This window comes from Homo sapiens, chromosome 11 (assembly GCF_000001405.40).
Source record: "Homo sapiens chromosome 11, GRCh38.p14 Primary Assembly".
Classification (NCBI taxonomy): Eukaryota; Metazoa; Chordata; class Mammalia; order Primates; family Hominidae; genus Homo; species Homo sapiens.
In genome coordinates, this window is record NC_000011.10 from 11,806,860 (window position 1) to 12,086,045 (window position 279,186).

Consider the following 279,186-nt stretch of genomic DNA (forward strand, 5'->3'; position numbering starts at 1 on the left):
ACTCCTAATACAAGGCCTACAATGATTTCCTTGTGTGCCTTTTTTTGCTTTTGGAATTTGCTAGGATCCCATCATCAAAACAGTATGAAGCAGTTTTAAGATCTTCATTGCAATTATCTCTGGAAATACTGGTTACCTGGTGTTCGCTGTCTTTACTGCAGCAGACAAGCATATATAAATACATACACAGCTCCTTTGGCCTCATCTTGATCTTACTTTTCTTGAGAGAAATGGGATTTCTGCAAAATCTTTTATAAGTTAAGTCTGACAATGAGTCTTAACTTTTTAAATGTGCTTTTCTCTTCTTCTTTCCTTTCTTGTCAATAATGGACAAGAATGAACATGAAAGAGAAAAAGCTTGATCCCGATGAATGTCTTTTTTGGTAGCTTTGATTTTGCCTAGATCCTTTTTGTCATGTTTAGGATGTTTTTAGAAGTTTTATTATTTTTATAAAACGAGGCATTGGGATGTTTGAGATTTTTTAAAAACATTCATGTTTTCTGAATATAGTGTCATGTCTTAATTTTTCTTATACAGCTGAAGCATATTTTGATGATCCATGTGATTTTCTAGCTTTATCTTTTATGTGATGGTAACTTGTTCTTAATTTTTCTTTACAGACATCAGAGTTCTCAAACTGGTGCTTACCTGCTTGCAACTGATGATACTTAAAATAAGACAGACTACAGCAAGCTCAATTCTTCCATATAATAAACATTTAAGTGGTCACTATATGCACACAGTCCTACACTAGATGCCATCTATTGTAATATCTTAAGGAATTTAGTTGGGGAAGGAAAGATATAGGTCCTTGGAAGAAAAAATCAAGGCACTATATCAGCAATTACATAACAGGTGGTCAGATCAAAGATGGCCATAACTAAAAGTAAATCTATATTATTTTAGTAACATTACACATAGTGCAACAATTTGACTATAATACAAGTAGTATTGGATATGTCTAGTGAAACCGTAAGATGATTCAGCTGTAGCTAGGAGTGACAAGATGTACTTTAGTTAGAAATGGTAACTTTCTTAAGCATATGCTTCCCAAACAAAGTACAGAATGTGATTTGATTTTTTTTTCTTTTACAGAGGGTGTCTCACTATATTGCTGGCTGGGCTCAAGCAATCCACCCACCTCAGCTTCCCAAGGAGCGGGGAAGTACAGGCGTGTACCACGGTCAAATCATAAACAGCTTACGATTTGACTTTTAAGCAGAATTTTTTTTTAAGTTTCTACTGCCAAGTTGCCAACTTAGTGAATTTTAAAGAAGAGAATGCTTGTTTGATGAGAATATCATCTCATCAAAAAGGTATATAATGTTTTGAGTAGGAAAGCAGAGAATCAATTATGAAACGTCATCTAGGGACCATGTGTCAGGAGAAAAACCATTTTAAAACTACAGACACAAGTCACGAAAAATTAAAGAAGCCAATTTACAATAACAGCTGTATCTATCTAATAACACATCATAAAACCAACAAAGCCATGTTCTGCTGATAAGGTACAAGTAAATATCTACATAAACTTTTCCCTAGAACTGCATATTATCCATAATAGCAATTTACATTTGTATAGTGTGTTTCTGCTTTCAAAATGTTTTCACATTCCATACCAATAAATGAAAAAGAATGTTGTGCAGTGTGCCAGATGCAGCTGTAGTGCAAATTGAGGGGGAAAATGTCTGGACCATTAGGCAGTGGTTGCAGTTCAGGATAGCTCTGTCTTTGGCACGTTGTGCTTTATGAAGATAAACCCCAGATTATGAAGCTGGGTTCCAATCAAAACAAAAATCAAACAAGGCTGAGAGGACCAATTAAAAGACAAGGCAAGAGAAGCATATCCTGCTATGATTTGAATCACACTTCTAACCACTGACCTACACAGTACCAGGGAAGGAATAAAAATAGAACATAAGTCTGGTTCCACCAGTTAATTTAAATTGCTTATAATTTCACCTTTAAATCGGCCACTCCAACTCATCAGGGTTGGCAACAAATAAAGTGTGATTTACAAAAAGAACCTAGTAGGAAGGAGAGAGAGAAAAGCTATGCACCAACATACTAAGCCAGGTGGAATCACTCTATACAAAGGTAAACAGAACTGATCCCGGAAAACAACAACAACAAAAACCTGTTAAGTGAAGTGGGCTAAGGCGACCTTCCTTTAGGAGTCACTCCTTTCTTAGACTCTTTCTCACTGCCTTTCCTCCTATTTTCTCTGGTCTTCCCCACCCCAACCATTCACACTCCCCACTTCCAGGCCTTAGAAACAGGAAAAGATCTTCAGTGTGAATCAGTTGAGGTCAGATACTCCTAACCAGAACTTAACACATTGAATCAGGTGTCCGGAAATGAACTTAGAAGTCTTTTCCCCCCTAATGTTTCGCCCTCTGCATCAATTGTCTTATAATAATTCCTACACATGGAGCCCAGACTCTGAGTAAACACGTTCCCTGACTGTAAATCAAGGCCTCCTGGGGCAGCTCATTCCATTTCTGGATTGTTCTAATCATTAAAATCTTCTCAGTTGTGCTAGCCAAAATTAGCCCCCTACAGTTTCTCCTCACTTGAGAAACATAAAACAAGTCCTTCTCCTCCTGGCAGCCTTTCACTTTGTTTGAAGGCAGCTGTCCTCCCCACCAAGTGCTATGTCCCTGCAGTTTAACTATGCCTAAATGCCCCTCATAGGACAGGATTTATAGGCTCCTAACCATATTGGTTATCCTCTCTTGAACATGTTGCAGTTCAACAAAGTCCCTGTTCAAAAATGTCACCCAGAATAGAACACAATATTGCAAGAATGGCCTATATATGGAATGAAAGCCTTTATCCACTGTTGAAAAAACTGAGCCTTCAAGAACCAAGGATCACAAAAACAAGAGAAGGGTTTGTGTTGTTGTTGTTGTTGTTGTTGTGTTATCAGAGGGTTTTTTCATATGGGAGTAGGAAGGAGGGCTTCACCATGCTTTTCATTCTGTGATTCTGGAATTAAATTTTTAAAAAATAAAAATGAGAGTTGGCTTTCAAGATTCTCTGCTGGGGATTTTTGAAGAAACAAATGAATAAGATACAGCCTTGAAAGAGTCCACATACCTGGCACATATACACCATGGAATATTATGCAGCCATAAAAAATGATGAGTTCATGTCCTTTGTAGGGACATGGATGAAATTGGAAATCATCATTCTCAGTAAACTATCGCAAGAACAAAAAACCAAACACCGCATATGCTCACTCATAGGTGGGAATTGAACAATGAGATCACATAGACACAGGAAGGGGAACATCACACTCTGGGGACTGTTGTGGGGTGGGGGGAGGGGGGAGGGATAGCATTGGGAGATATACCTAATGCTAGATGACGAGTTAGTGGGTGCAGCGCACCAGCGTGGCACATGTATACATATGTAACTAACCTGCACAATGTGCACATGTACCCTAAAACTTAAAGTATAATAATAAAAGAAAAACAAAAACAAAAAAAGAGTCCACATACCATTGCCCGCCCATTGTCCTCACCCCGTGTGCATTACAATCACATTGGGCTTTTGGATGAGGCAAGTCTTATGTGAGTCTTCTTTTAGAGTAACTTGTCGGGCATAAAGTACCCACAGATGAGCTTGACCTGGCGCCAGAATAGTTGTTTATTCCCCGGAAATGTAAAAGTGTTTCCTACCCTGACATTGCCCCCCATCCTCCAACCACATCAGTCTGGCTCTTGTACACTGGGTACCCTCTTCCCAGTCCTTCCTGCTCCTCAGAACGATAGACTTCTCTCTCTGCCCAGATACCCAGCCACTACACATCTAGTATCCAGTCTCTTGGACCCTGAGGGCTTGGAAAGAAAATGTGGGCTTCACCAGTCTCCCTGCGGACTGCGAGCGCCAGAACACAGAGCAGCTTGCCTCCTTTCCCAGAGAATCCCGAGGATCTTGCCTTCATTCTCTTTGCTTTAACACCTGTTTGGTGCTGAAGGGCTGGGAGGTTTGCAGCCACGATCCTGTGATTAACGATACCGGAGCTGAAGCTGTGAAACTTCACCAGACTGCCCTTTATAGACTTGCAGGACGGAAGTCTTGGGGAGCATTCCTTTTATGGGTGACAGAATGAAGGAAGCCCAGAAAGTTAACTGACTCATTCGAGATGACAGAGGACCGCAGTGATAGAGGAAGGACTATCTCAGTTCCCAGCTCAGCACCCCTTTCGCTGGAGGGCCTTATTAATTAACATCATCTAAATACTTTCTGTGTATTTTTAAGAAGTGGCTTTGGCTCTATCTATTCCACTTACTATTTTAACAAAGACGGTCCCTAAAAATGAAATGCCCACCCCACTTAGGTACAGCAGATCTTCCCTTCGATGCCTAACTGCATATGGAAAAGCTGGCCTCACCACATCCTCTTCCTGCAGAGGGCGAGGACTCGCAGGACAAAACTTGGTTTCCTTCCATTCTCTGCTCCTCGGGAGGGCCTGGGCTCGCTAGGTGTAGAACAAGGAGAAAGGGGTAGAGGGGAAGAGTCGGGTCGAACCCCAGCGAGGGACCCGGCCTTCCCTGGAGGAGAGGATCGTACTCGCGCCAGGAGTATGGACTCACCCAGGGAGTGCTTGGGCGGAGAAGCAGCCTCTGCTCCAGGCCTTCCGCTGCGGCACCTAAAGAGGCCGGGCGGCCCAGAGGCCCGCAAGCCACGCCCCCTTCCAGGCCCCGCCTCCGTTTGGCCACTCCCCTTGCTGTCAGCTCTTCCACCAGTTCCTGCCCCTGCCCCTTTCCTCCCACGCATCCGCACCCGAGCAGCCCCACCTGCTAAGCCACGCCCCCTGTCCTGTGCTGTCCTGCACTCCCAGGTGCCCCACGCTTTCCCACCCTCCCAGTCAACCGGCGCAGGGAGCCTCATCATTATTAGTGCGTGGACAATCACATGTAACAAAATGAGCTAACGTGCAGTTATCTACCAGGTGCCAGGCTCTGTCCTAAGTGTTCTACACATAAACGTTAAGTTACCAGTATTGTGCTTATTTTATAATTGGGAGACTGAGACATAGGTTGGTTAAAAAGTTTAAGACTTTTGGCTGGGCGCGGTGGCGCAAGCCTGTAATCCTAGCACTTTGGGAGGCCGAGGCGGGTGGATCACGAGGTCAGAAAATCGAGACCATCCTGCCTAACACGGTGAAACCCTGTCTCTAGTAAAAATACAAAAAATTAGCTGGGCGTGGTGGCGGGCGCCTGTAGTCCCAGCTACTCGGGAGGCTGAGGCAGGAGAATGGCGTGAACCCGGGAGGCAGAGCTTGCAGTGAGCAGAGATCGCGCCACTGCACTCCAGCCTGGGAGACAGAGTGAGACTCAAAAAAAAAAAAAAGTTCAAGACTTTTTAAAAATAAAATGTGGTGTATCCATACAGTGGAATACTATTCAACAATAAAAAGAAATAAACTACTGATGCACTCAGTAACATGGCTCAATCTCAAAAACACCATGCTATGTGAAAGAAGCCAGACACAAAAGAGAACACACTAATTCCATTTATATGAAAATCTAGGAAAGGCAAAACTCTAGTGACAGAAAACAGAGTAGAAGTTGCCTAGGACCAGAGATGGGACAGAAAGGAACTTTTTGGAGCAAAGAAACTATTCCAAAACTTGATTGTGATGGAGGTTGTACACATCCCCACTGCACATTTACCCAAACTAATTAAAGTGTACACTTAAAAATGGGTGATTTATGTGGTAGGCTGAGTATACCTCAATGCACTGCAAACAATAATTATTATAAAAGGGAAGAGGAACAAAAGGGAATCCTGGGAACACCAAGGATAAGTAGACAATGAGACAACAGGAAAGGAGGAGAGGAGAAGTCGGAGAGATGGAAGAAGGAAGACAGCAAAGACGCCAAGTGAGACGCCCGCACCTGGTGCATCGTAGTTGCAGGATAACGACTTGCTGAATGCAAGGTGGAGCCGTGTCCCTAGGAGGGAAGTGCTCAACAGGTCACAGAGAAGTTGTGGAGGATGAGAACTCTAAAGAGGCCACTGGAGGCTGGGCGTGCTGGCTCACACCTATAATCCCAGCACTTTGGGAGGCTGAGGCAGGCAGATCACCTGAGGTCAGGAGTTCAAGACCAGCCTAGCCAACATGGTGAAACCCAATCTCTAACAATAATACAAAAAAATTAGCCGGGCATGGTGGTGCACACCTGTAATCCCAGCTACTCGGGAGGCTGAGGCAGGAGAATTGCTTGAACCCGGGAGGCAGAGGTAGCAGGGAGCCGAGATCGTGCCACTGCCCTCCAGCCTGGCCAGGCGACAGTGAGACTCTGTCTCAAATAAATAAATAAATAAATAAATAAAGTTAATTTAATAAAGTTCATTTGTATGAAAATATTTTGAAATATTTTTAATAGTACTTGACCAATGGCTTCCAAAAGGGAGTTAATAATGATCTGTCCAGTGTTCTCATCTTTTGAGATACAGGCTCATGACCTTGGAAGGGTGGCAATCATAGAAGATATGTCCTCTGCAGTGTGAAGTTTCTGACACTGGTTTACATGAGTATGATTAGCAGTGTACTGTGGTATTCAGTGAAGCTGGCCAACAGTGTAAGCATTCCAAAGTTCATGCTTTGGCCTGGAGGACCTGAGTCACAATGACTGACGCAAGACAGTATTGCCCAGAAGTTATGGGCTGGTGGGCTGATTAATGGTCTCAGCATGAAGCTTTGGGTCTCTAACCCTGACAGATCATTAGCTCCCAGCAAATGTCCAGCCTCTGAAGGTCGTGGTTATTATTACAAACCAATAGATACATGAATTACATAAAACAAAGCAAATGACCTTTTTATGTGCTAGGGATATTTAAAAACTAAGCTGTATATTTCCGTGAATACAGAGTCTGTTTGGAGCATAAATCTTTGCTGAACTTTCACAAAGCAAAAGCAGAGACTGAAGAACCATACTTCACTGTTAATGTCTCATTAAATTTTAACCACTGCAGTCATGGTTAAGGAGATATTTTTATTATAATCCAGCATTTTCAGGACCTTACAATTTAACTTAGTTCCACATTCTCTTTTGGTGAATTAATTATTTTTATATTGGTCTCTCACTCAAGAAATATGAATGTTTGAAGTTTGATAAAACTTAATCAGTACTTAAGGTAATTTAAATGTTAGAAAAGAGAAAATCCTCACATACAGAGTAATATATTATTATATGGGGAAACTATTAAGCCCCTATTGGGAACAAACATTGTTCAGCCTCTGTTTCTCTGTTGAGTACAGTATGTTTCAGTGAAAAATACATACGGTACCACCATAAACTGGTGGTATGTAAGGCCAGGCACTGTGGCTCACACCTGTAATCCCAGCATCTTGGGAGACCGAGGCAGGCAGATTGCTTGAGCTCAGGAGTTCAAAACCAGCCTGGGTAACATGGTGAGACCCTGTCTCTACCACAAGTACAAAAATTATCCAGGTGTGGTAGCACATGCCTGTGATCCCAGCTACTCAGGAGGCTGAGGCGGGAGGCAGGAGGATCGCTTGAGCCCGGGAGGCAGAGGTTGCAGTGAGCCAAGATCACGCCACTGCACTCCAGCCGGGGTGACAGAGGGAGACCCCATCTCAAAAATAAAACAAAACAAACAAACAATCAGAAACTCTATAGTATGTGAAAAGGAAACCAAAAGCACTACTGGAATCATTGTCTACTTGTTTAGTTCTACTTTACCTGGGGGTCGGGGGGTTGGGCTAACAAAAAGGGACAAATGAAAACAGGGTAGACGGCAACAATTCCACTAATAAGGACCACGTTAGTTACTGGGATGGGGCTGGGGATCAGAGCTCCTTGGTACTAAGGCCCAGAGGGAAACTTCATAACCAGATGTAACTGTCATCAGAAAGGGGAAAATGTGGGAGGTCCTTCAGGAAAACAAACTATTGAAGTTTAGAAGCCTGTTAAAGTTTAATCATGTCCCATTCTCTTTGGCCATTAGACTGTGGTACCTTAGTGACACTTTGTTATAGACTGAATTGTAGCCCATCAAAATGAGTATGTAAAAGCCCTAACTCACGATGTGACTGTTTCTGGGATAAGGCCTTTAGGAGGGAAATAAAGTTAAATGAGGTCACAAGCATGGGGCCCTAAGTTGAAAGGACGATGGCCTTATAAGATAAGGAAGAGAGAACTGTCTCTCTTCCTCTTGTATCCCGCCCCAGAAATGGCCCCCTCTTGTGAACACACAGCCAGAAGGCAGCCATCGGCAAGCCAGGAAGACAGCCCTCACTAGAACTTGACCATGCTGGCACCTTGAGCCTATACTTCTAGCCTCCAGAACTGTGAGAAAATAAATTTCTGTTGTTTAAGCCACCCAGTATGTGGTATTTTGTTATGGCAGCTGAGCAAACTAATGCACGCTTAGACATAATCCATGCAGTCACCCTTAAGACATGAGTACACTGTACAGTCAGATGTCAGGCAAACTGGGTCTGCTGCTGGCACTCTATTTCCTTCCATGGCTTGTCAATGTAGATGACAGCAGGATCTGGTTAGGTGTCTTTACCTGTCCTATAAACTGCAAGATAATAATAAACACATAAATAAACAAGACTCTTCCTTTATGTCACACAGTAAAGTCACAAGTTCTCTTTAACAAGCTATACGGTGAGCCTATTAAATCAGTTTGTTTTTAACAAATAAAAAAGATGGGGTGTCTTACACAGATGCACAATAATAGGAGGCTGATAAATTATGATGCTTTGACTACATCACTATAAACTTTGCTTTAGGAAATTTTGAAAAATATATGCGATATAATATTAAGTAAAAAGTTAAAGAAGACATTCTGTGATTACCATGACTTAAAAACTATAAAGATAATGTAAAAATGAAAATAATTCTAATACATGGTTGAAATGCAAATCAATTTTTCCCTACATTTTGATTTTGTGCATGTTGCAAAATGTTCTTTTTTATTATTTACAATTTAAAAAAATAAATTCAAAAGCACCTGTGGGTATCTTCTGTGGAGAACTGTCTTTTACTGTCAAATTGACGGTGCCTTTTATTAGTTATTGAAAATTCCAATTGTAATTAAAGTTTCATTTGATTGCTAGTACTGTCATCTTAAATACACAGAGTCAAAATTGACTAAATCAAGCCGACCAAATGTTTCAATTTTAATGAGATCTGAAAGTTCTAATTTAGCAAAATACCTTCAAAAGACTTGCTCAAGTTGAATATTGTGGTAATTAGATATATTCATCTCACTATAAACATCAAGATTGTCCAATGCAAGATAAAAAGGAGATGGTATTCTTTTAAAAAAAAAATAAAATAAAAAGGAAAGTATTCAACCCTCACGAAAACTGGATCTTGATTGCTAGGTATGAGTGGATAACAAAGGCCTCAACATTGATTCATTCATTTATTCAATTCACATTCACTAATCACTTAAAGGACAGTGATTTAAGGCACAGGCTGGAGAGCCGGATTGTCTGGGTTTAAATATCTACTGCATCACTTACTAGAGTTCTGATCCTGTGTATTAGTCAGGATGAGTTAGGTTTGCTATGATAACATATCAAAACCCAAATCTCAGTGGCTTAAAACATCAAGGTTTATTTCCTACTCGTGCTACATGTTCATGTGGAGGAGAGGGAGCTCTGCTCCACAGAATCACTCAGGAATCCAGGATTATGGAGACTCTAATGTCTTGCAACTACATATGTACTTCAACTCTTTTGAGCACTGGAGGGTCTCATATCAGCAGTTAAATGCTAAGGCAGAAAAGTGGCCCATAGCACAGAAGTGACACATATCAATTCTACTCATAGCTTATTGACCATTACTAGTCACAAGGCCACCTAACTGCAAGAGGGTAGGAAAGTGATCCTCCCACATGCCTGGAAATAGAGGAGACCCAGGGGAGGGTGAGCACTAAAAGCCTCTATGGCATCTCAAGCAAATTACTTAATCTCTTTGTGGCTCTATTTCTTCATCTGTAGAGTGAAGATAACAATAGTGTCTATCTGATAGTGTTATTGTAAGGATTAAGTTATTATGCATAGAGCACTCTGAACTAAGGGCTAAGCAGTTGGGACAAAAAGAGGAATTAGATAGGTCTGTCCTCCTTGGAAGTTTACATATTAGTGGAGAACATAAACATACATCATAATTCAACAGGAAATCTGATTATTATCACTTGGGAAACTGCCTTAGTTCTGATTCTCCAGTAACACAGAAAGGCAGAGCAGCATGGGAAAGTGGAACACATTAATTTGCAAACAATGGAGTTGGGCAAATGTTGATTTGACTCTTGGCTCTGCCGCTTACTGGCTATGACTTAGACAAGTAACTTAATCTTTCTAAGCCTCAGTATCATTCTCTGTAAAAAAGTGAACTTAAAAACATTCACCTGTGGTTAATTACGAGGATTAAATGTGAATCAGGTACAATATGAAACATGTAGTTCAATCAACAGGGCTACTGTTTTGAATATACTATTAAGCACTCTAGACAGAAACCATTTCTGCTGTTTTATTTATTTCAAGTCAATAAACATGCATAGAGCCCCTCTGTGTCTACCCAGACTTACTGGGGAATATGAATTTAGCTAGTTTTTCTTATTGAGGTCACATCAGTTTAAAACAAGAAAAATAAAAAGAAAACCAAACACAACACACAAAAACCTACATGATCCAGAACAATGCAGTTTTTAATCTAACCCTCCCCATCTTCCTGCTTCTCTTCTCTCCAAAATCCAGCCCTACCAAGACTCTTCACAATTATTTTGCAAGTCCCCAAAGAGCACCTCATGATTTCCTCAAAAACTAGTTCTCTTTGCTTCTGCCTTCAGCTTCCTGCACTGAGCCACGCCAGAGGGCTCTTCAGCTCCCAGTAGCTCCACAGCCCCAGAAGGTATTGCAGTTGCCGCTCACAGAAATGTGTGAGATGGGCTGGGTGTGGTGGCTCACACCTGTAATCCCAGCACTTCAGGAGGCTGAGGCGGGTGGATCACTTGAGGTCAGGAGTTCGAGACCAGCCTGGCCAATATGGTGAAACCCCGTCTCTACTAAAAAATACAAAAATTAGCCGGGCATGGTGGGGGTGCGCCTGTAGACCCAGCTACGTGGGAGGCTGAGACAGGAGAATTGCTTGAACCCGGGAGGCGGAGATTGCAGATTGCGCCACTGCACTCCAGCCTGGGTGACAGAGAGAGACTCTGTTTCAAAAAAAAAAAAAAGAAAGAAATGTGTGATGTGGTCCTGATGGGAAGATGGGATGCTCTGTTATAAATGTGCTGACATGGACATCTTTTAATTAACTTTTAATTTATCAATCTTTTATTTTGCATAATTGTGCAGATGTTAGCACAGTCAGAATGAGTATTCACTTTAGCCAAAAGCTAACTTGCAAATACCCAACCAGATGACCCCACTTGTATTACAGGTTTGAAAAAAAAAAAAAAACAAACTTCTAACACCAAAAAAAGATAAACAGCTGGTATTTTCCTTTAATGTGAATTTCTAATAAATAGTTACCCATGTGCTGATGCGTGATGTAATCCCAAATATCCTATGGCCAATCAGTAAACATACAGCAATCATTTTCAACATAGCTATAAATTAACAATAATTAACTTTATTGAAATATTTTCAAGAGAAATAGAATAAAGCTTCATAAGCCACTATCCTGGGTATGACACTTAAGAAGCCAAGAACACAAGAGGAGCTTGAGCCAAAACGTTCTCCCTCTCTAGTCCATTTAACTTCTCATAACTAGTAGGAGCTCAGGGAGGGGTATTTATGCCCTCCCCTTGCTCTATCTCTGGGCACTGTGACTACCAGAAACCCATATGTGGCTTTGTTCTGAAACCCAGAGACACCTCTTCCACAGTACAATGCTGCTAGAGGGAAGAGTCGTCAGCCTTTGGTTGAAGCTCAGCTGCTTAAGGCACCCCTTCCCTACCCATGTACCTTGCCTCAGGCTTTCTCCCTGCTCCTGCCCCTAGAAGCCTGGAGTGTCTGCTTCTCTGCCTCTCTTGTCTCAGTCAAGTCCACAGTCTTTCTCCTTCCTCTCTCCCTGACAGGCAGCATGGAGGACTCCCCAGAGGAGGTGAGCCTCAGTGGACCCTGCTAGGGTGAGGCTGTGTCTTCTTCAGCTGGGGACCAGGTCCTTCAACCAACCAAGTTACCTGATCTAGGGCATTCTCTGCTTCCTTTCTGTTCTAGCAAGACATGTCTAGTTAGAGCTGCATATTTTTTCCCTTGACCTCTTTTCTGAGAAGTACGAAGTGTGTGTGTGTGTGTGTGTGTGTGTGTGTGTGTATGTGTGTGTGTGTGTGTATTTTAGAGCAATGTCTAGTCCTGTTTCTCAATATGTATTTATACTATGTTCAACTATATGTTCAATTATTCATTTTATAATTAAATTTTCCTCATTGTGAGACACAATCTTTCATTTACAAAATTATTCTTGTATTATTTATTCATTCAAACAGATATTTATTCCCGCCAATGCTGTGATAGTGATAAATACGGCATTTCTTAAAGAACTTACATTCTACTGGGGTAGACAAATATTGAACAACCAATAACATAAGTACTGAATTACAGTTTTGTTAAGTGCTAAAAAGGAGGAAAATAGATTGTTAAGAGAGAATATGACAAGGCCTGACTACATCCCGAGAGAAAGACTTCTTTGAAAAAGCGTGATTGAGCAGAACTCTGAGGGTAAGTAGAAAATAACTGGGCAGGTCAGGTGCGGTGGCTCACAACTGTAATCGCAGCACTTTGGGAGGATAACTCGAGGCCAGGAATTCAATACCAGCCTGGGCAACATAACAAGATCCTATCTTTAAAAAAAAAAAAAAGCAAGATATGATGACATGCACCTGTAGTCCTAGCTACTCGAGAGGCTGAGTGGGGAGGATCACTTGATCCCAGAAGTTAAAGGCTGCAGTGAGCTATAATTGCACCACTGCACTCCAGCATAGATAACAGAATGAGAACCTGTCTCAAAAAAATTATTTTTAAAAGGAAAATAACTAGGCAAAGAAGGTGTGTGGAATGGGAGAAAGTGCCATAGTAGAGAGCATTCCAGGAAGCTGAAAAAACATGTGCAAAAGCCCTGGGGAAGGGAAAAGCCTACTGGCTCACACCTGTAATCCCAACACTTCAGGAGGTCAAGGTGGGAGAATCACTTGAACCCAGGAGTTTGAGACAAGCCTGGGCAATACAGGGAGACCTCATTTCTTAAAAAAAAAAAATTAAGTATTCAGGTGTGGTGGTACACACCTGTGGTCCCAGCTACTCAGGAGGCTGAGGCAGGAGGATCACTTAAGCCTGGAAGGTCAAGGCTGCAGTGAGCCTTGATGAGTCCATTGCACTCCAGCTTGGGTGACAGAGCAAGACCTGTCTTAAAACAAAAAGGACAATGCCCAAGAGAAAGCTAGTGAGCAGGCAGGAGCCATATCATGAGGAGTTTTCTCGGCCATGTTAAAGACTTTGGTCTTTACCTTATGAGCTATGAGGAAGTATTCAGAGATGTTTAAGCAAAAAAGTTACATGAAATGTTTTTTAAAAGATTATTCTAACTGCTGTGTGGGAAAGATATTAAAGAGAGTAGAGGTAAGAAGTTATTTCATTAGCCTTTTACAAAAATTTTTATTCAGAGACAGGGTCTCACTACATTGTCCAAGCTGAAGTGCAGTGACTATTCATAGACACAGTCATAGCTCACCGCAGCCTTGAGCTCCCAGGCTCAAGCAATCCTCCCACTTCAGCCTCCCAAGTAGCTGGGACTATAGGCACCCATCTCCCCATTTGGCTATTTCATTCATCTTAATGAGAGATGATAGTGGGTTGGCCTAGCTTGTAACAGTGGAGATGGAAAAACCTGGGAAGTTTTGATATATATTTAGGAGCTAGAATTGCCAAACAACTAAGTCCTAAAAAGTCAAACAATTAGATATGAATTTAAGTTTTTCAAAAAATAGGAAAAACAACTAAGTAAGAATCATGGAATTCCCTATTTATTGCCCTATTTTAGAAAGGGTGACAGAGAAATATTCTTTGAGATAATGACATTTATGTAGGACTAAGGTGTGTCATGGCAGGTCAAATTCATGCCTAAAACCTAAACCAAAAATTCTAAGTTATTGGAGATACACAGACACACACACACATTATATATTTTATATGAAACATAAGTTTATAGATCACACATTCATTTCACATATATTTATATAAAATTTGAATACATGTTCATATAATATTTGTGAATATATGGGTATTCAAATTATGTCCTTAAGAACAACGAAGAACTGTGAAATGTTCAGGTCATATTTCTGTTTAATTTTTTTACACAGATTGGTTAATTATTAGCCTGGTTTATTTGCTTGGAAAACAAATTGAAATAGAGAATGTGTTTGTATTATGTAATTTAAATTTTACCTACAGATATAATGCTACTTTTTTGTTTGTCTTCATTCTTGAGAGAAGAGGGACTCATCACAATGGAAACTATTGGTTTTAGGTGAAGCCAAACACAGAACACAGCAGCTGGACATAAAAATCTTTAGTTGTCTTAATTTTCTTCAACCTTCTGGAATCAGATTAATTTCTGGCTCTCAAGAAGGTCTAAATAACAAAAGATGAGTTGTGGCCATCTGGTACTTTTGGGGAGGTGCTATTGGATTATGAAGAAAAATCAAGGGCTAGGAGTTAAGAAATATAAATTCTAACTCCAGTTCTATACCTGGCCTCTTGGATTGCCTTGAGTTGATGTCTTAGACCATTTTTGCTACAATAACAGTACATTTGAGACTAGGTAACTTATAAGGAATAGAAATGCATTGGCTCATGGTTGTAAAGCCTGGGAAGTCCAAGATCAAGGAGGTGGTGCTTTGTGAGGGCCTTCTTCCTGCACCATCCTATGGCAGAAGGTCAAAGAAAGGGGGAGAGAGAGACAAAATGGGATCAAACTCATCCTTTTATAAGAAACCCACTCCTGCAATAACAGCATTCATTCATTCATGAAGACAGAGCCTTCGTGGCCTAATAGTCTCTTAAAGTTCCCACCTGTTAGTATTGTTACAATGGCAATTAATTTCAACATGAGTTGAGAAGGGGACAAACATTCAAACCATAGCAGGTGATTACTTGGCCTCTCTGTGCTTCAGTTTTTCACTATGGAATTTGGACTAGATTAAGTCTTGGGTCCCTGTAATACTCATTCTATGATTCAAAGAGGAAGTATGAAGCCTCCTCCCCAACATTTCACATACACAGTTCTTTAATCATTCACTAATAATGTTAACGAATGAGAAGTTACTATGTGTCCAGCATTATTGCGGGCATGAGGCACAGTGGTGAAGAAAAACAGACAAAAAAACCTCATAGAATTTATATTCTAGTGTCTATAGAGGCTGTATACAAATCCTGGGTCATTAATAATAGTATCTTTAATAAACAGTTTAAAGAAGATCTTTGTTTATTTAACATTTAATAGGCCAGGAACGGTGGCTCACACCTGTAATCCTAGCACTTTGGGAGGCCAAAGCAGGCGGATGACCTGAGCTCAGGAATTCGAGACCAACCTGGGTAACACGGTGAAACCCCGTCTGCACTAAAATACAAAATAAATTAGCCAGGCGTGGCAGCATGCACCTGTAGTCCCAGCTACTCGGGAGGCTGAGGCAGGAGAATTGCTTAAACCTGGGAAGTGGAGGTTGCCGTGAGCTGAGATCGCGCCACTGGACTCCAGCCTTGGTGACAGAGCAAGACTCCGTCTCTACACACACACACACACACACACACAAACACACACACAATTTAATAAAGGAAAGTTTGTTCTTTCAATACTTATCCCAGGCACCACCTCCTACTTCCAGGAAATCTTTCCTCTGAAAATTTCTGTGTGTTATAGGATTTTGGGCTATACTATTTATTCATAAATTATATGTATATTTATATATTAACAGATATGAACAAATTATTCCTTTTGAAGCTGTATGTTGGTGTGGGTCATCTCTATCACAGACTATAAAATCATGGATTAAGTGACTACATACCTTCAGCACCCTTATCACAGTGCTGAGCCACAGTAGATGTTAAATTCATACTTGCCCAATGAATATATCTGAACTGTCGGAATATGTTGTATCTGAAAATCCAAGGCCTCACTGACTTGCATAGGAAGAGCCTTCAGAGCAAGATTATGTCTATAACTAATCTGATTCCTGGGCTTTTGCCAGGTTTCCTTTGCTCTACCTGCCCTTTCCTGCCCCTACATTTTTCTCGTATCCAAGGCTCAGTCTTGCTCAAGTCCTGCTTCTATAGCTATCAGCTGTCCGTGACAGGCTGCAGATCCGTTCTCAGCAGTGGATCCTCTAGCATGTGGGCTTCCAAAGTGGTGTGTACACATCACAGGGAATACCCTAGAAAGTCTACTGAGGTTCAAGAAGAAAATATTAGACTATATACATCTGCTAATATATATTTCTGCACAGATATATATACACATATTTGCATATATACACACAAATATATATACGAACACATACATAGGTATACATGCATGCATGTATGTATGTATACACATACATAAATACACATATGCATACACATAGCTGCACATACATATATACATGCATGTATATGCACACACATATACATATAAAAACATACATGCACATATATACACTTACATGCATACACATACATGTATAATATATACACACATGCATACATATACATGTACAGTCATGTACCACATAACACCATTTCAGTCAACAATTAACTACATATATGATGGTGGTCCCATAAAATTACAATACCATATTTCTAACATATCTTTCTATGTTTAGACATGTTTAGATACACAAATGTTTACCATGTGTTACAGCTACCTACAATATCCAGTACAGTAATATGCTGTACAGGTTTGTAGCCTAGGAGCAATGGGCTTGTATTAGTCCGTTTTCACACTGCTGATAAAAACATACCTGAGACTGGGGGAAATAAAAGAGGTTTAATTGGACTTATAGTTCCACATGGCTGGGGAAGCCTCAGAATCATGGCGGGAGGTGAAAGGCACTGCTTACATGGCAGCAGCAAGAGAAAATGAGGAAGATGCAAGAGTGGAAACCCCTGATAAAACCATCAGATCTCGTGAAACTTATTTACTACCACAAGAACAGTATAGGGAAAACCACCCCAATGATTCAAATTATCTCCTACTGGGTCCCTCTCACAACACATAGGAATTATGGGAATACAATTCAAGATGAGATTTGGGTGGGGACACAGAGCCAAACCATATCATCCCACCCCTGGCCCCTCCAAATCTCATGTCCTCACATTTCAAAACCAATCATGTCTTCCTAACAGTCCTTCAAAGTCTTAACTCATTTCAGTATTAATCCAAAAGTTCACAGTCCAAAGTCTCATCTGAGACAAGGCAAGTCCCTTCCACCTATGAGCCTGTAAAATCAGAAGCAAGCTAGTTACTTCCTAAATACACTGGGGGTACAGGTATTGGGTAAATACAGCCATTCCAAATGGAAGAAATTGGCCAAAACAAAGAGGTTACAGGGCCCATGCAAGTCTGAAATCCAGCAGGGCAGTCAAATTTTAAAGCTCCAGTGTGATCTCCTTTGACTCCACATCTCACATCCAGGTGACACTGATGCAAGAAGTGGGTTCCCATGGTCTTGGGCAGCTCCACCCCTGTGGTTTTGCAGACTACAGTCTCTCTCCCAGCTGCTTTCACAGGCTGGCATTGAACATCTGTGGCTTTTCCAGGCTCATAGTGCAAGCTGTAGGTAGATCTACAATTCTGGGGTCTGGAGGATGGTGGCCCTCATCTCACAGCTCCACTGGGCAGTGCCCCAGTAGGGACTCTGTGTGGGGGCTCCAACCCTGCATCTCCCTTCTGCACTGCCCTAGCAGAGATTCTCTATGAGAATCTATGAGATTCCCACCCCTGCAGCAAACTTCTGCCTGGACATCCAGGTGTTTCCATACATCTTCTGAAATCTATGCAGAGGTTCCCAAACTCCAATTCTTGATTTACGTGCACCCACAGGCTCAACGCCACATGGAAGACCCCAAGGCTTGGGGTTTGAACCCTCTGAACCCATGGCCCAAGCTCTATGTTGGCCCCTTTTAGCCACAGCTGGAGTGGCTGGGACGCAGGGCACCAAGTCCCTATGCTGCACACAGCACGGGGACCCTGGGCCCTGCCCATGAAACCATTTTTCCTCCTAGACCTCTGGGTCTGTGATGGGAGAGGCTGTCACAAAGGTCTCTAACATGCCCTGGAGATATTTTCCCCATTGTCTTCGGGAATAACATTCAGCTCCTCATTACTTATGCAAATATCTGCAGCAGCTTGAATTTCTCCTCAGAAAATAAGACGTTCTTTTCTTTCGCATTGTCAGCCTGCAAATTTTCCCAACTTTTATGCTCTGCTTCCCTTTTAAAACTGAAGCCTTTAACAGTACCCATGTCACCTCTTGAATGCTTTGCTGCTTAGAAATTTCTCCCACCAGATACCCTAAATCATCTCTCTCAAATTCAAGGTTCCACAAATCTCTAGGACAGGGGCAAAATGCCACCAACCTCTTTGCTAAAACATAACAAGAGCCACCTTTGCTCCCATTCCCAACAAGTTCTTCTTCTCTATCTCAGATCACCTCAGCCTAGATTTCATTGTCCATATCATTATCAATATTTTTATCAAAGCCATTCAACAAGTCTCTAGGAAGTTCCAGACTTTCCCATATTTTTCTGTCTTCTTCTGAGCCCTCCAAACTCTTCCACCCTCTGCCCGTAATCCAGTTTTAAAGTCGCTTCCACATTTTCAGGTATCTTTTCAGCAACGCCCTCTTCCCGGTACCAATTTACTGTATTAGTTTTCACATTGCTGATAAAAACATACCCGAGACTTGGAAGAAAAAGAGGTTTAATTGGACTTACAGTTCCATATGGCTGGGGAGGCCTCAGAATCATGGCGGGAGGCAAAAGGCACTTCGTACATGGTGGCAGCAAGAGAAAATGAGGAAGATGCAAAAGCAGAAACCCCTGATAAAACCATCAGATCTCATGAGACTTATTCACTACCATGAGAACAGTATGGGCAAAACTGCCCCCATGATTCAAATTTTCTCCCACAAGGTCCCTCCCACAACACGCGGGAATTATGAGAGTACAATTCAAGATGAGATTTGGGTGGGGACACAGAGCCAAATCATATCAGGGCTATACCAAATAGCCTAGGTGTATGGTAGGTTTACTAGGTGTATCATCTAAGCTTGTGTAAGTACACTCCATGATGTTCACATAATGACAAAATTACCTAATCATTTCTCAAAACGTATAGCCATCATTAAAAAAGGCATGTCTGTATATATACACACACAAATATACATGTATACATATGTATGTCCATATGTATATATACATACACATATATATTTACTTGTTACCAATAAAAGAAAAAGAAAAATGTACTAACCTTTTATGTGTGGATTGACATCAGCTCCCCCACTTGGCATGCATGTCTCATGATCTCTTGGTGTACACTGTACCCAGGTCACCTGGGACGAAGTGGTGGAGAGGAGCTCTCACAGCAAAGAGGTGGGGTCACTGAGGGTTCAGTGAGGCAGAGTTATAGATTACATAATCTGGTTTTAACTAATTTGCCCTCAAAAAATAGAAAAGTAACTTTAAAAGATTTTTACAAAAAAAAAACCACTGCAGCATTAAATATATATTAAATATATTAAATATAATGCCAATAATATCAAATGTAGTCAACACTTGATCAGTATGGATTTGAACCACATGGAACCATGTACAGGTGGATTTTCTTCCGCTTTTGCCACTCTGGAAACAGCAAGATCAACCCAACCTCTTCTCTTCCTTGGCCTACTCAAGGTGAAGACGAAGAGGATGAACACCTTAATAATGATCCATTTCCACTTAGTGAACTGTGAATATATTTTCTCTTTGTTATCATTTTCTGAATAACACTTTCTTTTCTATAGCTCTAGTAATAAAGTAATATAGTATGCATGCAGTATATAATACATTTAACATATATAATATGTGTTAATCAACTGCTTATTTATCTGGAAGGCTTCAGTCAACAGTAGGCTATTAGCAGTCAAGTTTTGGGGGACTCAAAAGTTATACCCAAATTTTTGACTGGGGAGGGGAAGGGGGAGCTAAACTCTACCTTGTTCAAGGATCAATTATATTTATGTGGCATTTAGTACAAGCCAGACACTGGCCTAAGTGTTTCATCTCTATTAACTTAGTTAATCCATGCAAAAACCCTGTGAGGAAAGTACTGTTTTAATTCCCATTTTAAACATGAGGAAACTGGGGCGTAGACAGCTTAACGATGTTGCTAGTCAATGGCAGGGCTGCAATGCAACCCAGGCAATTTCTCTCTGGGGTCAGTGGCCTTAACCACAACATGATGCTGCTTGTAAACACAAGGAGACGAGAAAATGGCAGAGCGAACATTCCTCTTCCTCTTGGTACAATACCTCAGCTGCCATCTTAGGAAGCTAAAGCTGTGACAGTGTTGTCAAGTCTGACAAGTGTGTCAGTAAAACAAAGCGTTGTGAAACGATCAAGAAGATATTGAAATATGGATTTGCAATCACTATATTTATTTAGACAGGTTCTTGCTCTGTCACTCAGGCTGGAGTGTAGTGGTGCTCACTGTAGCCTTGACGCCCCGAGTGCAAGCCACCCTCCAACCTCAGCCTCTCAAGTAGTTCGGACTATAGGCACATGCCACCATGCCCAGCTATTTATTTTTATTTTATGTTTTCGTAGAGACAGAAGTCTTCCTATGTTGCCCAGGCTGATCTCCAACACCTGAGCTAGAGCAAGCCTCCCACCTCAGCCTCCCAAAGTGCTGGGATTACAGGTGTGAGCCGTTGCACCTGGCCACCCGTGTCTTTAATGATGAACTTTGCTCTAAGTTGTTAAGTCTCAGGACATTAGCCAACAATAGTAAGACATGTATTGAGTTTATAAATAAATTAATCAATATATATTAGTGATTTATGAAATAAACATCTGGTCAAAAATAATTGGAGAACACTGCCCCCAAAATTAACAGCTAAACAACTTTCTGTGGTAGTCCAGAAGCTTACACTTCAAAATGCTTATTGTAGTTACTTTCTGGAAAATGAGTTTGTGTGTTGAAAACAGTTTTAAGATTCAAATTCCACTTATTACATGTAGACTTAAATAATACTGAATTTTCCCAAACTACTATAAAACATTTTATAAAGACAAAATTTATTTCTAATAGATTTCTCTACTAATAACCAAAAAATGTGTAAGTTCTCAGCATGACATTTGTAATTCTCTTCTCCAGGATTCCCGCGTTGCTTTTGCCTGCCAGGAATGTCTTCACACTTGTGTGTCTATTGGGACGATCAGCACTCAGTTTAGTCTTGGCCATTACATGAAGCATACGACCCATACTGGGCCAATCATAGGTAAAGGGGACCTTTTTTTCTCTCTCTCAAACATTTGACCAATCATCTTGAGGTTCAATTGTCATGTTCACATATAATCCATTTCTCTACACTCAGGTTTATATGTGCACATCTATTATTCTATCTTTCCATCATGCTTGTTTGTTTTAGTCATAGCTAGGGCTTCTGTGTGTGATTGTTCAAGCTGTGCAATGCACGCAGATGCCTGGCTAAGGGTGAGTGAAGGTTCAAGTCTAGCCCAAGCTGTGCTCAAACAGCTGTGAGTTCTGGAGTGCCTTCCCCAATTTTCATGTTGGCTAGCGCTGTTCTAACTAAATTGTGAGCTTCCTGAGAGTAGAGAACATTCTTAGTCGTCTGTTTGACATAGTTCCTGGCAACACGCCTTGTCAGAAGACTCTTAATAAATATCTGTTGAATTGAATTTCAGAGTACATTTTCCGACATAAATTCTGACATGCTCCATCATTTTTAATCTCCTTTATTCAATTATGCAGGCAATAAGTCACCAAACTGACTTTATGCTCTCTTAAGCATCTATCACAATGTCAAACACCTTAGAGATATTTAATGGAGATTAATGTATTATGATAAATGACTATTGCTCATTTTCTGTTCTTTCCATCACATTTTCTGATCTATTTTTATGGTCTACCTTCTAAATTTTATTTATTATATTTTATCTTCCAAAGAATCTTGTATGATTGTAGTGCTCACACACATAATAAATTTTGAAGTTTTTGTGGTTAAATCAACTGAGACTTTGAGTCTGGCTAGGAATTTATGATTCCTCATAAGCAACAGGGCCATGTATACGACAAGAATCCAATCTAAGTGTTGATTATGGGCAACAATGGTGATGATAATTAGGTTTAAAAGCCTATGCTCTGCCAACACATTAGAAAATTAGATAACATTTCTGAAATATTTTTAAACAAAAGATGACCTAATTATCTGTACCTGTAGAAAATTTTATCAACAGTTAGCATCTAAGTATCATTTTCAATTTTTTCTACCAGAGGACTCATGTAAAAAGATAAGATGATACTCCTTTACTTGCATGTTTTGGTCCATGAAAGACTTTGACAAGTTTAGGTGGCATTATGCAAAAACACTACCTGCTCTATCAGATGAAGACAGAGGAAGAAGAAAGGGATAGCAACTGCTAATTACCTTCTTAAAGAAAATGTTCAGCCGGGCGCAGTGGCTCATGCCTGTAATCCCAGCACTTTGGGAGGCCAAGGCGGGTGGATCACCTGAGGTTGGGAGTTCAAGACTAGTCTGACCAACATGGAGAAACCCCGTCTCTACCAAAAATACAAAATTAGCTGGGTGTGGTGGCGCATGCCTGTAATCCCAGCTACTAGGGAGGCTGAGGCAGGAGAATCGCCTGAACCCGGGAGGCGGAGGTTGCAGTGAGCTGAGATCACGCCATTGCCCTCCAGCCTGGACAACAAGAGCAAAACTCTGTCTCAAAAAAAAAAAGAAAGAAAGAAAATGTTCACTTTTAGGGAAGGAGATTGTTAGTCTTCCAGAAAAGAAACTACAAGAATTAAACAATTAGATCTCTTAAAAAATGATGAGGAAGTGGGATCATTTAGTCTAGTGAAAATCACCAAACAATTAGATGAGTAGAAACATTTAAAATTTAAAGAATCAAGCTACAGAGCCCATTGGCTAAAATTTTTAAAGAAAGATCTAGAGATTTCAGATCGTCCAACTCTGCTAAAGAGTGAAAATGATTAGCCATTACTTTCTTCCACTGTAGGTAGATTGCAGTTACCACATAACGAACCAGAAGGTTTAAAGATTGTATCTGTAGAAGCAACTGAGGCTTCACCTATGATGAAAGACTTTGGAGTCAGACTGCTTAGGTTTAAATCCCAGTTCCATTATTTATCTATTTGCCTTATGACTTTGGAAGTTACTTAACTTCTCTATTCCTGTTTCCTTGTCTGTAAAATTAGGATAATAATTGTTCCCAAATCATAAAGTTGTTATGGGGAGTAATAAGATAGAGTGTGTAAAATACTCCATACAGAGCCTGGACCATAGTTAAGAGTAAGTACTCTACAAAAACTTGTGTTTGTCATTAGAGATACAATAAAAAGTTATGAACCAAAGTGGCCAGTAAAAAAAATGAAAGTTTTTATATACTGAGCATCTATAATGTGTCAGTCATTATGTTAACCAGTTTTCATACATTATTTCTTTTAATTTGTTGTCTTCGAATTATTTTAAAAGAATTAAAAGAACACAGTATGATTTAATGTGAAAACGAAAAAGAGAAGATTCCAGCTGGGCACGGTGACTCACGCCTGTAATCCCAGCACTTTGGGAGGCCTAGGCAGTTGAATCACGTGAGGTCAGGAGTTCGAGACCAGCCTGGCCAACATGGTGAAACCCCGTCTCTACTAAAAATACAAAACTTAGCCAGGCGTGGTGGCATGTGCCTGTAATCCCAGTTACTCAGGAGGCTGCGGCAGGAGAATCACTTAAACCTGGGAGGTGGAGGTTGCAGTTAGCCGAGATCACACCACTGCACTCTGGCCTGGGTGACAGAGTGAGACTCTGGCTGAAAAAAAAAAAACAAAAAAAAGAAAAAAAAAAAAGAAAGAAAAAGAGAAGATTCTAACTAACTCTTTACTTCCACCGACATTGAGAACTTCCATTCCAGTGACTTAGAGATAATTACTACAAACTTTTCTGAGGAGAGGAGGAAGGGGGAGGAGCATATTCTTCTAGAGATTTCTATGCTTATACTGGTGTACATATTTATAACACCATCTTTCAGTACACAAATGCCATACATACAATCCTGCAAGTTTCTTTTTCTTATTTGTTATATCTTGATCTTCTATCTCACCTTTTTTAAATAAACTTTTCATTTTTGCATAATTTTGGATTTACAGTAGAGTTGCATATTAACATTTTACATAATCAAGGTGTGTCCGGAGTTGGTTCCTTCTGGTGAATTCTTGGTCTCGCTGACTTCACAAATGAAGCCATGGACCTTCACGGTGACTGTTACAGCTTTTAAAGGTGGCACAGTCCCAAAGAGTGAGCAGCAGCCAGATTTATTGTGAAGAACGAAAGAACAAAGCTTCCACAGTATGGAAGGTGACTCGCGGCTTGCCGCTTCTGGCTGGGGTGGCCAGCTTTTATTCCCTTATTTGTCCTCGCCCACGTCCTGCTGATTGGTTCATTTTACAGAGTGCTGATTGGTCCATTTTACAGAGTGCTGATTGGTGCATTTACAATCCTTTAGCTAGACACAGAGCACTGATTGGTGCATTTACAATCCTCTAGCTAGACAGAAAAGTTCTCCAAGTCCTCACTCGACCCAGGAAGTCCAGCTGGCTTCACCTCTCAAAGGTACTTTTGTCAAAAATAAGAAATTAACATTGGTACATTAATATTAACTAAAGTCTGACTTTGAATTTCACTAGTGTTTCACTAATGTTCTTTTTGTTCCAGGATCCAGTCTAAGACATCATGTTGCATTTAGTCCATAACAGTTTTTATTTTTCTACCTCATTCTATTTGAATAACTGCATAGTATTATATAGTATGAGTGTACCACAATTTACATGATCCTACTGACAAATATTTATATTATTTCTAGTTTTGCATTATTACAAACAATGCTATAATGAACATCAATACACATATGTCTTTGTACACTTGTACTGTAGGATTATCTTAGAATTGTTGGGTCAAAGAATAGGCACATTTGAAATTTTTTATATACATTGACATATTGCCTTTAAAATGTTTTTAATAACTCATATTCCACCAAATTCAAACAAGAGTTTTTATTTCCCCATAAATTTTGCTAATCTAAGAGTGAAATGTCATTTCATTGTTTTCATTTGCAGTTATTTAATTATGAGTACATTTGAGTATCTTTTCAGATATTTATTGGCAGTTTATATTTCATTTTTAATGAGGTGCTAACTTACCTTCTAAGCATGCTTCTCTTGGGTTGTTCATCTTTTCCTTATTGATTTATAAGCAGTCTTTTAAACTGAAAAAATTAGCCATTTGGCATATTTGTTGTGAATATTTTTCCAGATGATATTTTGTCTTTTGACTTTATTTATATTAATCTTTGCTATACATGAGTTAAAATTTTTTAATTACCATCTTTCCCTTTACACTTCTGGCTTTTATTTTGTTTCAAATCAATATTATTATAAAATATTCACCTTTGTATACATTATTTCTAATTCTCACAATGCTATCAAGTAATTATTACAACTCAGTCTTCACATTCTCAAGGAATATTGAGATCTCTTCAAATGACAAATTTATAAATATTACTCTACTTCAAAGACATTATGAAATCATTTCAGAAAGTTTAACACTGTGACTCCAACTTTATTTTGCTAGATTCCTTCCTATTCTTGCACCTTAAAATTTAGGCACTTGCAGACCGCAAAGAAAGTTGAGTGAATTGTGGTCAATTTATCTTTGGTTGCCTTAGGCGCTGATATTTGCCTCTCCTCCTTCAATATGTTTACCAAGGTATTTTCTGTTGATGTGAGCCTCTTTTTAATACTGTTGAATGCACTGACCTATTAACCTTTTCTTTATGAATTTCTTCAGCTTAGAAAGAGGCAAGCAAGCACTTCTGTGGCAATGATTTTTATCTTTATAAAATGTCAATAGAAAAATGCTACTTTAGGTCACAGAACCAATCTTTTTTTTGAGGTCACAGTGGGTTAAGAGCCCCACAAATGTCCTCACTCGCTTACCTCATGAAAATATTTATACAAATGTTCCTAGGTTTCTCCCAGATTACATTTTCCTGAGCATCATTTTTTCTATTCTCATCTTCACACCAAAAGTTAGTCATCTTTTCAATATTCAGTGGTTTTTAACTTAATTGATGAGCTTTTTTTCCTTAGTGGATGCACTCATTTAAATAGTTTCCCAAATTACTTTTTCTTGTTTCCTTATTGATGGTGTCTTTTCCATCATAAATATAAGCCATTGACTAATTTTACATCCCACTCTTTAACTTAGACAGAAGGCCTATTTTGTGGCTAAGATCCATCACTTTAATAATTTCTTCAATCTCATTACTAATAATTGAGTTTCTTTTCAGAGCCATTTTCCACAAAGAAAATTCATGGAAGAACTACATAAGTGGAGAAGAGTAGGCAGAAATGAGACTACGTCAAAGTGTAGTTGCCGTATGATTAACAAGACTTACTCACTAGCTAAGTGACTAGTTTATTTATTCAACATGAATTTAAAAGCACCTACTATATGCCAGGTACTGTGAGGGTTGTGCATTCCCTCATGAAACTCAGTCTATTGCTAGGATAATTATAGCCAGCATATATTGATTGCTTAGTATTTGTCAGGTAGTGTATGTTGAGTGCTTTAAACAGTTTATATGCATTTCCTCACTTGTAAGATGGGGATATTAGAAGTACTTATGCATAAAGTTGTTGAGAGAACTGAATAAAAAATATGTGCAAAGGGGCTGGGCGCAGTGGTTCACACCTGTAATCCCAGCACTTTGGGAGACCAAGGCAGGCGGATCACGAGATCAGGAGCTCGAGACCAGCCTGATCAACATGGTAAAACCCTGTCTCTACTAAAAATACAAAAATTAGCCGGACATGGTGGCGCGTGCCTGTAATCCCAGCTACTCAGGAGGCTGAGGCAGGAGAATCGCTTGAACCTGGGAGGCGGAGGTTGCAGTGAGCCGAGATTGTGCCACTGCACTACAGCCTGGCCAAAAGGAGACTGTCGCAGACAAAAAAAAAAAAAAAAGCAAAGGATCTAGAGCAGGGCTCAATCTATATATTCAACCAATTTTTTTTTTTTTTTTTGAGACAGGGTCTCTCTCGTCACCCAGGCTGGAGTCCAGTTGTGTGATCTCGGCTCACTTCAGCCTCGACCTCCCAGGCTCAAGGGATCCTCCCACTTCAGCTTCCTGTGTAGCTGAGACTACAGGGGTGCACCACACCCGGCTAATTTTTTATTTTTTTGTAGAGATGGGGTCTCCCGATGTGGCCTAGGCTTGTCTTGAACTCCTGGGCTCAAGTGATCCTCTTGCGGCAGCTTCCCAAAGTGCTGGGATTACAGGCGTTAGCCACTATGCCTGTCTATTCAACCAATCTCTTTTTTTTTTGAGAGTTTCACTCTTTTGCCCAGGCTGGAGTGCAATGGTGCAGTCTCAGCACACTGCAGCTCACTCAGCCCCGCCCCAGGTTCAAATGATTTTCCTATTTCAGCCTCCTGAGTAGCTGGTATCATAGGCGCCCGTAACCATGTCCGGCTAATTTTTTTTTTTTTTTAGTAGAGATGGGGTTTCACAATGTTGGCCAGGCTGGTCTTGAACTCCTGACCTCAGGTGATCCACCTGCCTTGGCCCCCTAAAGTGCTAGGATTACAGGCGTGAGCCACCGCACCCGGCCTCAACCAATCTTAACTGCTGTAGTTTTGTGATTATTATTACTTTCTTTACTAGTTACTATAACAACCTTGTGAAGAGAGGCTGTTATCATCCCCATTTTACAGATAAGAAAACTGAAGCTTGGTGGATTTAAGAGATCTACCCAAGGCATGTCACACAGTTAATAATAATAGAGGTAGGATTCAAATTCAAATAATGTATTTTCAGCTTACTCTTTCAACCACTTAGCTCTTTGGTCTTCTGTACTCTGGCTAACGTATAAAGTTCAAATTTCCTTTCTATCACAATTACGCTACATGTCATGGACTTTTCCAGTCAACATGGCAAATGTTAAACTGATAAATGCCAAGGGTCTACTTTATTGCCCCCATTTTATAGTTGAGAAAATGGAGGTTCAGACAGGTCTTATATGGAGGAAGTGGCAGAGTTTGGATTTCAAAACAGGTAAATCTGGCTCCAAAGCCACATTACACTGACTAAAGATTTTCTCCTTAACCTTATTAAAACATAGTCATGGTGAAATTTTCCTTTCATTTTTATAATACACATTTAACCTTCTATTTTCACTGGTTCTTAAATTGTATAATGTGACTTTGACTACATGCTTAGACTTGTGCAGTGAAGAGTCTTGAAATATAAAAGAAAGAAAATAAAATCTTAAGTATTGCCATGAACATTTAAAAATATACCTTTTATTTTGGAATAATTTTATGCTTTCAAGGAAGTTACAAAGATAGGACAAAGAGTCTGTATATACCTCCTCCACTTTCCCCCACTGCTTATATCTTGCATTACCACATTACACTTATAAAAACTAAGAAACTATCAGCAATGAACAAGTGGAATTTGAAATATAAAACACATTACCATTTACATTAGAACCCCCCAAAATCATACTTACATATAAATCTAACCAAATATGGATGATATATATATATATATATATATATATATATATATATATATATATATGGAAAGTGACAAAACTCTAATGAAAGCTATCAAAGAACTAAATAAAGGAAGAGATATTCCATGTTCATGGATAGGAAGACTCAAAATTGTCAAGATGTCAGTTTTTCTCAACTTGATCTACAGATTCAGTGCAATCTCAATCACAATTCTGGCAAGTTATTTTGAGGATATTGACAAACTGATTCTGAAGTTTATATAGGGAGGCAAAAGACCCAGAATAGCCAACTCAATATTGAAGAAGAACAAAGTCAAAGGGCTGACTTCCAGACTTACTTTAAAGCTACAGTAGTCAAGACAGTGTGGCATTGGTGAAAGAATAGACAAACAGATTAATGGAACATAATAGAGAGCCCAGAAATAGACCCACGTAAATATAGGCAACTAATCTTTGACAAAGGAGCAAAGGCAATATAATGGAGAAAAAAGTCTTTTCAACAAATGGTGCTGGAACAATTTTATGTTCACATGCAAAGAAACAAATCTAGCCACGGACCTTATACTGTTCACAAAAATGAACTCAAAATGGATCATAGACCTAAATGTAAACTTTAAAACTATAACACTCCTAGATGATAACAAAGGAGAAAACCTAGATGACTTTGCGTTTGGTGATAACTTTTCAGATACACCACCACAGACATGATCCATGAAATAAGTAATTGATAAGCTGGGCTTTGTTAAAATTAAAAATTTCTGCTGTGTGACAGACAATGTCAAGAGAATGAGAAGACGAGGCACCGATAGGGAGAAAATGTTTACAAATGACACATCTGATAAAGAACTGTTATCCAAAATATACCAAGAACTATTAAAAGTCAATAATAAGAAAATGAACAACCCAATTAAAAAAATGGGCAAAAGACCCGAACAGACACCTTACCAAAGAAGATAAGTATATGAAAAGATGTTCAACACCATATGTCATTAGGGAATTGCAAATTAAAACAAGGAGAGATACCACTATACATGTATTAGAATGGTCAAAATCAAAACTCTGATGATGTCAAATACTGGCAAAGATGTGATGGAGTAACGGGAACTCTCATTCATGGATGGTGGGAATGAAAAATGGCACAACCACTTTGGAATGTTTAGTTTTGTAAAACTATGCAGTTTTGTTTTTTTTTTTACAAAACTATGTAAAAAACAATGTAAACAAACTATGTAAAAAAACTATGTAAAACATGCAGTTTTTTTGTTTTTGTTTTTTTTACAAAACTAAAAATACCCTTATTGTGCAATCTATCAGTCATGCTCTTTGGTACTTACCAAAATGAATTGAAAATTTACACATACACAAAAATGTGCATATAGATGGTTGTATTTACTTTATTGGTAATTGCCAAAACTTGGAAGCAACTAAGATGTCTTTCAGTAGGTGAATGGATAAATGAACTGTGGTACATCCAGATGATCGAATATTATTCAGTGCTAAAAGGAAATGAACTATCAAGCCATGAAAAAACATGGAGGAAACTTAAATGCATATTACTAGAAGAAATAGCCAATTTGAAAAGCCCACATACCATGATTCCAACACTCTGGAAAAGGTAAACCTATGAAGACAGTAAAAAGATCAGTGAATGCCAGGAGTTAGGAGAGACAGAGGGATTAATAGGCAGAACACAGCAGATTTTGAGGGCGGTGAAACTATTCTGTATTATACTGCAATGGTGGATATATATCATTATATATTTATCAAAACACATGGAATGTACAACACCAAGAACGAACCCTAATGTAAACTATGGACTTTGGATGATAATGATATATCAATGTAGGTTCATCAGTTGTAACAAATGTACCACTGTGGTGGCAGCTGTCAATAGTGGAGAGGGTGTGTGTGTAGGGACAGTGGGTGTATGAGAACTCTCTGTGCTTTCAGCTCAATTTTGCTGTAAACCTAAAATTGCTCTAAAAAATAAAGTTTAATTACAATTTCTTCTCATTTACTATTTAAATATAGTCTTTGCTGTGAATAATAAAAACAAAGGCTGGGCACGGTGGCTTATGCCTGTAATCCCAGCACTTTGGGAGGTCGAGCGGGTGGATCACCTGAGGTCAGGAGTTCGAGACCAGCCTGGCCAACATGGTGAAACCCTGTCTTTACTAAAAACAAAAATCTGCTGGGCGTGGTGGTATGCACCCGTAATCCCAGCTACTCAGGAGGCTGAGGCAGGAGAATCGCTTCAACCCAGGAGGCAGAGGTTGCAGTGAGCCAAGATCACACCACTGCACTCCAGCCTGGGCAACAAGAGCAAAACTCCATCTCAATAATAATAATAATAATAATAATAAAGTGTATTAAATTTTTTAAAAACATTTTAAAAACTAAGAAATGAATATTAGTACATAAATATTAACCAAATACACATTTTATTTGAGTTTTACCATTTTTTTTTGTTAACGGCTTCTTCCTGTTTCAGGATCCAATTCAGAGTGCCACATTGCATTTACTTGTCATATTTCCTCAGTTTCCTCTGGTCTATGACAGTGTCTCAGTTTTTCATTGTTTTTCATGACCTTAACAGTCTTGAGGAATACTGACCAGGCATCCTGTAGAATGTCCTCCAAACTGGGTTTGTGTGATTTTTTTTCATACTTTGACTGGGGTTATACTATGAACATTTTCATTTGAAAAGGAAAAGGAAAATATTCCCAAAGAAATTATAAGAAAAATCATCAGCCTCTGACCTACACCAGTCTTGGCATTTGGTTTTTGTTTTTAATTCAACACCAATTTATTAATGACCTACTATGTGCTAGGCATTGTTCTAGACATTGAGGATGCATTATGGACAACCAGTTTAGATTGGATTATCATAAAAGGCCTTTTCGAAGATTTAACATTTGAGAAGCCCAAATGACAAGATTGAACTAGATAAGAGAAAAGATCTACGGGAAGAATATTTCAGGGAAAGGAAATAACTACTACAAAGGCTTTGGGGCAGAGACAAACTTTATGTGTTTAAAAAGCTCAATAAAGGCAAAGTGGCTGGGTCATTGGGCGTAAGAGGAAGAGTGGCAGATGACTGGAGCAAGACAGATGGGTTTGATTACATTGGATCTCACAGGCTATAGCAAAGAATATGAATTTTATTCTAAGAGGGATGAGATGTCTTTGGAAGATTTGGAAGGGATATGACATATTTTTGAAAGATCACTCTGGTTGCTCTATGGAATATGGATTGTTGAGGGATAAGATTAGAAACAGGAACCCAGTTAGGAGGTAACTGCAGTAGTACAGGCAAAAGAATAAAGTAATTGGAGTGGGATGTGCAGTAGTAGATAGAAGGAAAAGTGGATGGATTTGAGATGTGTTTCAGAGGTGGAAGCAACAGCCCATATGAAGGGATTGAATGTAAGATGAAGAGTGTCAGGTTTTTGGTTTGATAAACTGAATTGATGACAGTGTAATTTATCAAGGTGGAGAAGAACTGATAGAGGATATGTTGCAGGAGGTAGGGGAGGCTTGGAAATCAAATGTTCTGTTCAGGTCAAGTTTAAATTTGGGAGGTATTGAGCCATTAAAAAGGTAGATATATGAGTTTACAGCCTATAGGAGAGGTGAGGACAAGGGACGTAACATTTACATATAAAGTAAATAAACACATATCCATGTAATCTCAGTAATAATATATTAGGAAGAGTAGCCATATATTTGTATTTGTCCATTTATTCATTAATCAATTCATGAATCCACATACTTATTCCACAAATATTCATTGTATACTTACCATCTTATCAGGCTCTCCTGCAATAGTCAAGCCAGTGGCCTATAAAGAAAAGAGTGTGCAATCAGAAAAGGGGGATTGTAGGAAGAAAATGTTAGACTTTCTTTTTATATTTATTTTAATCTAAAAACGCAAAATTAAATCTTACTTATATTGAATATATAAACACCAGCATCTCACTACTCCTGAGTGAGAAGTGTGAGTTCTGCAATGTAGAGAATTCAGAGATTCCTTCATTTTCTTTTAGTATGTTGTCACTTATTCCAGTTTATGTGGGCTGGGTTAAGTAGATTTATCAATTACATTCTTATTTCATTATATCAACCTTTACTAAAATGAAAGTGACTAAAAAGGATTTCTGGAAAGACAACATGAGTTTGAAATAATATTGCAAGCATAAGCAAAAAAGATGACAGAGATGACATTTTTACTTCTAGGGTGAGCACTACAGCACTGGCCAGCACTACAGAAGACACCTTACTAAGTCATGGGATGACATTTTGAAAATAAAAGTTTGGAAATATTTCCATCATGTGATTTTGATGCAAAAATGATATATGTGAGCCACCCAAGTCTGGGACTATGGTGAAGCAAATGGTTTTCAAGGTGAAAACCGTTCACCTTGGGCACAAAATTTAAGGGGGGGGTGCCAAAAATTCAATAATCAAGACAACTAATCTTAATACAATATTTTAAAAAGTCAAAATTTATCTTAATCAATCCATGATAATCAAAATATCAAAACCTTAAAGACAAGATCTATAACTCCCAAAACTCATACATGAATACTTAAAACTTGAAGATAGAAATTTTCAACTTCTTAAAAATCTTCTAAGCAATTTATTCCAAAGAGCTTTGAACCCATTTGTAAAAATATAAAAATGCAACATCTTCTGGTTGACATCAGGAAAGATGGAACACTACTAGCTGAATTTCAATAAAAACCTTTGCATGGTTGTTGGATGGAATGGATAAAAATGAAACTTTTTTCATATCAGTTTTTTTTTTTAAATCGTTCTAAACATGCATTAGGAAGAGTGGCCAAAGATGTACTTCCTCCTTTAGGATCTACATCTTTGTGAGTTACCTTTTTTTCAGCTTATGACAGCCATTAAAACCAAGTACAAAAATAACCTGACGTTCAATCAGATATTTTAATAACTATTTCACGAAGTATTAAAGATTTTTAAAACTAACGAAACCTAGTCAATCATATTGATTTCCTTAAATATTTTTAGTGAGAATAACAAAGATTTTTATACCATTAATATGGAAAATAACTAAGTTATTTTAAATGTTTATGTCATCTTTGTCTTAGCCTTTTTACATTTTACAAATGTTTTATAATTCTGCACACAGCAGGACACGTATAAAACTTATATAAGTATATGGATTTTTTTTTGGTAACGGGATTACAATAAAAAAAAGTTTGGAGAACACAAGTGCAGGCAGTTAATGCTGTGGGTGTTAGGAACATGACAAGATTATATTATCTCAGCATGCTGTAAGATCACTGTATCCATAAAAGTCTTCATGAAGGAGCCCCGCCGAGTCTCCATAATGGAAGCAGGATTTGGAGAAATGACTTCTGCAAACTTTGTTTAGTATAACACAAAGCACCATGCTTACTACTAGAGAAGATTAAAATTCTCTAAAAACCTTGTTAACGGAGATCACAGGTTGAAGCATACTGCAGCTCTACTCTTGGAAGGCTAGCTCAGTCTCAGACTTGGCCCTGATGGAGAAGGAAGTTCCCTGGAAGAGGGCAGGGGAGCGCCTCTCCAATGTAGTTGCGGGGGGCGGGCGGTGAGGACACCGCTTCATAAGGGAAGGGGTGGCTGCCTCCCCAAGCAGGGGGTGGCCCCTGAGGTCCCTCCAGCTGGGGGCCCTTGAGAGGGAGGGTGGGGAGAGGGGAAAAGAACGTCAGGAGAGTGAACGGGAGCAAATAAAACGCTGTCCATTCTGACTGGAAGGGCCAGAGCCGTGTCTAAGGGCGGGGGCCGGGAGGTGGCCCGCGGTGGTGTCTCTACCAGGACGAGGCCTGGGGTATCTGAAGAGGGGATGACGTCCAGGCGCTTTGCTAAAGGGAAGCCAGAAGGGTATGAGTTGCTAGGGTCAGAGATGGGGCTTTCGGCTCGAGTCTTTCCCTGCAGGGCAGAGAGTCCGAAGAGCCCGAGAAGGCAGGGAGGACAGTGGGCCTGGTCCTTCCCCGGCCGGCAGAGGGAGTCCCGAGATGGAACGTCCAGCTCTCCTCTAACGAAAAGCGTTTGCATGGCTGTCTCGCCAATTCTGTACCTCCCGGGGCTGAGGAAGAGCCGAGGTGACTAGAAGCTAGCGACAAGTGCCGGCCACCTCCGACGCCAGGCGCCGGGCTTGGAGCCCGACGGGCCGAATTCTCGCGAGAGCGGCCGCCGCCATTTTTCCATTGATTGCAGCGGGCTGGGGGAGGGGCCGACGACGAAGGCGGCTGTGGTAGCGGCGGCGGCGGCGGCGGAGCCCTGGGTCGGTGTCTGCGCGCTGGTGTCTGAGGCCCAGGCTGAGGCCTCCGCTATTGCTGGAGCGCAGGCGGCGGAGAGGATGACTGCCGCTGCCATTCTCTCTTGAGCTAGCGAGCCGCCGCCACCCTCCACCCTCCCCCGGCAGGGCGGAGAGGAGCGGCCGGAGTCAGCGATGGTGCCCGGCGAGGAGAACCAACTGGTCCCGAAAGAGGTGAGGGGCCCCAGAGGAGGTTAGGCCTTAGGCCTGCGGCCGCTCGAGGCAACACAGGCCCGGGCCGGGGTTCGGCTGCGGGCCCGGCCGGGGTGCAGGCTCGGCTGTGGGGGAATGAGGAGGCGTGAGGCAGTCGGGGGTGGACGGTGGGTGCGGCGAGCAGTTGGGAGACCCGCTGGCTCTAGGGGCCGGGGAGCGGACCTCCCGCCTCGGGTTTTATGGGGCTGGACGAATAAAGGAGCGGACGGGAAAGAATCAGGTTCTGCTCTAGGGGAGAAGGTGGCCTTTTAAGTTCTTGTTTAACGTGTGGAGCCGGGAGAGATCATTTCAAAGAAAACATTCTGGAACAGTTGCCTATGGGCACGGCAGGGTGACGGTGCTGCTTCTGGGTTTGACAGTGGCAGCGTATAGCTTTCAGCGCTTGTGAAATCTACACCCAAGTGAGATCTGTGGGAGGGCAGACTTAACTGTTACGACTTTTTTCAACTCCTGTTACTTGGTAGTACTATTGGCCTGCCTAAATGGGGCCTACCGAAGATCGTGGAAAAGTAGTACATGGGACATTAATGTAAAGGAAGGAGATAGGAGAACATTACCACATGGAGAGCTGAACTCTTTTTTTTTTTTTTTTTTTTTGAGGTTGGGTTGTGTATGCCAATTTGAGTGACTTCTTAAATTCTTAAAAGCAAGTGATACGAGAAGCCTTGACTACTTGGCTTCTCTTGAATAGTAGTAGAAGATTTAGGGTAGAATCCAGCACTGGCCAGCGAATTTCAACGTATTAATAGTATCTCTGTTGGCTTTATAAATATCTTCGGCGTATTCAAATGTGTATTTTTAACTGGCTGATCATCAGGCTAATGCTTTGGATTTTTATTTCTCATATACCTTAAATAGAGACAAGTGTTGGATTGAAATTAACTGTGTGCGATCTTGAAATTAATGAGTGATCATTACAGATTCTTAAATTTTTTTGTGCCTGTTTTACTTGTTTTGTAGCAATTCTTTGTTACTTAAGCAAGCTCTGACAGTATGCAAGGGTGATATTATTGGAGTTATGTACCTGTATGATACAAGTATTTTCCCAGCTTTGTCAGAAGGGCAGTGATAGTTGTTTTGCAAGGACGATTTTTGTAAAAGGCAGAGAGTTATGTGTCAGTATTTGTTCATCAAGCGTCACCAACTCTGTGCAAAGCAGATAAACAGATGAGTTAATCAGAATTCTTGCCTTGGGAACTTTCTGAGCTACTAAGAAAGGGAACACTAGTGTTTGTTGAACTCCAATTAGGGACTAGGTACTTTACCACGTAAGTAATTCTTATGCAAGGAAGGAAGTGATAGGTGCTGTAAGAAAGGTATAAATGTGTATTTCATTTTAGAGCTTCATATTGCTGGTTTTCATTTTTATAAAAAACAAAATTCTTTCTTAATTTTTTGACCATTAGAAAAATATCATATAGGTGGAACTCTGCTTTAAGAAAACCCAACATTAGATTTATTTCCCTAATAACTTGATTTATAGAAAACATGATATGATAATAGATACCGAGCTTTGCAGAAACATCTGTTGTGTAAAAAGTGATAACAGCAACGGAAGTTTAAAGATTAAATGCCTGTCCTTTTAAGATTAATTCCCTTCCCTGAGGCTTTAAATTCATCACAACTTATGTTTTTTCCCTTTCTTCTTTTTATGGACCATATGCCTTTATTGTCTATTCCTTAGTCTCATCTTCAGTCTTCTTTTTCCCTGGTTCCTTTCATGATTCCTGGAAGCATGATCTGTGGTTCTTACCTTTTATAGCTAGCCAACTAGCTTTTTCTTCTTTGATGGCCACACTCATTCTTTATTAAAGTGATTGCCTCCAGTTCCATATTTGCTTCTGGATTACTGGAAACTTTTTCTGAAAATCACCAGTTATCTCTTAAATGACCAAATTCTTTGACTTTTTTTTTCTTGCCTCTTCTGCTGTTCGAATTCTCTGCAGGATCTGATAGTTTTTTTAAAAAAACAATTTCTTGATTTTAGTGATACTCCACTTTTCTGGTCATTTTCCCACCTGTTTGTCCTATCTGCCCACTCATTTAGTCAAGGCCTTTCTCTTCTTTTTTGTATTCTTAATTGGCACTTTTGTGTGATCCTTGAAGCTCCGGGACAGGTCCTTTTAAACAGTAGTAGAATCATACAGTGCTAGAGCTAAGAGAAAGCATAATCATCATCTAAGTTACCCCTCCACTTTACAGTTAAGGGAGTTAGGCCCAGAAGATTGAAAGTGACTTGTTCAGGGTCAAATAATGAGTAAATGGCAGACCTAGTGCTAGAACTCACTTCCTTTGCTACTATTCCCTTGATTATACCCTATTTTACAGAGCCCTACATGTAATTTAGAGGCTCTGTAAGAATAGTTTGTAACTCTCTAAGTACATATATATGTGAAAATAAATGGCAAATTAAAAAATTTCATGCATTTATTTTAATGGCTTATTATCAATAATCTAAAGATTTTTTTTTTTTGAGGGCCTTTGTATAGGGAACCTCTGACCCCTGCTAGATTTAGATCTTGGTTAGATGTGGGCATGTGTGCGTGCGTGTGTTGGAGTGTATAGTTGTTCAGTGAATAATATATTTTGGTCCCTGAAACTCAAGGACAAATGTACCTTTAGAGGACTCTTGAAGAAGACAGCTTAGTGTAGTACAGGCATTGGCAAACCACGGCCTGTGGTCCAGATCAGTTCACAGCCTGGTTTTGTATGGCCTGTGAGTTAAGAATGAGTTTTACATTTTCGAATTGTTGAAGAAAAAAAGTCAAAAGAATTATAATAGTCTGTGACACATGAAAATAATGTGTAATTCAAATTTTAGTCTTGAAACAGCTATGCCATTTATTTAGTATTTTGTATGGCTACAACAGCAGAGATGAGTAGTTGCTACAGAGACTCTATGCAGGATAAATTTGAAATTACTTAGCTTGGTATTCAAGGCCCAGTACCATTGATTCTGGCCACAACCTGTCCTTCCAGCTTATCTCTTCTCCCATGAAACAGGTTTTTAATGTAGTCAAACAGGTTTCTCTCTAACTTGCATTTCACTTCTGTTTGTGCTGCCCCCTCCTTCCTGTTCAAAACCTTCATACACATTTTTCCATAAGTACCTCATATCTCATTTATGCTAAATAGCCTTTTCTGACCATTTTAACCTTAGAGATTTCTCCCTCTTAGAAGACCTTTATATAGGAATAGAATTCATTTGGCAATTACTAGATGGTGCTTGGCGACATCTATTATGATCTGAAACTGTAATCTACATTTTATATATTATTTGTTGTGAATTCCTTGACAGCAAAGACTTGGTATGTTTCTCTGTCTTTGCTTTTTGTTTTTGTAGGTTTTGTACTATAGGTTTAAGACAGTGTCTTTCCTGGAGCAGATATTCAGTAAATATTCGTTGATGTGGTGACAGAGTTGTAAGTAAATTTAGCATTCTAACCAATTATCCTGTCCTTGGAGGTTTTCCACAGCATCATTGGCAAGCTATTTGCCAACTTTTGCTTTAATACATACTTCTATGACTAATCTTTGATAAAATCTTTGTCTTAGAAGAGATCTGTTATTTTTAAGTTTTTGAGTTGAGAGAAGTCTAGATCTCTATAGCTGCCATCTTTTGATAGTTGCCTTACAGAAATGTTAAAGCATTTCCCATAGGATAGTTTTTCTCATCATTGAAGATGGGAGAGGGTAGCCTGAGAACTGACCTTTTCTGTTCTGAGTCTGAGCTTCCTCAGTTCTTTAACTGTTTCTTAGTTCCTCTCTTTTGGACATAATCTGGGGTTTTTAGTATTCCTCCTAAATTGTTGTACCCAGAAAGAGCAAAGAGAGTGGTATCTCTTCATTGTGGTGAAGAACAGAGCTTTTCACCCGTTTCATTCTGCCGTATGTCTTTGAATTGTAGTATATTGATTTCTGCTTTGAGGTCTCTTTTAATAGCATCCCAATTTTAATTATTGTTTGGTTGCTATTTTGTTATTCTGTTTTCTTATAAGGATGTGTGTCATTAATATTCATTGAGTACTCACTGTGCATATTACTGTATTCTGCCAAATAGGAAAAACTTAGAATAGAAAAATTTGTTCTTCTCTCAAGTGTCTTATAGAATGATCAAGGATAAGGTGCATATTTACTGATGCTTTAAAAATAATACTTAAACTGCAGTACTTAAAGTAGTGCTCATGGACTCTAAATCCAGAGAAAATGGAAAAAATGAAGGAAAAAGAGTAGAAATGTAAATTCTTTATCTCTGGGTTTTTTTCTCCTGTCTTTCATGCAATCACTACTTCTGTCTGGAACTGGTTTTGGCATCTAATGATGATGATGATAGTAATAACCAGTATTTATTGAGCATTTATTTATATACCAGATACTGTTGGTTGTGCTTTGTATTAACTCATTTGAGCTTCACAGCAACCTCAGAGTACATAAGACACATTGATAGCAAAAACAACTTATTTTTATTTCTATTGTCTGACTTCTTATAAAATCCATTCATCAGTATCTATTATGGAACATGTCAAATGCATATTCTTTTAATTTTATTTCTCCTAATTAAATTACCTGAGGAAATGTGCTGCAATTGTCATTCTTGATTTTAGTGATTCTTTTAAAATGAGGCTTTTTCTTAAATTTCAGATGTTGACTCTCTCTTACCAGTAAGAGACAAGTTTGTCAAGTTATACCCGCCAGCGTTTTAAACAAATTGGAGTGTTTAATAAAAGTCAGTATTTTAGATATCATTGGAAATGCTCATTTAATGAATGAAAGCAAAAGCTGAATGCAGAATTGTATATGATTCTAATTTTGTCCAGGAAAAAATGAACAATTTAGGGTTAAATGCGTTGAAAGATTAGAAGGAATACACTAAAATATTAAGAGTTGCTATTTCTGAATTTCTGGATTATTGGGATATATATTTAGACTTTCATATTTAAAAATGAGCATGTACATTATTTTCAAAAACAGAAATTGAGATGATCTGATTGTAGTTTTGGGGGTATTTACATAGTGTTTTTTTTTTTTGTGCTCACAGTTTTCCTATTTCCCCTCTCCTCTTACTCTGTATATTTGTCTTGAGTAATCGGATCCACTTGTATAGCTTCAACCTTTGATTGTGATTTACACATTTATATCTCCAGCCCTGACCCCTTCTAGATTCAGATTTCCACTGTTCTGGATATCTGTACTTGGTTGTACTCTAGGACCCACAAATTAAATATAGGTAATATCGAACTTATTTCTCCTTCCCTTCTCACAACCCAATTCTTGGTGTTCTCCTGTTTCAGTTAGTGTTATCGCCATCTATTTATATGCTTAAGTTAGAACAGTTTTTGACTCCTCTCTTTTCCTTTTTCTCACATATAGTTCACCACTTAGAAAATGTCTCTGTATCCTTATCTTTCTCTCCATGGCTCTGCCTTTGTCTAATTATTGTTATTTTCTCCAATGTGTAGCCTTTCTAATTGGTCAGTCTGCTTCCAAGGCCTTTCCTTTCTTAACCATCCTCCCCACAACTGCCAGGGTTACTTTCTAAAACAGATGAGATTAAGATTTACCTGTTTTAAAGTTTATAATTATTACCCTCTGATTGCAATTTGAATGATAGGTACTATTTGTAAACAGTATGTGCTAGACACTATGCTAACCAGTTCACTTACATTATCTCATTTGACAGTATGACAGTATTAGCTATTATTCTTCATTATCCATTTTACACATGAAGAAACTAGGCTTAAAGATGCTAAGTAACTTGCTCAAAGTTACATAGCTATTTGATTCTAAATCAAGGTAGCTTTAACCAGTAGGAAAGTCCTTGATAATATGGATTCAGTTGATTTTTTAAATTTAATTTTTATCAAAGTTATGTTTAATACATGCATATATTTATAAGAGTTAAATAGCTCTGCAGAACTATAGTCACTTGTCACTTAATGATGAGGACCTATTCTGAGAAATGTATCATTAGACATCATTTGAACATGATACAGTGTGCTTGCACAAACCTAGATGGTTTAGCCTGCTACACACCTAGGCTATATGGCATTGCCTGTTGCTCCTAGGCTACAGCATGTTACTGTACTGAATACTGTAGGCAGTTGTAATACATCATAAGTCTTTGTGTGTTCAAACATACAGAAGGTACAGTAAAAATATGGTATTTGTAATCTTATGGGACCACTGTCATCTTTGTGATTGTTGACCAAAATGTCTTTATATGGCACATGACTATATTTACAAAAACAGTAGGTCTCTGCAAATTTCCCCTCATTTCAGGCTGCCTAGGGGCAACTGCTTTCAACTCATTCTTTTGATACTTACTTCCATATTTGAAACTGGCATTTTTTTTTTTTTTTTTTTTGAGACGGAGTCTCACTCTGTCACCCAGGCTGGAGTGCAGTGGTGCGATATCACCTCATTGCAACCTCTGCCTCCCGGGTTCAAGCGATTCTCCTGCCTCAGCCTCCTGAGTAGCTGAGACTACAGACGCGCGCCACCACACCTGGCTAATTTTTTGTATTTTTAGTAGAGATGGGGTTTCACAGTGTTAGCCAGGATGGTCTTGATCTCTTGACCTCGTGATACGCCTGCCTCGGCCTCCCAAAGTGCTGGGATTACAGGCGTGAGCCACCATGCCCAGCCGAAACTAGCGTTTTTATAGTGTTACTTCTTGATTTTTCAGTTTAAGATATTTTTCAGTTTAAGTAAAAATGAGGGTTTACCACTATCCCCAACCACACACAAGCACACATTTTAACCCTGCCCAGTACTCCCAATATTGTCATACTGCAAGTCGTTTGGATACATCCGCATTTCATAGAGATGGAGTTTCACTATTATTGCACAAGCTGGTCTTGAACTCCTGGGCTTAAGCAATCCTCCTGCCTCAGCCTCCCAAAGTACTAGGGCTATAGGCGTGAGCCACCATGCCCAGCCTGTATACATCAGTATTTCAGTTTATAATGACTCCATTTTCACCATGTTAGCTAGGCCAGAGTTAGTAATTTTTAACAATTTTGCTTTGCTTAGTTTTCTGTATACTTATTAAATTAGCCAAGTGGTTATCAATTGGGGCCCATTTTCTCTCCAGAGGACATTTGGCAATGTTGGGGGAGGGGAGGAGAGTGCGGGTGTGTGCTACTGACATCTAGTGGGTAGAAGCCAGGTATGCTGCCAAATATTCTTCTGCACTGCACAAGACAGCCTCCTGTAACAAAGAATTAGAAGGCCCACAATGTCAGTAGAGCTGTTGTTGAGAAACCCTGATTTAGCCCAAACTATCTCTCAAGTGTATAAATGGCTTATCTTCAAACCTACCAATTTTGACTTCGTGAGAAGCTCTTTCCCAGGGCCTTCTGACCTACTCCAGTTTGAACTTGTTAAAGCTAGAACTTTTGTGCAGCTGTTGTCTTGGACTTGCTTTACTGTCATCTTTATGATTCTCTCAGTTCTGTCTTGTTTTGGAGCCCCTGTTTCTGTATCTGGTATCTTTGGCTGTCTTTGTTTACTTTCTCATTTTGAAGGGCCACTTTCAATAGTTCTCTGGATGGGATAGAATTTTTTCAAGACTATACATGTCTGTAAATGTTTTTTCTCCCCTCTTGTTTTATGGATAGTTTGGCTGGGCAGAGAACTCTGAGTCAGAAATAATTTTTTCTCAGAATTTTGAAGGCATTGCTCTACTGTCTTCTATTTTTCTGTGTCGATGTTGAGATCAGATGCTTAGAACATCCTTTTCAACTATTTTGAAACTTTCTTTTTTTCTCTTTGCGAGCTAGAGAGAGAATCTTTGTCCCCAGAGTTCTGAAATTCTTGTATTATGTAGTTATATGTCTGTTTTTTTAATTCATTCTGCTAATCCTGTTCAATCTGGAATTTATCTCATAAATTCTGCAAATTTTCCTTAAATAATTTCTTTGATTTCCTCTCCTTCATTTTATCTCTCCTCTCTCTTTTGAATTCCTGTTGTTAGATGTTGGGCCTACTGATGGGTTTCTCTAATTTTCTTGTCTATTTTCATCTATTTTCCATTTCTTTACATTTTTTTTCTTTGCTTTCTGGGAGATTTTTCTCAACTTTGTCTTCCAGTTTTTCTACTAAGTTCTTATTTCTGCTATAATATGTATAGTTTCCATTCCTTTTTTTGAAAAAAAAATCCTATATTTGTTTTATGGATGCAGTGTCTTATCTCTCTTAGGAAATATTGGTAGTTTTTTTTTTTTTTGTCTGCATATTCTTTTTCTTCCAAATTTCCTTTTTCTGTTTGTTTGCTTTGGTCTTTATCTTTCATATTTGTTGCTTTCCTTAGATGTCTCATGATCCTTGGCAGTCTGTGCTTATTTAAGAGAGAGGCCCTAAGCTGAATGGAAGCTCTGCTTTTGTGTGATTATGGTTTTTTGTGTAGGATGGTAAATCTGGATGATTTCCTTGCAGACTCCCAGTCTTAGTCCATTTGGGCTGCAAAAACAAAATACCATAAACTGGGTGGCTTATAATCCACAGAAATTTATTTTTCACAGTTCCTGTGAGTGAGGCTGGGAAGTCCAAGATAAAGGTGCCGGCAGATTTGGTGTCTGGTAAAAGCCTGCTTTCTGGTTCACAGAGCAGCACCGTCTCGCTGTGTCCTCACATGGTGGAAGGAGACAAGGCAGCTCTCTGGGGCCTCTTTTACAAGGGCACTAATCTCATTTATGAGGGCCCTGCCTTCTTGATCCAGTCACCATCCAAAGATCCCACTTCCTAATATCATCATATTGGCAAGTAGGGTTCAACATGTGAATTTTGGGGTAAGGAGACATAGGCATTTAGACCAGGGCACCCAGTGACACATCTTTTCTTTTGTGCTGGATTGTTTTCCCAGACAAAATTTCTCATCTTTTGCCAGGAGAGAACAAGCTTGAGAGCTGAGTAGGAAAAGGGGATATGGGTCTCATCTTTAAGCATGCAGATTAACCTAATTCCCCAGTTTTCATTATGGCACCCTTCAAATTCAATTGAGCATGTTGTCCTCTAGTCTAGATATATCCTGTTATATGCTCTCTAGAGATTGTTTAGTCTTTTATCAGAAAGGGTTGAAGAGTAGAAGAGGAGGTCTGGGGATTTTCACTACTTCTTAGATTTTGGTCAGTTCTAGTTTGGACTCCACTCTCGTTCCCAAAGTGTCTGAAACTTCCAGTTCCTGAGCCCCTTAGTTTATTTTTTTGTTTGTTTGCTTTAATGTATTTACACAAGAATTGCGGAAAGAGTACAAAGTTTCCGTATACCCTTCATCCAGCTTCTTTTTATCTTAACATCTTATATAACCATAGAACGATGATCAGAAGAAATTAACCTTAGTATAATATTATTAACTACACTACAGAATTTATTCAGATTTTACCAGTTTTCCCTCTTATAGTTTTTGTTTGTTTCAAGATCCAAATTTAGGATACCACATTGCATTTGGTTATCATATCTCCTAGTTTCCTTTTATCTGTGATAATTTTTCAGTCTTCATTTTCAAGATCTTGACACTTTTGAAGAGTACTGGTCAGTTATTTCATGGAATGGCTCTCAATTTGGGTTTGTGGATGCTCTCTCATGAATAGATTGAGGTTATGAATAAAAAGAAGGATTATCACAGATGGGATGTGTTCTTCTTAGTGCATTATGTTGGTAGGGGGGCATGATGCTGATACGTACTACTGGTGATGTTAACCTTGATCACTTGGGTAAGAGGGTGTCTGCTAGGTTTCTCCACTGTGAAGTTACTATTTTTCCCTTTAATAATTATTAAGTACTTTGATTTAAAGTTACTCAGCCAGGCAGGTCAAACTTTAAAAATAAAATAGCTTTTAAAAATCAAATTCTTTGAGACCATGCAGATAACCTATTTCCCCCTAAATTTCTGCCCACTAATTTTATCATCTATCTGTGATCTTGCCTGCAGCAATTATTACTGTGGCTTAATAATAGTGATTTTCTATTTCTCTCATTATTTCTACATTTATTAATTTAAATTCTTCTGTGAGGAGAATTTGTCCTTCCCCCCACCCCCATTTATTTACTTATTTATTTGTATCAGTATGGACTTATGGATATTTATTCTTTGGATTATAATCCAATTCTATATCATTTATTTTGTTGATCAAGCTGTTCCAATTTTTGCCAGGGGGTGCTTTTTCTGGTGGGCTTCTGTGCTCATCCTTGCTTTTTGAGCACTCACTTCCTTACTTTCCAACACCACATAATGCTTCAGCCCATCTTATGTTTTCCTTGCCCCAACCCTGGAATCAACCAGTTCTCCAAGGAGTTTAGAGGTCTTTTGGTGTACTAAATGTCAGTGTGATATAAACTAGGTGTCTTTGCTTTCTTCTAGGCTAACATGGAATTCAGCCTTCCTAGTTGTAATTGTCATTGCCACTTATTCTGTTTTCTAGCTTTTAAAATTGTGTTTCTGTTTGTTTGGGGTTAATAGTCTTTCAAAAATTTCTTAACTGGGAGGCATCAGAGCTAAATCCTTATATTCAGTCTATCCTCTTTAACCAGAGATTCTTAATGTTTTTGTCTCATGCCCCAAGCCAGTTTTGTACAAACCACATTCCACTACATTAGTTGCTGTTCCTCAGATGTGCTGTTATATGTTCATGTGTCACTTCTGTGCCCTTGCCCTGACTGAATACTATGAAGTATTTCTTTTTGTCCTGCAGTTTTTAAGGAGTTTTAAATGGGTGGACTTTTATTTTACATGAAAATGACTATTTGAATAATTAGGATTCTTGCCTATCTTCTATTTTCTCTTTTTTGGATTAGTCATATAGATTTTTTGTCTTTTAGTGCCCAGATACTGTAATTTTTTTTTTGCCAAATGGAAAGGAGGAGTTCCTGCATCTCCAGAATAGTAGGGTATGGTGATAGCCCAAGTTAGAAAGAAAAGATTGTATCAAAAACAGGGGTTGTAAAAAACAGAGCATTAAATATATATATTTAAATACCTATTGTAAATTAAAGTTCCAAAAGACATCTACTTTTAGAACAAATTCCTTGGTATTAAGGACCTTCTTCAGTTCAGGCAGCATGTGTAGGTGGCATGATATGCAGAGGCATATTCTGTTATGAGGTTTATGACACAGATTTTCAAATCTAACATACAGACATTCTCCATTGTGGAAAAGTATTTGGCAAAATGATTGTGCTTGGCAGTGATGGCAGATGACTGACAAAAAATGATGTGATCTTTCACATCGACGTTCTTAAAGAATATGTGTTTTCCTGAGCCTGGTTTTTACTGGTATAGTGTAAGAAGGGATGGATGTAGATGTAGTGTGAGTAAATAGATGCGTCCTCTCTACCTTACTGCATACTTCCATTTCCTTTGTCCTTAGGTGTGGAAGTAATAATTGCCCTCTTCTTTCATTTAATGAAACTAAACTGAAACATGCATACATAAAGTATCCATGTATATGAATGTTTTAATTTATGCAAAACTGTTATTGATATAACCTGCTGTTGAGAGATTACAGTTTTTACAAAAATTACTGAGATATATGTCTCAAGTTTTGATGTTCTTTAAAACATGCTCTTAAAATCCTATCCAACCGGCTGGGCCTGGTGGCTCACACCTGTAATCCCAGCACTTTGGGAGGCCGAGATGGGTGGATCACGAGGTCAGGAGATTGAGACCATCCTGGCTAACACAGTGAAACCCCGTCTCTACTAAAATAAAATAAAATAAAAAAAATTAGCCGGGTGTGGTGGTGGGCGCCTGTAGTCCCAGCTACTCAGGAGGCTGAGGCAGGAGAATGGCGTGAACCCAGAAGGTGGAGCTTGCAGTGAACCGAGATCGCACCACTGCACTCCAGCTAGGGGGACAGGGCGAGACTCCGTCTCAAAAAAAAAAAAAAAAAAATCCTATCCAACCAGCAAAGTCCAGCCTGAAAATTCTCCTCTTTCAACCTGATTGCATATTCTTAATCCTAAAATCCTACAGCACCTTTGGCATTTGAAAAATTCTGCTTCTTTATTATAAGTTATTTGTTATTTCAGTTAATACCTTCTATTAGATGGGAGGTTCCTCAGAGTCAGGACACTACAGCTGGAGTCCCTAGGTTCAAATACCAGCTGTCTGACATTGGACAAATTCCTTAACCTGTCAGTACCTTAGTTAATTAAGGATAATTCTAAGTACCTCCTAGCATTGGTGGGAAGATTAAATGAGTTAATACATGTAATGTGTCATGCACACAATAAGCTATCAATAGATATTAGCTATTACCACCTTCTGTTACTACCATCATTTCTATCATTACCTTCATTTCTATATCCTCCCCCAGGGGCCATCACAATGTGCTGTACATTGTTGTTATTCAACAAATATTTGTGGATTAAATGAAAATGAAATTATATTTTAGTTATGCAAGTCATTTGAAGTTGACAGCTGATTACAGCCTGTCAGCTACTTATCTTAATGTCTACAGCACTAATCCTAAATTATTGTTAGATTTGACAGGTTCTCTTATATGATCAAGTAAGACCTATTGTTACAGCTTTGAAAATTGGAACACATAGGCCGGGTGTGGTGGCTCACGCCTGTAATCCCAGCACTTTGGGAGGCTGAAGCAGGCGGATCACGAGGTCAGGAGATCGAGACCATCCTGGCTAACACGGTGAAACCCCGTCTCTACCAAAAATACAAAAAAAATTAGCCGGGTGCAGTGGCGGGCGCCTGTAGTCCCAGCTACTCGGGAGGCTGAGGCAGGAGAATGGTGTGAACCCGGGAGGCGGAGTTTGCAGTGAGTGGAGATTGCATCACTGCACTCCAGCCTGGGCGACAGAGCGAGACTCCGTCTCAGGAAAAAAAAAAAAAGAAAAGAAAATTGGAACACATAACAAAGTGAAAGTATTAAAAGTAAAAGAAATTTTGAGTTCAGCTAATGAGGTTCTGAGAAAAATTAGTTTGGTTTATATAGGTGGTTGTCAATTCACTAGATTAACACATTTCTTGTTTATTAGGATTCAGTGCGAAATGTTATTTTAAAGCAGGATCCATATTAAGACAGTTTCTGAGAGAACTTGATGTGTTTGATAATTTTGATTTTCTGTAGCTCTGGTGTAGAACTAGTTGACATGGATAGAAGAGACTGTCCCTGTCAGTGGTACTATGATGATGCTTTAAATTTGATGCTGTGTAGTGGACTGCTTCTATACTAATAATTTTCAAGTATTAGTGTAATATGCTTATATTAAATAAAGTGACTTTCTAGTAGAGAAAAATTAAAGAAAGCCTAAGTGACATAATTCAGAAAAAGGTCTAGAACTTAAATCTTTCTGTATAAAGATGTGAATCCAATACCTGTGGTAAGGTTATAGGTTTAACTTCAGGAAAATCATGAACCTCATTTACAACCTCAGTGAAATTTTTTAGTACAACCAAAGCATTCTAGTTTACTACAAATACCTTTCTTGTTTTAAATACTTATTTGTATTTAATAATGAATACACTTTCATTGTTTTTAGTGTAGATTTCCATGGCTCCTGATTTTATAGAATTCATTCAGTTAAACATTGAGTTAGTAGCTGCCAAGAACTACTACAGAGAGATTCAAAGATGAATAAGGAATCTGGCCTAGTTCTAGATCCTAGTCTAGACTAATGGAAGAGACAAACAGGTGACCAGACAAATATATAATGTGGAAATAAAGTGGGACCATAGAGCGGGGAGCAGCTGGCTTTCTCTAGGGGATTCTGTGAGAATGTAATCACAAAGGCTGACTTGATTATTATGTAGAGAAGGAGGAATAGTGTTCAAAACAAGAAAGTTTGTAGTGCATTTTAGGAAGTGGCAAAAAATTTAGTGTAGATGCATGGGGCGCCTGGTTCTGGCAGATTGTGTCTAAAAATTCCAAAGGCTTTGTGTGCCCAGAAAGTGTTTAGATTTTTATTGTTTAGACATTAGGGGGCAAAAAATATTTTTTTCCCCAGAAAAAGTCAACAGATTTGTTTACAATTGTTATAAAATTTAGTTGCTGAAACTTGTTCATGGAAACATTTTTTACTTGCTGGAATGTTTTTTGTCCCCAACATTAATACCAAAAATTTGCATACAAATCAAAGTGGGGGAAAAACTTGCTAATACCTTATTCTCTCATCCATTTATTTCCATTTGCAATCATATAATTAGGTACCTTTTTGTTTTTTAAGAATAAAATATTTCTTTTCATAATACATTTTAGCACATTTTCTACATATGAGTCTTTTTGGTGGGATATCCTTAGGCATAATTGTTACATATTTGATATGGATAAAACAAAGGTGGGTGTCTTCAAATAGGCTAACCAGGTAGGCCTCACTTGCCTTTAGAAAAGTGTCAGTGGCTGCACTCTGGAAGTATAGATCTGTTTTGAAGTTCTCACAACTGATGCTGGAAGGGAAATTTGCAAGTGAGAAGTTCAGCATACATTTGATAACTTCTGATCTGATTTTCACTGAGAGCCACAGTACAAGGCTTATAATGATGTGGTTTCTTAACCTTTCTAGTACACAACATATTCTTGTGAGTGGCTTTTGTAGCTAGTTACTTCCTGTGTGCTTTACCACTGGCATTTTTGTGGGCATTTGGCTTTGTAGGAACTGTAGTGTAGAGAACTCCCTATTTACTTCTCTTCTTGGCTGAAGCTCTGCAAGCTAAAGGTGACACCGTGCTAGGCAGTGATGACTGTTGGTGGCAGTCACAGTGCAGTAACTGAGAACACCATAAGGAATGTCTTTAATTTGAGAATTAATGGAATCTTCCTAAGGTTATCCACAGTGCTCCAAATAATATTTATTTAATAAAAATAAAATATTTAATAAAGAGAAGCTCTGGATTATAAACCTAGTTCCAGGTTGCATTAATAAGTAGAATTTTTGTATAACTCATCTCCAAAAGATGCAGCATGTTGCTTTAGTAAATATAAATAAGCTATCAATGAATTTATATACATTTCCTTCATTTTATAGTGTCTGTCCTTTTATGTGTTTAGGTATTTTACTTGTATTGCCTTTAAGTTTACACCAGTTTATATAATCTATTATTTTATATCTATTTATAGTACTTTGTGATAACAAGAGAATTGGTGAAAAATTATATATTTAACAACCACAACTTATTAAAATATATCTGAGAAATATTGCTTTGACATTTTAAATTCGTATGTCTTGAAATATTTATTTACCTTTAGTTATTTACCATTAACACAAAACAAATATAATTTTAAGAGTTCTAAGAAAAGTAGACGTGACACAAAAATGTTTCTACAGTTGAGTAATATGATTTTAACACTGGAAGGGAGGCAGTAGTTATGAGGCAGGAGAATAGAGTCTGGACTCAGGAGCTTAAGGCCATTTCACGCTTACTTCTTAGAACTAAATTGAAAGGAAAACCCTCACTTTCCATGCCTAAGTAACAAAAGAGCCGGAGGCTACTCCCTTTGCAGACCCCTACCTTTTCTGCGTGGCAGATGGAAAATTGAAAGTACCTCTGGTTGGTTGCAGAAAGCAACCAATCAGACGTTTGCAAAGGAGTGTAACTTTGTAACTTCGCTTCAGCCTCTGGTTGGTTGTTGGCAAACAGACTGATTACGGGCCAAATCTTCATTTGCATAGAAGTGCAGCTTTGTAACTTCACTTCAGCCTCTGATTGGTTGCTTTCCACAACCAATCAGATGTTTGCATAGGAGAGTGACCTTTGTAGCTTCACTTCAGCCTCTGATTTGGCACCACTTCATTTACATGAGGTGAATACCAAGTGACCAATGGGAAACCTTTGGCAGGTATTTGGACCCAAGAAGATTCTGTATCCAGGCCCTTTAGCCGCTGCTGGTGCAGTTCCCATTAGTGGAGTGTACTTTCGTTTTCAGTACATCTCTGCTCTTGTTGTTTCATTCTTTTCCTTGCTTCTTTTGTACATTTTGTCCAATTCTTTGTTCAAAACGCCAAGAACCTGGACATGCTCCACCGGTAACGGTTAAATACTAATATTATAGCCCCTCCATTTTCTCGGTAAGAAAAACTATAAAGGCCACAGAAACTCATTAAGTTACTTAGGGTCTCAGGTAATGAAAGGACATAAGTGAGACTTTTTGTTTTTTAAATCAGTGTTACTGAGGTATTATTTATATATAGAAAAATTCATCCTTTTAAGGCATACAGTTTTGTAAGTTTTGACAAACATACAGTTGTACAACCACTACCATAGTCAAAATATAGAATATATCCATCATCTCAGAAAAGTTCTCTGTTGTCTCTTCATCACCTCAAAAAAGTTCTCTGTCGTCTCTTGTAATCAGTTCTCTTCCCCTTCCTCCAGGCTCTGGCAACCACTGATCTGTTTTCTGTCCTCATGTTTTTCCTTTTCCAGAATGTCATTTACATGGAGTCATATAGTATGGTAGCATTTTGGGTAGGAATTTTTTCACCTAGCATAAAGCATTTGAGATTCATTTATGTTGTTGCTTCTATCAGTAGTCTATTCCTTTTTATTGCTGAGTGCCACAGTTTATCCATTTACCAGCTGATAAACATTTGGGTTGTTTCCAGTTTTTGGTGATTCTGAATAAAGCTACTATAAATATTTGTATACAAGCTTTTGGGTGGACATATGTCTTCATATGGTAAGTGTATGTTTAACTTTGTAAAACACTGCCAAACTCTTTTCTGAAATGGCTGTACCGTTTGTGCATTCTAGACAGCAATGTATGAGAATTCTGGTTGTTCTGTATCTTTGTTTACTTGGCAGTGTCAGTTTTTTTTAAGTTTAGTTTTGTTTTTTAACCATTTTATTAAGTGTGTAGTGGTGGTATCTGTTTGTGCTTTTAGTTTGCATTTTCCTAACGACTGATAACAGAGCATCTTTTCATGTACTTAATACTGGTTTTTATTAAGCTTAATCCAGCATCCTTTATGTATTACATATTTAAGGTTTTGCTAGGTACTGATAGAAGGGAGAGGAATAAAAAGAGTATCCTCAAAGAGTTTGTGATTTATATAGGGAAAACTGGTAATAATGTTAACATGATGCTAGTTACAATTTTGGTAGGCTCTTTGAGAAAGGGATTTACGTATTGACTGGCCTTGTGGAAAGGACAGTAGTTTGGGAATCAGAAAACTCAAGTGGTTTGACTTTACCTTAGTTGCTTAACCTTTCTGGTATTTTTCTTCTTTCATTTGTTAAATGAAGGAGTAAGGCCGCATAAGGTATAAGGTTTGTCGCTAAATTATGTATCTACATAGTTTTTCTTTCCAGGCAGGTTTTGAAACCTTGTGAGAATGCCAGTCAGAAAACAAAAGATCTTTGCAGATGTTCCTCATCTGATGAAATTCCTCTTACCTGCATCCCCAAAAGATAATCTTTTGAAAATTTAAATATTGAAATTTTAGTATATAAATTTCATTATGTACAAGAATTGCATGTTTCTTAAATGTATTTTAAGGGTAGTAACTGATAGTTCTCTAATAATAACTTATTTTTGTATGGTATTACTATAATTCATAGAGCATTTTCAAGAAGTTCTCCCCTTCGATAGAAAAACTATGTGGATGGCCAGGCACCGTGGCTCACGCCTGTAATCCCAGCACTTTGGGAGGCCGAGGCAGGCGAATCATTTGAGGTCAGGAGTTCAAGACCAGCCTGGCCAACATGGCAAAATCCCATCTCTACTAAAAATACAAAAATTAGCTGGGAGTGGTAGCACACGCCTGTAGTTCCAGCTACTTGGGAGGCTGAGACAGAAGAATTGCGTGAACCCGGGAGATGTAGGCTGCAGTGAGCCAAGATCGCGCCACTGCACTCCAGCCTGGGCAACAGAAGGAAAAAAAAAAAAGAAAAACTGAGTGGAGGATATATTTTATTTCTTTTCTTATTTTATTTATTTATTTATTTTTTTGAGATGGAGTTTCGCTCTTGTTGCCCAGGCTGGAGTGCAATGGCGCGATCTCGGCTCACCACAACCTCTGCTTCCCGGGTTCAAGCGATTCTCCTGCCCACCCTACCACTGAGCGGAGGATATATTTACTTTTAGGACCCTGAGAGTGAGAGATAAGTTAAATGATTCGTGTAGGATTACACAGCTAGAAGAAAAGTAGCCACTTTGACTTAAGGAGTCTAATCTAGATCTTTTGACTCTGCAGTCCATTGTTCTTGTACCATAGATCACTCTAATAGGAAATAAACAAACTTTAAAAAGTGTTAAGTAACGTTAACGTTTCTTTCAGATGTATAATTTCATGTTTGAAGTATTAAAAGAATGTAATATTCTTAAGAATTACTGTCCATGCTTTTAAATAAAATGCATGGTAACAGATAATATAAACAAGCTCCCTTGATTTAGTAATAATAAGTAGAATGTTCATAACCTATAAACAAGTCAGTTATTTCACAAGCTGAGTCACTGCTTGTCAACAACAGCCTACTCACAGAGGAAATCTTAGCTGTAATCAAAAATAAAGATAACAGAAATAGTAAAGGACGTATTATTTCGCCTCCTGAGAATAGTTTTGGTTTCTAAGTTTAGATACCTACAGTATATTATCAGTGGGTTACCCATTGCCAATACTAGAACAGCTATTAAAAGGAGCAAGGCAGAGTGGGAAGAGTATTAGGATAAAAGTGAGAGGAAAAGTAATACATTACAATTTTAATGCTACAAACATGTCAGCATTATACAGTCATCAGAAGGCCTCTGTTATTTAGAAGACCTGTGTTCAAATGTGACGTTGGGCAGGTCACTTAAGGTTTCTCAATTTCTTTTTCTTCATCGATAAAATAAGGAGCCTCATCTGATGTTCAAAGGTCCATCCAACTTTATTTTATTTTATTTTATTTTATTTTTTGAGACGGAGTCCCGCTCTGTCGCCCAAGCTGGAGTATAGTGACACGATCTTGGCTCACTGCAGCCTCTGCCTCCCAGATTCAAGCGATTCTCCTGCCCCAGCCTCCTAAGTAGCTGGAATTACAGGCATGTGCCACCATGCCCAGCTAATTTTTGTATTTTTTAGTAGAGACGGGGTTTCACCATGTTGGCTAGGGTGGTCTCGAACTCCTGACCTCGGGTGATTCGGCTGCCTTGGCCTCTGAAAGTGCTGGGATTACAGGCGTGAGCTACCACACCCGGCCCCATCCAACTTTGAATGTAGTTGTATGTTGAGTGTGATGAGCCATCTGGTTGGTTGGTTTTTAATTGTCAAAATAGGTCAATCATAGTTAAATGGATTGTAAACTATTCTTTTAAAGTTCTGAAACTTTGCATTTTTAGTTTCCTATTAATTGATTGAGTACTTGATGTAATTTGTTGCAACAACTAAAAATAAATTACATAGGATCAAAGGAGTTTTATTTATTTTCTAATTTTAATATACTGTGGGGTTCTGGGAGCTTATTTCATGACTGTTTTAGAATAAAATGGAATGCATTTACCTGAGGGACACCCTAATACTAGAGCACAGAGGGCAGGTATGAAAATAAGTATTTTTACAAAATTTTAAAAGCATACTTTATCCAAGTCAGCCTAGTTATGTTTTATTACTTGAGTGTTTTTATAGTATATAATTTAGAAACAAATGTGATATAGTGACATGTAATTTATAACATGTTTATTAATTTAAATTCAGAAAATTCATACCATGATACATTGAACAACATGTGCTAAAACAAATTATCACAGAATTTGTATTTAACTAGAATAATAAAGCAAATCTACTTATAATTTCTTTACTGCTTTAGGCTTTTAGAACAGGTACAAAGTCTTTTTTTTTTTTTTTAAGGAAAACACACATAGGATTTGAATTAAAAGAGCCAATTAAAGCAGAGCATGATTATCATCAAACTTCACTTAAGTAGTAAAAGCCCTTATTGCACTAACAAATTCACAATTTAAAATGAGATTACAGAATTTTCTGTTTCAAAATCAGTTTCTAGAAATTAAGTTTTTAAAGCACACTTTATGCTTCCAAAAGCATCAGCTATAATACATTATGAAATTATTTTTCTGAATGAATATATTTTGCTTACAGAATTCTGTGTAGGACTTAGATTTTCTACTTCTGTGGTTTGTTTTTAGTAGTAAAGATTGTAAAATAGCTGTTTTCATTTCTTAGCTAAGCACAATCGTGCATAAGAATCTGCTTATCTTATTATATACATTGTGGGTTTTTTCATGTTCTTGTTGTGTCTTTATGATTTTCTGAAGTATTAGTGTATTCCTGACAAGTCTCCTCACATCCTTTGACATGTTTGTTTTCCTTGAGTATATAAGCAAGAGGAAATAAATTACATGTTTTTAGAAAAACTGATATAAATCCTAGATAAGGAAAATAAAATTTTTTGAGAAATTTGAGCCTACAGCTAGATATTCTGGATGTAATTTGACAGTGGTAGAAAAGCTAAGGCTAAGAAGACTTTTCTCTTCTTTTAATTTGTATAAACGTATGGGATACAAGCATAATTTTTTTTTTCTTTATTAGAGATAGGGTCTCGCCATGTTGCCCAGGCTGGTCTCGAACTCCTGGGCTCAAGTGATCCTCCCACCTTGGCCTCCCAGATTATTGGGATTACAGGCATGAGCCACCACACCCAGCCTACAAGTGTAATTTTGTTACATGCATAGATTGTGTAGTAGTGAAGGCAGGTATTTTAGGGTATACATTGCCTGAACAACATACATTGTACCCTTTAATTAATCTTTCATCATCTACCCCCCTCCCACCCACTTAGGGCTAAGAAGACTGAGCCATTTAGGGGAAATTGCAGAGGGATACTAGTGGGAATGGAGTTGAAGATAAAGTGGATACTAAGAAAGTCTTGAATTTTTATATTAGTATAGTTTGCATTATTTTCCGATTATAATGATTTATAGAGATTGTTTATTAGAAAGGCTTGATTATTTACAGATGTTGTGATTTGATTTTTAAATTGACGAGTCATGGGAAATGTGGTATATTTTAATGATGTACTTTACTTCAGTTTTCATCCACTTTAAAATGGAAGCATTCAAAACATGAAATCACAAAAATAGAAAAGCAATTTGATGCTCAAAAACTTAGAAACTGAAAAAAGGCTAAAAAATTATAACTTGATGATGTTTTTACTCTTAGTTCTCTTGTATTTACATTTATTCCTAAATCGAAATACACTGAGTAAAAAGTTCAGTCAGATTTTTAAAAAATATGATCAGACTTGTCATATTTAAGAACACAGCTTTCTGCTGCTTAACTTCTATAGCTAACACTTTAGATTTTAAGTAAACAACGTGAATTTTAATACAGAAAGTAAATTTTTTGAAGGGATCCTTGAGTATTAAGCCAATTATAACTGTTCTTTAATCTTTACTGTCCACTGTCAGTATTTTAGTAGTATTTAGGAAATTGGACATCTTTATTTAAATTTTCAGAATACCTACAAATGCATTCTTAGTTATTTGATTATTTCTCATGCTATGTAACTATCTTTTTAATGTTAACTTTTACATTGAATAAATCATTTATTTATTTTAATGTTTAAGTTTTTCCACATTTGGCCAGTGCGAGCCCTTTCACCTGACTTTATATGTCCTCTTAACGTACATACACCATTCTTTGAGCGCTTATTTTCTGGCAGTACAAGGTATCCCAAATTATTGTAATTTCTCAGCCCTAATTCTAAGATTAGCCATTTCTGCAAAGACCTCTAGGTTCTTTTTCTGGAGAATGATACTTAGAAATTGAGATCTGGGTTCTAATTGTACTACTATTATGGTGATAGCATTGCTTCTAGTCCTTTCAGTGGAAGGAGCTAGAAAATATGCATACAAACACATATGTGAGTGAGAGCTATATTTATTTTATATCTATTTCTCTCTAATATGTATGTATATATCCACTCAAATTATATTAATTCCTTTAATAAACAGTTAAAAAAATTTTTTTGTATTACAAGAAAAATGTAGGAATTTATTTTATGCTTATATTTATTTATACATATTTATAATATGCCTATATGTAGTATGTGTTTGTAATGTAGACATGTTGGAAACCTAGTGTGTTGGCAGTTTTGCTTCTTCCACAAATTTATGGAGTTAAGCTATTTATAAAAAATTTATTTTTTTAAATTGTAAAATACACATAACATAACATTTACTGTCTTAACTGTCTTTAAGTATGTACAGTTCGGTGGTACTAAGTACATTCTTATTGTTGTACTACCATCACCATCATCTATCCACAGAACTCTTTTCATCTTACAAAACTGAAACCATGTACCTATTAAATAACTCGCCATTCCTCTCTGCCCCTAACCTCTGGCAACCACCATTCTACTTTCCATCTCGGTGAATTTGACTAGTGTAGATATCTCATATAGTATTTGTCTTTGTGACTGGCTTATTTCACTTAGCATAATGTCCTCAAGGTTTTTTCATATTGTGGAATTGTTTCAGGATTTCATTCCTTTTTGAAACTGTGTATGTGTGTATATCATATTTATACATTATAGAATATAATCTTATTTTTAATGTAAAGTAGATTTTTAGCATTTTTATTTCTATTTAGATAACTTTCTTTAGCCATTTTCTTTTAGGTTAGGTCTGCTGGCATCAAATCTTTTCATTTTTCTTCATCTGAGAATGTCTTGATTTCTCTATGATTCCTGAAGGATATTTTCACTGGAAATGTAATTCTGGGTTGACAGCTCTTCTTTCAGCCCTTGAAGTGTTGTGCCACTTCCTTCTGCCTCTGTTGTGATGTGATCAGAGAAATCTGCTGTCATTTGAATTGTTTTACCCTTATAGTTAAGATGGGTTTTCCCCTAAATACTTGCAAAAATCTTTCTCTTTGTCTTTAGTTCTTAAGGGATTTGATTATGATGCGTCTTGAGATGGATTTCTTTAGGTTTACCTTATTTGGGGTTTGCTCAGCTTCTTGATTATATAGGTTAATGTCTTTTGCCAAATTTGGGAAGTTTTCAGCAGTTATTTCTTTGAGTACTTTTTAAACCTGCCCTCTTTCTCCTTTTCTTCCCAGTTCTGAATGACATGAATGTTGGATCTTTTGTTATAGTCCTACAGGTGCTTGCCACTGATCATTGTTTTAGGGTCTGTTTTTTCTTTATTGTTCAAACTGGGTAATTTCCATTGTTTTTATCTTCAGTTCACTGATTCTTTTGTCATCTTCATTCTGCTGTTGGGCCCACCTAATTAGTTTTCATTTCGGTTTTATCTGTTATTTATTTGCTGAGACTTTCTGTTTTTTTTCAGGCGTTTAGTAATTGCTTGTTGAAACATTGCTGGATCTTATGGTAATACTATGTTTAGTTTTGTGAGTAACCACCAGACTGTTTTCCACAGTGGCTGCACCATTTTACATTCCTACCAGCAATGCACAAGAGTTCCAGTTTCCCCACATCCTTACCAACACTTTTTATTTATTTTCCTTATCTCTCTCTCTTTTTTTCATTTCAATGGCCATCTTATAATGGGTGTGAAGTCGTTACTCTTTGTGGTTTCTGATTTGCATTTCCCTGATTACTGATGTTGACCATCTTTTTATGTGCTTGTTGGCTATTTTTACATATTCTTTGGAGAAATGTTTAAGTTCTTTGTCCATTTTTTAATCAGGGTGTTAGGGTTTTTCTGTTGTTATGTTATAAGAATTCTTTATATATTTGGGGTATTAATCTCTTATACAGTTTGCAAATATTTTCTCCCATTCTGAGTTGTCTTTTTACTCTGATAGTGCCCTTTGATGTACAAAAGTTTTAATTTTGATGAAGTCCAAGTTACTTATTTTTCTTTTGCTGCCTGTGTCTTGGTATCATTTCCAAGAAATCATTGCCAAATCCAGTGTCATGAAACTTTTTCCCTTTGTTTTCTTCTAAGAGTTTTTATAGTTTTAGCTCTTACATATAGGTCTTTATCTATTTTTAGTTAATCTTTGTAGCTATTCATTTCCCTCCTATCTCCTTTGTTAAAGAGAAAATAAAAGCTTCATGACCAAAGATTGAACACTGAGTAACAATTTTACTATTAAACTGGGAACTAGATCCAATAACAAAGGGGTGGTGGTCAGGATAAGACTCAAGGCTCAGGAGAGGGAAAGTGGTAGGTTTTTTAAGAGCTGAAACCCATGAACAATCTGTTTCATATCAGATAAGCAAAGTCTGTCTGTGCCTGATTAGATGGCATATGTGAGCTAATTGTTTAGGCATTGTGTTCCCCTGAGTTGGTGGTGGTTCTTCTGGAAAGTTGTCGTGGTGATGAACATGATTATGGTACTAGGTGAAGATGGCACTATGGTAGTTTAGTAGAAATCAGGCATGTTTCACTGTCATCAGTCTAGGTGGCTAGGTCAGGATTCATCACCTTCCTTCTGGGGTCACTTTCTTTTTTCCTATAATACATTTTTTAAGGAGTTTCTTTAATGATAATCTATTGGTGACAGAAATCTCTGTTTTTGCATTCCTGATAGATATTTTTGCTGTTTATAGCATTCTGGGATAACAGTTATTTTCTCTCACAACAATGAAAGTATCATGCTCCAGTCTTATGGCCCACACTTTTTCCTATTGACAAATTAGGCATTAGTCTAGTTGTTTCTTTTAAGGTAATCTGTTGTTCTCTCTGACTGCATTTTTTTTTTTAATTTTTAATTTTTACTTTTATTTTTTGAGACGAAGTTTCACTCTGTTGCCCAGGCTGGAGCTCAATGGTGCGATCTTGGCTCACTGCAACTTCTGCCTCCCAGGTTCAAGCGATTCTCCTGCCTCAGCCTCCCAAGTAGTTGGGATTACAGGTGTGTGCCACCACACCCAGCTAATTTTGTATTTTTGGTAGAGACAGGGTTTCACCATGTTGGTCATGCTGGTCTTGAACTCCTGACCTCAGGTGATGCGCCCACCCGGCCCTTTCAAAGTGTTGGGATTATAGGCGTGAGCCGCTGTGCCTGGCCCTCTCTGACTACATGTAAATTCTTCTCCGTTTATTTACTCTGCTTGAGATTTGTTGAGATTCTCGGCTCTGTGGATTCGTGTCTTTCATTGGTTCCTGAAGGGTTCTAAGCCATTATTTATTTAAATATTCCCTCTGCTTTCATTCTCTCTCTTCAGGATAGATATTAGGTCTTACTCTATCCTTCATGTCTCTTAATGCTCTAATGTTTTACATCTCTATGTCACTAGAAGTTTAGAAAATGTCTTTAGTTCTCTTATATAGAGTTCATTAATTCTTTTTTCAAATATTTTAAATGTGCTGTTAAATTTTGTGTTTTTAATTTCTATTATTTTCTAGGAATTCTGCTCAGACTCAATTTTGAACCACTTTTTTATTTCTTGAAGCATGTTAAACATTTATTTTATAATGTAACTGATAGTTTCAATATTGAAGTTTTTGTGGATGTCATCTACTGTATTTTATTCTTAGCTGACTCTCTTTAATGGTACCATGTTTACACACAGTGATTTTTTAAAAATGTGAGCTGTTCATTTTTCTTATACTTATGAAAATAATTTTTGTGGAAATTAGTTGCACTTTGGAATATATGTGATTCCTTCCAGGAAGAATTTGTGATTGTTTCTGCCAGGTGCCTGGGAATATCACTATTCTAGAACCATTTTCAAAGCAATTCTTGGCTTGGAGTTTTGTTTTTTTTTTACCACCAGGTGGTGTGAATTGGGGCTGCAAATCATCATGAAGACCAGCATGTGGTTGCACGTTCTTAGGAGTACCCTCCTCCCATCAGCTTCAAGGTTTTAAACAGGCAGTCCTCTTTCAGTCTCTAGGAAGGAGAGGTTGAAAAATAGTAGAATAGACAATGTTTTATTAACTAACTTTCCATTTGAGATAATTGTACATTTACTTGTAGTTTGGAGAAATAAAACAGATATCTCATGTACTCTTCACCCAGTCTACACTAATGGTAACACCTTATGGACTATAATACACTATCAGAACCAAGATATTCACGTGATATAGTCAAGATATAGAACATTTTCTTCACCACAAGGATCCCTCATGTTGCCCTTAGTAACCACACTCACTTCCCTTTCACTCCCTATTCCCTCTTTAATCCCTGGCGATCACTAATCTCTTCTCCATTTCTATACTTGGTCATTTTAAGAGTGTTGTAAAAATGGAATCACAGATTGTAGAGTCTTTTGGGGTTGGTTTTTTAAAATTTAGTATAATTTTCTGGAAGTTTTTTCAGGTTGTTACATGTATCAATAGTTGGTTCCTATTTATTGCTTAGTAGTTTTCCATGATATGGATGTACTATAATTTGTTTGACCATTTAGTTGATGAAAGACATCTGGGTTTGCAGTTTTGGGCTGTTGTAAGTAAAGCTGCTATAAGCATTCCTGTACTGGTTTTTATGTGAACATAATTATTTCATCTGTGATAAATGTTGAAAAGTGCAATTTCTAAGTTGTATGGTAATTGTATATATAGTTTTTTTTTTTAATTACTGGACTGTTTTCCAGAATAGCTGTACCATTTTACAGGAAGGCATGAGAGATTCAATTTCTCTACTTTGCCAGTATTTGATGTTGCTATTTTTTTTTTATTTTAACCATTCTGAAAACGATGTGGTAATATTTCATTTTGGTATTAATTTGCATTTATCTAATGGTTAGTATGTTGTACATCTTTTTATGTGCTTATTTGCATCTGTTTATACGCTTCATTGAAATGTCTTTTCATGATTTTTGTCTATGTGCTAATTGGATTGTTTGCTTTTTTTTGTAGGTTTTTAGAGTTCTTTATATATTCTAGATACTAATCCTTTGTTGATTATGTGGTTTGAAATATTTTCTCCCAGTCTGTAACTTTTAGTCCTTAACGGAATCTTTGCAGAGTAGGCATTTTAAATTTTGATGAAGTCCAGTTTATCAATTTTTCCTTTTATGGATTATGATTTTGGTGTCAAGGCTAAGGACTCTGCCTAGCCTGAGTACTGAGAACATTTTCTCCTATGTGTTTTCCTAAAGGTTTTATAGTTTTATGTTTTCCATTTATGTTTATGATCCACATTTATGTTAATTTTAATATAAGATGGAGAGTTAGGTTGAGAATTTTTTTTTTTTGCTTCTGGATGTCTAAATGAAATATTACAGCATCATTTTTGGAAAGACTATTTTTCTTCCATTGAGTTGCTTTTGTACCTAGTCAAAAATCAGTTGTGCATATTTGTGTAGGTCTCTATTGTGACATTGATCTATTTATCTCTCTACAAATACCACACAGTCTTGATTACTGTTGCTGTATGTTAAATCTTAAAATCAGGTAAACTGAGACCTTTCACTTTATTCCTTTTCAATATCCTTTTAGTTATTCTGATTCCTTTGCCTTTCCCTATAAATTTCAGGATAATCATCAAAATTTTCAAAAAGTCTTGCTGGGATTTTGATAGGATTTGCATCAAACTTTGCTATGGTTTGAATGCTTGCCGTCTTCAAAATTCATGTGGAAATTTAGTTTCTATTATGATAGTATTAAGAGATGTCAAATACCTTTAAGAGGTATTTAGATCATGAGCGCTCTGCCCTCATGAATGGACAGGAGTGGGTTCATTATCGTGGGAGTGGGTTCACCCTCTCTTTCACCCTCTTTTTGCTCTTGCACCATGTGATGCCTTCTGTCATGTTATGATGTAGCAGGAAAGCCCTTGCCAGATGCTGGCATCTTGATATTGGATTTCCTAGTCTCCAGAACCTTGAGCCAAAACAATTTCTGTGCTGGTAATTGGGGTATTTAGATCATTTATATTTGATGTAATAATTAATATATTAGAGCTTAAGTGTGACATTTTGTTTTTTTGTTTTCTGTTTCTTTTTTTTTTCCCCTCTGTTATCTTTTACTTGTTTTCCTGTGGGTTATTTGAACATTTGTCTATTTTGATTAATTTATAGTATTTTTATTGTTTCCTTTTATATAGCTTTCTTGGTGGCTTCTCTAGGTGTGACATAATGTAAACCAACTTATCACAGTCTACAGGTGTTATTTTACTAGTTCAAGTGAAATGTAGAAACCTTATTTCCCTTCATGTATTTTTACCCTACCCTGTTTATAATTGTGTTAAATATTTTCTTGACTTGTAACCACATCAGACAATATTTTAGTTTTTACCTCAACTGTCAAGTCTTTAATAAAAACTCAAGAGAAGGAAAATGTATTATATTTAGCTATATTTTTGCTGTCTGTATTCTTTTTTCCTGATGTTCTAAGGTTTCTTTGATGATTTCTCTTTTGTTTAAAGAACTGTCTTTAGCTATTCCTTCCTGTAGGGTAGTTCCACTGGATGCAAATTCTTTGAGTTTTCCTTCATCTGAGAATGTCTTGAATTCCACTTGATTATTAAAGCAATTCCTGGGTCGTTCTTGAAGGGCATTTCTGCTGGTTATTGGATTCTGGTTTGACGGTTATTTTTTGTAAGCACCTGAAAAATACTGTGCCACTTCCTTCTGGCCTCCGTGGTTTCTGGTAAGAAAATTATCCCGCTTTTCTGTTCTTTCTCTTTTGATTCTTTTTCCTCTCTTTGTTTTAATTTTAATAGTTTCTTGTGCTGTGTCTTAAGCATTCATTCATTCATCTACATCAGTGCTTACATTTGTTAATCCCATCCATGTTATTTATTATCTTAGATACTTATTTTTTTTCTCTTCATATGGGTCATAGTTTCCTGCTTCTTTGCATGTTTGTTTATTTCCAGTGGGATGCCAAACATTGAGAATTTTACCTTGGTGGGTCCTGGATGTTTTTTATTCCTGTAGATATTCTTGAGTTTTGTTCTTAGATGCAGATGGTTTATTTGTAAACAGTTTGATCCTTTTGAGTTTTGCTTTTAAGCTTCCTAAGGTTGGACCAGAGTAGTCTTTAGATTAGGTCTAATTTGGTCCCAGTACTAAGACAGTACCCTTTTGAGTACCCTTATCTGATGCCCTGTGCATTATGAGATTTTAAAAATTCTGGTTGGTGGGCAGCTGGGTGCAGTGGCGCACGCATGTAATCTCAGCGCTTTGGGAGGCCGAGGCGGATAGGTCATGAGGTCAAGAGATGGAGACCATCCTGGCCAACATGGTGAAACCCCGTCTCTACTAAAAAATGCAAAAATTAGCTGGGCATGGTGGTGCATGCCTGTAGTCCCAGCTACTCGGGAGGCTGAGGCAGGAGAATTGCTTGAACCCAGGAGGCAGAGCTTGCAGTGAGCTGAGATCGTGCCACTGCACTCCAGCCTGGCAACAGAGCGAAACTCCCTCTCAAAAAAAAAAAAAAAAAAAAAAAAAAAAAAAAAAAAAGAATTCTGGTTGGTGGGAACCTAAGTGAGCTCCAGGGATTCTTTTCCTGTGGTTCTTTCCCTTGCCTCAGGCACTCTCTTTACACACATATGCTGATGAGAAATCAGCCAAACACTCTAGGGGGATGCACTGTAGGTCCCTTGGAGCTTGCTGTTTGCACAGAGTGTCCAGCTTTCTTCTGCCCTGTATCCTGCCCTGCGAGTTGTAGCTCTTTCCACCCCTTGAACTCCCAACTCCTTTAACTCAGGGAGATTGCTGGACTCCACCTGCACTCTCCCTCCCTGCACTGCAGCCTAGAAGGTGGCTTACCTTTTTTGTTTCTGCTTTCACAGGGATCATTACCTGTGTTGCCTCTTGTTCAGTGTTTGAAAATCATTGTTTCATACATTGGGAGATAAGGAGCACCAACAGGATTGGAATGTTAGATAAGATGAGAGAAGGACTTGATTGAGAAATGAACTATTCTGATTATCTTTTGCTATATAACAATCTGCCCCCAGATCTAGTGACTTTTCTCGTAGATGTGCAGTTTGGGTAAGGTTAGGCTGAAACAGCTTGTTTCTGCTCTGCTAGGCATCAGCTGGGGGCAGCAGAAAGGCTAGGGGCTGGAATCGTCTGAAAGCTTCCTCACTCAACATGTAGGTGGTTGATGCTGGTTGTCTGCTGAGATCTCATTTGGGATGTGGCTGGAACATCTACACATAGTTTTTCCAGTGGCTGCTTGGCTTCCTTCCTCACAGCATGGAGGCTGGGTTCTAACAGTAAGGAGCTGAGGGCCAGGAGGAAGTTATTACACCTTTTCTAACCCAGCCTTGAAAATCATGCTGTGTATTACAGGGAGTCACTAAGTCTGGTCTATATTAAAGGGGACTGGAATTAGCCTCCTACTTTTGCTGGAGGCAAGTTAGACTCCTACTTTACGTAGGGAAGCAAGTCAAAGAATTTGTGGATATGTTTTAAAGCCCCACAGCAGTGATACTTGAGCAAAGGAGGTGAGGACATCCAGGGAAAAATATTCCAGGTACATGGTACAGATACATAAAGACCCTGAAGGATGATGGATGCCTGATAGTTTAGATTTGCTTATAGATTAGTTACCACTGCACAGCATCACCTCCTTGAGAGCAGGGTGAACAGTGTTGGGAGAACAGTGTTGAAAGATAGTTGCAGTTCAACAATTTTTTTGTGAAAGGCACCATGTATTAAAAATTCTAAAAATGCGTACATATACTTTGATCTAGTAATTCTTTCTTTGAGAAATTATCTTAAGGAAAAATTATACAAACAAGCAATGCTGTAGTGAATGTTTGGAGGGGCTTAAATGCCCATTAATAGCAGATTAGTTAAATTATGGTTTGTCTATATAATGGAACACTGCAGTTTTTAAACTGAATGTTTTGGCATACAAAAACAATGAGTATTGAGGGACAAGAAGTAGATTTCAAATACTGGTATATGAAATTGTCCTATTTGGTTAAAAGTACTCTCTCTGTATAATAAATATTATATGTGCATAGACTGGAGAAGATGAGATGAGAGCAATGGTGGCTATTTTAGAGTTGCTTTTCAGAAAACTGTATGTTGCTATTATAACAGAAATATATTTCTATTGTAAAAGTAAAAGCGCCTTTCAAGAGAATATGTTGATTTCTTTTTATTAACTGAAGAAGGGAGAATAAGACAAAATATGTACAGAAAAAGTGTAGAGTGATGTAAAATCAAGATTTTTCAAGAGATTATCTCTTGATTATAGGTTACTTTTATTTCCTTTTATATGTTTTTGTATTAATTGTAATTTAATTGTTAAACTCATAAGAAGGAGATATATATTAAAATAGTTGTGAGGGATATTGTTAAGCAGCCTTGTTTTAAGAGTAGCTGTCGTGAAAAATTCAAATTTTTAGAGACTAGCAAAATCAAGAGATCTCTTGGTTTCCTTTAGTGCAGAGAACTGCAGAATTTCTTTACTGGACACAAAATATTATGTGACTTACAACATTTGATTTACACACAATTCTTAAGCTATCATTCTTTATTAAAATGGCTATTTCCATATTTATCTTATTCTTTATCACCTCTTTATCATAGATTTTTAGTAACTTTGCACATTCATGAATAAAATTCTAGATGATGTACTAATACTTTAATTAATACATATTTTATTGCAAAAATGTTTTTAGGTTAATTGTTCTCATTTCACTGTCTTTTCCCTTTATTTTATATAAATAATTTGTAATTCATTTTGTTCTTATATACCATAGGATGTGTTTTGGAGATGCAGACAAAATATCTTTGATGAAATGAAGAAGAAATTTTTACAGGTAGACTGCTGATGTAATTGCTTTAATGTGATAATCAGCAGAGCAAGTAACAGCATGTTAGTATTTTTATTTAATATCAAGGCATGTCTTAAGTTTTATGCTTGTTTGGCTATTTTATTTCTACCCAATTTTAATAATAAAAAAGTCACCTTAAATGAATTTGTATCTGATAGTACCTTGTTTTTAACTAGTGAATGAGGGAGAAAAAACTGATAGAAAAACTAAAGAACCCTTTGTTATGATGTTGGGTATGATAGTTGCCTATTTTTCCAGATATATTTATTTTCTGAAATATTAATAATTTAGGAAATTAAATCATTTAAAAATTTACAAAGTCAAAATCCAGAAATCCTATTACTATTGATTTCCTCAGAGCCTGTGTGCACTACAGACTTAAACTTCCATGTGATGTAGCATTCTGGTCTAACCTTTACTTAATACTTGATTTTCCTTCAGTCCCTTTGCTCTGTTTTTTCCCCAGAGTTGCTCCTTTAATCTCTCTTATCCTTCCCAAGTGTGGCAACAGACCACTTAGAAAAAGATCATGTAGATAACATCAGAGTTGGCTGCAGTTTTGAGGTGGGATGAAGGGAGTATCTTAAAAATAAAGTCTCTTTTTTTAATGTAAGTTAGGACCTTCATTAATAGCCTTAGAAATGTTACTTGTTAAAATAAAAATGAAGAGTCTAAATGAAGCTGATACTTTTTTTTTTTTTTGAGACGGAGTTTTGCTCTTATTGCCTAGGCTGGAGTGCAATGGTGTGACCTCGGCTGACTGCAACCTCTGCCTCCTGGGTTCAAGCAATTCTCCTGCCTCAGCCTCCGGAGTAGCTGGGATTACAGGCATGCACCACCATGCTGGCTAATTTTTTTATTTTTCGTAGAGACAAGGTTTTGCCATGTTGGCCAGGCTGATCTTGAACTCCTGACTTCAGGTGATCCACTCACCTTGGCCTCCCAAAGTGCTGGGTTTACAGGTGTGAGCCACCGTGCCTGGCAGCTGATACGTTTTATAAATTTCAACCAACAAAAATATTCATACTATCAATTCTGTTTTAAAATCTGTGGCAATACATTAATCTTGAACTGTGGATACCCAGATGGGAATGCTCTAAGGCCTAATTACTTAGCTTGTGGCAGCTCCTGTACCAAAAGGGAGAGAAAATTGACTTATTGTGTGTGTGTGTGTGTGTGTGTGTGTGTGTGTGTGTGTGTGTGTGTGTTTAAAAGCTTGTAACCATAATACTATTATTTGCAATAACATTGAAAGGAAGAATGTCTTAGAGAGCATGGGTTAAATTTAGAGGTAAAGCGGTACCTTCATAATTTTAAAATACTTTATCTTAATTTTTTCTCTTAGAAATATTTAAATCTTGATAATTTTGAATTTTGATATTAGCTTATATTCTGTATGCTGATGCCATTCTGAACATATACGATCAATTTTAAACCTCAGTGTGTATTCTTTAATAAGAAATACATAGGAGTATTTTTTTGAAACAAAAATTATGATGTTATCAGAGAACTCAGATTTGAGCTTAAAACTATTGGGAATGTCAAGAAAAGGAGACAAGATGACTTAAGAGGCAAGCATCCCTTCAGCGGGCTCTAAAATGTCTTAGAACTATGCCAACGACTTCTAGATGTTTCTAGCAGTTAAGTGTATCTTTGGAAGAAAACTGTTTTCAGTGCTTTTTATCCCAATATGTTTCACCTTTTATAAACAAGACTATGGTTTTATTCTTTCTACTTTTTTTTTTCTTTGAGACAGAGTCTTGCTGTCGCCCAGGCTGGAGTGCAGTGGCACGATCTCAGCTCACTGCAAACTCTACCTCCCAGGTTCAAGCGATTCTCCTGCTTCTGCCTTCCAAGTAGCTGAGGTTACGGGCGTGTGCCACCACACCCAGCAAATTTTGTATTATTTGTAGAGACAGGGTTTTGCCCTGTTGGCCAGGTTGGTCTGGAACTCCTCACCTGAAGTGATCCTCCCACCTCGGCCTGCCAAAGTGCAGTGATTACAGATGTGAGCCACCTCACCTGGCCATTTTTACTTTTTTAAAAAGGATTTTTTTTCTTCAAACTTTGCTAGGAAATCTAGCTTTGTTTCTGCAATGAATGTAGCCACAGAGCACTCTATTAGCTTATACAGTAAATATAACTGCTGTTGACTTTCCCCTTAGTCTCATAAGTGTAATATTGCTATGAGTTGCCTGTAAAATAAATAGTTTCAACTTTAGGATTTATACCTTTTTTTGTACTTGGCTAGATTTTCTTTGTAGAAAACTTTGTCCTCTTCAAATAGCGCATCTAAACTACATTAAATGTTTTTCTAAATGGAACATGCTGTAGGCTTTTCTAAAATTTTACACTTGTTTTCTCTTACCTCAGGTTCATCAGAGAACTCTTGACTAAAAATTTTTGCTCCCTTCCCTAAATCATGATGTATCCTCAGATGCCTTTTCTTAATGTTGGATGTAGTACTTAAATGAAAAGTAGTACCTTTCCCTCCCTACCAACAGCACCATCATCATACTTTCCCCACTTGAACTTGGATGTGCTCGAAGGTGTTTAGCTATATTTATTTTTTATCTATTACTATGTAACAGTGGACCCTAAAGTTTAGTGACTTAATAGGGCATTTAGTTTATTTGTTCAGATTTCTGTGGGATGGGATTGGGGCCAGGGCTCACCAGCTATTCAGTTCTGCTCCAGGTGGCATCATCTAGAATTACTTGGCTCCATTAAGTTGGTGGCAGTCATTGAATGGAACGTCCAAAAGGCTTTTCTCATACATCAGGCACCTCAGTGTCTCCACCAAGTGGCTGCTTCCTCTGAATGTGGATTTCTAGGGCTTCCTCACAGCATGCTGATTGATCCCAGGGTAACTGGATTTCTTACATGGTGGCTGGGTTATAAGAGGGAATGTTTCCAAGAAATACAAAAGCAGAAACTGCTGGTTTCTTAAGGCTCTGCCTTAAGTTACACACACAGCGTGACTTCTGTCACATTCTCTTGGTCTTAGATGGTCACGTCAGATTCATGAGAAAAGGAAAAAAAAAAGAATGGCAAAGAATTTTTTGCTATCTTTAATCCACCTCAAGACGTAATTGTTTTTACCTTTGGGCATAAGTAGGATCAGTTTTGGTTAGGGCTACAAAGAAATTAAGAAAGATAGCTGCCCTAATTTCCCATTTCCAGAAAAAACCTTTTTACATTTAAATGTTTTGGAAATGTTTCCTGCATGTTTAATTTATATTGTATAGGTTTTTTTCTCTTGAAAAGCTATTTAAGAAAAAAAAAAACTATTGCCATATCTTATTGGTGGTATCTTAAAATTGCAACAACAAAAAAATTGTTTTCTTCTCAGTTCCCAAACTGGAGAGGGGAAAGGAGGAGAGAAATTTTACTTTAGTGTGATTACTGTTAGCAATGGTGATTCTAAAATTCAGATGAAGTCCACATGTTATATTAAAGTATAGGTGAAATAAGAATGGGCCCAGAAAGTTGAGTGTAAAGTAGAATTTAGCAGTGGCTAGCTTAGAGCTTTAAAGAAGAGCAGAGCTTTTTATCTGTTTAAATCATCCACAACAGAATTCAAGAGTAAAATGTAATTTGCTGAGAAATTCTATGTATAAGGATTTTAAGGAAATAAAGTATATGAAGTTTTATGTAGGTGTTCATCACAGAATTATTTGTAAAAGTATAATAAAGTCTTGGAGACAATAAAATAGAATTTATTAAGTAAATTATTATTAATCCGTATACTAACAAATACTACTTAGCTGTTAAAATGATGAGTTAGGAAAAGCTTTACAGGGAAAGATTGCATGATATAAGAAAGATGTTAGAAAACAGCATGTGTATTCTAATCCAGTGTTTGTGATTATGTAGCATGCATGCATAGCCTTTCTCTCTCTCTCTCTCTCTCTTTCTCTCTCTCTCTCTCTGTGTGTGTGTGTGTGTGTGTGTGTGTGTGTGTGTGTGTGTGTGTGTGTGTGTGCGCGCGCGCAGATAAGATATTTGGAAGGATATATGCCAGCATGCTAATAGTTATCTGTGGGTTATAGAGTTACAGATTATTTCCATTTTTTCCTTTATACTCTTAGTATTTTTAAAAAAAGCAAAATTATTTATATGTACGGAAAAGAAGGGCTATTACTAAAAAGAATATAAGCCACACATGAGATTGAATTTTGTTTTTTTCTGTATAACATATTTAGTCTTTAGATAGGATTTCATTGAGGGATAATTTTCCCACATGGAAGGAGAGGCATCTGGGGTGCTTGGACCCTGCATTCACATATTTAGGGAAAGAACCAGGAACTGCTAATGTCTGACCATATGATGTTGCCACATCACCATTCTTATGTATGATTACTATTACAGCACTTTTGATTTCTAAATTCTTAGCGTTGTCTTCCTTTGACCATCAACTCCAGCTTATTTGAAGCTTTAAAATCTGGCTACTACAGTATTTTATACCAGGAACGCTGAATCATTCAGACTTGATCTATCCCTGAAGTATACTATTGAATCTATAAAAGTGTACGTTTTGTAGTTGAAATTTATTTTGAGTCATTTACTCTTTCATCATAAACCAGCATTTTTAAAAAGATCTATTTTATGTTTTTTAGTTTAGGGTTAAAATGTGTAAAATAATCTATTAAATGTGTTAATATAACATCTAAAATATATAGGTGAAGGTTTTTTTATCTTTTTTGAAATGTATGTTAATAATGTTCTTTTGTTTCTTTTATTTCACAGAAATGTATTTTCTTTTTATTTTTTAAGTAAGTTTTTAGTAATTAAATATTTGGATGTGTCTGAATTGTAGTGCTACCCAATTTATTTTAAATATTATACTTTTATAGCAACTTACTTTTGTTCTAAACTAATTGGAGTAACTTTAATTTAAATGATCTCTTGCAAACCCAAAATTGTGTGTCACAGAAACAAATGATAATTGTATTACTTCAACAAACAAAAAACTTTGTGGCTATCCCATCTTCAGTACTAGCCAATTATAATTATTCTTATTTAAAAATGGATAATATAGAAGCAACAAAAGGTTGAAGCTGATAGTGTTATAAAAACTAAGGAAGAAATAAATTTTTGTGTACACCACCAGTTTGTAGAGATCATATTTCTGAATAGCCCATTATGGAGATGGTGAGACATCTCTCAGTTTAATGCCACACCTGACTGTCAGGGAAAGCAAGAGATTTACATCATCAGATTTGTATATCAGAAATACTATTCGGGGTTGAAGGAATATAAGATTGGAAGAAGTTAAACTTCTTAGGAAGCTGTTCCATAATTTTGTTGTAGGATATTCTTATTGCTGCAGGCAAGAATAAAGTGAAGGAGGTAGTTCAAGAGATATTCAAAAGGTAGAATTGATAGGTTTTGGAGACTATGTGAGGTAAAGAGGGAAGGACAAGGAAGATGCTCATTTCAGCTGTTTGGTTTCAGCAGCCAGGCAGATGATGGTGCCATTCATTGAGATGGCCATTATAGAAGGAGGGAAAGGAATTTCTTCCAATAAAGTATCTTTGATGTAGTCTTTTACCCCTGTGGAAAGTGGAAAAGTGGTGTCCTTTAACAGCTTGAGGGAGGGCATAGCTTATTTGAGAAAGTTTAAGCAGGAAGGATAATTTGTGACCCTAATTCCTTTCTGTATTGGTAATTGAAACTGTTTCCTTGTTTTTCCTTCCCCCTCCTCCTGGCTCATCTGTTTGGATAAGCTTGTCAGCCCCTGACACGTTAATAAATGGAGCTTTTTGGACATCTGGACTTATGAGTACAGCAGCATAAAGATCAGGAGATGTGGTAGCCTGTATCCCTTAGTTATAGATTTTTTAATCTTTAGACAATCCTTACTGCATTTTTGCACAATTCCCATTTTTTTTTAGGAGACCCAGAAATATTTGATTTGACTGTGGCTAGCATGGTAATGACACATTTTTTAAGGATCAGATTTTATAATTTTTAACTTAAAATTGCTTAAATATTACTATCTTCATGGCTTATTGACCATGGATTTACAGTCTTAAAGGTGAAAGCAAATATCTCCAAAAATGATTGTTGATTCTGAAATGTGCCTTGATTCTTCCAAAACAAACATATACGGTGCTTATATGTTTGACATATCCATTAGAATGCGTTTCAGACTACGATAAAACAGAGAAAATAGCACAGAGAAAATACTTAGTATTTCCTGAGGTCTTTTACATTTAATCATAAAATTTTATAGCTAATTATACTTTTGTTTTGCTTTAAAGATAATATATAAAGTCATATTTTTCTTAAAATTTCAGATAGAAAATGCTGCTGAAGAACCTAGAGTCTTATGTATTATACAAGATACTACTAATTCAAAGACAGTGAATGAACGGATCACTTTAAATTTACCAGCATCTACTCCAGTCAGAAAGCTCTTTGAAGATGTGGCCAACAAAGTAGGCTACATAAATGGAACCTTTGACTTGGTGTGGGGAAATGGAATCAATACTGCTGATATGGTAAAATCCTAGACTTAAGCTTCTAAAAATGTTATTATAGCCATTGTTGTTGTTGTTACTGATGATAATGTTAAATCCTGGAACTCTTAAAATCATAAACAAAAGTATAACAACTACAGTAAGAGCCTATGTGCAGCTCAGTAATTGGATCCTTCTTCTTCCTTTGCCTCCATTCTGGATTTAACATTTGCTCGTCCTAAAGTTTACATAATGTCATTTCATCAGTTTTTTCATTCATGAAAGGTGACTCTCATAATATTGTCTCAACTAAAGAAAAATTTCTATATTTACTGAACAGAATGATGATCATCTTATATTATTCCGTGAAAAAAGATTGTAAAATCATATTTTATGATCTGATTTTTGGAAAAGAAGAAAAATATTCATAGTAAGAAAAATGGAAGCATATATGCCTCATACATTACAGTGTTAACCAAGATTATCTCTAGCTGACTATTTCTTTTTATTTGTGTGTCTATGTGCATTTCTGGGCAACTTTTTTGTATGTTTATTTTTCTTTGTATGAACATGTGTAGCTTTTGACTTTTAACTCTTAAGCTTAAAAACATTTTTAACGACTGCAGTCTTGTCAGATCTCTTTGAGGGTATACTTTCTAATTTTAGTCGTCTGTTAACTGTTTCCTTAATTATTTATCCCTTATCCATTATATTTAGTTTCTCTCTTTCATGGTGTAGCATTTCTTTAAATATTTAGTGATTTTTATTTTCTGCTCATCTTTATATTTGAGAATCTCTGTTCACTTCTCTGTGAATGCTGATTAAACTTACCATATTCAGTTCTTGCTTGTTGTGGAAAAAGGGTGAGACGTGCTGCTAGGTGTGATGTGTTTATACTTGTTCTGGGATTGGCTGGCTTCTGACTCTTTAGGGTTAGGAGCTGATCAGTACCTTGTTAGACAGCACTGTGCTACCTCTCCGGTCACAGTGCCCACTCTTTACCCTGACAGGAAATAAGCACTGCTGTCTGCTACGTAGTCCAAGGAGAAAAAGAGAGGAGATACCAAACTGATCAGAATGCCTTTTCCTACTTCCTCACTTTTAGCTGTTTCCTGGCCTCTATGTCTTGACCTTAGTCTGAAGTTCCTTACTACCTTTATCTCCACAGTAGTCTTCTCTTATAGGATCTTTGGGCTGTGGTTCCCCTTAGTTTTATTTTTCCATAGATCTGATCCTGTCTGTTTTCTATTTTTTAATTTCTCAAAATTTTTGGTTTGCTAAGCATGCTCTTTTTTGACATTTTATGGACTTTAGGGGAGGATTATTGGTAGACATCTTCTTAGGTCATCATTTGACCTAATCTTGTATTAATGTTTACTACCAAAATAAACAATTGCAATTATTAAAAAAATTTCTAGGAATCCTTGATAGACATCTGTCCTTGGACCATTTTTATAAGGACACTGATTCCATTCATGAGGGCTCCATCCTTGAGACCTAATCAGCTCCTAAGGCCCCAACGCTTAATATCATTGCATTGGGGATTAGGTTTCAGCATGTGAATTTTGGGGAGACATAAACACTCAGAACATAGCAGAGGTACTGATCACTTTTGCATGGGAGTGTGGTTAAGGAAGAAGACCATTGAGTTGGATCTCATCTGCGTTATTAGAACAGTATTCTAGATAGCCTTTTTTGTTTCCTTTCTCTCTGTCCAAATTCACCCTACATAATAGTTAGAATTATTTTCAGTCATCTAAAGTTGTAGCACTTATGTCACCTTCTAGTTCAGTAACCATCAATCACTGCTCATTGCCCACTGATTAAAAATCTAAGACAAGCTATTATTGGTTCTTTAAGGCTTTATACTCTTAAATCCCAGATACTGGATTGGTTTATTTTCTTAACATAGATTTCCATATTTTTCTGTCTTAAGTTTTCCAGAAAAATACCTCTAACAGTCAGTGAAGTTGAATGTGTATCCCTATGGTATTTGGAGTACATATTTTAAGTTGGTCCCACAGGAGAATCAAAGATGTTTGATGTTGCCTGATTTGCCCTTAAAATCATATTATGCTTTTTATTCCATAATATATTTGTTTTTTTAAAAATATAGAACTAATGTTTTAAACTGAAATTAACCAGTAAAATTGGTAGTCGGACAAGACATAGAAAGATAAACAATATTTAATCTGAGACTTTGAACACTTTCTGGTACATCACCACATAATTTCCAGTGTTGTCCTTTTTCAGTTTAAAGGATAGTTGTGTACTGTCCTAGATGATATATAATATCATCTTTTACCCTTAAAAAGCCTTACTCAGTGTTTCCTCATGCCGCTTTAAAAGTAATTTTTTTCTCTTTGACCTCCTATGCCCTTTGGCTGCACCACTTATAGTTCCTTTTTGTTATAGGTGTTACTCATCTGTGTCTTTCCATTTCCAATGTCAGCATTTTCATTACAGGAACCTCGTATAAATTTCATATCCTCCATAAACATTCCTTCTAGGCATTCAAAAAGCATTTGTTAAATTATCTTCCACAATAGCTTTAAATAGCTGTATGTCAGGATTACCTGTTTCTTTCTTTTTAGCTATTACTGTACTCGAGCTCTATTTCTGTATTTTTATTTGCCTCCTGTACATTTCTACAAATATGACTACTTTCTCCTGCTTACTGCGTAGTGCTGAATGGATACTCCTCAGAAAACTAAGCCCATTTAGCTACCCACCACCTTGTATACAGACACTTACTGAGGTAAAACCCCTGTGTATTTCAGCTGTGTGATCTGATCATGTCCCACCAGTGACTTTAAGGAACCCAGCAATCCCTTTCTTCCCTCCATGTGGCTGCTTTTAGCTTCAGGTTTTCTATGTCCTGTTTTTCTTGTGGATTGATAGATGTGAGCCAAAGTTAAGAGGTAGATAATATATTCGCTGTTTTATTTACTTAACACGTCTTTTGCACTTACTGTGTTTATAGTATTCTAAGCTCTGTACAAATGTAATCTTTTTTAATCCTTATATTAATAACTACTCTATGAGGTAGATGCTACTACACCCTCATAGGTGAAGAAACTGAGTCATGGGGAAGTGAAATAACTTTCCAAAGTCACACAGATAGTAAGTAGCAGAATCTCTTACAGTTAATTTTTTTTGTCCTCAGTACCTGCACTTTTATACAACGTTAATCAGTGTTAATTTCCTAAGAAATAAAGGCATTTTCATAAAATGAGTATAAGGAGACTCTGCCCATGTCTTTGAAACATTAAAAACATTTCTTAATGTAACAAAACAGTTTTAAAGATGTTTATCTCTACTCCCTCATTTTTCTCAACAGCAGTCTGGAGTGAGTGAGTAGGGCTTGGGGCATACAGAGTTTCCTCTCTCATCCACCAGCTAGAGTATATTAGAATGACAGCTAGAGTTGAAATTGCCCTACCATATAAGTTAGGTGAAGACTTGACTCTTAGATGTTTAATTTTCAAAGGTCTGATCACAGTCACTTCCATACCCCCTGGGTCCTCTGAATCCTAGTGGTACATTTGAAATAGGTATCATTTACTGGGACAGGCTTTTCCTTAAGGAGTCTTTCTAAAGGCTATATTATATACTACATTAGTTTTATTTTTGTTACATTACATAATTATGTTACATAATTATTTTGGTTGGGTTGCTTAGTATGTTGCTTATCTGGTATTTTTCATCATATTTATATATCAAAACATTTTGGTTTTTAGTTATGTAAAATTATCTTTGGTCAATTTTCTTGAAACCCCATTAAATATCATATTGCATATATTGTATAGAACATGGAAAGAGAAATGTTTATAGATTCTTTTTATGTGTATGTAGTGCTTAACATTACCTCTTAACTTTCGCCTTTTCTCTTTTTAGTTTGTTAGATGTTGGGGAATGTGAGTCTCTGGGATACCTATCAGTGTATGCACTGTTACTGGGCTTAGCTATTCCAGTTAATGAATAAATGAGTTAATTCCAAGCCTAGATGAAGAGAATTTTACCAGATCATTACTAAAAAAATACTATTTAAATGTAGATATGTATCTATTTACAGATTACTTATTTTATGTTTCTCATAATCTGAAACATTATGTTTTATGTCCATAGGCACCACTGGATCATACCAGTGACAAGTCACTTCTCGACGCTAATTTTGAGCCAGGAAAGAAGAACTTTCTGCATTTGACAGATAAAGATGGTGAACAACCTCAAATACTGCTGGTAAGCTACTTAGAAAGCCCCATATTTATAATTTTTGTGCACTGTCACCTACTACTTGAGGATGCAGTTTCCCAAAGGAAATAAGATGTGTTTTGTAATTTGTGTAATAAATTAATATTTTTTCATTTTATGTTGGTTTGTTATAAGTGTGTAGAATAACATAGTTACACTGGACATCCACAGCAACATTATTTGTGTATACAGTCTGTTGCCGCCTTGGATTTAACATATACTGCTGTCTTCAAGACCACTGCCACACCAGGGATGGGGGTGGGTCTAGGATAAGTCAAAGTGCCACAAAGATCTCCTGTGTTTCAGTAGTGACCCTTCCTTTGTTTAAGCATTTGCTTGGTTGCTGTAAATCTTTGGTGGTTTTCATGAGGTTTTTCAGTATCTGCAAGAAGGTCATTTCCGTTCTCACTTCCTCCCCTAACCTGCCACCTTTTTTGGAATGACTGGTGTATACATTAAATGTTTCACTTCTATTCTTTTAATGTTTATCCCAATTCACATTTCAGTGGACTTTCCTGTTCAGCCCAGTTGCCTTAGAGATATCTAATGCAGTATCTCCCAATTTGAGGGCTATTCCACCAGAGATTTTTTTTTTTCTCTCAGTGCGTTGTAGAGGACATGAGTTAAAAAAGAGTAAGAGGGAGGGGCCAAGATGGCCGATTAGAAATAGCTGCGGTCCACAGTGCTCATGGAGAGGAGTGAAAGGGGAGAGTGAATACAGCACATTCAACTGAAATATCCAAGTTCTCGCACTGAGACTGATTAGGCAAACAACTCAACTCAAAAAGAATGAAGAAAAGCAGGGTGGGGCGATGGCCCACCCAGGAGAGACACAAAGCCAAAGGAATCCCCACCCCCAGCCAAGGGAAGCTGTGAATGATTGTATGACTCTGCCCAGGAAACCACGCTACTTTCATGGATCTTTGCAACCCTAAGATCAAGAGATCCCCTCAGGAGCCCACGCCACCAGGGTCTTGGGTCCAATACACAGAGCTATGTGGAATCTTGGTAGAGCAGCCACTCGGACACACATATAGACCCCAGGAGTTTTACATACTCTGACCCCAGGATCCCCAACAAGGTGGGAAGTCCATACATAAATACCCCTAGGAAGGGGGCTGAATCCAGGGATCCAAGCAGCATTGTTCTGCAGGCCCCACTTCCACAGCACCTCACAAGCTAAGACCCACTGGCTTGGAATTGGCTCCCAACGGGTTTTCAGCAACTTCCTGCAGGTGCATTCAGGCCAGCAACAGTTCAGGACCCCCTGGGACAGAGTTTCCAGAGGAAGGAGCAGGCTGCCATCTTTGCTGTTTCACAGCCTTCACTGGTGATACCTCCAGGTATGGGAAAAACTGAGGCAACTAGGGTCTGGAGTGGACCCCCAGCAAACTGCAGCAGCCCTATGGAAGAGTGGCCTGACTGTTAAAAGTAAAACAAATAAGCAGAAAATAATAACAATAATATCAACAGAAAAGACCCCACACAATCCCTATTCAAAGGTCAGCAACCTCTAAGATCAAAGGTAGATAAGCCCACAGAGATGAGAAAGAATCAACACAAAAATGTCAAAAACTCAAAAAGCCAGAATGCCTCTTCTCCAGATGACCGCAGTGCCTCTCCAGCAAGGGCACAGAACTGGGCTGAGGCTGAGATGGCTGAATTGACAGAAGGAGGTTTTAGAAGGTGGGTAATAACAAACTTTGCTGAGCTAAAGGAGCATGTTGTAACCTAATGTAAAGAAGCTAAGAATCGTGATAATACAGGAGCTGACAGCCAGAATAGCCAGTTCAGAAAGGAACATTACTGACCTGATAGAGCTGAAAAATACACTACAAGAACTTTACAGTGCAATGACAAGTATCAATAGCAGAATAGACCAAGTAGAGAAAAGAATCTTAGAGCTTGAAGACTGTCTTTCTGAAATAAGACAGGCAGACAAGAATAGAGAAAAAAGAATGAAAAGGAATGAACAAAACCTCCAAGAAATATGGGATTATGTAAAGAGACCAAACGTACAACTGATTGGGATACCTGAAGGAGACAGGAAGAATGGAACCAAGTTGGAAAATATACTTAAGGATGTCATCCAGGAGAACTTTCCTAATCTAGCAAGACAGGCCAACATTCAAATTCAGGAAATGCAGAGAACCCCAGTAAGATACACCATGAGAAGATTAACCCCAAGACAATAATCGTCAGACTCTCCAAGGTCAAAATGAAATAAAAAATGTTAAGGGTAACCAGAGAGAAAGGCCAGGTCACCTACAAACAGACAAACAGTAGACCTCTCAGTGGAAACCCTACAAGCCAGAAGAGATTAGGGACCAATATTCAACATTCTTAAAGAAAGGAATTTCCAACCCAAAATTTCATATCTGGCCAAACTAAGTTTCATGAGCAAAGGAAAAATATGATCCTTTTCAGACGAGCAAATGCTGAGAGAATTCATCACCATTAGGCCTGCCTTGCAAGAGCTCCTGAAGAAAGCACTAAATATGGGAAGGAAAAACTGTTACCAGCCAGTACAAAAATACACTGAAGTACACAGACCAGTGACACTATCAAGCAACCACATAAGCCAGGAAAATAGCCAGCTAGCATCATGATGACAGTATCAAATTTGCACATAATATTACTAACCTTAAATGTAAATGGGCTAAGTGCCTTAATTAAAAGGCACAGAATGGCAAGCTGAATAAAGAGTCAAGACTCATCAGTATGCTGTCTTCAAGAGACCCATCTCATGTGCAAAGACACACATAGGCTCAAAATAAAGGGATGGAGGAAAATTTACCAAGTGAATGGAAAACAGAAAAAAGCAGGAGTCGCAATCCTAGTTTCTGACAAAACAGAGTTTACACCAACAAAGATAAAAAAAGACAAGGGCATTACATAATAGTAAAGGGTTCAATCCAACAAGAAGAGCTAACTATCCTAAATATATATGCACTCAATACAGGAACACCCAGATTCATAAAGCAAGTTCTTAGAGACCAACAAAAGAGACTTACACTCCCACACAATAACAATGGGAGACTTTAACACCCCACTGACAGTATTAGACAGATCATCGAAACAGAAAATTAACAAAGATATTCAGTACCTAAACTCAGCTCTGGATCAAGTGGACCTGATAGATATCTACAGAACTCCCCACCCCACAACAACAGAATATACATTCTTCTCATCACCACACAGCACTTACTCTAAAACTGATCACATAATCAGAAGTAAAACACTCCTCAGCAAATGCAAAAGAACTGAAATTACAACAGACTCTCAGACCATAGCACAATCAAACTAGAACTCAAGAAATTCACTCAAAACCACATGACTACAAAATTGAACAACCTGCTCCCAAATGACTCTTGAGTAAATAATGACATTAAGGCAGAAATCAAGAAGTTCTTTGAAACTGATAAGAACAAAGAGATAACATACCAGAATTTCTGGGATGCAGCTAAAGCAGGGTTAAGAAAGAAATTTATAGCACCAAATGCCCATATCAAAAAGCTAGGAAGATGTCAAGTTAACAACCTAACATTACAACTAAAAGAACTAGAGAACCAAGAGCAAACAAACCCCAAAGCTAGCAGAAGACAAGAAATAACCAAAATCAGCACAGAAATGAAGGAGATAGATAGAGACACGAAAAACCTTTCAAAAATCAACAAATCCAGGAGTTGGTTTTTTGAAAAAATTAATAAAATAGATAAACTGCTAGTTAGACTAATAAGAAAAGAGAAGAATCAAATAAACACAATCAGAAACGATAAGGGGGATATCACCACTGACCCCACAGAAATACGAAAAACCATCAGAGAATACTATAAACATCTCTGTGCACATAAAATAGAAAATATGGATAAATTCCTGGACACATACACCGTTCCAAGACTGAACTAGGAAGAAATTGAGTCTCTAAATAGACCAATTAAAAATTCTGAAATTGAGGCAGTAATATATAGCCTACCAATCAAAAAAAGCCCAGGACCAAACAGATTTACAGCTGAATTCTACCAGAGGTACAAAGAAGAGCTGGTACCATTTCTACTGAAACTATTCCAAAAAATTGAAAAGGAAGAACTCCTCCCTAATTCTTTGTATGAGGCCAGCCTCATCCTCATACCCAAACCTGGCAGAGATACAACAAGAAAAGAAAACTTAAGGCCAGTATCCCTGATGAACATCGGTGCAAAAATCCTTAATAAAATACTGGCAAACTGAATTCAGCAGCACATCAAAAAGCTTATCCACATGATCAAGTTGGCTTCATTCCCAGGATGCAAGGTTTGTTCAACATATGCGAATCAATAAATGCGATTCATCCCATAAACAGAGCTAAAGACAAAAAACACATGATTATCTCAAAAGATGCAGAAAAGGCCATCAGTAAAATTCATTATCCCTTCATGTTAAAAACTCTGAATAAACTAGGAATTGAAGGAATATACTCAAAATAGCAAGAATCATATATGACAGGCCCACAGCCAATATCAACCTGAATGGGCAAAAGCTGGAAGCATTCCCCTTGAAAACTGGCACAAAATGAGAATGCCCTCTTTTACTACTCCTATTTGACATAGTATTGGAAGTTCTGACCTGGGCAATCAGGCAAGAAAAAGAAATAAAAGGTATTCACATAGGAAAAGAAGAAGTCAGATTATCTTTGTTTGCAGATGACATGATCCTGTATCTAGAAAACCCCATCGTCTTATGATGTATTTTCATAAAATCAGCTTAAGCTGATAAGCAACTTCAGCAAAGTCTCAGGATACAAATTCAGTGTGCAGAAATTGCTAGTATTCCTGTATACCAACAACAGGCAAGCAGAGAGCCAAATCACGAATGAACTCCCATTCACAATTGCTACAGAAAGAAAATACCCAGGAATACAGCTAACAAGGAAAGTGAAGGACACCTTCAAGGAGAACTATAAACTGCTGAAATAAATCAGAGAAGATACAAACAAATGGGAAAACATTCCATGCTTATGGATAGGAAGAATCAATATCTTGTTAATGGCCATACTGTCCAAAGTAATTTATAGATTCAATGCTATTCCCATTAAACTACCATTGACATTCTTCACATAATTAGAAAAATCTATTTTAAAATTCATATGGAACCAAAAAAGAGCCTGAATAGCCAAGACAATCCTAAACAAAAAGAACGAAGCTGAAGGCATCATGCTACCCAAGTTCAAACTATACTGCAAGGCTACAGTAATCAAAACATCATACTGCTGGTAAAAGAACAGACACATAGACCAATGGAACAGAATAGAGAACTCAGAAATAAGACCACACATCTACAACCGTCTGATCTTCAACAAACCAGACAAAAGCAACGAGGAAAGGATTCTCTATTTAATAAATGGTGCTGGGAGAACTGGTGAGCCATAGGCAGGAAATTGAAACTGGACTCCTTCCTTACACCATAAACAAAAATTAACTTAAGACAGATTAAAGACTTCAATGTAAAACCCGAAACTATACAAAACCTTAGAAAAAAATCTAGGCAATATTATTTAGGACATAGGTACAGGCACAGATTTCATGATGAAATTCCAAAAGCAATTGCAACAAAAGCAAAAATTGACAAATGGATCTAATTAAACTAAAGGGCTTCCACACAGCAAAAGAAACTATCATCAGAATGACCAGACAGCCTACAGAATGGGAGAAAATTTTTACAATCTATCCACCTGACAAAGGTCTAATATCCAGAATCTACAAGGAACTTAAATTTACGAGAAAAAAACAGACCCATTAAAAAGTAGGCAAAGGGCATGGACAGACATTTCTCAAAAGAAGGTATACATGCAGCCAACAAACATGAAAAAAAGCTTAACATTACTGATCATTAGAGAAATGCAAATCAAAACCGCAATGAGATACCATCCCACACCTGTCAGAATGGCAGTTATTAAAAAGTCAAAAAACAAAAGATGCTGGCAAGGTTGTGGAGAGTAAATTAGTTCAATCATTGTGGAAAATAATGTGGTCATTCCTCAAAGACTTAGAGGCAGAAATACCATTTGACCCAGCAGTCCCATTACTGAGTATATAGGCAAAGGAGTAGAAATCATTCTGTTATAAAGATACATGCACTCATATGTTCACTGCAGCACTATTCACAATAATAAAGACATGGAATCAACCTAAATGCCCATCAATGATAGATTGGATAAAGAAAATATGGTTCATATACACCACAGAATACTATGCATCCATAACAACTAACAAGATCATGTCCTTTGCAGGGAGATGGATGGAGCTGGAAGTCATTATTCTCAGGAAACTAACACAGGAACAGAAAACCAAACACTACATGTTCTCACTTATAAGTGGGAGCTGAATGATGAGAACACGTGGACACAGGGAGGGAACAACACACACTGGGGCATGTTGTGAGGGAGAGCATTAGGAAGAATAGCTAAGGGATACTGGACTTAATACCTAGGTGATGGGATGATCTGTGCAGCAAACAACCATGGCACACATTACCTGGGTAACAAACCACATCCTGCGCAGATACACCTGAACTTAAAAGTTGAAAAAATAATAATTTAAAAAATTAAAATGCCAAAAAAAGATTAAGAAAACCTGGTCTGATTTACCTCACTCTTTTACAGGCTGAGACTTTTTCAGAATCCTTCTGTTTAATGACGCTTTGCTCAGGAAAGATTGTTCTGTTTGATGCTTTTCATTTAGAAGTTTATTGTGATTAACAATGCCTGTCTGGATACTAGACAGTAATTAAACACAGTCCATCTGTACTGAAGCAGTAACAGAATATGCTCTCTGATCTTCATTAATTGCATCATTTAGTTTTATGACATCATGAGAAGATTTTGATTAGTCTGAGTGACATTGAAATCTAAAATAGCTATTAATTTAGGGAACTCTGGATTCACAGTTCAGGGATTCATGTTTTTAAATGCATAAGAATTCTTCAGTTCTGTTCTAATTGCTTGTGCTGCTTTTATGTCCCTTAATCCTTTTCAGCATCTTCCTTATTAAAATGAAGTTTCTTGTCAGAGACAGTAGGAAACTATCCATCTCACCAACAATAATTGTGTGTCCCCTATGTGCTAGGCCTACGTGGCCAGGATGATATAAAAATGAATGATAGACTGTCATCACGGAGTACAATGGTACTTTTCGTTTATTAGTACCAAAAATCTTCTCTCATGTAAACAGAAAATTTGAAAGAAAATTTAGAAAGTAACACTTTGGAAGGGGGCATGAGCACCTTTCCAGAGTGTTTTGTATCAGGCATCATTCAAACCTTCCTACAGGAAATGGTGAATGCTGTTGTTTCAGCAACATTTGCTATTTACTAACTATTTGAATATGTTGCATTTTAGGAGGATTCCAGTGCTGGGGAAGACAGTGTTCATGACAGGTTTATAGGTCCGCTTCCAAGAGAAGGTTCTGGGGGTTCTACCAGTGATTATGTCAGCCAAAGCTACTCCTACTCATCTATTTTGAATAAATCAGAAACTGGTAAGATTTGTTGTATTTTCATAAAATCATAGGGCATTAGATCCAAAGTAATCTTAGCGATTTGAAGCCTAATCCTCTTATTTTATGGATAAGAAAACTGAGACCTAGAGCAGGAGTACTAGCTAGCAGCCGCAAAGTTAGAAGAAGTATGTGGTTTACTTTTCCTTCAACCCACTCGTTTCTACTATATTGCTGCTGCCACTATTTAATAATAACGTAAACATTATTGAATATTATGTTTTTAAGGAAGACTTTTCTTTTCTTTTTAATTTTCTTTTTTTTTTTTTTTTTTTGAGACAGAGTCTTGTTCTGTTGCCCAAGCTGGAGCACAGAAGCTTGATAATGGCTCACTGCAGTCTTGAACTCCTGGACTCAATCAATCCTCCCACCTCAGTCCCCTGAGTAGCTGGGATTATAGGTGTACTGGGCACAGTGGCTAACACCTATAATCCCAGCACTTTGGGAAGGCCAAGGCAGGAAGATTGCTTGAGCCCGGGAGTTGGAGACCAGCCTGGGCAACCTAGCCAGACACCATCTCTACAAAAATCAAAATAAAAAAATTAGCTGGGCATGGTCGCTGTTGCTTGTAGTCCCAGCTCCTCAGGAGGCTTAGGTGGGAGGATTGCTTGAGCCCAGGAGGTCTAGGTTGCAGTGAGCCATGGTGGTGCCACTATACTCAGCTTGGGTGATTGATTGAGACCCTGTCTCAAGTAAAAAAAAAAAAAAAAGAAAAAGAAAAAAAAAATTCAAGACTTCTTTTAATAATTTTCTATTTTGACTATACTCTGAAATTTTTAAAGTGGACTTCCTCCAGAAAGGAAAGTCTGTGTTGTCTACTTTTACAGTACTTCCATTTTGAAGCACATGGGCCATGCTTATTTTATGGGTCTGTTGTGTTATCTTTTAGTTTATTCATTTTAGTGCTTGAAATGAATCATGTCATTTTGAAATTTCTTTTTTTCTCAATACGATTAAGCCTATGTTTTTTAATTTTTTCACTTTATTGAGCAAGTAAAATGGCTTTTTTATGCAAAGGTTTATTTACATACAAGATTGTTTAATCGCCTAATGAATAAATCTTGATAAATTTACATATTATTTCATCTTAAAACAAATCTTTGCAATAGATAGTATGTTTTATGTTGAAGGAAATGAAAACGGGTTCAGAGAAGCCTTTGATTGCATATGTCATTAATGGTGTTTCATGCTAAGTATGGCTTCAGAAACTTTACTCTTAGAACTTCAAAACAGGTGATTTTAAATATTACATTACAAATATCAGTGTAAAAAGAACACTATAGTGTTACATTGCAGATTGCTTATTTTTAATTTTATTATTATGTTATAGAGATTAGAGTCTTGCTTTGTCACCCAGGCTGGAGTGCAGTTGTAAGATCATAGCTCACTGCAGCCTCGAACTCCTAGGCTCAAGCGATCCTCCCACCCCAGCCTCCCAAGTAGCTAGGACTACAGGTGTGCACCACAATGCCTGTCTTTTAAATTTTTGTAGAGATGAGGTCTCACTATGTTGCCCAGGCTAGTCTTGAGTAATCTTTCTGCCTCGGCCTCCCAAGTAGCGGGGAATACAGGTGTGCATCACAACGCCTGGCTTTTAAATTTTTCTAGAGATGAGGTCTCACTGTGTTGCCCAGGCTAGTCTCAAAGTGATCTTCCTGACTCAGCCTCCCAAGTAGCTGGGATTACAGGTAGAAGCCATGGTGCCCAACTCCAGGTTTTGTTTTAATGTCATCTGTAATCTTTCGTTTACTATATTTTGTAATTAGAATTTAGAATAATTTCCTCATAGCTAGTTATTGTGCAGCTTTAATGGTTTATTTTTTCTGGAAATAATAGTAAAACCTGATTATGTTTGGTATTTAGGATTCATTTCTATCAGTAGAACTTTTTGTAGCAAACAACCACAATAAAAAAAATACAAAATTATCTTTGATTTCAGATAATAGGAGGTAATTAAACTGTTTCCCATTACACTATCTAGAGTAGTGATTCTCAGATTTTAATTTCTTTAAAATTAATTTTGGGGGTACTTGTTAAAAATGCAGGTTCCAGCCGGGCACAGTGGCTCACTGTTATAATCCCATCACTTTGGGAGGCCGAGGTGGGCAGATCACCTGAGGTCAGGGTTTGAGACCAGCCTGGCTAACATGGTGAAACCCCATCTCTACTAAAAATACAAAAATTAGCTGACCGTGGTAGCAGGTGCCTGTAATCCCAGCTACTCGGGAGGCTGAGGCAGGAGAATCGCTTGAACCCAGGAGGTGGTTGCAGTGAGCCGAAATTGAGCCACTGCACTCCAGCCTGGGCAACAGAAGGAGACTCCATCTCAAAAAACAAAAAAGAAAAATGTAGGTTCCAAGGCATTACTTCCCAAAATGCTGATATAGCTGCTCTGTAGTAGGCTGGAAGAAATTGCATTTTGTTTCTTATTATTCTGAGATAGCTACATTATTCTGAGATAGCTGAAACACTGTGAGAGAGTTCCAGATTTAACAAATCAAGATTCTTGAGATATTTGCTTTGTCTTCTGACAATTGATTCAGTCATTTTTGCACCAAGTATTTACAGAACTCCTACTGTGCTTGTACTAACTTCAACTTCCTGTGGCTCTCTGAGGCCTGTGAATTCCTTGAGACTAAGACATGCTTTTTTAAAACGCTCTTTCTTTGATTATACAAATATATTAAAATACATGTCATTGTCTTACTATAAAATAAAAAAGTGAAAATAATTTACAGTACTACTGGCACCACTTCTAGCAATTTTGCATATTTTTATCTTATCTTTCCTCTATATGTGTACTTTTCAGAAAATGGGGAATCATGAGTAGATTTTTAATTAATGTTTTTCACTTAATACTATATGAGGAGTATTTTTTAATGTTATTAAATAGTATTTTAATATGGGGCTTTAAATGGCTGAAAAATAGTTTCATTTTATAGGTTCAGATATTTAAATTGTAATTATTAATATTGCTGATATTATTATGAAAATTCTTATACATACATTTTTGTTTTCATCTCTGATTATTTCCTAAAGATAAAAATTCCCAGAAATTATATTAGTAAGTTGAAGTTTACTTAAAAAAATATTTTTAGAAGTCTTTGCTATACATTGCCATGTAATCATAGTCTTTGTTCGCATTTACTGTTCCTCACACACCTCTACTCCACTCCCTTTCCCTACCTGTACATTTTCCTCCAGGGTTCTAGGGGTCCTGCCTTCCTGAGTTACTCTATAAGCATCCAAGGTGGTTGTGTTCAGAAATTATTTTATCAGGGGTTGTGTTCAGAAATTATTGTATCAGATAAAATTATTTAATCAAACCATTGAGTTTGCATTTCCTTAAGAAATTATTATAAATTTTGGCACCATGTGTGAAATGTTCTTATTAGAAAATGCTCTCATGATTTTAACTTAGGGCTCTAGAAACACATTTCTCAGTAAAGCAATGGGTTTGGGTACTCAACATACTCTTTCCTGTCTCTTTCCTACCACTTCCCACTGGTAGCCAGCCACTGTTGATAGGAGATGGTGGGTTGGGGAGAAATAAGGAGTAGATTGAAGGCTAATGTGAACTTACAAGTGATTAGAAACTAAATCCATGATACCTGTCTTTGGCCAGTTTTTTTAACAGCCTTTTTATCTACTTCAGGAGTTGGCCTATTTGATTCCACTTCACTGGGCCTGTTTGATTTCTCCTTCTTTAGTGGTTGGTTCTGTTTAGGATTTCTTTTTGCATGTGCCCTCTACTGGATGGTATATGTTCTCATATTCTTCTTGCTTACTGACTTATACTAAAAATATTGATTCATAACTATTTCAGATGTAGAATCCACTTGATAATAGCTGCCATTTGAAGTTTGTTGATTTAGACAATGCATAATGAGAAAGGTTTCTGTTAATTCATTAGCACTTTTAATAGTGTCACCAAAATCGTCATACTTTTGGAAAATAGTACATTTATGTGACACAGTGTTCATTCTGTTTAAATATGGTGCCAAATCAAGTACAAAAGATCATAGAGTCATATGTGATTTTTATACCTGATGGTAAAATAAAGAGCTATGGCAAAAATTAATTGCCATTACTCTCTTCTTCTCTTCTCAAGCCTACCCCGAAAACATTTTTTTAAGCCCAGTAAAGGGAAACAAGGTCACAAACAAGTGATACATGATTGATGTGTATGTACACAAAGGATGATAGTAGTATTCATTTACCTTGTAAGGCTCCAAGTAGATTGGTTCTCCCCCAGACTGTTGAGGAATTGGGAGGAGGAGGACGGAGAAGAAAAGAAATCCCAGAGCAGCCTCAGCTCAGAAGAAGATACAGAACAATTGGTCTCCTGGACAAATTGCTGTTGTTTGTGGGAAAGGCTCTGTTTGTATGAACTAATGAAATAATGTTTTTTATTATTAATAATCAGCTTAGATACCATACAAACTTGTGTTACTTGTAAGTCATACACATTGCCCTCTCATGTGCATCTGCTGCTGTGCTAAGTAATAGGAGAGATAGAAGTCAGATTCAATCCCTGCTTTCACAGTCTGATGGGGGAGACATATAAGCAAATGGGTCGTTACAAAACAGTGAGATAAAGGCTCTAATACGGATTAAATATAGGATCCTATGAGAACAACTCAAGTGGGGAATAGTCTGGAATAGAAGCAGTTTAAAATAATGCAATGATGTAGATTAAGATATAAACCACCCATGCATACACGGTTCTTAAAATAAAGGTGAAAAAAATAAAAGCTTGAACCTTAGTACAAAGTGAAAAGCAGATAGCTACCATGCTTGGTCTTTTCTTGGAATCCTATAAGTACAGATGGTGTGGATACATATCACCCTTTGCACAGCATGCTGATCTATAGAATTTCATTGACAGGCTTGTTGAAACAGATGAAGTCACTCTGCATTACTTAGAGTCTCAGCTTTTGTGAGTTTGCATGTAGTGAATTTATCTCGTATGTTATTCATTCTTACAGAAATTGGCTTATAGGGCTTGATGACAGGGGTAACTGGTTCTGTATAGTCTTTCTACACTGGATGTGTGTGGTGCTGTTTAAAGTGAATATGTTTATGCTTTTCCATTATAATCTAGTTTAATATGTTTAAAAGTTTAATATGTTTAAACGTTTAGATTTTGGGGGAAAAAGTTTATGTCTATGCCAGTAACACATACTTTACTGAACATATTACTCTTAAAATGTTAATGTCATATAATCTCCATGTGTACCTCTGGACATATCTATAACAAGGTATCCTGACATTTTCTACAAAACAAAGCTTACTTAGAGCACATATTAGAAAAGGGATCTTTTCTTAGGTGCTGTTGAACAAGTTGAAATAATTTCCAAATGAGTAGTAACTTTAACCTCTGAATCTTTACTGTGAATTAAATTCTTATTATGTTTTTGTTATTTTTAATGTAAATGCTGATTAATGTACATTTGTATTTTCTCTTTAAAGGATATGTGGGACTAGTAAACCAAGCAATGACTTGCTATTTGAATAGCCTTTTGCAAACACTTTTTATGACTCCTGAATTTAGGAATGCATTATATAAGTGAGTATTCAAAAAAATTGTATACATAAAATTGATTTAAGAATGAAAATATCACTTTTAACAAAATTTATCTTCTTGCAGTTATTTTAAAGTTTGGGGCATTTCTCACACCATAAGATATAACTTCTTTCCTTACGTAATAACAAAGATCTTGTGAAAAACAGGTATATGAAAAATGTGTGCGGAGAGAGAATCAGAAGTATATAGAGAGCAAAAGGATAAAATTGATGAGATTTACATGTAGGGTAAAAAGCTTCCCTCTCTTGTAGCCTTAACACCCTTTATGAAGAAATAAATAACTGCTTTTGAGAGAATTCGAATATATAAATCCATACTCTCCTTCCACCTCTCAATTTAAGTATCCAAAGTTTTTTTTTAACTTGCAAGTTTTGTTTCTAATTAAAATATAATACTTACAGCTTGTTTCATGTGCGTGTGTGTGCGTGTGTGTGTGTGTGTTTCCTTCTAAAAGACTCCATATACATTAGATAGTTTAAAATGCTCTATGGAGGAAGTCTATGTTTAAGTAAACCCTGAAGTCAGACATTTATTTTTATGAATATCCTATTATGACACATTTAACACACCTTTGCTTTGTATATTTTCTTTAAGATAAACACATAATTTTTTAGTTTTTAAGGATACTTTTAAGTATGAGTAAACTGATTTTTTTTTCCTTTTTTGTGTTACTTTCCACTAACATCTTTAAATTACTGTAAATATGTATTTAGGTTATTTTTGGAACTTTTAATATTGCTGATTGTGTTACTCAACATTATATCACCATTAGATTAATCTGTCAGCTTGTTATCTGAACTTACAGAAGTTGATGTATTTGTCATTCTGTATGCATGTATTGCCCTGTAGTGTTTAAATGCTAGGCACTTGGTGGATAGAGAGGGAATTAGTAATAAGATCTTTGTTCTTGAGTAATTTATAAGTCTTTCTACAATAGCAATATGTATATGTTTGAAATAGTTTAAATAACATTTAAAGACAGCCAAATACCATTAGAGTTTAAAGAGAAGAAAGGTTGGTGAAACTTGGAGAAGAAAGTAAGCTTCAGGTAGGTCATGAAGCTAGATATGGTTTGGCCAGGTTGAGAAGAAAGAGAATACACTGTGCAGATAGGAGGCCTGTCAAAAGTGAAAGTGAATAATAGGAAGGGCTACCTGAGTGTTAGTCATTGTTTGTATCAGATAGTGTTCCGAGCACTTTATATATAGACTCACTTAATTCTCATAGTAACTGTATGAATTTTATGCTATTATTGTCCGCATTTTACAAAGAAGGTAACTGAAGGCACAGAGAAATATAGCTTTGCCTGAAAGCACACTGCTAGAAGTTGCACCTAGTAGATGCCAGGATTCACTACTCTGTTCTGCCTGTGCACTAGCGGATGCCAATAAGCACAGTGTGTTGCGGGGGGCTTCAGGAGATCAGCATAACCAGAGTTTTGTCAGAGTACTGGAGGATGAGGTTAATAAATAGAGTTCAGAGCCTGCTCTCAAAACTAGCACAGACCAGATCGTTGGACAATGTGCCTGTTTTAGGGAGTATGCACAGGAATGGGGATCCTGGGCACTTGTTTAACCATCTGTTTTAATACTCTGAAAGTGGACTGTAAATTTACAGCACTGTAGAGGAAATTAAGAGCATAGCCAGGGCTATTCATCAGCAAACATGTATTGGACATTTACTGTGTGCTAGGCATTCTTTTAGGTATAAGGATTAGAGTGATGAGTAAGAGAAAGTACCTCATTTAGAGCTTCCTTAGGTAAACCTATATATAAGCTCATTTCACAGAATCATGTATGCCAGGTAGAAAATAAAGCTGAGTAATGTGGAGGGAGTAATTGTCAGGAGAAGAGGAGGGGAGGGTCACAGCTTCAGGTAGTAGACAGTAAGGGCCTCCCTGAGGACATTCCAGGAACTTCACAGGAACAAGCCCTCTAAAGATTTACAGTAAGAGCATACAAGGCATAAGAAGCCAGAAGTGTAAAGGTCTTCAAAAAACAAAAGAAACTAGAAATCCGTTGTGACAATCCTGGTGAGTAAGGAAGTAGGAGACAGACATGAGGTCAAACAGAAAGGAAGGCCTTGAGATTGTGAGAATAGAGTGAAGTTTATAGCAGGTGGGGAAACAAAGCCTGAGAGCACTCATGATGTTTCTTAATGTAGAACTAAGAACCTCATTGAACTATCCACAGAGTAGTGCTAGTGGAAAAGGATAGACTATCCACAGAGTAGCGCTACCATGAAAGGATAGACTAGCCACAGAGTAGCACTAGCGTAAAAGGATAGACTATCTAGAGAGTAGCACTAGTGTAAAAGGATAGACTAGAGAGTAGAGCTAGCGTAAAAGGATTGACTATCCAGAGAGTAGCCCTAGCATAAAAGGATAAAGTATCCAGAGAGTAGTGCTAGGATAAAAGGATAGGGTTTTGTTTATTTTCTTCACTTTTTTTTTTTTTTTTTTTTTTTTGAGACGGAGTCTCGCTGTCGCCCAGGCTGGAGTGCAGTGGCGCGATCTCGGCTCACTGCAGGCTCTGCCTCCTGGGGTTCATGTTCATTCTCCTGCCTCAGCCTCCCAAGTAGCTGGGACTACAGGCGCCAGCCACCTCGCCAGGCTAATTTTTTGTATTTTTAGTAGAGATGGGGTTTCACCGTGTTAGCCAGGATGGTCTCGATCTCCTGACCTCGTGATCCGCCCGCCTTGGCCTCCCAAAGTGCTGGGATTACAGGCGTGAGCCACCGCGCCCGGCCTATTTTCTTCACTTTTTGCATAGTAGCCAACAGAGAACCTGCCACTTGATTTGGAGTCATATACGTGATGGGTTAAATACATTGTTTTAGGAAAGTTTATATAGTGCAGTGTACAGGATTGATTTGAAAGATAGAGAACCCCGGAGGAATCTGTTATTAAACCAGGCATGGATATATTAGAGTCAGAATGATGATGGTGGCAGTGGTTACATTTCAGATTGAAAACTAACATGGCTTAGTGACAAATTTTACTTAGGAGTAAAGGAAAGGAAAGAATCACATATGCACCAAAGTTTCTAACTAAGATGACTAAAGTAATGGCAAGTACCAGCAAGACTTAAAACCTTTTCAGGTATTTGTACCAGGACTAAAGGACAGGTGAGAATTCAGTCTTATTTTACAGTAATTCCTCCCTATTAGTGAATTTACCACACAAGAAATTTGAGCATTTTCTGTTTTAACCAATATTTTCTCACAGTTAACAAGAGAATTTTTGATCTCATAATGTCAGTTATAAGTACCCGCTATTGAAGATAACCAGAAAAAAGGGAGCTGGGGATTGAGAATAGAAGAGGGGAGGATTAAAGCAGAAGTAAGGTATTGAATAGAGGTGTTTGCAGGGAAGCCTTGAGAAGAAAAAGGTGAAATGTACTTCATTGACTTCTGTGAGGCGGAAGGGAGTGCCAGTGTGTAACAAAAGGAAGATGAGAACAGAGCTGTGACTTCTCAGTCCTAAAGTAAGAAAAATATTGAACACTCTAATAGAAAGCCATTCCCAAAAGAAAAGAAAAAGTCTTTTAGTATGTCTGTAAAGTGCATCAGAGAAAAATTAAAGCTCAAACCTCCTTTTGAAACTAAAAAGTGGGGAAATAGTAATCTTACTCCTAACTTAAGATGTAAAATAACATTAATATTGTTGTTACTTAATATTTTGTCTTAGGTGTATATTATGAATACAGAATTATTTTAAAGACTTTGGTGGGTACATTACCAACTTTAGTACCTCAATCTTATTTCTTTCCATGAGATCTTAAGTTCTTCAGTTGGGAATTCACTTGTTATTGAGACAGTAGCTGTAGCTAGGGCTAGACTGCTGTTTATCATAAGTTTGTGAGGGTGAAAATCTTACCTGGATTATTATTTTGTTTACTTTCTTATATTCCCTTTCAAAAGCTTTTTATTATGGAAAATTTTAAACATTCAAAAAAAGGGAAGTAGGCTGAGTGCAGTGGCTCACGCTTGTAATCCCAGCACTTTGGGAGGCAGAGGTGGGTGGATCACTTGAGGTCAGGAGTTTGAGACCAGCCTGGCCAACATGGTGAAACCCAGTCTCTACTAAAAATAGAAAAATTAGCCAGGCGTCATGGTGCATGTGTATAATCCCAGCTACTCGGGAGGCTGAGACAGGAGAATCGCTTAAAACCAGGAGGCAGAGATTGCAGTGAGCCAAGATCATCCCACTGCACTCCAGCCTGGGCAACAGAACGAGACTCTGTCTCAAAAAAAAAAAAAAAAAAGAGGGAAATAGTGTAATGAATCCCTCTTCACCAGTCATTCAGCTTTGAATATTATTAATATCAACTCATAGTCAATCTTTTTTGTCTATACCCTCCAACTTGATTGTTTGGAAGCATACCTCCATCATATCATCTGTAAATTATATCTCAGGTCAGGGCTACGATTTCCCTGATTGCGTCATTTAACAATTTGTTTAAATCAAGATCCATATGAGCTGTATATTGCAGTTGATTAATAAAATTCTTAATCTATTTAATTTGTTTATAATCCTCTTTCATCTTTTTTCATCCTTGCAATTTATTCCCTGCAAAAAATAGAAAGAAAACTGATGTCATCTATCCTGTAGTTTTCCACAGTTTGGGTTTTGATGGTTGTATGCCGTAGTATCTCACGTAATAGTATTCTTCTGTTTCCTGTATTTTTGTGAATTAATAATTAGGACAGAGGTTATGGTCAGATTCAGGTTCCACAGTTAAATGAGCTTTGCCTTCTTTTCTTGAGCACTTTTGCCTTGTTATGCCTTGTTATGCCTTTTCTTGTTAAAGTCTAAAGTTCTTCTGAATTTATGAATTAGGGAAACACTAATGTTTCATTAGATATTATTAGTTTCAATTAGCATTCAAACTCTGTATAGCTTCCAGGATTAAAATCTTACATTATTATGATTTTGATATTAATTATGCTTTTAAATAATAAAATCATTTTATAAATACTTTATTAACATTTTATTTTAATAGGTGGGAATTTGAAGAATCTGAAGAAGATCCAGTGACAAGTATTCCATACCAACTTCAAAGGCTTTTTGTTTTGTTACAAACCAGCAAAAAGAGAGCAATTGAAACCACAGATGTTACAAGGAGCTTTGGATGGGATAGTAGTGAGGGTACTAATTCTCTTGTAATGATAAGCGTTCTAATATTCAAACAAATTCTAGAAGACAATAATATTACAAACACATTACACATAATTACCTTTATCTTAAACCTTTCATTGCAAGTTTGTTGTCATATATTTTCTAACACATTTCATAACTCTACAATGAAAAATAACAAACATGACAAATATTGTAGCACCATAAAGCATATATTATTTATAGAATGCTGCAATCTATTTTCTGGCGTGTGATTTCCTTTTCATGACTGTCATGTATATTCTTATGTTCTTTTTTAAATTTGGCATTATTTAAGGTAGACTTCAATATTTCTGTCTATTTGCTTTTAAACAACAGATTGTTTCATTACATAAAGTTTATAGCTATTTCTAATTGAATTTTATCTTAAAACAGCTTGGCAGCAGCATGATGTACAAGAACTATGCAGAGTCATGTTTGATGCTTTGGAACAGAAATGGAAGCAAACAGAACAGGTAATTTATATCTCTCAAATCAAGGGGACTGTTTCCTAATAAATCACTTGTTACCCTAAATGACTTTTATTCTGTTGGAATGTTTTAAAACTTGGGCATTAGTCTCATGGTTAAAGTACCCAATGGGAAATTGAAAGTACTGAGTTCTCATTTAGCCATTAACTGAGTTATAAATACCATCATTAAACCACCCTAGACCTCAGTTTTCTCATCTTTAAGGAAATTGGGCTGTATAACCTGGAAGTTCTCTTTTAGCTCTGAAAATTATACATTTAAAAACTGTATATATGTGTTTTGGGGATGATTTTTGAACAGCATTTTCAGATAATTAGGTAAATTATATGTTTTGTAATCTGTAACACAAGTATAGTCATGAAGCATTACCTTTATTTTGACCAATGAAATATAGTCATATGTATTTGACATTTAGGATCCTCATTAATCTAACCCGATTCTTATGTAATGGAAAGAGGAGCAGGTTAGAAGTGGAAAGAACATTAGATGTTGGGATGAGGAGTAAGGCTGAATGGGATGGGGCTCAATACATGGGAGGGTTTATACTGGGTATAGTAAATGAAGGTCACAGGGATAAAAGGGGAAGAGTATATAAGGTAGCTAGAAGGGTCTGATATCTGATTGGAACTACTGTGATGGCTTGGACCAGTTTTTCCAAATGTAGATTACAATCTATTCACGGGTTATAAAATCAGTTTATTGGGCCTACAACAGCATTTTCAAAAAATGGAATAGAATAGAGCATAAGAGAACATCACATAAGAGTAAGTATTATTTTATAAAGCTCTTGTTACAGTTATATGCACTGGGTTGCAGTGTAAATTATTTTCTTATGGTGATTTGCTATTCAGTATTTGAAAAACACTGGTTTGAACCACTTCAAAAGGCCGTCCTAGGTGAAGAAGACAATCACATATGACTGACGCTGATGAATGAAGAAGGCTTCATTAAATAAGTGGTTTTAGTGTAGACAGTGACGGTCAATCCAGTTTGAAGGCTTATAAATCCTATTTGTTTGAAGAAATGTAAGTTTATGAAAGAGGCAAGATGTAGTACACTTATCCTCATGCCTGTTCTTACTTAGGAGATTATGAAAAAATTTTTAAGTTCATTTAGTGATCTAGTTTCTCTCATAGTCTTATGGGGCTGTGTTTTAGTAACTATGTAGATGGTATTGGGGGCTGTTTCTTCTTCATAGATCTGAAGTTACTCTTTTTCCTGGTTACATCCCTTTCTGTGGGTCAGCACTTCCATTAAGATCAGCTGGGGCATTCCTACTGAGTTCCCAAGTTTTGGTACAAAACTCTTTGGTCCTTACTTAGGGAGTTACCTACCGCCTTTGAGTCAGAAAAGCCCTAGTTAACTAAGTTTGGGGACTAGGTGAGAGATCCATTCTTTTAGGTGAGGATATTTTGAGAGAGGTGGATTTTAAGATTTTTTTTGAATTTCCATACATTTTAAAAAGATTATGGTGTAATATTTCTCTATAAAATTGTGTTATGTATATTACTGAAAGCTAAAAAGTTTGATTTGCATCTTGAGCTAGAGGATATGATTTATACATCAGAATATATTATTGTGAGAAGTGATATACATATGTAAGTTATAAAAACTCAACCAATTGTTTAGCTGTATAATTATTAACATGCTTAAAGTGATAGGTTAGGATTTACTCTCATCTTAATGTAAAGATAATTTGAGGCTTAATTGGTAACTGATTTCATCAAAACATTAATCGTTCGGTTTTCTCATGATGAATATTGAAATCGTTAATTTTTGCACACTGACTCAAATTAGTGTTAATCTAATTTTATTGATTTTAGGTTATTTGTGTTGTTTTGATTTTTTCTATAAAATTTTAGATAAATCTTAAATATTACATAATATATAATAATAAATATAGATAAATATTAATGTTTTCAAAGATTTTAGCTGTAAATATCAATATCCTTTTGTAAACCATTCTAAAAAGTGTAGAATGTTACATGTTTTAAAGGTTATTTTTAAGGAACACTTAAAAATGTAAATATTTTATTTTTAGGCTGATCTTATAAATGAGCTATATCAAGGCAAGCTGAAGGACTACGTGAGATGTCTGGAATGTGGTTATGAGGGCTGGCGAATCGACACATATCTTGATATTCCATTGGTCATCCGACCTTATGGGTCCAGCCAAGCATTTGCTAGTGTGGTGTGTACCTTTCACCTGACTGCTTGTGTATCCTTACACAGAATACATAATAGCACAGTGGTATAATCTCTTGTAAGGTAAGTATCATCCTAGATACACCTTCTTGGGTTGTTAGTCATTCCTGCATTTAAATTAGCAAGATCTAGAAGATTTTTGACCCTTCAGTGAGTCCTAATAGTGCATGTATTATAAGAGAGAAAGTGAATGCAAATGTACTGCCTCATGGTTCAGTGTTTTATTCTTTTGGATAGGTGATTAGATGATTTCACTTTTATCTTTTTTTTTTTTTACCTCTAAACAGTCTATTTTATAAATGCTGTTATTGTGACCACTTTTTGCACTGGAAAGTACTTTGTTTTGGGGGGATTGTTTTGATCCATACACTTTTAAAATTGGTAAAAGCACCTCTGGTTTTTATGACAAACAGTCCATATTTTTAAAAGAAGCATCCCTACTTTAAATATTTAGTTTAAAAAATATACATTGTAGTAGCACAGATAATTCAAAGAATCAAAACTGTAATCACCTTAATTATTCATATACTGAGTATCTGATTGGAGGATTAGCTAAGATTTTCTCATTCCATATGTCATCCATTTCTTAATTGCTTTTTTATAATTTTTTAATTGTATTTTATCTATACATATGTGTATTTACTTATACGACAGGAAAATAATGGAAAGACTTAAGTTGATATTTAAAATTAAAGTGCTCAGAAACATTTATTTGAACCTACCATGTGCCAGGGGAAGCTTTCAAAGCTAAATAAGATATCTTTAAACAATAGAATTTCATTATGTTTTATGTTTTGGTCTTATTTATGTTGTTATTAAACTGATGGTGGCTTGTAGCTAAAAATCAGTTTTTTAAAAGCTTTTCTATACTTCTAAGATAGTGCTACAAGTATGGTTTAGTCCTCTGGCCTCTAGGATGATTGATTCCTTTTGATTTTTTCTCCTACCTTTATATGGCTATTAGGAAATAACCAGCAATAAATTATGGAATCAGTCAATGGAGATACAAAGCAAGCATCTAAGTAAAAGACCTTTTCTGGGTAGCGTAAGATCAAGTCTCCTTTCTGCTACTGTTTTTCATAGTCGGCTTCCTGAGTATATTTGAAAAGTTTTTTAGATGTTTAGTACTACTTTTTTAAATGGCCATCTAGGTGTATTAAATGAGCTTTGGTTTGGATGGCTAGTTTTGGTTTTTATTTTTTAACCTTATTTTGCTTTAATTGGCAGTTCAAAGTAGAAATGACATACTGAAAAAATCATTGAAAAACTAACATTTGTCTTTCAATGACTGATTTCCTAACTAATTTTTAAATACTCGCATTTCTCTGACAAAATATACTAGGGAAATATTTGGTAGTCCCAAGTGATATGGACTATTTTTTATACCTTATTTATTAAAGTATTTTTATGAAAATTTTTCCATATATACATTTAATTTAGTTTTTAACATATTAATTGAATATTGAGGAAGCTAAATTTTGCTGTATTAAATCTTATATTTGAGTATTCAGCAAATATAATTGCTCAGCTAAATCTTTATGTCATTATTTATTCACCTGCTGATTTGCCACCACTCTCTTAAGTATATTAATAGACAAAGTAATGGAGTGATTTGGAGGATACTTCTGGGGATGTGAACAATATCACATTTCTAAATGGAATTCTCCAAAGGTAGTATCCTCCACTGATGATACATGGGTGGTAGTAGTGGTGGTGGTTCAGTGGGAATTGGAAGTTGCAGCTATGAAGCAGTATGTGAGCAGGTTTATAACACACATGCGCTAATAGGGCTTGCGGAAGAGAACTTAAAACTTTCTAGACTTTGCTGGAATCTCTTGAGGGAAATTACAGCAGGTGAAACTACCCAAGATAGGGGTTCTAAGGAGGATACTACCTTCGGAGAACTTTAGTTAGAGGTAAGTGATTTCTCATTATTTTCTGAATTTAAATCTATAACCTAACTCTTCTTAGTCCACAAATATCATCATACAGCATCTAAAATTGGTTATATGTCACTGCTTGCCATTTTGTATTTTGTTAACTGTGTATGTTTCAAAAAGAATTTGACATGCTTTAAAAAGAATTGGAATTATGGATTGCAAAAATCTGGTTAAAAGAGGTACCATAAAATCACTCATTGAGATTATATAAAATTGGCCTGAATTTTAACTGGACTCTCTTAAAATTATTATTCTACCTTTTTTAGTGGACTGGTATTTTTGTCTTATTTAATATATTAGATATAGACGTAGGCTGGGCATAGTGGCTCACACCTGTAATCCCAGCACTTTAGAAAGCCGAGGCGGGCAGATCACTTGAGGACAGGAGTTCGAGACCAGTCTGACAAACATGATGAAACCTCGTCTCTACTAAAAATTAGCTGGGCATTGTGGTGCATGCCTGTATTCCCAGCTACTCGGGAGGCAGAGGCAGGAGAATTGCTTGAACCCAGGAGGCAGAGGCTGCAATGAGCTGAGATCGCACCACTGCACTCCAGCCTGGGCAACTGAGCATGACTCTGTCTCAAAAAAAACAAAAAAAGATATAGATGTAGACATATACACTAGCACGTGCATGTGCACGCACATGTACACACTGATGGTTATATATTCTGTTTATTGTATGTTTTGTTTAGTGTGCCACAATATTATGGGTTTAATTTCAGATAATTAAGAGTGAGGTCTTTTAAAAATTGAAGGGTTTTTCTTTTTTTTCTCTCTCTCTTTTAAAAAATTTATTAAATATTTATTTCTTTTTTTAGAGATGGGGTCTCGCTGTGTTGACCAGGCTGGTCTCAAACTCCTGGCCTCTAGCAATCCTCCTGTCTCAGCCTCTCAAAGTGCTGGGATTTCAGGCATGAGCTACCACGCCCAGCCAGGGTTTTTCTTTTTTAAACCTTCATCTAAAATGTCCAATTTCTGGAGTTGTTTTATCTTTATGGTCAAATAAATTAACTTGCAAATAATAGGTAGGATTAAAATAGGACTGAAAGTAGCACTCATCTAACTTATTATAATATCCACAATCAATTTTTATGGGTTTTTTTTTAGTATGATAACAGGTTATTTTTATAATGAGTGCTGGGAGACTTCTGCAGTTTAAAAAATAAGCTCCCGTAAAGTAGGGAGGTCAAAAAAAGCCTTTTATTATAATAATTTCTTTTTTCAATAGATTTTTAGTTATTGTAACTGATATTTGTTAGATTTCTGATCTTCATTTTACTCATCCAAGTACGGAATCAATATTGAAAGGCTCTTCTGCCATTCTGTATATCTCAGATTGAGTTCTGTTCAATACTAGTCTGTAAAAGGATTTAGTAGATATTTTGGGGAAGGTGTCCTTGATTAAATAGATTTGGGAAACTATAACAATAATCCTCTTTGGAAATATCACAGTGCATATTATATTTTAAATGCCCCAGTGATTCCTGTAGTTGAGAAGTTTGTTTAAATGTGTTTAACCTAGCATTTTCTTTCTCTGTGGGACATCTGTTAATATCTCAAGAGACATTAGGATTCTGAGGAACATAATATGGGAAGCTCTACATTAGATTAAGGTGATTTAAGAATGTCACTACTTTGTTTATATTTGTGTCCTTGGGATGTTGAGAGGGAGTGAGAATACTAAAATATGTGTTATAATTTCCTGTTGTTTTACATATTTTTTATTAATCCTGAAAAATTAATATCAGCTGAAGAATTACTTGTAGTAATCTTTAAATAATTTTGCTCTTAATGACTTATTAGATAGTTAGAACCTTCTATGTTCACTGACTAGATCAAAGTAACTTTGACTATGCTTATTGCCAACCCCATGTGAGAATGTATTAAATAAGGAGATAGTTCTAAGTATATTCTAGTAATACATAGAAATTAGAAATATTAACTTTTTGTTTGTTAATTATGAAAGCATAATTTATAAATTAAAGAAAAACAATGTAGCCTCATGTTTGACATTATCTAAGGAAGTGCTTTTTTATTTAACAGTAAAATTTTAGACACTGTCTTTTTATTGGTGTATTTTGTCATACAACATTTATTTAGGGCCTACTCTATGGCAGACACTGTTCTAGGCCATTTTCTTTTAGGATACTTTTATTCTATTGTTCATTACGTACATTTAAATACCTGTTTATTATGACAAAAACGTGTTCAAAGTTTGATCAGGGTTTAGCTGCATAATTTCATACAGTGCCTTTGGAGAAATAAGATTATATAAAAGACTTGTTTCCTAAGTAAACATAGTTTAATGATTGTTTTAAAGTTTTGAATGGAAAATTGTGAAATTAGTAAGTGTGAAATCAAAAGCATTTCAACTATTTACACAAGTTTATATTATAAGTCTTACCCTGACATAACAGGTGGTTTGGACATTCTTACATGGGTGACTCAGCCACAGAACTCATTTGGGTGAAGCAGTGGTCCAAATTTGTCCAAATATGTAAGCATCAGTTAAAGAAAAATCTCTTCCACAGACTCTACCCTCATTTTTCCAGGAATGTGTATGGTTGGACATAGTGGGAACAAGTTTAAAAAGTGGGGACTTCTGCTTTCAGGAAGATGGAGTAGATGTACATTGCCCTATTCCTCCCACTAAAACAACTGAAAACCTTGAGCATTATATGTAAAATAAACATAAGAAGACTGAAAGGTGGAGAGAAGGCATACACACTAGGGACCTCAGCACCCAAGGAATAACACGGTGGTGAGTTCCATGGGTTTTCTTTTTGCCTAATATATCCCAGGCTTGGAACTGAAGAAGCTGGCAGCCTGGAAACAGCAATGGGTACAGACTGAAAAACCCTGTTCTCTTTAACTGAAGGACGAGGAAAAAGACAGCCTAGCAAGCCAGAAAACTTTTAGACCATAACTGCTGTGCTCTAACCAAACACCACAGAAAGAAAAGGCCTTACATCAACTTGTGCCTGCCAGTGCTGAGTGGGGAGCCTAGATTCTCTGTTCCTTCACCACCTCCCAGGGGTAAAGAGGCGAGCCCCTCCTGCTTGTGTCAGTGTTGGGGTGTAGTACTGAGATACTCCTGCCCTTTACAGCCAAGGTTATATCAGCAGAGGCCTACTGAATACCCAGAATTCCTTTCCCTGCGCAGCACTAACAAGGAGCTTCCTCCATTCAGATGTCCACATAGGCCAAGTGGGAAACCTGGACTTCTAATGCCATCTGGCACTAATATGGCAGAGCCCTTTCCCCAGATGGTACAGTGTCAAAGGAGGCATTTAAACTAGAAGGTTTAAATATGGTCCAGAATCTCATAACACCCCAAATGTCCAGGTTTCAATTAAAAAATCACAAATCTCAGTTTGAGTTAAAAAAGAAAACCAGTAGACATAAACACTGAAATGACAAAGATGTTAGAATTATTTGATAAATATTTTAAAGCAGCCATCATAGAAACACTTCAGTGAGCAGTCCTAAGCACACTGAAAACAATGAAAATTTTAGGGAATCAGTTAGAGATACAAAGAAATGAAAATTTGGAACTGAAAACTGCAATAAGCAAAATTAAAAACCCAGTGGATAGGCTGAACAGCTGAATGAAAGAGACAGTAGGTCGAATCTGTGAACTTGAAGATAGAATGATAGATATTACCCAGTCTAAACAGCAGAGAGAAGATAGACTGAAAAAAATATATATCCTCAAGGACTTATGGGACTATAACAAAAGGTTTAGCACTGTGTCATTGGAATACTGGAAGGAGAGCAAAGGTGTAACACTTGTGTCATTAAAGTCCTGAAAGGAGATTAATAAGGAAAAAGAAGGCAGGCACAAAGAAATAATGGATGAAAATGTTCCAAATTTAGCAAAAGGCATAAACCTACAGATCTGAGTAGCTGAGCAAACCCCAAACACAATAAGCCAAAATAAATCAGGAATGGCCATATTAGTGTCAGATAAAGAAGACTTTAGAGCAAAGAAAATTACCACAGACAGAGAGGGCTGTTACATTGTAATAAAAGTGTCAAACAACCGAGAAGACAACAATCCTAAATGTGTATGCAGAAAATAACACAGCTGCCAAAATACATGAAGGAAAAACTGTCATAACTAAAAGGAAAAAGACAAATCTACAATTACAGTTGCAGACTTCAGCACGCCTCCCTCTCTTACTGATAGGTAGAACAACTAGACAGAAATAGCAAAGAGGTAGAACTCAGCAACACCATCAACCAACAGATCTAATGAACATTGCTAAAGTGCTTCACCCAACAGCAGCAGAATACACATCCTTTTCAAGTATCCATTAAATATATACGAGGATAGACCATATGCTCTGGACCATAAGACCTCAAAAAATTTAAAATCATGGAATGTGTGATTTTTTTCAACAACAGTGGAATCAGATTAGCAGACAGGAATATCACAAAACACTTGGGAAATAACACTTCTAAATGATCCATGGGTCAAAGAGGAAGTCTCAAGGGAAATTTTAAAAATATTTTGAACTTAATGAAAAGTAAAACATAACGAATTTTTTTGAGGCACAACTAAAGCAATACCGAGAGGGAAACTCACAGTATTAAATGCTTATACTAAAAGACAGGAAAAGGGCCAAATCAGAAATCTAAGCTTCCACCTAACCTGAAAAAAGAAGAGCAAAAGAAACCCAAAGCAAGCGGAAGGAAGGACATAATAAAGAAAAGCCGAGAAATCAGTAACATTGAACATGAGAAAACAGTAGAGGAAGTCAACAAAACAAAGGGCTGGCTCTTTGAAAAGACAATAAAATTGACAAATAGCAAGACTGACAGAGAAAAAGGGAAGGCAAAAATTTCCAGTATCAGGAATGAAAAGGATATAACTATAGATCTTGCAGATATCAAAGGGATCACAACAAACAACTCTGCACATATAAATTTGACAACTTAGATAAAACGAACCAATTCTTTGAAAAGAACTCAATAGGAATTAGATAATTTGAATAGTCCTGTAACTGTTAAGGTAATTACATTTATAATTTAAAACCTCTTGAAAGGAAATCTCCAAATCTTGATTGTTTCACTGGATACTTGTATCAAACATTCGAAGAACAGTGAACACCAGGTCTGTACAATTTCTTTTCAAAAAAAAAGAAAGGAAGAGGAGGAAACCCATAGTCCTGTGACACTATTCTTACCTGATATTAAACCAAGACAGTTCTTAAAAAAAACAGTATCCCTTATATGTGTAGTTGGTAAAATTCTTTCCAAAATATTAGCAAATGGAATTAAGCAATTTATAAAAAGAATTATATATTGTGACTAGGATTGATTTCCGGGATTCAAGACTGGTCAGTATTTTAAAAATCAATGAGTATAATCTTCCATATTAACGAGCCAAAAAAGAAAATTCATATGATCATATCGATTTAGAAAAGGTGCTTAATAAAATTCAAAATTCACTTATAATAACTCAGATTACTAGGAATAGAGGGAAATTTCCTCAACTTGATTAAAAAACGTATCTAAAATATCTATAGCTAACATCATACTTCATTGTGAGAGACTGCTTTCTTCCTAGGGAATGGCACGCTTGTCTAGGCAAGGATGTCTGCTCCTACCACTCCTTTTCAGCATAGTCCTAGAAGTCCTAGCCAACACAGTAAGGTAAGAAGAGGAAATGAAAAGCACTACTAAAGGAAGAAATAAAATTGTCTGTATTTTTAGGTGATATGATTATCTATGTAGAAAATCCCTTGTACAAAAAAAAAAAAAAAAAAACAACACCTGAACTAATACGTGAGTTTAGCAAGGTAGCAGGATAAAAATAACATAAAAAATAAATTGTATTTCAAGATACTAACAATGAACATGTAGAAAGTGAAGTTTAAAATACAATACCATTTATAATTTTGCAAAAAGAAAAAAGATGGAAATCCAACAAAAAATGTACTGGACCTATGTGTTCAAAACTACAAAACTTTGAAAAGATTATGTTAAATAAGCTAGGACCAGAAAGACAGATATTACATGTTCTCATTTACATGTGGGAACTAAAAATAAAGCTGATCTCATGAAGGTAGAGAGTAGAATGGTAGTTACCAGAGGCTGGGAACAGTGTGTTTGAGAGAGGCGGGGATAAAGACAGGTTGGTTAATAGGTACAAACATACAGTTAGATAGAATCAGTAAGTTCTAGTGTTTGAGAGCAGATTAGAGTGACTATAGTTAACAATATATTGTGTATTTCAAAATAGCTAGAATAGAAGATTTTAAATGTTCCCAATACAAAGAAATGGTAAATGTTCAAGGTGATGGATATCCTAAATAGCTTGACTTGATTCTATGCATGTATCAAGTATCACATGTACTTCATAAATATTTACAGTATTATGTGTCAAAAAAACTTTGAAAAGAATAAATGGAGAAACATACTGTACTTATTAATTGGAAGATTCAATATAGTAAAGATAATTACATAGTCTTAATGCAGTTCCTGTCAAAGTCCAGCAAGATTTTTTGAGGACATATACAAGCTTATTCCAAAATGTATATGGAAGCCTAAGAAACTAGAATAGCTAAGAGTTTTCAAAAATAAAAATAAAGTGGAAGTTACCAGTCTACATGATTTGGAATGGAATACTACTTAGCCAAAAAGACTTATTATATGGCTATAGTAATCAAGACTATGTGATATTGGTAGAGGGGTAGGCAAATAGATCCGTGGAGTAGAATAGAAAACCCAGAAATAGATCCACACAAATATGCCTAATTATTGACTGAGACACAAAAGCAAGTCAATGGAGGAAAAATGGTGTTTCCAACAAATGGTGATGGAACAACTGGACATCCATATCACAAAAATGAACCTTGACTTAAATGACTTTATACAAAAATTAACTCAAAATGGGTCATAAACTTAAATGTAAAATGTAAGACTATGTAACTTTTAGAAAAAACATAGGAGAAAGTCTTCCAGATCTGGGCTAAGCAAAGAGTTTTTAGATTTGCTACCAAAAGTACAGTCTACAAAAGGGACAATTAGCAAACATTAAAATTAAAAATATTTACTCTCTGAAAGCCCATATGATAAAGAGAATCTCCAGACATATTTGCAAGCTGTCTATCTGACAAAGGACTCATATCTAGAATATATAAAGTACTCTCAAGACATCAGTTTAGAAAAATTCATCTAGACAATTGGCAAAAGACATAACATTTCATTAAAGAGGATATACAAATGTCAAATACAGAAAAGATACTCAACATTGCTGGCTATTAGGGAAATGCAAATTCAAACCATAATGAATATATTATTCTTTACCTGCCAGATGGCTACAAATAATGACAGCATGGAAATCTGGTGACTATGTGGAGAAACTGTATCACACATACACTGCTGGTGGGAATGTGAAATGTTATGGGTAGTTTCTTATAAAATGACACGTGCAGTTACCATAAACTCTAGCAATTGAACTATTGGTCATTTATCCCAGAAAAATTGAAATTTATGTTTACATGAAAACCTGTGCACAAATATTTATTCCATCTTTGTTTTTAATATTCAAAACTGGAATCAGCCCATATCTGCTTCAGTAAGTGAATGGTTTAACAAACTGTGGTTCATACAAACCATGAAATAGTACTTAGCAATAAAAAGGAACAAACTATTAATAAACACAAAAACTTGAAAGAATATCCAGGGAATTATTCCGAGTGAAAAAAGCCAATCTCAAAAGGTTATTACATACTTTATGATTCCATTTATGTAATACTTTTGATATGACAACCTTTTAGAACTGTGGGACAGATTAACCATTACCAGGTCTTACGGATTTGGTGGGAGCAGGGAGAGGAGAAGCAGGTGGTTGTGGCTATAAGAGGGTGGCACAAGTTATCCTTGCATAGGAACTGTTCAGTCTTTTGACGGGTGTTGAATATATGAACCTCTACAGGTGATAGAATTGTATGGAACTTAATAGACACATATACACAGGCAAATGAGTGCACTAAAGCTGGGAAAATCTGAATTAGATAGGTGTATGAATGCCAATATCATGGTTATGATATGCCATAGTTTTGCAAAATGTTTCCAGTAAACTGGGGGAAGTGTACAAGAGGTCTCTGTATGTTATTTCTTACGATTGCATATGAATTTACAATTATCTCAAAAGTTTCAATGAAAAAAAAAGTAGACAGCTTAGGTAAAAGTATATAGGCCTTTTCCTAGTTAAAAAGTAGTAATGTTAAAGTATATATTCGGGAAAGACAGTTGAATATATTTTTAAGGAAAACATCATGTTCCTGTATATCAGTAGTACCAAAATTGCTTAGTACATCAAAATCAGGAAATAATTCTCAGTGGTGGATCTACTTTCTTTTTTTGTTCATGTAAAAATTGAAGTATGGTGTTTTAACACTCATTTCTCTATTCAAAATTAAGTAGATTTTAATTGATGAATAATTCATATGTACACATAAATGGTTAAAAAAAGGATTTATAGGCAATACCATTCCTTGCATATACCTTTTGATTGCACTGTGCCTGGATTATTTGCATTAGCTCTAAAATTGGAATAACCCGTATTGTTTTTGATTGGAGAACTAAGGATGTAAGAATTCTTTATATTCTATCCTGAATTCTGAAAATTATAGTGTAAAAGGATGTGCAGGCTGGGCATGGTGGCTCACGCCTGTAATCCTAGCACTTCGGGAGGTCAAGGCAGAGGATTGCCTGAGCTTAGGAGTTTGAGACCAGCCTGGGCAACGTGGTGAGATCCTGTCTCAAATAAGTAAATAAAAAGATGTGCAGAATTACATTTTGCATAATATATGGGGAGCAGTAAGATCTAGAATATGAAACTGTTGTCACTCTGGAATTATCAACATGGTACTCTGACTGAATTAAATATTCTCAAATGAGCAGAACAAAACCTGGTATCCAAAAACTTAAGCAAAGAAATAGATTTAAAAAACAAAAACAATGCTGTAAGAAATGAAGTGGGAATTCATCAAATTCAGGAAAGAAACAGAAGAAAAAGACAAAAATATCTTAGAAGTGAAGAATAAATTAAAAAATGCTCAAGAGAAAATAGAAAGAAGATCTAATGAAGGACATTGAATGGAAATGAGATTTTTGTAAAAGTAAAAAGGATCTCAGAAAAAAAAAATTGAAAGAGAAGACCAGCAAAGGGTGTCCAACATAATTGGAGTCTGTGAAGAAGAAAAATAAAACAGTGGACCAGAACTAATAGATAAACTGTAATTCAGAGAAAGTTTCTGGGAATAAGGGAAATGTCAAGTCTACCTTTTGAAGGACCTGGAATGATAAACTCTGAGATGTATTTTAGTAAACTATTAAAGATGAATTGAGGCCAGTCACAGTGGCTCATGCCTGTAATTCCAGCATTTTGAGAGGCTGAGGCAGGAGGATCCCTTGAACCCAGGAGTTTGAGACCAGTTTGGGCAACATATTGAGACCATGTCTCTACAAAAAAATAAAAAATCAGTTATCAGTTGTGGTGGAATGTGCCTGTGGTCCTAACTATTCAGGAGGCTGAGGTAAGAGAATTGCTTGAGCCAGGGATTTCAAAGCTGCAGTGAGCCAGCACACCACTGCATTCCAGCCTGGATGACAGAGCAAGACCTCATCTGAAAAAAAAGATGAATTGGGTTGGCATCATATTTCAGAAGAACAACATGCAAATCCTGCCAACAGAGTAGCAATTTCCAGAAATTCAAGAAAGTACCAGCCAAGGATTTGATAGCCAGGCAAGTGTTTCTTAATTATGACAGCTATAAAAAGACAAGTTTGAATATTCAGGAACTCATTGGGTATTATATCCATGAGCCATTGAGGAGTTCATTAGAGGATGAGCTTAACCCAACCAAGAGATCACGGGCAGCTTCGGCAAAAGAACTGTGAGCACTTACTATATTAAATTAAGGCCTAAATACAAGGGTGGGAACACGGGAACAGCAGAGTAGTATGTAATGTTACATGTTAGACAAAGTACAAATAATACCACTTTTTAGAAGGGGGAGAGAAAGGGAGAGCAGAATAAGATCACAGACTGTTGTGTGGGTGGGGAATAAAGGAGACCATTTAAAACTGGCAGACACTGAAAGCTTAAGAAAGAGTAAACAGGGTGGGGGTGGGTGGGAAAAAAAGAGGTCCAAGGACACTAACAAAACTATAAATGCAAAAGTAACTGTAGAATAAAATTACAAACCTTGCTAAATACCAAAAGAAAATGTAAAAAATAACAAAGGAACACAATAAATATTACCTAACACACACAGTAATTACACAGTAGTGACTGAGATAGGACCAAGCATACCAGTCATATCAAATATGAGTGGGCTTAAATTGCCTATTAAAAAGATTTTCAAGTTGGTTCAGAAAGCAAACATTAAAATTTGATTTAGGCAGGAATCTGTAAGTGGATGTTAAAATCAAGGGTGGAAGATTTGGTAAGGCTCAGGATTTTTGCATGGTCTCCAAGTATCTCCTTACAGATTGCTTATTAGCCGCGAGAGTAAAAATAATAACTATATGGTAGAGAGACTGGACAATACCTTGACCAGATAATTAAAGCTAATATCACCAAAGAGAAAGTTAGGTACATCATGGCCTGTGACTATGCTACCCTTAGAAGGGCACATCTTTGCTAATGTCATAGTAGCCTAGCAAGGAATGTATAAATCTAATAATGAAGAACATCAGACAAACCCAAATTGCAGAACATTTTATAAAATAAGTGGCCTCTGTTCTTCAAAAAATATCAGTGTTATGAAAGAAAGGCAAACTCTGGAATGCCTCGAGATTAAAGGAATCTCAAGAGACCAAACAAAATCTGTGGCCTTGAGACAGATTGTGTACTAGATGGAGAGAAATACATTGTTAAGGTAATTGACAGAATTGGAATATGGCTGATGAAAGTACTTTATCAGTATTAAATTTTCCAGAGTTTGATTACTGTTTGTGTAAGAATATCTTTATTCTTAAAAAGTCATATTGAAGTTAAGAGGCAAAGCATGATGAGGTGTGAACCTACTCTCAAATGGCTAAAACAAAGATACATAATAATGTTGGGTTGGGCGAGGGAAAGCAAAATTGGCAAAAATGTTTAAAAGTTGATGAATATGAGTAAAGTATTTGAGAGTTCTCTGTTCTTTAAACTTTTCTCCAAGTTTTAATTTTTTTTAAAGATCTCTAGGTATTAACTATAAGCCGGAGACCAATACACACACACCAAAGTAGAATTTGAGTTACATAATTATCTCACTCTCCCTCTCCCCCCATCCTTTTTTGAATATTGAGTTTTTACCAGTTTAAATTACCACTATTTGGAAAGCCTGACATTTAGTATCAGTCTGTGTTAAGCTATAGATGTAATTTCTTTAAAGCTTGTTTTTCTGTTGTTTTTTATAGAACTTTCCTTTTTCCCCCAAAAATATGCCTGAGAGGGAAAAAAAATTTTTTTCTAAATGTGTCATTTGACCACCAATAAAATGCATGGTCATGTGGAAAAAAACCCAGCCGTTTGGTTTCTTCACTTGTTTCCTTGTGTTCTGAGAACAAAATAGGGGATCAGATGGGTTTAGACACCTTTGAATATCTATGTCTTTTCTTATTTTTATCTTGTTCCAAAGTGAGCTCTATCAAACAATATGTGGACAGTAGTTTTCTAAGCTTTGCCAGATATTTTGCAACTACGACCATTAAGCTCCTTTATCTTTTGAGGAACAGCTTGTCCTATATCAAAAGAAAAATATTTGAAGATACTGTCTTAATGATTCCATTTCTTTTAGTTTATGTGTAATATTATCAGTAGTTCTGCTTAGCCCATGTGTGAAGAAAAGAGAGAACATCAGATGAAATTTGAGATTATGCGTCCAATCTTATATGCTATATTAACTAATTTTTTAATCGTGAAAAACCAATTACTAAAATAAAAATTAACTTTATGCCACTGATTCTTTAACAGTATTTATATGAAGTTTCTTACTTCTGTTGTAATGCTGTATGGAGAAAAGAGAACCACGTGGTTCTACCAAATTAACAATCCAGGATCCTCATTATACATTTCCAAATGGAACAGTATCTCACACACACACAGAAGGTTGCACAGTGTTTTTCAATCTTTATAACTAGTGCAGTGGCAGATTACTGACTGATCCTAACTATGGCGATTAAGGATGCTTACATGATTTTTAAGTGTATGAAAAGTGTGAATTCTTTAGAGAACATTGATATTTACTGTACAGTTTTAAATGCTTCCTTTTATAAGAAGATTGATGCATGCAACTGCTTTTCTTAGAAGTGTGGAATTACTTTTTATCTAAGGACTGAGGATATTTTTAGAGATTATTTAGCCAAACACTGCAATGTAAAGTCAATGAAAATCAGGTTGAAATGACTGTGATACTGCAATACTAAGAAAGGCAAATCTTGTGTAGAATGAAATAATTTTTTTTGCTTAATTTTTATAGTGATAATATTATTTTACTGTTGATAATTTTCCTTGGTACATTTTGAGTTCCTAAATTTCTAACCATTCTACTTATAACTTTTAGTAATTACAGTCTTTTTTATTCAGGATTTTGTCATTAATATAATATTTTAAGTAATTATAAAACAAATTTTTTTCTAACTAGGAAGAAGCATTGCATGCATTTATTCAGCCAGAGATTCTGGATGGCCCAAATCAGTATTTTTGTGAACGTTGTAAGAAGAAGTGTGATGCACGGAAGGTAAATGCCATGTAGAGATTAATACTTAGGAATCTGAGATAATATTCCATATTCAATAGACTCTCCCCCTTTTTGTTGTTTGTTTTTTAGGGCCTTCGGTTTTTGCATTTTCCTTATCTGCTGACCTTACAGCTGAAAAGATTCGATTTTGATTATACAACCATGCATAGGATTAAACTGAATGATCGAATGACATTTCCCGAGGAACTAGATATGAGTACTTTTATTGATGTTGAAGATGAGGTAAATATTTGTTATTTTAAAGTATTTTTCATTAATCCACATTAGTCAGTCATGGTTTTGAAAGAGCTGTTTGAGGTAATAACACTGATGTCATTTGGACTGTCTTCTTGATGGAAACTTTTTCTTTCTTATTTTCTAATGTGGAATTCAATAAAATGATTTACCTTTGTATAAGCTTTTCCTGACTGCATAAATTATATTTTAAATATTCTTGTTTGATCAGAGTAACTTATGATACTCTTTGAAAAGACAATAAGGAACTCAGCTTTGGAATTATTTCTTGAAGTTGAGTGATAATCTTATATTTTATAATTTCGTCGTTATTGAAACCAGCCTGAAGGTAAGCCATACTCATGTTTCTGATCTATAATAAATGCAGACAATGCCTATGATGGAATGAATGAACCAACTGAATAGCATGGGCTTAATTTCTTGTACTTACCTACTATTTTGTATTTACTATTTGTCTGTTTTCCTTTTTTAGTTTTTTTAATTTGAAACTTTATTTAAATAATTTAAGCATGGGATTTGAAGTGACACATGATGTAATGCTTATCAATTTCTTCCCACACTTTGGCCTGCCAAAATTCTCTGGTTCTTCTATCCTTATTCAATGAAAGACTTACAATATTCCACTCTATTATTTTGGAAACTCTTCTGATTTTATTATGTGGAATACTTATAATCACTTAGGCTAATTATTTCAAAGTGATTTATTCTCAGAATTACCCTGAAGCGTTTTTTTTTTGTTTTGTTTTGTTTTGTTTTACTGGAACTGATTACTATAGTTATAAAAAATGCCTTTTCCCAGGAGTTCAAAAATAATTTTAAACATTCACTAAGTTTTATTTAGTACTATTGAGTACTATGAGGCAGTTTGGTGTAGAAGAGCACATGTTTTAGGCATAGCTAGATGTGGATTCAAATTCTTGTCCTGCTACTTGCTAGCCTCTTGACCTTGGATAATTCATAAAACCTTTTGAGCCTCATTTCCAGATGCCATAGATGAAGTAGCTGTTCATTGAATGGTAACTATGATCAATAACATTTTGAAAAGTTTAATTTAAAATAATGTCTCAGACAGTTGCGCTTAAGCTAGGAAATCTACCCAAAGTGTGCCAGACTTTGAGAGGAGACATAATCTTTGTAGGATTTCTACTCAAATAGAGATCAGTAGTAGATTGGTCTTCTGAATATGCCTAATATATTTCTCATAAAGGAAAATTTTTTCCAAAGAAGGAAAACTTATATATGAAGCTTAGTAGAAACTTCCTAGAGAATTCTAGGTTTAGTTCTTGGGACAAGAAATGTTTTGGCTCAGCTGAAGAAGTTTCAGGAATTATATCTCTTTGGACTTAGATCTATAGCTGGATTTCATCTCCATTTATCCTTGAACCTAACCTTCTTGAGAGATGAAGACTGTATATTAGATGTAGTACCTACAACAAGAGTTCCTGGCAAAAAGTTTGTGCTTATTGTATATTGCTTGGTTTCACTCAAGAACTTCTATGCAATGCCTTATACATTTCAAAAGCCTGCATCTTAGAAAATTCTCAAATTATTTAAATAAAAACATTTTTAGAGATGTATATAAAACGTTAAAGGGGGAAAGGATTGTTTGGGGGTTTCTAACAAAGAGAATTCTTCAAATTAAATTTGTGTGAATGTGGTTTAAAACCATAAAGTAGAAAAGTATAATGTGCTGTAACCATTATATTTCTACTTCCTGTAAAAAGACTATCAAGTTCTTAAGGATGAATACAATGTCTTGTTTCTCTTTCTAATTATCTGTAATACCTAACGCACTGATAAACCGAGTTGGACTTTTTGTTCAAGAAAAGAAATTATATTCTTTCCTGATTTGAGAACACCAGAAGCTCATTTTGGAGCTCAGCTTCTCTGATTTTGTGGATTTTGCTAAAAGAAATGATAATTTCAACCATTATGTTGTAACAGTAAACATAAATGAGGTTTAATAGAATTCTGAATCACTAATTTGTTGTATTAGAATTTTAAGGACATGATAGAAATGCTTTTAAAATACACTGTTGCTTGTTTAATTTTACTTAAGGTCTCAATTTTTAAGAGAAAATAAATGTACTCAAAGTAAAATATTTTTACTAATATGTTAAATTGTGTGAAAATATTAGCAGTATATAGGTACAAAGTTTTGTTGAACATATTTTCTCTGTATATGGTTTATAACTAAGATAATTATGTCTTATTAAGAAATCTCCTCAGACTGAAAGTTGCACTGACAGTGGAGCAGAAAATGAAGGTAGTTGTCACAGTGATCAGATGAGCAACGATTTCTCCAATGATGATGGTGTTGATGAAGGAATCTGTCTTGAAACCAATAGTGGAACTGAAAAGATCTCAAAATCTGGACTTGAAAAGGTACCTTTTATAGTTTGCATTTTTTAGTTGAAAGTGAGAATAATCTCTGACTTCCTATATAATTCTATAGCTGTTGTGACTGATAAAGTTATCTTTAAAAGAAACTTAATTTTTGAAAGTTAAGACTTCTCAAATATAGTTTTTTTGTACATATATATATATATATATATATATATATATATATATATATATATGACTATAATTAAACTTCAGGAAAAACTGCTTACAGGTAAGAACATTAATTTTTGGGAGACCATACTTTAAACTGTCTAAGCAAGCTGGATGGTACAGAAACGATGCCTAGTAGTCAAGAAACCAAGATTCTATTACCACCTCTGCCTTTAAGGTTGCAGCAAGTGTCTATAAATTTTGTCTGAGTTTTCCTATATAGAAAAGTAAAATGTTGGATTAGTCATTGATTTTTAAAAGTCTGGCCATGAAACACTTTATGAGACAATTAATAATAGATCTGATCTTTCTGAGTAGGGAAATGCCAAAGCCCCCTAGTCTTTCTTCCCTGTCCTGCGATAGTCCTCAAGACACTTTGAAAAATGGTATAGTTCTATGGATTATCATTTGAAAACCACAGAATTGGATAATCTCTGGGATAGGATCTTGCCCCTGTGTCAATAACTTTAAGGGTTTTTTAGACCATTTTTTTCCACATATATTCTGTTTTATTGAGGGAAAGATTATAGATAAAACGTCTTGAGCATGGTGTGAATAATAAACTCCTAATGTGAAGACTGATCACTAACTCAGGTATTACAGAGTCATTAAATATAGGGATTTTTAAGGCAATATTTAAAAATAGAGTTTTACTTTCATAAATCTGTTTTTAGACCAAGGCCATTCTTCTAATTATCACCACCACCCTTTACTTTTTAAAATTATCTGTTTCATTCAGGGCAGACAGTTGAGCAGGGATTGCTATGTAATGAATAATGTAATAAGTACATTGTAACTGAGTATAGAAACATGGCATTCTAGCAGGAGTTGGCAAACTATGGCTCAAGAGCCAAATCTGGGCCCTTGCCTGTGTTTTTACATACACTTTCATTTCATCTGCAAATAAAGACAGTATTCTTCCTTTCCCATCTGCATGCCTTTTTCTTGTCTCACTGCACTCTGTGGGACTTCCAATGCAGTGTTGAATAGAGTGGTGAGGGAGAACTTCCTTACCTTGTTTCCAATCTTCAGAGGAAAGCTTTCAGTTTCTTATCATTGAGTGTGATGTTGACTTTCAGTTTTTTATGTTCTTTTCCTACTTTGTTGAAAACTTTTATCATGAATAGGTATTGGATTTTTCCAGATTTTTTTTTCTATGTCAGTTGATATGATCATGTATGTAATTTTCTTCTTCAGCCTGAATTACATAGATTGATTTTCAAATGTTAAGCTGTCTTTGCATACCTGGAATGAATCCTGCTTTGTCATGGTGTGTGTTTCTTTTTATACTTTGTTGATTTGATTTGCTAATATTTTGCAGAGGATTTTTGCATCTGTGTTCATGAGATGCATTGATCTGTAGTTTTCCTTTCTCATAGTGTCTTTATCTGCTTTTGGTGATGTTGGGCTCATGTAATAAGTTAGGGAATGTTCCCTCTGCCTTTATTTTTGGAAGAGATTGTGGAAACTTGGTATTGTTTCTTAAATATTTGGTAGAATTCACCAGAGAAATTATCTGGGCCTGGTGCTTTCTTTTTTAGAAAGTGGTTAATTATTGATTTAATTTCTATAATAGATATAGGACTTTTCAGGTTACCTGTTTCTCCTTTGTGAGTTCTGGTGGTTTGTGATTTTTAAGAAGTTGGTCTGTTTTATCTGTGTTATCAAACTTGGGGGCATAGAGTTGTACAAAGTATTCTTTTATTGTCCTTTTAATTGTCCTTTAATGTCCTTTTAATGCAGGGATGAACCTTCTTTCATTTCGGATACTGGCAATTTGTGTCGTCTTTTTAATCTCGGTTAGCCTAATTAGAGATTTACCAATTGTATTGGGGTTTTTTTCTTCCAAAGGACCAGCTTTTGGTTTTGTTCACTTTTTCTGTTGTTTTCCTATTTTCAATATTGATAAGGATTGCATTGAACCTATAGATCACTTTGTATAGTGTGGACATTTTAACAGTATTAAGTCTTCCAGTTCATGAACAGAGGATGTCTTTCCATTTATTTGTGTCTTTAATTTCTTTCCTTGATGTTTTTTTGTTTTAGTTTTTGGTTTTTTTTTTTTTGAGACGGAGTCTCGCTCTGTCGCCCAGGCTCCAGTGAAGTGGTGTGATCTCGGCTCACTGCAAGTTCCACCTCCCAAGTTCACGCCATTCTCCTGCCTCAGCCTCCTGAGTAGCTGGAACTACAGGCACCGGCCACCACGCCCAGCTAATTTTTTTGTATTTTTAGTAGAGATGGGGTTTCACCATGTTAGCCATGATGGTCTTGATCTCCTGACCTCATGATCCACCCACCTCGGCCTCCCACTGGGATTACAGGCGTGAGCCACCGCACCCGGCCTCCTTAATGTTTTATGGTTTTTCACTGTATGAGTCTTCTGCCTCCTTGGTTAAGTTTATTCCTAAGAATTTTATTCTCTTTGACACTATTGTAAATGGAATTGTTTTCTTAATTTTCTTTTTGGATTGTTAGTGTTAGTGAAACAATAAATTGTTAGTATTTAGAAATGCAACAGATTTGTGTGTGTGTTGATTTTGTATCCTGCACTTTTTGTTGAATTTACTTGTTAGGGTTTTTTTTTTTATGCGGAATCTTTATTTTCTACATACAAGATTGTCATCAGTGAACAGAAATAATTTTTCTTCTTTCTTTCCTATTTGGATATCTTTTATTTCTTCTTGCCTGATTGCTGTGGCTAGGACTTCCAGTACTACGTTGAACAGAAGTGGTAAGAATGGGCATCTTTGCTTTGTTCCCAATCTTAGAGGGAAAGCTTTCCGTTTTTCACCATTTAATATGATGGTAGCTGTGGGGTTTTCATATAAGGCTTTCATTATGTTGAGGTAATTTCCTTCTATTCCTAGTTTGTTGAGTGTTTTTATCATGAAAGGATGTTTAATTTTGTCAGATGCTTTTTCTTTATCAATTGAAGCGATCCTGTGGTTTTTTCATTCTGTTAATGTAGTGTATTACATTGATCACTTAGTCATGATGTATAGTCCTTTAATGTGTTACTGAATTTGGTTTGCTAGTATTTTGTTAAGGATTTATGCATGAATATTCATCAAAGAGATATTGTTCTATAGTTTTTAGTATCTTTGTCTAATTTTGGTATCAAAGTCACGCTGACCATATAGAATGAGTTTGGAAGTTTTTCTCCTTTTTACTTTTTCAGAAAGTTTGAGAAGGATTCGTGTTAATTCTTCAAATGTTTGATAAAATTCTCTAGCAAAGCAACCTGGTCCTGGGGTTTTCTTTGTTGGGAGGTTTTTGATTACTGATTCAATCTCCTTACTAGTTATAGATGTGTTCAGATTTTTTATGTCTTCTTGAGTCAGCCTTCATAAGCTGTTAAACGTTTGTAGAAATTTATCCATTTCTTCTAGGGTATCCAATTTGTTGGCATATAATTTTTCAGTCTCTTATGATCCTTTTTATTTTTGTGGCTTCAGTATAATGTCTCCTCTTTCATTTCTGATTTTTGTTATTTGAGTCTTTTCTCTTTCTTAGCCTAGCTAAGGGTTTGTAAACTTTGTTGATCTTTTCAAAAAGCCAGCTCTTAGTTTCATTTTTTTTTCCTATTCTCTATTTATTTCTGCTCTAATCTTTATTTCCTTCCTTCTGCTAACTCTGAATCTAGTTTTTTTCTTCTTCTTCCTCTTTTTTTACATCCCTCCTTCCCAACTTAGTTTGTTCTTCTATTTCTGGTTCCTTGTGGTATAAAGTTAGGTTATTGATTTGAGATGTCTTCTTTTTTTTTTTAATGTAGGCACTTACATCTATAAACTTTCCTCTTTTGTTTCATTGCATAAGTTTTGGTATGTTATGTTTTTGTTTTCATTTGTCTCAAGATATTTTCTAATTTCCTTTGTGGTTTCTTCTTTGACCCATTGGTTGTTCAAGAGTGTGTTGTTTAAAACAACTTACACATATTTGTGAATTTTCCAGTTTTCCTTTTGCTATTGATTTCTAGTTTCTCTCCTTCACTTTTAAAGGATTATTTCTCTGGATATAGAATTCTAGGTTGGTGGTAATTTTTCTTTCAACATGAAATATTTCATTACACTCTTCTTGCTTGCATGGTTTATAATGATAAATGTGCTATAATTCTTATCCTTGTTCCTCTATAGGTAAGGTGTTTTTCCCCTCTGCCTCCCCTGAAGATTTTTTTGTCTTTGGTTTTGTTCAGTTTGAACATGATATGCCTAAACATGGGAGTTTTTGTTTTTTGTTGTTGTTTTGGTTTTTGGTTTATTGGGCAGGATGGGTATTTATTCTATTTGGTGTTGAGCTTCCAGGTCTGTTGCTTAGTGTTACCAGTTTTTGTAAATAAAGATTTATCAGAACACATTCACTCTGGTTGTTTACATATTATGTATGTCTGGTTTTGTACTATAATGACAGAGTTGAGTAGTTGCGACAGAAACCGTATGGCCCAGAAAGCCTAAAATACTCACTCTTTGACCCTTGCATTAGTGGGCCAAATGATCTAGATTTTAGTTCTTACTTTGCTATTAATAAACTGTATCACTTTGGACAAATCATTTAATCTGTGTGCCTTTCATTTGCTACATTTTGGAGGAATTTGGACTAGGTGCTTTCTGTTCTACGCAGATCTAGAAATTTGTAATTCTGTTTGCTAGTACCATGTTTGAAGATGTATCCCCTTTTAATTAGGAGTAATGTATTGCTTTGTTAAATAGTAGTAAAAGAGAAGAAAATGTTAGGACACGTTTTTATGTAATTTTATTTACAAATTATCATGCTACATTTGGATGAAGGCACTTTACTTTCCTTCCTACTTTTTGGCAATGTATTTGTGATTTGAAACTAAAATTATTGCAATTGGGAACCCTTACTCTGTCATGACTGTATTATCTTTGCTTTAAAATAGATATATACAATTCTAATTTGGAAGGTGATTCAGTCTTCTGAATATATCACCATTATTGTCATCTAGAAGTTGCTGCTATTAGAATTTTCCAGGAAGATAATTATGTTGGCTTTGATCATTATGATGAAACTTAAAAAATGTATAGCTGTTGGTTGGCAGACTTTTTCTGTGTTTATTTTTTTTCTAAATGGGGAGACTGCTTATGATAAGATATTCATATCATTCAGTGATATCAAAATTTTGTCTAGTGTATTTACTACATTCAAAGCATTTTAATTTAATAACATGGGGTTACCACATTTCATAAGTTGTTCAATGCTTTAAACACATTTTGGATTGCAAATAAATTCTGAAACTTCCTCCCTATCACCACTGTAATTAATTTTAGTTTTAGGAATAAAATTTGAACCACAAAACAAGTTTTCAGACATTTTCAAAATTTGTTCTAGAAATTTCACTAATTAACAATATATTGTGGTCAGTTTAAAGTTATTTTAAGATAAATTAGAATTTCTTGAAAGTTATAGAAGGCTCTACAATGCTTTTTAGGAAAAGAATAAAGAAGAGAAACCCTAGTACTTGTAGAAAAGTAAATAAAATAAAGCTTGTCTGTCATAAACTGGAAATCTTCTGATGTCAAATTGCCTTTTTAACCTCCTTCTCTGTTTCTGTCTTCCTACCTGTTCTTTTTTTGTGATAGAGTTACTGGTTTGCAGAGTCTCTAGTATCTCAAACTGTCTTAGGAGTTGTGAAGTACATGGGCTTCTGAAAGAAAAGATTGTCTTAAATATAAAAATAAGTCATTATAAATGACCTCTTTTTTTTAAACAAGTTGCCTCTTTTCTTGATTTTCTTCCACAAATACTTAAGTTTGCCTAAAATAATCTTTAGTTCCAAACTTTAAAGAATTGTTTGCAGAACAGGAAGCTAAAGAAATAATATTAATTTATTGTAGATATAGTATAATTCAGGATTCATTCTTAATATGAGAGAACAAATCAGTAGATCATGATATCACAGATAATGCATAAATACATTAGAAGATGTTCCAAATAATTATATTCCTCAGCTCTTTTGTAAAGGAAATAGAATTTGAATAAGAAACAGTATGTTACTTCGGATTTTTTTTATCGACTGTGTATTTTAGAACAGCACTGTAATTAGCATCTGCTTCTGAAATTTTAGACTATTATTTAATTTTTACATATGTAAGTTTATATTTACAGATATATATGGTTTCAAAGGTTATAGCATAATTAAAATGTGGAAGAGTGCACTGATGAAACTTGTGTAACTTCTGGTATATACAGTTGTTTGATAACTTGCCATTTTTGTTTTACCTTAGGGGAAAGTTGACCTGTAATATATAGGACAACTTACCATGTTACTTCTCTGTGTGTTAACAGAGAATAGGAAATACACAAATAAGGGTTGTGTTTTCCTTCTCCTCTGAGTTACTTTTATTTTTTCCCCTTAGAATTCCTTGATCTATGAACTTTTCTCTGTTATGGTTCATTCTGGGAGCGCTGCTGGTGGTCATTATTATGCATGTATAAAGTCATTCAGTGATGAGCAGTGGTACAGCTTCAATGATCAACATGTCAGCAGGGTAAGGAGGTGTCCTTTAAGATTATTACTCTGAAAGGTGGGAGTAAGGATGTTTCTAAACAACAGTAAAGTTTATTAAGAATGAGTGAATCTGTCTAGTGATACATCTTAAGACCCATATCAAATCTGTCTTTAATTTTTGCTTTTAGTAAAGTTCTTGCCTTTGTTTATTATTTCTTTGTTTTGCTTTGTTTTGTTTGGGGCTTGCTGAATATCTCCAGAGATAGACTACCAATTTTCCTCTGGGCCTGAACCTTCATAGGTGCTACTTGTGCTTCACGTGTGATTAGGAATACTAGAACTGGCTGGCTGGTAAGCAGCCACTGATTATGATTAAATTTTGTGAATTGGTAGCTGTGTGAGCAATCATGAAGGTCTTTGATAGCATTTAACTCTGAGGCTAAAGATTGAGTTACATATTGACGTTAATGTGATAGTGTTATAGAATTTGCAAAAAAAATCATGTAACACATTTTCAGATAACACAAGAGGACATTAAGAAAACACATGGTGGATCTTCAGGAAGCAGAGGATATTATTCTAGTGCTTTCGCAAGGTAAGCAATTTCCTAATTTTCAGTGTTTAAAAGTTAGAATTAATTATAGCTTCTCAGTGTTTTTTTATCATCAAAGATTTAACCAAGGGATTGAGGAACTACAACCCATGAGCCAAATCCAACCTGCCTCCATATTTTGGAAATAAAGTTTGAACACTGACATAGCCATTTGTTTCTATATTATGTGTTAATGCTTTTACACTATAATAACATAGTTGAGTAGTTGCAGCACAGACCATATGGCCTGCAAAGCCTGTGATTTTTACTATTTGGTCCTTGCTGGAAACAACTTGCTGGCCCCTGACTTAACTGTTGTATGTAGACATTCCAATACACAGTTTTGTTAAAGACTTTACTGTATTACCAAGAGGAGATACGGAATCTTCTCTAAATGTGATAAGAGGAAACAGATTTTCCTCTTATCTGGAATGTTTTAAATCTCAGTGTGTCTGTGAACAGTGACATGATTTTCTAATTGTTTTTTAAAAAATCACAATTTAAATATTTCATGCTTAGAAGTGGAATCTTTTTAATCTACTTTTTGTCCTTATTAATCTTTTTTATGTTTCTACTAGTTCCACAAATGCATATATGCTGATCTATAGACTGAAGGATCCAGCCAGAAATGCAAGTATGTTTACCTACAGTTATTTGATTTTAATTTGTGTTATAAACTAATTTCTTTTGTAAGTTTGCAAACCCAGATAACTACTTTTAAATGATAGGATAATTAAGTTGTTTTATGCCTGGAAGAATTATTTACAAAGACTGTTACAAAATAATACCAAATGTTAAGGACCTTGAAAAAATGTTGTTGAATTATTTTTTAATATATGAAGAGACAAAACTACATTAAATAAATTGAATGTTTATTAGTAGTAAGATTATATTATGTGCAGTCTGATGTAGGGACGATAACATTTTTGGAATTATTGCTTTTAAAATATTGCAGTGTTTGTTTTTTCTTGCTAATTCTGACTCAGGCTGTATTACAAATATCTAGGGGGGTGTGTACAGATACATATACAGGTGATGTGTTTGCTCATAGTCTTTTCATAATTAAAAAAAATATAATCACAATCTTTGATTTCAGTATATTTCCTTTGTTTAGACACTACCGTTGCTATTAGTAAATCTGTTTCAAGCATTATGTTTTTATTCACATTTTTGTAAACCCTCATTAGATGGTGAATTCAATTGGTACAAGGCTTAGGACTTACTCATCTTTTCACATAAAGTATATTCTAGGATCTGTCATATAGTAATGTTCAATAATTTACTATGGAATTATTGAAAAAATAAATGGAAATTATAGTAAGTCATTTCAGAACAGAGATTTAAGAGCAGAAGTAATCATTTGTACTGTATTATAAAGAAACTACCCCAAAGAGTAAGCTGACCCAGGTCATAGCTATCTGGAAGCAGAGCCAGTATTGTAATTCATGTCCCTCACGTGGACCCAACCTTCCAATAGTGCAATAACTCAGCCTTCTTTTACTCCCCCAACTCTAGTTTTGTTATAAAGCACCAGAGGGCGCTGTATGACATGACATGGAATATTTTTTAAATTAGAGTTCTTTCCTAGAAACAACAGCTTTTACCTTTTACGGACACATGCTGTTTTTGATAAAATTTTTTTCCCCTTTTTAATGCCAAATAATCATTGGCTTTATTAAATGGTGTCATAATTTCATATTGTCCCTTTGAATGCTTTGAGTTACATATGAAGTTGTAATTATTAAGAAAAACTTTCGTAAAAATGATTATATGTGAGTCTATAGTAATGATTTTTTGCATATACTTTATTCTTTTAACTAATTGTTTAAAAGTAGCCTCACAAATTATATCAGGCTGTCCTCGCATTGCTATAAAGAAATACCCAAAACTGAGTAATTTATAAAGAAAGATTTAATTGTCTCACAGTTCTGCAGGCTTTGCAGGAAGCATGATGCTAGCATCTGCCCAGCTTCTGATGAAGCCTCAGGGAGCTTTCAGTCATGTCAGAAGGCAATATGGGAGCAGGCATTTCACATGGCAAAAGCAGGAGCAAGCAAGTTCCGGGGTTGGGGGAGGGGTGCCACACACTTTTAAATGACCAGAACTCATGAGAACTCAGTATGGCAAAGAAAGCACCAAGCCATGAGGCTTGACCCAGACATCTCCCACCAGGCCCCACCTCCAGTATTGGGGATTCCAATTCAACATGAGATTTGGGCGAGGACAGATGTCCAAACTATATCACATAATCATCACTTTTTGTATTCAAATGAATCTTGACCATATAGAGAGGGAGAAATCCAATAGATGAAGGTGTCAGTTTTATGACTCTGCATTCTTTGGTTAGGAAGCAGCTAAAGACTGCTTTGAGAACACAGGAAAGATAATAGTAAACAAATGGGTAGTACTCAGTAGCAGCAACAGCAGCAGTATTTATTAAGTTTTATTGTATCTCAGGTAGTAACTTTATGGGGTAGATGATATTAATAAGCTGAAGAGACCTACATTTGGAGAAGTAAACTTGCCCAAGGTCACACAGTTTGATGGGGATGGCATGATTTGAAGTCAGAAATTATTTTCAAGTTGCAGAGAGCTTTTTCATTCTAAAATATTAATCCACATACTGGAGTTGTTCTGGAGCCAAGAGCCATTTTGAATAAATACATGGCTCTTTAAGATATGGACCTAACCATGTGTCCCTGTTAACTGTCTCTTAACCCTTTTCTGGACGAAGCTTGTATTCCAAGTTGAGAGAAGGATGTAATGGAGATATATCTCCATGAGTGCTACAGTAGAAGTATATACCATGAGAGCATAGTGAAGCAGGATGAATAAAGGCAGCTCAGTTTCAGTGACACTGTCTTATCCTGTTTTTATTACTAATAGAATTTCTAGAAGTGGATGAATACCCAGAACATATTAAAAACTTGGTGCAGAAAGAGAGAGAGTTGGAAGAACAAGAAAAGAGACAACGAGAAATTGAGCGCAATACATGCAAGGTTGAATTCCATCATTTTATTTTTAATTGAAAGTGCTATTTTTAAGCTCGCTTACCTGCAATTCTAATGACTAACTCATTGGGTTGATTCTGAGACAATTATGCTATCATGATCATTGAACAGTGTAACCAACTATACTATAAAGGTAAAATTTGATTTGATTTGATGTGTAAAAACCCAGTAACATGTAGTGACGGTGCTCAGTGCTGGTGAAGCCACAGTTGAGGTAGACACATTCTCTTATCCTACTAAAAGAAAATAAATCCGTAAAAACTGGATAGAAATTGAGTAGTATTTATCAAGAGCCTTAAGCAAAATCATATTTTTTAATATAATTTCTCTTATGGAATTACCTAAGGAAATAATCATAATTACTGTAATAATCTTGATTACAGGGATATTCATTATAGCATTTTCCAAATTAGGGAAAAATTGGAAACAACACAAATGTATATTGGTAGGGGAATGATTACATAAATATGATACATGCTTATAAGGAAACATGCAGTTGTTAAAATTAATGTTTTTGAATTTTTGTATGGTGTGAGACATAACTGGTGTCAATTACTAAGTGAGAAAGAATAGATAGAAGAGTGATCTCAATTATGTTCTTTTAAAAAATTGCAGTATTTTGACAATTAGGAATAAATGCTATCTACGGAAGAATTGAACTTTGGAACTGCAGAGTTGATGATGATATTTTACATTTTCTAGATAAAATTATTCTGTTTGCATCCTACAAAACAAGTAATGATGGAAAATAAATTGGAGGTTCATAAGGATAAGACATTAAAGGAAGCAGTAGAAATGGCTTATAAGGTATGTTTAATTGCATCATTGGCATTTACTTACTAATACAACAGTATTAACATAATTTCCCAAGTTTTTATAATGGATAATAGTTATATAAACACTGGCAGTAACCTTGGTAACTGGTTAATTTATCTCTTACCGAGTATATTTATACCTCTCCTTTGGAGCATAGTCAGTTGATTTTGAAAATTTTCTCCCTCTGGAAGCCATTTGAAGTTTCTAGATCCCAGAATTAAAATTAGGAACAGAATGTTTATTTGCTCTTTCTATTCATTTAACATACATTTCATGAGTGTTTACTATATGAAACATTAGAGATATTAGAGTGAATAAGATAACATGAGGTGTTAGAGATACCAAAGTGAACAAGGCGTGGTCACTGCCTTCATGGAGTTTACAATCTACTGGAAAGAACAGACAAAACGTACTTAAACATCACAGTTTGCAATTATTTTATTATTTAGATGCTATAAATACATTAGTAGTAAATTGAGAAAATTTATTTTGAAACTTTAACCATGAGAAAGGGAGACAGCGATGCAAAAAGTTGAGGAAGAATATACTGGTCCATAGTCAGATGCGTTACCCATTCCATCACTGGCCCATGCTCAAGGAAGAATATTCGAAGTAGAGTGAACAGCATGTGCAAAAGTGCTGAGGTGAGGAGATGCTTGGCACGTTTAAGAAACTGAAGAAAGGAGCCATATGTTTAGATTGTTTTGAGTGAGCACAGAGTACCATAAAATGAAATTAGAGATTTTGTGAAATAGAAGTTTACGTTTTGTTCTCTAAGAGTAGTGGAAAGTTATTAATGAGGTTTGAAAGGCAAATGGGGTCACTGCTGTTTCACCAGATCATTCTAAATGTCATTTATGATACTTAACAAATATAAGTTTTCCCCTTTCCATATAAGCAGTAACAGAATGACTGAAATTAAACAGTCATTACCTAGAGAAAAAATTGCATACTACATCATTTTGTGTATAATTATATGTGGAACCAATAACATAACTAAAAATAACACACAAGATAGCTGACATTGTTTCTGAAAGTGTGATCCAGTGCAATCTGCACCAGAGTCACATTCTTATTAAAAATGCTAATTGCTGCAGATGAATCAGAATTTCTCTGTTGGAGCCTGGAAATAGGCATTTTAACACATATCTCAGGTGATTCTTAGGCATAGTCAAGTTTGAGAATCACTTATATTATACATCTGGTCCTGCATAGCACTTATCAGTATTGAAATTTTACATTTAATTGTTTGACTATTTTAATTAATATTACTGCCCCTCACTAAACTATAAGCACATACAAGTGCAAAAACCATTCTGGTTTTGCTCACAGTTTTATTTTTAGTACTCTTCCCTGGTATATAGAATAGTCAAAATTGGTTGGGTATGTTGAATGGATAAATGAATGAACAAACATTAAGATGGATGGATGGCTCTGGATTTGCTTCATTTTGGTAAAAATTCTTTAAATATAATGGTGGACTGCAAGCATTAGTCTTGAAAATAGGAAGTAAAAGTTCGCAAATAAAAAGAAACAAACAAACAGAAAAGAGAAATAAGTCAATCTTATATGCCAAAAATAGAGCTTCATTGTTGGGGATGGGGGTTGGGGAGGAGTAGAGATCAATGGGGATACGCTGAGGCTTACAAGTCCTTCTTGAAACTCATAATCACAACCTTAAATGAACATTGAATACTTCTAAGCAATCCTACTGTGTTTCTCTAGGAGGCTTATTTCCTATCAAGAGAGTTGTTGCAACCAGGGTATGTCATCTATTGGTGACATAAGCTATAAGGAAATGTTATGATAGAAATTCCTATACCATGAGCTTTAAGTATTCTGGAGGCTAATATTGAAAGGGGATATCGTAGAAGCCAAACCCTTTGTGATGGCTTTATGAGACATGCTGTCCTCCTGTACTTAGATTGTTACTAGTTACATGAATTATCAATTCTACTCCAGATTGGATTAAGAAAACAAAAGGTGCATATTCTAGTTGGCTGTTTGGTTGTTTTCCTCTGTGTTTCCAGATTAGTTGATTATGAACAATAGTTACAATACATTGATTTTGTTTCTACACCTAAAGTTTATGATGTTAACTTTTTAAAAAATAAAAAATGTATTTAGTACATGCTTTATATGATTGGAGGGATAATGAAACATAATTATTTAAAAATAACATTTAAGTTGTGCCTGTAACTTTGATGTCTTTGATGCAAATCATAAATGTGTGGATTTTGTTAGGGCCTATTGTAATGTTATTCCCCAACAGACTAAAACACTGTGTATTTATATATGTATATATATAAATATATATGTATATATATTTTTTCTTTCTGGGGGATTACTTTCTTTTAGATGATGGATTTAGAAGAGGTAATACCCCTGGATTGCTGTCGCCTTGTTAAATATGATGAGTTTCATGATTATCTAGAACGGTCATATGAAGGAGAAGAAGATACACCAATGGGGCTTCTACTAGGTGGCGTCAAGTCAACATATATGTTTGATCTGCTGTTGGAGACGAGAAAGCCTGATCAGGTTTTCCAATCTTATAAACCTGGAGGTGAGCAATTTTACACTATTTTTAGTTGTTCTGTACTTAGAATTTTCATGAGAAAGTTTTTTTTTTTATTGTAGAAATGAACATAATTTAAATTTTGTATATGGTCTTAAAATGTAGAATAATTTTGACAGGTTGAGAAGTACTCAGCAACAGCTTGGAATTAAGTTCTAGATTACTTGCAAAGAGTTGTGTACATAATTTTAAAAACAACAAAAAACAACAAAGCTTCTAGCTTACGGTCTTCAGTGGGTTTTTTCTTCTCCAGTGGGCGGTACTGAATCATTCTGGATGCTGTCAATCCCTAAAGTTATCAATTGCTCTCTTAGGAAGATCTCTCTTTCTCTTTCTTTCTCTTTATGGAGAAGACCTTGGTCCAAAAAAGTATATTCCCATAAAGTCTCAGAAGTAGAGGCTGTTTTTCAGGTCTTCTTTGGAAGGGTGGATTCATTATCCCATCACTGTCAGCATTTACAATTTTTCGTCATCCTCTCTATTTCTACAGGTCCCAGGGACTTCATCTTTTCTTTCTTCATTAAATCTATCACATTCACTCAGCACATTGAGTTTGTTATTTTTTTTTCTTTGAGACTGCTTAGGAAAACCAAAATATCATGCCCCTAGTTTTCCCAGAGACAGTTTCCCTATAGACAGTTACATGGTCTGTTTTTGTCCAGAGTTTTCTATAATTACCATATGTAAATTGTAACAAATAGAAGAAAAGCAGAATGTTTATATAATTTTACAAAATCCATACTGTTTTGTCTTGGCCCTAACTCCTTTGCATCAGTGGTTAGTGAGAATTAGGTTCTCTGTGTTTTTTCCCTAAAAGTTGAACTTACAAAACTTTATTCTGCCCTTTTACAATAATGTTCTTCTGTGGATCCTGTATATCTCCTTTTTAAATGAAGGCCTCTGTTTACAGAGTAGGTTAGATGTAGTATTCTTTCAAGGAGTCTACGGCTCTTAAGTGGGAAAATTTTATTTCTGGAAACCTTATGATGTCTACTTCGACTTCTAAGACTCTACCCTATCTATAAAGAGTCCCTTAAGGACATTTCCTTGCTTTTTTTTTTTTTTTGCTAGACAAGAAAAAGAATGATTAGGATATAACATGAGTCAGCAGTAATACCACTTATTTGAAAGAGAACTCTAAATGCAAGTGTGGATTGTAAGACTTATAAAGTAGTCTTTATTCATTAATAATCAAGATCTTAGCAGAATATTTTGTCAAATTTAGATTAACAACGTAGGGAAAAAACTGAGGATTGACATAAAACATGAGGTTAAAACAGATACAGAATAACTGTGTATTAAGTACAATGTTTGAAGATCATTTATTTTTCAAGTGATTAAGAGTTTAATTGTAAACATAACCTTCTGAAAACAGAAGAGAATGGGATTAAATTTCAATATAAAAGATTTAAGTGAGAAAACAAAGGCATAATCAGAACAGTTTTTGTGTGGAATTTTCCTTGGGATATAGGAAATATTATTTTGAGGATAAGTCTTTGATGATGAACAAGGTGGCTTAATAAGGGGTTTGTTCAAAAGCAAGCAGGAGTGCTGTGTCACCTTTAATATTTGTTTTGCAGTAACTGGTGATTTATATTTATTCAGTGTTGTTTTCATCTGTACTTGGAAGTTTGGATTTGTCACCTGTTAGAAACACATTAAGAATGCATTACTCATGTGAAATACATTAAAAAATAACCTCCAATTCTGTGTTTATGTCTTCAAATGTGACAGAAGTGATGGTGAAAGTTCATGTTGTTGATCTAAAGGCAGAATCTGTAGCTGCTCCTATAACTGTTCGTGCTTACTTAAATCAGACAGTTACAGAATTCAAACAACTGATTTCAAAGGTAAGTTTTAAAAGGGGTCTGTAAATAAATTTTTGAGAGCCTGCTATGTACAAGACACACTATGTGACAGTTATGAATAAGATACATGCTTTACCTCCAGGAGCTAATTAATATTTGTAGTTAGGAGACAACTGTAGTTAAAAGAAACAGATTGAGTAAAGTGTGGAGGTAAGAAAGTGTAAGGCAAGTACATATAACAACTTATATGTGTTGGCTGGATTATCATAAAATACAGGATTGGAAATGTAAGTACAGTTTATTTCATGAAGAGCTTTAAACAGTAAACACGAAAGTTTGGGCTCCTTTTTGGCGTAGGCAATAAGTCGAGTTTTTGTTTTCGTCATTTTTAAGTGCGGCAATGCTGCATTTAGTGTCTGGTGACACTAGACTAGCGTTCCACATGCCTTGAGGGGAGTCAGGAATGGAGAGGAGGAAGCTGTTGAAATAATTCAAGTGCAGTTGTATGACTGGAAATGAGAGAAGGCATGGATTCCAAGAGAGATAGAATCTGTAGGACTTGTAATTGTTAAATGTTGGGGTAAAGCAGATGCACCGATGACCTGAGCCAGGGGTTTCAAACTTGGGTAACCAGAAAAGTAGGGATACATTAATAGAAATAGAGGAGGAAGGTGAGGCTGTAGACTTGACAGGGAAGGTGATGAATTAAATACTGGTGCCATTATGTGAGCTAGTGATAAAGAACATAGGCTCATTCCGATTTTTTGAGCTGGAAAAATATAACAATGAAAACATTCAAATTTTGGGGGGCAAAAGGATTAGTCCACACCAGACAAATGATTATCATCCTTACAAGGGTCCTGTACTCTGCAGAACCCTGAGCATACAAACGGCAGATTTTGCAGGGTTCTTGAACCGTAGGTTAATATTCCCTGGTGTAGTGGAAATTGTTCCATAATTACAAGTTGAGTCCAGTTTTCAGTCATTCATCTTATGGTAGTCTTGTCTTTCATCTCATTATCTGGGGTTGTAAATACCTGTTTAGCAGAGTTGTAGTGAACATTAATGAAAAATAAATAAATGCTCTGAGGAAAAAAATTGTAAGGCATTATGTAAGAGTTGGTGGTTATTATGTTCTAAAAAAAAGTCTATATTTTGACTTCTGTATATGACTTCTAACAATTTTGCTAAAGTAATAACCAAGAAACAAATCATTTTGTGAAATTATATTTTATGATTAAATTGCTTGTAAATGCATACTATGTTGGTATAATATACTGTATATTACATTTTTAAAATATGAATGACAAATGTAAAAAAAATTAGTTTAATAAGCACTCACACATAATACAAAAGAAAGAGACACAGTAGTTTCTTCCCCAAGAAGTTAATAATCTTACTGAGAAAAATATGTCTATAGAGAATAAAGGCAGTCACAAAACATCATGTAAACAAATACAGTATTTTTAACCAGCCTGCTTAAGAATTAGGTATTTATAACTGATGACCTTAGTTGCATTGAAAAGAAATTGTGTTTTTTAAATGTAAAGTATTTTTATCTGCTGCTTTCATGTCAATTTATAAAATGACTCCAAAAATTAAAGATGTGGACTTTCAGAAAAACTTAAAATTTTCCCTACTAATCTTCTCATTTTACACAAAGGAAAATTGCTTATTGCTTTAATAAAAGTATTAAAAACTATTCACAGACTATAGAAAGGCCTGTCAAAAGCCAAGAAGTTCAACATTTTGATATCAGCAGTCAAAAAGTCAGTTACGCAGTTTCTTTGGAATCAGATCACTCATTTACTTGGCAAGTTTGAGAGCAATAGAGATTCTAGGAAAAAATCCTTACCTTTAAAATAGTTTCAGAGCATACATTTATAAATGGTACTTTGTTCTCCTGATTTGCAGTATAATTTATGGCTATAAGTAATTTTTCCCTTCAATTATTCAAAAATTTTAAAACCTCTACTAAAATTATGTTTCTCTCTGCTGCTTTTAAGAAGAACTCAGCAGTGTCTTGCTTTCCCATATTTTTAAGTCAAGCAGAATTATTTTTGAAAGAGTACTTTTTATTAAATTGCTTTCATTATAGGCCATCCATTTACCTGCTGAAACAATGAGAATAGTGCTGGAACGCTGCTACAATGATTTGCGTCTTCTCAGTGTCTCCAGTAAAACCCTGAAAGCTGAAGGATTTTTTAGAAGTAACAAGGTATGTCATTTACTTTTTCATTACTATTTTCTATGCTGGTAGTAGTAAATGAAATTAGGTTCAATATTATAAGCCTGGCCTCCACAGCTGTTCAACATCTGTCTGGAACTTAATTTAAAATTCTCAACCCAGTAATTACCTTCCTTTGTAGTCAGGTCAGGTCAGGCTCCCTTCTGTCCTGTGAATCAGTCCTACTGGTTCTCCTCTTCTTTGCCTTTGTTCATGTGCACTCCCACCTGGAGTGTTCTTCCTCCTCTCCCTGCATTTTTTTTTTTTCAGTCTCCAGATTAGTCCTACCTCTTTGGTGAAGACTTCATAACCATTTCTTCCCACAGTGATTATGTCCCCTGGATTGTGTTTATTCTTGAGCTTGTCCCATAAAGCAGTGCTTCATGGTGAGGGTCAGAGGCATACCTGGTATAGAGAAAATTATAATCTTGAGTTCACCCAACATTATTCCTTTTGCCTACTTATTTTTCTCTGTTGGAAATGAGAAAGTTCATGTTAATCCTCTTCTTTTGTCTTGCTATTATTATGTGTTTGATCATTTATCATTTTTCATATGTGTTTTTATCACTCTAGTCTCATTCATCTTAGTACAGTCTAGTCTTTTATCTCATTTAACTTTTTTAGTATTTTATTACTAATATGTAATTTTTATTCACCTACACTTCTAAAACTTTTGTGTGGTGGGGGAGGGGATGTACGTGTATATGTGTGTGTATATGTAAAACATTAAAATTTCTAATCCCCTCCAGTACATTACTTTAGGGTAAGAAGTGCAGTAGGGAAACTTTTCTTTTTCCTTAAACGGTTAGCGTACTGGTTTCAATTTGTAACATTTACTGAATAGGATAATGATAGTGTTATCCTTTTATGCAAAACCCAACATGCTATTTATAATTGCCAAATTTATGCCAAGTACGAATTTCATTTTAAAAAAAGATTTATTATGGAAAATTTCAAACGTAAACAAAAGTAGAGAAAATAGGGAAAATAGAGTGAACCCCCACACATCCCCATCTCTCAGCTTCCACAGTGATCATCTCGTTTCATCTATAATTTAACCACCTACTTCGCCCAGATTATTTGATAAACTTCCTCAGGATCATATCATTTCATCTATAGATAATATGAACATATATATCTAAATGAAGAGAACTCTTTTAAAAAAATGACAATTACATTATATACCTAAGAAATACCTTAATATCAGTCAATATCTAGTCAGTGTTCAAATTTCTCTGATTGTCTTAGAAAATTTTTTTCTGTAAATTTTCCTGTGTCTTTTTTGTTTGCTTCCTTGCAGTTTGTTACAAAGCCAAGTCATTTGCCCATTAAATTTTTCCATGATCTGGATTTTGGTGTTATATTCACAAGGTGTCTTTACACATGTTCCTGTGTCTGTAGTTCAGGCTAAACTTGGATTTCCTAAAGGTGAAAGATTTCTACAATCTAAAGAAAAACCAGAGTATTAATTTCCTAAAGAGAAGGATATATAATACACAACTTTCTGAAATTGGACAACCCAATAAACAAGATGTTTGTGTGTATGTGTATGTCCATACCGTCTATCTTAGTGTAGTTTTATGGCTAGTTACAAAGACATTTGAGCCTAATGTTCATTTTATTCAGTCTCCAAAACAATAGAGTCCTTCAGAAACTATATCATCACACATGTTATAACATAACTGTGTATTGTGTTGTATTGATGCAATATAATGATGATGATGAATGAGCATGTCACTAAAATTAATATATAATAAAACTCTGACTTACTATGTAGGTGTTTGTTGAAAGCTCCGAGACTTTGGATTACCAGATGGCCTTTGCAGACTCTCATTTATGGAAACTCCTGGATCGGCATGCAAATACAATCAGATTATTTGTTTTGCTACCTGAACAATCCCCAGTATCTTATTCCAAAAGGACAGCATACCAGAAAGCTGGAGGCGATTCTGGTAATGTGGATGATGACTGTGAAAGAGTCAAAGGACCTGTAGGAAGCCTAAAGTCTGTGGAAGCTATTCTAGAAGAAAGCACTGAAAAACTCAAAAGCTTGTCACTGCAGCAACAGCAGGATGGAGATAATGGGGACAGCAGCAAAAGTACTGAGACAAGTGACTTTGAAAACATCGAATCACCTCTCAATGAGAGGGACTCTTCAGCATCAGTGGATAATAGAGAACTTGAACAGCATATTCAGACTTCTGATCCAGAAAATTTTCAGTCTGAAGAACGATCAGACTCAGATGTGAATAATGACAGGAGTACAAGTTCAGTGGACAGTGATATTCTTAGCTCCAGTCATAGCAGTGATACTTTGTGCAATGCAGACAATGCTCAGATCCCTTTGGCTAATGGACTTGACTCTCACAGTATCACAAGTAGTAGAAGAACGAAAGCAAATGAAGGGAAAAAAGAAACATGGGATACAGCAGAAGAAGACTCTGGAACTGATAGTGAATATGATGAGAGTGGCAAGAGTAGGGGAGAAATGCAGTACATGTATTTCAAAGCTGAACCTTATGCTGCAGATGAAGGTTCTGGGGAAGGACATAAATGTATGTACTTCAAAAGAAAAACGGTCCTTGAAACAGCATCAGTTTTTCTCTCAGTTTATTTAAATTTTCAGTTAAGTGTTAGGTACTTAGTTCTAAGATCATTTGTAACTTTCTGGATTATAAGATTATTGACGCAGTTGTAATGAACACTGTTCTTAGACCTGTGCAGTAAATTAGATGGTAATTATATCAGAACTCTGAGATAAGAAGTAAAAAAAAATAGTATTCAATGTTAGGAAGGAATTATGATATAATTACTAAGTAAAAAATTAGGGAATATATTAAAAAGTAAATAATATTTTTTAAAAGCTGAGAAACTTTAGAAAATTTGATATTCAATGCCCAGGAAAATGTTTTATTTCTACATGCTCTTCCCTCTCTCCATTTCCAATGCAAACAACAATTCCCTTGCCATACCCCCTTAAAAAGTCCTTAATCAACTGGGAAAGTCAGAGAAAGAAAAAGCGCTCTTAAAATTTTTTCTGTTACTTTGAAGTAACTCCAAAGCAAGGAGTTACTAGAAATTCCAATGCATAATCTCAGAAAGAGGGAAAAGATCTGAGAGTTTGGGCATTTGGCATAAGCAGTAACAACAAAAACATTCCAGCATAGTATGAGACTTAAAATAAAAGAACCTTTATAAAACCTTAGACTGAGGCCAGCCAAATAATTAGCAAGGCAACCAGGTTTAAGATACAAAATCTTTCTTCAAGTGTAAAGGAGAAGTAGCTGGAAAAGTAAGTACTTTGCATTAGTTCTAGCAAAGCAAATATTAATATTACTCCTTATATTTTTATATTTTAGTTTTCAGAATGCTTATTTGTTCTCATTTAAAGCTTCTCCAAACTTTGTAAAGCAAACATTAGTATCCTGATGTGACAGGTAAGAAAGCCAAAGCTCATAGAGGATGAATGACTTGTCCAAAAGTGCATATATAGCTAGTAAATGGGACCATTACTAGAATTGAAGGCATCTAATTGTTCCTTTTACCTTTGGAAGGGAGCCCCACTCTTTATCCATCCAGTCATCCACCCATCCAAGTAACATTTTCTAAATCCATACTAGATGCCAGGCCCTATGTAACTGTTAGAAGCAGAGACAACTGAGATGCAGCCTTATGCTTCATCTCATGGGGAGGAGGTGCACAGTCACCCACTCTGAAAATTAAGTGCTATGATGCTTGTAGTCTCAAAATTCTATCTGCTAAAACAAAGTAGTAGAAATTATGAAATAATACAAGTATTTAAATTTGTGTTTTTAACTAGTTGGGTTAAATAACACTGGAATCATACAACATTCATACATATATCTTGCAGAAACTCAAGTATGAAAACGTGGATTGGCAGAACAAAATAGAGGGAAATCGTATTGTAATAATGTTTTAAATTTCTATGGAGTATGTACCTCATAAGGCTCATTAGCTTACATTGTTTCATTAGTTTTTTTAACAGCTGTGTGAAATTGATATTGTTAGACCGTTTTCACTGATGACGAAACTGGTCAAACAGATTAAGTAATTTGCCTGCAGTCACATAGCTAGTCGCTCACACTGCCAGGATGAGACTCAGATATCATTAGCCACCACCCCATAGCTGCTACCACTGTTCTTTCCTTGCATCTTAGTAAAGGAAAAATAGTAGTAACTGCTCTGCTTTTTTACCATACTCAACCCATCAAGGACATTAGAAAAATTAAAAGTAGTTCCTCTTTAGTAGAAGGTTGGAAATTTCTTTTAATTGGTTTGTTTTAGAATGATGTGCTAAAAATTTGACTGGATGATAGTCTCAACCGTAGGAAAAATTTGATTCGATGGGAATACTTAGAATTATAGTTTGAAAAGTCTCATTTCCATCTTAGAACAGTTAATAAAATCTTTTAAATGGAGAATGTTGGCCATATTTGGAAATTCATACCAGGCTAATTTCCTAGTGTTCATTGAAATAGTAAACATGGTGAAGAAGAGAAACCATTCACTACAACTTATGTATTTGGGCTTTTAGAAGCCATAGAAAAGGTCTTGTTTGAAAAGAAAATGTGACCCCGGAAAATGTCTTCTCATGTTTAGAAAACTGGTTTGGAGATAGGGGAGTAGGGATAGCAGCTAGCAACCAGGTTTTTCTTGAGTCTGTGCTAAGACTGATTCATTGCAGCTCCTCAGTCATCTGAAAGAAGGTCCCTGGGAAAACATGGGGATGATGAGTAGTAATACACATTCTTCAGAGTGATAAAATGGCAAGGAAGAACAGGTAGACAATGAATTTGATATTTAAAGAATGATGCACTATGCACAGTATACGCAGTTCACTCAGGCAATAATCTGTACTTAAAATGATGGTCCTTAAGATAGCAGTTATAATCCAAGAGTTGTTTCAGAGAATAATTACAGATCATTCTCTGAGAACACTGTCCTAGTAGGACTAGTTATAGTTCATAGGCACTTGGGTATAAACAGGAAAGCCAAGATAAATAAAGATGGTAGTGCATTTACACTGAAATTTCTCCGTACAATTTTGGTTACCGCTTCACTTAAGAAATTCGTAAGGGTCAGTTACAGTGCCTCACACCTGTAGTCCCTGCACTTTGGGAGGCCGTGAGGGGAACTGCTTGAACCCAGGAGTTAGAAACCAGCCTGAGCAACATAGTAAGACCCCATCTCTACAAAAAAAATTTTTTTAATTAGCCAGCGTGGTCATGTGCCTGTAGTTCTAGCTACTTCGGAGGCTGAGGTGGAAGGATCACTTGAGCCCAGAGGAGAGAGGCTGCAGTGAGCTATGATCGTACCACTGCACTCCAGCCTGGGCAACAGAGCGAGACCCTGTCCCCCCCCCAAAAAAAAAAGAAAAGAAAAGAAAAGGAAAAAGAATAAAAGAAATACGTAAGAGAAAGGACCAAAAAGGAAAATCATAAATACATTTTAAGGTTGTTCTGTGAAGACATAGACTCTTCAGTCTGAAGAGGTAGATAGGAAAAATGGTACAATAGTAATCTCTAAAACTACAAAGTAATTATAGCCAATAAATTAACACTCTTTGCCAAAGCTATGCTAAACATTTTACATGTATTGACCCCAGAACATAACTTTGAGGTTTAAATACTATTACCTGTATTTTATAGTAAAGGTAATTGAAGTACAGAAAAGTTAAGAAGTCAGAGTCACAAATCTAATATATGAAGAGGAGCCAGGAATTCATTCAGGCCAGGCCATCAAATTCCAGAACCAGTTGGTCATAATCACCATATTAAACGATATCAGTAACCAGCAAACATTTTTGTCTTCCTATGACACAGCACTACTAGAGGTTAGGAAAGAAACCAAAATGGCAATAAAAGCTTGTATTTGAGTAATGCTTTAGAAAAGACTTTTACTACATTTGTCACAACAATGTTATATGTTATGATCACGTGGGAAAACAGGTTGAGGGAGATTGGATGACCTGCCTACAGCCATTTATCAGAGTAAAGTGACAAAACTGAAATCTAGCCATAGGCTTTCCATTTCTAATCCGGTAATTTTTGCATTACACCCTTCTGTTAAGAAATTTAGTACCTCGTTGGATAGCATAGACAGAAGCTTGTTTGCCATAAGCTGGATTATTGACATAGAGGGGCACTCCTTAAAGCTTAAAAAGTGACATTTTAAACAAATTAAGAGAAATGCTGCCTCAAAACTCAAAAGGTAGATAGTAAATAAAGCTCATCACCCTCTTCATACTTTCTTCTAATTTGTTCTTGTCACATTTTCTATTAATGAGCCTATATTTTATAGCCAGGAAAACAATGAACATTAATTTATTTGACAAGTCATCTGAGAAAAATTCAACCCAAGTGTTGATATGACATGGGAATGTTGGTTTACCAGGAGTGTTTTAAGGCCTCATCCTTTACCTTCCATGTAGCTTTAGCAGAAAAACCAGACCTAACATGGAGGGAGCCTTAGAGCCAGGGAGGTCCAGTGGCCTGAGGCAGCGAGGCAGCACTGCCTTATTAACTGAGAGTCTGGTTTCTGCTTTCTTCTACAATATGAAGACCACAGTCAATAGAAGCATTCCAGATGTGTCCTCATGAGTGGCTTATAAAATTAGGGACAAAAGATTAAAATAATAAGCATTAGGGAAAAACGAAGCTCATCAAAGATAATCCTATTACAATACCAAGAGAGCTTAAATTTAAGCCGGGAAGAGGTAAGAGTTTCTGATCCATTTAAATACAGTTCCTGTTAATTACAGCCCAACCACATGATAAATCAGACATCTTAGTATGCCAGTCGTGACTTTTTTTCTAGTGAAAATCTGAAAATTAAATAATATTACTAACAGTTTTTGAGGCAATCACGCTGTATTTGGCACTGTGCTGAAAGCATGATAAATGAATTACCTCACTGAAGTCACATTGCAACACTCAGGTGGGCACTATTATCATCTCCATTTTTCTAGTGAGGAAATGGAGGTACGGAGGCTGGCGCCGTGTCCCATATAGTAAGTAAGCAGAAGAGGTGGGATTGGAACCACCAGAGCTTACACTATTACTGTGTAGAGCTAGAAGTGTATATATTTTAAAAGAATTCCTAGAAGCTTGTTTTTGAGTTTGGCAACCTAAACAAAGAAACAAGCACTTAAATAGCTCAGAACATTTTAAGCTGTCAGATAAAACCTATCAGAAACCCTGTGTCCATGTTTTTTGTCCATTCAGTGTGGTATATTAGCTAAAGTCTAACTGAAAAGGGGTACTCTTTACTGCATACAGTGTAATAAAAAGTATATGATCTGTTTTATTTATACTCAGAGGTTTCTTTTACATTTTTGTTCCTGTTTTGGTTTTTTTTTTGTGCTTAGGGTTGATGGTGCATGTTGATAAAAGAATTACTCTGGCAGCTTTCAAACAACATTTAGAGCCCTTTGTTGGAGTTTTGTCCTCTCACTTCAAGGTCTTTCGAGTGTATGCCAGCAATCAAGAGTTTGAGAGCGTCCGGCTGAATGAGACACTTTCATCATTTTCTGATGACAATAAGGTTGATTAAAATAATCTTCGAGTAGTTAGAGTCTATTTTAAATGATAGATTTGAGAACAGCTTTTACTACTTCCAAGTGAGGTGAAGTAGATAAACTGGAAGGATTTTTTTTTAATGATTAATGGTAATTTGGGGGGTTTTTTGTTGTTATTTTTCTTCACTCATCTAACAAACATTTGTGAAATGTTAGCTGTGTGTCAGTTACTATTCTAGGTGCTGGGGATTCAGAGGTAAAAGATATGCCTGTTCTCAGAGAGCCTATAATCTAGAGTATTTTGGAAAGTTTAAAAATGGGATGAGAATGGGTTGTTTATTCTGCTGAGACAGCATGTCTAAAAAAATGTTTTTAACTTATAGATTACAATTAGACTGGGGAGAGCACTTAAAAAAGGAGAATACAGAGTTAAAGTATACCAGCTTTTGGTCAATGAACAAGAGGTAAGTAATACGTTTAAGAATAATATAAGGTTACTTTTTACAGTTACTGAAAACATAGAATATATTTTATTCATAGTCATTTTATTTCTCTGAAGCAAAGGTCAGCAAATTTTTTCTGGGCCTTGCAGTTTAGCAGGCCATACTGCCTCTGTTGCAGTTACTCACTTCTGCTATTATAGCACAAGGAGCCATAGACAATAATAAGCCAATGAGATGGCTATGTCTCAACATTTTATTTACAAAAGCAGGCAGCAGTGAACTTGGCCCTCAGGCCACTGTTTGTCATCCCTGTGCTCTAAAGTGTTGCTACAAATGCTGAAATGAGACAAAATTTTCCTGCTTTTAAAAGGAAAAGAAATTTTTTTGTGCGTGTGCTTGCTTTCTGGAAACAATCATACAGTGCTACAGGTGAATAGCAGTTGCAAGTCATTTTAGTATGTAACAAGCATTTATATAGTGTCTACTGTGTGCTTTAGGTGCTTGCAAATATTAACTCATTTAATCATCAGTTAACTAAGATACAAGCACTATTTCTTATTCTCATTCTATAGATGAAGAAACTGAGGCACAGAGAAGTTAAGTATCTTGGTCAAGGTCACTGCTTGTAAACGGTGTGGGTGAATGATCTAAACAGGCCGTGTTTTTTAAGGGGTCAATAAAATATTTTAGTCCTGTGGTATACTAGCCTTACCACAAATACCCAAAAGAATAAGGCAAAGATCATATTTTCAGAATGTTATAACATCCTATTGTTATAACATTCTGTTATAACATGTTATAGCATCCTGTTGAAGAACTAGACAAATGTGAAAACCATAAATTTATCATAAAATGCCTTTATTCATATAAGATATTTTATCTGGCATCTGTTATTTCTCTTAATGTGACCCATTACAGTCATTTTGATTTACATATTTAATCTGAGTTTGTGGAAACTGTCTCTTTTGAGACAATTGGTTAAAGTATTTGGAGAATTAGTATACATTTCCCTCATTTTAGTCCATAAAAGTGGTTCTTTTTGCTTTCAAAATTATAACTGTTAAAAGAAGGAAAATACAAGTGTGTTATCCTATTTAACCTTTACAATGACTCAGTGAGGAAGATACTGTTCCCAGTTTACAGAACTGAGACACAGAGATTTTAAGTAAACTTGCCCAAGATAGCTGAGCTCATAAATAGTGGAGCTAAGGTTTCAAAAAAGGAAGATAGACTCTGAAACTCAGGCCCTTAATTGCAAATAAAATGTTTTGGTAATTTTTATTTTAATGTGTTAATATTAATGTACTTAAGGTATAATTCAAGCTCTGATTGTTTATGTTTATATTTCTAGCCATGCAAGTTTCTGCTAGATGCTGTGTTTGCTAAAGGAATGACTGTACGGCAATCAAAAGAGGAATTAATTCCTCAGCTCAGGGAGCAATGTGGTTTAGAGCTCAGTATTGACAGGTAAAGTAAAATTAATGTCATCAGCGATTTGAAGAAAGACTATGTGGTCAGTTGAAATGGACTGGTATGATTTTCTAAAACTAGGAGAATTAAAATTTCCTGTGCTATTCAGAATTTTAGTATGACAGATTAGTTTAATAGGACTAAACAAGAGTATTAAAATTTTGTTTGGATTTCCTATACAGAATTCTAAATTTGAATTACTGGAAACATTTCTTTATTTCCCCAGATTTTAACAACTCATTATTTGACTTTTGTATTTGAACATAGTTCATTTTTCTTTGGTGTCAGATTAGTGTCAATCTTTAAATTGAGAGTTTCAAATTATAGTCGTTTTAAATGTCTTATCACATTTGTAGGTTTCGTCTAAGGAAAAAAACATGGAAGAATCCTGGCACTGTCTTTTTGGATTATCATATTTATGAAGAAGATATTAATATTTCCAGCAACTGGGAGGTTTTCCTTGAAGTTCTTGATGGTATTTTCAATATTTTTGGGGGGAAGTATCAGTTAGAAATACTCTAGAACTAATAGAAGCCTATAGTTTTTAATCAAATAATGAGTTACGAGGAATCTAATATACATTATAGTGTTTTGTGTTATATTAAGCATAACGATATCCTTATTATGGATTGATGTGATTCCTACCTACGTCTTATCCTTGGGAGTTTTATTTTCTTCCCCTGTGTCCTAATGTAACTGCTTAAGTTGTTTTTGAAAGAATAATCAGTGTCTTTCAGCCTTCTGCTATCTTTCTCTGGTTCCCATTTGCCTTTTAAGTATTCTTTTTTTGAATGTTGAGAATATTAATTCCCCCTTATGAGGAAATTACAAAGTTAGGTTTTTAATACATTTTAAGAAAACTCTGCTAATATTTTCTTAGCCACGTTTGTTCTTTAGTTTCTTTTTTACTATTATGGCTTATTTTGTATTGAAGACATGGTACTGATAATTTATCAGAGACTCAAGAACAATGACTATTTGTGTCCTAAGCCAGGTGGCTTAAAGAATAGAAGTGTATTGTCTCACAATCTGAGATCAGGCTGTCAACAGGGTTGGTTCCTTCTGAGTGCTGTGGGGGAGAATCTGTTCCATACTCTCTCCTAGCTTCTGTGGTTTTTGGCCATCATTGGCAACCTTGGCTTGTAGATACATCACCCCAGTCTCTGCCTTCATCTTCATGTGGTGTTCTTTCTGTGGGCTTGTCTGTCTGTATTGTTTTCCCCTTTTTCATAAACCACTAGTCCTATTGTATTAGGGCCCACCCTGAAGACCTTATTTTACTTTGAGTATCACTGGAAAGACCCTATTTCCAAATAAGGTCACATTCTGAGGTACTAGGGATTAGGATTTCAAAATGTCTTTTTGTGGGGGGCACAATTCAACCCATAGCAGTGACCTTGAGGAGGTCCAAGTAGCAGACATACTTGTCACACCTCCCAGTTTTCGTTATCAACATTGGCACATTTAAAGTATTGGTGTTTGGAGGGAGGCTTATAGGAGGAAAGTTGGCTTTTAGAAGATCACATCAAGGTAAACAACTAGTTCTATATTCTTTTTTTGCTGTTGCTTAGGAAAATTTTAATTTTCCTTTTCTTCTGTAGAAAGTAAAATATGAATTCTGGATATTTTGTTACAAGATTATCCTAGTTTTTAGAGAGCTCAATAATACTAACACCTCATGTATTTCAGGCTGCTTCAGGTCTAATTCAACCATAAATTTAAATGGTTGAAATTCTGATTAATTGACAAGTTAAGTTGGGAGGTAAGGAACAACTAGGATACCATCTACTATGGTGTGTAGGCAAGTGCTCCAGATTGTGATTTCTTTGAGTATCTGGGGTCGTAGGGAATAATCACTGTGCCTGGGTAAGTCAGGAAGAGATCATAAATGACAAAGAAGTCACCCTTGTAAGGATTGAGTATGTATTAGCAGAGATGGATTCATCTGAAAATGGTACTAGATGGTGGGTGCCTGCATCAGTATTATTTCAGTATATTTTCACATCAAGATAGTTGAGTAAGAAATGTCATGTGATTAAATCCAAGAGGTATTTATTGACCTGTAATTTGCCAGACACTGCTAATCCCTTGTGCTACAAAAATGAGTAAGAACCACTTATTGGTGCACACAGTCTGTGGAAGAAACAGAACTGCAAACCTGTCATTCTAAAATAATAGGTACTAAGGGACTGAATCAGTAGAAGTTCTTCTTGTGTACACCAGAGAAAAGTGACAATTGAGTTGATGCTTGAAAAGTGACAATTGAGTTGATGCTTGAAAAGTGACATAATGGAAAAGTGACAATTTTGAAGAATCACTAAATTGGGGAGTAAATGGAAAGAGAAGGATTAATAATAGCTTTAGTGAAAAAAGAGGATAAAGTGAAGTTGATTTGTTTATGATTTTAGATAGGGATAGGAGCCAATAGAGAAACAAAGATTGGAAATCCAGAGAAGAGAGTAATTGGTAATGCAGTGTTCAACAGGAGTCAGGAGGGAGTGGAATTAGGAGTACTGGTTTGAAGAAGAGAGGAATTATCTTCTGAGACTGGAGAGAAGAGAGTAAATATTTCATTCTCAAAAACTCCTTGGGATAATTGGGTTTTTTCTTGTGCCCACTTTTTAAGAGTAACACTTGAAGTAAATCTTTTTGTTTAGTAAGGCACTAAGGGAAAAGTCAAATTATGAACCTTCAGAGGAAATAGAATGATGACCTAATCTTGCATATTCTTAGGGGTAGAGAAGATGAAGTCCATGTCACAGCTTGCAGTTTTGTCAAGACGGTGGAAGCCTTCAGAGATGAAGTTGGATCCCTTCCAGGAGGTTGTATTGGAAAGCAGTAGTGTGGACGAATTGCGAGAGAAGGTAAGTTCATTTTAAACAAAACATGTATCTTATGTTGTATATGTATATCATAATATTAATAAAATATATAATATATAAACAATACATTCTTCCTGTGTTGCGTAAGAGAAAACCTAGGAAGTAGTACCAAACACTGGTGCAGCAACCTTTCTTTTTGGTTTCTGTCACACCTTGTGGCACACTCTGGTTGTTCAGGCTCCTGATTCTTTGAAAAATTACTTTGGCTCCTGGCCATTCAGAAGTGGATCCTCACTTTCTGTTACTTGGACCAATTTTGTCCTAAGTAGTTAGAATTAGTTAGAAGTTACTAGAGTGAATTGCTTTATGTCTAAAAAAAACCAAATGAAGTCGAATTGTGTAGAGAATCCAGATGAAGGTCTGTTTTGCATTTTAAGATGGGATATCTAAGGATCTCTGGGGAAAGGGTGAATTAGTCAATCTGTGGTACTAGCACAATGAGCATTTTGAAAAAGATTTATTTCCATACTTCATACTAAACACAAAAATAAATTCTAAATGTATTAAGTTTATATATAAAAAAAGTAAATGTACTAGGTGAAAATATGTAAAATATTAAATACTAAAAATATTTTCATATTCCTGGAAAAAGATATTTGTAAGCATAATACCAGAAGCCAAAAAAAGAAACTATAGACCACGTAAAAACCTATCCTCTGCATAGCCAAAGAAAAAGGTATTTAAAAAGCAACTCATAAACAAAGCTAAAAGACAATAAACTAGGAGGAAATTATTTGAAGCAGTTATTAAACATGCTGTCCATAATTTATAAGGAGCTACTACCTTAATAAGAAAAAGACGGAACAAATCTAATTTTAAGAAAGACAGCATGAATAGGCAATTTATAGAAAAAGAAATACAAATTAAAGAATAACGTTATTTTTCACTCTTAAATTGGTGAAGATTTAGAAAATCAAAAAATACCTAGAGTTCTCAAGGTTTAGGGGATACAGACAATATATACCTTTGATAAGTGTATAAATTGATATGATTTTTTTCAAGTTCAGTTGGCATCATTTGTCAGTATTTCGGATTTGCAATTAAACATCTGGGAATTCGATCTGTAGAAGTATTTGCAGGTTGGGTGCCATGGCTCACTCCTGTAATCCCAGCACTTTGGGAGGTTGAGGTGGGCAGATCACTTGAGTTCAGGAGTTCGAGACCAGCCTGGCCAACATGGTGAAACCCTGTGTCTACTAAAAATACAAAAATTAGCCAAGTGTGGTGGTGCATGCCTGTAATTTTAGCTACTCAGGAGGCTGAAGCTGGAGAACTGCTTGAACCCAGGAGGTGGAGGTTGCAGTGAACCAAGATTGCACCACTGCACTCCAGTCTAGGTGATGGAGTGAGACTCTGTCTCAAGAAAAAAGAATTTATTTATTTATGTATTTATTTTTGAGACGGAGTTTCACTCTTATTGCCCTGGCTGGAATGCAGTGGTGCGATCTTGGCTCACTGCAGCCTCCGCCTCCCGGGTTCAAGTGATTCTCCTGGTTCAGCCTCCCGAGTAGCTGGGACTACAAGCACATGCCACCACGCCCGGCTAATTCTTTGTATTTTTAGTTGAGACGGGGTTTCACCATGTGCGAGGATATTCATGGAAGTATACAGTAGAGCTTTGTAACTTGGAAAAACTGAAAACAGTCTCAGTGTCCATCAGTAGGAGATAAAATGTATATTGTTCGGTTATTGAAGAGAATGTGGTCACTTTGTATCCTATTCCTCTAGGAACAGAATTATTATATAGAGATATTAATCTGATTTTACATGTTTTAGAAACGTGGGTGTAGTTTGTGTATGCATAGGAAAAGGTCTGGAAGGAATATACTAACTTGGTATTTCTGGGACATGGTATTTGCAGGGTGGCCGCTTTCTGCTTTTTCTTAATTTTTTTACATGAAACATTTTTTAAACTGAGCTATTTCTGTTTGTGGGGTAAAAGGAAAATAACTTTTCTAAGCAAGTTAATTTTTTAAATGAACTCAAATAAAATGTTTTATTTTACAGCTTAGTGAAATCAGTGGGATTCCTTTGGATGATATTGAATTTGCTAAGGTAAAGCCCTGAGAATGTTGCATCTGTGTATTGTGCATGATAAACACAGCTAGTGGCATGATTTATTCATTCATTCTTTTTCTTTTTAGGGTAGAGGAACATTTCCCTGTGATATTTCTGTCCTTGATATTCATCAGGATTTAGACTGGAATCCTAAAGTTTCTACCCTGAATGTCTGGCCTCTTTATATCTGTGATGATGGTGCGGTCATATTTTATAGGTAACATTCACAATGTTTTTGTTGCTGTTAGTAATACATTTTTGGCGTGCATACATATCTTATTTTCCATAAATATCTTTACTGTTTTTATGATATGGAGCGGCACTAACCGGTAGAAATACAGTGACAGCCAAACATGATTATAATTTGAAGTTTTCTAGTAGCCACATTAAAAACAATAAAAAGAAACAGGTGAAATTAATTTTAAAAATATTGTAAACCCAATATATCCAAAATATGATCATTACATGTCATCAGTATAAAAAATCATTTGTATTTTGCATTTTTTTATTGTACTGAGTCTTAGAAATATTGTATGTCTGTTATATTTCCAGCACATCTCAATTTGAACCAGGCATATTTCACAAGCTCAATAGCCACATGTGGCTAATGGCTGTTGTATTGGACAGCACAGATGTAGAGGAAAAAGAATAGTCATTGGAGCCTCACAAATCTGGGTTCAAAACTAGCTTTCTGATTTACCTAGCTCCTCATCTATAAAATTGCAACAATGATGTCTACCTTGCAGGATTTTATGAGAATTAGAGCTGTTGCATGTAAAATAACTGGCACAGTGCCTATTATAGATGTTCAATAATGATAGCTGTTACTACTGCTAATAACATGGAAGTTATTCTCCGCCACTTTTAGAAGTAAGCAATATGTTCCTGTGATTAACACCTTAGAAATCTGGGACATCTCAGTATATAAAATAATATTACTTCACCAGTAACAGATTTCATTATCTTGCTGAGGAGCATCATAGCATTCAAGCATACATTAATAGAGGTGGAGGGCTCTACTGGACTAATATGTGATTAATATTTTATATGTAGGGATAAAACAGAAGAATTAATGGAATTGACAGATGAGCAAAGAAATGAACTGATGAAAAAAGAAAGCAGTCGACTCCAGAAGACTGGACATCGTGTAACATACTCACCTCGTAAAGAGAAAGCACTAAAAATATATCTGGATGGAGCACCAAATAAAGATCTGACTCAAGACTGACTCTGATAGTGTAGCATTTTCCCTGGGGGAGTTTTGGTTTTAATTAGATGGTTCACTACCACTGGGTAGTGCCATTTTGGCCGGACATGGTTGGGGTAACCCAGTGACACCAGCACTGATTGGACTGCCCTACACCAATCAGAAGCTCAGTGCCCAATGGGCCACTGTTTTGACTCGGAATCATGTTGTGCACTATAGTCAAATGTACTGTAAAGTGAAAAGGGATGTGCAAAAAAATAAAAAAAAACAACAAAAAAAGCTAACCTTCTATTAGAAAAGGGGACAGGGGAATGAGTAAACTTCTTTTATTGCGGACAAATGTGCACATAGCCGCTAGTAAAACTAGCCTCAAACAGGATGCTCATAGCTTAATAATAAAAGCTGTGCAAAGGCCATGAATGAATGAATTTTCTGTTTATTTCACTGATGCACACATTACCTCATTGACAATTCAGAAGTAAATCCAACGTGTGTTGACTCTTGGAAAGCAGCAAAAACAGGAGCTGAAGAAAAGAAATTCTTGGAACCAGCCGTAACCCAGTAAGGAATTGTGAAGTTGTGTTTTTATTTTGTTTCATTTTTTGCAGAGTATTAAGAACATTATTCTGGAACATCAGAACGTTTCCCTTAGACCGATCCCAGCAGGTGGCAGCTCAGATTGCTGCAGTGTTGTAATTATAACTGATTGTACTTAAGTTATGGATGTAGAGAATATGTTTCATTCATTTATTCAGCATGTAAATAAAATTGATCCTGTTGAGTTATCATAATTGCAGTTCAACTATCTGCCATGATTATTCTTTTCACGTATCATTCATTCTGTACATTTGTGTACATTGAGAAGTATAGCAATCTATGTAAATGTAATCCTCAGTGAGGTTCCTCAGTGCTAGGTCCCATAGGATTGTCGTTGCCCTTGTTAATGAGGTTTCTCTGTTCAGCGGCTTCAATTTTTTTCTCTTTGTACATCTAGTTTTGAAGATTTACTTCAAGTTTGAATCTTCTAGAATGCTTGTAAGTCCAGTTTTAATTTTTAGAGTCAATTTGTAGTTACATGTAGTTTAACTTTTGGGAAACGTCTTAACATTGTTCTGAATAAACTTGCTAATGAGGTCAGGTCATGGTACAGACTGATGCAGTCAACATGATTTCATTGCAGAGTTTATTAGTATCAGCAAGTTTTTGCTTTGCTAAATAAAAGTACTCAATGAACACAATTCTACATAAATTTTGACATACCATCTAATTTATAAAAATCAATAAAAAAGGTTTTGGTAAAACTTTTTCATGCCAGATGCTGTTTACAACAATGAACATGCCAATAAAACATTTGTTCATTCTGTTGTGTTATTTTAGTCATTAAACTTCTGTGGATGAAGAATCTGGGTTAAGAATAGATTTGTCATCTTTAAATATGACATTTTGTAATGTGTATTGGATATCTCATTTCTATGATAAAGGTATATTTACAGTAAAGTTCTCATAAGAGAAATGAAAAGCTGTGTTAATATCTAACTTTGGGGAACCCTGTCAGTATTTCAGATCCGATTTTTACCCTTTTTTTCTTATAAGAAAGATAAAATTAGAAAATACTGTTAGCAAATGTGGCTCTGCCATTTGAATATAATCACCGAGAATTCCATGTCTTAAAAGTCTCCTGGAATCCACAATGAAAAAAAAAATCTTTTCTAAGGTATTTTTCTGGCTAATTTTTATTTGAAGAAAGCTATAGCATTTAGCGAAATTTGACTGAAGTAATGTTCTGAGTTTGCATTAGTGGGATTGGTGATGTTCTCAGAAGAAAATTGGAAACACTTGTGATGAATTGTCTTTCAGATCACTTAGATTTTCTGATGTAAGAGGACAGCTGTTTGGTTCTGATACAGGCCTGCTTACTTGGGATGTAGGGTTAGTAAATGGGGTTTCTGCTTTAAAGGACTGACTTGCTATCACACAAAAGAGGCAGACTTGTAAACACAATGGGCTTTGGAGTTTGGTCTGATTGGGTTTGGTTTAGTATTCCTATGAGCGTAAATGGTAAAATTCTTCTGATACCCACTCTTTAGACTGTGCCTTCTGCTCTGTTCTTTGTTTTATGTTTAACTGCTGTTTCTAATTGCAGGTGTATTACAGATACAAATAAGAGTAAAGAAAATATATTTCATTATAGAAAAGAAAAAATTAAAAGCTTCTTGCTTTTCAGTGCCTGATAGAGTGAAAACACAAAGTTGCACTTTAATAATTTCAATAAAAGCTAATCTGTGTCAGCCTCCCTCTGCTTCAGAGAGTCAGGTGAGCATCCATAACCTAACAGGCAGAGCCCTAGCGATGTGGATCAAGTTTCCTGAGCCCGGGGGCGGTGGAGCCTCATGATCTCTTATCTTTTGAGGCTGAGGCAGGTCACATGCAACAAATTGTGACCCTGCTCCCCACAAGTCATGCAAAGGTTTTGAAGAGCTTTTACCGTGGGGCAGATGAACTTGTGTCAACCATGCACACCCTGTGAGAACCAAGTACCTGTGTTTCTAAGGCGGGCACTCAAGGTGAGGGGTGCATTCTGGCCAAAGAAACAAAAGCTGTGGTTTCAGGACCATGCCGTGTGTAGCTGATCTGTACGGGACGTGTATGTAAGGAAGAGCAATCATGATAGATAAGAACAGTGTGTGAAGCAGCCTTCACACTAGAGTGTTTGGTCATCTCTTATAATGTAAGGGAAGGTACTTTAAAATTCTGGGAAGATGCGATGAACTCATGTCCCAGTCAGAAAATAATCCAATGAAATAAGCATTGGTTGCCAGGCCACAGTTAGGAATTGTATTGTGATACATCTAGAGGCCAAGAGAGCAGGAGAGAGCTACCAACTTACACTGTGGTTTAAGCTAAATGACCGCACAGCATCATAGCATTGCAGTGTTGTTACTAAATCTGGAAGTGACCTGTGAATGTATGGAATACAATAAAGTCTTTTATTCTGGTTCATTTGCTAGTACTTCCTTTTTGATTGGATACTGTAGTTCTTCCTCTGGATTTTATTTTGTTCAGCGTCAAGGCCCTAATTTTGCAAATGTAGTCTAAACCACATTACGTGGACTAGAGGATACTCTGAATTAGCAAGTTTTTTGTTTGCTGAATAAAACTATTCCATCTTAACAATTCTGTGTAATTTTTGAAAAACATCAACATTTTGGTCACTAGTAGTCAAAATCTTATAAGGCCATATGTCCTGAAAGGCAAAACTCTGTGTATGTGCGATTTACCAGGGAGATAGTAGGACAGTTTTTATGAGGGTTTCAAAGGAGTTCATGGCCCAAATGAAGCTTGTGGCCACCTAGGTTTAGTGTACATGAAATTGGAAGATGCTTCTTGATTGTAGTTCCCATGGGGAAGAGGGAGGCTGTGATCATTTGGTTAGATACAGCATTAATTGTCACAACTTGACTTTCAGAAACAAGAATACTGCACAAACTCAAGCATGCATTGGAGCATGTGTTACTATTTAGAAAAGAGTGCAGCCATCAGTAGGTCAAGCTAGGAGGGCAAAAGAGAGTTGAGAGGAATGCTCTGCCCCTTCCCCATCACAGCACTGCCCCTTTCCACCTCCTCACCAGCTCACCTGTACAAGAGAATTGATCTCAACTGAGTGTCAGCTCACCAGGTCAGAAATTGTTATTGGACCCTAAAACCTTGCCTCACAGGTGGGCACCAAGCTCCCCTTCCCTCTGCTTTCCATGTTTCCCACCTGCCCTCTCCCCACCTGTTTTCAGCCTCTTTTATAATGCTTAAGTAACCTGCTTGAAGAGTATAATTTATGGAGATAAAAATACTCAATGCTTACATTTTTTTCATAACTGTGCCAATTGTTTTGTCAAATGCAGTTACCCACTGGGCAGTGGGCTTATCAAGTGCTCAGTGCAATCCTGTGACTTTTAAGTCATTTTGCATTATTAAGACAATCTTATCTTAAAGTTCAGTGGTTTCATTCAAAGCTCCCCTGAACCTCCATAGTGCCTCCAAGATGTGCTGTCCCTGCCAACTCCTGCACCAGCTTGACTGGTGGTGGAAGAGGCCAGGAAGAGCGGGGGGAAGACATGTGCTAACCACTTCTTAGCAATGAGGCTGGTAAGGTTACTGTCCCCTTGTGCCTGGTCACTAGTAACTTTTTTGTAGACATGAAGGTAGATGCCCTGCAGGTCCTATCAGCAAAGGACCCAACTCCTAACAGCATTGGTGCTCCCTCATGAAATTTGACAGTGTCTTGCCAGCCTCCTGCTGGCAGACACTTCTCTGCAGTGAATACCACTATCCCATGCTGCACTAGTCCCTACCAAGTCTTCAACCCTCAATTTGATCTTCCATGAGTGTCTCAAAAAGTTCCCCTCAGAAGTTTCAGCCAAGGGAATAAAATCTAACCTCTCCTCCCTCAACGGAGTGTCAGGGAGGGGAAGAATCTGTTTTCCAAACACCACAATCTCCCAAAAGGGGATTTCACCCTCCCTTGGTCATCTTTATACAGGGCAATTGTGCTGCTGCTGCTGAGGTGGCCACTTTCAGCAAGCCCTGTGTGCAGGGGCCTAGCTGCATTTAGAAACCAAGCATAGCTATCAAAAAGTAATCTCCAAATAGTTGAATTGCATTTCTTGAGTATCTGGAGAGGATGTGCAGACCACAGGAATACCTAATGCCTTTTTTCTCTTCCTGTCTTTGTCCCTCACACTACAGCAGGCCCCTCCCTTCCCTCTTCAACCTCATCCTCCCTCCCCACAGGCCCAGAGAACCAGTTGGGCTTTGTTCTCCTGCAGGCTATGGTTCATCATGCAAATAGCTCCTGTGTCAGAAATGCTTTTTGGCTTCAAATAACAGAAAAGCTAACACCAGCTTTATCAATAATAATATCGGTGGTTTACTTAAGGTGTCCAGAGATGGTGGAGAACAGGATTGGTTTCCTCCTCAATGTCAAGGACTCAAAGACTCTTTCTGTGGTAGGGCCACATCCTAAACCCTGTATCCTGTGATTATTTACCTGACAGGGCAAAAGAGATTTTGCAGATGCAATTAAGGTTAAGGACCTTGACGTGGGAAGATTGTGATTATTTACCTGACAGGGCAAAAGAGATTTTGCAGATGCAATTAAGGTTAAGGACCTTGACGTGGGAAGATTATTCTGGATTATCTAGGTGGGCGCAATTTGATCACATGGGTCCCCAGAAGTGGAGAACCTTTCCCACCTGTAGAAAGCCAGAGAGCTGGCACCTGAGAAGGACAGAACTGTCATTGCAGGATTTGAAGATGAAGGGGCCCATGAGCCAAGGAATGCCAGTGACCTATAGAGGCTAAAAAACAGCAAGGAAATGGACTCTCCCCAGAGCCTCCAGAGGAATGCAGCCCTGTTGATCACATGATCACCAGATGGCTGCCCCAGAGCCAAATGTCGCTTCCTGAGCACCATACTCAAAGGCAGGGGAAGTGGATGGAGGGCAGGAGCTCCATTCTTGTTTGCCACTCTCCTTTTGTCAATTGGGAAAAAATTCCAGAAACTCTGGGAGCCCTCCCCTTACATTTCCTGGGTCATGGGGCCAGCCCTAGCTGCTGGAGGGACTGAGAACAGCTGTTGAGCAGTTTACCTGACGGCATCTGCCATGGCTTGGCAGGAACTCTGGCTTTGGGAGAGAGCAGCAGCAAGGTATTCAAGCACCACCTCCACCCAGCCCCTCCCACATTTCACTCAGGACTGAGTAAAGGAGACACTCAGATGCTACTCAGATGCTGGCTTCAGCTAAGTATTTTGCAAAGCCTCTCGTGTTCTTACAAGTTTGTGGCTATCATGACAAAATGGAGCAGCCTACTATATCTACATATACAACTATGGGGGACCTAGTTTTATCTCATTTACCACAATGTTTTCAATCATTTTTTGGATGACATAATTTTTAGCCTCTTCTCTAAATGCTTCCTCAAGCTTTCCTTGCCTTCCAGCCACTGCAAATGACTTGCAGTTTCCCCTACATGGCACCTGACCCTTGTGCCTCCCTCCCTCTGCCCATGGCCCAGAAAGCCCTTTCCTGTGCCCTCTGGCTTCCTGATAAACTCCTATCATCTTCAAGAGCCAGTTCCCATGCCAGCTCTCCCCAAGTGCTCCACTGAGGCTTCCGTAACACCTCTGTTCCCACATCGGGTTGACTGTCTTTGTTTTGTCATTGCTTGCTCTGGCTGTGTCTCCCTCATTAGACTGGGATGCCTTCAAGGTAGGGACCCTATCTGGGTCAGCTTGGCACCCCAAAGCGTACCACAGCACCTGATTCTGAGGAGGCTCTCAGTAGATATCTGTTGAGTAACCAGAATGTAGGGTGGTCCTGATGGTTTCTGACATTGAATAGAAAACAGCTCCCTATTTGATCTTAAAATAATCACTATAACCTGGACATACTGTACTAGATGCTGTTTTTGTCTGACTTCTACTCTGTCAATCTCTTTGCACCTCCATTTGTTCATCTGTGAAATGAAGAAAATGCTCATGGAGTTCAGTGAAGATTAAATGAATGAATATAGGTAGACTGCCTAATCTGGCACTTGCCACGCAGCTGACTTCAATATAGTAGCTCTAATATTATGGTCCTTGAGGATCTTACTGTCTTATGGCCCAGAACTGCATTTGATTAAAGAAGGCTCCCCTAAAAAAAGAGTCATACATATTCCATTTGTCCTTTCAGAAGGCCGTGAAGCATTTACACTCTTTAAGACAAATTCCCATCCAAAAATAGTTAAGATTTCTAAAATATTTTGATGCTGAAAGAGGTGTGCTTCAGTTGGGTGGCAAATTTGCTTCTATGGAAGATTTTTAATACAGGTTGTTTCTATTTTACTTTTTCTGGCTGAAAGGATTTTACATTTATTCAAAGTCAAAAGGGAAAAGAAATCCAAGAACTACAGAAGAGCAGTTGAAGTGATTTATGCTTGATTTCTAAATGCAACTTATGTTTATACATAATTTAAAACTCAAAGAAAGCATGCTTATACAATCATGTGCAACTTTAAACTTTAAGAACTCTGGATGAATACATGGTGGCAACAGTCCATGACACCTGAAAACATCATTTGTGGAGTGGCGTAGAGTTCAGTGTTCGCAGTCGCATATTACAACCATGTTTCACACAGCCCTGCTCGGTTTGATTTTCTCCACGTGGTTGATAATTGTCTTCAGTTGCTGCTAAGTGATTTTGCAAATTTCATTTATAATCCTCGCCCTACAATTACCTAAGTACTGTTTCTGCAGGTTAACCTGTATGCTACGCTCAGTCATATACCTTTCAAAGTTACTAATGCAACTGCCAAAGAGGGACAGTGTCAATATCATTGTCTTCATTAGAAGGACGGCTGCCCCACACTGTGAGAACACTGCTGTTCCTAACAGTAGTTTACTTTTAGAGGGATGTGAGAATTAGTTTGACCTTAATTCCAGATGTGCATGCCTCAAAAGAAAAATCCCATTCTCCTTCCTTTTGGGGAGCACTTTTGGTGGCACCAAGGCTGGTGTGGGGTAGTGGAGAGAGCACTGAGCTTAGAGTCACAACCAGATGAAACTGCTCTGGTCTTCACTAGCTGTGTGACTTGGGCAAGCAGCTTGCAGTCTCTGAGCCTCTGAGATCCCTGATGGACGAGGAGAACAATGACCCCCTCCCCAGGCTGTGCTGAGAGAGGGAATTGATCTTGGATATGAAAATGCTGCCCTGGCACAGAGGTAGGAGCTGAGCAACACTGCTGGATGAATAAACACATGTAATGCAGGGTGAACAGAACATTTCATCTGCAACAGCTGAAGGCACAGCTTACCTATGCCCATGGAAAGAACTGCGTGGAAAATTCATTTGTTGCATTTTTGCCAGGTTGATGTTTGCAAAGCAGGGCACTCTTCTCCACATTTCCCCAAAACCAATCAGAGGGAGACTCCACATTGTTTCCATCTCCTCCCCTCAAACAATTATCAAAGCCATGTAGAACAAACGGCTGTCTGCCAACTGGTAGAGGCAAAGCAGCCAATAATCTGGACAGGGGTGGCAAACTGCTCCTGCAGTTTAACCCTGCCTGACTCTCCCAAGCACCAGACTGTGAAGCCTGGAGAACAGCCTGGGGGAGCTGAACAAATGCACAACACCTCATGCTGTCAAGCCAGAGGGGAAACTTACTGGGAAGAAGATGTAGGAAGAAGCCTGGTCAGCCCACGCCTAAAGCACACACCTGGGGAAATAAATTAGCTATTTCTATTGCACATCTACCCACAGCCTGGTCCAGATCTAAATCTCTTCCCCTCCCAGCAGTGCAGCGGCGGCAGCCGCAGGCTCCCTCAGCGCCATCTCTTCAGTCAGGCTCCTCTCCAGGTCCTCCAGCTCCTGGCGCACCTCCTCCATGAAGCTGCCAACTTCATACTCATCGGGGACCTCTCTGGGCAGCAGGATCTCCCCATCTTGGTCACGGCTCCCCACGAAGGTCGGCTTGCACACATACACCAGGCTGTGGCTGGGGAGAGATGGGACAAAGCCAGGCTCTAAACGTGGGAGCCTGCCCAGGCCGAAAGCTAAGGCGCCCTGACTCTGTGGGGCTCCCAGCCTCACCTTCATGCCCCCTCCTCTCCTGTCTCTTCAACAGAGACACTTCACTTCCCGTCAACATCTATCTTAAAATGATGGCTGAGGGAGGCTCACTTTGGGAGAATGTGCTGGTGGGGGGCAGCTTCCCCTCCTCCAGCGCAGGCCTGACCTCCTGTGACTCTCAGGCCCCGCAGCCCAGGGGCAGGACCTGAGTGCTATGTAGCAGCACCACAGCCCCTCAAAGACTGTGGCCCATTCGGGCCTCCAGGCAGGAGTCAGCCTGACTCTGGGGTGTAGTCTAGCCACATGCAGGGAGCCATGGACCTCTGTGGGAATAGGGAGGAAGAATTCCTTTTTTTAAAAAAAATTAATGTGTTTGGTAGAGACGGGATCTCCCTATGTTGCCCAGGCTGGTCTTGAACTCTTGGCCTCAAGCAATCCTCCTGCATTGGCCTCCCAAAGCTCTGGGATTACAGGTGTGAGCCACTGCACAGAGCCGTGGGGAATGGGAGTTCTGCCTGTCTGCCCAGCAGCCCTGGATTCTGTTGGGAGAGAAGACTGAGTAGAGGCTGCGGGGAGGACAGGGAGATGTGCCCTGAGAAGCTGGCCAGGCTTGAGCCTCATGCCTCATGGAGTCTCAGCAGCCTCAGACAGTGTGGGCTGCACCCTCCACCTTGGTGGCCACTCCTGGCCTCCCCGTGGCCTCTCTGCCAGCTCCTTTTTCTCTGCTTATCTGTCATTGTGACAGGTCTGGGGAGGGAGCCCAGGCTTTTCTCCCTCCATGTCCTCTCCATGGACCATCCACTCATGAAGCTTCAGCCACCAGCTAGATGAGCCCCAGATCTGTGCCTCCTGGGCAGCCTGGGCTCCAGACCCCTAGAACCGACTGCTGATTGGACCCTTCCATCTGCATGACCCAACGACCTCTCAAACCAATCCTAAAGGGAATCTACACCTCCCCCAGGGAAAACCTGCTCCTGCTCCTACGCCCCTGCTGGATGGCACCTCCTCAGCCCTTGGCTCCCTGAGAGTGAGGGTTAGGGGGCCTCACCTGTGGGGCTGGCAGAGGAGGCCACTGGCACAAGGGCATCGGTCCAAGGCTCCATCAGGCTCTAGCTCCCAGGTGATGAGGTCCAGAAGCCGGCTGGCGGGGTCATGGCAAAGCTCGCCCTCCACGGGCAGGGGTGTGCACACAGGGAACAGCAGGCCTGGAACCAGCCCAGAGTCACCCCTGTGTGCCCCGTGTAGGGTAGAAGGGCTCCAAAGGGAGGGGCAAAGAAATGGAGCATAACCTCCCACCTCCCACCCTCAACCCCAAAGTGCAGGCTAGTTTTGAAGATACGGAATGACAGGAAACAAGAATAGCAGCCTGGGCTCAGGAGGGAATGATTGGTAGGGCTGAAGCAGGGAGGACTGCCTGGAAGAGGTGGGCTTCTGCTGGATTTTGAGGGCCAGAAAGTCTGGAGAAATTAAGAGGGAGGCAAAGGCATTCAGGCACAGGGACAGCACCAGCAAAGGCCTGGGGTTGAGCTCAGTGGAAAATGTCAGGGCCGGTGAAATTCCCAAATAGGCCAAGAAGTAGTGGAGAGAAAAGGAGGGCAAGTAAGTTGGAGCTGCATGAGGCCTCACAAGACAGCCTAAGGAGTCTGAACATCGTGGGAGACAACAGGAGCTGCTGCAGGTCCCAGGGGAGCAACACCCAAAAAGCAGCCCTTTAGGAAGATCACGGAGGCGGCAGGTACAGGGAGGACTAGTGGGCTGGGGATGCAGAGCTGGGGAGGCGGCAAATGAGAATTTTTCAAAACCCTAGTGGGGGCGGAGAGAGCCTGAGCAGACCTCACCTGGGAGAGGCAGGACGGAAGATGGGAGTGGAAGCGGGTGATTCACAGGTAGAGGAACCTGGGAAATAAGGAGTGGTGGGAGGGAGGGGGCTGCTAGTCCCACCCCATTCCAGACTGGGCTTTTGCATCCTGAAGTCATTTAACTTTTCTGAGCATCAACAGGGGAAAAAAAAGAGGTGGTCTTCCCACTCCGGGCAGAGGCTGTGGGAGTGCAGCACACACTGATGAGCATTTGGGAGCCTATCCAAGAGGTGGGACGCGAAACCATGTGGTTGGCATGGACGTGGCTCCAGGAGGTCCAGTGTGGTGGAGCTTGGGACAGGGTTTTTCCTGCATCTGAGGGGAGGCCACTCACCTCTCTGGAAGGCACAGCACAGCCCCGGCTGGCAGTCCCTCTGGTTGTCACAGATGGTCCCATTGCTGCCCCTGGTGGCCATTTTGGTGCAGTGACCCCAGACACACAGCTGGTCTCCACAGCACTCACTGTCCCGGGTGCAGAGCTGCAGACAGGTGGAAAGAGCCTAGAGCCAGCGGCTTAGGGACTGGGGGCCTGCTGAGAGCCCAGCCTGAAGATACCACAGATAGGCCAACCTGCATCCTCCCATTGTAGAGACAGGCAGACCAGGCTGAGATTTCAGTGAAAGTCAGTGGGACAGAGGTGGGAGCTTGGCTGGCGAGACATGGGGGTCAGAACGCTGGAAAAATGGCACCGGGAGGACTCATGGATCTGAGTCTTTCTCCACAGCTTAAGATTTTGCAAAGAACAGCAGGGGGTCTTTGTGGTCCCCACAGACTTGTGCTGTTCCCTTTTTCCTTAGGTCCCTAGGTCCAGGCCCAAAGAGGCAAGGCCCAATGATGAGCCGATTAAACTAAGGCCCAAGCCAGCCCAAGATGAGGATGGCCTGTGGGTGCCAGGGTCCTGCAGCCACACAGGGCATGGCAGTTAGAGAGCAAAGTGAGGTCCCCACGGCTGTGCCCAGTGACGGTACCGAGTGGGGTTGGCTGCGAGGTGCAACAGCAGTGGCCTCACCACAGACAGTCGGGTAAGGTAATAAGAACTGCTTGACTTTCCAAGCTTATTAGCATGCTGTGTTATTGTCTGAATAAGGAAAAATGACTATGAAAAGTCTGTGAGTCCATGTGGCTTCGTCCAAAATGCCTGTTGGGTGAAGAGTCTCCTTTGCCCTGGCTCCACATTTCCCAATCTAACCTGCACTGGGGCAGTGCCCTGGCCTCTTCTTGCCCTGTCCCTCTGCCCTCTCTTATTGGCAGATTGGAGAAAGATCTGGTGGGTGGGGTGCAGGTCCAGAAGGAGAGCAGCTGCCGCTCTCCCTGCCTGGGGGCTGCCGGAATGTCTCTGTTTGTCTATTAGGATGGGTCATCCCCAGGGGAAGCAACAGGTGTAGGGACACCTCCTCTCCCTTCCCTCCCCTTCTCGAACTCCCGGCCTCAATAGATCCTTCTGCCTTGGTCTCCCCAAAGTGCTGGGATTACAGGTGTAGCCACGGTGCCTGGCCGTCCCTCCCCTTCTCTACCATCAATGACACAAACAACATGACCAGAGGACATGGGGTGGATGGGAGTGGCCCTGGGTCTGCAGATGGCTTCCTGTCATCCCAAACTGGAATGAGTTCCTTGTCCTCCAGGAGTCAGCCCTCTGGGGAGCCCTCTTGGGTCCTCCCCATCATGGTGAGGCTCTTCTGGGAAGCCCAGCTGAGAACGCTGGGGCCCCTGGCTTTCTCCCCCAGGTGCCTGAGACCCTGGTGCCACAGCCCCAGAGGCCCTGGCATACTCACCATCCTCTGGCCCCGGCATGGCTGGCAGGTGTACTGGAAGCTGGCAAACTGGCAGTACATGCTGGGCCCACAGTCCTCGTCGATGATGCACTCCTGGGGAAGGGCACAGGGAGCAGATGTGTCAATGGAGAGCAGAGCAGCAGGCCCACAGTGCCCAGGAAGGGCCAGGCCCGCTTCCATTCCCCATTCTTGACCCCACAGGCTCAGCAGGGTCAGGAAAGGCCTCCAGACTCTAGTCGCTCCTGATCCCTGCCTGGCTGCACTGCCCTTCAGCATCTCCATGCCTAGGAGGCTTGGCAGCCCAGAGCCTGGAGGATCCCACACCAAATTCACACAATCGCCATCTGTGCACAGTTCTCCCCCACCCACACCCAGGGCGGGAGCACAGGGACTCAGGGCTGGTCTTCCACACAGAACATATGGATTTAATAAAAAGTGCTAATGAGGTCCAGGCCCGCCCGACTGCACAGGAAAGGCTGGAAGACAGGCCCCAAGGGCTCTGCTGACTGTGAAGACTGGGAGGCAGCAGAGGGGGCATCGCTAGGGACCCTGCCAGAAAGCCACAGCCCTGCCCACAGAGAGCGCCCTCAGGGTCCTGGGTCTAGGGTCCCTGCAAGAGGGAAAGGCAGCTGCCAGCTTGGAAATGAATTAGAGGAGGGTGGCTGGACTCCAGCCCTCCCAGCCCAGGTGCTGTCTCCTCATGGCTGCCAGCTCTGCCTGGCTGGAGAAACAGGGAGAGAAGGAGTGAGGGGAATCTGTCCACCCCAAGGCCTGAGTCACAGAACAGGGAGCCATGGCCGAGGGCACTGTGACCTGCCATGGTCGCCGGTCACTGGCAGAAGCAGGGCTGCTTCAGCTCCTGGACCTGCTGTCAGGCTCAGGCCTACGAACCGGCAGCTTTACAGCAGGGGAAGGAGGGCAGGGGAGGAGGGAACATGATGACAGGAATGGCCATTGATCGCCCTTTTGAGGTATCAGGCTTGACGGCCCTGATCTTGTTCAGTGACTCCTCCCAGCAGGAGGCAGGTAGGGACTGCCTTCTCTATATTGCCAGCCGGGAAATGGAGGCAGAGAGGTCCCTCCAAGATAATGTGACTAGTTCAGGGTGGAGGGTCTCTTTCCACCACCAGCCCTTGAGCCAAGGGGGTTCAGGGCTCCACATGTAGCAGCCAGTGGTGAGAAGGACCCTCCTGAGGCCTGGTATTCTGGGGCCCAGCAGACCTTCTGGAAGGGTCTTGAGGAAGGGAAGGACCGGCTCTCCCCTCTGACCCAGAGCATCCTCCCCATCCTGAATGCAGGTGTGGAGCCCCACCTGGAAGAGCCTGGCCGGGCAGGCCTGGACCTCCGGCAGCTGCCTCCAGTCCCCTTCCAGGGGCTCTGCTGCTCTGATCAACACTGCAAGTGCTGGCGGCCCAGCAACCAGGGTGCTCCCTTGCCAAGCATTGATGCTTTTGTTTCAGTTACTTTCCCAGCACCCCTTAAATGTCAGGCATGATACCATCGCTGTTTTTACGGATAAGAAAACCGAGGCTCCGAGTAGGGTGAACGGCCGCCCAAGTGAAGGGACTGAGTCTGAGCCAGAGCCCCAGCGGCCAGAGAAGTCCCAACAGGGCTGGGAACAAATCACAGACGCGCTTTGTCTCAGCCCAGCACACGCTCTTGTGCACAGACACAACTCAGGCTGCTCAGCCGGAAGCCTCCCGACGTTCTTTCCAAAGCAGAATGGCAAGAAAATGGAGTGGGAGGGACGACATTTGGGAGAAAGGAAGGGCCAACAGGCACAGAATCCCTTCTCTGAACCAGCCATATTTTGAGGGACTGGGGACACAAAGGTGAATGTGAGGAGGCCTCTGCCCTTAAGAAATTCGTAATTCAATTGGAAAAAGAGAGAGAGAAAGAGCAACCCAGTGGCAAAGGAGACAAAGGGTATGAACGGACAACTTAGAATAACAGAAATTTGCCTCTTCAAATAGAAAGGCGTTCAACCTCACCAATGAAATCAATCAAGAAATGCAACTTAAAAGAGCATAACACCATTTTTTTCACTTAGAATGGAAGAAATTAGAAAGGTTGAATGTCTCCATGGTGGGTGGAATAACAGCACCCCCAAAGATGTTCACATCCTATTCCCCGGAACCTGTGGGTATGTTATATTACATAGGAAGGGGAAATTAGAGGCAGAGGGAATGCAGGTTGCTAATCAGCTGACCTGAAGGTAGGGAGCGCACTCTGGATTATCCAGGAGCACCTACCTGACGGAATCACAAGGGACTTTAAAAATGGAAAAGGGAATAGAGGAAGAGACAGTGTCAGAGTGATATCATGCCAGGTGTCACAGACACTCCATTGGCCATCCCTGGCTTTGTAGATGGAAGGGGGGCCAGGGGCCAAGGAGCAGAATCTCTCTTAGAGCCTCCAGAGAGGAATGCAGCCCTGCCCACTCTTTGCTTTTAGCCCAGTGGGACTTGTGTTGGACTTCTGACCTCCAGAACTGGAAAACAGTAAATTTGTGTTGTTTTAATCCAGTAAATGTGTGGTAATTTGTTACAGCATCAATAGGAAACTAATAAAATATTCAATGTTAGTTTCAGGAAATAGGCATTGCCAAATGCTTTGGGGTAATTAAAATTGAAGATTTTTTTTTTTTTTTTTTGCAGGCAATCCATCAGCATCTATCAAATAGTTAAATGTATATGTCCTTTGACCCAATCATTTCCCTTCCTGGTGACTACCCTCAGAAACACTTGTCCATATATGTAAATATCTGAGAACAAGTGTGTTTAAGGCTATATCGTTATATTATTTATAATCCAGAAATAACAAAAATGTCCAACCAGAGGGAACTGATTATTGTACAGTCATTTCACAGAAAAATCCCTCCATGCAGACATTAAAAAGAATGCAGTTGTTCTTTGCATAATGATTTCTAAAACAAGCAAGGGTTAGAACCATAAACAAAAGCAGGGAAATTTTGAAACCATAAGCTTTTGTAAAGCCCTTCTGTAAAGCAGAATAATACCACACTCATGCCTGTGCCCAGTACTGTGGCTGGAACATCATGGGCGCACAATAAATATGTGTTGAGTGGGTGAAAGCACTTGCATCTTACTGTGGCAAACAGGCCAACAAAATGCAGATCATTAGCAATGGTTTGAGAACTAGAGCAAAAAACATACATTCCATTAATTTGGCTTCTCATTCCCCCGAAAGGCCTTCGTAGACTTGCGATTTTCACTATACATTTCCTCTCCCAGATCTTTAATTAAAAATATGAGCTAAGATTCTTCTAGCATCAATTCCTATAAGACCCTGCTGTTTACAATTATCCATCAAGACGGGTGCATTTTCATCCTTAGGAATATCTTCCTTTCCCTAAACAGGCTCCTATGCATGACAAAGCATATTCCCTTCAAACTTAATTGTTTTTCTAGGTACGGAAAAAAAATTTTGGCATGGAACTTTGCCAAAAACCTTTGAAAAACCTAAATATACCAAAGCTACTGGTTTCCTTTGGGGTATCAGCAAGGAGTGCTGGTAGGTTAGTTCCACATGACTCCCCTCAAGAAAGCTTGAGGCTTTTGTTATAATCGAGCCCACCAGCTTGTCTAGTTGGATGTGCAACTGCCATTCCCAGCAGGAACACACTCTTTAAGAATTGTGGTCATACTAGAGACTTCCGGACTCCAAGGTGCACAAACTGAATCCTAGTTTTGCCACTTAACAGCTGTGAAACCTTGGGCTGCTGACTCTACCTCTATTAAAAACAAAGATGAAGGCAGGAGCTGTTTTGCAGGGCTGTTGTACAGAGTTCATGCTTGGTGAACGGTGGCCATAGCAACAGATAGCTATGCATCTGCTCCTCCACACATCCAATGCCTGATCCCGCTATGGTGCACCCCTGCCAGGGGGCCAGTCTGTGAGCAGAAAGGAAGGTCTAAATCAACAGGGCCTTAAGGCATCCACCAAAGCTTGACATCTCTGTCCTGGTCAGCACTCGGGGATCAAACATCTAGTCCTGACTTATCTACATCCTGAGGGTGTCAAACAGGTGGGAAGTGGCCTGTATGTCCACCCCAGGCAAGTCCTGGGGCAGAGTGACCTTTTGTTGTACAAAGGCCAGGCTCTCCATCCAGTAAAGCTGTTTGTATTGAGTCTCTCCTGAAGACCGCTAGCAGTAGGGGCTGGCCTCACCTTTCCCAGTGTTTGTTAGACCTGAGGAAGAGGTCAGGCCCTCTACCCTTAGTAGAACTGAGTGGGTGGGTGGAGAGGACATGTGTCAGTGCCCTCCAAGCACAGACAGGCCCTGAGCTGAGAAATCCAGGTTTTTTTCTTTTCCATAATTCTAATTGCTCTTAGCTGTGCTCAAGGGTTCTGTCCACATTTGAGCCAAGGTGTTAAAGGGGCCTCAGCACCCAACTGGGCTCTGGATGGCTGAGAAGCTGAAATCAGAAATAAGAGGCCTGGGAGGGAAGGCGGGGGCTCTGGGCTTTTTAAAGGGGCCTCAGCACCCAACTGGGCTCTGGATGGCTGAGAAGCTGAGATCAGAAATAAGAGGCCTGGGAGGGAAGGCAGGGGCTCTGGGCTTGGGGTCTTGTTTTAGTAAGGAATGAGTACCTTGCAGGGCCTCTATCTACCTCTTAGCCCTGGGACCAGAAGAGGGACTCCATCCTGAAGTGAAAGGCACATCAAAAAGCACTTCAAAGGCTATGCCTGCAATCCATCACATGCAGGCACAGAGCCCTGGCCAGATAGGACCACTAGTGCCCGCCACCTGGCACAATTTCTCTCTAGTCTCCTTGACATAGTCCTTATCCCTACTTCACAGATGTGGAAACTGAGACTTAAGGATAGAATCTGCCCAGAGGTCACCCAGCTTGACTGGACTGGAGCCGACAGACACTTTTCATTTCCTGCTGGGGAGATCACCATTTCTCTCTCCTCTTCTTCAGTCACAACTTAGTAGCACCTGCCCGGGACAGGGCTCTGGGCCCCATGCATCCCCAGAGACAGAAGGCAGGAACTCACGGTCAAGGCCATAGCCACTGAGCGTCTGGGCCCAAATGTCATATGGCTGGAAGACAGCACCCTGCTGCATGGACTTCAGCAGCTCCTCTCCAGTCCTGGCCACTCCTGTTTGCCCCCACTCCTCCCTCCCATCCTGCTGGGGGAATCTGACAAACAGCCCAGAAGCTGGCCATGGGGAATGCAGTCATTCAGAGGATGGCTTCTTTGTTGTCCCGAGGAGGGAACTATATTTAGAAAGCTCAGAAGCTGGCGGGAGCGAGGGCTGACCGGGAACACAGCATAGATTTGGCAGGAATGTCAGGCTGGAAGCAGCCCCGGTGCTTTGACACTATCATGAAATAGTGGAAAATGGCAAAGGAGCCATTCAGAGTCTTTGATTTTCCAGTTTAGAGTTGATCAGAGGAGAGAGGCTCTGAGTGAGCAGAAGTCAAAACTTGGAGGAGGGAGAGGACAACAATGAGTCCCTGGAGGCTTTCCCAGAGTCTGTGTGGGGCCCGCAGAGGCACCGCTTCTTTGGGACCCTTCTGATGCTGCATCTCATTCCTCATACTGGCTGGGCACTTGGATTTCCCACACTTCTCAGGAATCCCAGACATTCTTGTTCACCGGAGGCCCAAAGGAAGAGGCTGCTGGGGATGGATGCCTCCAGGGCCAGGGCCTTCCCCAAGCTCCTCTCAAGCCCATGGCTCTGGAGAGAACATCTTCAGGGCAAGAAGTGAGGGTCAACTGCATGCAGAATGGAGGCCCAGGACCTCCACCAATAGGATGCACTTGTCCTCAGAGCTCTGCACACTGTGCAGGAGGAGAGGACAAGAGTGAAGTTTAGAAAGCGCCAACCAGTTGCCTGCACATCCTTCAGGCTTTAAGTATAGTATGCCTCTCGGATCCTCACAGCCACCCTTTGAGGTCAGTCACCATCTTAGTCCATTTTTGCTGCTATAGCAGAATACCTGAGACTGGGTAATTTATAATGAACAGAAATTTATTGGCTCATGGTTCTGCAGGCTGGCAAGTCCAAGATTGAGGAGCCAGCATCTGGTGAGGGCCTTCTTGCTACATCATCCCCTGGCAGAAAGTGAAAGGGCCACAAGAAAGGGCAAGAGAAAAGGGGACCAAACTTGCCCTTTTATAAGAAACCAACTCCCACAATAATGGCATTAATCCATTTATGACTGTGGAGCCCTCAGGATCTAAATACCCCTTAAAGGTCTCACCTCTTAATACTGTTAAAATGGAAATTGAATTTCAACATGAGTTCTGGAGCAGTCTCTGACTCTAATTCCCCCAGCACGTGCTTGACTCGCAGCTGCCATTCACTAAAAGAATAACAGAAAGTTAGCTGGGCATGGTGACATGCACCTGTGATTCCAGCCACTTGGGAGGCTGAGGTGGGAGGATCGCTTGAGCCTGGGAGGCAGAGGTTGCAGTGAGCCAAGATCGCACCACTGCACTCCAACCTGAGTCAGACAGTGGACCCCATCTTGAAAAAAAAAAGAATAACAGAAAGAACGAACTGACCAGTAGATGAACCACTGGTCATAGAGCCTTAGAGCCTAATGGTGTTGATGGAAGAAAAGCTCAGATTTACACACACATTCATAAGAGCACACATCCTTCCCTCACAGCTCTCAGAAGGAAACAATCCTGTTGACATCTTGATTTCAGACTTCCAGCCTCCAGAACCGTGACAGAATAGATTCCTGTTAAGTCGTCCTGTTTGGGGTACTTTGTGATGGCAGCCCTAGCAAACTAATACATGCACCTTCCCCCGATACAAGCCAGCAGCCCCAGTCTCCTCTGTTTCGGATCTTCCACGCACAGTCAGCTCTGTTCCTAAGCCTTCAGCATCTTATTGCTAGAAGGTGACAGAGGGGTGGTCAGTGGGGAGGTGCTGGTACATTCCAAAGGATGTGGAGCCACAGGGACCAGAACAGCGTCTCTTGGCTGAGCCAGGCTCTGGCACTCCAGCCCCGTACACATTCTAGTCACTGAAGGTTTGGGTGGGGCATGTTATCTGTGGATTACCATTTCCTGGCACCCTGGGGGTGGTGTGGTCATGCCAGGCCCTGAGTGCTCCCAGGATGAACAGATGGTATAATTTGTGAGATAAACAAATAATCCTCTCCTGGATGTGGGGCTGTTCCCAGAACCCACGGGTGGGGAGGCAGCTTGGCCCAGGCACCCTCCTGAGCAGAGGTGGTCCTCTGGTAAAGAGTCAGCAGTGTGGGTGAAGTGGCCAAGGTCCTGGTTCACCCAGGGCTAGGGGTATCCTGGGATGCAGGACTTGCAGTGCCAACACTGGGAGAGTCCAGGCACAGTTCCCCATTCCCCACTGGGCCCCCACACTCCCCTCTACAGGCTCTGTCGCTGCACTTGCCATAATGCTGGGTCACAAGTCAAGACCATATGGCACAAGTGCATCTGGGGCCATGTAGGGCTGAGACAGGCTTTTGCGCCCACACCTCGGTTCTAATACACGTTCACTTACAAGCTAGGTGATCTTGGCCTAATTACTGAGTCTCTCTGGGTCTTATCTGTAAAGTGGGGAACCTCATGAAGTTACTGGACAGATTAAAGGAGATAACAGATGCAACAGTGCTTAGTGGCCTCCACCCACTCTACCCCTAGCGTGGATCTCTATTTGCAGTGCTTAACTCACGGCAGGAGCTCAAAGGATGGCCTCTCCTGAGCTTAAGTGTGGGCCAATGGGTCTTGTTTGTTAATGAATACATTTCTACTGAAAAGGCCCAGAACATCAGGCTTGAGCCAGTGCCCTTCCCATTACCAACAGCACAACTTCCTGCTTCATCCTAGAGCCCTCTGCTCTGGAGGGGAAGACAAGAAGAAGGAGGACAGTTGCAATGGAACCAAGAGAGGGCCCAGGATGGGCCAACTACCAACAAGGACAAGGAGGCTGCACGGAACAAGAAAAAACAGACACAATTCGATCACCCCTGGGGGCTAGACCCCTGAGCATCCATCACCTCAGCTCGTCCTCACACTATCCTGTCTTCCACAGTAAGCAAGAGAAGCCCCATTTGACAGATGAGGAAACTGAGACAGTACAATGAAGTCACTTGCCAAAATCAGAAGTGGCAGAGCTACACTCAAGCCAAGTTCTGCTCAACTGCAACCCAGTGCTCTGTGGAGCTCTCTCTGGGAGTGGTTGGGCTGGGTCGGGGCCCCAGCCAGGGGGCAGGAGGTGGCAGTGTGAGGCAGGAGGGAACTCTGGAACTCTCAGGGAGGTGGAGCACTGCCAGCTGTGCCTGCTGCAGGAGGGCAGGGTCCACAAGGCTGGCCCTGGCACAAGGTGACTGGAGGATTAGCAACAGTGCCCTGAGGAAGAGCAGCAGGAAGCTTCCCTTTTATCCTACAGGATTCCCAAGTCAGGTTTTCCCCATTCCTGAGAGTCCTTTTTTGACCTTAAAACCAGGCCAGTCGCAGGAGCCTGTAAGATGCACATTTGTCTGGAACGCAGCAGGGCGCCTCCAGTCTTTCCTGGATGCTACACTGGAAACTCTCAGCCAGCTCAGGGGGTGGGGGCCCCAAACCTCACTGAGGGGCTCTAGCCTGACCCGCTGCAGAGACTGCCCTGTGGAAAAACCCAGGCAGGAGCCAGGAGCCCATCAGTGCCAGCTATTATTATTCTAAAGTGCCAATGTCTGCAAAGGCCTGGCTCGCCTGGGGCTGCTCCCACCAATTTTCTTCCCCCAAGTCACACTGCCCAGGAAAGAGGAAAATGCACCCCCGAGCAGAGCTTGGCACCCCAGGGTATGGAGAACACTGCTCCTAACCCTTTAGTGCCTGTCATGCCTTCCTTAATCAGGAAAGAGTCCTGGAGTTCTCTCTCTCCTCCTATCCTCCCTCTTCTCCTTCCAATATATACAGACAGCTCCCACCTCCAGAGCTCCTCTGGGAGCCTTCTCTCTTTGTCGGTCCCTGGAAAAGCTTGTTCCTTCCTCCAGGAATCTTGTCCTGCTGCCAGGCCACCGAGAGCCAGCCCTCCACACACAGAGCCTCCCAACATTCTTTCAGCCTGAGTGGCATTTCCTCTGGAGAAGTTAGACGCATATTTAACTCCAAAGGAAGCAGCTTGTCTCTACTCATCCAAGTGCCTGTCATCCCACCTGGGTTGGCAGCCGTTGGGAGAGCCCTCTCTACCCACTCCCCCCAACACTTCTCCGGGGACTTAGGGTCTCCACAGCCCCGACCACCTATCCAAAGGCACGCTGTGTGGGTGGAGCCACTGAGCCTGGCCGGGGTCTATTCCCCAGACACACCGAGTCCACAGTTAGCACTCCATATGCAGAAGATCAGGAGGCTGATGGGCATTTCAGGCCCAAATGCACTGACAAGTCCAGCAGCACTTCCAGGTCTCCCAGACCCGCTGCCTCCTCCATGGCTCCTTATTCCACTTGCATGGGACCTCTTTGTTTAGGGGCCTCAAAGTGGGGAACCTCATGAGGTTATTGGACAGATTAAAGGAGATTTAGCCAAATTTAGCAAATAATTTAGCTGAATTTTATTTGTCAGATTTAGCAAATAAAATTATAGGATGCCCAGCCATAGTTGAATCTCAGATAAACAATGAATAATATTTTCATACAGTATGCCTCAATTATTACATGGGACACACTCATACCAAAAATTATTTTAGATTCTATAGGGTGTCTTGTATTTTATGTGCCAATCCGATCAATGTGAAGATTCAACAGGTGCATTTCTTGGAAGAGAGAAAGTGGGGTTGGCCTTGAGCAGGAGAAGGTTGAGAAGGAAGGGCTGGTGGCCACAGAAAGAGAGGTGGCCTCAAAGACATCCATGAAGATAAGCCAACAAGGACATCAGGGTGCCTGCTCCTGACCCCACTCCAGGGAGGAGGCTGGGAAGCACTGCCCTTCCTCCCCGTACCCACTCACGACCCCAGATTCTGGCCTGTGCTTCAGGGGCTTTGTGAGCATGTGCAGCTTTTCTTCTTCTTCTTCCTCTTCCTCTTCTTCTTCCTCTTCCTCTTCTTCTTCCTCTTCCTCTTCTTCTTCCTCTCCTTCCTCCACTTCTTCTTTTTCTTCCTCTTCTTCTTCTTCTTTCTTCTTTCTTCTTTTTTTTATCGTTTTGTTTGGTTTTGTTTTTAACTTTTTTTTGTAGAGATGGGGTCTCTCTATATGTTGCCCAAGCTGGCCTTGAATTCCTGGCTTCAAGTGATCCTCCCACCTTGGCCTCCCAAAGTGATGGGATTATAGGTGTGAGCAACCATGCTCAGGTGCAGCTTCTGTACTTGGAGAAAAGCCTCTGGATTGTGTATGATAACAGGGGTTGTCATGAAACAATCATAGCCATAATGGCCGATATTTATATTGCTTCCTAGATATTATTCCCAGAGCTGTCCTGCATCCTAAGCATTAACTCACATGATCTCCAAAACACTCCACTGAGAGAGGGCTGTTACTATTCCTTTCTATTTTACAGATGAGGAAATGGAGGCACAGAAAGGCTGAGTAACTTGCCAAAGTCACACAGCTAGTGAGTGCTGGAGCTGGGATGTGAAGCAGCAGCTGGCTCTCCTGCTAGGTCAGGCAGCAGATGGGGTCCGGGATCCAAAAAGATGGCCAGGCTGAGTATCCCACGGTAACAAGAGCAGCTACAGAGGTGGGGAACAGGTTCACCGACGCAAGGAAAGGCATGAATCACAACAGCGAGAACCTCAGACTCTCCCCAGCCTGACTTTTCCCATCCATTCAGGGGCCTTGGCCTTTGTTTCCCAACCCGCAGGGAGCTCCAACTGTCCTACCCTTGTGTCAGGAAATGGAGGCTGGGTGGGGAAGCCTTGGCAGGAGCAGCCCCCTGACAGCTGCTGCTGTATCTGCTCAGGGCCCACAGGCCTTTCAGCTGCTCCAAACTCCAGGCTGCAAACCCCGCGGGACCTACAGCGTCTGGATGCAGAGCAGGAGAGCCAGCCCAGGTCAGTGTGAAGTCCCCCATGTGACTCCGGGAGAAATGCTTCCGGTCACAGGCGGGTAGCCAAGTTCTCACCAGGTTCTCAGGAACTGAATCCGGATGTGGATCCCAGGAGATGAGTGCCAGAGAGAAAGGAAGCTGGCTTCACTCCTAACTCTACCCTCCTGAGAAGTCTCTATTCCTGCCCAGCTCCTGCTAAGGCCAGGAAGTTGGTGAGGAGGGACTCTGGTGGTTTGGGGCTCACTGTCCTGGGGTTTCCTCACAGGCAGAGAAGGGCCTTTGCTACCCTCACAGATGCTCCCACCAAGTCATACCTCATCCTATGCACAATGTGGCAGCAAGGAGGCCAGCGTCCAGCCACCAGCCTGCCTCCCTCTCCACCAGACTCCTTTCTGCAGCTCCAGTTATCTGCCTAAAACACAAACTTGATTATGCACGTCCCTGATCATAATTGTTCAGAAAGCTGCTCCAGCCGAGGGGCCCTGGAGAAGGCTGAGGGTTGCACAAATTCAGTCAACACATAATCGGAGGAGACAGCCTGCCTTCCAGGCCCTGGGAACAGTCAGCCCGCATCTGTGATTCTGACATCATAAAAGAATGTGACAAGGAGAGAGGGAGTGAACAAAAGGTGTGTCCCAGTGACCCGGGGAGAGGGAGGCCTGGAGCTCTGTGGCAGCTCTCTGCTCTGACTACACCAGGCACCCGGGAACCCATGACTTCCCTTCAACAATCTCAAGCTCCCTCGGCTCTAATTCTCACTCACCCAGCAACCTACAGAAAACCAAACTTGCCCCCCAGGACCCTGACACCACATAGGGAGCATCCCGGATGGGGGTCCCCACATGGAAAGAGATGTTCCTCAACCCTGCAAATTAATAGCCTGTGCTTTTGGTTTACACATTAGTGAGGTCAGAATTTAGTTAGCAAGATTGCTGAGCAGGTCCGGTCTCTGAATCTGCAGGGCTTACGGGTTCTGGACTCTCACAGACTGACCAAGGTCATGAGTTCCTGTAAGACTGTCACCCTGAGCACATTCTACCTCACAACTGACTGTCTCCACCTACTCCAGCAACCATGACCTGGAGTCCAAACTGCATGGTATACAGAGCTCTTATTGGTCAGCTCCCAACCTGTTTTCCAGCCTGATTTTTCTGACCTCCCTAGGACCCAGATTTTTGGCCCATGCTTTTAGAATGCCCTTACCTCCCTTATCTGTCAATCAATCTTTAGGGAGCAGCACAGATGTCTCCTCCTCAAGGAAGCCTTCCCAGACTCTCCCACTGGGCAACTAGCGCCTCTCTCCTGGGTGCTCCCCAGTCCTGAGTACCCACCCCAGTTGGGTACTCAGGGCTGGAGTGATGAAGAGAGGAATAGTTCAGGGTTCAAGGACCAACAGGTGGTTATAAGACATGCCAAGACTCATACTGGGAAAGGCAAGATTCAGATGGGAGGGCTGTAAGTGCCCACAGTTGGCTTTTCTCTCTGAGGGGTGGTCCTGTCCAGGCGACCCATGGCTGGTTGGTCACTGGTGTTTCCAGGCAACCCAAGGAGGGAAATGCCTCAGTCCCTAAAGCCCCCAAGACCTGCACTGAAATCACTGGCCTCTTCTCCACCCAGAGCACTCACAGCTTCTTCGACCAAGGGACTGCTTCCAGAAACAGAAAATAGCAGGGGGCTGGAAGGCAGCATGCCCAGCCCTCAATCATACCGTCCTCATCCTAGCAGAGCACTTGGCTCTAATGACTCACTTCTAATGAACTAACTGTGGAGGAAGTAATGCTGCATAACTTCACAGCTGGGTTCTAAGAGGCAACATAGCTTCCATTTGGCTCTTTCCCTTGTCAGGTGCCTGCCCTTTGAACCAAGCCACCATATTGTGAGGAAGTCCAGGCTACATGGGGAGGCCAACAGCACTGCCTAGGGTTCCAGGCAACAGCCAGGAGCTTGGGTGAAAAGAGCCTCTAGATGGCTCCAGCGCTGGTCATTGAGTACCCTGGCTTCAAGTCAGAGGTCTCAGGCATTACGGAGCAGAGACAAACCATCCCCATGGTACCTGTCCAAGTTCCTAACCCACAGAATCCAGGAACATAATAAACGGTTGTTTTATACTGCTAAGTTTGGGTAACAGATGCCCAGAACACGGTGCATCCAAACTCACCCTCTGCCTTGCCAGCCTTCCTGCTGGGCACTTTGAAGGTGATGATCTCAGAGCTTGGCAGGTATCACCAATGCTTACGGGGCTGGGGGTGGGGCTGCTCCCCTGCAGCAAGGCTAACCAGAAGCATAATCATGGTGGGGTTTGTGCCCTCAGCAATCACACACAGCCGTCTAGAGAAAAAAGGCCTGTCTCATATCCCTCTGCCTTAGCCTTCTCTCTATGCCTCCACTTTATAGCCCCATGACTGATGTCAGCAACTTTTCCATCTCTACTTTGACCCTGCCTGGCCTTGGCTAGGACCCCTGGGCCTTCTTGGTTGCTCTCCAGGCCAAACAGGTTTATATTATCATCCATGGCTAGGCAGCTCCCCCACCCCCAGCAGAGTTAGCATTCCTATGAACCTGAGGACTTTTCATAAGATATCTGTCCTTGTGGATGTCCTGGTCTCTGGATCAGCTGCTGCAGGTGCTCCCCATGGTCCTGGTTGGTCTCTGAGGAAAGCACCACCCCCATTCCCAGCATTGCCCCCGGTGATGCTGGAAGTCCATGGTGAGGGCCTCTTTTAAAAAATAAGCGTTCTGGGCAATGAACAGCAGACATCTGGAGCTGCCTCTGGGGAGTGCTGTGGGCGCTCCAGGGTAGTCGGAGTCACGGGGGCTCCCTAATCACCATGTGTCAGGGGCGTGGGGACAGTCCTCCTGAAAGAAACACTGGAGGAGAGAGGTCTGGGGAATCATAACAAGCCCTCCTAGGGGAGATGACAGGCCCTGCTGGGTAAAGGGTCTGGGTGACACGTCAGGTCTCCTAGGAGTTGGCAAGTTGGCAGAAACATGTCCCACCAGCTTCCCCGTGGCGCTGTCTGAAGGGTGGTACCTGCTCTACCCCAGCCTCTCCAGACACTCAGCTACCTCCACAAATCTCCATCATCTTTTCCTCCTTTTCTGGCTTCAGGGTGCAAATAGCACTCTGGCTCATGCTTCATCCATATCCTGCATCTCCTAGTCTCCAGTCTCAGCCACTTTTTGGGACACACCAGAATTGGCGGACCTCTCAGAGCTGACATCTGCCCCAGGCTAATAGTGTTCAGCCGTGGAGGGTAGCAGCGCCCGGCCGTGGCCACAGAGTTCTGGGCCTTCCCGCTTCCATGGGCCAGGGAGAGCACAGCCAGTCCTCGGGCCACAAGTGAGGACGATGTCCCGCCACAACCATGGTGAGCAGGGTCCATACAGGGCCTCCTGGGGTGGCCAGAGCTTGTATCTCTTCCCTCAGAAAACTCCTCTGGAGGCCCTAATGAAATCCCCTTTCTCTCAAACACGGCAATTAATGGGATTAAGTTTAGAGTGAATCTCATGATTTACCTGCACCCAGATAAGCCTAGGACTGTTCACGGGATTGGTTGTGCTATTCCTTCATTCATGCAAGGGAAGGAATGATGCAGGGGATGAGGGCTAGGAATTGGGCAGGATTCAGGGACAGGGTGGAAGCGCATGCTTCTGTTTTTCAGTAATTACAAAAAGCCAAGCAGGCTCTGATAGTGTCCTCACTGCCCAGCCTCATTTTGATCACATTCAGGACACTACCCCGTCCTTGGGGATGGATAGAGTTTCTCCAGATTGACTCAATTGGTTTCTTGTTTGCCCTTTTTAGATGAGTCAGTGAGCTGACTTGGCCTAGCTCAGTCTCTTAAATTTGGTTTTCCTTTGCCTTGGGAAGAAAGTAATAAATGTGCCAAGTCCCTCCACACTCTCAGCACTTGGAGATAGCACCTATGCAAGAGCTGGTTCCTCAGGAGACAGTGCTTCTGAGACACAGTCCCTAGGCACATGGACTTGAGAGAACTGGGAGGTGACAAAAACTGCATCATATTTTGTATTTTCTCTGTCCATCCCAAAGGCTTAGGGCTGGAGCCTTCGGTGGGGCAGGTGAAATCTCTCAAGAAGAACAAGGTTCCAGGGGCTGTGACCTGTAATCCCTCCTGACATATCACAAGTCTCCACTGGATGTCATGTCTGCATCCTCCAGCTATGCCATGGGTAAGACAGGCTGCAGAGGGAGAAGGGAGTCAGAGGATGCTTCACGCAGCAGTTCAGGCTGCCAAGCTGCAGCCACAGGACAGAGGCCTTCTCCACCGAAGATCAGCCTTGGCTGCAGTTGTGGGCAGCAGGAGTCAGTGCAGGCCCCTATCTGGGCTACGCTGCTGTCAAATGGTCCATCTGGGAGATGCCCCAGGATGAGCTGGGCACTCCTACATCTGAGACAGAGCCCAGGCCCAGCATTTTCCAGACCAACCCCCGACCCAATGCCTATACAACAATGCTGGTAATCAGAATCTTCTCAACCTTCAGTTTCTTCAAAATGGCTCTTCATAGTCTTTAGGATTCAAACCACCTGAATGGGGAAGCTGGCATGATTCGAGGAACCTCAAGGTTAAGTCTTATCTACAATGGTGGGGATGTCACTCCAATGAAGGCAACAGACAGATCCTTCTACAGCCTCCCTGCTGCCCACTAGGCCATGTCTGTCTCTGTGACGAGGAGTGACTAGGAGGTCCCAGTGTGGACACTGGCCTTTTTAAAATAAGGGGTCTTAACTTTTTTTGTACTAGGGACCCCTTTAACACCTAGATGAAGCCTGTTCTCCTGTTCTCAGTATAACAGAGTTAGATGAATAAAGGTAAACATACAGGATTACAAAGAAAAATGGTTGTGTTGAAGTCGAGTTATCAAAATATTTTGAGAGACAGTATTTTATGGGCTTCTTATGAACACACTGGATAGCAAGACCTATCGGCAACTCTGACAACTCTCTTCATCTCTAAGTGCTGAGCATAAATGCTATTTTAAGATATGTATAACAACAGTAAGAGAAAATAAAAATATTTGTGATTGCTATTGGTACGAAGTACTGCAAATATTGTGGTTTGTTGTCCACATTTCAGATTAAAGGAAGTGCTCAATTTAATTTAAAAGTAAGTGAAAATAAAAACGCATTACTTTTCCCATGAGTTGTATCCAGATTAAGAAAATAATTCTGCTGTATGCCCAAGCTGAACAACCACTGCTTCAGTGTCCCTAATCCATTGCCCTCTTTATAAATTCAATTCAAAGAATTTGCTCAATTTCCTTTAAAAAAAAAAAAAAAAAGAAAAAGTGAAGAAAATCTAAAGCAGAACAAAACAGAAACCAGTTTGTTTTCCCCTGGGCAGAAAAAAAGTCACTTCCCCAGCCCCCTGGCAGGGCTGCTGGGTGGGGGACGGCGCCTGGGATTCCCTGCTGAGCCTCTAAGGAGCGTCCAATCTCCTGCCTTCCAGTCTCTTCCCTGCCCTGAGGAATTATTCTTTCTTTTGCCCCCAACACTACCCACAAAGTTCTTCCACAGTGAGGACGGAAAGGGGTCTCCCAGAATTTTTTAACTTTTCAAGTTGAATCGTTTATGCTAATGAGCCTGGGAAAAACTTTAATGTTTCAGTGGTGGAAAAACATATGCTTTGACCTCATTTTGCTCACAAGAGGCCACGTCAAATTTTGCTTCACTTTTGTGGGATGGCAAGAAACGTGGAACTCCAGCTCCAAGGAGGAGGCCATGTGCAGATGGTCTAGGGAAGGTGGTCTGGGCACACCCAAGTTTCCTGCCCCAGAAACCCTGGAGCCGCCCATCCTCATAATGGTCTTGGTGCTTCCGGCTGGGGCTAGGAGATTCCTTTGTGCTCCAGCACCAAGGAGCCCGGCCACACCACCAGGGTTGCCCCGGCTCTCCAAGCCAAGACTCAGACAAAAGGCTCTAAAATGACCCGCTCCCCCGACAGTGAGCTCCCCAAGCTCTCTTCCTCAGTTCTTGCTGGGCAAGCCTGGGTAAGTCATTTAACTTCATTGGGTTGCAGTTTCCTCATCTGTAAAATGGGCATGATAAAACCTAACCAGTTATGTTGTCAGAAAGATTAAGGGTGATAAGTATGACCACATTTCATGGCATGTACCAGACATTCCATTACTATTAGTGACCTTCCCACCATCTGATCATTTTGCAAGGCAGTGTTCAGTGCACTAGAAGGAGTCTAGGCTTTGGAGTAAGACAGACTTATTTGGAAATAATTGTAAATCCCAACTCTGCCACTGACTAGCTGGGTGACCTTGGCAAGTCACTCTGAGCTTTTCACTCCTTATCTTTAACTCAGGGCTAGTACACTGTGTTGTAGGTGGGTTTGGTAAGAGTGAAGGAAAGTAGCTCATATGAAATGGTCACACAGCATCTGTGTATGTGCTTAATGAATATTTGTTCTCTTTCCTTCCTCTCACCTTCCAAATCCCAGCAAAACCATGGGGATGCGGGGAGAGGAGAGCAGCTCTGCACAAGGCAAGCACTGAGTATGACTTCTGGCCTTTGATTTGAACTTTCTGCTACAGGATGTATGTTCTTTCTGGGGAAGGAGGTCCCCATAGATTTAATCAAAAAGGGAGGACCCTGGAAACAATGGAAAAAGCAAAGGCTACTAGGAATCTCCTGCTCGTGGGGCTGAGCCTAAGTTCTGCTTGCCAGGCATGAGAAGGATGGAATCTGCTGGCCTCTGCCCACCCCAGCCACCCGGGTACCCCTGGCCTGGAGGGCAGGCCCCTCCGCCATCTTCAAGCCAGGGTGTTTTTCTATCCTAGCCACTACTCTTTTGTTCCTGCCTCCTTTCTGGGAGGCCCTGAATTATGAGACTATGGAAAATTCAGGCTGTTTTCCCTGTGGCTGTATTTTCCACATCGCATCACTGAAATGTGTCAATGGCCAACCTCTTCAGACACGGGAGCATGCCACCCACTTAAAATGCCCCTCTACTGGTTTAGAATGTTCCTTTTCAGCAGCAGCAAGTCTGACACCCCATCAGTGGTGAGAACAAAAGAAAGTAGGTGTGAGATTCCACAGTTTCCTAACCATCTTCCACTGATATCTTCTCCCCTGAGCCCAAGGAGCTCTGCCATCCCTGGGAGAGGAAAACCATACAGTTGTCCTTTTGTGATGTTGGTTTTCCATCTGAGGCCTTTGGAAGGGGGAGGGGCTCAATGACTCTTGATGTTAATGACACAAGCTGTAACCCGGGAATGGAAGGCTGGGGATCAAAACAACTCAACATTATGGCTGCAAACCACCATGACTTTATCAGAAATATATCTTTTAATTGAAATGGCCAAAATTTACAACTGGGTTCATATTCCAGTTCTACCATTTTACCGTCTGCCATGACTTGCGGAATTTAACTTCTTTAAACTCCAGTGCCCTCATCTATAAAATAATATTATATCTACTTCATAGTGTTTTAAGAATTAGAAAACACGTAAAACACTGGGTATACAGCCCAGCAAACAGTAGGTGTCCAACAATGTAGATGAATGAACAAAGGCAAGAAAAACAGAGGTTCATTTTTTAAACAAATCAGACTCATTTACATACTTACAGCTCTTTACAGAATCTTACCTTCAAGGAATTTTACTTCCGTTTCTATTCCCCAATTTGCAACTAGGTCACACAGCTTTCATCTACTAAGTATGTATTCAACTACTCAACCCCTATCCATGTCCAGCACAGACACAGGGATACGGAGGTGGCACACAACAGGTGAAATCCCTGCCTCCCCAGAGTTCAGTCTTCAGACAATCCTTTATGAACTTCTAAATTTTTTCCCTGGGCCTGAGAACACCCTTTCCCAGCTGGTCTTCACCATCTTTCTCAGCATTAGGTGGCCCATCCTCTCAATTATTAATTTTTTGAGATATGATAAAAACAAGGGCACCAAGACCCTGCTTCCTGAAAAAGGAAATTCCATGTCCACCATGCACTAAAAACTGAACTGAACTGGAAATAAGTTTCCAGATCTGATGGCTGCATGATTTGGAGAAAACTACATCCCTCCCATCTCTGATTTCTCATCTGTAAAACAGGAGGTTTGGTCTGAAGCAGGGGTGGAACACAGGTTTCAAGGATAGTCCTTTCCCAACTGTCAGTTGCTGCTTGGAAGTGCTGTGCTGCCTCAAGTGCTGAGGCTATCTGGGCTCATAAGGAAACAACTCTGCAATTGATTAGTAATGTCTGCCATGTGCCCGGAGGTGGGGTATGGCAGTGGATGGGCCACATGTGTTCCTTCCTGGTTCAGAGGAGTTCAGGGGACCCTGTGAATTCTACCATTTATAATTGTGTGACTCAGTGATATACTGTTTTACTTTATCTTTGGCATGAGGCCTGTCTTTACACAAATAGCTTTTTCATCTGTTTGGTCTAGCACCTTAGCCACCATCATCTTTCAGAAGCCTTCTCAGTTACTCTTTCAAAGCAACAGCAACCTTACAACAAAATAAACATATTTACTGATTCATCACACTCAAATTCAGTAAACTACTGCTTCCTGCCACAAGGGGTCCAGGAAATTAGGTCAGAAAGGAGAATTTACACTTATTCAGCATCTATTAAACACCATTCTCCAGACATGGCCTCCTACTTGTAAAATACCCTCCTCGGGCAGTCATTAAATCCTCTTTTCACAGAGCAGCAACCAATGCTCAGAGCCATGAGGGAAGTTTCCCCAGAAGCAGGGATTTCAACTTGCAGCAGTTTGGATTCCAAATTCTACCACTATGCTCCCCTAAAACGTACCCAAATATCTTGTTTATTCTTTCTCTTCCAGGAGGTGGAGGTGAAAAATGAAACTGACAGTAGACAGAGCAATGAGATCTGAACAAACATTTAGATGACTCAATCTCCATCCATCATTTTTCCCATAGTCTGCTGGGGATGTGACCAAGAGTAGAGGTTTCCTGCCTGATTGGAGAGACCAGCTCATTTATTAGATTCGGGGGCATGACTGTGAATTCCCTGGGAGCATTAAACATGTCCTTCTGCATTCCCCGCTTCCCATCCTGACCCACTTCCCTTCCACTGCTCCGGGCTCTGACCCTGGAAGAGGAGACGGTGTGACTGGGGCCTCTGTTGGCACTGTCCCCTGGCCTACCTCCCGGGAAGCCCTCGCTACCACAGGTGGGAATTGATAAACAACCATCATCACCACAAAACCTCCTTGGAGGCCTGAGTCCCCCATAGGACCTCTTGGGAGTCTGGAGCCCCTTTACAGGGAAGTGGGAGGCCCCTCATGCCTCTGGGGAGTCTTTGAGGACACCATGGAGGGGTAAGGGTGGGGCTCATAAAGGAGGGTGTGGAGTGGGTGTTAATTCCTGAATGGTCAAGGAAATCACATCTCTGGATCCCCACAATCTCCACGATGCAGCCTGAGCCTGCATACGCCCAGGCCTAGGGAAAGTTTTCAGCATGTTGGCTACAGACCAGGGTGAGGGGTGAGAAACTCAGGTCAGTGGCATCAGTTAAGCTTTAAAAACACTCCCTGAGACTATGGCTGCCACACTGCAGAGGCAACCGCTGGAAACAGAGTTGGGGAACGCACTGCCTTATCCAAGGACAGCAGGGGCCAGGAATTTTGAGACAGTCCTTCAGCTTACATTGGGCACTTATGTCCTCTAGTGCCTACAGTCATGAAGACTGAAAGGTTGAAAAAAAAACTTCTACCTTGTGCCCTGCTGGTGGGAATGCAAAATGGCGCAGCCACTATGGAAAACAGTATGGTGTTTCCTCAGAACATTAAAAATAGAATGACCTTATGATCTAGCAATTCCACTTCTGGGTATATATCCAAAAGAAGTGAAAGCATTTGATATGAAAGAATATCAAAGAGATATTTGCATACCTGTGTTCATAGCAGCATTATTCACAATAGCCAAAAGGTGGAAGCAACCCAAGGGTGCATTGACAAATGAATGGAGAAACAAAACATGGTATGAATATATGAATATATCTATGTATATACACAAACCATGTATTATCATTCAGCCTTAAAAAGGAATGAGACTCTGATACCTGCTACAGCATGGATGAACCCTGAGGACATTACACTAAGAGAAATTCACCAGTCACAAAAATACAAATACAGTATGATTCCACTCATATGAGGTACCTTGAGTGGTCAGAATCATACAGACAGAAAGAAGAATGGAGGTTGCCAGGGGATTGCAGGAGGGGGGCATTGTTTAATGGGTATAGCATCTCTGATTTGCAAGATGAGAAGAATTCTGGAGAATTCTTTTCTCCAGTATAATTAACCCTGCTGAATTATATGTGTCAACATTGTTAAGATGATATTTTATATTATATACATTTTATCACAATTTTTTGTATGTTGCATTAAGAACATGAGTCTTGGAAGTTTTGGAATCCACAAGACCTAAGTGCTTCATTTTATTTCTCTTTTTTAGTACTGGCTCAGCCACCTACAAGTTCTGTTTTATAATTTTCTCTGAGCCTCAGTTACTTCATCTGTAAAATGGGGTCAACTGGGTGTCTGCCTTGTATCATTGTCATGTGGATCGTGTGAAGGAATGCAAGTCAGATGCCTGGCACAGCGCCTGACTAAATAAGGGAATACTGGGACATGTTGTAGCCCTTGATGTTATTTTAAAAACAAAACAAAATGGACTCAATGAGTTTTTTGGAATGATGCCAACAGGTAAAGAAGGACAGGGCCACAAATTTGGCAGCCAGGATACAAAGACCCTATGGTGAAAGTTATCCAGGCTTGTCTGGAAGAATCCCCAGGTCCTGAGAGCAGTGGACAGCCACACACCTGCATGGAGGAGCTGTTGGGCCCCTGACATGCCCAGGCTACTCAGAGACCACAGAAATCAGCTTGTTCTGCAGCCGACACCATCAACCTAATGAGAGTTCAAGTTCAATTACTGTCACTTATCTGTCCTGTCTACTGGCACCAAGCAAAAGCAAAGTGCTCCATTTCTAAGTAACGGTTTCCAGATTTCAAGGCCAGAAGCCAGGCTTTTTGCAGGGTACAGGCTTTGCAGCCCAAAGGGGCTCAAGCCTTCAGCTTCAGCAGGATTAAGCAAAGCTCCATCGCCACGAATGTCTGTCTTCCAAACCACATCTTCCTGGCTCTTTCCTCTAGGGATTGCATGAAGTCTCATTACAGTATACAGTACAGGACATGGTAAAGCACTGCAGATGCAGGATATGTTCCTAACTCAGCATGTATTCCTAACTCCTTGGCATGGCTCTCAAAGGCCTGCCTGATCTCATCCCTGCCTCTCCCCCAGCTTTACTTGCTGCTCCCCCACGCACATCTCCAGCTCTGGCATTCTAAATTGTTTAGCGTTCCTCCAACATATTCTTATTTCCACATGCCTCCTTGACTTTGAACAAGAAATACTTGTTCAACGAATACCCTTTTTCCCCACAACTGAGAATTCCTAGACAACATTCAAAATACAGCTCAACTGCCACCTCTTCCAGGGAGCCTGTCAAGAAGTGTGAAGGGTCTAAGATTCTATTCTACTTGCAAGATGATACATGTTCCTGCCACGGTTTCATGGCTGCTAGCAGAAGACATGAGACTTCTGGGTCAGAGACAAAGGACTTTATTTCAGCAACACGGAAACAGCATAAGCCTCTTGTCTGTATCAGTTCTCCTTGCCTGCAGGTTCCACACTGCCCCATGGAGGGGTCCAGACGGATGCTGCACATGCATTGGGTTTACATCACACCTAAGGGATCTCAAGCTCAGAGAACCCAAACCTTTGATAATGGACTGCAAGCAAACCTGCCCTCTGCCAAGGAGGGAGAGCTAGCTCTGTTTTTCAAGGCCACCGCCTAGAAAAGATGGCCTGGAACAAGAGATCAATTAGTGTCAGATATAGTTTGGATATTTGTCCTCTTTAAATCTCATGTTGAAATTTGATCTCTAGTGTTGGAGGTGGGACCTAGCAGAAGGTAGCTGGGTCATGGGGGCAGATCCCTTATGAGTGGCTTGCTGCTGTTCTCGCTCTATTAGTTCCCATGTGTTCTGATTGTTAAAAAGAGGCTGGACATAGTGGCTCATGCCTATAGTCCCAGCACTTTGGGAGGCCGAGGTGGGAGGATCTCCTGGGGCCAGGAGTTCAAAACCAGCTTGGGCAATATAGTGAGACACTGTCTCTACAAAAACAAAAAAACAGAAAAAAGCCTGGCACCTCTCCTCTCTCTCTCTCTGTCTCTCTCCTCCCTCCCCTCACTTCCTCTCACAATGTGATGCCTGTGCACCTTCATCTTCTGCCATGAGTGAGGGCTTTCCGAAGCCGTCACCAGGTGCAGACACTGGTGCCATGCTCGTACAGCCCGCAGAACGGCAAGCCAAATAAACCTTTCTTTGTAAATTACCCAGGCTTGTGTACTACTTTATAGCAATGCAAATGGACTGAGAAGTGCCTTTGCTTATAAAATGAGCAGAAACAGAGACCCGTAGAGAACTGTCTCCCAAGCAAGTCTTCCATGGCTACCTGGTTTTCCCCTGCACCATGCCCCCACAATGCCCTGTGCAACCTTTGCCTTTCAAAATTATGCATCCATATTGTAATGACTTGTTTATTTTTTTTGTCCACTATAGCCTGGATGCTTCTCCGATGTTAGAGACTGTCTTTTACACTTCTCTGCCAAAAACGTAGCAGGTACTCAAGGAATGTGCAAATAAATGAATGAATTAATACTGATAATTTTGATAGCCAAGGATTGGGCTACCAAAATAATCAAATCATAACAAATGCCTGCTATTTACTGACTTCTTACTCTTTATGTTCCAGGTATTGTATAATATTTTGACCTGGGTTATTTTATTTTATCTTCATGACAATACTATATGGAAGGTACTGTTATTAAGCCCATTTTACATATGGGAAAACTAAGGCTTAGAGCAGTTCAGGAACTTAACCAAAGGCACACAGCTAATAAGCAATAGAATTGCCATTTGAACTGGATCTGCCTGTGCCCGAGCTGTTAACCACCCCCTCTGAAGTGCTGCTTCTATCAGCAGTCATCTAAACCTTGTCTGTATTCGCAGGGGTGGAGGCAGTAGCCTGCATGTCCCCACCACCCACCCTCTGTGACTCAGCCCATCAGCCGCCTCACATAGACATTGAGCACTCAAATGTTCCTGCTAGGACTTCCCACCTCCCTAATCACCTCACACTGGAATAGATGGTATTTGCTCTTGGTATTTGCTCTTGGGCATGGCCTGGAATGCAAAACTGACCTTTCTCCCTGACAAAGAAAAGAAGGGATAAGATAAATTTGCAGACTCTACATTTGATAAAATTTACAGTTCTCAAACAGCCATCCCCCTTGTTTATATTTCTTTGATCTAATAATCAAAGAAATATAAACAAGGTGCCATGCTCGTATAGCCTGCAGAACTGTAAGCCAAATAAACCTCTTTTCTTTGTAAATTACCCAGGCTTGTGTACTCCTTTATAGCAATGCAAATGATCTTTATATTTCTTTGATCTAATAATCAAAGAAATATAAACAAAACGAAGATATCTTTTTTCTTTGCCTATCATATGATCACGCACTGTTAACACCCACTGTAGGTGAGGGCTGGTGAAACACAGCCTCAGAAGTTGATGCTAAAAATAAAATGGGTGTAGCCTTCCTAGAGGAAAATTTGTCAGTATCTCTCAAAATTTTAGATATGCATACCCTTTGACTTAGCAATTTAATTTCTAGCATTTACACTGAAAGTATTTGCAAAACCATTCAAAAATATAGAGATGTTTAGACCAAAATTGTAAATTCACAAACTCTTTTGAAAATAAAGAAATCTATAAAGGGTCTCTGCAAGCTTAAAATCCTCTGGAAAGATCTACTAATGATTTAATATATGTCTTACCAGGATTTTTTATGCATACTTTTTTCTAAAACTAAGAGATTTCATATACCATATATGTATATTTTATATACTTTAAATATTATATATACTGTTCTGCAATTTTTTTTCACTTAATGTTTGATTGAAGACAACCTTTTATACCATCTCCACAGTATTAACTCCAAAGTATTTTGATTTTAGATGTGGAATCGCTTCTATTTAATGAATTCTTTCTTGGAAGATATTGAGGTTGAGGAGAGTACAACTTAATATACCAGGTAGCAGCACAAAAAGAAATGCCTACCCCATAAAAATTGCTCACCCACATCAACTTTATTTATTTGGGAATTATTTACCCATTTCTCAGAATGATACAGAGCTCTTCAATTTTTCTTATATATCTTTTCCTACTGAATAATGCAAGTGGGCCTTATATTTAGACATAAATCACGAAGTCAACGCAAAATATAAATCTCGAAACACAAATGTACCCAAACTCTGTGTGGTTGTCAGACTATGGAACTGAACATTCACACAAGCCTTTGCTATCAACCTTAGGACAATAAGTCTGTTTCTTTCTGCAGAAACCAGTATCACCCCTTGCCAACTTGGGGCCCCAACTTGGAACTTATCAGTACCCAACCATCGCCTAGTCCCCTGGTCGTTCATTTTGACCTATCCTTCCCTTTGTCTGTATCCCCAATCCTCAACCTAGACATATAGGACAGGCACGGTTAGGAACAACAGCGGGATGAGTCAGCCTTGTGGCCAGGAACACAGAGCTCCTGGCAGAGCACATCACTCAGAGAGCGAGGCAGGCTGCTGCAGAATGAAAGCAGCCCGAGGCTACAAATGTCAGAGGAAAGACGCCTGTGCCTGTGGAGACCTTTCGCATCTCCCCCCAGTCTCATGCCATTCTTTTTTCTGTAAAGTTGCTGGGAACCAGCAAATTAGAACCCAGTTTTAATTACTCTTCAGTAATAATGAACCTCACACAAAGAGCCTTTATAAACCTTGCCACACTAGATTCTCACTCAGTCTTGTGAAAGGGGGATTATTAGCCCCATTTGATAGCTGAAGAAACCGAGTCACAAAGGGCAGAGCTTGTAAAAGGCAATGCAGGGCTCGAACCGAGGTCTGCATCTCACCTTCTTCAAACTTCTTCATTCTGCCTCAAAATGGACAGAAGGGAAGGGCTGCATTTCCTGGGACTCAGCCACCACCCTAGCCTCCCTGGACCTTGCAGGTCTCCCCAGGAGGCAGATCCTCTGGGAACTGATTGAGTCCCTCTAGAGGTGCCGCACCCTCCCCTGGTGCACTTCTGTTAAAATCATAAGCCCCCAGCGATTCCTCATCATGTTACCTTCTGACACTCCATTAAATGGATTGAGTCCAGCATCAAAAACCAGGGCGCAGGGAGAAAACAAAGCCAGCACCCCACTCGAGAGTGTATGAACAAGTTGGGGTCAGGGAAGAACTTGAGACCTGAGGGAGAAAGCGCTTGTTCGATACACTTTCCTCTCCCACTTTCTCGCTTGGTCTCTCTGGGCTTGGAGGTGATGGGTGCTCACTGCTCCATGGGAAAAGACGGTCACGGCTTAACACCCCATTCTCCCCAGGCTCCAATACATTTAACAGGCAAAGTATCCTCACAACATGCGGTCTCACACTTGTCGGGAACTCCATGATCACTGTCCTCAGTCTGCTGTCCCAGTCAAAAAGCCACCACCAGCACTGGAACAAGGAAGTCACTGGGTCACTCAAATCTCTACAAGCTGGGTGCTTTTGGCAGGAAAATCCATCCACCTGTGGCCTCAGAAGTCTGTTGTTTGTTTGTTTCTAGAGACAGGGTATTCCTGTCACCCAGGCTGGAGTGCAGTGATGCAATCATAGCTCACTGCAGCCTCGACCGCCTGGGCTCAAGCGATCCTCCTGCCTCAGCCTCCTGAGTGGCTGGAACCACAGGCATGTGCCACCAGGCCCGGCTAATTTTTTTTATTTTTTATTTTTTGTAGAGGGGTCTCAATTTCTTACCCCGGTTGGTCTTGAACTCCTGTCTTCAAGTGATCCTCCCACCTCAGCCCTCCAAAGTGCTGGGACTACAGGTGTGGGCCACTGTACCCAGCCTTCCAGAAGTCTTGGCCAGTATCTTGGAGTTGCTTGTACATGATTGAACTTACAGCTTCAAACTAGGTGTGTTCACCTAGATACAAACCAGCTCACTTTTTAACATCAAATTCTAATGTGAAACCGGAAAGACAACACATGCAGGACATGCTAAGCCTTGTAGCTGCGAGTTGGATTTTAAAGAGGATGTGTGCCATCAAAAGGGTGCCTTGGCTAATTGGGCCAGACTCTTCCTATGTGGGGACACAGTTCCATAAATAAAAGTGTCCTATTAATGCACAATGGCTTGCCCATGCTCTAGCTTCTACATGCTGCTTTCCTCCTCACCCCCAGCACAAAAGCAGCACAGCATCAGTGCGTCTGCCACTGACCTGTGAAGTGGGGCAGGCGGCAAGTGCAGCACAAAAGCCTCACAACAAAGACGTCAGACCACATCCCCATCAGCCGATGTGCTCAGGTGCAATAACATGCTGCGGTGTCCTTTTCCCCTTTCACATTTGAGTGTAAAAACAGACCAGGGCCTTGCACATACTGCGTGCAATTTCTAGACAGGCATATAGTGTTACTCTCTGTAACTTTCTGTGAGCCTCCTTGGGTTACCATACATATTAATACACATTCCAGCATTTGAAGAAAGGAAAGTATAGGGTGTGTGGTGATTACTTTTAATTGAATTCATCTGGAAATTTTAAAGCCTGAAAATTTAGCTCCTGTGTATAGTATTTTAAGGTTTACACAGCATATGATTTGTCCTTTGCCATGGCAAATCTCCCTCTTCCCTCTGAGAGAAAGTTTCTGCAGTGTGTAATGCATTTCAGAGCCAACCGTAAAAATCATTAAATTGCAAAATGATAGAATGAGACAGTGGTGACAAAGCACAGTCCCCTGCATTCCCTTGATAGTAAACTAGTCTTTATCGCTTTCTATTCAGAAAAAGAGCTCCGTGTCTCTGTAAAGACGATGCTGAAGCCCTAGGTCAACTGTGCCCAGGAATAGGAAGGTGGTTGAATGAAAGAATTCTGTGGACATGGGAAACTAGATCTCACTTCCCTGACTCTGGGCAAGCCACTGCGACAATGAGTGCAGCTCTGTAGTGAGGCACACATGCCACATTCTCTGCCATATGACATCCCTCTCACAGGTGGCTTGAAAAGTCTCCAATCTGTTCTCCAAAGCCCTGTGGGATCGTCCAGACACTGGCCAGTCAAGCATCAGATGCCCCCGGTCTCCCTTCTAGTTAATCAAACGGGAATTTAGTCTAATATAGAAACCCAATATGCTCATATCCTGAGGGTCTGAGCAGGCATCAAGACAACCTTGGCAAGCCTCCAGCACGTGGGGTACTTAGATCTACCGCTCCCCTCAACCACCTGCATTCTCAGGACTGTCATATATGGGGGTTCGGATTCTGCCCTGCACAAGGGGGCCAAGGTGTGTCCTCCATCACACAATGGCCACAGGAGACTGCATGGGCAGGTGTGGAGATTCTGGGCCTCCCAGATGAGATCTGAAGAAGAGTACACAGGGGCACACAAGGCCATGCATGCTTGGGAAAAGTGACGCACAGCACAAAAGTGCAGGCAACCAGTTTCTGCCCAAGCATGCCGTTGGCATGTTCAAGATCTTGTCTCTTCCCCATCCCACTCTCAGAGTCTCAATTCCCCTGACTAAAAGGCACCAACTGGACACAGCTGCCTCGTTGAAAGGGTGGAGGGGGCAGCATGGGATGCACATGTGGCAGCCTCATGTATCCTGGTCCTCCAGCAGGTGCAGATGTGCTCACAGGCACGGCTGCTGCCCTCCCCAGAGCACGGCTGTACCACTGTGCAATGATAGATTAAGTTTTTTTTTTGACTTGAGAACAAAGGCTTTTTTCCTAATTCACAACCCTGTGAGTTCTGCTTCCCCTGCCCTTTTCATTCTACAACTCTGCTCAGGCCTCAATCCTTCATCAAACCCCAAACACAGCCTGAGATCTGGAACACTCTAAACCACTTCCCTCTAGGACCATGATCATATCCTATGGCTGGCTGGTTTTTGTTTCGCTTTCTTCTGTCTCTTCCCACCTTTGGAAGCTGGCCTCTCTTCCATCCCTGCCTTAGTTAACCTTGTCTTCGTTTCAGAGGCTTCTGTGCTGCCAGGGCTGGGAGAGATGATGGACATTGTTACCTCACTTGAAGATGGGGAAACTGAGGTGCCCTAGCTGGTAGGTGACAAAGTGGGGCTTCTAGACTCCACAGCCAGTGCCCTTTCCACTTCACTGCACAGTTCCTCCCCCCACCCCCAGGCTCCCTTGAATGGTGGGTCACTACCATTGCACACAGCCAACTGGACCCCCAGCCTGCTGTAAAAGTCGGCCAGCTCCCGACATTTGAGCACTGTGCCAAAAACAAGGGAAAAAATCCATCAGCTACTAACCAAGACAACACCACCTTCCTAACTGTCATCCATACACTGGTTCCCTTCCAGCCATCAGACCAAAAGACGTGGGGAAAATCCTCAGTGCCCTGGGAAGGCTGAGGATGCAGAAGCCATCTGGATACAGGGGGGCTGGCTTCCTGCGGTCTTCATAAAAAAGGCACACTTTCCCTACTGGCCACTCCTCAGCAGGCGTGTGCATCCGAAGCCAGCACATCTTTGGGAAGATGAAGTGCAGTTGAGCCACCTCTGGTCTGGGAGTTAGGAGACCAGTGACTCCAACCAGGTCATCCCCCGACCTGTGCCCAGGTTTTCTTTCTGTGAAATCACACCCCTTCCAAATTTATGACTCTATAATTCTGTGAAATCCATTCTGCCTCTGGACTAAGCAACAGGCAACTAACAGAAGCAATCACAGGGGACCAGAGCCTAGCCCTGAAATGGACGGACAGCCTTTTTCCCTTTAGGCCATTGGGCTCCACATAAGGTGTTCTTGTTCTCAAACTGCCTGACCAGAGGTGGGATTACAAAAGGGGTAGCCATCCCAGAGGCTCTGGGGATTTCACCACCTGATATACCAGGTCTGTCACCAAAGTCCCAGTCAACATGTCTGGTACTTGCTTGTACCCCTTTCAAAGCTGAGATGGGCCATGCAAATGACCACTCAATTTAATTTATCTGTTGTTTCTGATGCCAAGTGCATGGAGGCGTAACCTATTACTGGACTACATCTGTCTGGTCAGAAATGTAGGAATTGAGGAATCTCGGTAGAAATGAGTCAGGAGACTCCACTCCCTCCTGCCCATGGTCTGCATCTGAGTCACCGTTGGCAAACTGAATGAAAATGAAAGTGAGTGTGTCGGGGTGCAAGTACAGGGGAAATGACAACTTACGTGGCTCCTTCTGCCTTCTTCGTCTCCCACAGATGTGATAACTGTCTCTGAAAAGACCATTTGTCCAGTCTGGTTGTTGGTTATCTACAGTAAAACAGGTACAATGAAAGTAAAATAGAAGGAATTCTGGACAAATTCCACAAGTTGTTTTTGTGTTTTGTTTTCCATTTTCTGAAGCAGGAGCATCCAGTATAGGAGTCGAAATGCCCACCCCGCTTTCTTTCTGAGTTCCCCCAGCAGCTGTGAGATGGACGGCTTCCCCTGGGCACAGTGATAAGAAATGTTAACAGAGTCAGCCTCATAGGGTTGCTATGAGGAGGAAATGAGGGGATCCGGAGAAATCACTCCGCACAGTGCCCAACACCCAGCAAAACGCTCAAAGATGTCAGCTGTTTCTATCTTTCTTGGGGCTCATCACTTGAAACTCAATGTCAACTTTATTCTTGACAAATTACAAGTCCGGGTGTCTAGTTGAACATCTTTCATGAAAAGCAAGCAGGTTTTAGCTCTAGCAGCCCTACCTGATTCTAGTGAATGGCTTCATTTCATCAAGAAAGTGCTTAAGTATAATGAGAGACTTGTTCCAATATTCCTGTATCTGTTGTCTGCCTCTGATTCTGTAACCAGGTGCAGGCATCTCAAAGCTAAGTCTAACATAGAACCCAGGCTCTTCCTGCCCCATGAAAGGTCACGTCTAATGTCTGATTTGGTGATGAAGGACAGAAAAGATGTTTGGTCACCTGGCCAAGATGATGAAACCCCATCTCTACTAAAAATACAAAATTTAGCCGCAGTGGCAAGTGCCGATAATCCCAGCTACTCGGGAGGCTGAGGCAGGAGAATTGCTTGAACCTGGGCTGCAGAGGTTGCAGTGAGCCGAAATCGTGCCACTGCACTACTCCAGCCTGGGCGATAGAGTGAGACTCCATCTCAAAAACAAACAAACAAACAAACAAACAGAAAGAAAGAAAAGAAAAGATGCTGGCTCAGGAGCTAGGAGATGTGTGTTCTTTGAGCTCTGTCTCAGTCACCAGTAACCATCCAGTATGTCACCTGGAACAAATAATATATTTTCTCTGATTCAAAATTTTCTCACTTCTACATCATCTTTAAGGTCTCTGCCAGCTCTAATATCACAGGAATCTGCAGCCAGGACAAAGTGGAAACTCTTGTACTAATTTGCAGAAGGGAATCAAATTCTAGTTCTGAGAAGGTAAGGATCATGCTTTTACATTTTTACCTAAATAATTCCTCTCCCCAAATGAAATGATCTCTTCCCTTATGCCAGCTTTTTATAGAATTAACCAATGTCATATTTTAAAAAATTCTACAAGCCTGTATGTATGGGTTGCATGACTTATTAGAACCTTTATTATAACAATTTGTATTTTTCTTAAATCTCCAGAAGAAGAATATAAGTTTTCCAAATATGTTTCACTACTACTGAGCTTTTCTTCTATGAAGCATTGCATAAGACTAGTGTTTTTTGTTTGTTTGTTTGTTTGTTTGTTTGTTTGTTTGTCTTTTGACACAGAGTCTTGCTCTGTCGCCCAGGCTGGAGTACAGTTGCGATGATCTCGGCTCACTGCAACCTCCGCCTCCCAGGTTCAAGTGATTCTCCTGCCTCAGCCTCCCTGAGTAGCTGGGACTACAGGTGCGTGCCACCATGCCCAGCTAATTTTTGTAGTTTTAGTAGAGACGGGGTTTCGCCATGTTGGCCAGGCTGGTCTCGAGCTCCTGATCTCAGGTGATCCGCCCGCCTTGGCCTCCCAAAGTGCTGGGAATATAGGCATAAGCCACCGTGCCTGGCCTTTTTTTTTTTTCTTTTTTTTGACAGTCTCACTCTGTCACCCAGGCTGGAATGCAGTGGCATGATCTCAGCTCACTGCAACCTCTGCTTCCAGGTTCAAGTGATTCTCCTACCTCAGTTTCCCAAGTCGCTGGGATTACAGGCACGTGACACCATGCCTGGCTAAGGCTAATTTTTTTTTTTTTGTATTTTTATTAGAAGTGGGGTTTCACCATGTTGGCCAGGCTGGTCTCGAACTCCTAACCTCAAGTGATCCTCCCACCTTAGCCTCCCAAAGTGCTGGGATTACAGGCCTGAGCCATCACGCCTGGCCGAAGATTGGTGTTCTATGAAGCCCAGTTGAGAACTACTGCACTGTGTTAATAACATAACTTTATTATAATAACAGTAATAATAAGAACAGTGGTTTTTGCATTGCATTTTACAGTTTACAATGAACTTTCATATACTTTAGGTCATTTGACCTGCACAGTACTGTAATGTAGATGTTGATATCCTTATTTCATAAATGCAGTTAGTGAGAATCAGGACATTTAAGTAATTTTTCAAAAATCACACTAGTGACTGGTAGGACTCACACTCAGGTATTCTGACATTTACAAGAAGCAACTTTAAGAAGCAACCAAACCTGTTGGTTAATTATTGTCAGAAAGGGTGACTTGATATTGGTTTTGACAAGAATAAAATAATCACTTTGAAAACATTCTTCAGTCGCAGATGAGCAATGCCAAAGGATTATGTTCTGCTGGTAAACTCATTCATTTACCTGGAGCTCATACACTCTGTAGCTGATCCATCTAACTGAGCCCATTACGATGCAGTGGGAGAAGTGCCACACAAAAGCTACTTTATAGTCAAGGCAACGGCACATAAAAATTGATCCCCTGTGCTCTGTGGCACAGAAACACTATTGTTTCAACCAAGTAATTACCTGCGCACTTGAATAAAAGTGAGGCTCTTTTGTGAAGCCGCTGTGCCCTTGCATACAGGAGTTGAGATGAGCTGAGGGGGCAGGCTCCTTGATATTCACAACGGGATGCTCACAACGACCCTGAATATCTGCACAGCACACAGTCTTAGGCAGTTTGCTCTCAGAGTCCTGCCAAATCATGTCAGAGACATTGCACACCAGGGGCAAGCTAGTGCTATGTTCCTTGAGATTCGCAGAGCTTTCTTCATCAGGTCAGAATGGGAATGAACCTGGTTGTTCTTCATGCATGATGTTAGACCAAGAGGCACTCAGACAGGTGGTAGTTTGGGGAAAAATCTGCCAGAGAATTTTGAACGCACAACCAGCAAATGAATGTTTAATTTTGTAGCAATAGAGGGTTTCTCTTTTGGAAATGGGGTATATCATATTTACATTCCTCCTAAAAAAAAGTGAGGGTCAATTCACCATAACGTGGTCTCTAGTTCAATCCCTACTGAGACATACATAAAAACCTATGAGATAGATCAATTCCACAAATTCAATGCTAGGAAAGGGTCTTTTTAGACATCCATTTGCTTTCTTTTTTTCAAATGATAATCCCTGGACATTCCTTTGCAACTGGACTGGCAGGAAGCCTAGGGTTAAATATATTGCTTAAATGCAAAAGCAGTTTAGGATCCTGATACATTGTCTCTCCACTTTCAACAGTAACATTACTCCTTCTGGTTTTCAATCCGTATTTTATGATTCTCAATTGTAGTTTGGGCTTGTATATCACATATGAAAAAACAAAAACAAAAAAACCTTAGTTCTCTGATGGGACTGGACGCTATAGAAAGGAGGAAGTGCTGGCCATGACTTACCTTGTGAATTTCTCGGTGCACATGGATGGTATTATTTCCAACCTTCGTGTCTGTGTTGGTCTCATTGTGATAGCTGGGAGGTAAGTTTGCCAGGTTCACTTCTGATGATGCTTTAGCAGCAGCTTCTTCTGCCTCCATCTATTAAATCGATGAATTTAATGAGCAAAATTATTTTCTCTTGTTACAAATGGGAGTCTATTAGAAAAAAAAAATCTCTTTTCCTCTTCTGCAATTACAAAGAATGATGATGATGATAGGTGCTATTAATTGAGTACTCACTATGATAAGATATTATACTAAACGTTTTACATATATTACAGCACTGAAATTTCACAATCTCTCTGGGAGGTGGGTGTTAATGTCCTCATATTACAAATAGGGAAACTGAGGCTCAGGAAGACTAGATAAATTCCCCAGAGTCCCAGGAAAGGGTGGAGCTGGGATTTGAACATGTTTCCACTAGATAGTCTTGCTCCCTGTGTAAACGCTGTTGATGCCCTGCCCATCTCCTGGTGGCCTAATCTGGAGGTCACCTGTATCCAGTTCCCATACATGCCAACAACCAACTCTGTCTCTCTCTAAGGGCATTCTCTGGTCACCAAAGTATGCTCAGTCTGCAGAGGCCCCAAGTGCTAGGGAGTTAACATCCTAGCAATGAAAGTCAGGCTATGGAGGTAAACAGTCTAGCTTCTCCCTTCGCTAGACAATTCTAAAGCATGTAGAATCTACGTAGTCTCCCTCTAAGGCCTCCAGTGGGATGGAGCCCTAGATGCCCGCAGCAGTAACCTGCTTGCAGGCATACCGTTGATTGTCTTTCTTTTCTTTCATCACACTTTCCCACTTCCTGCTAGTGTTTTCTGGGAGCACATCCCAAATGCACTATTTGCTCTTAAGTCCTTGTGGCAGGACCTGTTGTTGGTGGTGGTAGGGGCAGGGGATGGAGGGAACCTAAACTTACTCCCTGTAGGTAGGGCCACAGCTGTGTCTCCTTCCCCACCCTGCCTCTTGGGTACCCTTGTAGGAAATCCTTGCAGAGGGACCCTTGTAGAGGGTCAGTTAACCAGTTCCCGGGGTCCACACCCCTTCTGGTTTTCTTAGACATATGTTCTTCTCTGGTGTCAGGTTTCTGTGGCCGCTGTCCTCAAATCCTCCAGGCTCATGATCCTCCATAACATCTATACCAGATATGTCAGTGACCTCATATCTGCACCCAACTTCCCCTTCCAGATTTATCACCCTGTCCTGGCCCTGATGAGTGGGCAGTTGACAATGTGACCTGTTCACAGCTGATGGGACCCAAAGGGAGGCCACATCATAGACTAATTGAGCCAATCAGATACTCTCTCTAGGAATTTCAAATGAGAGACATAAAGAGAAGTTCTACCTGATAGTTGGCAATTTTCCAACACTGCTATTTTTGACTATGGGCTATTTTTATTTTTTTTTTTAAAAAAAGAATGCTCAAAAAGTATTTTCCTATTTAAAAAAATCACTGTCCTCTATCCCCTTAAGTACTAGATGAGCCCCTGCTTTAACCACCAGGTTTGCTGAGCTGAGGAGGATAAGAGGAAAGAATCCTCATGTCTCAATGCAACACAAAAACACTAAACTCAAAGTGTGAATAAAACCTGGTAGGCAGAAAGGCTCAACAAGGACTTAGTCAGTGGCCGGATTCTGTGCTGGATTCTGAGATGGCTGCTGAGATGTTTGAAACTTGATCACTGGCTTCATAACAATAATAATTCTAAGAATAGCCCCCACGTTTGGGGCATTGACTATGTCTGAATCGTTGCACCAGATGCCTTGAATATTGACAGCAACCTTATGGGGAAGCTGTGATTATAGAGTCAGGTCCAAAAGTTTAAAAAATTGAAATATCTGGATCCCTTCATGGACCCGCTGAATTGGGATTTCTAGAGATGAGACCCTGATAATACTGAGCTTCTCAGCTTATTCTGAGGATTTCCCTCCCCTCCCTCTGATCCCCAGTTAAGAATCTCCGTTCCAGGCAATAGGGAACTACAGCAAGTTCCAGAAGGCTAGCGGGAAATAATATAAAGAGTAGATCAGAAAGAGAGGGGAGTCAGGAAACTGGCTAGAATTAGGTCTAGGAGATGGGAGCTACTTCTGGGTAGGGACCTTCTAGGTGGGAAAGACTCTAAGTAAGTCTAGAAGGATCAAGCCACTGAGAGATGGCCACTGGATGAGTCAAGTCATTGCCTGCAGCATCCTCGGAGAGGAACACAGTGGAAAGTACCAGGATTCTGGAGTCAGACAAGGTGGGTTCAAGTCCTGGCTCTGCCACAAAGTAGCTGTATGACTTTAGGCAAGATACCAAATCCCACTAAACCTCAGCTTGCTCATTTGTAAAATAGGGATGTCCTACTTTGTTGAGTAGATATAAGAATTAAGGACCATGCAGTAGATATAAGAATTAAGGCATGAAATACACTATCTGCCACACAGCAAAGATGAAATACACAGCTGTTTTTATCCCGTTGCCCTTTAAGAAGGCAGTTTCAAAAGAAGCCAGTTTGTTTTGCCAGAGTTCTGAAGGGAATGGGTAGCTAGAAGCAGGAAGAGCAAACGTTGATATCATGTGTTTGAAGAGCTTGCCAACAAAGGGGAGAAGAAATGGGGCTGAGATAGAAGACAGAATGGGCAAGAAAATGACTTTCCTTAAAAGCAAGAGACCTTGCCCTCAGTTACCACTCTGGTTAGTGATAGAAAAAAACGCAGCTGGGAAGAGAAGACTGAAGGTGCTGGAGAGGACCCACCCAGAAGAAGAGAATGTTTTAGTGTTTTTAAAATTCCCATCGGGATCAGTTTGGCTTTCAAATAATTGACAAGTTGCCAAACCTAGAATTTGCTCTGGGCTGAGCAGATAGTCTTTTTATAAAACTTTTCCCCCCAGCTCAGCCACTGGTTATTTCAACAGAATGAGCTAACGGTTCTTAAATGGCACCATGAACTAAAAGTATAGTTTACAATGGAAATTTCAACCGCAACTATTATTGCCACTAGCAAGAGAAACTTAAGTCTGAAGCAAAAGGAGCTGTTTCGTAGAGGAGGAATGTGAATGCTATTAAAAATGGCACTTATACTAGAAATAGGTGAGGCAGTAAGAACATTCTAAAATGAGTGAGTTACAGAGCTGGCCATGAGGGGAAGAGAAACAGAGTGGTTATATCTTCAGAATACATTGATTGGTAGCATATAGAATAGTAACACAGGAAAGTAGGAATATCCCAGATTGAAGCCATTTGAAGATATGCTTCTTCCAATAATGACCGTACAAGTAGAGCTGCTTTGTCCTTCCCCTTAAGAAACTTCAACAGCTTGATTCAGCTGGAACATTGAAAATGCCAGGAAGTTACTTGAAAGGAGATTCATGATGCAACTATGTAAACAAATAATGCATCTGGCCCAGGTCCTTTTTGATTTTTCCCCTGAACAATGACTAAATACCAATTATCCTGTGTCTATGAGATTTAAGGGGCATTCTGGCAGTCTCCATAAAAAGTTAATACTAATAACCACAGTCTATAAACAATCTATTGTATTCTATTTTTGAAGATATCTAAAAGATACTTTTAGTATTTTAAGATTAATTTTTAATGGTTTAAGATATTTTAAAAGATAGATTCTATTGAGAATCTATCAGACACTGGTGGTGTTTTGTTATCATTCATACTGCTACTAGTAATATGATGATAATGATACCTGTTACTTATTTACAACCAACCATCATGTCATCCTTACAGCCACCTCACAATGAAGCTACCTGTATTACACGTGTTTTACTTAACCCCATTTTAGGCAGTCAGCGGATGGCCTGCCCTAGAACCACAGGCATCACAAGCTCAATTTAATGTGAAGCTGCAGAATTAAGAGACATTGGGGCCTATATGACTCCCTTCACCCTTTAATTGTTCCATGTCATGATAGTTTCACAATCACAGGAAACAAAGATCATGGATCTTGGGCTCTTGACCTGACCAGTGGATATTCAGGGATAGCTGCCCAACTCACTGATTTGCTTTACTTGCAGCATCTCATTTAATTCTCACCTTACCCTAAGAGGTGGACATTTCTCCACTTCAGACTCGGAACGCCACTGCCAGTAAGTGGCAGAGCAGGGACTGGATGAGGGAAGATCAGTCCCCACTGCCTCTTCTCCTGCCATGGTGTTCAACCTCTCTCATCCTGTACCCACTGCCAGCGAGGACACCTCTGGGAAAGAGTGGGGTAGAAGTGACAGCCCACATCTCCTCTGGTGGCAAACTTCAACCCCCCAACCTACACAGAGCCACATCTAGAGGGAGGAAAGCTGGGGTCTTGGCAAAATCCAGTCTGGATAACGCCCATGGAGAAGACCCCGTCACTAGGTCCTGCAGGGCCCCACACTGCTCTGCTCAAGAAGAGACTGAAGAGGCCCTTGCTGCTCTCTCTCCTCCCTCAGCAGAAGCTAACGTCAGAGGACCACGCTGCAGACTTTCTGAACAGTGGTGGGCACAAAAACATAGAGGTGACTTAGTCAGTCTTACCGGGAATCTGTGTGCAGGAGGGAAAGTCCTAGAACCTGGATAAGGAAAGCAGATGGCCTGCCCTAGAACCAGAGGCATCGCAAACTCCACTTAATTTGAAGCTTCAGAGTTAAGAGACATTGGGGCCTATCTGAATCCCTTCACCCTTTAATTGCTCCATGTCATGATTGTTTTGCAATCACAGGAAACAGAAAGATCATGGGTCTTGGGATCTGGGCCTGTCCAGTGGATATTCAAGGACAGCTGCCCATTTCACTGCCTCCCAAGCCAGTGTCCCCTTCACTGCAAACTCCACAGGCTAACTGTTGTGGAGTGGGAGGGGAAATAGCCCCAAACTACAAAGGGCTGCGGGGAGAAAGCAACTTCCCCCTGGAGACAAGGGCCAGCAGTTAAGGCTTTGCCCAAGGGGGATACCAAGCTGGAGACAGCAGGGATGTGAAGCCAGACCAGGGGCCAACCAGCCTGGACATTGGTTTCCTGCTGCCTCCTTCACTAGGACGGCTGGCTCCTCTCTATAGACACAGGCTACAGACAGATTGGGCCCAACAGCGCCCTCGTCTACCCACCCCAGGCACCAGGGACAGCTCCCCGCACCTGGACAGAGAGGGCTGGGCCAGTGACATCTCCTGCCCAGGTAGCCCTGGGCATGCGTGGGTGACCATCACAGAGGACAGAACAAGATGCCACCCACAGTGTTTAGACCTGGAGGTGATGGAGGGCAGAAGCTAGGCAAAGCTTTGCTAAGGTACGTGGTATCTGATAATAGTTGCTAAATACTGCGCACCTATTATTTGCCAGGTGCCCACACATATGACATTTAGTTTTCACAGGAAACTGAGGTGCAGGATATTAAGTGATTTGCCCAATGTCACCCTGCTACTGAGTGGCAGAGGAGGACCTGAGCCCAGGACAACTGCGAAGCACCGTTGGGTGGAGGGGGTATTGCCTCTCACATCCTCATCCGCCACTCATACAGTGCTGAGATTTAGGATTTCCATCTTCCCTCTCTGCCCCCACATTGCGTGAGAAGCAAGACAGCCCAGACAGACTGCCAGCAAAGCTCAGGGCTCTTTGCCTCTTTGTCCCTGCATGGCATCCTAACAAGCTCAAAGCATAACGGACAAGCTAGAACTTGGCGATGCCTGGAGCTTGTCCCGGGTTTCTGTGAAACCACAGTGCTGGAATACCAGGGGCCCTGCAAACCTCTGCTGACAATAGGGAAGGCCAACGGCATGCCTGACGCCAACTGCAGGCAGGTGGTGGCCCCAGCTACCTAGGGAGGGTCCAGTGCAGAGCCTCTCGGTGGACAGGCTCAGATCCAGACTTTTTGGCAAGGAGGCAAAACGAGGCGGGAGTAGGGATCACCGTGCGCTGCCTCCAGGTCACTCCGCATCTGCTGTCGGCCCTTCCCAGGCCCTGCGCGGGACCCGAGGTCCCTGGCCAGCGCTCTTCCATGCCTTCCCAGACTTCGCTGCCCCCAGTCTGGCGCTTCTCAGAGCCCCGCGCCGCCAGGGCGCACCCACCTCTTCCACCGCGCTGCGCAATTTGTGCTGCGTGTCCTCCATCAGTTCCTCAACCTCGCGGAACATCTCATTGAGGGTGGCCTCCTCCTGCGGGTAGCTGAGAGCCGGGCCGGGCTTGACTGGAGCCGAGGTCGCCGTCGGAGCGGGCGCGGGGGCCGTGGGGACCGCCGCCGCCAGCAGCAGGCACAGCAGGGTGGCCCCAAGCCGCTGCATCTCCGCTCTGCGCCCGCAGCCGCCGCCTGTGTGTCCCGGAACGCGATCAGAGGCGCGCGGACCACCCCCCTCGCTGGGCCCGCCGCCCCGCCCCGTTCCGCCCCGCCGCCCGCCCCTGGCGCCCCTCTTTCCCGCACCCGCCCGGAGACGGGAGGAAACCGAGGCCCCTGAAAACGCAGCTCCCCTACACCCGAAAAGACGCGACCCCACCCGCTCCAGCCCGAGCCCCGATCGCCCCAGGACCCCGCACCCCCATCCTCGAGCACAAGCTGAGCTCTGCTCCTCACCTGTGATGCTGGAGCCCTCGCCAGAGCAACCGAACCCGGATCCTCTACGCTAATAGCTCCCAAGCCCCAGCTCACCTAGACTCTGTCCCCGGTTCAAACCCTAGCCCCTCCTCGACCAGGTCAGAGTGCCCGACCCCCACTTCCACCTCAAGCCTCTCTCAGCCCCTACCTGGGGTGGACCAAGCACAGGTCAGCCCCCTCCCCTTGGCGTCGGGTCCTACTCGAGCGCCCCGCCCCACATCCACCAAGAGAGGCTGAGCTCAGCAGAGTCGTCCCCTCCCCCGCCGCCGCCCCTCACCCACCCCGACTGGACCGAGTTGCGCTGCGGGCCGGACTGGATCTGCTCGCTCCCGCCGGGAGGCCGCCGGGCTGCGGGTGCAGATGCGGGAGCGGCGCGGTGGGCGGGCCGCGGGTGCGGGAGCGCGGCGGGGTGCGGCAGCGCCGGTACCCGAGGGAGCCCGCAAGACGCGCCCCGCCCGCCCACCAGGCTCCCTCTCCGCCCCCGCCCCGAGCCCCGCCCGCCCACCAGGCCCACCCCGCCCCGCGGAGGGGCCGCAGCCCGGCCATTGGCCAGCCGGGGCGCCGGCCACCTCACGCCCCACGCCCCACGCCCTCCTCTTCTGCCTCAGCGACCAGCTCTACCGAAGGCAGCCATCTCCTTCACTGCCTGCCCCTGCGCCCGCGGCATCCCAGGCCCGTCTTCTCTGGCCTCCAGGCTTGCAACAGCCCACCGAGGTTGGGGGTAGGGGGAATGTTCCTCAGTCCCACCTTGGTCTTTCCAAGCCAACCTCTGTCCTGTGAAATCCTCAGGAAAAATCCCAGCCCCCAGCCTGGCATTCAAGCCATCACCGCTGGCCTTAGTCTGCCGTGATTGACACCGTGCTCCAGCCAGGATAACGCACTTGCAGCTCCTGGAATGGGAGAACGTCATGAGAAAGTCAGCAAGCTCCTCAAGGGTGGCATAGAGGAGTGGTCAGGACCAGACACCTGCAGCCAGCTCTGCTCCTTCCTAACTTCCCGCCCTGGCGAAGTTACCAGATTTGTATGCGTCCCAGTTAGCCCTAATATAAAACTTTGACAAGTCTCAAAAACGTAATAAGGAGTGGGTAGTGGAGAATCAGAGAAGTTAGACGATCAGGCCAAACAGCAGGTGAAGGCAGGGATGGCCAGAGGTCCTGAGTGTAGCTGACTGCTCTCCAGCTTGAAACCCCAAGACTGCCTTTCTCTGCAGCACTCCCCACATTACTGTTTACCGCCAAAACAGCCGCTTTCCCTTCTACTTCTGGGCCTGGGGCAGGGCCCTCCTGAACTGCAAGGAAAGCCCCATTCCCCGGCATCTCCTGCTCTGTCCCCTGGGCATCTGGAAGCCCTGGTTGAGCATTCATTAGCTTTCTGGGGGTGGCTGAGCCCGTCCAGGAACCTGGAGCTGAGTCTCCACATGCCCCCGCTTGTCACTTCGGGCAGAGTGGACATTAGGAAGAAACTAATGCCGAACTGGAGGGTGCTGTGGGGGCATATTGTGGGGCCGAGCTAGGAAATGCAGTGCTGCGGGTTTACAGAGCACATCATGCTCTTCCAGTCCTTCATGTTGCTGGCTTAAAGACCAGGAATTTCCCCAGCTGAGATTGTCTTCTGCCTTACACCTTCTACCATGCGGTCTGGAGGTCTTGACTTTCAGAGTCAACCTAAAAATCTCTCTATATCGAACTGCCCCAAGTGTCAGGCAAAGGGACGCTTGTTTTCTTGTGTGGAGTCTACATTTTGTATTCCCAAATGTAATAATTTATCAGTAGTTCAATTATTAGGTTAAACTACAAACGAAAAAAAGAAAGGAAAGAAAAGAAGGAAAGAAAGAGAGAAAGAGAAAGAGAGAAAGAAAGAAAAGAAAGAAAGAAAGAAAGAAAGAAAGAAAGAAAGAAAGAAAGAAAGAAAGAAAGAAAGAAAGAAAGGGAGAGAGAAGAAACGGTAAGAAAATCTACAGGTCTCAAATATAAGTGGTCTTCCTGCCCAGCTCCATGCCAGTCCGCGCACCAGCCTGAGACATTCATGGGCTCGAAGGAAAAGCCCTGGGGCCAGCTGTAGAGATGAGCCCAAACCAGATCTGGACAAGGAGTGTCAGCTCCAAAGAACTCAGACTGGGGAGCCCAGTGGGGTCGGGGACTTGTTGGAGAAAGGGCCAGTCTGGATGGCCATTGTGAGGTGAGGGGCACAGAGCAGGCAGAGAGTGCAGAGCCATCCAGGACAATCATAGGTAGAGTAGAGAACATTCTACATTTCCACAATTCCCATTGTGTCACTGGCTAAGCTCTGTATCCACTGGGAACAGTTGATTTTTTCTTTTAAGTCATTGGAAACACATTCTGGAATTATTATTTAAAATTTTAGGTTCTCACATTTTCTCTATGAGGGAGCTCCCAAGTCATAAACTGGGGACCCATTTCATGGTTGAGGAAATGGCAGCAAAGCGGATATAACTGGCTGAAAATTGCCTAGAAAGTGGCCACACAGCAATTTCACAATTAGCTGTCCACCCTCCAGAAACTCATGACCATGTGCAAAAGAAGACATGTATAAAGATGTTTACTGAGGCAGTATCTATAATGGCAAAAAATGTGGAAACTACTTGCTGGTGTTTTCCAGCAGGAGAATGGATAGACCGGGGCTTCTACAATAATAGAATACTGTACAGCAGGTAGAATAATGAACAATATTTATAGGCAGCAACATCACCAACTCTCAAAAATATAATATGAGGTGGAAAAGGCAATTTGCGAAAAGACATATATGGGATACGATTTGTGCATATCTTAGAAAAACAGAACAATAGCATTCATTGTTTATGGATTCTCACATATAATAAAAATATAGAAATGTGCAGGCTGCCTCTGAGGTGGGAGGCAAGGAAGGGATGGAGGATGTCTTCAGTTGTATTGATAACATTTTATTTCTTCAAGAAAGGGAGTGTACCAGCATGGAGGAATTCTGAAACAGAAGTGTCCAAATATTCGCATCTGTTTAATCAACCATGATGATTACTTACATCAGGATATATGGGTGTGGCTGGTTCTTTTTATTATTTTTGGTATATTTAAAATATTTTGTGAATAAATTGGTAAATAAAAGCAGAAGGCACCATCCCATCCTCCAAACAAAACAAAACAAAAACAACTCAAAAAAACCTCTTGTAGTCAAGTAGACTTTTTTCTTATATCTGTTCTTGGCAAAATGCTGACCTCCCCAAGGCCCAGCAGTGGCCCCCTTTACTGTGAGGTGAGGAGGGGTATCCACACCAGGCTGGAGTAGAGGTATCACATTATCTGACTTCAAACAATACTACAAGCCTATGGTAACCAAAACAGCATGGTACTGGTACAAAAATAAACACATAGATCAATGGAATGAATAAAGAACCCATAAATGAAGACACACACCTATAGCCAACTGATTTTCAACAAAGTCAACAAAAATTAACAATGGGGAAAGGATTCTGGGAAAACTGGCTAGGCATATGCAGAAGAATAACAATAGATCCCCTACATCTTACCATATATAAAAATTAACTCAAGATGGATTAAGACTTAAATGTAAGCTTTGAAACTATAAAAATACTAGAAGAAAACCTAAGAGAAACTGTTCTGGACATTGGTCTAGGCAAAGAATTTATGACTACGACTTCAAAACCAAATGCAACAATAACAAAAATAGACAAATGGGACTTAATTAAACTAAAAAGCTTCTGCACAGCAAAAGAAACAATCAACAGGGTATATAGACAACCTGTTGTCTATATACAGAATGAGAGAAAATATTTCCAAACTGCATCTGACAAATGACTAATATCCAGAATCTATAAGGAACTTGAACAAATAAAAAAAACTCCAAATAACCCCATTAAAAAGTGGGCAAAAGACATGAATAGACACTTCTCAAAAGAAGACATACAAGTGGCCAACAAATATATGAAAATATGCTCAGTATCACTAAATTCATCAGAAAAATGCAAATTAAATCCACAATGAAATAGTATCTCATACCAGTCAGAATGGCTATTATTAAAAAGTCAAAAAATAACATGTTGGCAAGGATGTGAAGAAAAGGGAACACTTATACAGTATCGGTGGGAATGTGTATTAGTTTGATATGGTTTGGCTGTGTCCCCACCCAAATCTCATCTTGAATTGTAGCTCCCATAATCCCCATGTGCCATGAGAGGGACCCAGTGGGAGCTAATTGAATCATTAGGGCAGGTCTTTCCCATGTTGTTCTCATGGTAGTGAATAAGTCTCACAAGATCTGATGTTTTTATAAGGTGATTTTTCCTTCCTTTGCTCTGCACTTCTCCTTGCTGCTGCCACTTGAAGAAGGACGTGTTTGCTTCACCTTCTGCTGTGATTGTAAGTTTCCTCAGACCTCCCCAGCCATGCTGAACCGAGTCAATTAAACCTTTTTTAAAATATAAATTACCCAATCTCAGGTATATCTTTATTAGCAGCATGAAAATAGACTAATACAGTAAATTTGTTCCTGGTAGTGAGGCGCTGCTTTAAAGATACCTGAAAATATGGAAGTGACTTTGGAACTGCATAACAGGCAGAAGTTGGAAGAGTTTGGAGGGCTCAGAAGAAGATAGGAAACTGTAGGAAAGTTTGGAACTTCCTAGAGACTTGGAGGGCTCAGAAGACAGGAAGATGTAGGAAAGTTTGGAACTTTTTAGAGACTTGTTGAATGACTTTGACCAAAATGCTGATAGTGATATGGACAATAAAGTCTAGACAGAGGTGGTCTCAGATGGAGATGAGGAACTTGTTGGAGACTGAAGTAAAGGTCAGTCTTGTTATGCAAATAGACTGGCAGTATTTTGCCCCTGCCCTAGAGATTTGTGGAACTTTGAACTTGAGAGAGATAATTTAGGGTACCTGGTGGAAGACATTTCTAAGTGGCAAAGCATTCAAGATGAAGCAGAGCATAAAACTTTGAAAATTTTACAGCCTGATAATGCAGTAGAAAATAAAAACCCATGCTCTGGGAAGAAATTCATGTCAGCAGCAGAAATTTGCATAAATAAAGAAGAGCAGACTGTTACTCACCAAAACAATGGGGAAAATGCCTCCAGGATATGTCAGAGACCTTTACAGCAGCCCCTCCCATCACAGGGCTGGAGACCTAGGAGGGAAAAATAGTTTCGTGGGCCTAGGGCACCCCTACTGTGTGCAGCGTGGGACTTGGTGCCCTGCATCCCAGCCACCCCAGCTGTGGCTAAAAGGGGCCAACATACAGCTCAGGCTGTGGCTTCAGCGAGTGGAAGCCCAAAGCCTTGGCAGCTTCCGTATGGTGTTGGATGGTCCTGCAGGTGCACAGAAGACAAGAATTGAGGTTTGGGAACTTCTGCCTAGATTTCAGAGGATGTATGGAAATATGGAGACACCTCTATGTCCAGGCAGAGGTCTGTTGCAGGGGCAGACAGAGGGTTTTCCCTCATGGAAAACCTCTGCTAGGGCAGTGTGGAAGGGAAATGTGGAGTTGGAGTCCTCACACAGACTCCCCACTGAGGCAGTGCCTAGTGGAGCTGTGAGAAGAGGGGCACTTTCCAGAATGGTAGGTCAACCAACAGCTTGCACTGTGCGCCTGGAAAAGCCACAGAGACACTCAATGCCAGACAGTGAAAGCAGCCTGGAGGGGGGCTATGCCCCGCAAAGCTGCAGGGACAGAGCTGCCCAAGGCTGTGGGAGCCCACCTCTTGCATCAGCATGACCTGGATGTGAGACATGGGGTCAAAGGAGATCATTTTGGAACTTTAAGGTTTAATGACTGTGCTATTGGATTTCGGACTTGCATGGGGCCTGTAGCCTCTTTGCTTTGGCCAATTTCTCCCACTTAGAATGAGTATATTTACCCAATGCCTGTACCCCCATTTGTATCTTAGAAGGAACTAACTTGTGTTTGATTTTACCAGCTCATAGGCAGAAGGGACTTGCTTTGTCTCAGATGAGACACTGGACTTGGACTTTTGAGTTAATGCTAGAATGAGTTAAGACTTTGGACAACTGTTAGGAAGACATGACTGGTTTTGAAATATGAGGACATGAGATTTGGGAGGGGCCAGGGGTGGAATGGTATGGTTTGGCTGTGTCCCCACACAAATGTCATCTTGAATCGTAGCTCCCATTATTTCTACATGTCATGGGAGGGATCCAGTGGGAGGTAATTGAATCATGGGGGTGGGTCTTTTCCATGCTGTTCTTGTGATAGTGAATAAGTCTCATGAGATTTGATGGTTCTATAAAGGGGAGTTCCCCTGTACACGCTCTCTTGCCTGCCATCATGTAAGATATGGCTTTGCTCCTCCTTCACCTTCTGCCATGATTGTGAGGCCTCCCCAGTCATGTGGAACTGTGAGTCAATTAAACCTCTTTTCTTTATAAATTACCCAGCTTCAGGTATGTCTTTATTATCAGTGTGAGAACAGACTAATGTATAGTTCAACTCCTATGGAAAACAGTATGAAGATTTCTGAAAGAACTGAAAATAGAACTACGATTCAACTCAGCAATCTCACTACTGGGTATACACCCAAAGGAAAAGAAATAATTTTACCAAAAAGACACCTGCACTCAGCAGTTTCAGAATAGCAAAGTCATAGGATCAATCTAAAAGTGCCCATCAACAGATAATTGGATTAAAAAAGTGATATATATATATATATACCATAGAATATATATGTATGTACCACATATACAGCTATAAAAAGAACAGCCATAAAAAACCCATAAAAAAGAATGCAATCATGTCCTTTGCACATGTTATTTCCTTCTAAGGTACAGTGGAGGTACAGGCATTGGGTAAATACACCTGTGATGTGTGCATGGATGCAGCTGGAGGCCATAATCCTTAGTGAAATAACTCAGAAATAGGAAATGAATAGCACATGTTCTCACTTATAAGTGGAGCTAAACAATGGGTACACATGGACCTAAAGATGCAAACAACAGGCAATGGGGACTCCAAAAGTGGGGAGGAAAAGAGGGGGCAAGGGTTGAAAAACTACCTATTGGGTACTGTGCTCACTACCTGGGTGACAGGTTCACCAGAAGACCAAAGGCCAGCATAATGCAATGCACCCCCTGAATCTATAATTAAAATAATAATAATAATAATAAAAGGTCTCCTGTCTGTCTGAATGGTTAGGTTCTTCCTGTTGTGAGTGGGGAGCTGGTAAGGATTGAGGAATGGTTGGGACTTACCTGTCTATTCCCCCTCAGCCCTGCAGGGATGGAATACTCCTCAAACAAGGAAATCTCAGATATCTGGAACATAAGGGCACTGAGTCTGGATAGATGACTGTTATTCACTGATTTGTAAAACTTTAACCATTCTGCATAGTAAATTAGAAAAGGGGAGAGTTTATTATATATTTCCTTCTCTTTTTCTCTCTCTTCCATCTTAGACTACACTGACCATAACTTGAGAAAAAAAAAATGTGAAGAGTTGTGATCAGAGATAATGTGCCTGCATGACTATTTAGCATCTGTTGCCCCTGCTAGAATGTAAGCCACGTGAGATTGCAATGATGCTGGTCCCTGCAGCCATCTTCAGGGCAGTGCAGGTCCTGCAGAGAAATAGCACTCAATATGGATAGATAAATAAAGGCAGGCCTGCTAGGGGCTGAGATCCCAGCCCTCAAAGAATCTACAGTGCAACAAAGAAATGGGTAAACAGGCAGTGATGAGACAGTAAGATGGAGGAGTGAACAAGGAGAAACCGGCAACTAAAAGATGGAGGGTGAAGAAAATAATAAAAGTGGACTCTTTTTTGAATGCCCATGAAGGGTGCCTATCCCTGGTCTCACTATGATGGGAGTGGGAAGTCACATGGTACCAGCATGGATGAGCACCCCACTTGATTGAACCATGGGTGAAGATCTGACTAAAGCCTGATCCATCAGATTCTTCCTTGGACTTTGAAATTGGAGAAACCATTGAACTGAGTAAGAGAAAAACTTAGCTGTCCTTGAACCTGGGCATGGTGGGGGATAGGGAGAGTGAGAGGAAGAGAGTAGCTGTTTCATTCCACAAAGTCACTCTTGGTCTTGGTTCCAGCCTTGCATGAGCCTTTCTGACATCCAGCTGCACCATCGGCCATGAAGGATGGTAAAATGTTTTTGGTGTTCTTCTCATATACTTCCCTTTCGGTTTGAGCTATGTTTGGTGGCTTTCTGTTACTGTCTATCAAACTGCCTTAATTTAGACACGATCATTCTTACAAACGTTTGTGTTGGGGCTGCTTATATTTTAACAAGGCATTCCTCTATGAGGAAGGTCTGCTTTAGAAGAAGTTGCCATCCTGCCTTGAAACCCATGAGTAAGAATCAGAGGGCTACCAGGTCCTGCTGAACAGGGAAAAGACACCAGGATCACCTCCCCCTGGTTAGCCCACAGTGCCAGCCACTAATGTAATGGAGGTTTCCCAGTTCCTGCCTGTAACTTGCTATTGTTTTGAAGAAATTGGTGCCAAGATTTTCTGAGTGGAAATTCCATCTGGCTTTGGAAAGAGTGTTCACGTAGATTCAGGGTTTCCATGAGTAACAGCTACTGAATGTCCAAAACATACATTTAATTTGCCAACTTTCTGTGGGTGGGTGAGCAAAAGAGACCCAGAGGACCATGTTCTGGCCATCACCCTTGAAACGCAGCACAGGAGGGACAAGCCTCAAGCCTGGCTGTCTTGCTTTTTTATTCAGCAGGTGGATGCATGTGCTCCGTATTTTCTTGCACGTGTGTCTAAAGTGGAGGATGACTAAGGAGCGAGAGAATTTTAGAAGATTCAGTGCCACAAAAGGAAAAGCAAATAATTGATGTTATTAGGCAACTTCAGAGGAAGAATATCTAGAAATGTGTTTCTACCCAATTATCTCCACCACTTGGGACAGAATGATATGTTTATTTCTTCTCTGGAGCAGTTTTTGATACTGGCTGCATAATAGCATCATCTTTTTAGAAGTTTGACCAAAAAATACAGATGCCTGGGTGCTACATGCAGAGGTGCTGATTCAGTAGGTATGAGATGGGGCCCCTTAATGCTGTGACCCAGTCCTAGTTCTGCAGACCGTAAGGGAAGATACTTGCTAAGGAGTCTCTTATCAGGCCTCACTACAAAGCACTCCTCCCACCCCATCAACCTCTCTTCTAACCTATAAATAGCCTGGTCAGGCCCAGCAGTGCTTGCCTTCCTGTGGATGTGGTTGGAAACTGCTGGAGTAAGGGAAAGAGCTGAACTTGGACTAAACATGGCTGGGTTTGTGTTCTGGCTCTGGCCCTACCTACCATGACTTGACTATCCCAGGGCTGTCTAGTTCAAACCACAGGGCTCCTAGCCCCCACCAGCTGTCACTCAAGCCATCTAGGATAGCTCCACGGGATATGTTTGTGCCTTTAAGATTTCCAGTCACCTTCATTCCCACTATCTCCAAGACAGTTGTGCCATCTTGAAGACAGTAGCCAAGACTCACAGGTGCTGCTCTCAGGGTGTTTCCAGTTAGGTGGGGCAGCTTCTGTTGATTTTTTGCTACGTTAAGATCCTTGTAGGTTAGCAGTGAAAAGCAATGAACTGCTTATATACGCAACACTGTGGATGCATCTTGAAAGTATTATGCTAAGTGAAAGGAGCTAGATTCAAAAGGCTGCACACTGATCCCATTTATATGATGTTATAGAAAAGGCAGAACTATAGGGACTGTACATAGATCACTGCTTGCCAGAGGCTATAGTCCTTTATAGGTGGACTACAAAGGAGCCCGGGAACATTTGGAGATCCTACACTTTGATTATGGTGGTAGATACATGACATTGGTATACATTTGTCAACACTTGTAAAATTGTACACTAAAAATATTGAATTTGATGTATATAAATTATACCCAAATTAAAATAAAATGGAAGAAAAGTAAAGTTACTTGCCCAAGATCAGAGCCAGGGATTCAAATAGGTGTGTTTCACTCCCAACTCCTGGCCCCTGACCCCTCAAAACCCTCAGTCAGCTCTGCAGGGGAGAAGGACCACTTCTTACGGAAGGCAGCTTTGTCTGTGGTCAGGTTTGTCAGAGAAAGAAGCAAGCAGTGGGGCATCATACTGTGGGGAAAGGAACTGTGTTCTAGTCATGGTTTTGCTACCTTCTAGATTTGTAATATTGGATAAACTAATATATATCTTCAAATATTAATTCTCTCATCTTTTATGTAGTTTCTCCTTTGAGAATAATGAAAGCCTACCTTTAAACAGATACATGTTGAGAGGCCATGCAATTTAATTGTAAACTCAGGGCCTTGGGATCAACCCCAGCTCTGCATTCCTCCTGGCCCAGGTGACTTGGACAAATTTCTCCACTTCTCTGAGTTTCATTTTTCTCATCTATAAAAGGAGGACAGGAACGGTCTCTATCTCCTGGGACTGTTATGAGTCTTACAAGAAATGGTTCCTTAAAACACTTAGCAATATGCCTGGCAAGGAGTAAGCATTCGTGCATGTTAGCTATTATTATACTATCAGCATCCACATCATTACGAGGCCTAGCCAACAAAGCTTTGCAAAGTGATCGAGGAACAGAGCTGCCTTTGTGTGTGCTCAGCTGGGGCTCATGGGAAGGCAGGGAGAGGGAAGTGTCCGCAGCAATTTTGCTTAGACCACAAAGGGTTATGGAGGGTCTTGGAGCAGACAGCTCTTTCTGTTTATGCAGGCAAACCTTTTATCAGCCTCGGCACACAATGCTGCCAGGATGGCTGGGTCAGAAGAAGTTCACATAATAAACATGCTCTGTACCCAGAACACGCTCCCGTCCACGCCTATGTCCTATGGCTAAGGCGCTCACATTTTAGACTCCTTTTTTTTCCTCAAAATCTCAGGAGCTCCACATTTCTCCCTGAAATATGATTTCCACTTGGCCCTCTGATGAAATGTGAACAAGATTCAAATTAAGGGACTTGTCTAAAGTCCCGCTGGTAACAAGGGAAAGACTTCGCAGGGTTGGAACAGTTTGGATAGATACTGCTTTTCTAAAATTGTATCTTCTCATTTTGATTCCTCTATCATTGTCATGCTCCATTTATTCCTTTCCAGGAGTGGGTGTGTTCGCTTCATATCTCTGCAAGATGATAACCTCTTGCCTGTTTGGCTGTGCTGCTTTGGAAATTCACTCACTGACCACCACTGCCAAGAACACATACCAACATCTATCTTCTTCAAACTTCAGCAAGTGTCAGAATCACTTGGGGGCAGAGGGAGTGGTTGTTAAACACAAGCTTCTGGATTGAGCCCTAGACTTTGCAGTTCTAACAAGTTCCCAGATGATCCTAATACTATTGATCCAGGGACCAAACCTCTAGTACTGGGGAAACGAGTTTCCCCTGGTGCAGGCATTTCTGGCAGCATTCTAGCCCAAGTAAAAGAGAGATTTTGACTGTAGATAAAGTTAAAAGTTGAAGTGTTTTGCATGCTTTACATTCTACTTTAGTTTACCCCTAAACATGCTTGATTGGATTCAAATTATAGGACCAAGATAGAAGAAGTTGGTAAAAATCTGCTTAAGATAATGAACCAATGTAAAGAGTTCTAAAACGCAGGAGGACAAAAAGTGATATTTACAAAACACTACTGATATTCAAAGAGCAGAACTGAAAAAAACGCTGAGTGTCACATACAAGGCAAAGGGAGGTCAGAAACAAGAAGATAAAAAGAGAGCAGATTAGCAAGTGGTTTGGATATGGTGCCTGACACATGTTAGCATAAGTGGTTCATTCCCAGGTATATAAAGGTTAGTGATATGGTTTGGCTCTGTGTCCCCACTCAAATCTTGTCTTGAATTGTAATCCCCAAGTGTCGAGGGAGGGAAGTGATTGGATCATGGTGGTGATTTCCCCCATGCTGTTCTTGTGATAGTGAGTGAGTTCTCATGAGATGTGATGGCTTTATAAGCATCTGGCATTTCCCCTGCTTGCACTCACTCTCTCCTGCTGCCTTGTGAAGAAGGTGCCTACTTGCCTTCCACCACGATTGTAAGTTTCCTCAGGCCTCCCACATGAAATCTTCCTCCATGTGGAACTGTTAAAACTGTTTCCTTTATAAATTACCCAGTCTTGGGTATTTCTTTTTTTTTCTTTTTTTTTTCTTTTTTTTTGAGGCAGAGTCTCACTCTGTCACCCAGGCTGGAGTGCAGTGGTGCGATCTTGGCTCACTGCAAGCTCTGCCTCCTGGATTCATGCCATTCTCCTGCCTCAGCCTCCAGAGGAGCTGGTACCACAGGCGCATGCCACCACGCCCGGCTAATTTTTTGTGTTTTTAGTAGAGACGAGGTTTCACCGTGGTCTCCATCTCCTGACCTTGTGATCCACCCGCCTCAGCCTCTCAAAGTTCTGGGATTACAGGCATGAGCCACCGCGCCCAGCGGGTATTTCTTTATAAAGTGTGAAAACACACTAGTACAGGTAGGCAGATATTGAAGAGAAGTCTGCCTTTGCCAGCTGATGGCTGCATACATCTCAGAGAGGACAGTTGATAGTTTAAGGGACCAAATAGGACTTAATATCTCTTAAAACTTAAACATTAGATGAGCAGAGAAATTGTGTTTTAAGGGTCACAGTTTATCAAACTACAATGATATACTGTCTTCACCTATCAAAAGAATTAGGCAGCTCTATCTATTCTCATTCATTCATTCTACAATTGTATATTGGGAGCTTAAATGTCATCAGCTCTGTTCTAGGTGCAGGAACAGACACAAACAAAATAGCAAAACCCTGTTTTAATACCACCATCCCCCCCCCCCCCCCAAAACACACACAGAGAAATAAATAATACTTTAGGTAGTAATCAATGCTATGAAAAAAAAAGCAGAAAAACAGCTGAGGAGAATGAAGAAGAGTTGCCTTTTAAAATATGTAGTACTTTGGAGAGACTTTTCTGATAAGGTGACATTTGAGCAAAGACACAAAGAAAGTGAGGGGATGGTGTCTGATAATGGTCTGGTATCCAGAATAGATAAAGAACTCTTATAACTCAACTACAAAAAGACAAAAAAAAATTAAAAATGGGCAAAGGATTTTAATAGGTATTTCTCTAAAGAAGATATATAAATGGTCAACAAGCACATGAAAAGGTGCTCAACATCATTAGTCATTAGGGAAATGCAAATCAAAACTACCATGAGATACCACTTCATACTTATTAGGATGGCTATAATAAAAAGGAAATGGAAAACAGCAAATATTGGTGAGGATGCGGAGAAATCGGAACCCTCATACATTGTTGGTGGGTGATATGGCTTGGCTGTGTTCCCACCCAAATCTCATCTTGAATTGTAGTTCCCATAATCCCCACATGTTTTAGGAGGGACCCTATGGGAAGTGATTGGATCATGGGGGCAGTTTCCCCCATGCTGTTCTCGTGATAGAGAGTGAGTTCTCACAAGATCTGATGGTTTTATGTGTCTGGCATTTCCCCTGCTGGCATTTCTCTCTTCTGCCACCATGTGAAGAAGGATATGTTTTCTTCCCCTTCTGCCATTATTGTAAGTTTTTTGAGGCCTCCCCAGCCATGCTGAACTGTGAATCAATTAAACCTCTTTCCATTATAAATTATCCAGTCTTGGGTACTTCTTCATAGCAGTGTGTGAACGGATCAATACAGTAAATTGGTACCAGGAGCAGGGCACTGCTATAAGGATACCCAAAAATGTGGAAGTGACTTCAGAACTGAGTAACAGGCAGAAGTTGGAAGACTTTGAAGAACTTGGAAGAAAACAGGAAAATGTGTGAAAGTTTGGAACTCTAGAGACTTGGAGGGCTCAGAAGACAGGAAGATGTGGGAATGTTTGGAACTTCCAAGAGACTTGTTGAATGGCTTTGACCAAAATGCTGGTAGTGATCTGGAGAGTGAAGTGCAGGCTGAGGTGGTCTCAGATGGAGATGAGGAACTTGCTGAGAACTGGAGTAAGGGTCATTCTTGGCATGTTTTAGCAAAGAGACTGGTGGCATTTTGCCCCTGCCCTAGAGATCTGTGGGACTTTGAACTTGAGAGAGATGATTTAGGGTATCTGTTGGAAAAAAAATTCTAAGTGGCAAAGCATTCAAGAGGAAGCAGAGCATAAAAGAGAGGAAAATTTGCAACCTGACAGTGCAATAGAAAAGAAAACCCCATTTTCTGGGGAGAAATTCAAGACAGCTGCAGAAGTTAGCATAAGTAATGAGGAGCTGAATATTAATCACCAAGACAATGGGGAAAATATCTCCAGGGCATGTCAGAGACCTTCATGGCAGCACCTCCCATCACAGGCCTGGAGGCCTAGGAGGGAAATGGTTCTGTGGGCTGGGCCCAGAGCCCCTTTGCTCTGTGCAGCCTCAGGACATGATGCCCTATGTCCCAGCTACTTCAGCTCCAGTAGTGGCTAAAAGGGACCAATGGACAGCTCAGGACATTGCTTCAGAGAGTGCAAGCCCCAAGCCTTGGCGGGTTCCATGTGGTGTTGAAACTGCAGGTGAACAAAAAACAAGAATTGAGGTTTGGGGACCTCCACCTATATTTCAGAGGATGTATGGAAGTGCCAGGATGTCCAGGAAGAAGTTTGCTGCAGGGACAGAGCCCTCATGGAGAGCCCCTGCTCAGGCAGTGCAGAAGGGAAATGTGGAGTAGGAGCCCCCACACAGAGTCCCCATGGGGGCACTGCCAAGTGGAGCTGTGAGAAGATGGCCACAGTACTCCAGACCCTAGAATGGTATATTCACCAACAGCTTGCACTGTGTACCTGGAAAAGCCAAAAACACTCAATGCCAGCCTGTGAAAGCAGCCAGGAGGGGGGCTATATCCTGCAAAGTCACAGGCACAGACACTGATCCAGGTCCTGCATCAGCATTACCTGGATGTGATACATGGAGCCAAAGGAGATCATTTTGGAAATTTAAGGTTTAATTATTGCCCTATTGGATATTGGACTTGCATGGGGCCTGTAGCCCTTTTGTTTTGGCCAATTTCTCCTACTTCGAATGGGTATATTTACCCAATGCCTGTACTTCCATTTTATCTTAGAAGGAACTAATTTGTGTTTGATTATACCAGCTCATGGGTGGAAGGAACTTGCTTTGTCTCAGGTGAGACTTTGGACTTGGACTTTTGAGTTAATGCTGAAATGAGTTAAGACTTTAGGGGACTGTTAGGAAGGCATCATTGTGTTTTGAAACGTGAGGGCATGAGATTTGGGAGGGGCCGGGGGGAATGATATGGTTTGACTGTGTCCCCACCCAAATCTCATCTTGAATTGTAGTTCCCATAATCCTCACATGTCACGGGAGGGACCCAGTGGGAAGTGATTAGATAATGGGGGTGGTTCCCCCATGCTGTTCTCATGATAGTGCATAAGTTCTCATGAGGTCTGGTGGTTTTATAAGTGTCTGTCATTTCCCCTGTTGACACTTCTCTCTCAAGCTGCCAAGTGAAGAAGTACATATCTGTTGCCCTTTCTGCCATGATGGTAAGTTTCCTGAAGCCTCCCCAGTCATGTGGAACTGTAAGTTGATTAAACTTCTTTCCTTTATAAGTTACCCACTCTTGGGTATTTCTTCATAGCTGTGTGAGAATGGACTAATACAATGGGGATGTAAAAATGGTTCAGTCACTTTGGAAAACAGTTTGGCAGTTCCTCAAAAAGTTAAACATAGAACTACCATGTGGCTAGAAGTTCTACTCCTAGAATTGAAAACAGGAAGTCAAACAAGTACATATACATACACGTTTATAGTACTACTATTCATAATAGCCAAAAGGCAGAAACAGCCCAAATGTTCAACAGATGAATGGATAAACAAATTGTGGTATATCCATACAATGGAATATTATTTGACCGTAAAAAGAATGAAGTGCTGATATAAGCTACAATATGAGTAAACCTCCAGAATATTACGCTAAGTGAAAGAAGCTAGCCATAGGGGGACAAATATTGTATGAATTTACATGAAATATCCACAATTGATAAATTCATCATGATTGCCCTATGCTGGCGAAGGGGTGGGAGAAAAGAGGAGAAACTGTTTACTTAATGAGTGTGGGGTTTTATTCTGAAGTGATGAAAATTATTTTGAAACTATATAAAGGTGGTTAGGTGTACAGCACTGTGAATGTACTAAGTGCCATTGAACGTTCACTTTAAAACAATTGATTTGTGTTATGTGAATTTCACCTCAATAAATTACTAGAAAAAAGTGAGGCATGGAATGATGCCAAGACAAATTGCTAAGGCAAAAAACTGCAAAACACTGTACAGTGTACTGCACAGTGCAGTACATTACTGTGCAAATATCAGCGTGGAATTTCCCCTATGGATTTATCTTTCTGTACCTGATGAAATTTGGTGCATCTATTACCTTTGCAAAACATTAGAAGTTAATTAATTATTTTTAAAAACCGCTGCTAACTTCAGAGTCAGACCGGGGTTGAAATTCCAGATTGTCCCCTCCCCAGCTGATGAGCTTGTGTCACTTGAGTTCTCTCAGTGATGGGTTCCACATCTGTAATGTGGAGTGATGATTCTACCTATTTTCCCAGTTGTCAAGTATATTAATGAGACTCTGCATGTGAAGGTCACAGTGCTTGGGATTCAGTGAATGCTGAATAAGTGGCTGTGGATAGTTTTTGCTCGCATTTCTGACACTAAATGTGTAGATTTCCTCCACAGCAACAAGTTCTCCAACTCTTTGGCAACCAACTGGGTGTCCTAGAATTCAATTCAGTTCCCACAGGTAGTGCAGACCCTGCAAGTTAAAGGCTCAGTCCCACAAGACTGCCCCTACTTTAGAGGCCAATGGCAAGTCCCAGCGTGTCACTGGTGCTTCTGACTAATAGGCTATAAATGGAGGGTTCCCATGGACCCCTCCTCAGGTTTAATAATTTGCTAGAATCGCTTACAGAAAAGCACTCATTGTTGCTCATTTGTTTACTTTACTTGTTAATACCAGAAAAGTGCTTTGCTTACCGCTACCAGTTTATGATTGAGGATACGACTCAGGAACAACCAAACAGTAGAGACATATAGAGCAAAGTGTGAGGGGAGGGGTGCACAGAGCTTCCATGTGCCATCCAGGTGCACCACTCTCCCAGCACCCCAAGGTATTTACCAACCCAGAAGCTTTCCAGACTTCATTGTATAGGGTTTTTATGGAGGTTCTAACACATAGATATAATGAATTAAATCCTTGGCCATTGGTAATTAACTTGATCTCCAGCCCCTCTTGCCTCTCCCAAGGTTGGGGCTGGGGCTGAAAGTTCTAGTCCTCTAATCATACCTTGGCCTTTCTGGTGACCAGACCTGAAGCTATGTAGTGGCCCCCAGCCACCAGTCATCTCATTAGCATACAAAAGACACTCATATCACTCCAGATATTCCAATGATTTTAGGACCTGTGTGCCAGGAATCAAGGTCAAGGACCAAATATATACTTCCCATTGTGCCACAGGTTGTTATTAGCCAGGTACTTAAAAGAAGAAAGAAAAGAGAAAGCAAGAAAAACATAATTTAAACCCTGCTTCCCAAATCTATGCATGATTTTTCATTTTCAATGGTGTAAGAGGCCTGAGGTTTTGCAAACGAAAGGTAAAAGCAAGGCCATGTGTTACCAAAACACCAAGGGTTCAATCTAGGTCCTGTTGCTCACTGCACAGAAAGCCAATCACTGAAGAAGGCTTTAATCGGGTGCTGCAGCTGAGGATATGGGAGGTCAGTCTCAAATCCATTTCCCTGACCAACTAAAATCAGAGGTTTATATGGTAGAGAAGAAATGTAACGACATGAAGGAAAACAGGAATTAGGGAAGTACAAGGAAGAGGAGTTGATCAATAGGAAGCAAGGAGTCACTTAGGCAATCATGAGAGGTGAGGGATCTGGCATCTCATTGTCCAGATGTGATGATCTAGTAAGTTTCAGTTCCTTGATACATCTGGGAGCCCTGATGGTTGGTTTCCTGAGAAAAGAACTCAGATAAGAGAAATGTAACTTTCTTAAGTTTTAACATTGGGGGATCAATTTCTATGTTTATTCAAAAGAAACTATAGAAACCACAGAAACTACAGTTCTGTGGGAAAATTGGGCCAGTTTCACATGCATCAGACACCCCAGTCAAACACTCCAAGTCTGAGAGAGGTGACCACAGCCCGTGTCCTGGGCTGCCAGTGCACACTGAAGTTAAGAGTGTTCTTGTTTGTGCTTCAGGTTAGAGCTTGACCACATGCATAGACACAGAGAAAACCAGTCAGCAGAGGAAGGCAAGAACAAATCCCTCACATGGGGGGATGCAGAGGCCAGGCCCAGAGATGGCACACCTGTTCCTGGTTCCTGCCCCTTCCAGAGGCAGCCTGCCTCCCCACATATTCGAGATCCATGAAGCACTCCTGCCACCTTAGAATGAATTCTTCTTTTTGCTTAAATTAGCTCAAATCGATTATGTTATAGCTAGGACTGAAGAGTCCCAGCTAACACAAAGAGAAAAACTTTGGAGACTTCTTTTGTTACCAGCCACGTCCAGGTCTGTCCTGCCCATGCACAGTAAATCAATCACTGTAACCTGGATTTTGCAAAGGAGAAAAGATATATTCTCAAAGGCACCAAGCCAGGAGGTGGGAGAACAGCTCTCAAATCTGCCTCCTGGAAGATAAGATTTAGGGATATTTGTGGGTGAGGGAAGTGGGGTGGTTAAGTCATAGGGAAAGATTATTGGCAGTGAATAAAAATGAAGTAACAGGTTGGTTCTGCAGAAGCATAGCTGGAGTTCACGGCATCTCATAGGACATACGTACAGAAAATGACAGCATTAGCATGATCTGAAAGAGGGGTTTTTGGCCCTCCGACATAAAAGGCCACCTCTCAGGCACGTGCCCAGGCCCAGTTGAAGGATCGGAGGTCTCAACCAGTTTGAACTGGGCAGAAACTGGTCCAAGTTTCTGAAAAACAACAGACTCAACCATTACCATGGTGGCCTGTGAACGTTACCTAGGAAGTAGCCAGTGAAGGTTATGTTTCTGCGTTCAGCGGCACAGCCTTCAGCTACCTTGGCCTTCAGCTTAATGGGTAAAGGGAAAAAAAATAATGGAAAGCAAGCGGGGCAGGCAGAGCTGATCAAATTACCCCTCAGTTTCACTTTTCATTCACATTCCTGGCTTTGCTTAACTAACAAAAAACAAACTCTGTGCAAGCCAGGATGGGCAGGGGTGAGGTAGGGAGAAGGAGGGTTCCAAGGCTTTCCAAATATTAACTTCGAGAGGCAGAGTTGGGTGAGAATAATGGTGGCCCCCAAATGCAAATCAAATACAAATAGGATCAACCTGTTCAAAAATAAGAACTGGAAAGGACACAAAAATTCTGATTCTTTCCATGATAGCTCTCCCAAGCTCTCACAAAGCCCTTTGTTCCTTTTTTTCTGGTGCCTCCCTGGACCTTGCCTCACCCTCCCTGACCATCACCCAGCCTGGGTTGGGAGCCCCTCAAATGTGCTGCTGTGGCACCTGGGACTTACACATGTCCCCTTCACCTTACCATTCTATAATGTTATCTTTGTCTGAGAGCCTGTGGATGTCCAGGACACTGTGTAATTAATCTCTGCACTGGCATTTAGCAGAAGGTCAGGTGCACAGTACTGCCCAGTAGATGTGGAATAAATAGCTGAATTGGTTCTGTGCCCCGTCACTCCATGTCAGATCTCAGACAAAATCAATTATTTCTGCAGCTTGGTTCTATCAGGCACCCACACATTCCCCCACCCCAGTTTCCTCCTCTTCAATCACGAAGTACCACATTCCCAGATGTGGCAAGGCCAAGAGGTGGCTTTGGTGGAGGAGTGACGAGTGAGAGGCAGCTTGAAGATGTGTGCTTCAGGCCTACCCTAAAAACTCTATTGCACCACTGACCAAGATTCTCTCCTTGATCAAACTTTAGTCGGTCTTTAGAATTCTATTTTTAACTAGGCTCTAACTTTTGGGTTTCTGTGTTTGTTTCTGCGTTATCCAATTTTAGTAAGGATCCTGCTAAGTCATTGTAACGTGAACCCTTCGCCCTCGATATCTGATCAGGTTCCTCATCCACTATCCCATAGATGACGTCCAAACACCTTGGCCTCTCTTTAGCAAGAAATAGGTTGGGCCTGTTTAGCCAGAATTCCTTCATACCCCAATGTTTCCACTTGATATTTTTCCATCCAGTGACACCTATGTGGAGTGCTAATTGGGGAAAAGGAGTCAGGCTGGTGGGACCAGGGGAAAGCCAGAAGAAAAAGCAGATAAGCTACAAGTCTGCCTTTCTTCCTGTTCCAGGACACCAATAACTCACAATCTTTCTGCACCCAGCTATCACCAAACCCTTGGCTGGTACAAAAAATTCCAAGTTAATTCACTGCAACCTTGGCATTATCAGTACTGCACATACCACCCTGTAGCCCAGTAACTATTCTGTAAAATCCCCAGCAAGCTTTTGTTTCTTTGCAGTCAGCTCCTCTCTTGCTGGCTGCCTGTTGCTCCCTGGCAATGTATTTTTCTACTTTCTGTAATAAATCTGCCTTTCTTTATCTACAACTGTGTTGGTAAATTTTTTACCCCTGTACCACTGGCCCACATAGCCGCTGCTCACGACTGACATCCTACCCTGCTCCTTAACTTTAAATTCTCACTTTTCCTTGTTGTATTCAGAGTTGAGCCCAATCTCTCTGCCCACTGCCAAACCCCACCACAGAAGCCCCTATACCTATGGAAATAGTTCCCCTGAATTAGATCTGCCTTGCTGTTCTTTAATAAGTGTCATGAATAACTTTTTCTTTAACACCCCCTGCTCCCAAGCCTTCGCTTAATCAAAGTAATGCTGTAACACATAGGCAATTAACCTTCCCACTGTCTCATTCAAATCACGAATAAAGATTCTTTCAAAAGCCTTTCTAACGTTATTGCTCTATCCTATGCACTATATCTACTCATGGAAGCCTGAGGCCTGATGCGGAGATGGGAGCTGACATGCTTCACTGTTTCCAATGCCACTCTTGAGCATTGGGAATGTAACTGAGAGTGGCAATGCCTACCTTTACATGGCCATGGGCTGGGGATGCTGGTTGTGCTGCCATGTGTAGATAATGGAAAGTGTTCCCTTAAGTCTGCCTTTCTTTGGTTCTCAAGATATTTAAATATTTGCCCAGCTACCCTAAATTTGGTGCCATTCTATTTGATCTTTCACATTCAGCTGTGAGTCATCCATAACCTCTTTGACCCTGCTGGAATTCTGAATTAGTTCCCTATTTATGCCGCTGGAGTTCCCAGCTCTAATGAATGGCAGTGGTTGGAGCCTCCTTGCGACTCATGGCTTGCTCAGCTCCCCTGTGTCACACTAAGGCCTTTTCAAACAAAACCACCCCTTTACCCATGGAAGGGCAAAAGGCAGACCCAGTAAAGTGTAATTAGAGTGGATTTCAAATATTTCATGGAACACAAGTCATGTCTTAATGCATATATTCAATGACTATTTGGAAAAACAGCAAGTAAGAAAATAATGTGATGCCAACTTTTCATGAGTTTCTGTTGTCACCATATATAAACTCACCAATACCATATTTTTAATTATCTTCCAGGCCAAAATTATACATCAGAAGCAAAGATTAAACATGCTTATTCTAAGAGGAAAGAGAGTAGTTCTTATTTTTGTAGAAGGAGAAATGAAAGGCCATTTAATTTTGCCAACTGATATGGTTTGGGTCTGTGTTCCCACCCAAATCTCACATTGAATTGTAATCCCCAGTGTTGGAGGTGGGGCTTGGTGGGAGGTGACTGGCTTATGGGGGTGGTTTCTAATGGTTTAGTACCATCCCTCTAGTGCTGTCTCATGACAGAGTCCTCACCAGATCTGGATGTTGAAAAGTGTGAGGTACCTCCTCCCTCTGTCTCTTCCTCCTGCCCTGGCTATGAAAGATGTGCCTGCTTCCCCTTCACCTTCCACCATCATGGTAAGTTTCCTGAGGCCTCCCTAGAAGCCAGTATGCTTCCTATACAGCCTGCAGAACCGTGAGTCAATTAAACCCCTTTTCTTTATAAATTACCCAGTCTCAGTCTCAGGTATTTATCTATAGCAGTGCAAGAATACACTAATACACCAACCTTCACTGTACATTAACAGATGCAACAGAAATAGTGACTTTTTTCAGAGGAAATTCATTTGTGTGTGTGTGTGTGTGTGTGTGTGTGTGTGTGTGTAACCCAAAAGAGGAGGAGGATGAGGTCTTACTCAAAAGTTACTCAAAATTAAAGTAATATGTAGTGGCCTTAGTCATTGATATTAATTTTGTCCAGTTTCTTAACACTAGATGCATACAGAATTTTCTGAGAAGCTTTTAAGCCATCAGTGTCTGATCTTCACATCCAGAAATTCTGCTGCAATAGATTTTAGTGCCTACAATCTAGGCTTTTGTTGCTTTTTTTTCCCCCTTCATATAAAAATTTTCCCAATAATTTTCCCTTTCCATATTTTGACAAACAAGCTTAAATTTGCAATACATTGTATCCTCATACAGAGGCCAGACAGTGGAAGCTTAAACATTCACTGAGAATACCAATGAGATCTAAGAATAGGAATGAGAACAAGAATGAGAGAAGCCAAACTTCATTTTTCATCTCTAACAAAAGAGAAAAACAACAAGAACCACCTTGTCCCTACTATGAGGAGAGACTGTTCCTCCACAGAAATTACAGAGGCTTTTTAATCAGTGAGTCTAAGCAGTGGGGAAAATATCCAAATCTGAATCTGCTCTTTCTTTGACAAGTCTTGTCACTTTCAAATGAGCCTTCCTTACATCTCTTAGAGACACACGTCCTGCCACTTCTGGGTCAAGGTGGCCATTCTCCATTTTCAGATCTTCCTCAGGCTGCTTCTGGGCCTTGTCTCTGGAGGAGAGCAGGCAGCCCCAAGTCTTTAAGGGTGAGAGGCATGGGCCAGGGGTGAAGCCCAAGGAGAGGGCAACAGGGAACAGAAAATTCCTGAGAGCAGAGGCGGCATTCTCTCTCCCTCCCTGCTGGTTCCAGGGAGCCCACCTTTCTTGAGTGCATCTTCTCTTTTTACTGGCAGGCAAAAGGGAGACAGATGGTAGGAGGACATAGCCCAGCAGTGGCATCTCCACACTGGGCAAATCTGCCACTCTGTGTCCTTCAGGGGACATAGAGCCCTGGTCTCCGGGCTGCAAACAGGGCCTGGCCCTCCCAAGGCCTGGGCTCTAGGTGGCTGCTCCAAAGCAACTCGGAGCCAGACACCTCAGCAGAAACCCAGTTATATGACCTGGAAAAAAAAAAACAAACCATTTCTGAATTGGTTAAAAAACAGGGGAACAAATAGATGCCAAATTCCTGGTAGCTGGAGGTTGGTGGGAATTTGGTGTACACTGCTTTGGGTTAGGATTGGACTTGGAAACTGGGAAACTGGCCAAGCCTTTCAGGCGGGGACACAGTTCTGCTTTGAGTAAAAGGGACTGTGGAGAAATCAAAGTGGGGAAGGGGAATTTGTTGCAGAGACAGGGAACCAGGAGTCTGACAACCATCATGTTCCTGGGCACCAAAACCTCATTACTCTGCTGGGACAGACCCTCAGCTCCAGCCTATTCACAAGGCCTCTGCTCCAAGTCTGTCCTCATCATGTGCCACCTGAATTATTCCAAAGGGGCCTCCAACCTCTCACCTCACTGTGAGTCCAGCCTCTTATCCAGTAGTGCTGTCTGATAAAAATGAAACATTAAACGTTCCAGTAGTTGCATTAAATATAAAGAAACAGGAAAATAAATTTTAATACTATATTCTATTTAATCTAATGGACAAAGAATACTATCAACATGTAAGCAATAGAAAAATTATTGATGAGATATTTTACATTCCTTTTTTTTCATACTAAGTCTTCAAAATCCCATGTGTGTTTTACACATAGAGCATATCTCAATTCTCACGGGCTCCATAGTCACATGTGGCTGGCTGGGGATTGCCCTACTGAACAGCACAGGGCTGATTGGTCACAAAAATGATCTTGCAACAATGCAGAACAGATATTTTCATTTTCGTCTTAAAATGTTAAAATATATTTGCATGCTCTTTGGCACACTAATCCCAATTTTAAGAATCTATTCTTAAGAAATATTTACAAAATGCCAAAAGAAATCTGAACAAATATATTCATTATAGTTCTTACTGGAAGAGTCTGGGATCTGAAGTCAAATTGCCCACGTCTGAATCATGGCCCTGCCACTTTAATGGCTGCATGTGCTTGAGTAAATGACTAAGTGTTATCTTCCATTTCTTCATCCATAATAGATCTACCTCCGTGGGCTATTTACAAAGATTAATGAAATAATCTACATAAAATGCTTGTATGTGCTTAATAAATCTTAACTCTAATTATTGTTATCAACAGAGAAAAAGCATTACAACTGAAATGTCCAGTAATGTGAAAATGATTTACTGAATAATGGCACATTCATATGGTTTAAGCTACCTTCAAGCAGGAACTGTGTTTTATTCCCTATCACATGACACATAGCATGTGTCAGGTATATGGTGGGCACTCAGGAAGTATTGGAAGGATGAATGGCATGGAAAATCTTTAGAATGAATGCCGCTAGTGAGTGTATGCATGGAGCCTGGCAGCCCCACACCTACCAGCACCCTGCACCTTCCACCACTCCCACTGGTGTGAGTGTGGACACTGACAACCTCACCCCCACCAGCAGTCTGCTCCCACCATGCTGCCACCGCTGTCTCAATGAGCATGTGCAGGAATGCGGCAGCCCTACTCCCACTAGTGCCCAACCCTAGCTGACATGTGCACCCTGCTGCATTGCCATGGCTGCTGGCACATGCGACCAAGCACAGATCGTACTGCCATCACCCTGATGAAGTTCTCTGGCTGGTACCACCTATTGGAATATTGTGGCCAGTGGACTGGGAACACCTTGACCTCTCCAGTGTAGCAAGTTTCTAACCTCAAGGGGCCAGAAAACAAAGCTGGGGCATCAGTGCCAGCCCCTCAGAGTTACAGCACACAGGCCAGGAGTGTTGAGCCTTGGCCCCTTAAAATCTTGCATAATCATTAGACTGAACCATAGCATAACCAGTAGACTGAACCTACCATATGCCACAATCAAACCCCCAACAGCATCAAAAAAAGATAAAAGTAAGAGTTCTCATCCAAAGGATAGCAACTTCAAAGACTGAAGGAACATTAGCCCACACAAGTGAGAAAGAGCCAGTGCAAGAACTCTGGCAACTCAAAAAGCCAGAGTGTCTTCTTACCTCCACAGCAACCATGTTAGTTCCTCAGCAATGGTGCTTACCCAGGCTGAAATGGCTGAAATGGCAGAGAATTCAGAATATGGATAGGAATGAAGATTATCAAGATTCAGGAGAAAGTCAAAACCCAATCCAAGAAATCTAAGGAATACAATAAAACGACACAGGAGATAAAGGGCCATTTTAAGAAATAACCAAATCGATCTGATAGAGCTGAAAAGATCACTTTAAGAATTTCATAATACAATCACAAGTTTTAACAGCAGAATTGACCAAGCTGAGGAAAGAATCTCAGAGCTCAAAGACCAGTTCTTCAAAGTAACTCAGACAAAAATAAAGAGGAATGAACAAAACCTCTGAGAAATCAAGGATTATATAAACAGGCCAAATATTTGATTCATTGGCATCACGGAAAGAAAGGGAGAGAAAGCAAGCAACTTGAAAAACATATTTGAGGATATTGTTCATGAAAATTTCCCCAATTTCACTAGTGAGGCCAACATTCAAATGCAGAGAACCCCTGCAAGATAATACGCAAGATAACCATCCCCAAAACACATAGTCATCCATTTGCCAAGACCAAAATGAAAGAAAAAATATTAAAGGCAACTAGAGAGAAGGGGCAGGTCACCTACAAAGAGAACCCCATGAGGCTAACAGTAGACCTTTCAGCAGAAACTCTACAAGCCAGAAGAGATTGGGGGCCTATAGTCAGCATTTTTAAATAAAAGAAAGTCCAAGTAAAAATTTCATATCAATCCAAAAAAGCTTCATAAGTGAAGGAGAAATAAGATCCTTCTCAGAGAAACAAATGTTGAGGGAGTTTGTTACCACCACACCTGCCTTACAAGAGACCTTAAAAGAAACACTAAATATAGAAAAGAAAGGCTGTTACCAGCTAATACAAAAACACACTTAAACACTCAGACCAGCATCACTACAAAAGAACCACATAAACAAGCCAACATAATAACCAGCTAACAACACAATGACAGGATCAAATCCACACATATCAATACTAACCTTGAATGTAAACAGGCTAAATGTCCCCACTTAAAAGGCACAGAGTGGCAAGCTGGATAAAAAGCAAGACCCAACAGTACATGGTCTTCAAGAGACCCATCTCATATGTAATGACACCCATAGGCTCAAAATAAAGGAATGGAGGAAAAATCTACCAAGCAAATGGAAAACAGAAAAAAGCAGGGGTTGCAATCCTAATTTCAGACAAAACAGACTTCAAACCAACAAAGATAAAAAAAAGACAAAGAATGGCAATACATAATGGTGAAGGGTTCAATTCAACAAGAAGACCTAACTATCCTAAATATATATGCACCCAATGCAGGAGCACTCAAATTCATAAAGCAAGTTCTTAGAGACCTACAAACAGACATAGATGCCCACATGATAATAGTGGGAGACTTCAACACTCCACTGACAGTATTAGACAGATTATCAAGGCAGAAAATTAGCGAAGATATTCAGGACCTGAACTCAACATTGGACCAAATGGATCTGATGGACCTCTACAGAACTCTCCACCCCAAAACAACAGAATATACATTCTTCTCATCATCACATGGCACATACTCTAACACTGATGCACAATTGGCCATAGAACAATTCTCAGCAAATTAAAAAAAACAAAATCTTACCAACCACCCTCTTGGACCATGGGGCAATAAAAATAGAAATCAATACTAAGAATATGCTCAAAACCATAAAATTATATGGAAATTAAACAATCTTCGGAATGACTTTTTGTTAAACAATAAATTAAGGCAGAAATCAAGAAATGCTTTGAAACTAATTAGAATAAAGTACAACATACCAGAATCTCTGGGACACAGCTAAAGTAAGAGGGAAGTTTATAGCACTAAACGCCCACACCAAAAAGTTAGAAAGATCTCAAATTAACAACCTAACATCACACCTAGAAGAAATAGAGAGACAAGAGCAAACCAACCCCAAAGCTAGCAGAAGACCAGAAATAACCACAATCAGAGCTGAACTGAAGGAAATGGAGATGTGAAAAGTCATACAAAAGAGCAATGAATCCAGGAGTTTGTATTTTGAAAGAATAAGTAAGATCGAAAGCCACTAACTAGACTAATAAAGAAAAAAGAGAATAGAATCAAATAAACACAATCAGAAATGACAAAGGTGACATTACCACTGACCCTACAAAAATACAAAAACCTTCAGAGACTACTATGAACAATTCTATTCACAAAAACTAGAAAGCCTAGAAGAAATGGATAAATTCCTAGAAACGTACAACCTCCCAAGATTGAACCAGGAAGAAACTGAATCCCTGAACAGACCAATAACAAGTTCCAAAATTGAATCAGTAATAAAAAGCCTATCAACCAGAAGCAGCTCAGGACCAGACGGATTCATATCCAAATTCTACCAGATATATAAAGAAGAGCTAGTACCATTCCTACTGAAACTATTCTAAAAAACATAGAGGAGGAGGGAATCCTCCCTAATTCATTCTACAAGGCCAGCATCATTCTGTGCCAAAACCTGGCAGAAACACAACAAATAAAGAAAACTTCAGGCTAATATCCTTGATCAGCATAGATGCAAAAAAACTCAACAAAATACTAACAAACCAAATCCAGCAGCACATCAAAAAGCAAATCCACCCTGCTCAAGTAGGGATGCAAGGCTGGTTCCACACATATAAATATCAATAAATGTGATTTATCACATAAACAGTACTAAAAACAAAAACTACATGATTATCTCAATAGATGCAGAAAAGGCATTTGATAAAATTTAACATCCCTTCATGTTAAAAACCTTCAAGAAATTAGGCATTGAAGGAACATACCTGAAAATAATAAGAGCCATCTATGATGAACCCACAGCCAGCATCATACTGAATGGGCAAAAACTGGAAGCATTCCCCTCGAGAACTGGAACAACACAAGGATGCTTACTCTCACCACTCCTATTCAACATAGTACTGGAAGTTCTAGCCAGAGCAATCAGGCAAGAGAAGGAAATAAGATTAATAAAGAAAAAAAAAGAGAGAAAATCCAAATAAACATAATCAGAAATGACAAAGGGGACATTATCACTGACCCCACAGAAATACAAAAAAACCTCAGAGACTACTATAAACACCTCTATTCATACAACTAGAAGAAATGGATAAATTTCCAGAACCATACAACCTCTCAAGATTGAACCAAGAAGAAACTGAATCCCTGAACAGACCAATAACCTGGAGTTCTGGAACTGAATCGGTAATAAAAAGCCTGCCAGACAGAAGCAGCCCAGGACCAGATGGATTTACAGCCTCCAGACAGGAAGAGAGAAAGTCAAACTATCTGTGTTTGCAGATGATATAATTCTATACCTAGACAACCCCATAATCTTTGCCCAAAAGCTCCTAGATCTGATAAACAAATTCAGCAAAGCGTCAGGATATAAAATCAAAGAACAAAAATTGGTTGCACTACTATACACCAATAGCATCCAAGCTGAGAGCCAAATCAAGCGTACAATTCCATTCACAATAGCCACAAAAAGAATAAAATACCTAGGAATACAGCTAACCAGGAAGGTGAAAGATCTCTGCAATGAAAATTACAAAGCACTGCTCAAAGAAATCAGAGGTGACACAAACAAATGGAAAGATATTCCATGCCCATGGATAGGAAGAATCAATATTGTTAAAATGGCCATACTACCCAAAGCAATTTACAGATTCAATGCTATCCATATCAAACTGCCAATGACATTTTTTCACAGAATTAGAAAGAAAGTATTTTAAAATCCATGTGGAACCAAACAAGAGTCTGAATAGCCAACACAATTTTAAGCAAAAAGAATAAAGCTGAGGGCATCATATTACCTGACTTCAAACTACACTACAAGGCTGCAGTAGCCAAAAGAGCATGGTACTGGTACAAAACACACATACAAAGACAAATGGAACAAAATAAAGAGCCCAGAAATAATTCCAATTACCTACAACCAACTGATCATTGACAAAGTCTACAAAAACAAGCAATGTGGACAGGACTCCCTATTCAATAAATGGTGCTGTGATAACTGGCTAGCCATGTGCAGAAGATAAAACCTCTTCCTCTTACACCATACACAAAAATCAACTCAAGATTTATTAAATACTTAAATGTAAAACAAAACTGTGAGAACTCTGGAAGTTAACCTAGGAAATACCATTCTGGACATAGGCCCTGGCAACAATTTCATGATGAAGACACAAAAATTGATTGCAACAGAAAGAGAAACTGACAAATGGGACCCAATTAAACTAAAAAGGTTCTGCACAGCAAAAGAAACTAACAACAGAGTAAACAGACAACCGAACCAAATGGAAGAAAATATTTGTAACGTAACCATCCAACAAAGGTCTAATATTCAGAATCTATTAGGAACTTAAACAAATTAACAAGCAAAAAACAAACAACCCCATTAAAAAGTGGGCAAAGACATGAATGGACACTTTTCAAATGATGACATACACACAGTCAACAAGCATACACAAAAATGTTCAACATCACTAATCATTAGAGAAATGCAAATCAAAACCATAATGAGATACCATCTCACACTAGCCAGAATGGCTATTATTTAAAAGTAAAAAAATAACATGCTGGTGAGGTTGCAGAGAAAAGGGAACGCTTATATACTGCTGGTGGAAATGTAAATTACTTCAGCCACTGTGGAAAGCAGTTTGGTGATTTCTCAAAGAACTTGAAACAGAATTAGCATTTGACTCAGCAATCCCATTACTGAATATATACTCAAAGGAATATAAATCATTCTACCATAAAGACACATGCATGCGTATGTTCATTACAGCACTATTCACGATAGCAAAGACATGGAATCAGTTTAAATCCCATCAATAGTAGACTGGATAAAGAAAATGTGGTACACATACACCATGGAATACTAAACAGCCATAAAAAAGAACAGGATTATGTCCTTTGCAGCACATGGATGGAGCTGGAGGTCATTATCCCAAGTGAACTAATGCAGGAACAGAAAACCAAGTACTGTATGTTCTCACTTACAAGTGGGAGCTAAACATTGAGTACACATGGATGCAAAGAAGGGAACAACAGACATTGAGGCCTATCTGAGGGTAGAAAGTTGGTAAAGGGGAGGAGGACGGTGAAGGTCAAAAAATTACCTATCAGGTACTATGTTTATTACCTGGTGAAATAATCTATAAACCAAACCCCTACGATGCACAGTTTACCTATATAACAAACGTGCATGCATACCCTGAATCTAAAATAAAAGTTAAAAATTAGAATAAATCACTCAGGAGGTGTAATTTGAAACTACAATGAGTTATCACCTCACACCCTCTATGATGGCTACTCTCAGAAAAACCCAGAAAACAGTGTGTTGTCAAGGATGTTGTTATTAGTCCATTCTCATGCTGCTGATAAAGACATACCCAAGACTGGGCAATTTACAAAAGAAAGAGGTTTAATGAACTCACAGTTCCACATCGCTGGGGAGGCCTCAGATTCATGGCAGAAGGTGAAAGGCACATATCACATGGTGGTAGACAAGAGAAGAGAGAATGAGAGCCAAGCAAAAGCAGAAACCCCTTATAAAACCATCAAATCTCATGAGACTTATTCACTACCACAAGCACAGTATGGGGGGAATCCACCCTCATGATTCAATTATCTCCCACTGGGTCCCTCCCACAACATGTGGGAATTATGGGAGTTACAATTCAAGATGAGATTTGAGTGGGGACACAGCCAAACCATATCATTCTGTCATCACATTTCAGAACTAATCATGCCTCCCCAAAAGTCCCCCAAAGTCTTAACTCATTTCAGCCTTAACTCAGAAGTCCACAGTCCAAAGTTTCATCTAACACAAGGCAAGTCCCTTCTACCTATGAGCCTGTAAAATCAAAAGCAAGTTAATTCCTAGATACAATGAGGGTACAGTTATTGGGTAAATATACCTGTTCCAAATGGGGAAAATTGGCCAAAAAAAAAAAAAAAAAAAAGAGGCTACAGGCCCCATGCAAATCTGAAGTCCAGTGGAACAGTCAAATCTTAAAGTTCCAAAATGCTCTCCTTTGATTCCTTGTCTCACATCCAGGTCACACTGCAAGAGGTGTGTTCCCATGGTCTTGGGTAGCTCAGTCCCTGTGGCTTTGCAGGTTCCAGCCTCCCTCCTGGCCACTTTCACAGGCTGGTGTGGAGTGTCTGCAGCTTTTCCAGGCACATGGTGCAAGCTGTCGGTGGATCTACCATTCTGGGGTCTGGAAGACAGTGGACCTCTTCTCACAGCTCCACTGGCAGTGCTTCGGTGGGGACTCTGTGTGGGGGTGCCCACCCCACATTTCCCTTCCCTACTGCCCTAGCAGAGGTCCTCCATGAGTGCCCATTCCTGCAGCAAACTTCTGCCTGGACATCCAGGTGTTTTCACACATCCTCTGAAATCTAGGTGGAGGTTCCCAAACCTCAGTTCTTGAATTCTGTGCACCCATAGGCTCAACACCACATGAAATCTGCCAAGGCTTGGGGTTGCACCCTCTGAAGCAATGGCCCAAGCTCTATGTTGGCCCCTTTCAACCACAGCTAAAATGGCTGGGATGCAGGACACCAAGTCCCTAGGCTGCACACAGCACAGGGACCCTGGGTCCGGCCCACAAAACCATTTGTTCCTCATAGGCCTCTGGGCCTGTGAGAGAGGGGCTGCCTTGAAGACCTCTGACATGTCCTGGAGACATTTTCCCCATTGTTTTGGGGATTAACATTCAGCTCCTCATAACTTATGCAAATTTCTGGGCCGGGCGCAGTGGCTTACGCCTATAATCCCAGCACTTTGGGAGGCCAAGGCAGGTGGATCACAAAATCAGGAGTTCGAGACCAACCTGGCCAATATGGTGAAACCCCACCTCTACTAAAAATTAGGCAGGCATGGTGGCATGTGCCTGTAGTCCCAGCTACTCAGGAGGCTGAGGCAGGAGAATCACTTGAACCCAGGAGGCAGAGGTTACAGTGAGCTGAGATTGCACCACTGCGCTCTGGCATGGGTGTCAGAGTGAGACGTCTTTAATAAAAAAAAAAAAACAGAAAAAAAATTCTGCAGCCAGCTTTAATTTCTCCTCAGAAAATGGGATTTTCTTTTCTATTACATTGTCAGGCTGCAAATTTTCTGAACTTTTATACTCTGCTTCCCTTATAAACTAAATGCCTTTAACAGCACCCAAGTCACCTACTGAATGCCTTGCTGCATAGAAATTTCTTCCGCCAGACACCCTAAACCATCTCTCTCAAGTTGAAAGTTCCACAAATCTCTAGGGCAGGGGCAAAATGCTGCGAGTCTCTTTGCTAAAACATAACAAGAGTCACCTTTGCTCCAGTTCCCAAGTTCCTCATCTCCATCTGAGACCACCTTAGCCTGGATTTCATTGTTCATATTATTATCAGCATTTTGGTGAAAGCCATTCAACAAGTCTCCAGGAAGTTCCAAACTGTTCCACATTTTCCTGTCTTCTGAGCCCTCCAAACTCCTCCAACTTCTGTGTGTTATCCAGTTCCAAAGTAGCTTCCACATTTTTGGGTATCTTTATAGTACTGCCCCATTCCTAGTACCAGACTAATGCTATGTATTAGTCTGTTTTCACGCTGCTGATAAAGAGAAACCCAAGTCTGGGCAATTTACAAAAGAAAGAGGTTTAATGGATTCACAGTTCCATGTGGCTGAGGAGGCCTCACGATCATAGCAGAAAGTGAAAGGCACATCTCACACGGCAGCAGACAAGAGAAGAGAGAATGAGAGCCAAGTAACAGCGGAAACCCCTTCTAAAACCATCAGATCTTGTGAGACTTATTCACTACCACGAAAACAGTATGGGGGAAATTGTCTCCATGATTTAATTATCTCTCACTGGGTTCCTTTCCTAACACATGGGAATTATGGGAGCTACAATTCAAGATGAGATTTGGGTGGGGACACAGCCAAACCATATGAGATGTAGAGTAACGAGAGTCCTTGTGCACTGTTGGTGGGAACATAAAAAGTTACAGCTGCTGTGGAAAAGAGTACGGAAGTTCCTCAAAAAAAAAAAAAATGAGTGAAGCTGCCCACAGTGCGTTAATATCACAGAAAGATTGTAGAAAGATACGCATAACATGGTTGCATTTTCATCGTGGGAAAAACGATGCACTGTATGTATAAAAAGAATGTGTTTGATGATGTAACCATGAGTAAAAAACAGGAAGCATACCAAACCGTTAATGGTTCTGAATGGGTAGGCTTGCAACATTCCTTTGTGGTTATTTACATGCCTGTCTTGTCCCATCTATCTGTCAAGCTCCATTGGCTTGTCTTACTCATCCTTTTTTCCCCTCTTAACGCAGCACTGGTTCTTGGGCATGTGAGGGTTTGGTAAAGTTTTGCAGAATTGAATTGCTAATCATTGCCTCCCCACTTGCTCACCTATACTACAAACCAGAACTTGTTCAACGTCATACGGCTACCTTTAAATATTCTTGTTTTAAGTCTAAGTTCCAAAATATTATATTAGTAAATATGCTGACTTCCCTATACTGCACTCCTCAAGACTTAATGCACAGAAATCCTTAGTAAGTGGGAAGAAACAAAAGATTTGAACAGTAAAAATGCTGCAGGAATCCAGCACTGTTTGAAGGTTGCCTTTCTCCGAAGGTTACTGTTCAGAAAGAGAGGAGAGAGAGACCAACGTATCTCCCTGTACCTTGAAAGCCATTCTCCTCCAAGACATCTGTCAAGAGTTTCTGTCCATGTGGGTTATGGAAATGGTGTTAACTCGTGCAGAATTTTAATTACCTGTCTCAGGGGCCAAATGTATTTATGTATGTATCCATGTCATGATTATTTATTCATTCAATGAATGTTCAGAATCCTACAATATACCAGCTGTAATGCCTCATCATGAAATGTAAAACTGAAGAAAGCGGGGTTCTATTCTCAACGAGGGAGCCTCTGCCCTCACTTTTCTTTTTCATCACTTGAGCACCAATACCGAGCAGCCTCGTCTGTTTTTTTTTGCTTGTTTGTTTCCCCCCTGACATAGCATAAACTTAACTCTAGACGATTGTGTAGGATTGCTGCTGGAGTCCTGGATGCTAGTCTTTTATTTTATTTTTTAGTGACACTCACTCACTTTGTGTCCTAAAGCAAGCCCAGTTCCGTCTCTGTGCCTTGGTCTCGCCTCAGACAAATGGGGTATCCATTTGCCCTGCCAAACTCTAAGGGGTATTGTGAGGGCCAGACAGGGCAACAGATGCTGAAAGCATTTGAAATGAACAGAGCTGTGTAGAAGTGTCAGGCAGTACTCTTCCTGTGCCCCGGGTCACCGTAACTTGAAGAGCATCTGGACATATGTCAGAGAAAATAAAAACTGTTTTTGTTTCTCAGTGAAAATACCTGCCTTTTGAGACTTTCATTTAAAATGAAAACATTCCAAAGTAGTATGTGATCTTGAACAAGTCATTTTCCTCTCTGAGTCTCAGTTTATTCTCCTATAAAATAAGCCAGTGAGACTAGATGGATACATTTCAAATTCTGCTCTAGAAAATTCTTCACTGGGAAGAGATTCTTTTATCCCCACATCTGCAACCAGAACCACCATATATTTTTCAAATTTTACCCTCATTTTACTTATTTGGCTTCTATGTGAGGTCTTTTTGGTTTTCTTTTTCTTTTAAAGTGAAAGTAAGTTTATTAACAAAGTAAGAAAATAAAAGAATGGCTACTCCATAGTCAGGGCAGTGGCTTCTGTTTTGTTTTGTTGTTTTTCCTAAATAAAAATCCTAAGGCTAAAACAAAAAAAGAAAACCAGAACACGGCTAGATCACCTGTAGGGCCATTCTTCCCGGCCTTCGTGTCTGCACACGGAAGACCCACGTGCTTTCTGCTTAACGTGTGTGCATTCCTCTTGTATGTGTCAGGCGTGCACGAGGCCTCTCAGGACAGAATTCCTTTGCAGGGGGATTGACAATGAGTCATAACCTGCTTGACTTTTAAGTGTGCACTCAGAGATGACCATTTTTTATAGCAGAATTCCCGAGTCTAAACAACCTTTGGCAGCTGAAGACTGAGAATGAAATTCACCAACCAGTCCAGGGAAAACCTCTTCCAAAAGCTGTAATATTTTTGTTGGATGCAGGTGTGACCCGTGGTCTTGCCGTGGGGGAAGGGAATGGCTGTGGGAACAGTGCCACCTTGTGGCCATTTTTATGAGCAGACACTACCCAGTGCTGAGCTGAGGGCTGGTTCCTGGATGGTTACACTCCTGAAGAGGGACTTTCATTTTGGGATTGGGAAGGGGCCCAGAGATACACTGAGACCAGAGCCAGTCCCCACCTGGCAGCAAGCTCAGCTGCCTGAGTCAGAAGCCCTTCTCCAAAGTTACCACACTCCTGAGGCCCAGGAAGGCTGCCAGGCTGGGCGTGTGGTTATTGGGAGGGTCATGTGGCTGTCACTAGCAGGAACGTGTCTGGATATGGGAGTGGGAGGCAGAGTCTGAGAGGAGACAGAACAAATTTCACAATGGCCATGGCTGAGCCCCAGTTGGGAAGACGGTGACCCAGGAAGTATGCAAAGTGGTGGCAGGAGGGTGGTGTCCTCTTGTCTAGAAACCCAGGAGGCCTACAAAGCAGAGAGGACTCTACCTGTCCCCTCACCCCTGACCGTAGCCTGGGGCCTAAATGAGCCCTCCTACTCTCCGCCTTGCTGCCACGCCACCATCCCTGGCACAGGGTTCCTGGGAGGACAAAACGAGATGGATGAGGCTTAACACAGCATCTGGTGCGTGGGAAGCCCTCAGACATCCCTGTGCCTGTCCCCTCCCTCTCCTACTCTGTGCACTAGACATTGGAGTGACAACAATGAACCCAGCACAGCTGCTGTCAGAACTCACAGGCTGGCTGGGCGTGATGGTGCACACCTGTAATCCCAGGACTTTGGGAGGCTGAGATGGGAGGATCGCTTCGGTCTGGGAGTTGGAGACTAGCTTAGGTAACATATGGAGATTCCGTTGTTACAAAAGATAAAAAACAATCAGCCAGGTGTGGTGGCACGCTCCTATAGGTTCAGCTACTCAGGAAGCTAAGGTAGTGATCACTTGAGCCCAGGAAGATGAGGCTGCAGTGAGCTGTGATCACACAACTGCACTCCAACCTGGGTGACGGAGTGAGACCCTGTCTCAAAAAAATAAAAAATAAGAAGGACAGGTGTGGTGGCTCATGCCTGTAATCCCAGCACTTTGGGAGGCTGAAGTGGGAAGATTATTTGGAGTCAGGAGTCCAAGACTAGCCTAGGCAACTTAACAAGACCCTGTCTCCACAAAAAAATATAAAAATTAGCCAGGCATGGTGGTGTGCCCTGTAGTCCCAGCTACTCAGGAGGCTGAGGTGGAGGATTGCTGGAGCCCAGGAGTTCAAGACTGCAGTGAGCCATGATTATGCCACTGCACTCCAGCCTAGGGGACAGAGTGAGACCCTGTCTCAAAAAAAAAAAAAAAAAAAAAGGTAAAAAGAAACACCATAAAAATAAATTTAATAATAATACATTTAATAAGATATATCCAATATCTTGTCATTTTAAAATGTAATTAAAATAAAATTCAGTAATTAAAATTCATCAACTTCCCTAAGAGCTGGAAAATTAATGAAATATTTTATATTCTTGTTTTCTATGCTGCTTGAAATTCTGTGTGTATTTTACACCCACAGCACATCTCAATTTGGACTCACCACATTTCAAGCCCTAAATAGCCACATGTGGCTAGTGGCTACTGCACGGCACAGCACAGGGCTGGTGCAAGGAAAGGCGCTCACACACATATACACAATACACACACATACACAAATACACACACACACACATATCCACACACATACAAACACACACATGCACATACACACACATGCACACACACACACAAACATATATACACACACACATATACACACCCAGAGGTCAGTAAGTTACTGGTCAGTAACTTTATAAGGGGCACAAAGTTGATGGGTGATATGGTTGGGCTCTCTGTCCCCACCCAAATCTCATCTAGAATTGTAATCCCCACGTGTGGAGGAAGGGACTTGGTAGGAGGTGATTGGATCATGGGGGCTGTTTTCCCCCTTGCCATTCTAGTGATAGTGAGTTCTCATGAGATCTAATGGTTTAAAAGCGTGTGGTAGATTCCCTTGCTCTCTGTCCTGCCACCATGTGAAGAAGGTCCTTGCTTCCTCTTCGCCTTCCGCCATGATTGTTAGTGTCATGAGGCTTCCCAGTCATGCTTCCTGTTAAGCCTGTGGAACTGTGAGTCAGTTAAACCTCTTTTCTTTATAAATTACCCCGTCTCAGGCAGTTCTTTACAGCAGTGTGAAAATGGAGTAATACAGTGGGGGAGGCTAACTTGGACTGGGAAGGTAAGAAAAGTCCTCTTGGAGGAGGTGGTGTTTAAACCTGGCTGGCTGGCTGCATGAGACTTGAAAGTGAAGCGATGGGGAAAGGCTGGAGGGTGGGAGAGGGGTTGGCCTGTCCATGCACCATCCAGGCACCTTCTGATAGAATGAGAGTGAGTGAACTATAGCTCTCAAGCCAAACTCTGCCTGCCACCTGTGTCTGTATGCCCTAAGAGCTAAGAATGGTTTTCACATTTTCTTTTAGACAGGGTCTTGTTCCAGTGCCCAGGTGGGAGTGTAGTGGCATGATCTCGGTTCACTGCAGCCTTGATCTCTGGGGCTCATTCGATCCTCCTACCTCAGCCTCCTCACCTCAGCAGCCTCACCACCTCCCTCATCTCCACTCAACCTCTCCACTCCAGCCACGCTGACCGCTTTAATGCCCTGGTGATCACCCTCCCCTTCTCCTCCAGGGCTTTCCCTGGCTGCCCCCTCCACTGCAAAGTCCTTTCCTATCTCCTCTCTCCCTGTGGCCAACTCCTCCACTTCAGAGACCAGCCTTGACTTCACATCCTCTCCTGCTTCCCAGTTACCTCCAAAAGGGCCTCTGCCAAGCCATCCTCTCTGGTTTCTCTCTGAAAATCCAGGGTTGGCACAGTGTGAAGAGTGCACAGGGGCCTAGAGGCCTGGGCTCTGGAATGCTCCCGTTTCCAGACTCAGCTGCCTCCCCTGCCTCTTCCCCAGGGCTGCCAGTAAAGTGCCTTTTCCCTGCAGGAAAAAGAGCTGCCCCAGTTGGGCCTGGAAAAAGGGCAGGCATTCCCTCACTTGGCTGGCCAGGGGGGCTGGAAGTCTTTGACAGCCCTGCGGTCAGTCCCAGGGCCAAGTCCTTGTCCCCTCCTGGCAAATTTATGCGCACCTGAACTCTGCAGGATGCCCAGGAGGGGGCGCCAAAGTGCTGCCAAAAAAGAACAGTTTGGGGCATATGAATCAGATGGCCTCGTGGGAGTGCTTAGTGAGGGCTGGCTCTGAGTTCTTTTTACCCCAGCCCCTGCCCAGGGCCAGGCACTGTGTGTGGAATGGAGGAAAGGACACCATGCAAGAACTGACAAGGTCCTGCACATCTCCTATGCTGGCATTTCTTACGATCACAATGACTTTGGTGTTCCAGGCCCAGAGGCTGGGAGCTGGCAGGAAGCTTGACCATTGTGAAGAGCTAGTGTGCCTAAAGTGGCCTACAGATTTGTTGAGGGAGGCTAGGTGGGGTCAGGAAGGCAGGACCCCTTGAGCCAGTTGCCTCTGGCAGCAAACAGTCTCATTATTGCGTAATTAGTATTTTCTATGTTGACTTGACATGGACGTGGTTGGGAAGCACTATCCAATATGGAAGCCACTAGCTACATGTGACCACAGTACTTACGTTTTAATTAAGATTAAATAAGCAGGCTGGGGGGTGGTAGCTCATACCTATAATCCCAGCACTTTGGGAGGCTGAGGTGGGCAGATCTCTTGACCCCAGGAGTCTGAGACCAGGCTGGGCAACTTGTTGAAACCTGTCTCTACCAAAATACTTAGCCGGGCATGGTGGTGCATACCTATAGTCCTAGCTACTTGGGAGGCTGAGGTGGGAGAATCACCTGAGCCCAGGAAGTTGAGGCTACGATGAGCCAAGATCACGCCACTGCACTCCAGCCTGGGTGACAGAGCAAGACCCTGTCTCAAATAAATAAACAAATTAAGATAAAATAAAATTTAAAATCCAGTTCTTTACTTCATTAGCCACATTTCAAGTACTCGATGGCCACATGTGGCCAGTGGCTCTCATGTCAGCACAGAAATAAACATTTCCATCATTGAAAGTTCTGTTGGACAGTGCCACCCTAGAACTTGCTCTGATCTCTTGTGGGTAGGGTGTGCTTTAGAATTTCAGAGAGTTCACTGTTAGCATGCTGCCTCCCATGGATATGGTTGTTACAAGGTTATGAGAAAGGCAGTCAGACCCACCTAGGATTAACCCCTGATTTTGCTGGTTACAAGCAAAGTGTCCTCTATGCAAGGGCTCTGCAGGGCTGACACGGGACTTGAGCATCCGCAGACTTTGGTATTCAAGGGGATCAGGCAACCAAACCCCCACAGTTAGCAAGAGACAACTGGACTACTTTTGTGGCTTCAGAGAAGTCACTTAATCTCTTTCAATCTCTGTTTTCTCATCTCTAAACTGGGGATAATATCACCCTGCCGCCACAGTTATTATTAGATGAGCTAAGACAGATAAATCACAAAACGCAGTGCCTAGGACACAGTTTTGCGGCCTTACCGCCCCAGCCGAGTGTGCCTTTCTGCGTGCACTCACCCACAAGCCCTCATCCCCTGGCTATACTGTGTCCAGACCTGTGTCGGGTTCCACATCTCGTTCAAAGGCAGCACCGGGCTTGATTCTTGCACCGGGCTTGATTCTTGCCTAGAAGGAGATTGCAATCTAGGTCAGAAGGCAAGATAAGGCCCATGAAGCAACCTGAAAACAATTCTTAGGCAACACACAGGGCAGTGTGTCATCCCGTGAGCCAGAGTCTGATGGGAAAGTAGTGTGGGGTGGGAGGCTCTTCTAAGTCCTCGTAGAGAAAGTGGGTGAGATTAGAACTGGTCTTGAAACAGCGTAGAGTTTGGACCGGCAGAGCCAATGAGAGAGAAGTGGCAGCAGGGAATGGTGTGAGGGCAGAGGAACAGCGTGAGCAAAGAAATGCTCAGAGGTGGGTAAGGGAGGGGCCAGAGCTAACACAGTATGGGGCAGCTTGGCCGAGGTGCTCAGGAAGGGGACACACTTCCTGAGAAGAGAATTTGCTAAGAAGATACTCAGATCTTGGAAGCCAGGCTGAGTTGCTTAAGTTTAATGAGACAGGTGGTCATCAGGCAGGCGGGGCCTTGAGCATGGAAACTGGCAAGGCCTGGGGAGGATTGCACTGACAGCAGAAGTCGGAGGTCTGTGAGGGAGATCCTGCAGTCAGGGTGACGTCAGCGAGAAGTGACACCAGCGGCCTTCCGGGGCAGTGCATGGTACCATTTACAGAGCGCTGTTAACATAGCCTGGGCTCAAATTGCTGGGTCCTAACACAGTAACCAAAAACTGGACTCCATTGGTCTACACAACAAGTCAACATCAAATTGGGAAGGAGCAGTGGGTAGGCACCAAGAAGAAACAGAGCAGAGGAAATGCCTGTCACAGTGTGTCAAGATCTGAGCCCCAGCCCCTTAATCAGTTAAGAAAAAGAACAGGGGCCGGGTGCGGTGGCTCGCGCCTATAATCCCAGCACTTTGAGAGGCCAAGGCGGGCAGATCACGATGTCAGGAGTTCAAGACCAGCCTGGCCAACACAGTGAAACCCTGTCTGTACTAAAAATACAAAAAATTAGCTGGGCCTGTAATCCCAGCTACTTGGGAGGCTGAGGGAGGAGAATCACTTGAACCTGGGAGGCGGAGGTTGCAGTGAGCCAAGATCGCGTCACTGCACTCCAGCCTGGGTGACAGTGCGAGACTCTGTGTCAAAAAAAAAAAAAAAGAAAAAAGAAAAAGAACAGGTACAAGGAGGAGAAGAAGGGGGTGTCTAGAAAGAGGACTGGGTGTCTGAGAAACAGGGCTGGGTGTCACATCACACACATACACAGGCACACACAGTCACATTCACATGCCTGTACACATAAACACATATAAGGACACACATATAAGCCCCCCAACTTACTCTTCATGCTAATCATACCCAGAGACCCTTAAGGATACATGCAAATGCATATGTACGGGCACACATCAATACGTATGTGTATATACACGTGTTCTTCCTCAGCCCAGCCTCTCCTTTTAGGCCTGGAGCTGGGGCTGACATTGGGTTTACATCAATCAAAGCCACTAGGAAACGTCTATCCTGCCTGGGCCCAGAGTCCATTTCTGACAGAGGCTTCTCCAGGCTTTACTTGTAAACGCTATTTATTTTGGAAAGCAACTTCTCTGTTTTCAAATAAAACGTTGGGACATGCAGTATTGGATTTCCCTGATCTGACATTGACCTAGAAAAATGTGCTGGCAGGAACAGAAAATGCGATGCCCCACTGTGCTGGCAGGCACAAGAGTTTCCCTCCTCTTGGCTTTGATTGCAAAGGTTAAGATGCAAGTGAGAGAGCGCAGTTCCCCCTCCCTGCCTGAGCAGCACTCTCCCTGCAGAGCTGGAGGGAACTGGGGGCCATGTTTAGGGGCTTCCTGCAGGTTTTGGTGCTTGTGGTCTTAGGGGCATGCTTCTGGGTGGGGAGCTTATCACAGAGGGGCAGCTTGTCACAGGGCTGGTGGCCGAGGCCAGCATGTAGAGAGCAAACAGCTCCAGGATGTGCAAAATATGAATAGGGCCCAGCTATGGGGGTCCCCACGGTTGTCATCAGTGAAAAGGGCAAAGCAACTTGAGCTCTGGGTGAGGTTTGAAGCCAGTTCCTGTCCCTTGGGGAAGAGGTTTCCTGGAGGCAGACCTGCCAGGTCCAGCTTCAGGTGAAGGTCATGGCCTGCTGCCATCTGCAGCGGCCTGGGCACCAGTTGCAACGGTTAGGGGCAGAAGCTGGGAGCAAGGGCTGAGGCAGGAGCCCCACATCATGGTGGGAACCCAGACACCTGTGGTCTGCTTGCGGGGGTGGGCCCTGGTCTAATTAGCAAAGGAGGCTCAAAAAGCAATACACAATTCATTGCCCCAGCTGAGCCACAGAATCTCTCAGAGTTCCTCAGCTGCTCCAGTGACTTAATTCTGTGCCTGTTAATTCTGTTCCTATTCCACCCACATCCCTTATGGCCTCTCTGAGGATGAAATGAGATCAGAAATGTAACATGCTCAGCCAGGGCCGGATGCATAATAGGTAGGCTCGGTAAACGTGAGAGCAAATCCCAGCTTCACCACTCACTAGCTGTGGCGCCTTGGGCGAGCTCCTCCTTGGTGCCTTAATTTCCTCATCTGTAGAATGCAGATAATAACAAAATGTACGTCATAGAACTGTTGGGGATTAAATGAGTAAATATTTGTAAAGCACTTTGAACAGTGCCTGGCACTTAGTAAGCGTGATAGCTGTTTGCTATAATATTAAATTTACTCTTTTTGTGTGTGACAGGGTCTCACCCCGTGCAATGGTGTGATCATAGCTCACTACAGCCTCTACCTCCCAGGCTCAAGCGATCCTTCTACCTCAGCCTCCCAGATAGCTGGGACTAGAGGTGCACCCCACCACACCCGGCTAATTTTTTATTTTTTATTTTTTGTAGAGACTGGGAGTCTCATTATGTTGCCTAGGCTGGCCTCGAACTCCTGGGTTCAAACAGTCCTCCCACCGTGGTTTCCCGAAGGTCTGAGATTATAAGAGTGAGTCACTGTACCCAGCCTTAAATAGTATTCCTAATGGTTATTCATGTATTTATTCATGAATTTATTCAACACGTCTTTCTTGAGGGCCCACTATGAACCAGGCACTGTTCCAGTCACTGGGGCTATAGCAGGGAACAAGAGACACTAGCCCTGTGGTAGGTATAATGATCCTCCCTGCCCCCAAAGACGTCCATGCCCTAATCCCTGCAATCCTGACTATGTGATGTTACGTGGCAAGAGAGACTTAAGGTTGCAGGTGGAATTAAGGTGCTCATCAGCTGACTGGGAGAGAGGGAGGGTGCCTTGGATTATCCAGGTGGGCCTAACGTAATCACAAGGGTTCTTAGAAGAGGGAGGCAGGAGAGTCAGAGAAGGAGGTGCGAGGATGGACACGGGGTTCTAAGTGATGTGATTCCTGGCTTCTTCCAAGATGGAGGAAGAGGCCACGACCCAAGGAAAGCAAGCGGCCTGTAGAAGCTGGAGAAAGCAAGGAACTGGAGTCCCCTCTGTAGGCTCCAGAAAGGAACACAGCACTGCCCTTGATTTGAGCACAGTCAGGTTTCTGACCTGCAGAACTGTAAGATAATACATTTCTGTGTTTTAAGCCACTAAGTTTGGTTTGCGGGGACTCGTTATAGCAGCAATGGGAAACAAATACCAACCCTTCCTCATGGAGCTCATATTTTTATAGGGGGAGCACAACAATAAAATCAACAAAATGCAGTGTGTGCAGCAGGCAGCAGCAGTCGAGCTGGCCCTTGCAAGTTGGCCATCCCGCTAGCCGTGGCCGCCCCCACTCCTAGTGTCCCTCTGTTTACCCATGGCTGAAGGGCGGGGGCTGCTCTGCCCATTGGCTTCCAGGCTCTGGCTGGACACACACTGCTAGATCTCGCTGGCTCCTGGGCTGGGGAGGGGCAGGTGCGTGGTGTCTAGCCCAGGAGTGGGTGGGACCTGCTGCCAAACTCTGGGGCAATTAGCATGTTCCTAGATTCCTGTGGGCGAGGAGATGAGAAATCGTGATTTGTCAAGGCCGGTTGGGAGTGAAAGCCAAAGCCAGGAGGCCGCCTCTGAGTCTCCCGGGTTTCTGTAATTATAATTACTTGATTGGGCATAATAAGGTGCATCCGAATCTTCCCATTAGGAGGCCATAAAACAGCACTTGGGCTTTCATCTTGCCCAGCTGCTTACTGAAACCTCCCTCTTTTATCTTCAATGCCTTTAATTGACAGGTCTGAGCCCAGGGAGCTACTTCTGGAGATGCTGTGGTCTGGGGTGGATCCTGCCTTCTCAGCCCCTGCCTGTTGAAGTCACTGAAGTCTCTGCTGCATCTCCGGGCTTCTGCTGAGCAGGGCTGGAAGGTCTTGCTTGAGGAGCTGAAGCCCACCAGCAGGTGGGGTTTGCCACTCAGGTGTAGCTCATAGACCTTGAAAGGATGGTGCCTTGTGGCCCATGTTCAGGAAGTCAGGTTGAGCACTGCTCAAGGGCACCTACATCTAAGGGTTATCATCAACATGGTAGACATGCTAATTTACATGAGCACACTGGACGGGAGATTGACTAGGCCTCCAGGCAGGTAGCTGGGGAGAGCACCCTTTGGCCTAAATTCACAGTGGCACTTGGGGGTGTGCACAAACTCTGCACACCTGTGCGCCTCTGTCCCATCTGCACTCCAACTGCTTGATACCCTTTAAGGCCTGATTCCAAGACCTCCAAGACTGAATCTGTCATGATTGCCTCACCTGGAGGGGCTGTGGGGGGTGGGGAGGGTGGCACTCAGTGTGTGTGTGCATGCTGCTGCCATGAGTGGGCCGTGGTGTGTGTGGACACAGCCAGGGCTGCTTATACTAACTTGACCTTTCTTATTTAACCTGAGGAAGGGACAACCTTTCCTAATTTGCACAAAAGTGCTGCATGGGCCAGCCAGCCTTTGCAGCTGCCATCTGCATGGTGAAGCCCCACCCTGGGTTTCCCTAGATAAACTTTCCATTCTCTAGTGGCCTGAACCTTGTTCCCAGGGTCAGCCTGCATGTGACCCTTAGTCTCTCCTGGCTGGGACTGGACACAGACCTGTGCCACCCCTGGGTGTCCCCTCTGGGTGTGCCCTGTGAACTAGCTACCTTCCCCTCAACCAGGAACACAGGCAAGTGGAGAACTCAGCTGGGAAAACACTCTGACCCAGGCCTAGGGAGGCAGTGGGAGAATAAGCAGTTTGGCAATAGAAATACACATCCTTCAACATAGTGATTTCCCTCTAGGGAATCTGTGCTTAAGAGATCAAGGATGTGTGCCCAGATTTTGCCGAAAGGATGTTGGTTGCAGCATTGTGTTAGCAACCGTTGAAAATAAACCAAGTGTCCATCAAGGGAAGGAGTGACTGAGTCCCAAGCAGCCCTTTATGTTCCTAGAAATCTGCCCAGAAGTCAGAGGTTTGAAACTTATGTAATTTATTTTAAAAAACTGACAGTAACATTTAAAGTTATGAGAGATATTTATATCCCACCCCCCAAATTAAAAACATTATTAAATCACTAATTATTTTCCTCCCAGCTTTATTGAGGTATAATTGACAAATAAAAATTATATCTATTTAAGGTATATGGCTTAATGTTTTGATGTTACAGAAAGATTTTGAAACATGGTAAAATGATCACCACAATCAAGCTAATGAACATATCCATGACCTCACGTAGTTACCATTTTTTTGTGTGTGTTGAGATCATTTAAGATCTACCCTCTTAGCAAATTTCAAGTATACAATACAGTATTAATAACTGTAGTCACCATGCTGTATGTTAGTTCTCCAGAGTTTATTCATCCTGTATAATTGAAACTTTGTACTATTTCACCAACATCTCCCCATATCCCCCCTTTCCCCCTGCCACCCAGCCCCTGACAGCCACTATTCTATTCTCTGCTTCTGAGTTTGACTTTTTCAGCTACCACATATAAATGGGATCAGGCAATACAGTTGTCCCTCAGTATCCTCGGAGGATTGATTCTGGAACCCGCATACCATCCCCATCTTTGCAGATACCAAATTCTGCAGACTCTCAAGTCCCTTATATAAAATGGCATAGTATTTGCCTATAACCTGTGCACGTCCTCCCGTGTACTTTACGTCATCTTTATTTTGTTTTGTTTTGTATTTTTTTTTTTAAGACAGGGTCTCACTCTGTTGCCCAGGCTGGAGTGCAGTGGCACCATCTTGGCTCACTGCAAACTCTGCCTCCTGGGCTCAAGTGACTCTCTTGCCTCAGACTCCCAAGTAGCTGGGATTACAGGCACCCACCATCACACCCCGCTAATTTTTGTATTTTTAGTAGAGACAGAGTTTCGCCATGTTGGCCAGGCTGGTCTCAAACTCCTGGCCTCATGTGATCCGCCCGCTTCGGCCTCCCAAAGTACTGAGGTTACAGGCATGAGCCACTGTGCCTGGCCAACTTTATATCATCTTTAGATTACTCATCATACCTAACACAACGTATATAGCTGTTAGGCTGTATTGTTTAGGGAACAATGACAAGAAAAGTCACAATCTTCATAGGCCTGACTGCATTTTCAATCCACCATTGGTTGAATCCAAGGATGTACTCATGAGTACAGAGGGCCAGTTCAACTGTCTTTCTGTGCCTAACTTTTTTCACTTAGTGTAATGTCCTCCAGGTTCATCCATGTTGTTGCAAATGACAGGATCAAATCACTGGATTGTGCCTAACTTTTTAGATGTAATCTTTAATATGTGTCTTAGTTTGTGTTTTCCCAAAAGTAACATCTAAAACAAAAATCTGATTGCAGGTAGTTTATTTTTGGGGTGATTCCAAGAAATGCTGATAGGGTAGAGGAGAGAGGAAAAAAAATAAGAAAAGGAAATAAAGAAAGCTATAATAAGCCGGGTGCAGTAGCTCATGCCTGTAATTCCAGCGCTTTGGGAGGCTGAGGCAGGAGGACTGCTTGAGCCCAGGAGTCTGGGGCTGCTGTGAGCCATGATCACGCCACTGCACTCCATCTGGGCAACAGAGTGAAACCCTGCCCCCCACCCCCCAAAAAAGAAAGGGAGCCAGTAAAAGATGACTTACTAAGCAAATTACCTATTGACAATGTGGTCCTGCAGAGCACACACAGTAGGCCCCAGGGGCCAGGGGGAGTCCTGAGGCGAGTCCAGAGGCAGGCAGCTGAGGCCAGGCTTGAGTGCATAGAAATGGTGAATGTGGTGGAGGTGACAAGGTGGAGCACTGATAGCTAGAGACAAGTGTGTCTCTAGATTTTGTATGTTTTTCTTTAATCTTTTTTTTTTTCCTTAACAATTGGACCTACAGGTGGCAGACAAATCCAGAGGGTATTCATTGGAGGATGAAGATTTCCTGCCTCTGGTATGCATGATTTCCTCTTTGTCACAATTTGATTTTCAAAGGCAGCAGCATTTCTACATTTCTATTTTCCGCTGGTTTTTATAAAATAGTAAGAAGCCGGGCATGGTGGTGTGCACCTGTAGTCCCAGATATTTGGGAGGCTGAGGTGAGCAGATTGCTTGAGCCCAGGAGTTCAAGACCAGTTGGGTAACACAGCAAGACCCAGTCTCTCAAACAATAACTAGATAGTTAATAAGAAATATTATCTCCAAGTAAGTGCTCTAAGAAAAAACAATGGCTAAGACTTATGAACACATACCATAAGCCAGGTTTGCTTCATTCTAATGGCAATGCTCTGGGGTAAATATTACTGTTATTGCCATTTTACAGTTAAAGAAATGGAGGCCCAGGGAGGTTAAGTAATTAGCTCAAGGACACACAGCCATTAGATGACAGAGCCTGGCAGTCTAGCCCCAGAGTCCATGCTCTTAATCAGCCTGCCCTGCAATGGCCATGTGACTGTTTGATATGGTCCCTCAGCTGACTTTGGAAGCCTGAACATGGCATGTGAAAGAGCATTTAGGGGTGTCAGTAATAATGCACAAAAATGTAGATTTTTTTGGTCCAATTTGAATATAACTACAGTGTGGTATAAAATGGTTTGTGGCAGGTAGAAACATTATGAACTCATTTGGGCTAGAAACATACCTTTCATATTTTCTATGACCTGAGATGAGTTTTTATTCTGAGACACACCTCACTGAATGAAGGAAATTAATCTCAATCCATGTGAGGGCTGCCTTGGCTTTTTCCCAGGGCCAAGGAGGGTGTTTAGTACCAACCATGCTGGGGTGGTGAGAGTGAGGTGGTGGAAGGGTGTCCACACTGAAAGGGCGATATGGTTTAGGTCTGTATCCCCACCCAAATTTCATATCAAATTGTAATCGCCAGTGTTGAAGGTAGGGCCTGGTGGGAGGTGACTGGATCATGGAGGTGGTTTCCAATGATTTAACACCATCCACCTGTGGCTGTCTTGTGATAGAGGTCTCTTGAGATTTGCTTATTTAAAAGTGCATAGCACCTCCCCTTTTCTCTTTCTCCTGCCGGCCATGTGAATATGTGCCTGCTTCCCCTTCCCCTTCTGCCATGATGGTAAGTGTGCTGAGGCCTCCCCAGAAGCAGAAGCCTGTACAGCCCATGGAACCGTGAGCTGATTAAGCCTCTTTTCTTAATAAGTTACACAGTTTCAGGAATGTCTTTACAGCAGTGTGAGAACGGACCAATACAGAGGACCTCCTTGCCGTTCATTACTGGGTCATGGTCCACACCTCCATCCTCACCCTGGCCTTGAGTCCTCTTTGGGCACACTGGCTCTGCAACAGAATTTCCATGCCCTGTTGGAATGCAGGGACATCACCCTAAGGCCACTGGCCGCGCTGAAAGGCCCAGCTGCCCTCTGCTTTCTGAAGTCACTCCCTACATCTCTGCGCCGCTGTGTGTCCCACCCCACAGGAAGAGATTCAACCTGGGAGAGGGAGGCAAGGGGAGGAGGCACCAAGTCTTTTATTTCTATTTTTGCTTCCAAGGGTGAAAAAAATGGCTCTGTCTAGAGACTGTATACCTCCACAGTTGGTGTATCAGCTATTCCAGATTCCTTTCCGTCCCCGCTATCCTAGTTGTCTATTGTTGCATGACAAACGCTGAAACTTAGTGGTATAAAACATACATATTATTTTGGTCCAGGCTTGCCAGATAAAATACTGCAAATCTTTTACCTGTAAATACTGTAAATATTTTATCTTCAAGCTTAAAAAATTAACTTCTATCTCTACTACACAGATAAAAATTTAAACTGAGTTAAACTTGAATTTCAGATAACGTATAATTTTTTAGTGTAAATATGTCCCATGCAATCCCATGTAATATTTGAGAGCTACCTAGACTAAAAAATTATTCCTTGTTGATCTAAAATTCAAATGTAACTGAACATCCTGTAGTTCTATTTGCTAACTCTAGCAACCCTATTTTGGTCGCAGCAGTGTGGGTCAAGAGTTTGGGAAGGGTTTGGAGAGAGCCGAGGGATCCACTTGGAAGGAGGCTTTTCATGCACGTGTCTGGGGTGCCAGGGGTGCTCCTTGGCCTCCTGCCCTTTCTTCACATGAGGTCTGATCTCTGGTGCTTCTCCACGCAGCTCAGGATTCTCACGGTGTGGCTGCTGCAGGGAAGTCAGATCACCTACGTGGAGGCCCAGGGGCCTGGCTCTGGAAACAGGAGGCAGAAGCTGCCAGTCTCTAGTCTTGGGCCTGGCAACTGGCATAGCATTACTTCCGCCCTATTCCATCGCTCAAGCAGTCACAGAACCCACCTGGCTTCAGCAGGAAGGGGCAAGGACCCCGCCTCCTAATGGGAGCAGTGGTGAAGAATTTACAGTCATCTTTAATCTGTCATACCCGCTGAGAAGAAATAGATTTTCTGCCACCTGAAAAGTTGAAAGTCACATGTGTTTTTCTCTTACATCATGGCTTTCCTGAGGTGATGGCAGCAGCTCAGTCCAGCTGCCGTCTGATTGGGCGAAGGGTCCTAGAAGAAGGAAATACAGGAGGGGAGGAATCTTGGCTATTTCAAAATGTCATTCCTTGCATTTATGCAACCAAGGAATCCACGAAGTCAAATCATACGTAACAATTCAAAAGATCTTCAGAAAGATCTTTTTAAAATTTTTTCTTTTTTAAAAAATATATTTTTTCTTTTGAGACAATCTCACGTTGTCGCCCCGCCTAGCTAGTTTTGCATGTAGCTATCAATACTTACGTATTCATGTTTTTAAAAGTAATATCGTATTGTAAACAGAATTTGTAACCTGGTTTTTATGCTTACCATTTTATCTTCAAAAGATCTTGGCTCACTGCAATTTCTGCCTCCTGGGTTCAAGCGATTCTCTGTCTCAGCCTCCCAAGTAGCTGGGATTACATGTGTGCACCACCACACCTGGCTAATTTTTTGTATTAGTAGAGACCAGGTTTCACTATGTTGGCCAGGCTGGTCTCAAATTCTTGGCCTCAAATGATCCTCCTGTCTTGGCCTCCCACAGTGCTGGGATTACAGGCATGAGCCACTGCACCCAGCACATAAAGATCTTTTGATTCTAACACATTTTAATGTTTTCTGTTTGTGTGTTTTTTTGATATTTTATAACATGAATACATGTCTTTTTTATTTCAGGAAAAAAGAGATTATAAAACAAAAAGAAAATACTGTTACAATGAACTGAATGTTTGTGTCCCTATAAAATGTTTATGTTGAAGCTCTAATCCCAAAGTGATGGTATTAGGAGGTAGGGACTTTGGGAAGTAATTAGGTCATGATGGTGGAGCCCTCATAAACAGGATGAGTACTCTTATAAAAGGGACCCCAGGCTGGGCATGGTAGCTCATCCCTGTAATCCCAGCACTTGGGAGGCTGATGTGGGCAGATTGCTTGAGTCCAGGAGTTCGAGACTAGCCTGGGCAACATGGCGAAACCTCATCTCTACTAAAAATACAAAAATTAGCTGGGCATGGGTGGTGCATGCCTATAGTCCCAGCTACTCTGGAGGCTGAGGTGGGAAGATCACTTGAGCCCAGGAGGCAGAGGCAGCAGTGAGCTGTGATGGCACCACTGTACTCCAGCCTGGGTGACAAAGTGAGAACCTGTCTCAAAAACAAAAAACAAAAAAGCCACCCCAGAGAGCTCCTGTGCTTTCTTTCCAATAAGAAGTTGGCAGTCTGCAAGCCATAGAGGGCCCACACCAGAACCATGCTGGCACCCTGATCTTGGACTTCCAGCTTCCAAAATTGAGAAATAGGCGGGGTGCAGTGGCTCACGCCTGTAATCCCAACACTTTGGGAGGCTGAAGCAGGCAGATCACTTGAGGTCAGGAGTTTGAGACCAGCCTGGCCAACATGGCAAAACCCCGTCTCTACTAAAAATACAAAAATTAGCCAGGTGTGGTGTCATATGCCTGTAATCCCAGCTACTCGGGAGGCTGAGGCAGGAGAATCGCTTGAACCCCGGAGGTGGAGGTTGCAGCAAGCCAAGATCACACCACTGCAATCCAGCCTGGGCTACAAAGACAGATTCCATCTCTAAATAAATAAATGCTGTTGTTTTTAACCCACCCAGTTTATGATATTTTGCTATAGCAGCCTCAACAGGCTAAGGCAACTGTCCTGTGGATTATTAACTAGTTGGCTCTTTATACAAATTCTATTGAGCACCTAGCACGTACCAATTACCAGTCTATTCACTGCAATAAGCAAGCCAGACAGGGTCCCTGTCCTCCTGGAGCTCATGGTCTGGAGAAGCACCTGGACTGTTCTTTGGTAGTGGCATCTGAATCCAGAGCTTCCTGAGTTTTGCTCCTAGAGGACCTTGTGCAGAGCTGCCTGCTGAGGGGGAACAGCCCAATGGCTTCCTAGCGCACTTGCCAAATACCTGCCTCCAAGCCGTCTGCTTCTTCCATCAGGTCCTTGCTTTTGGATCCCAGAGACTTCATTTCCTGCCCTACTTTTCCTTCCAAGAGCTCAGTGGAGAGTTCTCTTCCTAAAAAAAGAGAAGCTTACTTCCTCAGCAGTGTTATCTCTGGGTCTCAACCATAAGGCTGGAATTTTCCCACTCAGCCATGGAGTAGTGTTGCCCTTTCCATCTTCCTGAAGCCAGAGCATGCAACATGTGGTAGAAGCCATTAGTAAGAGATGGGTAGCAGTCAAGGGCATGGCCCCAAGTCTGGACTCGTGGCTACTGGGGAGAAAGGGAAATTGATGAAGCTCCTATAGTGTGACTGCTATTGTGTGCTACATTCACAGAATCCCCAACTGCCCTATGATGCAGACCAGGCTCTCCAAGGCTGGGTCCTGAGAAATGGTACTTTCTTCAGATGTTAATAGATTCTGTGTGCAATTTTGGGAAATTCTATAGTTCTTTGTTCAGTGCTTTTAATAGGCTAATGTGCATGGTGAAACTCAAAGGGGGAGGTTATGACAGGCAGTCTCCCCCAAATTTATTTCACCCAAATGCCCCATACTAGATTGAATAGTGTCCCCCCAAAATTCAAGTCCACCCAGAACCTCGGAATGTGGCCTTATTTGGAGATAGTCTTTGCAGGCATAATTAATCAAGGTGATGCCACGCTGGAGTAGAGGGAGCCCTAACCCAATGACGGATGTCCTTAGAAGACGAGAAAACAGAGACACATGGCGAAGAAGGCCATGTGATGAGAGGGTCAGAGACTGGAGAGATTCATCCACAAACCAAGGAACGTCAAGGGGTGCCGGAAACCCCCGAAGCTAAGAAGAAGCAAAAAAGGAGCTTTCCCCTCAGGGTTCAGAGGGAGCATGGCCTGGCTGACACCTCGATTTTGGACATCTAGCTCCAGAACTGTGAGAAAATAAATTTCTGTTGTTTTAAGTCACCTGGGTTGTGGTCATTTGTTACAGCATCCGCGGGGAACTAATATGACCCCTTTATACCTTGAATCCTATTAACCAGTGATACAGGTTACCACTTTGAAAATAGGCAATGTGGTTGTCCCCACTTTACAGATGGGGAAACTGAGATTCTTTGAGGATCAGTAGCTTTCCTCAGGCTCCACAGAGTGTGGCTTCCATAGCAGTGTCAGAGCTCACACCTGGGTCTCTGCGTCCGCAGTGTTGAACCCTCTCCCTGGTGCCACAGCTGCATCCTTCAGACCCGGGCTTTCGTGGTTTCTAGTGAGTCTCAGGTGTCTGTTTCCAAAGTCGTTGCTCCCCTTCCTGCCTGGCACCCTGCAGTGACAAGCCAGCCCTGGAGGCCTCTCTATGCAGGATCCTCTCTTCCCCTTGGCCATTGAGAAGGGAAGTGTCCTTGCATCAGGCTGCCTTGTTCCAGAATCTCTAACGGACTGAGGAGTCCAAGCTGGGATGAATGGGACTCAGGCCACTGTTTCCAGGTGGGCTCACTGCCTTTGATGTCTGCAGCTGCTGAGAGGCCCTCTGCGTCATTTCACTGAGCCCAGGGCGTACCCTTCGTGGAGGAAACCACAGCCTCTCATCTGACCAGGAGAGGGGAGATCTGCCATCTCTTTGCTTTCTTTATTCTCTAGACAATTTTTTTATTTCTTTTAAAAACAAATACATGCTTTTTGGAAAAAAGTAATCAGGCTGAACTCAGTGGCTCATGCCTGTAATCCCAGCATTTTGGGAGGCTGAGGTAGGAATGTCACTTGAGGCCAGGAGTTCAAGATCAGCCTGGGCAACAGAGCAAGACCTTGTCTCTGCAGAAAAAAAATCTTTTTATTACCTGGGCAGAGGATCACTTGAGCCCAGGAGACTGAAGCTGCAGTGAGCTATGTTCATGCCTTTGCACTCCAGCCTGGGCAGAAAGAGTGATATATTATCTTTAAAAATTAAAAAATTATTATTATTTTTGAGACAGAGTCTCACTCTGGTTGCCCAGGCTAGGGTGCAGTGCCTTAATTGCAGCTCAATGCAGCTCAGGTTCCTGGGCTCAGGTGATTCTCCCACCTCAGCCTCCGAGTAGCTGGGACAACAGGCACGAGCCACCAACCCCAGCTAATTGTTTTTATTTTTAGTAGAGATGGAGTTTCGCCACGCTGTCCAGGCTGGTCTCAAACTCATGGGCTCAAGTGATCCACTCACCTTGGCCTCCCAAAGTGCTGGGATTACAGGTATGAGGCACTGCACCAGGCCAAAATTTTTTTAAAAATCAGAAAATATAACAAAGAGCAAAGAAGAAAACAGATATTACTTATATAGCCACCAGCAGTTTACTATGTATAAATGTCCAGAAGGAAAAAAAGCTATATTCATATATGCATCTGGTTATATTATATATAGAGAGTCATGCATTCACAGCTCAAATTCAACTATGTTTAAAAATAAACATTTATATATAAGCTCTTTTTACTCTTGGAGAAATGTGGCCATAATAACAATTTTATACTCTATCCTAAGCATTAACACAGGTCCTTAAAAATTCTTTGTATGTATCATTTAATATGGCTACATTCTACTCTATCAAGTGGATCACCACTTATTAGTCATTTATTCTATTACCAGGCATGCAAGTTGTTTCCAGTTTTTCATTAACTCAAAAAAAAAAAAAAAAAACCACACACACACACTCTTTTGAGCGCGGTTGATGTAAGCCTTTATATACATTACTGATGGTGCCCTTAGCATGACTTACTGGGTTCAAGGTCATGAACATAACTTTTTTTCTTTTGAGACAGGGTCTCACTCTATCACCTATGCTGGAATGCAGTGGCACAGTCAATCACAGCTCACTGCAGCCTTGACCTCCCAGACTCAGGTGATCCTCCCACCTCAGCCTCCCAAGTAGCTGGGACTACAGGCGTGCGCCACCACACCCAGCTCATTTTTGTATTTTTAATAAAGACAGTGTTTTGCTGTGTTGCCCAGGCTAGTCTCGAATTCCTGGACTCAAGCATTCCACCTGCCTCAGCCTCCCAAAGTGCTAGGATTACAGGTGTGAGTCACTGCACCCAGTCAGAATATAACCTTTTTACAGCTTTATTGAAGTATAATTTACATAACATAAAATTCACCTATAGTAAATATACAATTCAATGATTTGTAATAAATTTGTATACTTTTACAACCATGTCCACAATCAGTTTTAGAATATTTTTATCAACCCAAAACATTTCATGCTATGCTCATTTGCAGTCAAATATAGTCCTACTTTAAACCCAGTCAACCACAAATCTACTTTCTTCCTCTATTGATTTGTCTTTTCTGGACATTTCGTATAAACAGAATCATACAACATGTATTCTGTTCTGTGTGGCTTCCTTCCCTTAGCATACTGTTTTTATGGTTCATTCATGTTGTGGCATGAATCAGTACTTTTTTCTTTTTATGCTAAGTACTATCTCAGTGGATGCGTTTATTACATTTTGCTTATTCATTCACCTGTCAATGGAAATTTGGATTGTTTCCAGTTTTTGCCTATTAAGAACAAAGTTGCTGTGAATATTTGCATACAAGTCTTTGTGTGGACGTATGTTTTCATTTCTCTGGGTTACATTCCTAGGAGTAGGTCATATAATAAGTTTATAGTTAACTTTTTAAGAAACTGCCAAATTGTTTTCCAAAGTGGTTGCTCCATTTTATGTTCCCACCAGCAACGTATGAGAGTTCCACTTTCTTCACATCCTGTGGTACCTCTTCGTGGTTGAATTTGCATTTTCCCAATAACTAAGGGTGTTGAATGTCCTTTCATGTGTTTATTAGCCATTTGTGTATCTTTTTCAAAGAAATGTCTGTTCAAATGTTTTTCTCATTTTTAATTTGGTTGATTGTCTTAGTGTTGTAAGAGTTCTTTATATATTCTGGAAATAAGTCCTTTATCAGATATATGATTTGCAATTCTTTTCTCTTAGTCTGTGGCTTGTCTTTTTGGGGTTTTTTTTGTTGTTGTTTGTTTTTGAGACAGTCTCCCTGTCGCCAAGGCTGGAGTGCACAGTGGCAGGATCTCAGCTCACTGCAACCTCCTCCTCCCAGGTTCACACGATTCTTGTGTCTCAGCCTCCCAAGTAGCTGGGATTACAGGCATGCACCACCACGCACAGCTAATTTTTGTATTTTTAGCAGAGATGAGGTTTCACCATGTTGACCAGGCTGGTCTCAAACTCCTGGCCTCAAGCAATCCACCCGCCTCGACCTTCCAAAGTAATGGAATTACAGGCATGAGCCACCATGCCTGGCCTTGTCTTTTCATATTTTTAATGGTATTTCTAGAAGAGCAAAAGATTTTCATTTTGATAAAGTCCAATTTACCTTGTTTTTCTTTTTAGATTGCCCTTTTTGGTGACTTGTCTAAGAAAGTTTTGCCTAACAAGGTCATAAACATTTTCTCCTATGTTTTCCTTTACAAGTTTTTAAAATATAATTTTAAAATAATTTTTCATTTTGAACATAATCCATAGTAACATTAAAAACAAATAGAAAATATAAACAGGGCACAGTAGCTCACACCTGGAATCCTAGCACTTTGGAAGGCAGAGGCAGGTAGAGTTCAAGATCAACCTGGGCAACATAGTGAAACCCTGTCTCTACTAAAAATACAAAAATTAGCCAGGCATGGTGGTGGGCACCTGCAATCCCAGCTATGTGTGAGTGTGTGAGGCTGAGATGGGAGAATCACTTGAATCCGGGAGGCAGAGGTTGCAGTGAGCGGAGATGGTGCCACTGCACTCCAGCCTGGGCAACAGAGTGAGACTCCTTCTCCGCCTAAAAAAATAAAAAAATAAAATTAGCCAGGTATCTTGGGGCATGCCTGTAGTCCCAGCTACTTGGGAGGCTGAGGTGGGAGGATTGCTTGAGCCTGGGAGATCAAGGCTGCAGTGAGCTGTGAGCATGTTATGGCACTCCAGCCTGAGTGACAGATTGAGACCCTGTCTCAAAAAAAAAAAAAAAAAAAGAAAGAAAGAAAAAGAAAATGTTGATCAGCAAAAGGAAGAAGTTACAGATCACTCATAATCCCCCTGCCCCAAAATTCATGTTTTGTTACACGTCTTTATTGGTTACCTATTGCTGCATAACAAATTATTCCCAAAATGTAACAGCTTAAAATAACACATTTATTATCTCAAAACTTCTGTGGATTGGGAATCTGGGAGCACTCTTCTTGGTGCCTTTGGCTCAGGATCACTCACAAGGCTGCAGTCAAGGTATCCCCTGGGGCAGCCATCGTCTCAAGCCTCCGCTGGAAGAGGGTGCATGTCCAAGCTTGCCCATGTGGCTGTGGGCAGGCCTCAAGTCTTCACTGGCTGTTGGCTGAAGGCATCAATTTCTTGCCATGTGGGTCTCCCCACAGGGCAATTCACAACATGGCGACTGGCTTTCCTGAGAGCAAGCAAACAAGAGCAGGCAAGAAGGTGCCCAAACAGGCCACCCCCTTTTTGTAACTTATTCATAGAAGTGACATCCCTTTATCTTGTGCCCTGCTGAATGCTTAGAGGTGAGTCACCAGGTCCAGCTCACTCTCCAGGGAAGGGGATTGCACAAGTTCTGAATACCAGGAGGTGGGGGTCATTGGGGACCGTATTAGAAGGCTGCCACGATGTCCTTCTTGTTACTCATCTTTTGTTGTTCTTACGTATTGGGTGGTAAATCTTCACCTGTGGAACTTTTTCCACAGATGCAGGGGCCCCTTTCTAGATTCTAGATTCTCCTGAATCAGGATCTCCTGAGAACCGCAGTTCTCTGTATGCTTATCTCTGAAAAGCTCCACAGGTCATTCTAATGGGAGCCAAGTAAGAGTCACTCAAAAGTGAGTATTTCCCATATGGATTACAACTGCATATATGTTTAGAAGCATTTTTTTTTCTTTTTATCCCCTCAAATAGTGTTGAACACAAATGTGTTCCAGGTGCTTGGTTCTCAGTGTGGGGCCATCATTTCCATTTCTCCTCAGGAAGCTGTGTTTTACGATCCCTTTGCAGGCAGAGCCCCACCAACCAGGCCTGGCGATCATGACATCCAATTCCAGGGGCTGCAGGGGAGCCCTTCCTTCCGAGTGAGCCACGAGGCTGCCTGCCCTGGTGTTTGGCTTCAGGCAGCTCTGACATCAATCTGTCATTCCAGAGGACACTTTTAGATGTAAGTCTGCTGGTGTGGGGACTTTATGAGAACAGGAATCCCTGGCTGTGAAATTGCTGGCATTTCATGATGTGAGAGAAGATTTACAAGCTCCATGCTGAGCTAGGCTCTTAACACAAGCCCAAGCAGTTACACAATCCAGCCTGCCAGGCAGGCAGAATGTGCAGGGAGCGGCAGGTGGGAGGAAGGGGAAGCTGCCACTTTACCATGCTCAGGACGCCTGGCCCTATCCAAACACCCACTGGGGGCTTAGTGCAAAGTTGCCTTAACTGTATTCACTGCAGCACGGGTCCCTCTGCAGATCTTAGTAAGCAAATGGGCAGTGGTATGTTGTGAGACTGTGGATTCAGAGAGGAAGGAATTTCAAAGGTCACTCTCTCCCGTCCTCTCCTGATGCTCCCCTCCCACCTTCCTAGCTAAAAGCTAACTCCTACTCCCCAATCCAAAGGAAACACAAGCATGCCCTCTCCCATAATCCTGTTCAATTTTTTTTTTTTTTTTTTGCATAACCCTATCTCTACTGTGTATGTATACATTTTAGTTTTTTCATGGCTTTTTTTTTGTGTGTATGTGTGTGTTGTTTATCTCTCCTGCTTGAATGTGAGCTTTCTAAAAGCAACAGCTTTGCCTGTCTTGTCAGTTTTACTTCTGGCATTCAAATCATTGCTAGACCTCAGTACATCCAGACATTGCTAGACCTCAGGCGCTGGCCTGTAAGGTCCTGAACGCCCTGCTTCCAGTATCCAAATATTCATTCATTCATTGAATGCACAGTTTTACCACTGTACCTGCTCAGGTCTCCTAAGCTTAGTGGTGGCCTCATCACACTGATTTTCACCTTGATAGGTTGATTCAATGAATGAATTAATGACTGTTGTGATTCTGCCAGGGGCAGAGAGCTCAGGACCTTATGGATCAGCCCAGCCTGGGTCTGATGGCTCTCACTCTTGGCCCCTCCTCATTTTTCCCTGCTGTCTCCCTGTGTGTACCCCCCTTCATTGTCCTCACTTGAAAGGCCACTCTGAACTAGCCTGCTCCTCTTGGAGCGCCCCAGAGATTCAAAAACAGCAGCTGCATGCTTTTCAAGATGAATGTCCCTGTTTCTTTTAGCTGTCTCTCGCGTGTCATTGTCATCCTACTCACCATCCTCGGGAGGGGTCTAGCGAGCCATTGTCCCTCAATAATTTGGGTTAAGTCTTTGAGATTCTTAGTAAGTCTTGGCAGTTTGCAGATTTTGAGACACTTCCCACTCAACACTTAGCTCATTTCTTCATGCTCAGATTTTTCATGTAGAAAAACAGTCAGTGGGTTTAATTGAGGATTGGTGCTTTTAACCAATTCTCTCTCTGTTTCTTTGCCCAAATTTTCTAGTGGACAACAGCCAAAAGTAGGGGCCCCTGGATCTTCAGGGTCAAATGGCCCTATTGTTTCCCCCCTACCAGAAGTATTTTATGGTCCCACCCTACAGAGAAGAGGGGACCAGCCCCCTGTCTCTCACTGAAGGGCAGTCTCACTTGGGAGGGGTGGAGTATGTGGGGCCTGGGACCCCTAGGGTACTTTTCCAGAGTCTGAGATGAAGGAGGTGTGCTGTTTGAAAATGGACACATGGGCTGGGTGCAGTGGCTCACACCTGTAATCCCAGGACTTTGGGAGGCTGAGGCAGGTGGATCATGAGGTCAGGAGTTCGAGAGAAGCCTGGCCAAGATGGTGAAACCCCGTCTCTACTAAAAATACAAAAATTAGCCGGGTACGGTGGCGGGCACCTGTAATCCCAGCTACTCGGGAGGCTGAGGCAGGAGAATCTCTTGAACCTGGGAGGCGGAGGTTGCAGTGAGCCGAGATTGCGCCACTGCACTCTAGCCTGGGTGACAGAGCAAAACTCTATCTCAAAAAAAAAAAAAAAAAAAAAAAAGAAGGAAAAAGAAAATGGACACATGATATTCTTATTATTCTCACCATTTAATCTACAAATTCAATTTTGTGGCCTCGTGGGGAGAGATATCTAAGTGTGCGGGTTTATGAAGGTTGAGACACTGGCTGGGACTTGGCACCTGTCAGGTCTCCTATGCTTAGAGTGGCCTCACCACACTGACATCCAACTTGCATGCTGATTCTGACTTCCCCCTCTTCCAGCTGGGCACAGTGCTCCTTTTGGCTCCAGGTGCAGAACCCAAGTGTACAACAGGAAGATCCCTGCTCCGCCTCCTGGGAGGGGTGTTCCTCCCAGGAGGAAACCATGTGGAGGGGTTTGATAAACTAGCAGGCGGCCAGCAGGGAAGGGTAGGTGTCGCATCTGGTATCCATCAGCCACTGCTCTGTCCCGGGTCCCAGGTAGCCTCCAATCTCTGAAGAGGGCCCTGAGCCCTGAACTGGCAGGTGTTTGTTTATCAGAGATTTCTGGATGATCTTGCAGGTGACAGGGAGGAGCAATGATTACGTACGTCCCCTGCTTGACAATCGTTCCATTCATTCATCTGCCCATTCCCTTGCCCAGCCGACACGTGCTCTGGGGCCCATGTAGCCAGGCCCTGCGCCGCGTTCCTCTCTCCTCTTTCCCTCTTCTTGCTGCTCCACCTCCCTTCACAAAGGAATTTATGTAGACTTTCAAATAAAACATTCAGCCATAAAAAACTAAATGCCCAAGAACACTCAATTATGCAAAAATGCTGCTTAATTTTCATGAAAAAATTTTAAATAAGAAAGTACCCAAATGAGAGTTTTGTAGAAACATCCACATCAATTTCTGGCTGAATAAAATACCCCGAGTCATTTCTTATTGAAAGTCTACGCACTTCAGTATCATTTGGAAAAATAATCACGGCTTACATATTTCATAGTGGAGAGTTGAGAGGGCAGGGATTCGGGTGACAACTTTATTAAAGAAAAGGACAAAGTGGGTTTCGTTATCCATGGAATCCTGCTTGGGCCGCTGGGATTCAGATAAGTGTCAGTGTCACTTAGAAAGGTGACTTAGGATTATATACTGTCACAAAACAAGTAACAAAATTTAAAAGGCTGGTTGTTTGGGGGCCTTATGAAGACACGTATCTGTTGTCTTAATGATGAGAGAAGCCCCATTCTATGGATGTGGCTGGGCAATTATGTGGGGTGCCTGCTCTGATGGCCACTTCTACCACCATCAAACCCCTGGCATCTAGAACTCTGAGCATCACCATCCACTACTGCCCATCCGGTTCACAAATGGCAGGGCCCACAACACAGAGGTAAAGTCAACATTTTATTTGGAGATGTTTACTGCTGCTACTAATTGAAACCCACCATCAGAGCATCAGACCTATAATGGACATTCTTGGGGACCATAGCCCACCCACTTATCAGCCCTCACCAGTTTTTGGATCCCAGTTTAGGTGCAAATCTCTTTGTGCCTCAGTCTCCTCACTTCTAACATGGGTAATTGCACAAGGATTAGCTCTGGGAATCTCATAGCAGCTGCTGTTGTGTAAACAATAAGAGGTTCAGAGTGTTCTGAGGAGTCTCCTGATGTTCCAGAAGGTCTGTGTCATTGAGTCTACGAAATATGAGGACCAAAGGGCCTCCGAAGATGGGAACACATTGTCCCCTGCCACGCTGGTGTGCACGCTGTGTACCCTGGCTCTGCGGCTCCCTCAGACATCTCACTCACCCCCAGCCAAGGTTGGTTGTTCTAAACCCCCCACCTTCAGAACATTTATAGCTTTAATTGTGACATGAGGGCCACAGTGCCTCCCCACTCTGGCCTATTTCTGTCAGATCCAAGTTAAGAGGGGGTGACCTGACACTCGTGGCGTGTGCAGCCTGAAGGGAGCAGCTGGAGCCTCTGGCAGCTGTCTGAGCACATGGGCGTTGGCTCCGGGCAGTGCGGGCTCGAATCCCAGCTCCGCCATGAATGGCCATGTGCTCTTGGGGCTGACTTCTCTAATCTTGCTGAGGCTCAATTCTCCATCTCTAAATCAGGGGTTAAAAGCACCTACCACACACACAGTGTTGCTGTTCAAAGTGAAATATGTGCAATGGGCATAGTGTGCTGCTTGGCACAAAATAGGTGCTTGGTTAATGGGAGTGGCCTTCCTCCCCACCAGCTTCCTTCGTGGTGCAGCAGACACTCGGCAGGTGTGAGCTGCCCAGGCCAGTCTGGGAGAAGTGGTTTCTCCTGCAGTCCTGGGCTCCACAGTGGGGCCAGTTCTCAGACTTGCCTTGCTTGGCCATTGGCAGGACTTCCAGAACCTTCTACTGTTTCTGGCAGTGGATGGAACAGGGGCTCCTCAGGATGGAACAGGGGCTCCTCAGAACTCGCCTTCCACCCAGTCCCTGTACCAATGCTGATCCCTGCCTTGAAGTGACTGCTCTGGGGTCCCAGGCTCTCCCCAGCCTCTCTTTCCACGTCTGTATGTACCAGCGCTGGGGGGGGCCCAGACTCTGATGAACAACTGTAGGAATCTCAGCTCTTAACTCTAGCCAGACACATGATCATCTAGTTGTAAGGCCCTTTGGTCATTTGCTTATAAGGACCATTTTGGAGAATATATGACATTTCCAAGAACACAGGGAATGTTTCTGCCCACCCCTCCCCAAGCACCCCCGACCCTACCTCTTTCTCTCCCTCTCTCTTGCATCTTGGCCCACATAATCCCTAACTCCAGGTGCTTGACCACTGGGCTCATATCTTGTTGTTCTTGCTTGCCTTGTTTGGTTTCATTTTTCCTGCAGGTTTTTGGGTAAATCATCTTTGATCCTTTTGAAAGTAAACAATGAGTAAATAAATCTGAGTGGAAGCTCTCTCAAACATTAACTCCTGTTGCGCAGTTAACTAGTTTCTGTGTTGACCTCAGAATTGAGCTTTTCTAACAATCTGTTTATTGAAGAGTTTCTGGAGCTTACAAGTTAAAAAAATGCTTGTTACCATGTGCGGTTACTAATGTATGTTCATCAGAACTCCTTCAATACTGTGTAAGCAGTCAATACAAAACACAGAGATAAATCAGGTGCAGAGGGCGGACTACAGCTGAGTAGCAGAATCCCTGATTTCATTTTGTTGTTGGTCAAGGAAACTTCTTGTTCACATAGAGTTTATGTCATAGACCAACTTATTGTGAAAGTAAGCAAATGCTATATTTACTTACAAAATTTAGTACCATATAACTTTTATGAAGTATGTTTATGCAAATTCTTTTTTTTTTTTTTTTTTAGAAACAGTCTTGCTCTGTTGCCAGGCTGGAGTACAGTGGCACGATCTTGGCTCACTGCAATCTCCACCTCCCAGGTTCAAGCGATTCTCCTGCCTCAGACTCCTGAATAGCTGGGACTACAGGCATGTGCCACCACATCCGGCTAATTTTTTGTATTTTTTTAGTAGAGATGTGGTTTCACCATGTTGGCCAGGATGGTCTCAATCTCCTGACCTCATGATCCACCCGCCTTGGCCTCCCAAAGTGCTGGGATTGCAGGCATGAGCCACTGTGCCCGGCCTGCAAATTCTTTTAAAGTACACTTTTATAGTTGTATAATGCCAGTGTAGACTAACCTCTGTAACAACCAACCTTCAAATGTCAATGTCTTAATATCTTACTTTCGTATCAAAATACAAAGTGAGTCAGCAGGGAGACTGTTCCAGTGTCATTCAGGGACCCTGACTTCTTCCATCCTGTGGTTCTACCTTACCCTGGGTACTCTTCACTCAACTTATGGATGGGCAAAGGGAAGCGTTCATCTGAGGTGGTCGTGTGAGTCTGTGTGAGCCTGCAAGCACTGCCCATCTCTTACACCCACACCCCATTGGCCAGAACTCTGTTCTCTGATAAACAGTGGCATCGTTGTTGTGCTTGACCACAAGAAAAGGAATTGTGTGTCCAGGAAAGAGAGAAGATGCATGTAGCTGAGGAGTGGCAGTTTCGGCTGTAAATATATAACCTCACCCAAGGGGGTGCTTCACCTAAAAACTTGCAGTAGGCAGAATGATGGTGTCCCCAGTGACGTCCACGTCCTCATCCCAGAATCTGTGACTATGTCACCTTACATGCACAAGGACCTTGCAGATGGGATTAAGCTGAGAATCCTGAGATGGGGATGTTTTCCTGGATAATCTGGGCAGGCCCAGTATCATCACAAAGGTCCTTAGAAGTGGAAGAGGGAGGCAGGAGAGTCAGAGAGAGGTTTGAAGATGCCGTACTGAAGGCTTTGAAGGTGGAGGAAAGGGCAAGGAACCCAGGCAGCCTCTGGAAGCAGGAAAAGGTGAAGGAATGAATCCCTGGAGGACGCAGCCCTGCCAACACCTCAATTTCAGCACAGTGAGACCCATTTTGGACCTCTGATCTTTAAGACTATGAGATAATAAATCTGCATTGTTGTAAGCCTCCAAGTTTGTGGCAATTTGTTACAGCAGCCATAGGAAATGGATACGGAGCTCTCTCAATGTTGTATCCCTACCATGTGCCTGACCCATTGGAGGTTCACCCAGTAGGCACATTTTTTTCATGTGGGCTTCAATGGGGGAGCAAAGGGCACCTGTGAAGCAGGAACTGAAATGATGGAGGAAGGGGGGACCGTGTCCTAAAGGTTAGGAGAGTGTTTTCACGAAGCCCAGGTAAGAGAGGGTGACTGAAATTGCAAAAAGGAGACGCCACGGAAGGCGATGTCCTGGAAGCCACAGAGTAAGAAGCACACCTGTTCCTTTCCCTCCCGCCTCTTTGGGCCAGCATGTGGGGAATGAAGTGGTTTCTGATGATGACGAGGTGGCATCAGGGGAGCCATGCTTCTCTTCTGGTGAGGGAGGAGTGTGGGAGCAGAAGGATCACAGAGGAGACGGGGAGAAAACAGGAGAGTGGTTAGGGGCTCAGACTCAGGAGTTAAACTGCTAGGGTCTGAAGCATCCTCACTCCCCTTCCTGTTACCTAGCAATGTAAACATAGGTATTCTATCTTCTGGCTGTGTAACAAGCCACCCCAAAACCCAGTAGAGTAAACATCCATTTAGTTATGCTTATTCTGTGGGTCGGACAGGGCACAGTGGGGACAGGATTTCTCTGATCTATGACATCTGGGCCTCAAGGGGGAAGGTTCAATGTCTGGGGGATGACTCAACCGCTGGGGACTAGAATCACCTGGATTTCCACCTAGACTGGAACACCTGCATGTGAGCTCTCTGTGTGTGCTAGGATTTCTCATAGCATGGCAACTTTGGGTCACCCGACTTCTTTCTTGGAAGTCCGGGCTTCAAAGGTAAGTGCCAGGCTGGGCTTGGTGGCTCATGGCTGTAATCCCAGCAATCTGTGAGGCTGGGGAGGGAGGATTGCTTGAGGTCGGGAGTTTGAGACCAGCCTGGACAACATAGCAAAGACCCTGTGTCCATTAAAAAAAAAAGAAAGAAAAAAAAGCGAGTGCCCCAGCTCATAAGGTGGAACTTGTAGCATCTCTTATGACTAAGCCTCAGAAGTCACGGTAGGTCACTTCTGCTTCATTGTATCGGTTTACAGTCAAAGCCCACCCGGATTCAAGAAGGGCATCAGACTCTGTCTCTTAATAGGGCCCTGGCAAGGTCCAAGCAGAGCATGTCAGTTGGCAGATATCGTTGCAGCTGCCTTTGGAGAATACAGTCTGCCACATTTGGCAATTTCTTTACCTCCTCTGAGATTTGGTTTCTTCATCAGGAAGATGGTGGTGACACTGTGATATTCTCATCTGGATTAAGCATGGAAAGCCTTTGGCAGTGCCTGGTATGTGATAATGTCATAAGTGTCCTGAGACAGCAGAGCTCATGTGCATTCTTTCTCGTGGCTGCATCCACAGTGCCTCCTACAGTGCCTGGCATGTGAATGAACTTGAAAGGGCTGTGTCAGATTGTCAGTGTATCCAGTAGTTATTGCTGTGTAACAAACCACCCCAAAACTTTGTGGCTTAAGACAACAGCCATTTTATTTGCTGTGGGTTTTGTGATTTCAGCTGGGCTCAGCTCTCCTGGGATCGTTCATGCTGTTGCAGTTCCTGGCAGTGTGGCTAAGGCTAGGTCTTCCGAGGTGGCTTTACTCATGCATCTAGCAGTTAGTGCTGGCTGTCAGCTGGAACACCTTGGTTGGCGTCCACATGGCCTGTTCAGCAGGCTAACTCAGGCCTATTCGCATCCTGGCCTCAGGGCTCCCATTGTAGCCAGGAGAGCAAGCCCTGATAAGTGGGTGCTTCATAAGCCTCTATCTGTGTCTCATTTGCTCATTTCCTATTGTCCACAGCAAGTCACATGGATTGAAGCCTGAGTTCAAGGGATGAAGAAATAAACTCCACTGCTTGGTAGGAGAAACAGTAAAGTCACATCGCAAAGTGCACAGAGATGGGAGAAATCATTACAGTGATCTTTGCAAAGTTTCCCACAATCAATAACTGAAATAACTGAAAGGCAGGCTAGAGGTTGGGAAGGGGTGGAGGCTCAGTTAGCCTGAGATGGAGGTGGCAGGGAGAACCACTGAGCACATGCAGTCGATCCATGGACACGTGTCAGGGGGCTTCACTCCAACTTCTGGCTTACACCACAGGGACATGGATTGTTTCACATAACAGGGAGTGCAGAGGCAGGACAAGCAGCTCAGCTGAAATGGCCACTCAGCAAGGTCTTCTGCCACCAGGTTCTTTCCATCCACTCTCTGTCCTTTTTGGCAAGGGCTTTGTGCCTTAGGCTCTCATAAGATGACTGCAGCAACTACTAGAGTCACATCTAGGCACAGGTGGGGAAAGATCAGAAACCTTTCTCCAAATCCAGCCCAGCAGTCTTCCTCTTATGGTTCCTTGGCAAGGACTGGGCCAACAGGATGGGACTACCATGGTTGGCTACATGGTTTCCCAGGGCTGTGTAACAAAGTACCATGCACTGGGTGGCTTGAAGAAACAGAATTGTATTTTCTCACACTTCTGGAGGCTGGAAGTCCAAACTTGAGGTGTCAGCAGGGCCATTCCTCCTCTGAAGGCTGCAGGGGAATCCTCCCTTGCCTCTTCCTAGCTTCTGGTGGTTTGCTGGCAAGTCTTGGCCTTTGTGGCTCATTTATGTATGATTCCAATCCTCTGTCTTCACATGGCCTTCCCTCTGTGTCTTCACATCAGGTTCCCTGTAGGCATGTCTGTGTCCAAATTTCTCCTTTTCATAAGAATACCAGTCAGATTAAGTCCCACCCAAATAACCTCATTTCAGCTTGATCTTCTCTGTAAATACCCTATTTCCAAATAAGGTTACATTCTGAAGCACTGGAGGTTAGGATGCTGACATATCTTTTTTAAGGAACACAATTCAACCCATTATCCTGGCTAAGAAGATGAATCATCCGAGGTGGAATAGATGTTGGGAGCGAACCACGGTGACCCCTACAGCCACCGAATGAATCAATGAGTGAGTGAATGAGTGAACATGGTACACAGGGCTTCACACAGAGTCAAGCGATAGCTTTCTGGTGAGACTTGGAGTATAATTTTAGCCTTGGAACTCACTGAGGATATTTGGGCACTTGTGCCTTCTGCTTACGACAGATTGTTGATCACAGTTATGATTTATCTCCGGCTGCGTCTTTGGGCAGGAACGCAACCCCTCGAGGAGAACAAATCCTGCTCCTCTGGGGAATTTTGATGAACCACATTATGACATGGTTTCAAGGAATGTATCGTGGTGGAAAAGTCCAGCCTGCTTATACAGACACTCAGCAAGTAACTACCAAGCACCCCCTTATACACACAAACCATCATCACCAGGGCAACCGCAGGACAGCAGACGGCTACCTAGCAACACAGCCTCCCCCTCCAGCACCTTCCATTACCCTAAGGCAGCTCCGTGGGTGGAACAATTCGATTTCACTCGGGGAAGGAGAGGGCACCCATGGAGACCCTACTGTCAAAGCTTACTGAGGTTGCCTTGTTTTAGAATCTGCTTAGGTCTACACTGTCTCCAAATGTACTATGCACTTCTTAAGAAGCGAAACTTAAAATGTGCACCCACCATTGAAAGTCCTGAGTAAATACATAATGCCAGATTAGGGATTGCCACATTTCTGAGTAGGCACTGTGTTCTTTTGAGGAGGAGGGAACTGGGTGGAGTTGGGGCTTCAGAGTGCCCCTGGGAATGTCTAGAGTTAAAAGTAAAAACCTCCTTATCTTAGACTCTTAGAGATTCATCATAGTATATCCTTTAAATTTTGCAGTTCTATCCACAGAGAGCTAGCAGTCACTCAGTTTTTATTGGAATTGTTTTTTCTTTCAAGAACAGGTGTTTTGACTGACGGACAGGGGAGAGAAGTGGGGCAGAGAAATCCTTCTGCAGCCTGGGAACCTTGAGGAGGGCAGACCTACACTAACATGGGTACTCAGGAGCTGCTGAGTGGTAGAGAAAAAGGCACAGAAGTGGAAGGAGAAGGACAGTAGAAACCGCTATGATTCTGCCCAGCATAGGGACATGGGAAGCCATCTGTCTTCCCACCTATAGCAACCTTTGCTGGCTGGAAGAGTGATTTCTTTGTCCAATAGCAGTGCCTTCTCTTCGAGACTCCCTCTGCTAGTTAATGGTGCCACCATCCAGCCTCCCTCCTCCTTTGTCTCTGTTCTACCTCGAATCCTTCTCTTCCTCCCCATTTCCATGATGATGCTTAATTCAGATCCTGAACTTTCTTCCTGTCCTCCTCCCTCTGCCTTTTTCATTCTCCACTCTGCCCAGATGGTCTTGCTGAACAGCTCATCCGATCACACCACTCATGCAGGACATCTTTCATTTGCTCCTCTGATCCACTCTCTGCCCTTCTCTATCCTGCTTTTTGCCCTGGGAGGCTGACCCATATGGGCCATGACAATGGCCTCCCTTGGCTCTGGCTTCTGTTCGGTTTGGCCAGTGTTAGGGAACCTGCAGGGGGTCAGATGGTGGGGAGGGTGAGGTTGGGGTATTTATGCCCTAGCTTCCTCACTGCAACCAAAGGCCACAGCTTCTTCCAAAGTGACCTTCACATGACTTCAGCAACTGCTCCTTCCGAATCTCTTCCTGCTCGGTAGCCCTGACATCACTTGCTCTGCATAGAGCATTACACCTAGTAGTGGTACTACACACTGCCCAAACCTTAGTAAATAGTCTCTTCATAAGACTCCTCAAATTACCCTCATCTGAATGTGTCATCTCTTTCTGCTGGGTCCCTGAGTGATTCAGCTCTCCTATTCAAAACCCTCAATGGTTCCCACAGGCCTTTAAAATAAAGTCCCAAGCTGGGCGCTGTGGCTCACACCTGTAATTCCAACACTTTGGGAGACAGAGGCGGGCAGATCACCTGAGGCCAGGAGATCGAGACCAGCCTGGCCAACATGGCAAAACCCCATCTCTACTAAAAATATAAAAAAATTAGCGAGGCATGGTGGTAGGTGCCTGTAATCCCAGCTACTTGGGAGGCTGAGGCAGAAGAGTCACAAGAACCTGGGAGAGGAGGAAGCTGCAGTGAGCCAAGATTGCGCCATTGCACTCCAGCCTGGGCAGCAAGAGAAAAACTCCGTCTCAAAAATAAATAAATTAATTAATTAAATAAAGTCAAGTCCCCATTGATGATTTTGAGATTGAAAGCCCTGCATCATCCAGCCCCGAGTTACCTTTCCAGCTTCATGCTTGCCACTGGCCCTCGCTTACTCCAGAATCTAATCATAGTGGGTGATTTGCATTTCCTCTCAGACATTTGCACCTCTGCACACACTGTGCCTTACTTCTGAGCTGCCTTTCTCCCCTTATTGGCCTCGGAAAACATGGTTATCTTTTTTTTTTTTTTAAGTTCTGGGGTACATGTACAGGACTTGCAGGTTTGTTCAATAGGTAAACATGTGCCATGGTGTTTTGCTGCACATATCAACCCCTCACCTAGGTATTAAGCCCAGCATGCATTAGCTATTTTTCATAATGTTCTCCCTCCCCCATCCCACTCCCCAAAATGTCCCGGTGTGTTTGTTCCCTTCCCTGTGTTCTCGTGTTCTCGTTGTTCATCTCCCACTTATGAGTGAGAACACGCGGTGTTTGGTTTTCTGTCCCTGTGTTAGTTTGCTGAGAATAATGACTTCCAACTCCATCCATGTCCCTGCAAAGGACATGATCTCATTCCTTTTAATGGCTGCATAGTATTCTATGGTATATATGTACCACATTTTCTTTATCCAGTCTATCATTGATAGGCATTCAGATTGATTCTATGTCTTTGCTATTGTGAATAGTGCTGCAGTGAACATATGTGTACACGTATCTTTGTAACAGAATGACTTACATTCCTTTGGGTATATACCCAGTAAAGGGATTGCTGGGTCAAATGTTATTTCTGGTTCTAGATCTTTGAGGACTCACCACACCATCTTCCACAAGGTTTGAACTAATTTACATTCCCACCAACAGTGTAAAAGCCTTCCTATTTCTCCACAGCCTCACCAGTATCTGTTGTTTCTTGACTTTTTAATAACTGCCATTCTGACTGACATGAGATGGTATTTCAATGAGGTTTTGGTTTGCATTTCTCTAATGATCAGTGATGTTGTGCTTTTTTTTTTAATGTTTGTTGACCGCATGAATGTCTTCTTTTGCGAAGTGTCTGTTCATGTCAATACCATTCAGGACATAGGCACGGGCAAAAATTTCATGACCAAATTGCGAAAAGCAATTGCAACAAAAGCAAAAATTGACAAATGGGATCTAATTAAACTAAAGAGCTTCTGAAAGCAAAAGAAACTACCATCAAGGTGAAAAGGCAACCTACAGAATGGGAGAAATATTTTGCAATCTATCCATCTAAAAAAGGTCTAATATCTAGAATCTACAAGGAAATTAAACAAATTTACAACAAAAAAATAATCCCATTAAAAAGTAGGCAAAGGACATGAACGCGTCTATCTTTTAAGGCTCACATAAAAGTGTTAAACGTCTAGGGCAGTTCCTGGTAATTGGCAAATTCTCAGTCACTACATACGTGATGAATAAGTAAATAAAGAAATAAATAAATAAAAATTATTCAGTGCCTTGTCCTTTTCTTCAGGTCCCATGTCGTGTATGCCCGGTGTCATGTAAAGGCATGTTTATGGATACAGAACTTTATCCTGAATGAAAGTGATTTTGTACTAATGTAAACCCCAGGCACTATACGGTCTTCTGCCCTAAGTTTTGGGGGTGAGTGGCAAAGGGGAAATGAGGCTTCTAAGCACAAACCAGCACAAAGTTATATAACCTTGATCAAAGCTTGGGAGGGAAAAACGTCATCATCCCCATCAGGCTGTCTCTGATGATTCCTGGATGAATCACTGTTGGAAAAAATAAGAGTAAATGTTCTCAAGCAGCAGACATGTAATCAGTGGGAAAATTCTTCCCTTTAGGGCTTTCTCATTCAGTAAATATTCCTTTGCTGTGAGTTTCCCCAAGAGGCGGTGCCGTGGTGAGTTGCGGGGGGGCAGCGGGAGGCAGCCCAAGTCCATTAGCAAGATTGCACTTGGAGCCAGGGCACGGAGGCATGCTTGGGAGGGGGTCAGAGGGCCTGGAATGTTTTGGGTCTGTCCCCATTCAGGTGGGACCTCTAACAGAGCAATTCTCCAATCCTCCTTTGCTCTGGGTCTGGTGGCTAAAGAAATAATCTTCTAGAAAGTAAGAAACTCTGATTAGTGGGTCCCTGTGGAAAGGGAGGCTAAGGAAGAGGATTTAGCTTTTTCTCATTTTACACCTTTCTCTATAAATAACATGCATGAGATCTTTTTTTTTTTTTTTTTTTTTAATGCCAAGGAGTTTGTCTCATCAGTGGGACTTTGGGCCACTTAGTTTTTACTTTTCTTTTCTTTCTTTTTTTTTAATTATACTTTAAGTTCTAGGACACATGTGCACAACGTGCAGGTTAGTTACATATGTATACATGTGCCATGTTGGTGTGCTGCACCCATTAACTCGTCATTTAACATTAGGTATATCTCCTAATGCTATCCCTCCCCACTCCTCCCACCCCACAACAGGCCCAGGTGTGTGATGTTCCCCTTCCTGTGTCCATGTGTTCTCATTGTTCAATTCCCACCTATGAATAAGAACATGCATTGTTTGGTTTTTTGTCCTTGCGATAGTTTGCTGAGAATGATGGTTTCCAGCTTCCTCCATGTCCCTGCAAAGGACATGAACTCATCATTTTTTATGGCTGCATAGTATTCCATGGTGTATATGTGCCACATTTTCTTAATCCAGTCTATCATTTTTGGATATTTGGGTTGGTTCCAAGTCTTTGCTATTGTGAATAGTTCCACAATAAACATACGTGTGCATGTGTCTTTATAGCAGCATGATTTATAATCCTTTGGGTATATACCCAGTAATGGGATGGCTGGGTCAAATGGTATTTCTAGTTCTAGATCCCTGAGGAATTGCCACACTGACTTCCACAATGGTTGAACTAGTTTACCGTCCCACCAACAGTATAAAAGTGTTACTATTTCTCCACATCCTTGCCAGCACCTGTTGTTTCCTGACTTTTTAATGATTGCCATTCTAAATGGTGTGAGATGGTATCTCATTGTGGTTTTGATTTCCATTTCTCTGATGGCCAGTGATGATGAGCATTTTTTCATGTGTCTTTTGGCTGCATAAATGTCTTCTTTTGAGAAGTGCCTGTTCATATCCTTCACCCACTTTTTGATGGGGTTGTTTGTTTTTTTCTTGTAAATTTGTTTGAGTTCATTGTAGATTCTGGATATTAGCCCTTTGTCAGATGAGTAGATTGCAAACATTTTCTCCCATTCTGTAGGTTGCCTGTTCACTCTGATGGTAGTTTCTTTTGCTGTGCAGAAGCTCTTGAGTTTAATTAGATCCCATTTGTCAATTTTGGCTTTTGTTGCCATTGTTTTTGGTGTTTTAGACATGAAGTCCTTGCCCATGCCTATGTCCTGAATGGTATTGCCTAGGTTTTCTTCTAGGGTTTTTATGGTTTTAGGTCTAACATTAAAGTCTTTAATCTATCTTGAATTAATTTTTGTATAAGGTGTAAGGAAGGGATCCAGGTTCAGCTTTCTGCATATGGCTAGCCAGTTTTCCCAGCACCATTTATTAAATAGGGAATCCTTTCCCCATTGCTTGTTTTTGTCAGGTTTGTCAAAGATCAGATAGTTGTAGATATGCGGCATTACTTCTGAGGGCTCTGTTCTGTTCCATTGGTCTATATCTCTGTTTTGGTACCAGTACCATGCTGTTTTGGTTACTGTAGCCTTGTAGTATAGTTTGAAGTCAGGTAGTGTGATGCCTCCAGCTTTGTTCTTTTGGCTTAGGATTGACTTGGCAATGCGGGCTGTTTTTTGGTTCCATATGAACTTTAAAGTAGTTTTTTCCAATTCTGTGAAGAAAGTCATTGGTAGCTTGATGGGATGGCATTGAATCTATAAATTACCTTGGGCAGTATGGCCATTTTCACGATATTGATTCTTCCTATCCATGAGCGTGGAATGTTCTTCCATTTGTTTGTATCCTCTTTTATTTCATTGAGCAGTGGTTTGTAGTTCTCCTTGAAGAGGTCCTTCACATCCCTTGTAAGTTGGATTCCTAGGTATTTTATTCTCTTTGAAGCAATTGTGAATGGGAGTTCACTCATGATTTGGCTCTCTGTTTGTCTGTTATTGGTGTATAAGAATGCTTGTGATTTTTGCACATTGATTTTGTATCCCGAGACTCTGCTGAATTTGCCTATCAGCTTCAGGAAATTTTGGGCTGAGACGATGGGGTTTTCTAGATATACAATCATGTCATCTGCAAACAGGGACAATTTGACTTCCTCTTTTCCTAATTGAATACCCTTTATTTCCTTCTCCTGCCTAATTGCCCTGGCCAGAACTTCCAACACTATGTTGAATAGGAGTGGTGAGAGAGGGCATCCCAGTCTTGTGCCAGTTTTCAAAGGGAATGCTTCCAGTTTTTGTCCATTCAGTATGGTATTGGCTGTGGGTTTGTCATAGATAGCTCTTATTATTTTGAGATACGTCCCATCAATACCTAATTTATTGAGAGTTTTTAGCATGAAGGTTGTTGAATTTTGTCAAAGGCCTTTTCTGCATCTATTGAGATAATCATATGGTTTTGTCATTGGTTCTGTTTATATGCTGGATTACGTTTATTGATTTTCGTATGTTGAACCAGCCTTGCATCCCAGGAATGAAGCCCACTTGATCATGGTGGATAAGCTTTTTAAATTAAAAAACAAACCTAATACATGCTATTAAAAATCAATGCAGCTACTGTACTTCTAGGATTTTCCAAGACAGCCATGAGTTCAAATATGCTGTCCGTTTGGTCTCATACACTAAAGAAATGTCCCAGAAGTTTTAACAGCATTTAGAAATGAAACTTCCTCCCCAACTTGGAAGTACTGCCAAATCTTAAATCAGACCTCAGGTTCCAATTTCTAGTATAGAAAATGTATTCAAAATTTTTCTTTAATAAGAACATTCCTTTTTTTTCCTCTCTGGGAGTCCTCTCCAAATGCTCAGAATAATAATAGATTAACATTTTTAGGAATCTGAGGATGTGAACATGCCTTTATAGAGTTGTGTGTGTCTGCCAACCCCTAAGCTTAAAAGAGTGGTTCCCCAGGTACTAGGACCACCAGGGGGCACCCACTGTGTCCAGAGATGCAGGGGCACTTTCTGAGTTGTCCCCAGTTATAGATCCTGCCGATGACAGGACTGCTGCTGTCCATTCCTGTTCCAAGGTCTCATCTTTTCTGTGCATCTTCATCTTACCTTTTCTTGGTGATTGCTGACTCTCCTACAGCAGAGACAAGATATTCCAAGAACCCAGTCTGATGACATCGTTTGAGATTCTAGATCAAGCTTCTCTTAAAGGCAGGCCTATCATTATATTTTGTTACAAGCACATAGATTCTCCTTTTTTGTTAAACTATTTATGTGAGTTTTTGGTCTTAATTGTAAGATTTGTAAGCCCCCATCCTGAGTCATCTCCTCTGACTTCCTGTCTGATGACTGGGGTCCCACTACCCTTGGACTAACCTTCACATGACAACTGCCCACCATGTCCTTAACCAGATGAGTCTGGAAACCACAATGAACTGAACCCGAGGTTGGGAAGTAGTGTGCTTTGCTATGGAGGGCTGCAATAGCAGAGTCTGGAACAATGAGGCAGGGACCGGCAGTGAGAAGAGAGAGAAACAAAGGTGCATACAGATTAATTTCTCTGGAGAAGTTTTTCCACCTGAAGCATCTCTGCAGGTCCAGTAATTCTGGACCTGTGGTCTCCTTCCCCAAGTATCTGTTGCAGTTGTCTAAAAAAGAGAGCAAAGGCACTACAACTTGGAAAACAATGTGTTGTTATCTGGTAAAGGTGAAGAAACACATACCCTATGACCTAGCAATTCCACTCTTAGATATAAACCCTGGGGAAATATGTGCACATTTACTTCAGGATATACATACCAAGAATACTTATTGCAGCATCACTCATAGTACTTAAAACCTGGAAACAACCCAAATGTTCATCAGTAGTAGTATGGATAAATAAATATGGCATATTTAGCCAGTGGAATACTATACAGCCATGAAAATTAATTCAATATAGCTACCACAACAACATGGATGAATCTCTTAGACACAATTGAGCAAAAAAAGCCAGATATGGAGAAACCCCATAAACTCCATAAAGTGATTCTATTCATGTAAAGCTCAAAGTAGGTAAAATGAAACTATTTTCTTTAGGGATGCAAACTCAGGAGGTAAAACTAAAGGGAAAGGATGGAGACACCACATATTCTAGGGAAGAGGGGATGAGTATGATCAGATAGGGCCACGCAAGGGGTTTGGGGTGCTGGCAATGATTCACATCTTTTTTTTTTTTTTTGAGACGGAGTCTCACTCTGTCACCCAGGCTGGAGTGCAATGGCGCAATCTCAGCTCACTGCAACCTCCACCTCCTGGGTTCAAGCGATTCTCCTGTCTCAGCCTCCCGAGTACCGGGGATTACAGGCATGTGCCACGACACCTGGCTAATTTTTTTGTATTTTTAGTAGAGACGGGGTTTCACCCTGTTGGCCAGGCTGGTCTTGAACTCCTGACCTCAGGTGATTCGCCCACCTCAGCCTCCCAAGGTGCTGGGATTACAGGCGTGAGCCACCATGCCCAGCCAATGATTTATGTCTTGACATGAGTAGTGAGGACATGGGTGTTTGCTTTATAGTTATTTATTAGAATGTATAATTTTCTATGCACTTTTCTGCATGTGCATTCATTTTCATAATCTAAAAAGTAGAAGTGGGAGACAGCCTTGTTTTAAGAGGAGGTTGGATGACAGTGTCACCCTCCACTTTCTTTTCACTTCCAAATTTACCACTGTGGTCCCAGAAGAGAAGTCCCTGCTTGGTGCTCATGTCCCCACCCTTCTCCTGGATCCCCCATACCCTGGGGATCAGTCCGGAGACCTCCACTCTCAGAAGCAAACTCATCCTTGACTGCGCCTGACTCAGCCATCCCTGATTGCATCTTCTGGGCTCTTGTGCTCCCAAGGATGTAATTGAGTGTGCTATGTGGGGAGACAGTCTCATGATTTCCTCGGATGGAAACCAAGTGGAAATAAAAATAGTTGTGCCAGATTGTTGGTGTGCATCACAGCTCAGGAGTGGCCCTGGGATGCCTGGGCCTGGGCTGGAACCTGGCATCCATGTTGTATGCCCGATTTCCTCCACCTCCTCCGCTCAGGGTGCTGGTGTGTATGCCACCTCTCTGAGTGAGACAGGAAGATTGCGTTTAGCTCAAGCACCTTCTCATCAAGACTCTTTCGGAGGGTTCAGAGGGCTTGTTTCTGAAGCACTCAGCAGGCAGCCTGGCATAAAGCAGGTGCTCAGTGACCAGTGGGTATCAGTTGGTCCCTTGCTGCTTTGAGTTGGGCAACACTGAGGTTGGGACTACAGAGGTCATTGCCCCTTAAGAAGAACCTAGAGCAAGTTATCTCTGAGGCCCTCGGAAGCTTTGTTCAAGGGACATTAAGTCCCTTTGTTTGGGGCTGGGGAGTACTGAGACTACAGTTTGGGAAAATGTTGGTCTCTGAGATGTAG

The 279,186-nt window shown here is 40.8% G+C and overlaps 2 protein-coding genes, 2 long non-coding RNA genes and 1 pseudogene across 28 annotated transcripts, besides 18 other annotated features; 2 read left to right on the plus strand and 3 right to left on the minus strand.

Moving 5' to 3' along the window:
• Positions 1-7,695: 7,695 nt before the first annotated feature.
• Positions 7,696-34,982, minus strand: LOC107984311 (uncharacterized). Its single transcript, XR_001748134.3, has 4 exons — positions 34,316-34,982; positions 32,660-32,698; positions 19,513-19,643; positions 7,696-8,566 (listed from the first exon to the last, which is right to left on the minus strand). It is a non-coding gene; the product is annotated as an uncharacterized LOC107984311 (long non-coding RNA).
• Positions 34,189-35,054: an enhancer, noted in NCBI's record as "H3K27ac hESC enhancer chr11:11862595-11863460 (GRCh37/hg19 assembly coordinates)". NCBI's record gives its function as "activates a minimal SCP1, AML or CMV promoter by ChIP-STARR-seq in naive H9 embryonic stem cells {active_cell/tissue: H9 hESC(naive)}" and the evidence as "EXISTENCE:reporter gene assay evidence [ECO:0000049][PMID:30033119]".
• Positions 34,837-35,006: an enhancer, noted in NCBI's record as "active region_4459". NCBI's record gives its function as "activates an Ori minimal core promoter by ATAC-STARR-seq in GM12878 lymphoblastoid cells {active_cell/tissue: GM12878}" and the evidence as "EXISTENCE:reporter gene assay evidence [ECO:0000049][PMID:35858748]".
• Positions 35,055-35,918: an enhancer, noted in NCBI's record as "H3K27ac hESC enhancer chr11:11863461-11864324 (GRCh37/hg19 assembly coordinates)". NCBI's record gives its function as "activates a minimal SCP1, AML or CMV promoter by ChIP-STARR-seq in naive H9 embryonic stem cells {active_cell/tissue: H9 hESC(naive)}" and the evidence as "EXISTENCE:reporter gene assay evidence [ECO:0000049][PMID:30033119]".
• Positions 35,113-155,028, plus strand: USP47 (ubiquitin specific peptidase 47). 18 transcript variants are annotated; one of them, NM_001372095.1, is made up of 30 exons: positions 35,113-35,365; positions 63,641-63,864; positions 66,941-67,000; positions 73,318-73,521; positions 77,608-77,721; positions 85,109-85,247; positions 90,738-90,834; positions 95,856-96,001; positions 96,404-96,483; positions 98,540-98,689; positions 113,297-113,392; positions 113,483-113,635; positions 115,865-116,032; positions 122,575-122,706; positions 123,185-123,261; positions 123,837-123,892; positions 126,145-126,257; positions 126,972-127,076; positions 129,444-129,651; positions 131,401-131,513; positions 133,570-133,689; positions 135,476-136,253; positions 141,086-141,261; positions 141,619-141,699; positions 143,030-143,145; positions 143,505-143,623; positions 145,882-146,012; positions 148,038-148,085; positions 148,175-148,305; positions 149,142-155,028. In NM_001372095.1, the coding sequence occupies exons 3-30, from the start codon at positions 66,980-66,982 to the stop codon at positions 149,314-149,316; spliced, it is 4,047 nt and encodes a 1,348-aa protein (NP_001359024.1). In that variant the 5' UTR covers positions 35,113-35,365; positions 63,641-63,864; positions 66,941-66,979; the 3' UTR covers positions 149,317-155,028. The 18 variants fall into 18 exon arrangements, with proteins under 18 accessions (NP_001359024.1, NP_001359022.1, NP_001359023.1 ...); NM_001372093.1 differs by having other exon boundaries at positions 63,669-63,864; positions 131,398-131,513; NM_001372094.1 differs by having other exon boundaries at positions 63,768-63,864; positions 131,398-131,513.
• Positions 35,217-35,356: an enhancer, noted in NCBI's record as "active region_4460". NCBI's record gives its function as "activates an Ori minimal core promoter by ATAC-STARR-seq in GM12878 lymphoblastoid cells {active_cell/tissue: GM12878}" and the evidence as "EXISTENCE:reporter gene assay evidence [ECO:0000049][PMID:35858748]".
• On the minus strand, positions 49,631-50,000 carry H3P33 (H3 histone pseudogene 33; annotated as a pseudogene).
• Positions 49,906-50,015: an enhancer, noted in NCBI's record as "active region_4461". NCBI's record gives its function as "activates an Ori minimal core promoter by ATAC-STARR-seq in GM12878 lymphoblastoid cells {active_cell/tissue: GM12878}" and the evidence as "EXISTENCE:reporter gene assay evidence [ECO:0000049][PMID:35858748]".
• Positions 64,030-64,836: an enhancer, noted in NCBI's record as "H3K4me1 hESC enhancer chr11:11892436-11893242 (GRCh37/hg19 assembly coordinates)". NCBI's record gives its function as "activates a minimal SCP1, AML or CMV promoter by ChIP-STARR-seq in primed H9 embryonic stem cells {active_cell/tissue: H9 hESC(primed)}" and the evidence as "EXISTENCE:reporter gene assay evidence [ECO:0000049][PMID:30033119]".
• Positions 64,837-65,641: an enhancer, noted in NCBI's record as "H3K4me1 hESC enhancer chr11:11893243-11894047 (GRCh37/hg19 assembly coordinates)". NCBI's record gives its function as "activates a minimal SCP1, AML or CMV promoter by ChIP-STARR-seq in primed H9 embryonic stem cells {active_cell/tissue: H9 hESC(primed)}" and the evidence as "EXISTENCE:reporter gene assay evidence [ECO:0000049][PMID:30033119]".
• A 1,148-nt stretch (positions 155,029-156,176) lies between the features above and the next one.
• DKK3 (dickkopf Wnt signaling pathway inhibitor 3) lies at positions 156,177-202,886 on the minus strand. 8 transcript variants are annotated; one of them, XM_047426775.1, is made up of 8 exons: positions 202,779-202,886; positions 201,511-201,749; positions 195,441-195,578; positions 191,837-191,920; positions 161,536-161,628; positions 160,095-160,239; positions 158,950-159,106; positions 156,177-157,827 (listed from the first exon to the last, which is right to left on the minus strand). In XM_047426775.1, the coding sequence occupies exons 2-8, from the start codon at positions 201,721-201,723 to the stop codon at positions 157,605-157,607; spliced, it is 1,053 nt and encodes a 350-aa protein (XP_047282731.1). In that variant the 5' UTR covers positions 201,724-201,749; positions 202,779-202,886; the 3' UTR covers positions 156,177-157,604. The 8 variants fall into 8 exon arrangements, with proteins under 8 accessions (XP_047282731.1, XP_047282730.1, NP_037385.2 ...); XM_047426774.1 differs by having other exon boundaries at positions 156,177-157,869; NM_013253.5 differs by lacking the exon at positions 202,779-202,886 and adding an exon at positions 202,313-202,477.
• Positions 160,114-160,163: a silencer, noted in NCBI's record as "silent region_3160". NCBI's record gives its function as "represses an Ori minimal core promoter by ATAC-STARR-seq in GM12878 lymphoblastoid cells {active_cell/tissue: GM12878}" and the evidence as "EXISTENCE:reporter gene assay evidence [ECO:0000049][PMID:35858748]".
• Positions 161,006-161,630: an enhancer, noted in NCBI's record as "H3K27ac-H3K4me1 hESC enhancer chr11:11989412-11990036 (GRCh37/hg19 assembly coordinates)". NCBI's record gives its function as "activates a minimal SCP1, AML or CMV promoter by ChIP-STARR-seq in primed H9 embryonic stem cells {active_cell/tissue: H9 hESC(primed)}" and the evidence as "EXISTENCE:reporter gene assay evidence [ECO:0000049][PMID:30033119]".
• Positions 161,631-162,254: an enhancer, noted in NCBI's record as "H3K27ac-H3K4me1 hESC enhancer chr11:11990037-11990660 (GRCh37/hg19 assembly coordinates)". NCBI's record gives its function as "activates a minimal SCP1, AML or CMV promoter by ChIP-STARR-seq in naive H9 embryonic stem cells {active_cell/tissue: H9 hESC(naive)}" and the evidence as "EXISTENCE:reporter gene assay evidence [ECO:0000049][PMID:30033119]".
• Positions 162,255-162,878: an enhancer, noted in NCBI's record as "H3K27ac-H3K4me1 hESC enhancer chr11:11990661-11991284 (GRCh37/hg19 assembly coordinates)". NCBI's record gives its function as "activates a minimal SCP1, AML or CMV promoter by ChIP-STARR-seq in naive H9 embryonic stem cells {active_cell/tissue: H9 hESC(naive)}" and the evidence as "EXISTENCE:reporter gene assay evidence [ECO:0000049][PMID:30033119]".
• Positions 162,879-163,502: an enhancer, noted in NCBI's record as "H3K4me1 hESC enhancer chr11:11991285-11991908 (GRCh37/hg19 assembly coordinates)". NCBI's record gives its function as "activates a minimal SCP1, AML or CMV promoter by ChIP-STARR-seq in naive H9 embryonic stem cells {active_cell/tissue: H9 hESC(naive)}" and the evidence as "EXISTENCE:reporter gene assay evidence [ECO:0000049][PMID:30033119]".
• Positions 169,553-170,114: an enhancer, noted in NCBI's record as "H3K27ac-H3K4me1 hESC enhancer chr11:11997959-11998520 (GRCh37/hg19 assembly coordinates)". NCBI's record gives its function as "activates a minimal SCP1, AML or CMV promoter by ChIP-STARR-seq in naive H9 embryonic stem cells {active_cell/tissue: H9 hESC(naive)}" and the evidence as "EXISTENCE:reporter gene assay evidence [ECO:0000049][PMID:30033119]".
• Positions 170,115-170,676: an enhancer, noted in NCBI's record as "H3K27ac-H3K4me1 hESC enhancer chr11:11998521-11999082 (GRCh37/hg19 assembly coordinates)". NCBI's record gives its function as "activates a minimal SCP1, AML or CMV promoter by ChIP-STARR-seq in naive H9 embryonic stem cells {active_cell/tissue: H9 hESC(naive)}" and the evidence as "EXISTENCE:reporter gene assay evidence [ECO:0000049][PMID:30033119]".
• Positions 170,347-170,516: an enhancer, noted in NCBI's record as "experimental_19383 CRE fragment used in MPRA reporter constructs". NCBI's record gives its function as "activates a minimal promoter by MPRAs in K562 erythroleukemia cells, with activity observed for the non-introgressed 11:11998838 variant allele {active_cell/tissue: K562}" and the evidence as "EXISTENCE:reporter gene assay evidence [ECO:0000049][PMID:34662402]".
• Positions 200,019-200,954: an enhancer, noted in NCBI's record as "H3K4me1 hESC enhancer chr11:12028425-12029360 (GRCh37/hg19 assembly coordinates)". NCBI's record gives its function as "activates a minimal SCP1, AML or CMV promoter by ChIP-STARR-seq in primed H9 embryonic stem cells {active_cell/tissue: H9 hESC(primed)}" and the evidence as "EXISTENCE:reporter gene assay evidence [ECO:0000049][PMID:30033119]".
• Positions 202,887-224,015: 21,129 nt separating the features above from the next.
• LINC02547 (long intergenic non-protein coding RNA 2547) lies at positions 224,016-254,926 on the plus strand. Its single transcript, NR_135109.1, has 2 exons — positions 224,016-224,071; positions 251,675-254,926. It is a non-coding gene; the product is annotated as a long intergenic non-protein coding RNA 2547 (long non-coding RNA).
• Positions 259,077-260,276: an enhancer, noted in NCBI's record as "CDK7 strongly-dependent group 2 enhancer chr11:12087483-12088682 (GRCh37/hg19 assembly coordinates)". NCBI's record gives its function as "activates an origin of replication core promoter dependent on BRD2, BRD4, P300/CBP, MED14 and CDK7 cofactors, with strong dependence on CDK7, by STARR-seq in HCT116 cells {active_cell/tissue: HCT116}" and the evidence as "EXISTENCE:reporter gene assay evidence [ECO:0000049][PMID:35650434]".
• Positions 259,292-259,814: an enhancer, noted in NCBI's record as "H3K27ac-H3K4me1 hESC enhancer chr11:12087698-12088220 (GRCh37/hg19 assembly coordinates)". NCBI's record gives its function as "activates a minimal SCP1, AML or CMV promoter by ChIP-STARR-seq in primed H9 embryonic stem cells {active_cell/tissue: H9 hESC(primed)}" and the evidence as "EXISTENCE:reporter gene assay evidence [ECO:0000049][PMID:30033119]".

Excerpts from the sequence above, each read along its gene's own strand:
- USP47 (NM_001330208.2), top strand. The coding sequence starts at position 35,327 with ATGGTGCCCGGCGAGGAGAACCAACTGGTCCCGAAAGAG. Across the intron at positions 113,636-115,864 it reads TTATTGATGTTGAAGATGAG|AAATCTCCTCAGACTGAAAG; the intron begins GTAAATATTTGT and ends TGTCTTATTAAG. Across the intron at positions 133,690-135,475 it reads GATTTTTTAGAAGTAACAAG|GTGTTTGTTGAAAGCTCCGA; the intron begins GTATGTCATTTA and ends CTTACTATGTAG.
- DKK3 (XM_047426774.1), bottom strand. The coding sequence starts at position 201,723 with ATGCAGCGGCTTGGGGCCACCCTGCTGTGCCTGCTGCTGGCGGCGGCG. Across the intron at positions 160,240-161,535 it reads CATGCCGGGGCCAGAGGATG|CTCTGCACCCGGGACAGTGA; the intron begins GTGAGTATGCCA and ends ACCTGTCTGCAG. Across the intron at positions 157,870-158,949 it reads CTCCTCTGCCAGCCCCACAG|GCTCCCACGTTTAGAGCCTG; the intron begins GTGAGGCCCCCT and ends CGGCCTGGGCAG.